Here is a 288,358-nt window from a genome sequence, read left to right as displayed (position 1 = left end):
TGGGTTGCTTTCCATTGCATGCCAAAACTAATCAATGCCCTCAGAGATCTCTTGTCTTCCAAACACCCACTTCATTACCTCCATTGTAAAGTATTTGACCAACTTCCCCTTGGTGATGGATCAGTTACCTGAGCCAGGACTATTACTCCATTCCAGTGAGAGGAGCAGGGAATCATGAACACCCAGGTGGAATTCTTCTCTTCCGGTTCCATGAGGTCATGTTTCAGTGGTTGCACCCTTGCTTCTGAAGTTAAAGTTCACACTAGCCGAGCATGTACTCATGGAAACAGAAACATTAAACATTGTTCTAGTAATCACTCGTAGACACAGAGGTGTTCTACTCCGTTGCCATCCCCTAATTCCCAGGCCATGGATCCTAACTGGCAAAGAAACAAGATGGATTGATAGTATAACAGCCTGAGGAAAGCAAAGGGTATCTGCATATTAACAAACTGGGATGTGAGAAACATGAGAGATGCCTTTGATTTAGTCAAGGTATGCATCGTTATTGGAAAGACATTCCAATCTCACACGCTGTCATGGGATGGAGCAATCCCATGGAACTGGAGTTATAGGTGTTTGTGGCCTAAGTAATGATGGTGTTGCTCATGAGTGAGCAACAAGTGCTCGTAACTACAGAGCCATTTCTCCAGGCCTCTGTGTAGACTATTTTAATCAGAGCATCCTTCTGTGCCATTTCCAATACACGTACAGCAGTTCCTAGCACGACCAGGATCTCTTTGTAAATGTACCACAGGTACCAGCAAAATCACTAGGAAAAAAAAAGAACAACAACAACAAAAACACTCAACTATAAGGCCGACATCAGAAACACGTATGACAAAACTAGTCATTGGCTATCTTAAATCTACAGTGAAAAGAATTCTTGCCCTTTATTCCTTCTCTAGTATTTATAAGTAGTGTCCTGGAGATTTTCTAAATGTTTACCTTTCTCTTTGGAATGCAGGTTTTGTATTTTCTTTGTTATGTTTTCGTTCTCCGAATAGTTCACTGTCAGTTTTCCCTGTGACACCTTCTTACGTGTTTCTGTGGCCTGTGTGCCTGTCATACTCCAGGCCAGGCCTCATGCCCAGAAGTAGTTGGCCAACACAGAATAGACTCTGGGAGTGTATGTGTCTGTGTGGGGGGGGACTATTATTTTTGCTTTTTATTTTTATTTACTTATTTTATCGTATTGGTTATTTTTAATTTGTTTTGGTTTTCATTTTTTGTTGTTTGTTGGTGGTTTTTGTTTTGATTTTTGTTTTCTGTGTTGATAGCGAGGGAAAGAGAGAGAGGAAAGAGTATGATGAAAATATATTGTATAAAATTCTTTATAAAATGAAAATGGATTTTATTTCTATTCTATTGTTTTGTATAAAACCACAGACTTACTTTTTCATTAAGTCAGCTCTGTCTGATTTCCACTTCATAACCATGGGGTACTTTATACTACCACAGGAGAAAACATTTTTCTTGGTGAATTTGACCTGCTTTCCCCCCAGCCTTCCATCCTTCACTTTCTGTGCCCAGCAGGGACAAAGGTCTACTCTGTTTCCTATAAAGAATTCACGTACTTCCCACCTGGCACTTTTTGTGATTAAGGAAATCGGCTTCTCCCCATGGGGTGGAAGAACATTTGATAGACAATCTGGGTTCTTAGGAGAACCTTGGAAAGGGTGGCTCGGTTTGTGTCAAGCACAATAACCTCCAGAATGTTTAGTGGCAGTTTTTAAATGCTACCTCAGTTACACTGGTGAACATTAATGAGAGTGTGTGGCCAGGCAAATGGGAAGTAGAGCATTTCACGTGGCTTGATGAGATCTCTGAACAGTCAATTCACGGGGTATGAACTATTTATCTGAAAGATAAAGAGGGCACACAAGACAGTGAAGGCCAACGCCTTTCCCACAGAAAGAAATGGATCATATGCTGATGGTCTCCTGTGACTCACGGCGACATTTCCATCCAGTGACTCACGCAGCAATAGAGCTCTTATCCTGGACTTTGCAGCCTGGAAAAACCCCAGTTACGCTCAAAATCAACCAAAGGAATTGTTGGGGGCTGCAGACCCCTGGCTCCTCGACTTTTTTTCACCTGCCTCAAACCCTTTGCCTGCCGAAGTGAACAGAGCAAAGACCTTGTTTTCTTGTGCCTGCAGTTGTTCTGAGCACGAGACCCTCATGAGTTCCTGATGCAGGGGAGTGAATTCTGGTGAGTTTTACAGCTGGAAATCCCAAGAGCTGGGGCATGGCTGTCAGTTAAGGATCTCTATAGAAGCTTCCCTGGAGCACAATAAAGTTGGCATTCTTGTTTCAAGGATGACCCGTGTCCCTGTGTCTCTGTCTATGTGTGTGTTTTAAAATCTCCAGCGCTACAAGGAAGAGAACAGATTTCTTGCAGGACGTGATTTGTGAGCAGTACTACCATGGGTGTTTTCATTCCCCATTCTTGGGTTTCAATTCTTCTAATACTTCTATTAGGAGTTGACATTGTCTCCATTTCATGGCTGAGAGAGCAGAGGCGAGGAAGGCTGGTTGAGTTGGCAAGTGCTTGATTCTGAATTTTACTCACTGCTATCTGAGATGCACAGCTATTCCATGGAACATGCACAGCCCTTCCTTCTGGCTGGCTTTCCCTGGTGCTGGCATGATGCTTGGACATGTAGATTAGGGGTGTTTTGCTTCCCAAAGGCCCCTTGTCTCCACTGTCCTTCACATTTCAGAAGCAGTTTATTTACCTTTGGCCAGCATTCTTGGAAGGCCTTGCTGGCTGGTCAGGGGTGGCATTCTATCATGACCTGGCAGATTTTTTTCCAAAACTCATCAAGATGGAGACTCCCTCCTTAGCGAAACTTCCAAGACCCTGCCCTTATCTGGAGAATGCTCCTGGATTTGAAGGACTAACCTTGTCTGGAAACTGTCTCTAAGCAAGACGCCTGATTTATCTTTAGCTAGATCCTTAGCAGAGATTCCTTCTAGAAGGCTTCCCTGCTGTACACACTGCAACTAAGACTTGTGCTAGAAGACTAGCCCTTAATGGAAATTTGTTTTTTCCCCCGGCTCCCAATCCTATATATTTCATATATATGGAAGAAAGTTGAGCTGATCCACCAAAGTCTGTCCGCTGGAGGATTGTCTCCATCATGTTCGCAAGCCGTAGAAGGATCCCTATTGTCACTTCTGCCCCTTTGTCTTCATGGACTGACGGCCAGTGGGGGCTGAAGACAAAGAGGACCTCCACGTAGTATTTATTATTTCCCCCTAAAATGCCAGTGCTTTAGAGCTAGCCGACCAAATGTTTGTACCAGTCACTTTGTAGGGCTTTAAACTTACTAGAGGGGGTAGATGAAGAAAGGGGAGCATTTAGGTATAAACTGGAGATATTTAAAATCATCAGCTCTGTGATATTCCCCTGTCTACCTGTTTATAGGCAGAACACTGGGGGCCTTATTAATAGTATACACAAAAGGCAAGAGGGAGCACTCCGTAGTTCTGTCATTAGACCTGTTTATAGACTCATTGCCTTTCAACAAGCCTGTAATTAATGGGAGAACTTTCTATGATAGTAGCTAAGATTTATAAAGCATGCTTTGAAAGGATGTTTACATGTCTTCCCTGTTCATGTGCATGGTTCACCAAAGAGAAAAGTAGTGGACTGATTTTTGGAAGACATTGAGATTCTTATTTATTACATGGAAGCTTGCTTTCCTCCACTTGTGAGAAATGCACCAAAGATCCCAGGTCACAGATATATTCGCAAAATGGAAGAGGATGTTCAAGTCTTCCTGTTGTATGTTCACTGGATTCTGAGACCGTGTGCCTGTTCTAATGGGAGCTCACCAAATCCAGCTGGACCAGGACTGAATGACCATGCAATCAAACCAGACTCTCTGAATGTGACTGACAATGGGGACTGACTGAGAAGCCATTGATAAAGGCACTAGGACTTGTTTCTACTGCATGTACTGGCTTTTTGGGCCCTAGTCTATTTGGATGCAAAGCTTCCTAGACCTGGATGTAGGGGAGGGGAGGTGGAGAGCCTTGGACTTCCCACAGGGCAGGGTTCCTTGCCCTCTCTTAAGGAGGGAGGGGGAGAGAGGAGGGTGAGTGGTGGAGCAGGAGGTGAATGGGAGGAGGGGAGGAAGTGTAAATTTTTGAATGAAAAAAAAATTAAAAAATAAATAAAAATGGAAGAGGAGACAGATTGGTGGATATCTGAGCAAGGGTAAGAGGCAAGGGGGCCACTAGTTCAAGGCCAGCCTGGGTTACATAATAATGAAAATGTAATGGCTTTGACATTGTGACAGGGAATGCAGTATGAATTCGGAAAAAACAAACAAAACAAACACGGACAGCCTGAATGGGGTGCAATCCCGACCATCAGTTAAGGTAATGATTCTCAGCATGCTGTGGTAGGTTAGGTTAAGCTATAAAGTCTGGTAGGTTAGTTCCACTAACTACATGATTTAACTTGTAATATTTCAATTGGTGAGTTTATCAGGACAAAGCCATCAGGTGGCTCACAGCCTGTAACTCCAGTTCCAGGTGATCTCATGCTTTTTTATCTGAACGGTGTTGGCACTATTCATATGTGGCGAGGATGAACTCAAGTGGGTACACACACACAGAAATTTTTTAAAAAATTCAATTTTTTAAAAGTTGCAAAATAAAATAAAAAAGGACAGTATAGACTAGTATGTCTTATCTCTAGACAACAGCTCATATATTTGGGGTGTAATTTTAAAATGGTCTTCAAACTCAGCTGATAAATATCAAGTCATAAATATCCTCATGAAAACTGAAATCGGTCTCTCAGCAGGGACAAACAGAAACGTTTTATATGTCCTGTCTGGGAAGCCCTTGGTGGCGGGGGTGGGAGGGCATAGCTGTACTTCCTGCCCTGTCAGCTAAATCTACCTAAGACTAAATGCTATGTACATAGTAGCCGGTTAGCACAGCCTTCGCTGAAGCCTGACAGATGTTTCATGAGATGTCCCAACCCCCCATCCCTGCATGCAGGGCAGTCAGCACCTGGTAACCTGCAAATAAACCCCTTGCTCTTTAATTGCTTTGAAACAGCACCAGCAGCAGCTGTGACCACCAACATTGCTAAGTAAACAACAGGTTTCTGCACCTGCTGGAACAAAATCTTGACCGTAATGTTGACCAATCAGGTAAATCCAGGTAAATTAGCCTTCCCTAATGTAAGTTGCCTGGGAGATTAGCATCTGCCTGACAGTATTGATTCTCTGCCTCACATATGGGATGTCTGCCCCATTGTTGCCTCCTGACAGGATTGAATTCAGTCCCTTCATTAAATTTAAATATATGTATTTAAATTTAAATTAAATATATATAATTATAATAATTTAAATTAAATGTATATATATAATTATATATATAATTAATTTGTCTCATGGTTACTGCTTTTTAGCTTCTCCTCTTGTCTTTTTCTAATGTAACAACTTCTTCTGAGTTGGCAACACCTCTCTGAGGGTCCAAAGTAGAGCAGACTCAAACTTTGATCTTCCACAAATAACAAGATTATAAAAAACTGCAACAGAAATATAGGTTTTTAAATTTTAATATTAAAATCATTGTTTTGGATGTTTGTTCCATTATCTCCTTTGCAAAGAGGACCATCAAGCTCACAATAAGAAACCAGGTGGAAATGATATCACATTTAACTCAGCCTTCCACAGAATAAGAATAGTCTAGCATCCTCGACACAAGTGTGTCCACTGATGGTGATGCAGCAATGGTGGAGACAGAGTATTTTGTTACTATTGCACTGTGCTTTTCTGCCCTGGTTCTGAGAGCATCTCTGATTTTCCAGTGTCCTGTGGTCAACACCATCTGAAGAAGAGGATTTCAAATCATAAAGATGCTGCCAGCTACCTCCACAGCAATGGATTCCCAGTGGGAGCTATAGAATGTCTTTTGGACTAAGTGAGTTTAGTAAAGTTGTAGGATAAAATATCAGTATACAAAATCCAGTTGCTAAATTCTGACCAGGGAAGCGGATCTTCACTTCTCCCTCCATTTCTCCAAGTCCAATACTGCAGACTCAGTCCCAGCTCTGTATAAACTGAAAGAAAAGAAACAAACAAACACATGGTCATTTCATTTGATGCAGCAAAGGCCTTTGATAAAATTCAATACCTATTCATGAAAAAAATCTTGGAGAGATTGGGATACAAGGGACAAATCTAAGCATAATAAAGTCAGGTTACAGAAAGTCCATAGTCAACATCAAATTAAATGGAGCGAAACTCAAAGCAAGTCCCGTAAAATCAGGAACATGAGAAGATTGTTCACTCTAGATATCCTTATTAAATGTATTATTTGAAATCTTAACTAGAGCAACAAGACAACTCAAGGAGATGAAGGAGATACTAATTGGAAATGAGGAAGTCGGAGTATCATTGTTTGAAGATATGATATATACTTAAGTGACCCTAAAAATTTCACAGTGATAATAAACACTTTGTAGATGGATACAAAATTAACTTAAAATCTCAACAAACAGACTGTGAAGGTAGCCTCAAACACTAAAAAATAGTTTGGGGTAGCTCTAAGCAAGAAAATGAGAGCTTTGCATGATAAAAATTTTTAAGTGTTTGAAGACAGAAAGTGAAGAAAGTATCAGAAGAACAAAAGATCTCCCATGCTTGTGATATGTAGGATTAACACAATAAAAATGGTCATCCTATCAAAAGCAATCTACAGATTCAAGCAATCCCCATCAAAATTTCAATGTAATTCTTCACAGATCTTGAAAGAATAGTTCTTAACTTAACATGTGAATACACAACTGAAAAAAAAGATAACTAAAACAATACTGAATAATAAAAGAAATTCTAGTGGTATCACCATTCCTGATTTCAAATTTTACTACAAATTATACTACAAATCTATATTAATCAAAACACACATGGTATTGACACAAAACAAATACATTAATTAGTGGAATTAAAGACACAGACACCTGGTTTCTTACAAAGAAGTCAGAAATACACATTGGAGAAAAGGTAGCATCTCAACAAACGGTGCTGGCCAAACTGATTAGCTGTATGTAGAAGAACGCAAATAGATCCAAACCTACCATCCTGCACAAAACTGAAGTCCAAGTTGATCAAAGACCTCAACACAAGACCAGAAAGAGTAAAACTGATAAAAGGGAAAGTGGGGAATAGCTTTGTATTCATTGGCTTAGGAAAAGACTTCCTTAAAGGACAGGCACTAAAATCAACAGTTAATAAATGGGATCTCATCAAGCTAAAAAGCTTATGCAAAGGATACCATCATTTGGGCAAAGCAGCAGCCTACAGAATGAAAAATGAGTTTTCCCTATTATATATGTAGTAGAGATCTAATACCCAAAATATATAAAGAACTCTAGAAATAGATATCAAGAAAACAATCCAGTTAAAAATAGAATACAGAACAAAACATAATTTTCAATAAAGAAAACTCAAATGACTGAGAAGAATATCATATACCCAAAGGATGCTTCATCCTACTAAAAAGAAATATGCTTAATCATGTCCACTGTGGCTCTATTCATAATAGCCACTAATTGGAAACAGCCTAGAGGACTCTTGACAGAAGAATGGATAAAGAAAATGCATACATTTACACAATAAAGTATTATTCACCCATTAAAAATGAATTCATGAAATTCAAAGATAAATGAATGTAAGTAAAAATAAATCATCATGAGTGAGATATCCCAGACTCAGAAAGACAATTATATATATTTGCTTATATGTGAATACTTACTGCTAAGTCAATGAAAATTAAGCTATAATCAGTAGAAGCACAAATCTTGGGTACAGAGTAAGGAACAAGTTCAGACTGGTCTTAGAAATGGGAAATAGAATAAATAGTTATGAATGAAAGAGGTGGGCAGGGACAATATGGAAGGATCAAGTTAGAGAGAGAACAATGAAGAAATGTCCTAAGATTAAAGAGAATTTAAAGGGTAGTATGGAAAACAAATAAATAAAAGCTTCAAGGAAGCATCCTCCTGCAGGGAACAAATGCAAAGACCCACAACCAGGCATTATGCAGAAAGAGAGAGAGAGAGAGAGTGGGAGACCTTAGAACACCCAGCCACGCATGGCTCAGGGAGCCTCTTGGAAAGAGGAAGCAGAAAGAGTGTAAGAGCCATAGTGGAAGGATGACATCAAGAAAACAAGGTTCTCTAAATCTCCATGAGCAAAGCTGCTATGAGCTCACAGAGACTAGGACAACAAGCACAGCACTGGCATGGCTTGCATCAGGTTGTCTGCATGCATATGATTGTTTCCAGTTTAGTACTTTTGATGGGTTTCCTGTGGATATGAACAAGTGGGTCTCTGTTTCTTGTTCCTTCTCTTGGGCTCTTTTACTTCTATTTCTTTTTGTCCACTTCACATGTGTTAATTTTTGTTTTAACATATTGTATTACCTCAGAAGTCTGTTTTCTAATAAAGCTCAGAAAAAGGGTAGACCTGAGGAGAGAAGGGGGAAGAACTGGGAGGAGTAGAGGGAGGGAAAGCAAAAAATAAAATAAAATAAGTAAAAAAGTCTACTGGGTATCTATATTATAGCAATATAGAAATTAAAATTCATCATGGTGAAAGTGGTGCCATTTATGATATATTCCAAATGAAACCCTTCAGTAAAATACAAAGTCTAATGTTTAAAAATACCAAACACCTACACAAACTTTCAAGGAAGACATAATTGAGCGAAAGATATCGTATTTGACTTGTTCCTCCAACACTTTCTCAACAAGTCCTCCTACAGATTGAATGTAATACTTTTCACACATCTGAGTCTAGGGATGGAGAGATGACTCCATGGATGAGAACACTTGTTTTTCACCAAACTTTGGTTCCCAGCACCTTCATGGAGTAGCCCACAACATTCTAAAACTCTAGTTCTAGAAGACCTAAAACCTCTGGCCTCTGAGAGAAACTCATGTTTACACACACACACACTTTAAATAAAAAGTTTATCTTCATATGCATATATATATATATATATATATATATATATATATATATATAAACATCTTGTCAATGTGGTGACAATTTTAACAGACAGAGGGAGAAGGTCAGAAGGTAAAGGCAAAAGGATCAGAAGTTCAAGAACAGCCTTTGCTAAATAAGTTTGAGACCAGCTGAGCTATGGGAGAGCCTATTTCAAAATGAAAATGGGTACCAAAAAATTGACCCTGAAATTTATGTCAAAACATGGAAGGAATTTAAATGGCCAGGTTAAGTCATATTTTCAGCTCAGGATGGCAGCATCTTCCTTAGGTATCACTATGTTCCAGTCATAGGCATGTTCTACCAACCGGTGCCATGGGAGAGGCCTTCTCAGGGCTCTTCTCTGTGATTAAAATGTAAGTCTGGGTCCAGCAGAGTCCATCTTCCTAGAGACAAGTCAGCTCTGTGCCATTCCCCAGATGTGTGTCCCAGGGTGTCAGCGCTGGCTGCAACCCCCTACCCACACATAATACATTATAAAACTTCTGTTCCGTCGTTAAGAATGAAAAGAAACATGCTTGTGAATATCATACTCCTTTAATAGAGCTCCTGTTTGCTTCAACATGTCAAGTAGCAGGATGGACACCTTCTTGGGCCTTTTGACAATGTTTTTATTTATGGAGAAAAGTGGGCTCACAAGCAGATCCAAAATCTCTGTTTCTAACTTTACCCATATCCAACAGAAACAGTCCGTCTGATCCGTATAGAGCTTGTTTCTAACTTTACCCATATCCAACAGAAACAGTCCGTCTGATCCGTATAGAGCTTGTTTCTAACTTTACCCATATCCAACAGAAACAGTCCGTCTGTAAGTATAGAGATTTTTTCTTAACTGTTGACACTTTAACAATGCCATTACGTCATCTCCTGGCATTCGTTGCTCTTGGCAAAAAATCAAATCTCATTCTTATTTTTCTACACGCGTTGGTGATTTTTTCATCTGGATATTTTTAAGATTCATCTCTACATTGCTTTACAGAAGTATAAAGAGGATGTACCTACCAATGCCTTTCTTTGTGTTTATTCTGAATACATACAGGATAAGACAATACAGTTTTCTCAACCTTCCTAATGCCACAATCCTTTGATCAGGTTCCTCATGTTGTGGTGATCCTCCAACCAAAAAATTATCTGCGTTGCTACTTCATAACTGTATTTTGTGACTGTTGTGAAATGTAAATATTTTTAGAAATAGAGGTTTGCCAAAGGGGTTGAGACCCACAAGTTGAGAACCCCTGACTTAGTATCAGTTGTCAACTTGACTGGATCTAGAGTCAAACACCTGGACAATCCTAAGAGGGATTTTCTTGATCCAATTATGTGAAGTGGTAAGAAGAAATGAGTGGCATCCTTCTAGGGAGTTTCAGGTAAAAATGGAAGAAAGAAGCATGTCCTTGCAGCTTCCCTTCAATCTCACTGCCATGCTTATTCCTGCTGCTGCCGTGGTTGGATTCTTTTGCTGATACTGGGAGCAAGCTCTAAGTTAGCGTACACTGAAGACCAACAGATCTCGAGGAGTTCTCCAGGCCTTCCAGGGCCACACTGGGACAGCCTAGAACCACCCTTATTCTCTCAGCAGCTACTGACTTCCTGAGCAGATCTAACTGTGGAAGTCAGTAATATATGTATTTATTTATATTTTATCAGTTCTGTCCCACTAGAGAACCCTGACTGAAAACATCCATTGCACCTTTCTCTTGAAATCAAAGCTGGACATTTTAATCAAAGGGTTTTTTTTCAAATGTTCTTCTTTTTTATTTCTTTCTTCTTTTCTTTAATGCCCCACTTAAATTAATGGTAAAGTGATGGCTATTATCTGTGAAAACTATGCTCTCACCTTAAGTTTCACTCTCTTTGATTCCTATTGGCCTGACTGACAATGATCCCTTTTCACTGTCCCTGATGAATATTGAACATTCTTCTTGTCCTGGAAGTGCTATGCCAAAACTCCTATTTTTGGCCTTGGATTCCATTAGGTTCTTTTAAGGCCTTCAAATAATTTTCTAAATTTCCCTGCCTCTTTACCCACTACATTCTTACTTTTCTGTAGATCTCTTTTGTACCTAGCATATTATTCTGTATGTTATTACATGCATCATTGTGACTGTTTTAATTTTTTTTCTTTAATAACCCCTCATCTCTATCATTTGTGTGTTTGCATTTTAAGACAAATTTACGGCCTTAACTATAAGTTATTTTGCTGTTTTGAGTGTCCTTTAATATTTTAGTTATGTTTTGAATACTGTATTGAAAAAAGTGTGTGTGTATGTGTGTGTGTGTGTGTGTGTGTGTGTGTGTGTGTGTTTGCATCTTTTTAAAACATTATACAATGCTTCATGACCTAGGTAGAGGGCTGAGTTACTAGCATGCTTTCCATATAAGCACAAGGACCTGAATTTGAGCTCCAGCACCTGCCACAAAGCTAGGAGAGGTGTCAAGTGATTTCCATCCTCCTGTTGCAGACAGGGTGTCTGAGATTCAGTGGCTCATAGACCTGGCTTAATTGGTGAACTTCAGGCTACACAAACCCCAGCTCATAAGCACCCGAAACGAATGCCCTGAACTATATCCACTGAGTTTGGTTTCTAGTCTGCCAGACACTTACACACATGTGCACACAAAAATACACAGATCATGTCAAAAACACTATTTGAAAAATAAACAAAAAATAACACCATGTCAGTGTTTGGTAGCTAAGATAAGTTAGGATGATTTCAGGCAGGAGGTCAAGGTGGCATGGCCACTGTGGCTTTCACTCCTCTGTGAAAACCTTGGCGTTGGAACATCGTGAGTCTACGTGAGCGCTCTCTTCTTTGAAGACCCACTTCTCCTGCCCCAGAACCGCTATATCGATGCTCATCTAAAGCTGAACTGATGTGATAAGATTTTTTACTTGATGATTTCCAATGGTTAGAAGTAGAGTGGGTCTTGTTCCTGCATTCAGATCCTGTGACCAAATCAAAGACAGGAGACATCAAAGTGACAGGTATAAGAAGACATGAGGCCACAGGACTGAAGGAATGCAGGCTACAAGGAGGCAGCTATGGGTGAAGTCTTTGCATTTCTTCCCATTCTCCAACCTTTTTTCCAGTTCTCTTTCTCATCAGATCCTCCTTCAGGGAATTAGCTGACAGAGCCATCTTTGGAGACCTCTGTAAGGTCAAATCCAGGGTGCCTGGGCCATTTGCAATGTGGCTGCTTTCTCCTTGGTCAAGCTATGAACTGTGAAGGCCCCACCCTCTACAAGCCCTGCTGCCACTCTCAGCACTCATTCTCAAGCATAAAAACATCAGCTGTCCCTCACTCACACAGGAGACTCATAGTCTTTTAGGGCTCACTCTTTTTCACAGCTCTTCGTTAACTTGAAAGAGTGTTAGCCGGTTCTGCTGTTGTTGCTTTTGTTACCTGGTGGTTTCAGTGCAAATAACTAAAGACATGACCCAAACAGTGTCTTTACTCAGCAGGGACAAATGCTTTTGTAAAAGGAAGGGCCAGGTAATAAGATTCCTACAAGTTTATTCAGAACAAAATAGACTATAACAATTAATAATCTATTCTTCTTTTTTAGGTATTTTAATCATTTTAGGAAAAATAATTTTTTAACTTCAAATGACAGATAGTCATTATATTTTACAGATATAATTAAATAAATTGGAAATTTGCTACATTCATAAGCATGGTCATATGTATGCCTGTGTTTTTATTTTAAAAACAGAGTAAAATAGCTCATATTACTTTGCAGTGTTTTCCAAATGAAATACATAGACTCTCATTCTTTGTTGTTGTTCTGGAGAATATTGCTCCATGGGCAGACTTTACTTTACCAATTGTCCTACACTGGTAGACATTTAGCTTGCTTCCATTTTTGGTACACTAAAGATTTTATAATTATATCTTTAAACATTTTTAAAGAATGAGTTTTAAGGCATGAAATATCTCAGAGAATCTCAAATGAAGAATCTAGCAAATAGTATATGTGTGTCTATATAAACAAATGTACATGTGGTTATAGTATAAGAAAAGGCAACAGGAAAGGCTAACCATTCAGGAACAAGGGAGGACTGAATACTGGCAATAGATAAAAGCTATGAAAGGGTCTATAAAGCTGTTTTTCTAGTTCTAATTCTGCTGTGGATTATTCTTTGGTTTTAGTAGTCGTGTAAGTAAATAAAACATATTCAATACTAAAAGTGTACAATCTAATGAGTAGCTCTACAGTTTTCATTCTGAATTCCAATTCTCACTGTACAGAAGAAGTTCATTAAGTTATACAAACTTTGGGTCTGGTTAATTTTGTGTGTGAGATTTTTATTCATTTCTGTGGCATTTTTATAATAAGGTTAATAAAATTTTAAAAAGAAAAGAAGTATAGGTTTAATAGCTGTACAGGCAACTGGGCAAGTTCTAAAAGGGGGTCAGGACCTGGCATGCTGGGATTTGGAGTTCAGGCCGATACAACTCTCAGGCCTGGGGACTGGGGGCTAAGCTCCCAACTTAACACCGATTACATCAAAGGGCTTAGCTCTTGTGTTTTCCACCTTGGGGTTATTCACACAGGCTTGTCAGTTACTGTTTCTATGCCCTCCAAAATGTGAGTATAATTATGTATAAAATAGATGAGTTCTGGCTTAATGAACTATTTTCTAAAGTGGTCAACCTGAACAAGAAGAAATATGGCCAAAATATGATATTATCATTATTTAATCACGAACAGGACGACGTAGAATAAGCATAGATCACATATTTCAAATACATTATGACCAGCAGGTTCAGAAGAGTATTATTTAACTTTTTGGTAAGTTAGTAAGTTAATGATGGCATTCTGTGCAAACTATTTTTCTGTGCAGATATCAACACTAAACAATGAGGAATATCTATCTCTGTTGCATATTGAATGATTCAGTCATGGTAGAGAACACTAAAATCAAGCCACTCCTATCCTGTGCTCATCCTCCAACACATTGTCACTGCATCCAAAATCATTTTCTGGCAGAACCATGTCTGTGCAAACGTTTATTGCTACAACTGTTTGCATAGAGACATACTGACTAGGGAATGAGTTGGCCGGCATTAGAACCTTCCAATACTACACAACATAAACACAGATGGTGGGGAGATCAAGTAACTCTCAAGCAAGCCCCTCTTAAGTAAAGAAGTCACCTTATATTGTTAGTCAGTTCTGTCAGCTCTGGAAATTCCTGGTTTTCAAATGCATATGGCAGGCCTGAATGGAGTGGGGTACTTCTGAGCAAGGACAAAGTTGCGAGTTCCCTCCTGCTGGGCTCAGCCCCTACTGACTAGTCCTAAACAGGTGAAGGGATTACAGAGCTGAGCCAAAGCACTGGAAGGAAAAGAAAGAAGCTAGCGGTGGCTGGGAAGATGGCTCTGTGGGTAAAATGCACAGTGTGCAGGCATGAGCACCAGAGTTTAGATTCCAACAACCCATAGGAAAAGACAGTCACTATGACACACAGCTATAACCCCAGTTTGAGGATGTGGAGACAGGAGGATGCCTGAGCTTATCAGGGCCCTGAAACCAGAGAGCTCAGGGTTCAGTGAAAAACCTGCCTCAGAAAACAAGGTAGAGGATGATAAAGGAAGACATCTGTGATCTCAACCAAGCATAGGCAATGGCACTGCCCACAGATGTGCATACAGATGTGCACATGTAAGAGCGCACATAAGAACATAACCACACCCCCAGCACAAACACCTCCTCCTGCCACACACACACACACACACACACACACACACACACACACACACACGTGGGGTGGGGGAGGAGAAAGGCCTACCAAGATTTTTTAGTAAGAAGAAAGAATACTGAAATCCAGTCTGTCACTTCCATCAAATGCAAATCTACACACAGGCAAATGCCACGATACCCTCCCCCTGCCCCCACTGTCTCATTCTGTGTACCGAAACACAGTAACTACGCCACCAAGACTGACCATGCTATTATTGATCTTGTCTGTACATAGTGATTAAACAGGTAAACCATCTGTAACCATGGAAATGCAGGCTCACATTTGAGTTCATCTGTTCCCTCTAAGTAGGGCTCAGCATTTCCTATCATCATCGGAAGGACTCCCTCTCTGCTCCACCTCTCTCCTCTTTAACTTAATTGCCTGAGACTCCAGGATCAGCAGGTGTCACGAAGCTAGACTGCAATGTTACCTTTCAGAGTCCTGCTTACAGTGTCTGTGGGACTTCCCCAACGAGGCAGTTGGCTCCATCACCTCTAAGTCGTAACGTCTAACTGTGAGTTTGGTGATCACCCATACTTGTGAAACCGATCACAAAATTCAAAAGGAAAACATAATCATATTACCCAGTGATACTCCCATAGGCCAGATATTTGACTTTTTATATATACAGTTATAGAAGAAATGGAGTAGGTAAGATTAATTTTTAGTAGATATAGTGGTATCCTTTCTGATATAACATATTGAATAAGAGAAAATGATAGCACTACACTCGATTGCCTAAGGCATTGTGAGATTATCAGGTTATTGGACACCTCTGTCAAGAAATTTCCATAAACAAAGCAGTTTCTATGGCTCTCATTAGGATTTCCTTTATTCCTTTGTATTTTCTCTTTCATTCTTCTTTTAATGTTGTATAATCATTGTATATTGCACTTGGTTTCATATGCAAATTTCATTTTAAGTTACAGAATACTAAGGGTTGTAGAACTTCCTTAATTCAAGTGCTCATTTATTTAACAGATCAATCAGCAAAGAGAAGAAAGAGAGGTAGGGAGCAAGTGAGGGAGAAACAGAGACAGAGAGAGGAAAAAGGGGAGAAAATGGACTGTAGCATCTCATTATATTTGTCGCCCACAAATAGAGTGGGATGCTGGTGTCTGTCACACACCACACCCATAGATTTGTGAACTAGAGTCTGTAAATGGAAGCACTAGAGCTCGGAGATATGAAATCATTTGAGGCATACACAGTTTTCAGATGAGAAGGATGGGTGTTTCTCAGTCAGAAGCACAAGTGGTCACACACCACCCTGCCTCGTGCAGAACCCAAGAAGTAAACAGATGGCTCCAGATAGCCTGAGTCACAATTTGCAGAGTTCTTTAACACAGGGGTGTGCTTCTTTCTCCTTTTAAAAGGCTATGGCCTGCTAATCAGAAGGAAAGTCAATATGTGACTGCTTGTTCTATTTCTGCCTGATAATGCAGATAAAAGGCTTTAATTCTGGCTATCTAGGAGAACACAAAGCCTCAGAGCTATGAAGCATCGATTCAGTAGTGGTGCTAATTAAAGAGTTTAATAGGCAATCTGTATCTAGCAAGATTTAGGAGAATTTCACCTCAGCTCAGCACCCTCCACTTTACTCTCAGCTGCCTAGCTTCTGCCCAACGGGGGAAAACTGGCTCGTTCAGTCCCGCCTGGTATTCTGTCCATAATGTGGCCCCTAACTTCAGTCCCTATCACAGACCCAGCAGCAACAAGTGTCCCTGTTCTCTGGCTATCACCGTTGACGTTGGCTCTTCCCTCTTCTCCATCCACTGTCCCGGTGTGTCCTCAACATTCTCTCCACCCTGGTTGAAAAATGCTCAGTCTGAAAGCTTGATGAAAATCACTATTGCAAATGACAACCAGCAGCACAGAACCACACAAGGTCTCCCTAACTGTCCTTGCTTCCACCTTTCCAGTCTTCTACATATGTGTGCTGTTCAGTCTCTGGCTTTCAGTAACTGCACCTCAATTGACCGTTTGTGGATCTGGTCCTGTCAAAAACTGTTGTACTGAAGAACTTCATTTTCTCATGAATGACAAACTGCAATTCTGAGATGCATGACCCCAGACACCTAAGGTACCCTTGCATCCTAAGCAATACCTTTAGATACTACTGCCTGCTGGGACATGTCGTCTGACTTCCCTTCTTAGGCCTTTCCTGCACTTTCACCTTTGCTCACATTCATCCATTCTACTTGACTAACATACAGGTTTCCTGGAATTCCGTCCTCACCCCTCAGTACTGCCCAGGTACACTCTCGTGAGTTTCAATGGTCTGAATCATTGATAAGCCAATGGCATTGCAATATTTATCTTCAGCTCACATATTTTCCCAAACTTTCAGAATCATTTGTTCATTTGTTGCCTATGGTTCTGATTTAGATCTCCCATGGACATGCCAAACTCAATGATTCAAACAAAATTTCACACCATTCCCCCATGGTAGTTGTCTCTTTTGTGTGATGTTTTTAGGTATTGGTGTTGTTATAAGCATAGCATTGAAAATTCAGGGTTATCCTAATCTCATTTCTCCTTGTCTAACCACACACACACACACACACACACACACAGGGGGGGGGGAGGCAACAACCCTCCAAATATATTTATTTATGTACACAGACCTCTCTTGACCCTGTCTACATCATATCTGCAGTTAGATTGGGTCTCTAATGAGATTTGCTGTCATCTCCTCGAGGGTGATCTCAAAGGTGATTCTGCCTATTGTGTATTTCTTGCCTGTCTTTCTTTGTTCTAGATTGTGACATCAAGATATTCTCTCCAAAACATAAGGCATTGCTGCCAAAATAACTCAAACGTTCAGTGTTGCTGAGGGCAAGGGCTCGCATTGTTCCTGTGTTGGAGCCCTGGTTCATCTAGTCCTTCTGCCACCTGCTCCTCTTTATGCTTCTGAAGCTGTCTGCTACCTGGCAGTTCCTGTCTGTGCCATGTTCACGTCGATCCCCTCTCCTCTTCTTAGGATATTTATCCTCACTTTATTTGCTTAGACAAGTTCAAGTCAATCAAGAAACAGGATCTGTGGGGATTTTTGAAGGTCTGAACTCTTAATGTGTTCAAGTTTGTAAAGACTGACTAACTTTTTAAGTTATGTTTTATATTATGTTATTAATATTAGCAAGTCATCTTGGGGATGAATGGAAAAGGAAAGGTTCTAATTGTAAGGTTCAAAAGTGATGTGTTTGTGAGTTGACAGGGGTCAACTGGGCGGATTAGTTTTAGGTCAACTTGACACAAGCTAGAGTTACCTGAAAGGAATCTCAATTGAGAAAATGCAGCTGTAAGATCTGGCTGTATTTTCTTAATTAGCAATTAATAGGGGATGACGTAGTCCATTGTGGATGGTGGCATCCCTGGGTTGGTTTATATAATGAAGCAGGCTGAGCAAGCCATGAGGAGCAAGCCAATAACCAGCACTCCTTCATATTCACTGTGACAGCGCCTGCCTCCAGGATCCTGCCCTCTTTGAGTTTCTGCCATGACTTCTCTCAGTAAAGGACCATTACCTGGAAGTACAGCTAAAATAAACCCTCCCCCACCAAAAAAGGAAAAGAACAAGAAAAAAATAAAGAAACGGAGTCTATAAGGCTTTTTCTAAGACCTTTTTGTTTTTGTCTTTCCATTTACTTACATGTTTTGTGCAGTGTGGAACATGTCGGGTCATAGGACAGCTGTGACAGCTGGTGTTTTCCCATATGAGTCCTGGGTATCAGAGTCAGGTCATTAGTCTTGGTGGCAAGTGCTTTTATCTAAGCCACCTTGTCTGATACCTAAAACACAACTTAACCCAGCATCTGACCTGCGTGATGAGTCTCTGTGCCTCTAGTCACTGTGTCTTCATCTATTGTTGTGGGAGTTTCCCATTGGGTCTTCAGCTTCTCTACCCAACAGTATTTTGGGGTGTTTTAATGTTTGGAGGGAAAACAAAAAGCCTAATAGTTAGGCATATATTAAAATAATGTTGAAACGATTCTCTAATATTTATCACTTTCCTTTTTTTATCAAATTAGCCAACTTACAAGATTTCAACAGTTGAGATTCTAGCTTCTTTGATAAGCATGTACCCTCCCTTTCTTTTTAAGGCTCTACATGCTAGTATATACCTATACTCCAACTACCAAGGAGGCTGAGGCAAGAGAATCTCAGGACACAAAAAAGTATGCTACTATCAATTTGTGCTTCCACTATAATAGTGACAGCAAAATAATAATGATAATTGCTTTTATACAATGAATAAGATTTTTCAAATGATTTACAAATAATTTCCAAATCTTGAAAGAACCATGAGACGGGTACTAATGCATATACTTTAGATTATGAGAAACATTTAATATATTAAACTTAGACTTTTTATTCCCAACATTCAGTCATATCTGCCAACTCTTTGTCATCATAACCTCTATAAAAGGTGAATGAAATACTGGAGAGAAGAAAGCACAGTCAGGTAAAACCACGGCAGAAAGGGGCCAGAAAGGACAATCCCTCCATCATGCTTGGTCCAAAGAAGTTCCTGAAATAAAGAAATGAAGGTAAGAGGTTGGTGGGGACACAAGGTGGTCACGATTCATTCCTTTGAGGTGAAGTTCCAAAGGGAAAAAGACACTGAAACCAGAATTAAAAGCAGGGAGAGTTTTCCCATTGAGCAGCTAGGGATCTGACTCTCAGAATGGCCCCTGCCCAGGTGAGGAGTTACCTAAGTGATGACCTGCGGCAGACTGCAGGGGCTGCCTGGAAACTGCAAGAATCTGCCTCCTCAGCAAGGTCCAAAAGCTGCTGCACAAACAGAAAAAAAAAAAAAAAACTAAAAGAGCACGAAGATAAAAGACCTTTTATGTCCAGCTACAGAGCTCAGCAACAGACTCTGGCTGAGCAAACACTAACCTGATCCATGAATACCACCTCTGTCATGCCAACTAGGATTTAACAAAGTAATGTTCTAGTTGAAGCACAGATAACATTTAGGCAGTTCCTTGGGAGACTAAACAGTGGGAATAGAGGGCTGGAGAGACAGCGCCCGTGCTTAAGAGTACGTAATGCTCTTGAGACAACCTGTAATCAGTTCCCAGAACCCACACTGCGCCTTGCAACCGTCTGTAACTCCCATTCCTGGGGATCTAGCGCCCTCTTCTGGCCTCCGTGGGTACCACACTGTGCCTTGCAACCATCTGTAGCTCTCATTCCTGGGGATCTGGCGCCCTCTTCTGGTCGCCGTGGATATACACGCATACATACCCTTCAAAACATTCAGGTACATAAATAAAAATTAATGTATTTTTTTTTAAAAAAACACAGCAGGATTAGGAAGTTTTCAAGGCATTGATAAGTAGAACTGTAGGGAAATTTTCAGTTCAGTTAAACTAAGCCATATTCATCCAAAACTCTCACTCACAGTTTTACTTAAAATAGAGTCAACAACATAAAACCTTCCCTAAAGAAAAGTAAAGAGATGGTGAATTCTACCAATCATTTAAACAAAAGATATGTTTTATAGTATCTACAGTATCTTTCTAAATGTAAAATATGTGGGATTACTTCCTACCTAGTTCTCTAAGAGTGGCTTTACCCAATGCCAAATGCAAAGACTTTATAAGAAAGGAAAATACAAACAGATGTTTTTCATTGCTGTAGGTACCAAATTCCAAAGTGAAGCATTAGCAACTATAACCAGACAGGAGAAAAAAGAGTCTGTCTGTTGAACAAGTAAAATTTAGTCTGTGTTAAAAAATTGATTTAGCATTCAATAATAATTATGGTAGTCCATATCATAAGACTAAAAGAAAATAGTGTAAATCATATAAATTGGCACAGGAAAAATTTGACAAAAATCCAGTGCTCATTTGTGATAATTTTCTTAACACACTAAGAACAAAAGAGTTTTCTCAAGTTGACCCAGCTTCTACAGGTAATCCACAACTAAAATCATACTTTCCAATTAGTATGATAAAATACCATGACCAAAAGCAACTTAGGGAAGAAACAGTTATTGCCACTTACAGTAGCTACAGAGGGACACAGCTCATAGTGTCAAAGAAGGCTTGGTTTCAGGAGCAAGAGCCCAGTCGGTAGTCAGTAGAGAAATAATATTTTCTCCACACACAGAAAAGGAGGGGGGGAGTAGGGGACAGGACATAGAGGCAATCTATGACACTTCCAAGCCTGCATCAGAGACATATTTCCTTCTCAAGACTCTGCATATCAAAGTGTTCATAACATTTAAAAAAACTGCATCACCAACTGAGAACTAAGTGTCTAAATATATGAGCCCATTGGGGCATTTTCTATTCAAACCACCATGCCAGGTTATTATAAAAGGCAGTTGCCTACCCACACACCACCAACAAGCAACTGGAATTTAGAACTAAAAGTACAATGTTACTAACAGTAGGAATAAAGTAATTGAATACAAATACAATTGTAACAAAATACAAGCAGGATGTATAGCCATAAAACCCCCTGAGTCAGATCTAAAAATATCTAAGCAGATGTAAGTGGAGACATGTTCCATGTTCATGGACTGGAAGTTTAATATTTTTTGTCAGTTCTTGCCAGCTTAGTGTACAGGTTCAATTCCAATCCAATCAAGATCCCAACATGCTGATTTGTAGATATTGACAAGCGTATTGAAAGTTTCATGGAGACTTGGATGATGCAAAGGGGCCAATATAGCATTGGTGAAGAACATAAACACAGAACAGGCATTATCTGACTTGAGGACATTTTGCAAAATTAATAACAAAGACAGTATGGTATTAGAAAGAGAATAGACATTTCTATCAATAGAACAACGTAAGAAGTACAAAAATAGACCCACACAATAAAATCAGCTGACCTTTGACAGCTTAGTAAAGCAAGTCGATGGAGAAATGATCCCCTGACAAAGGGTGTTAGAACAATTGAATGTATGAAAAACAAACTAGACACAGACCTTTGTCTCTCAGAAAAGTTAACTCGAAATCGATGAAATACCTTAATATAAAAATTGAAAGTGCTAAAATTACAGAATTTTACAAAGTTTACCTAGAAGTGAATCTAGAGGCTCCAGAAACATCAGCAATAACACGATCCATGAAATGAAAAACAAGCCAAATGTAACTATGAGCAAATTTGTACTCTGCAAAATATACGAGAGAAGTAAAATATGAGCAAAAGTTTTGGAGAAAAATCCATGCAAAATGAAAATGTATAAATTATATGTTTCCAAAATACAAAACCAGCTCTTTTATATGTATATATGCAAGAACGTGTGTGTGTGTGCATGTGTGCGTGCGTGTGTGTGTGTGTGTGTGTGTGCGTGTGTGTGTGTGTGTGTGTATGTGTGTGCTAGACACCAACCTTGAGCATTTTCCTTAGGTACCATCCATGTTTTGTTAAATGGGCTTATTCCCTGGCCTGGAACTTGCTGATTACCATAGATTGTGTGGCCAGCAAGCCCCAGGGATCCACTTGTATCTGCCCCTTAGACTAGGACTGCAAGCAAACACCACTATATCCAGGTTTTCATTTTTGTTGGCTGGCTTTACATTTGTTTATCTCAATTTTGAAAAAAATAATCTCTTTAAGTAACATCTTAAAATATTTGAGAATGTCATGCCTGTGTACAATGTGTTCAGCACGTATAAAACTCCCTCTCCTCCATTTAACTCTTCCCCACTTTTCCCCTTCCCAGCTTCATGCCCTTCCTCTCACCTCTTCCCCACCACATACACCAATGAGTCCAGGTGGTGCTGTTCTTATACTCGTGGATGTTGGGCCCAACACTAGAGCATGGGTAACTGACAAGGGGCCACACTTGTAAATAAAACTGCCTCTCCATCTCTCAGCAACCATCAGCTGTCAATAGCTTCTTAGCTGAGGATGGGGGCTAGTCAGGAGCCATTGTCATGAGCTATTGTGGGTTATAACATACAGCTTATAGCAACTGATAACTCAGTTGTCAGTTCGCCAGAGGAAGTATTCCCTGATAGGATGTGCGGTTGTCAGGGTCTCATGAGTATCTCTTTTCTTTATGCCAGAAAGCTGACTGCCTCTTACAATCTTTCCACTCCCTCTCCTGAGATGGGCTCTAAGCTCTGAACGCCATATATGTGATACAGATGTCCCATTTGGGAATAAGCACTCCACGCTCATTTATTCTCTGCACTGACCAGTTGTGAATTTCTGTCTTAATCGTTGTTCACAAGTCAAAGAACTGTGCCTGATGGGATCTGGCAGTTGCAATCCTCGATGCCACTGGTGTTTCTCTGTATTCTGTGGGCAGAACGCAAGTCTTCAGACTTGCCAAGAAAGCACTTTACTGATAAAACTATTGTCCCAAGCCTAAAGTCCACTCTTAGCTCCAACAATAGGAAAACAGTTGTGCAAAACTAGAACAAAGATCTGCAGAAGGACTCACAGAGTCAGACGGCAAAGAAACAGAAGACCCAACATCAACTGCCTCTTCAAGAGCTGAAAATTAAGATAGCAATAAGGCACCACTACATACAGATGGCCAACTTTAGATAAATAACAATGGCAATATTGATGAGGAGACGTGGATGGAAACCCAAGCACACGAGCCATTTTGGAAGACAGTTTGGCAGTTTCTAATAAGGGCAGACGCATTCTTATTCAGTATATGACAAATATTCAACTCAATATGCTTACTTACATAAAAACTTTGCAACTAATGTCCTTCAGGTTTCATACATCAGATCGAAGGCATACTAGCAAAAAATGTTTAAAAAGAGAGTATAACTGCAGGAAAAATAAGAGGATGTTATTGCAGAGCTAAGAATTCTGTGAAGAATGCATACTACATGATTCTGAGTCCAAGGACGTCTCAGAAAGACATATGGCTGGAGCCAGGTTAGGGGTAAGCCCCAAATCTCCAGGACTTGGGACAGTAATGAAAGAAGAAAGCAAATCTGTGGCCAGTCTGGCCTATCCTATCTACTGATTGTGACTCATGAGCTACATACAAGGCTGTACTCTCAAACACAAAAATAAAGATCAAAACAATATAAAAACTAAAAAATATGGAGTCAGCACAAAAGCTGTAATTTCTAGGAAATTGGGGGTAGGGAAAATAATTTAATAGGTAAATCATAATATGTAGGGTAATGAAGTTATTTTGTATGACACTCTACTGACAGGTACTTCATGATCTTCATTTGTCAAAACCTGTAGAATTTTATAATAAAAATTGATGTTAAGAGGGTTTTTTTGCTTTGTCTTAGTTTTGTTTTAATTTTTAAGGAAAAATGTAACAATTTAATAAAGAAGGAGATTCAAGAGATCTGATCAGGCGCACATCTGTGCAGTAACCTTAGGGTGGGGATTATGTGCTGACTTAAACCATCTGGAAAGTGGATGAAATGCTGGACTAGATGCAGTCAAAGCTTCACCTGTGCTGCAGATTCCAGCTGACTAAGCATTCCCCAGCATGAGGAGGGTTAAGACTTCTGCTGCTGTGCTGTATGTAAGATGGAGCTGAAAAATTAGACAGCTGATGGCAGACTGTGAGAAGTAGCTCTCAACTGTGGAGTTAGATCGTAGTTACGGAGCAGGAGGAGAGTAGGTTGATCTCTACAGAAATGAAGGAGAATCTAGAAGAACTGGGAGAGGGTGAATATGATCAAAATACAATAAAACAGTCAAGGCTATATACATATATATGCACATACATATACACATGTGCACACATATGTAGTAAATGAGGCTCCCACTCGGCTAGCTTTATACCCGAAATAACAACACACAAACTGTATTCATTTAAACACTGCCCATTAGTTTCAGCCTCTTATTAGCTAATTCTCACATCTTACTTTAACACATATTTAGTAATGTGTGTAGCACCACGAGGTGGTGGCTTACCAGGAAGGATTCAGCATGTCTGACCTGGCGGCTGGTTCCATGGCGTCTGTCTCAGAGAGGCGAGGCATGGCATCTGCCTAACTTCCCATCTTCCCAGCAAACTGTTCTGTCTACTCCACCTATCTAAATCCTGCCCTATCAAAAAGCCAAGGCAGTTTCTTTATTAATCAATGAGAGTCCTCCATCACACACACACACACACACACACACACACGTGTATTTACATGCTGAAGTATTTACATAGAATTTATACACATGACCAAATATGCTCATCATCGTTTCTTGATCTTTTATCTGAAAGCACCTAGAGGTAATTATAACCTCTTTCCCCACACCTCCCTCTTTCCTCTGCCCCTTCCTCCTTCTGCCTCCCCCCCTTAACATGTATGTGGATTGTGTGTGTGTGTGTGTGTTTCTTTTCTGTTACTGTGCCTTTCCATGGTTATGTTTCAGAATACAAAATCAAAAACCAATTTAGGGGAGAAACGATACCTTTAGTCTTCCAGTTACAGAAAGGGACGTAGTGCAATATGACGGGAAAATATGACAATGATCAGGGAAAGCATAGAGGCAGAAGCAGGAGGCTGATGTACTTCTTCCAGCAAGGATCATCCCCTAAAGTTCTGTACCCTTGGGAAAAAAGCAGCACCAGCTAGAGAAGTGTGTAAACATATGAGCCAATGGGGAAACTACAATACATATATCTGTGTATACATTTATACATATGTATATATAAACACCACATATGCATATATTTGTGAATATGTGTTTATTTACTCTTATCAATAAGCTCATAGTGATACAAATAAATATTTAAGCCAATGAATATTTGAAAGTGAAGGAGAAATGTATTCCTAGATATTATTTATGTAGGAACTGTCCCAAGGAAGTTGCACAGCACTGAATACTGGCTCTGTCAAAATATGTCTCTGTCAGAATCTCCTAATGTGTTTTATTTTGTAAAAAAAAAAATTCTTTTTAGGTGTAATGTCCCTATTATTAGGATTTCACTAGAGTCACCTTTGTGGATTTCAGGGAGGTTCCATTGTAGTAGGTTTCTACCTTCCTCTGAAGCAATTCCCTGCTTCAGTTTTCTCCCTGAACTCTTCCCTCTGTTACCTCCACCTACTCCACACTGTTCTCATCCCTACCTGTCCCCACTTGACCTTCAAAACTATTCTATGTTGCCTTTCCAGGGAGACACAGGTGTCCACCCTTGGGCATTCTTTGTTACTGAACCTCTCTGGTCTGTGAATTGCAGCATGGTTATTCTTTACTTTCTGTCTGAAGCCACTTATGAGTGAGTACATACCATTTCTGTCTTTGTGGTTCTGGGTTGCCTCACTCAAGACGATTTTTTTTCTAGTTCCATCCATTTGTATGCAAGTTTCATGATATTTTTAACAGCTGAGTAATATTCCATTGTGTAAATGTATCACATTTTCTTTGTCTATTCTTTGATTGAGGGACATTTAGGTTGTTTCCATTTTCTGGCTATTATGGAAAAGGTTGCTATGAACATAGCTGAGCAAGTGTCCTGGTGGAATGATGGAGTACCCTTTGGGTTTATGCCCAAGAATACCTGGTTTAACAGGGTCATGAGGTAGATTGATTTCCAATTTTTGAGGAATCTCTATTGATTTTCAAAGTGGTTGTACAAGTTTTCACTCCCACCAGCAATAGAGCAGTGTTTTCCTTGTTCCCTATCCTCAGCAGCATGTTTTTTTTGTGTTTTTGAACTTTCTGACAGATGTAATATAAAATCTCAAAGTCATTTGGGGTTGCATTTCTTTGATGGCTAAGGATGTTGAACATTACTTTATGTTATCTCAAATAAGTCATTTGAGATCCCCTTGTAGAGAATTCCTTGTTTAGATCTGTACCCTATTATTTAATTAGATTATTTGGTTTGCAGATCTTTGGTTTCTTGAATTCTTTATATATTTTAGATATAGCCTTTTGTCAGATGGGGGTTTAGTGAAAATCTTTTTCATTACATAGTCTTCTATTTTGTCTTTTTGATGTGTCCTTTGCCTTACTTTTGCTTTTCAGTTTCAGGAGTTTCCGTGTATTGATTGTCAGTTGTCATGCCTACACTATTAGTTTTCTGTTCATGAAGTCATCTCCTGTGACATTGCATTCAAGGCTATTCCTGACTTTTTCTTCTATCAAGTTCAGTATATCTGGTCTTTTTGTTGATGCCTTTGATCCACTTGTACTTGAGTTTTATGCAGGGTGGTAGATACGAATCTATCTGCATTCTTCTACATACCTTCATCCTATTAGACTAGCACCATTTGTTGAAGATGTTTTATTTTTTTTCATTGTGTATTTCTGGATTCTTTATCAAAATTCAGGTGTACATAGTTATGTTGTTACATGTCTGAGTCTTAGATTCTATGGATCAACCAGGCTGTTTTTATACCAGTACCATGTGGATTTTATTGCTATAGTTCTGCAGGACAGCTTGAAATCAGGGATGGTGATACCTCCAGAAGTCTATTTATTGTACAGGATTGTTTTGCCTATCTGGGGATATTTTTTCCATATGAAGTTAAAAATTGTTCTTTCAAGATTTGAAAAGAAATGTGTTGGAATTTTGATGGGGATTTCATTGAATCTGTAGATTGCTTTTAGCAATATGGCCATTTTTACTATATTAATCCTACTCAATCCATGAGCATGGAAGATCCTTCTATCTTCTGATATCTTCTTCAATATCTTTCTTCAAAAACTTAAAGTTATTGCCATCGAGGTCTTTCACTTGTTTGGTTAGAGTTACCTTAAACTATTATTACTATTATTATTATTACTATTATTATTATTATTATTTGGAGTCATTGTGAAAGGTTAGTTATTTCTTTAATTTCTTTCTCAGCCCATTTGTCCTTTACTTATAGGAAAGGTACTGATTTTTGTGAGTTAATCTTTTATACAGCCACTTTGCTGAAGGGTTTTTTGTTTTAATTTTTGTGTTTTTAAATCAGTTCTAGGAGTTTCCTGATAGAATTTTTGGGGTTGATTATGTATAGTATCAAATCATCTGCTTCTTTTCCTTTTCTTCTTCCTTTTCCTTTTTTGTCTTCCTTTCCATTTTGCATCCCCTTGATCTCTTTTGGTTGTGCTATTGTTCTAGTTAGGATTTCAAATACTGTATTGAATATATATGGAGAGAGTGGACAGTCTTGTCTTGTTCTTGATTTTAGTGGAATTGTTTTAAGTTTCTTTCCAGTTAATCTTACACTGGCTATAGACTTGCTGTAAATTTACTTTATTATATTTAGGTATGTCCCTTTTATCGCTGATCTCTCCAAGACTTTTATCATGAAGGGAGGTTGGATTTTGTCAAAGGCTTTTCAGCCTCTAATGAAATGCTCATGTGTGTTTCTTTTTATTTTAAGTTTGTTTTTATAGTGGATTATAGTGATAGATTTTCATACATTGAACCATTTCTGCATCTATGGAATGAAGGTGCTTGATCATGGTGGACAATCTTTTTGATGTGTTCTGAGACTTGATTTACTAGCATTTTATTGGGTGTTTTTGCATCCATGTTCATGAGAGAAATTGATCTGTAATTCTTTCATTGTAGATCCTTTGTGTGGCTTGAGTATCAGAGTAACTGTAGCCTGATAAAATGAATTTGGCAGTGTTCCTTCTATTTCTATGTTGTGGGGTAATTTAATGAGGATTGGCATTAACTCTTCTTTGAAAGTCTGGTATGATTCTGTGCTAAAACTACCGGGTACTAGGCTTTTTTTGGTTTGGAAATTTTGAAGGACTGCTTTTATTTCCTTTGGAGAGTTATAGGTCTATTTAAGTTGTTTATCTGATCTTCATTTAATTTTGATAAGTGGTATGTATCCAGAAAACTATTCATTTGTTTTAGTGTTGTAATTTTGTGGACTATAGGTCTTTAAAATATTATATAATGATTCTTCTGATTTCTTGGTGTCTGTTGTTATATCTCCCTTTTCATTTATGATTTTGTTAATTTGAATATTCTTTTTGTGTGTCTTTTAGTTAGTTTGGAAAAGATTGTGTCTATCTTGTTAATGTTCTCAAAGAACCAATTCTTTGTTTCATTTATTCTTTTTATTGTTCTCCTTGTTTCTAGTTCATTGATTTTAGCCCTCAGTTTGATTATTTCTTGCCAACAATTCCTCTTGGGTGTGTTTGCTTCTTTTTGTTCTAGAGATAAAAGGTGTGCTGTTAGTATGAGATCTCAACAATTTCTTCTTGAAGGATATGAACTTTTAGCACTGCTTTCATTGTGTCCCATAAGTTTGGGTAGGTTTTGCATTCATTATCAATGAATTCTAGGAAGTCTTTAATTTCTTTCTATTTCTTCATTAACACAGTATTCATTCAGTAGAGAGTGGTTCAATTTCCATTAGTTTGTAGACTTTCCATTTTTTCTATTGCTGTTGAAATCTAGCTTTATCCACGGTGGCCTGATATGTTGTAGGGGGTTATGTTGTGGATTATTGTTTTAACTAGGTAAAGACATGTTACATTTGTTTATGCTGAAGATTACTTTAACTGTGTAAAGGTGTGTTGCTTTTGTTTATGCTGCATTTGTTTAATGATATGAGGATGTGTGTTTAATTATGTAAAGATGTGTTGCATCTGTTTCACCTTGCCTGCCTGCAAGACTAGTTAGTCTAATAAAAAAGATGAATGGCCAATAGCTAGGCAGGAGAGGGAAAGATGGGGCTGATGAACAAAGAGAATAAGTAGGAAGAGAAACCTAGGCTTGGGAGAAGAGAAAAGGAACTAGAAAGCAGGGAGGAGAATGAGGGAGACACCCAGGGCAAGGAGCCAGGCAAATGCCAGCCAGACATGGAGAAGCAGTGAAAGTAAGATATACACAAGTAAGAGTGGTAATCAGCTCTGAGGCAAAAGGTAGATAAAGAGAAACAAGTTAATTTAAGTTAAAAGAGCTAACCAGAAATGTGCTCAAGCTAGGTCAAGCATTCAAAAGTAATAGTAAGTCTCTGTGTCATGATTTGGGAGCTGGTTGCTCAAAAGAAAAAGCCTGGTACAGGGTTATTTCATATATTGAGACTTGCTTTGTGATTGAGTGTGTGGCCAATTTTGGAGAATGTTCTATGAGGTGCTAAGATGAAAGTTATTCTTTTATGTTTGGGTGAAATGTTTTGTAGATATCTGTTAGGACCCTTTGAGTCACAAAGCCTGTTAGCTCGATTATTTCTTAGTTTTTTTTTTTTTTTTTCTGGATGACCTCTCTATTTGTGAGACTGGGATATTGAAGTCTCCTCCTATCAATATGTGAGGGTCACTGTATGATTTAAGATTTATAAGTGTTTCCTTTATAAACATGGGTGCCCTTGGGTTTGGGGCATAGATATAAAGAATTGAAAAATCATCTTGATTAATTTTTTCTTTGATGAGTATGAAGTTTCCTTCTCTGTCTCTTTTGATTAACTTTGGTTTGAAGTCATTTTCTTAGCTATTGAAATAGCTATACCAGCCTGGTTCTTAGGTCCATTTGCTTAGAAAAATTTTTCAAAATTTTTACTATGAGGTAATATTTATCTTTGATATTGATGTGTGTTTCTTGTATGCAGCAGAAGGATGGATCCTGTTCTCATGTCCATTCTGTTTAGTCTGTGTCTTTTTATTGGGTAATTGAGTCTATTAATATTAAGAGATATTAATGACGAATGATTGCTAATTCCTGGCTTTTATTGTTGTTGTTAGTGGTGGTGGTGATTTTGTGTGTGTGTGTGTGTGTGTGTGTGTGTGTGTGTGTTTCCATTTTTAGGGGTTTGCTGGTGAGATTATTTTCTGTATTTTTGTGGGTGTAGTTCACTTCCTTGTGTTGAAGTTTTCTTTCTAGTACATATATAAGGCTGGATTTGTGCACAGATATTGTTTAAATTTGATTTTGTCATGGGATATCTTGTTTTGTCCATCTATGGTGACCTAAATCTTTGCTGGGTAGTCTGGGCTGGCATGTGTTTTCTTAAAGAATGCAGGACATCTGTCTAAGACCTTCTGGGTTTTAGAGTCTCCATTGAGAAGTCATGTGTAATTCTGTTAGCGCTGCCTTTATATGTTAGTTGGCCTTATTACTTTAGAGATTTTAATATTCTTTCTTTATTATGCATGCTTAGTGCTTTGGTTACTATGTGGCATGGGAACTTTCTTTTCTGGTACAATATATTTGATATTCTAAAAAGTTCTTGTACCTTTATAGGTACCTACTTCTTTAGTTTAGGAAAATTTTCTTCTACAATTTTATTAAAAATATTTTCTGGGCTTTTGAGGTGGAATTATTTTCTTCTTGCATTTCTATTATTCTTCTTTTGCCATTTCATGATGTCCCAAATTCCCTGCATGTTTTATGTCAGGAATTTTTTTATTTAACATTTCATTTGACCACTGTATTTATTTCTTCCATCTTCAATGCCTGAGATTCTCTCTTCGATCTCTTGTATTCTGTTGGCAATACTTGCACCTGTAGTTCCTGTTTACTTACCTAGATTTTCCATTTCCAGAATTCTTTCATTTTGTGTTTTTTTTTCTGCTTCTATTTCCATTTTCAGGTTTTGAACAGTTTTATTCTTTTCTTCAACTGCTTCTGTTTCTTGACTTTCTTTAAGGGGTCTATTCATTTCCTCTAATTGTTTGACTGTGTTTTCCTTGACTTCTTCAAGGAATTTATTCATTTCTTCTCTAAGTGCCTCTATCATCTTTATAAAGTTGATTTTAAGGTCTGTTGTTTGCACTCCAGCTGTGTTGGAATATTCAGGGATTTCTGTAGTAGGATGCCTGTGCTCTGGTGGTGACATACTGCCCTGGCTGTTGTTGATTGCGCTCTTATGCTGGCATTTACGCATCTGGGTTGGAGAGTGATAATAGGTCTAGGTGCTAATTTCTGAGTTTGATTTTTTGTCAGATGGCTGTTTTGTCCTTGGTTTCTGTTTCTTCTCTGGTCTTGTTGCTAAAATAGCCTCTGGTTAAGCATGGGATTTCCAGTCAAGTTAGAGCCTGGAGATCTGGTACCCAGTCTGGCTTCTGGTCTATCCAGGGGATCTCTGGGGTTCTGGGTGCTGATGTGGCCTCTGATGCAGCTCAGGGCTTCCAGCCTCTCGGTGCTGTAGGAGGCTGACCTTGTCCACTCTGTGCTGTAGGAGGAGCCTGACCATGTCCGCTCTGTGCTGTGGAAGATTGACTATGTCCACTATGTACTGAAGGAGCCTGACCATGTCCGCTCTGTGCTGTGGAAGATTGACTATGTCCACTATGTACTGAAGGAGGCTGAACATGTCCGCTCTGTGGTGTAGGAGGCTGACCATGTCCTCTCTGTACTATAGGAGGCTAAGCATCTCTGCGGTGTAGGAGGCTGACCATGTCCTCTCTGTGCTGCAGGATGTTGGCCAAGATGTAAAACTCTGACTTCCAGACAAGCTACAGGACACTCATGGCATACTCGTTTGATCACCTGAAATAACAAATTTCAGACTCTCTGACACAGTTAGACCCCAATCACAGGAGACAGCACAGAAAAGATCATGGCAAAAACACGGATTGTTCTACAGTTATGAGATGAGCACAAGTGATATGAACATAGGGTAAATATTTCTATATAAATGGGAGAAATGAATCAAATTCCTCTTCAGTAGCTCAAAATATTATATAGAAAGATAAAAGGAAGACTAGATTAGTTATCCACATCAAAATAATTATTAGTGTGTTTTTATATGACCTCTGTCCAGAGCATTCTGGTAGATGTGGATGAAAAACTTAATTACCACCTGAGTGTTATAATTTATAATGGCTGCTGTTAATTCTTAATGCATAGATAAGGAGGATGAGACTAGTTCATTTAAAATAGCCCATCTTTAGCGGTGTGGCAGATAATTATCTAGTATCTCTAAGTACTCTTTCAAAAATTGGATTCCTAAGAGCCTCCTCCATCCTTCCCTTCCTCCCTTCCCTCCTCCCTCTCCCTTTTCCTTCCATCCTTCCTCCCTTCCTCCCTCCCTCCCTCCCTCCCTTCCTCCCTCCCTCTGTCCCTTCCTTCCTTTTCTTCTTCCTTGTGAGACACAGCTTTACTGTGTAGCCCTATGCTTACCTGATACTTGTGATACAATGTGGACCAGGCTGGCCTTAAATAACCTCACAGAGACCTGCCTGCCTTTGCTTCCCAAGTGTGGAGATTAAAGGCATGAACTTTTATGCTGCAGTCCATAGGAATCATGCAGGGAGATTTTAGCTGATGAGGCTGAAGGATGACCCACCAGAATGAATACGTTCCTATGAAGATAAACCCAGTTCACAAGGAGCGGCCCTCACCACCTTTTGTATATTGACTAATTCCCACAGTGGATCTCTTGTTGAGCCATAAACACTCTTCCTTGGTGCAAGATTCAGCAGAGTATGGATTATTGGGCAAATTCTTTCGCATGTACTGGTATATTGGGTCACCACTCCCCTCACTCTGTGGGACCTTCAGTGGAAAATTTAGTCACACAGTCAATAACCTTGGTTCCCACAGTCTAATCTCTGCTTTGTTCCCTGCGATACACTAAAGGCCACCGCCCTGCAACTGTCTTCCATCTGGCAGGGCATATAGTCAGGAAAGGAGTCTTTCCTATCGGTCACATTTGGGACCTTCAAAGATAAAGGGACGTCCAAGTTCAGAGACTTGCTTTTGTTTTGTGTGTGTATAAGCACTGGAATTTTACAGAATAAGAGAGGAACAGCGGGAGAAGAACAAAGAAACTGACACAGAGAAGTATGCAGTGGAGAGTTTCTTGTCGCCCTCAGATCTAAGTCCCACACTTGCTGTGAGTCTTCTGAACCCTGAAGGGGACACCGAGGCTGGCATTCTTCCAGAGCTGACCTGGGCTGACCTGATACTTACAATGTGGACCAGGCTGGTCTCAATCGACCTCACCGAGATCTGCCTGCCTCTGCTTCCCAAGTGTGGAGATTAAAGGCACGAACTTTTCTAAGCCTCTATTTTCATTTCAAAACACAAGAAAAAATAGAGGAAGAAAAGCTGAATATTGCTGAATTATAAATTAGTGAAAATACTTGGGCCTGAAAGTGTTGTAAATTGCCTGTAGCAATTAGCTAAACACTAAAAATGTGTCTGAAAGAACATATTAACCAAGTCAAATGTGACAATGTTAATTCCACACAAATATGCAGCATGTGAATCCACTGTATGGAATTAAATAAACTAACAACATTTAGAATAAAGAATACTGGTTCCATGATGAGGCTTTGGCTCAAGAAATATACATTCCTGCCTTCTACAATAAGCAAAAAATAAAAAAGCATAACTTCTCTAGTTGACTCAGATCAAGGGAAAGTAACAAAATGGAAAATAAATTAAAGCCCAAAAGCTTCACTTTTAACCAGTAGGAAGCATTTTCTTTTTAAGTCAGATGCTCTTAGTAAAAATTCTAACAAAAATAATTATTAAGTACATTAAAATTCATAGGGTTGATTTTAATTCATCAAAACCTTGCTTTTATCCGCTTACTCAAATAGCTTCTGTGGGGAAGAGCTGAATAGACTTAAAAGGTAAAGTGGAAAAGAAAGAACCTGGGAGCTGGCAGTGAGTTAAAAGGTAAGAGAAGGGGAAACATCAATCAATGACTTGTATGAGAACCTGGGACCTGAACTACACCTACGGGTTTACAGAGACACAGGGCACATCCTTCCCCACACACCAGACAAACCTTCTATCCCCCATGCAAGCTTGCCTGTCTGTAGGGGCTCACCTAGCAGCTTCACAGTCACCTGTTCTCCAGATTGTCAGTGGCTGAGGTAATGCTAGACTTATGTGACATTAGGATGAGGGGCCATGACACTCTACACCATGTGTGTCAGAATCACTGCTGCTGCCTATAATGCACACATCTTCTTGAGTCCCCATTCCTCACATCCTGTTTCTGATGGCCAGAATTTAGGATCCCCCAAGGTGAACCTCAGCACCCTAAATAAAGTCTGATCCAGGCCAAGATGGTTAATTATAGTGTAAGATACAGAGTTACTGAGATTTGAGACACAACTCAGTAGTTAAGAGTACTTGCTTCTCTAGAAGAGGATCTGCACTCAGTTCTCAGCTCCCATGTTGCAGCATGAAACCATCTGTAACTCCTGATTCAGCGGGATATGATGCCCTCTTCAGGCCTCCACAGGAACTGTACACACATGATCACAAAACATTTATGCACATAAAATAAAATAAAATAAATAAATCTTCTTTAAAAGGTATGCAATTATTGAATGTAAAACTTGGAACAAGGCATAATGAGATAACATCTGAATTTGTTTATTTACAAAATTAAATAAAAACATGTTTAAAACCTGTATCATAATATAAATGAAGCACTTAGCAGTATTGGATCAATTTCAAGTGGATGTTAGTAGAGTTGAAAATAGTTTGTTTGCAAATTATTCTCTCTCTTTACTTTCAAAACAACTGTAACTGGTACTGAATTTGAGATAAAAATATTAAACACTGTGTTAGCAATATCTAGGCAATTGTGCTTTTATTCTCACCCCAAGTCATTCTCCAAGCTTTTTCTTTAATGATGATAATTCCCTGAATAAAAGTAGAGGGGATAAAGGGAACAGATATTAAGGAATGAGGAAGCCCCTTGCATGCAAGGATCAGTAAATACTTATAAGACAGAGAAGTCAATACTGCTATTGCTCAACACATCCTCTGATTTGTTTACACAAAATTAGTAGTGCCATAAGTAAATCTGAATGAAGTTTTAACCATCTATAACTACAAAATGAAATTTTGATGTCTTGATTTAATACAATTCAAAAACATAATTCATAAGCTAACATAAACGAGGATGAACATAAACTAGGGTGGTTTAAGCCACCTTAATTTAACACTATAAAAATCACACATCTCTGAATATGTCAGTAGAGGGGAATTAAACATTTGCTTCCTCTAGGCTTGAATGTAGCCGATTCCACAAGAGGGAAACAATGGAAAGATCTCCACTTACTCTTCCAAAGCCAAAATCTGATTGAAAACCTTGTAATCAAAGAATTAGAAATTTATAAGTCAAGTGACCACTTGATCCAAAGAATGATGGAAAAAGGTCAATGTGGACACGGAAAACCCAAGTCCTCCATCTTTTCCTTTGCTGTCCTCTCTAGGTCCCCCCAAGCTCACTTTCTTCCTTCAAGAATTAATGGTGCCACAGTTACACTTGGGCTTCCAAGCCAGTCCTCTTGGTTAGCTGCTGGTGGTGTTCAGTCTCCATATATGAAGTGGTAAATTTGCATATCTACATAGGAAAGAACCCGGAGATGTCTGTAATCCTCTTAACAGAATCTTCCTGCCTAGGATCACTTAAGAGCAGGAGTTTCGACAGGTCATTTGAGCCCCACGGAACCTCCGCAATTGCAGCCCGATTTTGGCTTCAAGCGCAGCCTCCCAGGAGCAGCTGTTTGGCATCGAGCTGAATGAACAGTCTGTAAAAGAGAAGGAGCTGCCACTGGGTGGCAGCAGAAATTTGATAAATACACTGCACGAGTGTAATTTTTACTGCCTCAGTCTTTGTTTGCTTAGCACATTAAATGGCAGCCTTATTGCCATCAAAGTATCCTTTGATAGACAATGGTCATGGAATTTATTGCTATGATGCAAACAGGATACTCAGTTCTGAGGAAAAAAACAAGCGTTAGAAACAAAAACTATACAACTCAATCTTCTGTGACTACATTATAAATGTTAATACTACTTAGGATGACTGCAGAGCTGAACAAACATTAATCCCTAGCTTTTAAAGATTTCCATTGCTTTATATTTTGTTCACAAAATTCGTGCATATTTAGAGAATAAATACTGGAGAATTCAGAGAGAACAGAGTAAAATTATTTAAGGTATATAAATTTAGTTTTAAATGTCAATAATCATTTTCTCATTAGATATTGTCATGTTTACTATGTAATTATTAAGGTTAGTCTTACATAACTTGCTTTTGCCATTTAATATATTACAAATTATATCCTCATGCAGCTAAATAAATTTAAATAACTAATTACCTTTTGCTAAATATTTGTCAATTTTTCAAATATTGACTTACAAAAAAGCATTGCTTTTGAAGGGCAGGTGGCTGGTGGTGTTTAGTGCTCCAATGATAAGTAGTAGATTTATATGTCTACGTTAGAGTGATTTTGGACCTGTACCTTTCTGGTGGCCACATTCTGCTTAGAATCACAAAGAGTAGTTCTATGTCGCACCCTGTGGTCTAGGATTCTGAATCTTAACAAGCTGCCTGGGCTATTGCAATGCGATGAAGTTTCAAAGCCAATATTACGCTGAATAATTTTATGTAGTGAGAGGAACTCTGCAATCATAATAAGAAGAAATGCACGAAAGTAGGAAAATGTGTACATTCACGTTATCTCAGCTTATTTTATTCAATGATGATGTATCTTGAAGCCAGGGCTTGTCAAAGAGATGCTAGCATTTACAAATAATTCATTCCTAAATTTTGAAATTGATGTTTTAACTTAGCATTTTATATACACTTTCATATTATTGTTCCTTTTCTCCAGTCCCCTCCAACTCACCTTCCAAATGGTTGGTCCACTTCCTTGCCCTAATACCCTCCTTCTGCTTTCAAGGCACAGGCAGTCTACTTTGTTTATTTTCTGATAATTTCACCTTAAAATCCTTCCCCTTCTCATGATACTCTTCCCAGTTCCATGACCCCTTGGAATCTTGTCCATATATATTTATGGGGTCATTTAATATTTATATTAAAATTTTAATTTAATATATAGTAATGTTATATTGACATAGTTAAATTTTTATATGTACTAATATGTTGTACACATTACTTATTAATTTTACATTAATTGTGTCAAATACATCATTTAATATATATTAAAGTTTTAAATCTGCATTTATGTATCAATGAATAGATGAGGGATGTATTTTTTCTGACTCTGAATGATTTTGCTTAATATGATGCTCTTGAATTCTAAGTTCCCTGAACATAACATGGTTTCATTTTGTTTGACAACTAAACAAAATTCACTGTGTATGTGTGCCACGTTTTTCTTTTCTTTTAAAAGATTCATTTGTTTTATTATATGTACATGTATATATGTGTACCAGAATGTGTAGATGGCCTCTCTACACATGCAAGTGCTTCCCGAGTCAGAAAAGGGCATCAGATCTTTGGAACTAAGGCAAAATTCACTACATCACTTTTGGTAATTGAGCCATTTTCACAATATTGATTATGTAGAGCCTCGAGAATGGACGTTATCTCCATTGTCTGTCACCTCTTCAATTTCTTTAGTGTCTTAAAATTTGTAGAGTTCCTTTACTGACTCAGTTACATTTATTTCAAAATATTTTATTTTTGAAACTTTTATAAACAGATTTTTTTCTTATTTCTTTTTTATTTTGCAGGCACATGCCATTTGTACACAGCTACTGGATCCTGTGTGCTGATGTTGTGTCCTGATATTATGCTGAAATTACAGATCTAAGAGTTTCCTGGTAGAATCTTTGGGTTCTATTATGTATAGAATCATGTCATGTTCATACATGGATAAACTGATTTCTCTTTTTTACAATTGGAATCCTTCATATTTCTTTCTTTTGTTTTATTGCTTTGGACATGGTTTCAAGCACTATACTGAATAAAAGTGGAGGTAGAAGGCACACTTAAACCTTTAAAGCTAGTTTAAAAGTAAGTGTTCTCAATTTTTTTCATTTATTAGTATGTTGTCTATAAAAGTCTTATTTTTTCTGGACTTTAATCAAGAGGGCATATAAAACTTTGTCAAATATAGGTTTTGCACCTACTGAGATGACCATATGATATCTGTCCTAAATTATAACTATATGTTGCATTACATTTATTTCTTACTGTATGTTGAAACTACCTCTCATGCTTGGATGAAAACAATTTATTGATGAGGTTTATGTGACCTCAGAAAAACATTTGTAAGTATTTTGTTGAGATTTTTTGCATCTCAACATACTGATCTGTAGTTTTATGATTTTATTGATTTTCTTCCAGTTTGTATGTCAAAATAACACTGTTTTCTCCTAAATTCTTCTTGGATTTGGATGTCTACTTCTTTAATCAGGTTTGGAAATTTTCTACTATAATTTTAATAACTAGATTTTCTATGCTTTTAGGATATATACATATATATATATATATATATATATATGATTTGATCTTTGAAGTACCCCAAAGTTGTTGTAAGTTTGGAGCATGTTTGCTGATACTTTTTTTTATATATACACATGAAAATATCATTATGGGTCTTATTCTCCAACCTGAATTTTATTCTTCTGATTGAACTTGTCTGTTGCTGATGATTGCTACTGTGGTTTTGATTTATTTGATTGACTCTCATTTCTAGCATTTCTGTTTGGTTCTTTTTCAATTTCTGTATTGAATTTTTCCTTCACATTTTAATGTTTCTGTTCCAAATCACTGAAATCATCCACTTTGCAACTTCCTCTGTTAGATACTAAATTGATTTTTTTCCTTCCTCCACCTGCTCTTCTGAGTACCCTATGTGGTCATCGATCCTTTAAAGGTAGTGTGTCTGCAATCCTCATCTGCTTTCAGCTTTTTTACTGTCTTCTGTTTCTAGAATTGAGGAACCTTGAGACTGTGGAGTTTTGCACTTGCTTTTCTCACACTATTTGTGTTTTTTGCTGCATCTTATGCATCTGCTGGAAAGACATGTCCTTCAGTTTTGATCTGTTCCCCTCCACCACTCTTTTTGATTGTTTTGTTTTTAGTAGCTCCTTATGATGAGTAAAATTTTACATAAATTTATTATTTTCGATTGATATTTAAGGGAGATGTCAATTGAAAAAAAGTATGTTTGGTGATTTGATTGCAATCTTAACATTAATTTACAGTAGAGGATACTTATACAGTTCATTTATATAAATAATTTCAGATACAGAAACAATATGGTCCCAATTGGAGTAATGCAGCCCAAATTTTTTTACAGCTAAAGGTATCTGGTGTGGGAGGTCCTTCTATATATGTGTTGCTTTTATTGGTTGATGAAAAAACTGTTTTGACCAGTGGCTTAGCAGAAGAGAGCAAGGCAGGAATTTCAAGCAGATAAAGGACAGAAGAAGGAGGAGTCAGGAAGACACCATGTAGTTGTTGCCAGAGGAGACAGATGGAGAACCTTGCTGGTAGGCCACAACCACCTGGTGATATATAGGTTAATAGAGATGGGTTGAATTATATGTAAGAGCTAGCTAAAAATATGCTTAAGCTATTGGCCGAACAGTATTGCAATTAACACAGATTTCTATGTGAGTGTTTTAGATCTGAGTGGCCAGGAACAAAAGAGCAGCCTATGCTAACAGAATGGTGCCCAAACATTCTACAAGTTACAGTACAGAAGAAAGTGACTGACAAACTGCCAATATAGGTGAAACAGTCTTGAATTTCCTGCTTCATGGAAAATTCTTCCAGATACTATGGGCCTGTAGGCTGAAGGTAGATGCCCTAATAGTACAAAAGAATTTTGGGTGACTGTCCAGGCAGCAAGACATCTCTGTCAGTTCTAGAGTTTTGGAAGTTGCTTACAATGTACTCCGGTTAACTTTGATAATATTATATCCTTTGGGAGTCTTTGATAGAGTTGAAGAATAGATAGTTTTTCTTAGTTATGATAAAAGATAGAATAGGTCTAAATATTGTAATTCTTGCTTGATACCTGTTTTGCTTTATGTAATTTTACTACGGTAAAGTTAAAACCTTTTTTATTTAGACAGACAGAAAAGGGGAGATGATGTAGCATTCCTCTCTATATGCTGTGAAAGTTTTATTATCATTGGTTAATAAAGAAGCAGTTTTGGCCTGTGACAGGGCAGAATAGATGAAAGGGGGTAAAATTAAACTGAATGCTGGGAGAAAGAAGGCAGAGTCAGGGAGATACCATGTAGCCTCCATAGGAGATAGAAGTGCCAGAACCTTGTGGATAAACCATGAGCCTTGTGGTAAAATGTAAAATAATAGAAATGGGTTAATTTAAGATATAAGAGCTAGCTAGCAATATACTTAAGTGAACAGCTAAGCAGTGTTTTAATTAACACAGTTTGTGTAATTATTTTGGGTCTGAGCATCTGGGAATGAATAACCAACCTCTGCCTACAGGTATTAATATTAAAGTGGTGAAAATATTAAAGTGGAGTTGAAAAGGAGAATGGTTAGTATAAAGTAAGAAACAGGTAAACATGAAAGTTAAACTTAGAGATGTGAGAAACAGATAAGAAATGATATAGAACAGATATTGAAAAATAGAAGGTAGTCCTAAAAGCTTAAGCATTTGAGAAACAAAATGAACACAGTACAATAAAAAAGGTACAAAACTTGAAAATAATAAAATAAAATGATAAAATTGGATCACATGATGAAGTGGACTACATTGTCACCTCAGTAAGTATATTCTCCTCATGAGATGGCATGTCTATCCCTTTTGATTGTCTTCCCTTTAAGGTCCCACAGGCGGTAGAGGGGAGCTTCTAATCTCAGTACTTCAAATAAGCTAAGCTGGTGTGGCTTTTCAGATACTGGCATTTTTATGCCTGAGTCCACTTTCTATTGAAATTTCCTAGTCTGAGACCCCTGAGTGACAGTTACAAATTTGTTTCTAATGGATAAGGTTCTTTACTTTACTTGACAGAGATTCTTGGGGAATAGGAAAGGCCCACCTATCTCTGTTTACTTTTGTCACCTGGAGCTATCTTCCACAGCAACCATGACCCTCAGGAGACTGTTCCAAGTTCTGTAATGCACTCACAGAAACATATGTAGGCTCCTGTGCCACACACCTGCCTCTTTCTCCCCAGGCTACTCTGCCGCAGCCATATCTCCACATAAACTGTACTCAGCCCCAGTTTGTCTGTCCTATCCTGGTGGCACCTGTTTTCTGGATATGAGATCATCCCTTGGCAAGTATGATCTGTCACTGTTCAATTACTAGGAATTGGGACCATATCTCAAGTTAAACAAAGAACGAGATAGGTTGATTGTATTGGGCCAGAAGGTCAAAGAGGGAAGCTGAGGCCATATGTGGCTAATATTGCAGTAAATTTATAGGCTCATGACCTACAACAGCAATGGAATACCGAGATTAACATTCCTGCAGTCTCAGGAACTCATAATTCTGGGAAGGATATTATAAGATACTATACACAAATGTCACCAGCCATTCAGGCCTTACAAGAACATAAAGCAATTAGCAAACCTTTAGAGGTATCAACAGCTCTACCTTTAAAATGGTTAACTGAGAAGCCTATATGGGCTAAGCTGTGGCCTGTAGCTGAAGGTAAGTTTCAGGCTTTAGAACAACTGGTACAAGAGCAACTAGATGCACACCACATTGAAGAATCAACCAGCCCTTGGAATTCTCCTGTATTTGTTGTAAAAAAAAATCTGGTAAGTGGAGAATGGTGACAGATCTAAGATCTGTCAATAAGGTGACAAACCATGAGCCCTCTACAATCTGGAATCCCTCTGCCTTCTCTATTACCAAAAGGATGGCCTCTTATACTTATTGATTTGAAATACCATTTCTTTACTATACCTTTACAAGAAAAGGACAGAGAAAAATTTACCTTCACAGTGCCTACTTATAATAATTCTCAGCCTACTAAGAGATATCAATGGACTATATCCCACAGGGAATGTTCAATAGACCCACATTGTGTCAATACTTTGTAAGTCAGCCATTGGAAATAATACATAAGCAATTTTCTAAGTCTATAATTTACCATTACATGGATGGCATTTTGCTATCTGATTCAAACATGAATATTTTAGAAAGAATGTTCGAGGAAGTAAAGAAAGTTTTGCCAAAATGGGAATTACAAATTGCTCCTGAAAAAACACAGAGAGAAGACTCTGTCAATTACCAAAATTATTAAATAGTTTAGCAGAAAGTTAGGACACAAAAGGTACAAATTAAGAGAGACTAGTTGCAGACTCTTAAAGACTTTCAAAGATTGTTAAGAGACATTTCCAGTCTATGACTGGCTGTTGGCATAACACATGATCTAATAATTTATTTAAACAAAACCATAGATGGTGATAAATATTTTAATAGTTCCAGAGAATTAACAGCTGAAACAGAAAGAGAATTGACAATTGTTGAGAGAAAATTACAGGAGGCACATGTAGATATGGTAAATCCAAATCTTATTTGTATTCTAATCATATTGCCTTTCAGAATTTCTCCTACAGGAATTTTAATGCAGAGGGATGATATTATCTTAAAATGGATCTTTTCACCACATAAGCCAAGTAAAAAATTAAAAACTTATAAGAAAAAAGTCTCTGAACTAATTATAAAAAGTAATTGAGACTTCAATTAGCAGGTATAGACCCAGCAGAGAATATAGTGCCTTTCACTACTGATGATATGAAAAAAAAAGTTATGGGAAGACAATGACTCATGGCAAAGAGCTTCTGCTAATTTTTTGAAAGAAATTAATAGCAAATATCCCAATATATAATATAAATAACCCAAAAATATAAGGTTATAGGCTTAACCTTATAAAGAGAACTTCTTGGATTCTTCTCTGAATTATATGTGATGCTCCAATAACTGAAGCCCATACCTTTTATACTGGTGCAAACAAAGCAGGGAAGGCAGGATACAAATCAGAAGAATTAAGTAAGGTGGAACAAAGCCCTTATAATTCTGTCCAGAAGGCAGAATTATATACTATTCTCATGGTGCTAAGGGATTTTAAAGAACCTCTTAATATAGTTAATGAAGGTGGAAAAACACCCTTATAATTCTGTCCAGAAGGCAGAATTATATGCTATTCTCATGGTGCTAAGGGATTTTAAAGAACCTCTTAATATAGTTACTGATTGCAGAAAGAGTTAATTTGCATATTGAAACTGCTGAATGTATACCAGATGACACATAATTGACTTCATTATTAATCCAAGTTCAAGATATAATCAGATATAAGCTTTGTCCTATATACATAACACATATCCAGTCCCATACTGGTGTGCCAGGTCCTCTAGCACAAGGTAATGCAGAAATTGATCAATTATTGATTGGAAACATGTTGCAGGCCTCAGAATTTCATAATAACATCATGTCAATAAAGAAAGAGTTTTATATTACATGGCAACAAGCTAAGGAGATTATAATAAAGAGATGCCCGACTTGCTCTTTTTATAAACAAACACTGCTACTTGCAGGGACTAACCCAAAGGGTACTCATAAGAATGAAATATGGCAGATGGATGTGTTCCACTTTGCAGAATTTGGAAAATTAAAAGATGTATACCACACCACTGACACTTATTCAGGTTTTCTGTAGGCAACTGCTCTAAGCTCAGAAAAGAGCTTAAAGAGAAAAGTGATTCAGTGATTGCACATTTATTAGAAGTTATGGCCATCATGGGTATACCTGCACAAATAAAGACAGATAATGGTCCAGCATATGTCTCTAGGAAAATGAAACAGTTTTTTGCTTATTATAATATTAAATATATTACAGGTATACCACACAATTTTACACGTCAAGCAGTTATAGAAAGTTCAAATTGAACTATAAAAGATATGTTAAACAAACATAAAGGGGTGGAAAATGCCCCCCAGAAATAGATTACATAATACTTTATTACATTTGAATTTTCTTAACACTTTCTTATGAGAAAGGGACAACAGCAGCAGAGAGACATTGGATAATAGAAAAGTCTTCTGAATTAAATCAACCAGTTTATTTCAAGGATGTGCTGATCTCACGATAAAAGCCAGGAGATATGCTGCATTAGGGAAGATGTTTTGCTCTTTTTTTTCCACAGGAGAAGAAAAACTGTGGATACCATCAAAATTAATAAAGATTCAGTTTGAAAAGAAGAAACCTCTTGTAAAAGAGAAATGACAGATCATCCACAATGATGACAACCATATAGGTTGTAAGGAAAGCATACAGGGTTGGGGCAGGGTTCTGTTCTTGTCTCTGCAGGAAAACACTCATCTTCAAAAATTCAAGAGACCCTGAATGTTTGGATGCTGACAGAAGGAAAAATAATTATCCAATAAGGATCATCAAGAAAAATATGAATTGTAATTATAGGTGTTAAAACACACACACACACACACACACACACACCACACACACACACACACACACACACACACACACACACACACACACACACATATATATATATATATATATGAATATATAGAGCTGATTTTGGAGTTGGACAAAGCTCTGTCCTTCTCTAAATCCAAGCATGTTGTTAAAAGAAAATTTCAGAGTTTCTGTCTTATGTCAAGAGTCATATGATATGGGACAGAAAGAAAATAGAATTTAGAAAAAAATTTTTACTTTTCTTCATATATCATACCTTTCATTGAATATATATGTCTGTATAAATAATGTTTAAGTTTTCCACAATGAACAATGAAATTTCCTGCAGTAATCTTTGAAGTTTTCAGGAAGAATATGGGGTCCCACAACAACAACTCTACTTGGTTGATATGATGTCATGATGCTGATAACACTATTATCAGACCTGTTTTGGGTACCAGCTGCTCATGATGGTTCCAACTTGGTTAGCTGAAATGGTGCACCATTTTTACAATTTTCTGGCCAGACCTACACTAAATACTCAGTGACTATTTGTAATTATACCAGACATTAATCTTGGAACTTAACCATCATTTTAATTTCACAGGATCCCATAGATAGAACATTGCCCCCATGTCAGCTGAAAGTAATTCTAGAAGACAACATCCACTTTCTCAACAAAGTTTGTCCTCAGGACATCATTTAGGGGGTGATTATAATTGCTATAGGGTTAGGGGTTTGGGGGTATTATAGGCTTAGGGAATCTTTGGAAAAAAAGGAAAAAGTTGCATGGGATAATAGATTAGTATAAACTTACTCAAACTAATAATAATAGTGAGTAATAGAGTGAATACTTGTGAGTTATTATTTATAGGCAATTACATTGGTATAGATTCATATATCTTGATACAAAGTTAAATTATATTGAATGTTGTATGCATGCATGCTTCTCCCTCCGCTTAAAATGTTTTTATATATTGATATATATTTATCATATTGCAATGTACATTTCTACCTCTGATCAAGATTCTTATGCATTGTTTACATTTTGAGGTCATTGATCTCATTTGTTGTACAGTTGTTTATTGTATAATATTCTAATATGAGGTCTTAGTCTTTAAGTTATATAGGTATTAAGAATTATAGATCAATAGTCATTTATGTTTTACATACTTATTGTTAGGCTAATCAGGTTCTTTAGATACATCGAGATTATATTCTGCATAGATAGGTAATCTTCAACTACTTCAAAGAGCTGTAGAAAATGGCATTTATATAACTTAGGGCTCTGCTGAAATGAGATACGATTGCTCCTGGCAACACTGATCTATTCCCAAGAAAATGTTGAACATTGATAACACTCCACTTGAAGTTTGTTTTCTTCTTGGCAAAACTGGCCTTTGGGCAAAGAAATGCCCATGCCTCAACCACAGACAAGATACATAGTATCTGGAAATGGAGAAACAGGACTGCCAAGACAGGGTAAGACAGTTTTGAAAAATTTCCTGCCTTTGAAAATGGTCTGTCAGTTATTCTAGGCCTTAGCCAAAGTTTGCAGCTTCAATGTTGCAAATGAGAATTTGAGTGATTGCCCAGGTAGCCAGGTGTCTCTGTCATTTGTTGCACATTTTGAAAGTTGCTTGATTGCACTTGATACTCAAAAAATATTATTTCCCTTCTTGAATCTTCAATGGGATTGAAGACTAGGTAGTTGTAGTTACTTTCCTCTCAAGACTTGGCCATGTTATTTATTATACAAGGTTTAAACTAGTTAAAATAGGATAATTATTGAATATATATTTTTTATTGTATATAATTTTGTATTAGGCTTAGAACTCTCTTATTTAAACAAAAGGGGGGAGGTGCTGTAGAAATTCTTACAACCAGAGGTTTCCCGCCTACTGGGGCATGGCCTCTTATACTATATATGCTGATGCAGAGCTCTCATCCAGCCTCTTTTCCAGCTGCTCTCTGGTTGCTGGATTTGGTTTCTGTTCTCCATTCAAGCAGAGGATTCTGATTTGTGAGTTTACCCCTAAATAAATAACCATCTATTTCTCGATTCTGAGCTAGTGTGGGATTTCTTTTAAGCATCCATACACACAAGAACATTATCATAAACAGTACCTATGTTATGAATTTAATAAAACACTAATTGTTTTCCTCATCTTCCTTAGTAAGGTAGAAACTCAGGGTTTTTACTGTTCATTGCTGTATCCATGGCATTTTTGATATAGACTGACACATCAGTATTTACTGTGTGCAGTAATGCTGACTTTGTCACACCTCAGCCAAATTAGATGAGATTCCAGGACTATTCCTAGGTTCTTTCTGTCCACTGAAATTTATGGGTCACTGTAAATAAATGGTAGATCTCTAAAACAATAAAATGTGACTCAGGGAATTATCTCAGAGAAAACCGTGGTCTCTATTATGCGCATTCCAGAGAGTCATTTGCTTCCCATACAAAACTCATCAGATTAGCAGAAATCTATTTGTTGAACTAACTACAGGCAAGGAAATCAGAGTGTCCTTTGTTAGAATTATTGCACACTCATGGCAATATTTATGCAAGCCAATTTCAAATCAGGAAACTAGAATAAATCTTTATCTTGAAATGTATTTTAAACATCAATCCTCACAGACATGAGGCAAACAGCATCAGCCCTCTGACAGTATTTTAATACAGAACCTTGCTAAGAACAATCACTTACCCAGCCCCTTTTTTTCCTTTCTGACATCTCAGTTTGATAAGTATTTCAAAAAATATTTACTAAGTCTTGGCCACAGAGATTTCTAAGTCAAAATGTATCACATTTAATTAAGCCTATAATGGTTTTTTTTTTTTGTTTGCTTGTTTTTAGGTTTTATTAGCACCACCTTGTTAATTTGAATGGAGAATTGTAGAAAAAGAACATCTTTATTTAGAAAATAACATTAATTTTCTTCTCAGGGTCTTGCAACAAAAGAGAGCTAATGCACACTGCTGCCTGCGAGCACAATAGTGAACACAAAATGAAATGAGCAGGTGCTGATTTACCTTCTTTGGTGCTGCAACATGCATGGCATGAAACCCCAGTCCTGAAGCATGCTTGGCCATCTGTGCTGTTCGCTCCAGATGGGTTGAAAGAGATGACAAAACCACTCTATATACACAACGGGATTCTCTCTTTCTATTTTTCCACTTTTTAACGAGAAAAGTATAACTCCGCAAATTAGACACTGAAGAGGTTTTTCTTGCTTACACTATATTGCTACTTTTGCTTTGAACCTGGAAATTAAATTGTAACTTCAAAGCAGATTCTTCATAGTAGTTGTCTTTATCTCCATTGACAGAGCACCAGAGAGAAAGGCCTAAGAGAAGACTTGGCTGTCTCACAGCATCAGTGAGTTTAGACTGTGACTATTTAGTGCTTGGGAAGACATCATGGCAGTGGTAACTAATGGAGGCCATCATTTTTGGTGGATGGGAAGCAGAGAAACAGGGAACACAGGAAGGGGGCAAGGCAAAATACAGTGCAAAGGACACACACTCAGAGACTCATTCCCACAAAGTAGCCCAGACCTCCTTTTCCACAGAGAGAAATTAGGGTTCAACCCATAAACCAGAAAAGCAAGGCAGTCAGCCACTAGAGAAGTCTTACCTATACCAAGGCTGGGCAACCGCAGACTAAGCAGGCGAAGTATCTCTCTTCTCTCAATTTATATCCCCTCTAGTGCTGAGATTAAAATCAAATGACTCCCTAAAACTGGGATTAAAGGTGTATGCCACTACCATCTGAATTTGTTTCTGCATTGATCTTGTGTAGCCCAGGGTGGCCTTGAACTCACAGAGATCCAACCATCTCTGTCTCCCAAATCCCGGGATTAAAGGTGTGTGCCACTACTGCCTGACTTCTACTGGCTTAGCTTTGCTTCTGGTCTTCAGACAAGATTTATTCATAAAAAACACACATAATATACCACTATACCTCCTATCTTTAAACACTTTACAATAATGCTGTCATACTCTAAACTCATTGGGGGGATTGTTTCACAAATTAATCAGAACTCTTGGTATCCATTTGTCTCTGGGTGAGCCATGGTAGGCAACCCCAGTGGTGAACATTTTAGTTCTTATCAGAATTTCTTTCTTTCTTTCTTTCTTTCTTTCTTTCTTTCTTTCTTTCTTTCTTTCTTTCTTTTTCTTTCTTTCTTTTCTCAGTACAAGCTTACTCTGTGTATCCATGGCTGTCATGAACTCACTGTATAGATCAGGCTGGCCTTGAACTCAGAGATCTGCCATAAACATCATTTTATTATAGTTAATGTTTACAGAATCATTTCTTCTTTTTCTCCTTCTATATTATTGCTACTTCAATCATAAAACATAATAATAATTCACATAATAACATCATATATTGTTATAAAATTATAGTAATTTAATATTATAGCAGTATATTAAAATAATAGTTATAATAATATTTGTGGTGCTAGGAACTGATCTTAGGGACTTTCTCATGCTAAATAGACACTCAAATGCTGAATTACAACTCTAATTTCATAGAAAAATTTTATATATTTATGGAAAAACAGGGTTTTGTGAAGCTCTGCTTTATGCAAAGCTCTTAACCCTTAAGGGAAGATTGCTATATGATCAATGATCAAGGGCTGTGGTTTGGAAGCTGATGGAGAATACATCACCAACATTCATGGGACTGCCTATCCAACCCATCAGATGTGGGGCTCATGCCCTTCAAGGGTAACCTGAAAAGGCTTCACACGTTTGCTTTCTTCTTTTCCTAAAGCTCACTGGACACACATTATTTATTTTTCTGCACATAAAATTAAAATAATTTTATTATCACCTCACTAACCTGTTGAGCTTTTACTTAGATTTACTTAGAATCCATAGAAACCTCCAGAACCTGTATAGCACCCATCGAGACTGGGAGCAAGTAGAAAACTGGGCTTTGGTCCCTGAAAAGCCTTTGAGCCCCACAGCACTGTGGAATGTTCTATAAGTCCCTAAGTCTTTGTTAAAAATGTTCAAGAACACTGGATTACATCACATTTGTAGGAACAAGTATGATAAATGTGTACTTCCTGACACTTGCTATAATGATCTGTTCTGTCCCTTTAAGAGACAAGCCATTCCCTACCCTATCTGCTGAGGCAGGCAGATCTTCCTTCCTGCTTGCAGTCTGAGTCTCTTCCTTTTCCATCTCACTCTTGAAGAGGCAGCTTCTGTCTCTCCCTTCTCCCCTGCTCTGTCTCTCTGCTCTTCTCTCCTTCTCTTTATCCCTCCATAACTCACTAAATAAATATCAAACCTCACTCTTCATGTTGTGCCTATCTATGTCTCTGTCTCTTGCCTGCTGCCAAGTGTCTCCCTGCCTGGGACCAGTCACCTTTGGAGACCTGCAGCATGGTTTCGTGGTGTGCCCATCTGTCTGTCTATACTTGTGGTCTTGTGTGCCATCCCTTTCTGGGACTGGCTGCTCTCAGGACCCCCTGCTCACTGCCTGCTGCCACATGACACACTGCCTTCTCCCACTTGGGGACCTGTTGCATGGTCTCATGACCCGCTGCCTCCTGCAGCCACTGAGATCCTGCAGCAATGTAATTTATCCATTACATTGGTGCTATGAGATTCAGGAGGCTCTCCTGCACTGAGCACCTCTCCTGGGATCAGGATCTGGAACCAGGTATTTTTTTTTCACAATAACCATGTGTTCTATATGCCCAAGAGTGATTTCTATAGTGTGATTTCTACACACAACACAGGCTTCAGTTGGTGAATTTCCCCCATTCTGATCATCTTAACCATTTCTTTGAACCCAAGGAATTGACAGGTGAGCTCCTGGCAATCTTCTGGTGTTCCTAGAAATGGGGGGACAGCCCCTAACCATGGACGGTTGAGCCCTTCTCTGACATTCATCTGTGGATTGCTTCCCTTAGCTAAAATTGTGACTGGACTGCCCCAGGTTCAGTCCTTCCATGCTAGCACTTCATACTCTGTGTGGTGCACTTGACTGGGGGCTCAGGGTCCCTCAGATATTCTTTCTTTTTTTTCCTCCACTGTGAAAGTTGCTCAGAGCAGCCTCTGGCCTCTCTGGCTTCCGAGTCACCCTGACCAAATCCAGTCAGGCTGTAGCACTCTCCCCAGGGGCAGAGGATACTTTCTCATGGGTCCTGTGGTGTTTGCACTTATTTACACCCTGCCTATGGGGGAGGCATCTCGATATAGGTCTTGTGGTGTTGCCATTTTTTCAGGTTTTCACGGTTTCAGCTATGGGTAGCAAGCCATCCATGTCTGTCCCCCTTGGGATGGATTCCTTTTAGAGGCCCTAAAAACACAGGCCTTAGTACCCTATTTCTTCAGCTCCTACCCTCACTCTGCCAGGGTCCTGCTGGCTCTACTTTTATGGGAACTTTCTAAGTACTGTCAGTGGGAGCTTTCTAACTACTTTCAGTGCATAGGAAAATGGAAGGAGTTTCCTCAAACTGTCTGTTCCACTGTTACTGCTGCCAACAAAATTGGTCGGATCCATGAGGCAGTTTCTTTCAATTCCAGCCTTTTGCTCCCTGCTGTGGATCGTGGCATGGCTGCTCAGCAACAGGATAGATCATGCCTCTAGGTCTCTCTTATCACTAACCTTAAATTCCATGCAGCTCATAATTGTGGCTTTTCTATACAACATGTGACTGCTACCATTTTGACTGAGGTCAGGTGACCTTACCACCATCTTAACTAATATCAGGAGACTTCACCACCATCTTAACTGATATCCAGGTCAGGTGACCAAGTCCTGCCTTCTTTACTGAAGTATACCCTGCCTGGTCCACTGGTTTACTTATATTTTTGTCTTTAAATTCCTCTTGCTGACTCTGTTGCATGTGTGTTTTGTGCAGTGGCATGCCTTGGTAGGGCCTACCAAGAGCATCCACTTCACCCAATTCCTGTTCACTCTGTGTGTACGTTCATACATGTAACTTAAATGCACCTACATTTACTGTTAAATGCTATAATTGTCTGTTCATTGCATCTCATTTCAGACTACAAAAGCAATAAGTCTCATGTTTTAAACTGGTATGTACTTTTGAGTATCTTACAGAGATCTTTTATATTTAATCCAACCCTCATTTAAAATATATTAAGATGCTCTCTACTACTGTCAGTTCTGCTGTTAACCTTTGATTGCAAGCAGTTTTTCTTCTGTCTGTCTTTATATGAGTGTAAGTCTTGTCAGTACAGTCAAGCTCAAAATCAGTTCTCCAGGCAGATTCTATACCATAGTTACACCTGATAAACAGCCCTCAACTGCTCAGAGAGCTAATGAATATGACATTTAAATATTTAATTATTAAAAAACTTTTCATTACAAAAAGAGACAGTTTGGCTCCTACCAGCACTCTACTTCCTCCAAAAGAAGACAGAAGACAAATGGGCACAGAACAACATCTATCCACAGTTCGCTTCAACTGCCAAGTGCTGACCACTGGGAAAAACTGCCTTTCACTTAAACTGAAGATCACGAGACGTAGGCAGAATCACTGGAATCGACGGCCTAGCTGCTCAGGTCAAGGTAGGCTTGTCTTCCCACAGATAGCTTAGCCCACAGCATTTTCTGAAGCCTGTCAGGCCTTGTGCTAAATGGCAGAAGGCAAATATGACCTTCAGCAACCATGGAGGACCCTGAGGGGTAGCTCTAGGTACCAACCAAGTAAGTTCTCTGTCATTTTTTTAATCAGTAACTCAAGTAAAATTTCATCCTTCTCAATGATCTCTGAAGCAGTTTGACAAATGAGAGGTTTTGTCAGTTTTAAAGGACAACCTCATCAAACAAATTTCAGTAAATTACAAATACAAGACCTGCAAGTTATAAAGGTGTGATGACAAATACAAGTTATCAAATTTCTCTCTCATGCTGCCTTCCATAGTCTTAAAAATACTTTTCATTGTGCAAAATATCTGTTACAGTCATTATGACACAAATATGTTACTGTTTATACAATGTATATGTCTAAATTTCTTCTTTCACAAGCCACAAAAAATTCTTGTGAGTTCCAGGAAGCCAAATTGAAGGATCCACCTTAAACAGGACAGATACATCCCCCTCAATTCCCTGGTCCTAAAAATTCTTTTCCTTAATTTAACTTGTCCTCTGTTCTGTCAATACTTTAAACAGGTGTAAGAGACACCAGACATTTCAATACCACAATCACCAGACAGGAACAAACAGAGCAACTATGCCAAGATGTGACCAGCACCCAGCCTTCTCAGATTCACCCCCCAAAGATGATCCCCCCAAATAAGCAGGAAACAGTCTTGAGAATCTGCTGCCCCAATTCTTTTAACCTGTGGTGCCTAACCTTTCACATTTTTATTATAAAAAAGAGATTGGAATGTAATGATCTGTTCTGTCCCTTTAAGAGACAAGCCATGCACACTCCCTCCCCCCTCTGCTGAGGCACGTTGATCTTCCTTTATGCTTGCAGCCTGAGTTCTCTTCCTTTTCCACCTCCCTCTTGAAGAGGCAGCTTCTGTCTCTCCCTTTTCTCCCTCTCCTTTCTCTCCTCCCCCCTCTCTCTTTCTGCCTCTCTGCTCTTTTCCTTTTCCCCTCCATAACCCACTAAATAAATATCAAACCTCACTCTGCATAGCATGCCTATCCATGTCTCTGTCTCTCTCCCACTGCCGTGTGTCTCCCTGCCCAGGACCAGCTGTCTTTGGAGACTGGTGTGGTCTCGTGGTGTGCCCATCTGTCTGTCTCTCCTCGTGGTCTTGTGTGCCATCCCTGCCTGGGACTGGCAGCTCTCGGGACCCCCTGCCCACTGCCTGCCAACACATGGCCCACTGCCTGCCCCTGCTCAGGGACCTGTGGTGTGGTCTCATGACCCACTGTCTGCTGCAGCCACTGGGGATCCTGCAGCATTTTTAAATAATCCTTTACACTTGGTACAAAGAATGTCAGTCACCATTTCATAATTTTGTTTTTAAAAATAAAGTAGTGTCAACTACCTTCAAACACACTGGCCATTCCAGGCAGGAAAACATGTTGGTTGACTGCAGATCTTCTCTGCTTCTCCAAATCTGATCCCTCAGTCTCCAACAGAACACCCACTGCAGCCTTTCTTCCACCATCCTCCTCTCATCTTCAGTGTAACCCATTGCTTTGCCCCATCCCTTAGCAGAAGCAGACACTCCCTGGGAATGTGCAGGGCACTAGGACCAGGGAAGCCAGTAGGATAACTTCAGATCTTCATCTCTCTCTCCATGCCTCCAAGTCCAATCCCCAGCTCCGTGACTGACTTTCTGCTGTAGACTCCACTCACACGCTCCCCTATCCCCAAGTGACTAAGGAAATTCTGGTGAAACACCTGCTTTCCTCCCTCTGGCAAAGCCCCACAACCACCCCTCAGCCACACCCATTTCTAAGTGTTAGGTCCCAATGCTCAAAACCACATTTTACCTGGAGCCTCCAGTGCCCATACCTATCAGGACTACAGGAAATTTTCCTCCCAGGCAACATACAGACAGCACACCTTCCTAAGAACCAGAGAGGAAACAGAAATCCAGGAACAACACCCTCCCAATGAATACAAGACCATATATCAGGAACCAAAATTAAAATCTTTTCAATTCCTGATGCTCCGAGAAACTGGCATAAAAACACAACCAAAGCAGCCAGGATAGTTTGCCTCCAGTAAAGCTCAGTAACCCTACCACAGGAGTCCTGAATATTCCAACATAGCTGAAGCACAAGAAAAGATTGAAACCAACACTTATGATTATGATAGAGGTCTTTAAAGAGGAAAAGAATGGAACCCTTGAAAAAAATTCTATGAAAACCCAAATGGTGGAAGGGAAAGGTTGAAATCATTCAAGACCTGAAAGTGGAAAGAGTATCAGTAAAGAAACCCACAGTGAGGGGATTCTGAAAGTGAAAACTTTATGAGCTCAAGCAGAAACCACTGTGGCACGATTCACTAACAGAATACAAGAAATAGAAGAAATAATCTCAGGAGTTGAAGACATGATAGAAAAAAAGGAATACATCTGTTAAAGAAAATGTTGAATCTAAAAATCTCCTGGCACAGCTAACGTTTGCAAAGATGTGGAGCAAGAAGCCGGGCGGTGGTGGTGCATGCCTTTAATCCCAGCACTCGGGAGGCAGAGGCAGGCAGATCTCTGAATTCAAGGCCAGCCTGGTCTACAAGAGCTAGTTCCAGGACAAGCTCTAGAAACTACAGGGAAACCCTGTCTCAAAAAACAACAACAACAACAAAAACAAACAAACAAACAAAAAAAAAGATTTGGAGCAAGGATAGCACTCCTTCATTGTTGGTGGGAATGTAAAACTTGTACAGTCACTAAAGAACACAAACGTGGAAGTTCCTCAGGAAGAAAGGAACAGATCTTCCTCAAGACCTAGCTATACCACTCTTGGGGGTCTACCCAAAGATGCTCAGTCCTACTACAAGGACACCTGTTTAATCATGTTCATTGTGACCTTATTCATAATAGCCAAAAACTGAAAACAACCTAGATATCCCTCAACAAAAAATGGGTAAACAAAATGTGGTTCTTTTATACAATGGAGTATTACACAGTGTAGTAAATAAAAATGTTTCCCAAAGGCCTATAGAGAGTGGCACTATTAGGAAGTATGGCCCTTTTGGTGCAGGTATGGCCTTGTTTGAGGAAGTGTGTTAGGGGATGGTCTTTGAGATTTCAGAAGCTCAAGTCTGGCCTAGTGGCTCACTGTATCTTCCTGTTGTCTGCAGATTTAGATGTAGAACTCTCAGCTACCTCTCTAGCACTATGTCTGCCTGCATGCTGCTGTGTCCCACCATGATGGTAAAGGACTGAACCCCTGAACTGTAAACCACTCAATTAAATGTTTCTCTTTATAAGAGTTGCTGTGGTCACAATGTCTCTTCACAGCAATCAAAACCCTAACTAACTAAAACTGAAGTTGATACCAGGCAGGGATTTGGTTTTGTTTGGGGGAATGTGGAAGTTGGAATTTTGGGTTAGAAAAGCAGTTTAAATTTTTAAGTGGGACTTAATGGGAGGGACACCCTACTATGAACATGGAAGACAGTGTGCTAAGGTTGATTTGAAATGTAGGTGCAGGGCTCAAGAGATTTCAGGTTTCAGAGGAGAATTTTAATATGTGGCCTAGAGACTGTTCTTCTGATATTTTGGCAAACAAATGTGGCTGCTTTCTGCACTTGTCCAAAAAAAAAAAAAATCTGCCTATGGCTACATTAAACAGTCATGGATTAACAGCTTTGACAGAAGAGATTTCCAAACAACCTAGCATTGATTGTGTTATGTCATTATTAGTGGCCAGTCTTATGCAGATCTATAATGAAAAGGGGAGAGCTGAGCAAGGAAAAATACAAAATGGTAAACAGATTAAAGAAAAGCGTGGTGCTAAGTGCAATAAAGGGATTGGTGACCTCAGAGCAAGACCCCCACCCAGCTAAGCTTCCCAGCTGTGGAGAGGAATAAGGAACAGTTCAGGTCCAGGAGTTGTGGTCCACTCTTAATTCCCAGGACTCAGAAGTTGGATAAGTGCATCTCCGAGTTCCAGACAGTCAGGCTTACGCAATGAAGGAAAATATCAAAAACAGAAAGCAGATGAACATGTAATTGGGTGACAAGTCCATGTTCTAGCCCCAGAAAGCAGCAGAACATGGCAGTGTTGGTCAAGTGCTTCTGGCTTTAGCATCAAGGAGAGATAAAAGGGGCTATGTAATCTCCCCCTGCTGCTAAAGAAAGCTGCTGAGTGTGTGTCTAGGATGTCCCTGTATGGACACCTAGAGAGCCCAGTGTGTAAAGCTGTGAAGGTGAAGCCTGGATTGTCTTGGAGGCCTCAAAATGTTGGAGCTGTCAGAGCTATGGGATACCTGCCACAGAACACTGCTAACAGGGAGTAGAGCCAGTCCGAGAGAAAGAAGTATGTTACAGCCAACAAAGATGAAATTGTCTCTTCGCAGCAATAGAAACCCTACATAAAACACCCAGTCATTACTAAAAAATGACATCATAAAATATGCAGGTAAATAAATGGAACAAGGAAAATTCTTTGAGAGTGAGGTATCACAGACCCAGAAAGACAAATATGTTTTGTATTTGCTTATGTGTCATGTTAGCTGTTAATCCAGTGATAACCAAGCTATAACCATAGAACCACAGAGCATAGGTATAGAGTAAGAGACCAGAGGAAATAGATATATCTCATTAGAAAAGGGAAATAGGATAGAAAATTACAGCTGGACTGGGGATAGGGGAACCTGGAATGGGAGGATAAAAAGGTGAGGAGGCGGGAGAGGGGGCTGTAGGAGGAAATAGATACTGAAAAAACTGCTAAAATTAAAGGAAATTTGAAGCATAGTATGGAAGCTTCTTAAATAAATACATATATAAAGGTTTTCTAAATGAAATTGCTAAATAATAGGGAGACATAATCCCAACTGGCCATCTCTTGTCACCAAGCAATCCTTCTAGTTCCAGGATTTGGTTATATCTAATTGAGTTGTTGGCCAAAGGTGCCCCATAGGAGTTCCCAAACAATCCAGCTGTTGCCAAGAAATAGGTTGCTCTCCACAAACTCATGGCAAGGGCTGGTTGCTAAAGATAAAACACACAACACACTAAACATGAAGAAGTCGCTTTGAAGCCTACATAGAACCTACAGCCCTATGCTCTAGTGTTTTTGTACAGAAAGGCACCCTGAGAGATACCAAAGAGAAAACACCAGCCCATCCCCAAAAACTTTGACCTACAATATATTCTGTCTGTATGATATGCTAGGGCAAAGGAGAACCAAAGCTTGTGGGAGTAACCAACCGATGTCTGATTTGCTTTATAGTGCCCTCTATGAGACGGAACCCATACCCAACATTGCTTGAGTGACCAAGAACTTGAGACTACGGGTCTAGGGATCTATCCAGGGACCTAGGGTAAAACCAAATAATCCTGGTTTAAAGGCAGAAAAAAATGTAGTGACAAATGATTTCTAATGATATTCTACTGTACTCATAGATCAGAGCATCATTTCAGCTGTTATCAGAGAAGCTTCTCCCTGCACCAGTTGGGAACAAATACAGGGACCCACAGTGAGGCATTATGCAGAGTGAGAGACTTTAATGGGATGTTCCCATCAAATTCCTCTCCCAAGTGCTTAGGGAACCCCAGAAAAAAAGAGGCTAAAAGAAGGTAAGGGTCAGAGGGCCTGGAAGACACCAAGAAACAAGGCCCTATAGATTAACATGATCACAGCTCATAGGAACTAGGACTGAGGCAGCACACACAGGGCTTGCATGGGTCTGCACCAGGCTCTCTGGCTTCCGCTCTGATATTCTTGTGGGATTCCTGAGTGAGTGGAAAAGTGGGTCTCTGATACTTGTGTCTTCTCTTGGGCTCTTTTCCTTTTGTTGGTTTGTCTTGTCTAATCTTGATGTTAGTTTTTGTTTTATCTCATTATGTTATATTTTGTTATTTTTTTAAAAAGTGAATAAATGAATGAAAGAAAGAAAACCTAGCCACCCCAGGAAAGGTTAGCAAGTGAACTGTCAATTCTACCTTCTGGGAGGGGGAAAATTTCTTTTCTTCAGGGAAATAGCACTGGGTACATCAACCACTCCAGGGCAAGCCACATGTTCAGCTTTTTTTTATTTGTTTGTCTTTGTTGTTTTGGTAAACTTGTGTGTGTTGTTTTATTTTGTTTTCTTGGTTTCGGAAGTTTTGTTTCTGTCCTTCCTTCCTTCCTTCCTTCCTTCCTTCCTTCCTTCCTTCCTTCCTTCCTTCTTTCCTTCCTTCCTTCCTTCTTTCCTTCCTTCCTTCTTTCCTTTTTTCTTCTTTCTTTTTTTCTTTCTTCTTCTTTTGAAAAAGAACTTGAAGTTGGATGGCATAGGGGGAGAAGACGATCTAGAAGGACCTGCAGAAGAGGAAGAATATGAGTAAATTATATTTAAAATTGTTAACTATCCAGGACCTGCACAGTGCACTTTCCAGGCCTGAGCAGTAAACTGCACAGATGGCTCCCTCACACACCACATGGTCAGGGGAGGGCAGGGTACAACTATCCAGGAGCCTTTGGGGCTGGGCATTTATCACTATAATAGCAAGGCTGTGGTTTCTAGGCCTTGGGTACGTACAGAAGAGATGAAAAGCAGCAACTCCTTGCCATGCCTTGTGGCTGGGGTGGGCAGGACTCAACCAAGTGCCACCTGAGACTCAATCAGGAACCCATTAGGCATTATGGGACCACTGTGTTGAGCCAGTACAGGGTAGGGAAATGGGAGAGAGAGAGAGAGAGAGAGAGAGAGAGAGAGAGAGAGAGAGAGAGAGAGAGAGAGAGAGAGAGAGAACTGTTAATTAGCTGAGAGGAGAGGCAGAGCTGAAGGGTGAGGGTAGTGAGGAACTGGCTGAAGTGAATGACCTGCTTGCCACCTGAGTTCAGGGTGAAGTCCAGGCCTGAGGTATTGCCAGGAGCCAAGTCTTTCTTCTAGGCCCTAAAGTAGCCAAGGAGCCGGGGTTGAAGTCTGTGGTTTCTGTCATCAATGAAGACAGTACTGAAGCCTGTTGTCTGGGCTGCCACTTCAGGCCATGATGGTATTTGCGGGCCACACTGCTGTAGGGGATCATGCTGATCTGGAAGGCCTGTTCTGACACCTGGGGCCATGGTGACATCTGGGCCTGGGATGCTGTAGAGGATCAAGTCTGGGTCTATGGTCCTGCCACAGCAAGGGTCTATGCTGATATCCAGTGGCCAAGTAGCCACCAAAGGTCATACAGATGCCCAGGGCCTAAGACGCAGCCTGTGACCATACTGGTGTCCAGGGGATGAGGCACCACTGGGCCCATGCTGATTTGAGTTGCCAGCCCTGTCATCTGGGGTCACAGTGTCATCCAGGCCATGGCTGCTGCTAAGGGTCCTGTCTGGGTCTGTGACCCTGCCGTAGCCAGGTTCTGTGTTGATGTTCATGGCTCCTGGTACCATTCAAGGTCATACTGATACCAGGGGTCTGAGCTTCCACCTGGGGCCATGGTGGTGTTCAAAGGCCACACTGTCATGGGAAGCCATGCCAATCTGTGTGGTCTACACGTCTACCTGGGACCATGGTGACTTCAGAGACCAGGCTATCACCTAGAACCATGCCTGGGTCCATAGTCCTATCACACCTGGGGTCTGTATTGATATCCATGGCTCATGATGGCATCAAAGACCACATGGATACCCAGGGTCTGGGCCACAGCCCATGGCCAACTGGGCATCTGAGGACCATGCTGTTGTCAGGGCCATGCTGTTCAGATTGACTTGTATTCTCACCCTGGGGCCATGGTGTCATCTTGGCCAGGGCTGCCACTGAGGGTCATTTTGGGGTTTTTGGCTCTATGGCATCCGAGATCTGAATTGATGTCCATGGCTCCTGTTACCATTGAGGGCCACGCAGATGATGGGGTCATGGCCAGTCTCCTGAGACCACCTCCGTGTCCAAGGGCCATGCTGCTGCAGGGGTCATACTGATCTTGGTGACCTGTTCTGCCACCTGGGGAGACATCCAGTCCCAGTTCACTGCCTAAGGCCATGTCTTGGTGCATGGCCCAGCAGCAGCTCGGGTCTTGGGTGATGATATGGCTCCAGTTATTACTAAGGGCTCTGAGGATGCCCAGGATGTAATCAGCCTCTTGGGACCATGTTGGAGTCTAAGGACCATACAGCCACCAGAGTCTTACTGATCTGCGTGGCCTGTGCTGATACCAGGGCCATGGTGATGTCCGGGTCCAGCCGGCTGCTGAGGACAATGTCTGGGTCTGTATTCAGCTAGGGTCTGTGATGATGTCCATGGTTGGTATTAATTAGCACAGGGAGTCTTAGGAACCAAACATGTGGGAATCTGTAGTCTGGGGTAAGCTAGCCCCTCCCTTCATTGACCCTGGGATAGATGGCCCACCCCCTGACTGGATACTACTAGATAGTGTGGCAGAAGAGCTGACCCAGGCTCTCAGGGGAGAGCTGACCCCCAGTCCCCACCATGAACTTGGAAAAGATGACTCCACCCCCACCATGGTGTGTAACTCACCAGGGCATCATCACACAGGTTACAGATGTAGGTGAGCCATCTTTGAGGGTGTGAGAGGAGAGCTGACACTCTCCTCCCCGTATGCCATGTGGCTGCATGGGGGAGAGAAGGATCCCCCCCCCCCTCCTACCAGCTCATGCACTGTCACCTGCATCAGTGTAAAGGAAGAAAGGGTATGAAATATCTTAGTAGTTTCCTTTAGAAGCTAACTTGGGGGCCTCTCCCCAGGCCTTTCACATTATTTTGAGATTTCAAATGATAGGCAGAATTTTACATTACAATATGTAAAACATCTGCCTAGTTGGAAACACAGGGTCACTGCAAGTTCTGTGTGGTGAGACATTCCTGTTTCCTCATTACTAAAGTAACTCTGCTTTCTTAGGTCCAGAAGGAGAATTGGAGAGCAGACAGTTAATTAAGCAGAGTGTTAATGGAGCCTTGCTCCTGCATACCTCTGAATCCACATGTTCATTGATTATTGAAGAATGGGAAGGCAGCATACCTGCTTTCCTGGAGTGAGACTGTGACGTGGGATTGGAGATGCATATTTGGATCAGAAGTGAAGTCTATTTTCAACCTAGAAGCTTGTGATAAAGATGAACAATAAAAACTGTGTGTAGCTTTCATGTGTCTGTGATGTTCTTTGAAAGTGGCCATTATTCTCATCCTCATGAGGAGTGTCCACAAATCTACTTAGAAAAAGCCCAAAGAGGAATTCTCAGATATTCCATTATGCATGGGGGACGCTTACTTTGAACCACCTAGAAATAATTTCTTGCAAAAGACTGTGAGGGCTGAGGAGTTGGCTCAGTAGGCGGCATGCTCAGTCTGCAAGTAAGGACCTGAATCTATTCCTCCGCACCCATTTGGGTATCTGCATGCACATGTACACACGTGTATTCGTACATACATATATGACCACATGCATGAGAAAAAAAAATCATATGCATACATACATACCACACAAATGTACTTCTCTCACATGTGTGTTTTGTGTGAGGGAGATCTGTGATGTGAGATTGTAAATGATAATTTCTGCTTAAAATCGTACCAAGGAAATCAACTTCCCTTGAAGGCACACATGAACATTGCATAAGCCTTCCTCACTGAGAAGTGTGGATGCAGAGAGCAGCTTCATCCACACAAATCCCACAGGTTTGCTGTCAGAGACATCCCTTGGTTTGTTGAGGACCTCCTAGGATTGATCAATTCCTAGGTACTTTTACCACCAGATTTCCTTATGAACAGGCCCTTAATAGAGCTACAAAACTTTACTGGAAGTAAAGTGGCAAGAGTAACCTTGCTTCATGGGTCAGACCAGTAAACACCCATGGCACTGAACTTCGTGACTCAGATCAAAGTGTTTTGTGGGACTAACAGTCATTGTTCACTTAAATTTCTGTATTAGCTATGACATTTGATGAGCCCAATATTTCATTTTTCTTATCACTCTGGATAACTGTGTGCTCAGCAGTGGAGATCTCAGGTCTAAGTGATCTAGGGCAAAAAGGCTGCGTTTACTTTTATGGACTGAGAAATATTCTAGGATTTCTACCCAGTTGTCTTACAGAGAAGAAAGCTCACAAAAGGTTGTGTTAGTCACTTTCCTAATGAGGTTGCTTCTAATTTATTTTTGTTCCTAAATTATTTTGTTCAATAATAAATTTATTATTTAATTTCTAAATTGTTTAATAATATTAATTTATCTCTAGTTTGGCATGCATGCATGCATGTCTGTGTACCACATGAGTGCAGTACCTACAGGTAGCATAGAGGGTGTCAGAACCCCTGGTTCTAAGTATACATGGTTTTAAGTTGTTGTTTGCTCTGGTAATCAATCAGGGTCCTCTGCAGAGCAAGGCTTATTCCGAGACACTGAGAAGCCTCTCTAGCCCTGAGAGTATGTTTCTAAGAGTCTTAATTACTTGTGATTAGAGCAAGATAGGCAGGTTAGAAGTAAGGGAGTGTGAGAGCCAGACACAAATAACTAATTTACATCCAAAGAAAGACTGTTACTCAAAAAAGATCCTATGAAAAATGAGGATAAAAGGAATCTTTTTATGCAAAACTCTGTATCCATATCGATTTCATAAGAATGAATAAATGAAAACATAAAACATTCAAATCATTGTAAATAAATATCAACCTAAGAAATGAAATGATGCTGTTCAATCTCTTTCTAATGCATCGTGTGTGTGTGTGTGTGTGTGTGTGTGTGTGTGTGTGTGTGTGCGGGCGCACACGCAGGTACACCCTTGGAGACCAGAAGAACATGTTGGATGTGCTGAAATTTGAAGTACAAGTAGTTGTTAGTCACCCGAGCAGGTACTGAGAAGTGAAGGTGGTAGTTCTCCTCTACAAGCGTAAGAATCTTACTGCTGAGCTCTCTCTCCAGCCCCATAGTTTGCTTAATTCAAGATAGTGGATTTTGGACTAGATTAGGTCTGTGGAATAAAGCAACATAAGCATGTACAAAAACCTGTGAGTGTAAATAAAATGAACTATGTTGCTAACTGGTTAACAGTTACTGAACAAAGTACAGTGCAGTTTAGACCCAGGCTCCGAAAGCAAACATCCTCTTTCGCCATCTGGTGGTCAAAGACAATGTTTCCATGTGCACAATGCACAGCTGCCTTAACAGCCAATTATGTTTAATGGTTTCCGATTCATCGTATCAGAAAGATGTGCATATTTCCTTAACCTAGATAAACATGACAGGGACAATATTGTTCTAATGGTTCATAACACTGTATACAGGTAAGTACAGCTACAGTAGCTCAGCTAGTGCAAAATATTAGCCAGGACGATTCTCTTTAAACGATTACTTTCATTTTGTAATATAAAATTAACTGTAGAAGTAACAATTTATTTTACATGAATACTTTTGATATAAATTAATATGAAGCATTATACGTATAGCCGGCACCATAAATTTTAGTTTTCAGTGTTACCAATGCTTACAATCACATGTTCCTCACACCAAAAATAAGAGATAATCTAATGGTATATGCTTTTTCTTTATATTTTCCTGAATGAAATGTTCAAATCTCATGACATTAATAAATTAAAACGACAAAGATTTCCTGTTTTCATTTCTTTATTTTTTTCTCCAGAATATTTTGATACTGAAACCAAAGTCTTACTTGGAGCGAAGGAAAAACATAAAAACATAGAGAGACAGACGTTCCATTTAACTTACATTATCATGAGCAGTTACTTTTGTAGGCAACACATTTTATTCTTTGTAGAAAAGAAGAAATAAAAAAAAAAAAACAAACAGCACCATTAAAGAATGCATGATCCCTGAATTCTAAAGAAAACACTGCCTAGGACCTTCTTAATGCTTGTCACAGCCAGTCACATTTAGTTAGGTGTCAAAGCAAGAATAACATTATTCAATTGTAGCAGTCTCATAGATTAACTGCTCCTCCTCCTGAGGGTTTTACACACCTTTCTGAGTTTTTCCTGTGGGAATAATATATTCTTTGGTAGAGGACTGAAGGAGGGTTTCACTCTTCTGTATGCTGATAGGAAATGTCTGTGTACAGTCAGGGGCCCGGGCCCCCAGTCTGTGTGTGCCATGTGTGTTGTGTTCGGGTTGACTTCACATTTTGCTGTTTTAGTAGAGGAGAAAATTCCGCCTTTGAACAAAAAAAGAGTCATTACATGGCTAACGTCAAACAGATGTAAACATTTAGAATACTGACCCAAAGAAAGAACAATACACATAAACACATTAAAAAATGGTATTGAAAACATGAACGAGATCGGATTTCTGCGAAGCAAGGAAGGAGTACAGCAGAGTCGGGGAGTGGGGGGGGGGGGGACCAGGTAAAGCACTTTTCTGGAACATTCGTGGACAGCACAAACACAACGAAGTCCCTCTACAGTCTAGAATATTCTGTGACTACAAAATATAGTTCTAAGCTAAATAGTGTATGCTATTAAAAAAAGCAGCTCCTTTAAATTATAGTAAAAATGCCTTTTGTTTGCTTTGCAGTGACAGACATGAGGACGGGAGGTGACACAATTCTTACAGTGATGTTTTGGCTACATAGGCCCCTGACAGCTGATGAGTTCTGTCCCGGGACTCTTCACATTGTTCTTGGGGAACACAGATGGACCTTGAGTCTGAGCTCCGTGTGTTCGATGGGGAAGGTAACCCCAGGCAGCTATTAGGATGCTGGGCTTCCACACTAAGCTAGGACCAGGCAGCAGTGAAGCTCGGCTTCAGCATCTCCCACCTAGCCTTCATCACACCCCACCCAGAGGAGCAGGGAGACTGGCCACAGCAAGTTCTTCTTTTGAAATTGCGCGAGTGTTTGTAAAGGTATCAGGCTTGCAGCATCATGTACTTTAAAGAACAATATTTTTGACTACATTATGAAGCACCACAGGCACCAGCTGATTTCTCTATGCTTATTTGGAACTGAGTAAGAATATCCGAGGTCCAGAAGTCAGCGATGCCTCTCCAGCTCACCCCAGAAAACAAATCCTGCCATGAAGTCTTTCTAGCAACCTGGCTCAGCCTCATAGGTTTTCAAGTTCGTTTCTTACCACTAGGCCTTCACAGGGAAATATTCTACATAACCATGGTGCTCTGGTCACTGTATTTTGCATTCTCACTTTGGGGAAGGAAAACTATTTTCATTTTGAAAATGAATTTGCATCAGAATGCTTTTATTAACATGCCCATTAACTAGCTAAATGTTTTTTACACCTCAGGCATATGCATATCACAAGGAGGGGATTAGGGCATGGCAGTCTCCTTCCCTCCCCTGCTCCAAAAGTGCTATTTTGAGAAATACATCCTTTGTGATTAAAAATAAATACATGTTACATGTGCAAGTTCAGTTCCTGATAGGGGACTAATAGTGTCCAATGGTCAGGAAAACACACATGTGAAGTTTGCACATTACATCACCATAACCGCATAGTAAATAGCATTGTCGAGTTGCACACACGCAAAAATGTAGAATCAGGAAGCTGGGAAGCTGCTCGCCTAATTCGAATATGCTGGCTTTTCTATAAACGTGAAATGCATTCCTACGAAACACCTAGCCGACATTTTGCTTCTGAATTTCATTACTGTACTCATTCCAAAGATAATGTCTCAGGAAAATAAACAATACGAGAACATTGAGAGTTTGAACTGGGGCAGAAAAGAGGAAGGTTCTAGAAAAGTTATGCTCTTTGGACCTGGGCGACAGAATCCATGCACTATCAACAATTGAATTGCCAAACTTGCTATGTGAAAAATCCAAACATACAGAAGGACACTTTTCTTTCTTCCCAGGAAGCAACTGGCAGGCAGTATTCGACAAAGGTGCAACTGACAAAGAGCCCAGCATCCTCTCAGCCTCAACTGTCCCTCTCGTACAGAGTACAAAGGCTTCGTAGACTTGGGTTTCTTTAACAGGTGTCAGGTACTGATGCTGTAGTTCAGAATCTGCTGGTGTGGACAGTATCTGACGCTGGAATAGCAGCGATTAAATAGGAAGGGGTAGGCATGCAAGTGTCACTGTGTATTGGGGTGCCCCGCTGTGAGGCTAAGAGCACAATCTTCAAAATTAAGACGACATTATACCCAAGCAGACCATAAGGGCATCACTGAGAAGCACAGCGTGCAGCTACACCTGGGCAGGCAGGCAGCTCACAATCCAGCCCCAGGGTTACGGTCCTTGGGATAGAGCTAAGTGCACCACTGCCTTTTCCATCGTCAACTGTTAGTTTTAATATGAAAGGCAGAGACAGAACATGAAGCACGGAGTCACTGCCACAGGCAGGCCTTTCTTTCTCAAGATGAAGGATCTTGCACCTTCAGAAATTTGTTAGAACAATGTCTCTGTCACCTACAGAAATTTGGCAACATCACAATAGTAAATTTAGAGGAAAGTACCCCACCCGACTTGGTTATGTCTTTTTCAAACATAGTGGGTTTGTTTTCTTTCAGGAATGTATTTTCTACTCATTCCAGTTCACTTTTTAAGATACATTTTTAAGGAATGTCACAAATGTTTTCATTGACAAGACGATCCCATGTGAAAACACCTCTCACTTTTACCCAGACACACGCGATCTCCCTCCAAGCCCTTTCACTTTTAGCTCTATAGGCACAACCAATGGTCTAATGGCACCCTGCAAGCTTTGCTCTGAATCTGAAGGTCAGTGGGTGTACTTTTCCTTTCTTTCGTCTCCTGTGCTTTTGCGCTTGCTTTGGGAATAGAGCCTTGTCAAGCACAGCTGTCTCCAGTCTGAGAGTAGTCAGAATATGGACGCAGCTCAAATCCTCAGTTTTCACTGGATAAACACTGAAGATTGCTGTGAGATGCAGTGTCCCTTCTCCACTTCCACTCTCCTAGGTATGAGGAAAGCAACAGCAACACATGCAGGAGGGAACAATTTTTTTTTTTTAAAAAAATAAGGGTTATTTCAGAGTCAAAGATAACTGTATAGAACGGGAATCAAGAGGGAAGAAATGGTTCTGGAAAAACGTTACCCTTTCTTCAGCCTTCTATAATCCCTATCATCAATGACGCTTGCAAAAGGAGAGGCCCAACTCTGCAAAGGTCAGAGTGCACTGGTGTGACTAAGGGCCATAGTTGCTTTCTCCACTCCCATTGGATTAGCGTTTAGAATGGCTAATAGTTTATATCATCAGCTCATTATACATGCATGTAGAGCACTTTATTGTTTATTTTTAATATTAGGGCATGGGTTTTCATATTTGCTCTTAAAAACCACACGTGGAACACCACAATACTCTGGGTCCATGATTATCAGCCAATGGATCTTACATTATTGGCTATCCAAGAACTAGAATCAGACCATCTACAGCATGAAGCTCCTTTGTCAATTCAGATGCAGTGCATATTCAGCCACAATTTGCAAACAAAATCCAAAGCCAATTCAGGCTTTCTACCAGTTTCTGAGAAAGAGTAAGAAAGGAGGAAAGAGCTGGGACAGTGGTCTCCATCGACACATCCTTCCTGCACCTTCTGTCATCAGGGTAAATAGAAAGAATCATATCATTAGGCTCCTGTTCCTACTATGACTTGAGCCACTGGGTACAGGTAGGTCCCACAGAATCACGGAAGAAATGCTTGCTGTGACATCCAATCTATGGAAGGACACCTGGCCAACTTAGGTCATGCTTGTCATAGTTTTTCAACATTTGCATATGGGGTGATTAGACAACTTAGGATGCCCTTTCTGTCTAGGCCTGGATTGAAATAGAAAAAAGTAAGGAAGGAAAAATAAAGGAAAAAGAAAAAGAATGAGGCAGTGACCGGTATACACAGACAGAAACACATCAAAGCTGTGAGCGGTGCCTGGAAAGGCCAAAGCCATTTGCGTGTGCTGCATCTTCCCCTGTATGAGACATGTGAGAAAATAATCACCTAGAAGAAACAGATTACTTGCTCCTCAATGAAATATGCCAGCACAGAAGCCAATGCCTTATTTGACTCTTTGCTAATCAGGCTTTTTTTTTTCATGTTAAAATGGGGGGTGGGGCGCTGCATCTTTCACTCGGCTCTTTATCGGACAACCAGGCAAGCTACACAAAGTTTGGAAGGACCTATGCAGTCGTCGTGGCAGAAGGCCCCACAGCCTTTGCACACAATCATGGCTTTGAGCCGGCAAGAGCATTTCAGCTCTAACTCCTCCGTGTTGCTATTGTCTGCAAAGTTCTGAACTGGCATCTGAGTGTTCTGACTGGTCAGGCCTGTGGTAGTGGCAGGGCTTGAGCCACTTCCCAGAATCCCAATGGACTTCTCAATGGCAGACGCTGCCCTTTTGAAACTTGTGCTCCCAAAGTGTATGGTCGGGTAACTTCCACAGAGCGGTTGCTGCTGGGGTACTGGTATTTTTTGAGCAGCTAATTGGGTGAAAGGCTTCTGAGGCTCAGAGAGCAAATAGGAAGAGAAATCTGCATTCTTTAATGCAAATGCCTTCAGCTGCTCTTTGACTTCGTTCTGGTCATACGGAACCTGCTTCATGCCCAGTTCACAGCTGCTGCTTAAGCCTTCCTCAAAAGAAGGAGGTTCTGATTTGATATTGCTACAGATGCCGGTGGACTGGGGCCAGCTAAGTCGCTTAGTGGCTTCCACGGTAACTGGTGGTTGCTTTTGATCGGATGGGACTTCTACAGTAGGGTGAGGTGGAGGTAGCGGAGGTGGTGGAGGGGGTGGTGGGGGCAAGGCCAAGGGTGGAGGGGGTGGTGGAGGAGGGGGTGGTGGGAGTGGCAGTGGGGGATGGACCACTGCCTTGCTTGGCATCGTGTGTGTGGTGCCTCCCCCGTCCTCGCCTTCCTTTATGGGCATGCTGGGGGACAGCATATTGGCTAGTCTTAGCTGGTGAGGTGCTGAAGTAAGATTAACGTCTCCCAATGCCTTTTGTTCAAGGTGCCTATTGAAGGCAAATGTATTGCAGCCCACTGGGGTCTTGGGAGAGGTCTGTAACAGAGCAGCAGTGGGAAGGGGTCCCCTGGCAGCCATGGGCATTTGGTAGAACTGCTGTCTGTGTGAGGTACTAGTGTCAGCGTGGAAGCCATCATTTCTGCTCACGTGGAACAGGCTTGGTTGGAAGCTACATGCAGGCAACAGGCGTTTCTGTTGTTTCACCTCGGGGCTGGGCATGATCCTGTTGGCCATGGAGGACTTGGTAAGCCGTTCTTGCTTAAATGGTTGGCTGTGTCCTAGCTGACTCATGCCTGGACTGATGACGCAGGGTACCGCTTTGACATCTGGCTCCATCGCCATCTTCCCTGGCTCACATTTAACTTGAGTGTGTTCTCCCACAGTCCTGGCTGCTCTCTTTTTGGGATGGTTTTCTCGTTTTCTCATGTGGAGTGGTGCTAGAGTTCCTGCCAAATAGCCTTTGCCGTCCGGATTTGGAGAGCTGGACGGCATTTCCACCATGCTTCTCTCCAGTCCTGCCTTACCCACTGAGGTAGTTTGAAGGGGCAAAGGGAGCCTGTTGATTTCGAGCTTGGCTCCCAATCTTGGCTGTGGTAACACCTTTTCCAGAGGCAGGTTGCCCTGCAGCAACTGTGTCACCAGTGGGTTATTAGCTTCCACGGAAGACAGGCGGCAGCTTGAGCTGCCTGTACTAGGAAGTCTTTTCAGGGTGTCTGTGGCCAAGGAAATAGCCTCTTCCGCGGGGCTCGTGACGGGAGGCTTCATGGCCTGTGTCTGGGGCCCACTAGCACTGTTTGTCATATCTGTGGCTGGAGGAGGACGCTCTGGGCCAGGGAAATCCTCGGTGTCCATTCTAAAACTCTTGTCTACTTCATGAGGTTCAGGCTTCACAGGAAGACTGACATTCGTGATGAGTGTCCTAGGGTGGAGCTCTGACACGTGGGCATAGTTGGCATGCTCGGATTTGACAGCCTTCAGCCCACTCTGCTCTGAATAGTCTTTCTGTTTACTTGAACCTGAATGACTAACCATAGCCTGGCCTGTGTTTCTCATTGGGTCTTCACTCCAGCAAATCCGGTTTCCTGGATTATACTGACTGCTACATGTTGTGTCTGCTTCACTCTTGAACGTCTTTGAGTTTCGTGCCTGCTCAGCAAAGCTATGACTAGGTGTGGTCACGTCATTTAGTTTATCAGGAAGAGCGAGGGGCAGTTCCCTAAGACTGGTGCAAGTGGCCTGCAGTGTCTTACAGTCCTGTTTGGCTGTAGGAGTAGCAGTGAAAACGGAGCCATGGTCAACACCTTCACCTGTGACCTGCTCAGGTCTACTAATGACAGACACCTGAGGACACGCCACAGGCTGGATGGCTATGTCTGTCCTCACTGGCCTACTCTGGGGATCCATGCTTGCTTCTGCATTTCCAATGGAGACAGTCAGAGACAAATTGGAGGTCAGTGTCGTGCTGTGGTCCACAATGACTTTACAGGGAATGGATCTGTTTGTGGTTGCTGGGGCAAAGCCCCCTGGTGGCTGCTGAGGTTTTCCAGCATTGTCCGTCCTATTTCGTGGCCCTGGGTTTTTGTCCAAGCTTTCCCCACTTGGTTTGGGAGCACTATCGTAAGCGTTTAGAGTGAGCATGTTTCCTGAAAACATTGCGATGGGTGGGCGTGAAACCAGTGGCTCAGAGACAGCCACTGAGTCGCCACAGCTGAGGGCTGCTCGCATGGTGGCGCTAATGGGCACAGCAGCCTGTTCTTCACTCCCAGACATGGCTATCTTCTCAGAAGCAAATCTGTTACTAATCCCCGTGGGGGGAATCAAGACAGTGCTAGTGCAGAGATGGTTTGGCAGATTACTTGTAACAGTGGGAGCTGGCACAGAAGGGTACTGACTGGACACTAAGTTAGCAGCCTTGCTGCTGGGCACAAGCAGGGTCTTACCATCCACGGAGTTAGACCTTCCAGTACCTTCTGGAGCAGCTGGTATAGGAGTCCTGTCGATACATTTTGGTACAAGGGCTATGCACGGAGTGTCAGATCCCTGGATGGATTTCAACATGCTTATATTACAAGCAGAAATCGTACTGTTTGCACCGTCAACAGACATGAGGACAGAAGATTTGTCAACAGGACTCACAAACGGATGCTCTTTAATTGCTCCCGACACAGCAGTGCTGCAGACAGACATGGGGATGGGGTTGATGGGATTTTTATTAAGAAGCATGGGTACACTGCTATTTTCAGAAGAGGTAGATGAGACAATTTTCTCAGTTAAATGGGACACAGGTATGCTGTCATCAGAACTATGCACAGACAAGTCAGTGGCAGTGTCTGGGATCTGAGGTGGGTTCAGAGGCTGCTGTAACCCAGCGGTGGTCTCCCGGAGGAGTGCGGCCTTGTTGCTAGGAGACCTGCAGTTGGGATTGATGATGATGACACCAGTGGAACCTTCCATTTTTGTTTCAGGGGTAGAAGAGGCTTCCATATTGAGAGATTCCTCCTTGGAGTTGAGAGGAGGCAATCGGGTCTCCTTGGAGGTCTGGAAGAGGTGAACTCGGGCCTGATGCTTTGCAAAGAGCTTAGCTTTGGTCTGCTCTTTGATGTGGGCCAGCGTTCTTGCCTTCCCACCCTCTCCTGGGCTTCCCATGGCTCCTGAGACAATGCTGGCTGCAGCTGCAACTGCAGCAGCTGCAGCAGCCTCTCGCTGGGCACGAGCTTGTTGGGCACGGGCCTTGATGTCTGCAAGGGTCCTGGCTCCTGTGTTCCTACCACTGCTGACTGATGTGCTAGTGGATGCTCGGGACTCTGCTTTGGAGACTGGCTGGCTCTTGATGATAAAAGGTGGCCCAATTTTAGAAAGCTGTATCTGAAAGAAGAATGAAATGATACTTAGTATTAGTATGTAACCAGAGAGGAGGATTGTGGGGTAGGGTAACTCAATGGGAGGATGAGGACTATGGAGGCAGCTCACTTGGTAGAGTTCTTATCTAGCATGCGTCCTGTTTTGTCTCTGTAGTCCTAGCATTCAAAAAACAGAAGCAGGTGATTTTCTGTGACCTTGGAGCCAGCCTGGTCTAGACAACTAGTTCCAAGCTACACAGTGAGATCCGATCTCATCCTAGGCTATGTATTGAGTTTAAAGCAGGCTTGGCCTCTCTGAGAATATCTGCCTTTAAAAAATGGTGGTTAGTGGATGGGTGTAAGCTGCATTCATTTATAATTTGAAAGATATATCAATATCTAAGATGTCTAAATATACATTTGGGTTATAAAGAAATAGTTAATGCTGTCTGAATGTGGCAATGAAGTTTTTATCTATGAAGATATCAACAAGTGATTTCATTTAGCAAGACGTAAGGAATCTTTCTAAAGTCATGTGTCAATAAAGCAAATACCATGTGTCTTAGCATAAAATTAACTTATACATGGGGAAGGACACTTGTAAGCAGGAGGACTGTGAGAGTCTCAGGATAGCCTATGCTACATAGTGAGACCTGGGCAACATAGGGAGACACTGTCTCAAAACATAGATGATAGATAGACATATAGACAGACAGACAGACAGATAGATATGAATGAGATAGATATGAGAGAGAGACAGACAGACAGACAGAGATACACACACACACACACACATACACACAGAGAGAGAGAGCACAAAAGACTTAGAGATACTTACCTTTAAAATTATCTTCCCTGCTAGAGAAAAACAAACCATCTGAGATGTTTTAATCTCCCTTCATTTAATTCAAAAGAAAACAGCTTGGCATGAGAAGCCTGAAGACTATAGCGCTCATCTGGCTTTGTGTAAAGGTGACTGTCCCCTGGAGGGTCATTGTGTACCTCAGTGGTTCCGGGATGGAGGGTGGTATAGTTTTGATGGGCTTTTATAACATCTGGCATGCTGGCTAACATGTGTGTAATAAGCATGCTATGGAAGTTTTTATAAATCCGTTATTTTACACATTATCTGTACACAGATAGAGGATGCTGGACTTGAGCTCTGTGTTGTCGTGGCTGTTTCATAAATGCAGGGGTGGATGACTGGCCACTTTTGTGTTTCAAAGAAAATATGAGTTGAGCAATTTAACACTGATCATCTAAAGGTACACTGTGCCTGTCCCACTCTACATTGCTTACCTAGTTTTGCTATTTAATAGGCTAAACAGCCATTAACTCATTTGGGAGACACAAGCGCTAGCATGCAGGATCCCATGGTAAGGCTGCGATGACCTAATCGATCATTAAGAAAATTCTCATTCCTCCTAGCTCCCCCCATTCTCCCCTTCACACTTGGCCTGGAGAGGGAGGGACGGGAGGTGTGGGGGGAGGGGAGGGGAGGGAAGGGGGAGGAGGAGGGCAGGAGATGGAAATTTTTAAATATAAAAAAAACATAAAAAATAAAGAGCATGTGCCAATGCACCCATTTTATTTTGTTAAAAAGATAAAACACACAGTGTTTTTCTTTTAAAGTTTTTTTTTAATCAAAAAAAAAAAAAAGAAAAAAAGAAAATTCTCAGAGTCACTGTACGGGTGCTAGAAGGGCATTGGTTGCTGCCTTCTTTTCAAATTCGGTTGTTATCTGCCCAGGGATTTGAGAGTCAGACAGTGACAGGAAGTTTGTGGACTCCCAGTTCTGTGGTTCACAGGTATCTGCTCTACATCTTTCCCTTCCCCATTCCAGCAAGATTTTCCTAGGAAACTTTTATATTTCTCCCAAACAGAAGCATACTGACATGGTAACTTTCTTTGTTTTTGAATTATTTGAACCTTGATGAGCTCTGTAAAATGTTGCCTTGATATGTTTATATTTATATATATCAAAAACAAGTACAGGATCTTCCTACCTGGGATGCATTTCTGGACTTCTATTAAAACATCTCTTTTCTCTGAGCAATTTCTCCAATCCATAGCCAAGAATCACCTATTTGCCAGAGTGATTACATTTTCCATTTTTAATATTTCCCTTAGTCTAAATAATTAAATATATTAAAATTCTACCTAATTTTGCTTCATCAAGAGATCACATTCAAATACTAAGTGCATGTTTAGTTTCTGTTTTTTTGGAGGCATATATCATCTATCATGTATCAATCATATACCTACCTAATTTATCAATATATGTATTTATATAAAGCACATAGCATTTAGTTTTTGATTAGAAAAATAGTATGGGTATATCTAAAAATAGTTTTTCCAAAAAGTATATCTATGTTTTCCTAAGTTTTAGAAATTAAACAGCAGACTGATTTATTAAGTGGCACTTACAGTAGCCTTTTTAATGTTTAGAATCTTATTTAATAGACACATCTCTATTAAGTAGAATAACTACAACTAAACTCTTAAAACACAGGCTTGTAAAGATCCTGAATCACCTATAAAATAAGGTGTAACAGAGCAAAATAAGAGGCTGGTATTTTTTAAAAGCTTAAGATGTTCTTAATTCTATAGCTACATGTGATAAAGAAACTATCCACTGTATAAACATAAACTGATACAGAAAAAGGGCACAAATAAATATAGCAAAGCAGAACCAAATTTGTAACAAGAGATTTCTTTTGAATCATCCTCAATTTTCAGTTTCCTTACGCACCTACAACTTATTTAACGTATGTATTTTCTTAGAAGATTAACTGATCTAGGATAAAACAAATGTATCCAAACTGGATTATCTGTCCAAAAAGCTCTATAACTTATTGACGTCTGACACCTCTTTTAATATCTCAGAAACTAAATCTTGGATTTCTAGGCACATCTACTGCATTCTCTCTCAGTTAATAAAGAAATTTTGTTAATTCTTTTAGGTAGTGTTCAAAAATGTCCCGTAGGACATGTTCCTTATCCTTGGCAGTTGGGTGCTGAGTGTTTGTTGGACCTTCATCTCAGCCCTGGCCTGGCTTCTAACCCCTTCCCCAAACCTGTGGAACTTTAACATATCTTTCATGCTTTTCCACGTGTATCTTGAAATCCTCAAAAGTCCAGACCTCTCCATGTTGTGCAGAATCCCCTATGTCCTGCTGTTCTCCACAGTGTTCTTAAATCCTGTTGCAAAATCATATGGATGGTTGAGATCATCTTGCATGGGCTTAATGCAGTTCTTTTATGATTTAAAAAATGTGTGTGTATGTGTTTGTGTGCACATTGTGCTTGCAGGTACCATGAAGGGCAGAAGGCATTGGATCCTCTGGAACTGGAGCTATAGGGGATGGTGGTTCTGGAAGTGAACGTGGGTCCTCTATAAGAGTTGTAAGCGTTCTTAGTCACCACTCCATCTCCAAAGGCTGCTCTATACAGTTTTTAAAAGATAAGTTAGTGTTGAAGTGGGTATGAATAGATTAGTTTACTTTTCTATGTGAAGCCTAAAAAGGGAAATGTTTAATTAATTTCTGAAAATTAGGTTTCTAAATAGGGGACCACATTTCTAGAACAATCTGTTTTAAAATACCATACCTTGAGAGGGGGAACCCTAGGCTCCTCTCGTGGAGGCTGCTCCTTCTCAGGTGAACTATTGGATGCTAGGCTTCGGGATGACTGGTCCTCTTCTATCCTGGCTCTTTTTTCTTTACAGATTCCGAAGCTATGCTCCATCGTCTTCCTCTTTGATATCTCTGACTCTCTACTTTCAGTTCTTATCCCATCAGGTGACTTGGAGGGCTCTGATGTTTTGGAATTGTGTGAGGTCTCCAGTCTACTCAGTGTACTGGCCTGCTTATGTACTTTGTTTCTTGAGCCTTCTAAAAATGGAGCCTTATCTACTGATGGGGCATACTGCTTATCCTGGAATTTAGCTGGTGGAATCTCATTTCCCTTAGTCTCTGTCTCCTCAGGAAAGACAGGGACTTCTAATGGTGAGGACACCCCTTTCCTTTCAGTTCTTTGCAGGACACTGTGGTTTTTAATTTTCATCATTTCTGGAGAAGGAAGTTCTGGGATGGAAGGAGGGTAGAGCTTCTCCATTTCAATATGAGACTGGCAATGCGGCCGACTCAGAGACTGGCTGTGCAACTCTTCAGTTGGAAGAGCTTCAGGCACAATGGAAGAACTCATGCTGATGGGTTCCGGGACGTTGGACAAAGGCTTAGGGTGGGAGATAAGGTTCTCTCCCATGGGCCTGCTGGGGACAGAAGGTTCATCCTTCTCTGGAGAGGGAGCTTCTTCAGATCCTGATGGTGACTTTCTCTGTTGATGCACCGCTCTTTCGTTCATGGAAGAGTTAGAAATTGGAGAAGTCTCTGCAGGAACAGGCAAACCAGATACAAAAGGCGTCTCAGAGGGAAGAAGCATGGAAGACACTGAGGAAGTTTCTGATGTCAGTGGCAAATCAGACACTGGGGATGCCTCGGATGTCAGAGGCAAGTTCGACATGAGAGATGCTTCTGAGATTTCGGGTGAGGCGGCTAGTGGAGACACTTCTGACATCAAAGACACATGAAGGCTTTCATCAGGAGGGTTTCTCTGGTTGTACTTATCTGTATTCTCAGTACTGGACACCTCAGAACAGAATGTTGTTTCCAGAGAGGCTGGGGTGCATGACTCTTCAGACGTGGACTGTGTTTCCCCACCTGGGGATGGAAGGCTGACACATGCTCCTTCCGGACTCTCGGAGGAGAAGGAAGTCTCAGAGACACAAGCGTTTTCCGAGAGCTGTTCTTCAGGGTCACTCTGGAGTTCCATGTCTACAGCAATTCCCTCATTTGGAAACTGGCTTTCCAGAGATGATGGTCCTGCTCTCAGGGTTACAGTGCTGCTCTCTATGCCAGTCTCTTGTTCCTTCTGCTCTGCATCAAGGAGATGAGGGACAGATGAAGTGCAAGGAACAAGAGAGTCACAGATTTCTAGTTGGTCAATAACAACTGACATTTCTTCCTGGGGACATTCCAATTTCTCATCTATCTTCACTTCAATATGAGGTAAAGCTTCTAAAATATCATTCATTACAACACAGGACTCCAAGTTATCTTCAGGGGCTGCCAACTGGGGCTCCTCACAAGAGGTGGCTGGACTTTCAGATGCCTCAGAAAACTCTGGCATGCTCTTAGGATTTTCATCTTCGCATTCACAGATACTTGTCTCTACCTCTTCTGCCACTTCCTCCTGAATCACAGATTCCTCGGGGATAAAGATGTCTTCTGCTTCTGTGATTCCGTCCTTCACTGGACCCTCTAACAGAGGACAAACGGTAGTGCAGAAGCCAGGCTCTGAGGAAGCCGAACCTTTCATGATTTGGGGTTGCTGTTCCTCTAATGCAGTCTGTGCAGAAGCGCCCGGAATGCCAGAGTTCCCATGTGAGGAACACCCTTCAGCTCCATCATGGTTTGGTCCAGAAGTGAGCTTTATGGATTCTTCTCTGGACATGCCCAATCTGAGCAGAAATGAGAGATATCATTATAAGGCCACAAAGCAAATGGCTCAGACTGTAACTCTTACCAGTTCAGTATTCAATAGATGTAAATGTATCGACTTAATCATAAAATCACCTAGTCATATGATTAACTTACGGGAAAACAGTCCTGACATAGCCTCAGTACTGCCTTTATAACTAAAAGAAGCTTCAGCAAATTAAGAAACGTAATTTCTGTTTTATAAGCAAAGAGTTCTAAATCTTACCAAGTATTAGTAAAGGGAATTTCAATGTTACACGTAAAAATGAACCAGAAAATATGGGCAGAGACTCAAAGAATAAATAAAAATCTAAGTGTTTTGAAGTTAGAAAGTAAAAAGATGTCTTATAATTTTTATAATATAAAAATTATAGACTTTAATGAATGTGATATAAATAGTTAATATGAATGAAAGTTTAATGAAATATATCAAAATTTCAAATCAAAATTACTTTTAAAGATTAGATATCTTAAAAAATATAGAGGGGAAGAGGAAGAGAGAAGAGGAGGGGAGAGGAGAACTTGAAGGAATGGGATAGTTGAGATGGAGGATGAGAACAAGGAAAGAAATATTTTGATTGAGGGAGCCATTATGGGGTCAAGCAAGAAACCTGACACTAGAGAAATTTCCAAGAATCTACAAGGATGACCCTAGCTAAGACTCTAAGCAATAGAGAAGAGGGTGCTCATATTAACCTTGTATGTAGACAGATTGATGAATATCTTAAATGTCACCATAGAACCTTTATCCAGTAAATGATGGAAACAGAGGCAGAGACCCACAGTGGAGCACTGGGCTGAGCTCCCGAAGTCAAATTGAAGAGTGGGATGAATGAGAATACAAGCAAAGAGGTCAAGACCATGATGGGTATACCCACTGAAACAGTCTACCTGAGCTAATGGGAACTCACCAACTCCAGTTGTACAGGGAAGGAACCAGTATGGTACCAAACTGGACCCTCTGAATGTACGTGGCAGTTGTATGGCTGGGGCAGACTGTGGGGCCACTGGCGGTGGCACCAGGATTTATCCCTACTGCTTGATTTTTTGGAACCCAATTTCTTTGGACGGATACCTTGCTCAGCCTAGATATAGTAGAGAGGGCCTTGAACCTTCCCCAAAGCATTGTCCCTTACCCTTTCTGAGGAGTGGATGGGGCATGTGGTGGAGGGAGAAATGGAGGGGATGGGAGGAGGGGGGAAGTGGAACTGGGATTGGTATGTAAAATGAAAAAAGATGGTTTGTTTTCCCTTTTTTAAAAAAATAAAATAAAATAAAATAAAGCCAAAAAATCTAAGAAATGCTACATATTTCATTTCTATTTGTGGGATGTTTCCTCTCCTCTGAACAGAAATGGAGGAGGAGTGGTTGCAGGTGACAGAGGGTGGCTGGAGGGAGAGGGGATGGAGAGGGGAAGGAGGAGAAACAGCAGTCGGGTTATAAAAAAATAAACAAAATAAAAAATGTTACCCAATCTTTATCTTAGTATCTAATCATATAATTAAGCATGAAGAATAATAAAACATGGAGTTATTACAGTTATTTTACCCAATGATATTTATGTCAATCAAGTGTGTGTGAATGCCGTGCTATGAGCTATTCCATACAGCATAGCAGAGAAAATTCCCAAGATAACCAACCCTAACACTTGTTCCCAAGCCAAAGCTAAGTGGAATTCTAGTGAAGTTTGAGATGAGTCACTGTTTTCCTCACTTTAAATTGCAGCATCAGCAGCAGATGTTAGAGACAGGCATTATAAATGAAACCAAATCAGGGTACAGGCGATGAAAAGGTTTGGATAGCAATATTCTCAGACAAACTTAGGCCAATGAAAAGACAAACGGTGTTAGTCAACCAAGAAGGGTTTAGAGCTATGGCGGATCTCTTTTAAAGCAAGGAGCCTAAGTAGTGTAGGGATAATGAAATAGAGGAGGAAGCTCATGACACGTGTCAGTTATCCAAGATGTGATTAGGACACTAAGGAGCAAAGAACAAGCCAAGTGAGGTCATGGAGGGCGAGGACAACCAACTGTTGCTCTATAGCAGTGGTTCCCCACCTTCCCAGTGCTGCAACCCTTTCATACAGTCCTTCATGATGTGGTGACCTCAAACAGAAAGCTATTCTCACTACTACTTCATAACTGTAATTTTGCCACTGTTATGAATAGTAATGCTGATATCTAAAATGCACACTATTTGATATGGAACCCGTGAAAGGGCCATGACCCACTGGTTGAGAACCACTAGTCTAGGGAAAGACTTTGCATTTCAGAGCATGATAAAGGCAGTGAGAAGTTGTTGCTCGTGGTCGTTGTTGACTTCTGCCTCTTCATTCAATGTTCTTGGGAATCTGGGAAGTAGCCAAACTTCTTGGGGAAAAAATGTGCATGTCTGTGAATTTTTATGAGAATTATTTATGGAATTCAACTTATTGAACTTCATTATATAAACTATAATCTTACTTAGCTTTACTTTCCCTGCTATCTATCTAACCTTCTATAATAAGGACGAAGTAGATGCATCTATGGTGGACTTCAGTCTTTTCCTTCACTTTTTTTAATGCTGACATCTTTTGGTATGACCTAGTTTCTAATATTGTGAATTTCTGGGTTCAACTCCTAGAGATGCTACATCAATCTATCTCAAGAGGGTCTTGTAATCTGTGTGTATGTTTAAATTTTTCATTGCAGAATCTAATGTAGCTGGCTTAAGTAATTCTGTTGGTGACAACATAGGAAGACATAGTATTAACCTGTCTCATTTTTGAGTTCTGAGAAAATATATTAATTATCTCTATTTAGTTTTGCTTGTTTGTATGTAAATCTAGGAATCCTTCTAGAGCAATCAAAGAAAGAGTCTTCATTAAGAATATAACTATTCAGGACAATTCACCAAAGCTGGCTCATGCTAAATAAGAAGCCATTTGTGTGTATATATGAACATGTATATGTGTATGCTATGTTTCATGTAGGTGCAGTTGCATGTGTGTACATGAGCACATTGGTGTGTGTATGTTTGCAGAGATTACAGGTCAACCACCAGTGTTATTCCTTAGATATTATTCACATTGGCTTTATCATATTTAGTTTTTATCTATTTATTTAATTGTGTCTACATGCGAGTATGTATGTATACAGGCATATGTGTAGAAGCCATACAACAGCATCTGATCTCTTGGAGCTGGAGCTATTGGTATTTTCAGGATGCCAAGATTGTCATGTGGCTATTAGGAGCCTCATGATTATACAGCAAATGCCCTTAAATGCTGAGTCATCTTTCTGTCTCCCGCCATTCTTGTGTGTGTGTGTGTGTGTGTGTGTATGCATATGCATGCTACTTGGCTTTTGATACAGTTCTGTCACTGACCTTTGAGCTGATGAAACAGGTCAGGTCAGCTGACAAACGACCCCACCTTCCAAGTGCTGAGGTTGTAAATGTGCCATCATACACACCTTTCCCATTGGTTCTAGAGCTTGGCTGAGCCCCTCATGCTTGCCCAGGAAGCGCTTTATGATCAGGTTACCCGCTTTTCACAGACACAGCCCCTTTAAAGGGATTTCTTATGCAGAAAAGCTCAAGTGAGATTCCTAGGTTATTTTATTCACTGACTAGAGAAATTTATGAAATGAAATGGCACAGAAGACATTGCCTGCGACCATCTCTTGCCTTTTATACAAGCATTAGTCAGCACAAGTTCCTCTACAAAGACCTGCAGCTACCACCAATAGCTTCTGGATCTCCTTTTCTCGAAACATGATTGTCTGAGACAGAGATTCTTCCCAAAGAATGTCTCTCTGCTAAGCAGGATGCAGAGGGGAACCTGCTTTTTGGTTAATTCAGTTGCTACCATATATACATGTGGTTACTCTTGTGCACTTTTATAAAGAAGCGTCGTCAGGAAGATGGCTCAGCAGATAAAAGTCATAGCCATACAACCATAATGACCAAAGATTGATCTTCAGAACCCATGCAAAAAACTGGATAGAATGGGATGCACATGTAATCCCCAAACTCCTACAGTGAGATCAGAGACAGATAGGAGACTTAACTGAAGGCTCTAGGCAGGCTAGCCTGGAGTACATAATACAGTGGCAGAGACCCTTGGTCAACAAGCTGAAAAGGAAAAGCTGACTCCTTCCAGTGGTTCTCTGAGCTCTCCACAGGTGCTATGCATGAGATTGCTGCATGCACACACACACATCATATACAAATACACACAAAGTTTAAAAAATTTAAACAACTCATAAGCATATTCAAAGTATTAAATAAAAGCAGGCTACACAGATAAAGTGAAACATAATCCTGCAGGTTCTCTCCAGCACACACACACCACAATGGACATATAAAGTCAATATTTACAAGGGACAAGTCTGAGAAGTAAATGTGTCTAAAATTACTTGTCTTTGCAATACTCAATAGTGAAAATATGTAGATTAAAAACTAAGAGAATTTGATCAAAACCCACTTAAGAAAATCACAATTGACTTCTTTAGGATTCTACATATAATTTTTGGTATAAGATGAATTTTCGTGAACATGCTATAAACCTTGAAAACCCATTTTTAAAATTTAAGTGCTGATATGCCACTATAATTTTACCTGCAATTTCGTACACCGGGGGACCATTGCCTTTTATCACAGGTTTATTAAGTTTTACAGCGTATGAGGGTGCCATGTGAAGCAGAGAATTACATTTTCATTTCTTCTAAAAGAAACGAGAGAAAAGCTCTGGTACTTACCTTTCTCCATAAAACCTCTCAAAGAATTTTTCTTTCCAAGGTTCTGTTTTCTTTTCCTTCTCAATTTCTTGTCTTATTCGTAATTGCATTTCTGGAGTAAACTCTCCTGGTAAGAAATTGGCAATAAATTGAATGAAAATGATCATGTGTTCTGCCAATTCAAAAAGACCTCGTATCATTCATTTGAGTAAACTTCACCGAATATCAAAGGTAAGAAGTGCGATGATCACATTTCTAATACTGCTCCTTTTATGAACATTGCTCAAATGGTCATTTCACATTAGACCAGCTCCTAAATATGACATGCTATGGGCTGAAAATGGAACTGTATGTACACTGTCCTGAAGGAAATCATCTTGATGGAAGCAGAAGAGACATAATGAACTATGAAATATTGTTAAAAGCCCTGTACAGGCCATAAGAATAATGTATGCATTGGAAGCAGAGATAGGGCAGCACTTAATTTTTCCTAAGACAATTAAAGAGGATTATACTTAGAAGTTGATTTTTGATTCACTTGTAAAGGATGATCAGGCTTATGCAAGTGATTAGATCACAAGGCATGGAGACATGATTATGCATATTTATGTCCTTTCAAGTGGCCAATTCTGAGCACAATATTGGATGATATTAAATAAGAAAGGAAGACTGGAGTCAATTACCCAATGCACATTCTAAAGGGGGATCAGCATTTACCTCAGGAGATAGGAGCTCCTGATGGCATCCCATGACAGAAGAACACAGCCAGGTAAACAGGGTGGAAATACAGGTCATAGGATGGTGGGAAAATTGTAGGACTCCTGCCTGAATAGCATGGAGGGATAGATGCATGCTGTAAATGGGCCAGCAATAGTCAGGATACCAAGAGATATCAAATTAAAAGTAGAGTTGCAGATACTATTAGAGTACCCAAGTGTGAGGGTAGAGGTGACAGTTCAGAGAGAGCAGAAGGGAAAACAGAAAAGTAAGGGGAAAATCCTAGATTTATTACAGAGCATTTGGGCTGGGACCTAAGAGTGTGAGAAACAAGCAAGCAAGATCTGCAAACACTGGAAAAAGATACGGGTGAGGGGCAGGGACCCATAAGATCTGGAAGCTTACAGACAGTAGCATAAACCTAGGTGGTGAACAAGGCTTCTCGGAGGAAAGGCACTGCTCAAAAGAAAACCTTAGGTTAGAGGGCATCATTTCTTAGGAAAAAGAAGATTCAGATGGAGAGTATGAAGGACCTGTGAAGATACAGGCCCAGGAAACAGTCTGAAATATACTATGAATGCATAGTATTCATACTATGATATGCTGTTTGATATGAAATAGGGTAAAAGTGTAAATTAAGGAGATTAAAATGCAGTTCGAGGAAATGAGGTGACGCATGAGGACTGAGAGGAGGGTGTGAACCACAGCAATCAGAATTTGCTAGGAGTAGCGTGGGTATCCAAGAGGGCCAGCAACTGGGAGTGAGGGGTGTAAAGTGCTGCATTTCATGCTTTTAGTCTTTCCAAAACCCTGGGTTGACATTAAAGGAAGTAAATAATGACAGAAACTTCAGGAAAAGTAATGTTAGAGTTTCCTTAGAATCCAAGAGATTTGGAAAATAAAATGGATTAAACTCTGTCATAATTTCAAAGATATTATGTATCAAAATGAATATGAAATATGTATGATATATTAAACATTATTAAAAATGCTGGATAATAAAAATGGACAGAATCATCAAAGAATTAGTGAACTCCTTTATAAAAGTGTGTATTACACTAAGTGAAAATGTATTTGCATTTCAGGGGGGAGTAGTGGAAACATGGAAGTCAGAGGAAGACACAAAGCTAAGTACAGCATGTGAAGGTGCACTCTACAGTGTGTATTCTATAGAGTGTGTGTGCTCTACAGTGTGTGCATGCTCTACAGAGTATGCACTCTACAGTGTGTATACTCCAGAATGTGTGCACTCACAGTGTGTGTAGTCTACAGTGAGTGTATGCTATACAGTGTACTGTATAGAATGTGCTATATGGAGTATTTGCACTTTACAGTGTGTATTCTACTGAGTATATGTACTCTATAGTCTGTAAATTCTACATAGTGTGTGTACTCTACACAGTGTACTGTACAGAGTGTGCTCTACACTGTACTACATAGAGTGTGCTCTACAGAGTGTGTGCACTCTACAGTGTGTGTATTCTACTGAGTATATGTACTCTACAGTTTGTATATTCCACATAGTGTGTGTACTTTACACAGTGTACTCTACAGTATTTTGCTTTTCAGAGTGCGTAAACTCTTGTATAGCATGTGAATTTTACCATAGTGTGTGTACTCTAGCACAATGTGTGTACTCTACTCTAACACAGCATATGTACTCTAGTTGTATGTGTACTCTAACAGTACACTGCTAGCATGTGTGCTCTCATAGTGCATGTGTACTTTAGCATAGTATGTGTGCTCCAGTAGGGAACATAGATTACATTCTAACCTAGTACATGTACTCCAACATAGTGATGAGCTCTAGCAGTGTGTTTGTGTGTGCATGTGTATTCTGACACAGTCATGCACAGCAGCACAGGAGTGTACTCTAACATAGTACATGTGCTCTAGCAGAGCATGAGAACTCAGCATAATATGTGTATTCTAGTAGAATATGCCCACTGTAGCATAGTACAAGTGCTCTAGCAATGTGTGCACTCTAACACAGTGCATGTGTTTTAGCAGAGCGTTTGCGCTCTAACACAGTACATGTATCCTAGCAGTGCCTGTGTACTCTAATACAGCACCTAAACTCTAACACACTGCATGTGCCCTAGCAGTGCCTGTGTACTCTAACACAGCACCTAAACTCTAACACACTGCATGTGCCCTAGCAGTGCCTGTGTACTCTAACACAGCACCTAAACTCTAACACACTGCATGTGCCCTAGCAGTGCATGTGCGCTCTAACGTAACACCTACACTCTAACACAGAACACATGCTCTAGCATCCACGCGTATGCTGTAACATAGTACCTGTATCCTAACACAGTACAACTGCTATAGCATGTGGCATAATAATAAGATACTAAATTTTACCTTCTGCCAGTCGCTGTTTCCAACCTTGTGCTGCGTATGCAAAGAATTCATTATTTAGAGCTGAAGTACTGAGGCGTAAAATTCCATCACTTCCCATCTAGGAAATAAGTGGACAAAACAATAGTCCATCAGAAATAATTCAAAGTGAAAGCATGCAGAAGAGAAACAAAAACTGAGTAGTAGTAAGAGGATATGTGTGTGTGTGTGTGTGTGTGTGTTAGTACTAATGACTGATGTAAGAGGAAGGAAGGAAAGGAAAAGGAACTCAACAAAAGATGACTCCGGGGCATCAATCACATGCACTCTTCTTGCTGACTTCCAGCACAGAGACAATTAGTTCTGTCCCTGACTATAACTGGGAATTGCCTACAGAAGATAAAAAGATGAAGCAGAGCCAAGCAGCTAAGCATTAAGTGATGGGGAATGAAGGAGGTTGAAAGACAAAGGCTAAGGGAATGCATAGGAGAGCATGAGCAGTGACGGATGAATTTATGCAAAAAGTGGACATGGTGTGGTATGAAGAACATAAGGACAGGGTAATTTTCCATTTTGTTAGAACCCATATGAAGAACAAGCATGTAAATTCATATAGCTGATACAACAAGGATCTGTTCAATAATTTGAGTGCATGTATGTGTATGCACATATGTGTGAGAGAATGCATATATGTGTGTATACATGTGTATACTGTATGCATACTGTGGTATGGATACAGAGGTCAGTGGATACCTCGCTGAGTTGTTTCTCTCCTTCCATCTTGTGGCTCCTGGTGATCAAACTCAGGGCATCAGGCATGGCAGCAAGTATGGGCCATCTTGCCAGCCCACAATTGCATATTATATATACATTATTTTTATTATTTTTTTCTATAATCTTCATCCATTGTAAAGATAACAATCTTAAATATTTAATACAATGACTGCATGAATATACAGATAAGGTATTATTCAGGAGAAAAGAGAAATGTGGATTCTGAAAACACATACTGTCTGTCCAAGTTTGGATCACTGAAAATCAAACCAAGAGAAGGCAGCATGAGGAACACAAGAGTGCTGGTGATTAACAAGGGTATCTCCATCTAAAAAGGAACTACTAGTCACTAAAATATTCACAAATGCAGTATTTCATCCACTCCTTTTCTACTCTTCATTTTTAAGATTATTTAACAGATAGTTTTTAGGTCACCAGCATAAACTTACCTATCTGATCCTTGTATGGGTGTTAGCAATGAAGAAAAACTCCTCTCCTTAAGTTTTAATACAGTTTTCATAGAGCAAATGGTTGTTCTTCTATAACCTCTCCATTTATTTGGGTTCTGTGTGGTTGGAATGATTAATACTAACTGTCACACAATCCAGAATCATCCAGGACACAAACCTCTGGGAAACCCTGTGAAGGAGTTTCTAGATTGGGCTAATTAATAAAGAAGACCCACTCTAATTGTGTGTGACACCACTCCAAAGGTTAGGAGCCAGAATGCAGAGAAGAAAACAAGCTATGAGCTAAAATTCATCTCTACCTTGCTCTTAGCTCAGAGGCTTTATGATCAGATGCCTCTTGCTGCCACCATCATGATGTCTCTACCGTGATGAACTGTATGCTCAAGCTATGATGCCAAGATCAAGCCTTTGTTCCCTAAGTTGCTTCCTATAGGGTATTTGATTATAGGGACTTGTGAAATAAGTAATAGAGTAGCTATGGTATAGCTTCATGGTCAGCAAGACAAGGTCCTACCTTTTGTGAAAACATCCCAGTCATTCTATCTTTTGACTGGATAATTTTAGAATAGCATTTTTGGAATTTATTCTATCCACTGAAAAGTTAGGTGCCACTTGGTGATAAGTCGCCAATGGCTGGCATGCACAGATCTGAAAACTAAGAATAAGTTGGAATGAGCTAGTGCCAAGATCCATTTGCCTGTTTCATGCATCTTGTTATCTAAATTTTACATTGAGTGAAATAATGAGCCCCCATTCTAGGTGAAGCACTTCTACTGGGATATGTTGCTTACTTTGGTACTACTCTTATATGGGGTCATGAATGCTCTGTGCATTGTTCGAAAACTAATAGCATGTCTGATCCATGAGTTATAAGCAGCAACCCCTTTCTAAGATGCAGTATCTGAAAGTATCTCCAAATACTTCTAAATTTAATATGGAGGCACAACCATCTCTACATTAGTAATAGTCTAAGTGATAAAGTTAAGAACAAAATGTTGAGTTAAGAACACTATGGTAGCTAAGATTTGCCTGGATACCTTGCATCTCTCATGTGGTGGGACCACCAGACAAAGAAGATCTACTACACAGATGGAATCATCCAGAGGCAGAGTGCTGCTATTCCAGAGAGGGATGGGTAGGAGGATGCTGGAAATGCTGAGCATTCACTGGCATATCTTGGTGCATGCAAAGTAGAATCACAGCAATGATTAGTGCCAAGATGGCCACAGGCTCAGACTCCTCAGGGGTGATGTCTGGGTCCTGCTACCAGGTCTACCAGAAGAAGAGCTGGACTGAGGCTAGTCATAAATGGGTTTTAAGGGGAGATAGAAGGGATATCAAACATAGATTAAGTCTAGCTTAAGACTAGTGCAGACTGCGGCTAACCTATCAGTTATCAACCTTGTTCTTTCTTTCCCTTTCCCCTACTTTCTTCCATTCCTTTACTCCCCTCCATGATGATATGTGACTGAGTAGTCTTCATCTGACACACTAAAGGTGCTACAAGTGTTAGAATGAGCGAGCAATGGTGAAACTCCATCTGTGTCAAGAAACCTATGAGATACATACTAGCCAGGATAATAATTGCATGTTCAAATCCCATCCATGTCTGCACAGTTGTGGACTTCTGCTCTAGATCAGAGGTTTCAAGGAAATCTATAGAAACAACCTGAGAACAACTCAGGTTCATGGGAAACAGGAATAATTTGAAATAAGACATAAGCAAAGGAACACAGGCTTTAAATTTTCCCTGGAACCGACCTACTGAGTATTTCTCAAGTAGATGTGAAGGTCTAGGTAAAAGGTTTCCAGGTCTAAGTTTTGTCTTCAATTTACTTCTATATTTCACGACCTTTTCCAGTCTGAGTCACAATCCATGAAACCTGTGCACTCTACTCTAGGTAAAAGAAAAGAAGGCTTTAGGAATGTGGGGAGATGAGGAAGAAAGAGGCTTCAGACACGGAGACATCACTAACTGCCATTGGAAGACTTAGGGGACAGATAATCAAAGGAAGGTAGATGTTGGGTGTGTGAAGGTCTTCAGGATTAAGGAGGCAAACACACCGTGAGCATTTTAGAGGAAGATCAGAAACACCAAGTATCACTCTGGCAGGAGTAAATTAATGTCTACCCTTGAAGACAAGAAGATCTTCCAGGAATGTTACCAAGTATGTTAAGGGATATGCTTCTAAGCCTAAAATATGGATAGAGGCTGCATGTGGACCTTGGTCATGAAGGAGAAAAGCTAATCCACTGAGAGACATGAAAACAGATTCAGATCCTTGTTTCAAAGGTGGATTTAAAATAAGATTAACAGTGTAGGGCAAGTGCCCCACAGAGCAAAGGGACCTGTGCACTGAGGAGTGCATGTGCATGACGCACAGAAGGACAGGTCTGACTTGTTCTGCATATGGAGCTGATGCATCTTCAACCACTTATGTGATGTTCAGAATCTCCAGTGTTCTCTATAATGGTTTCCTCATTACCCTTATTTTGGCTAGTGAAAGATTTGAAATTTATCTCTGGCAGTTCACATACAGAATTTTTGTTTCACATATTCTTCCAGGCTGGGGGCTTGGCTACTAATTTTGAGACACAAAGACCAGATTAGCTCTGACAGATTCTCAAGATCTGAGCACAGGAAAAAGCAAGTGTGATATAAACACATTCTAGAACATGGAAGCTAGCCCTGGAGGAAAATCATTTTCTTTTCAAATAGAAAGTACATGAAAAGTAAGGTTCCTGGCCTATGTAAGACAGCACAATTAACCACCACAGCTGAAATAGACTTAGGAAATACGTGCCAATAAAACTTTTAAAATGCACCATTAATTTTATGGTCTTTAAAAATACTGTCTGGAAGAAATAACGCTTTAATGAACTAGAACAATAAACATTTCTGAAAGGTTAGTTATTTATTGATGAACTATAAATTCTGTTTTTTTATTAAGCATGATAGAAACACTCATTCTGAAAAAAAAATCTTCTCTCATGATGAAGTGTCTAGCTAAACTATTAATCAGCTATTCTTCCTTTTAAATTAACAAGGGAAAATTTGACCAATATGATTTCTCCAGGGTAAGTAATAAGAGTAGAGAGAAATATGTTCATATGCAGATCCCGGCACAATGTAAAGATGTAATCTTTCTTGATGAGTTTATCATCTGCCTTTGACGTTGCTTATTAAAACATTTTATCTTGTATTAACACATGCCGGTAATCGTATTCATTCTATGTTTAGGCAGGAGGTTTGCTCTGATTTTTTTTGTTTTTTGTTTTTTCGAGACAAGGTTTCTCTGTGGCTTTGGAGCCTGTCCGGGAACTAGCTCTTGTAGACCAGGCTGGTCTCGAACTCACATTTTTGATGACAGCCTGGGTAGACAGCAAATTTTAGCTCACCCTGGTGTCCAGACTGAGATTCTATTAATCCCCCCTTCAAATAAACCAACAAAAACAATGACAAAAACATTTAGGAATAGATGGATATCAAATAGAATTCAACGCATTAAACAAACGTTGTTATTTAAACACTATGCAGTAATATCTAATATCTGAACTCACATTTAATAAAATAATCTTTTAAATTATGTCTGGGTGAGAGAGAAGATGTGGGGTGGGCAGGGTTCATATAGCCCAGGATGGTCTTTCCTTGTTGATAATGATGAAATTAAAACTCCTCTTCTTCCTCCATTATCTCCCAAGCACTGGCAGAACAGACCACCAAGCTAGAGATAAAACTGGCAGACAAAAACTCACATCTAGAAACACACGCAACTTAGAGTTTATTCGTAAAGCAAAAACCTGACAAAAAGAAGAAAGTTAGTGTGTGTAGCCGAGCAGAGGGCTGGCTGAAACAGTGCAGGCCAACCCTCCTCATCCTCACTGTTAATAAGGGACTAACTGCCGCCACACCTGGAAGAAGTGGAAAGAGCGAGGCGAGAAATAAAAACAGAGTACTGAGGTGGGAGTGCCGGAAAGAGAGGCAGCAAGGTAGTCAATACCAAGGGAGAATGGCCAGCAACAGGACCTCCTGATCCCTGGACTCCATACAGAATTCAGGCCCCAGCCCAATGGAGCTCAATGGCCCCAACCCAATAGAGTTAAGGCTTGGGATGGTAAGCCAGTCATGATAAAATCTGGTATTTGAAAGGGACAGTTCAGACTTCTATGTGTGGACATACCGTAAAACAAAGCTATCTGGCAGCAACACAACTTTCATGTGTGCATTTAATTTTTTGTCTCTACATTGTAAAAGAAAAAGGAAACATGAAACTATTTTTAAGAATGCATTTTATTCAATTTGGCCTACTTAAAATTTTATTTCAACATGTAATTATTTTTAATATTATTTGTGAGATATTTTGAAAATTATTTGTTATTCAATTGTAATTCTGTTCATGGTATCTTAACATGAAGCAGCCATATATCCAGTTATGAGCAGTTGTGTGGCTGGCAACTGGCTACCATATTGAGCAGTATAGCTTCATACTATCCAGAATCATTAATATGTTGTGATTGCTGTAATCCATGAGAAACACGAGAGGATCTGGGACAGGTAGTGATGAATAGTTTAGTGGTCCTCCCCTCTAACCCTCCCTCCTCACAGACAAAAGGATCACTAGGGCTTATTCCCAACCTAAGTGACTCCAGGTTCAGTCAGTGAGTTTGTTCCCAGGAAAAAGGAACCCCCCCCCCCCCATGAACAGAGGCAAAGATCTCAGTAGTAAGAGAGCAATGAGAACAATCAGGAATTATTTGAAGAGTAGGCTTAATCATAAACATGTGTACAGTGTATGTATGAGACTATCCAAGGAATATTACCAAATCATAAGAGGGCTTCAGATGGGATGCTGAAGAATGCTTATGATAGAAAGGGTGTGGGAGAAGGAGACACTTCTTAGAGAATGAAAGAAAACCACAGAGGCAGGTAGGAAAATAGAGGAAGCAGCATCACAGGTGTAAGGGGAGGGAGTGTGGGGAGATGATGAGCTAGCACAGGTGAAGGGAGGGAGTGTGGGGAGATGATGAGCTAGCACAGGTGAGGGGGAGGGAGTAGGGGGATGATGAGCTAGCACAGGTGAAGGGGAGGGAGTGTGGGGAGATGATGAGCTAGCACAGGTGAAGGGGAGGGAGTGTGGGGAGATGATGAGCTAGCACAGGTGAGGGGGAGGGAGTGTGGGGGGAAGATGAGCTAGCACAGGTGAGGGGGAGGGAGTGTGGGGAGATGATGAGCTAGAACAGGTGAGGGGGACGGAGTGGGGGGGATGATGAGCTAGCACAGGTACAAGGGAGGGGATGATGTATATCATGCATGTGCTAACACCCATCAAACCTTTTAGCATTATTTAGGTTAACATAGTATACAGAGCACTGTGCAAGCTGTTGTTTCCACTAAAAAATAATCAATATGATCTTTAGAAGAAAGGCAACTTAGACAGTGGGACACTAGCAGGACACTGATTCTAACAGTGTCACACTGGAGAGCAATGACCTCTGAGCTCTTGTCACTGAGTCACTTACATCCTATTCAGTCAAGAACTCTGGTGTGAATTAAAGTGAGAACCTTCTTCCCTGAAAGAGCAAGTTCTCATTTTTATACCCAATCACTTAGTGAGATGCAGACAGCTCAGGAGACAGAATATATGTTCAGGTTTCACTTGCAGGAAGGAATTTCTTTCTTCAGAAATACACAAAGCATAAAAGACACTAGTAAGAGAGAGAAAAAGCACCACTAAAAGAAATAGGATACAGAAATAGGATAAGAATGTGCAAAATAATGTTTTGCAAGTGATGTTTGATAATTACTTTTGGATATAGACTAAGCCAATATTCCCCAAACTGTGTTTTCCAAAACAGCTAATAGAGTAGATAACTTTAGGTAAATGCATCTAAGAGAAAATTTTCTTCCAATAGGTACAGTTTGTGTCTTCTATTAAATATAGTTATTTATTTATTTTCCTAGCATAAGCATTCTCTAGTATCCTGGTATTTTTATGGGTTCTTATGCATAAGAATGAGTTATACAATCTCTAAAAAATGTATCAGCCTGTAATCTTTTCATAAAGCAATTATCAGTATCTTGTGGGAAAACTGCTTTCTGAGACTACAGTCAGGAAAATTACACAAGCAATGTATGAGTTCAGGAGCAGACAAACTGTTTAAGTCAAATGACCATGTTTGTGCTTCTTATGTAATCCCTGTTTAACCAATAAATGAAAACATCTTAAGATCTGGACTTGGAATAATTTTTTTTAACATATTTCCAGAATGGCAGAATGAAACATTCAATGTAATTATATGGAATGGAAGAAAAACTGTGCAAAAGTGGTATCATAACTCTTTCTTCTTGCAGGACATCATGGTGAAACCCGGCTGTAGACAGCAGCTGACACAGCCACAGCTGGCCAGAGCACCAGGGTTAACTGACACCGAGTACTCATCTTTCTCTTGTGTCCACCTTCCCAAGGCTCAGGGGACAGCATGGAAGAAAATATAGAAAGACTGCAATAAACAGAAATTTGGGGACTGATGAGAAATAGTGTTTCTTGGATATGGCAGGACTGTCACACTAATACACTCTTGGTAGCTGTGCTTCTCTGAATAAGACTTGCACAAGATAAATCCAGTCAGTAATCTAGCGCGGGTAGGGGAAGAGGTCATGAAGAAGCCCCTATCTAAGGAGTTATTGACAGCTGATGGGTATTGGGAAAGGAGAGTCAGATTTCTTCAGTGATATGAGCCCTGGTAGCCTGTCCCTACTCTACTGGGTAGTTCCATACTCATGCACATATTGACAGCAGTAATTGGAATCAGTAGGTTATACAAAAAGAGGATGTGCAGTTGGGAGGGAGGTACATTGGAGAGAGGACCATGGGCAAGTTGGAAGGTGGGAATAGGAGGGAGACATGAAAAAAGACATTGCACATATGGATGAAATTCTCAAAAAATAAATTAAAATATTATTTAAATTCAATGCAGGCAGTCTCATTATTTTCTATTCTTTTTTAATCTTTACATGTACAAGCAACTTTTTAAAAATGAGATTCTCACTACACAGACATAAAGACATACGGGGATTTTTTTAAACTTATGCCATTTTCATCCTTTCTTCCAATTTAAAAAATGCACAAAATCAAAGTAAAATGAACAAAAGAGAAACTTTGGAGAGAAAATATTATGAAGAAAATCAACATTTAGATGGAAAAGTGGAAGGCTTTTGTGTCATAATTGTTATGACAGAGTTTCAGAGCTGATTTTCATAATAAAAGCCTCCCCTGTTCTCTGCTGAGCTGATTGCCTGTCTTCCCACTGCCTGCTGCCTTTGTGATAGGCACTCAACACCAGGACGAACTCAGGAGGTACAAAGTTCAGCAGAGAAGGTTGGAGCTAGATCTGCTGTGCTCAGGAGGAGGTTGGCTGTCATTTTGAACTAGAAGGATTCTGGCAGAGGCATGGCCAGCAGTATAGAACATCTGTTTATTGAGATCTGAATATATGCATTGAAAAGAGCTCCAAAAAGCAAAAAAGGATTGTCAGTTCTCAGGTGGCATAATAGGAAATAGACTTGTGGGAAATTATTCTCTCTCCTCACAAAATTTAAAAAAATATTGTGTGTCTGCATGTGTGCTATATGTACATAGGTATAAATTCCTATGGGTATTTATTTTCTGTATGCATGCATTTTAAGTATATATTATACACAGACACACACACTTCTTTTCCCTGTGAAAATTCACATTGTAAACAACGTAAGCACCTAGCTAAAATGACAGCTTCAAGCCCAAGCATTCAACTCTGTTAAGATGATCAGCCAAATGATGGGAAGACCATTCCTTAGGACAAAACACATAGGAAAGGAATTCTGTAGGCCTCCGTGACTGAGAAAATGAATTTTTTCTTAGCAGGAATATTCAAAGTTCTTTTCATAATTTTAGCTTTGAATTTTAGTACATACAATGGGGACAAGAGTCTGAAAGACTCTTCTAGGAGGCCCTAGAAAACAAATGTCAAAGGAGAAGCTCAAATTTGCACTGTGCATGGGCTCAGTTACCAGGTTTCCACTAGGAAACATGCACGGGTTTTTAGGGACTCTCCCCAGCTGCTTTATCAGAAGCAATGATTACTGTCCAGTGACACTGCTCTTCACTTTTAATATTCTGAGCCCCCTTTAAATCAGCAGTCTGCCCTCATGGGCCACACGCCATGGGCTAATTTCTGTAGTGTTTCGCCAGCCAGTTCAGAAGGAAGGCAGCCGATGGCGGAATCGGTAAGAACGAATAAAGACATCCAAAGATAAACACAAGCCCTCTGAAAGGTGAGCCTAACGTTAGAATAGTTTGCTTTGCTATTCATGGAGCATCTATTTCAGGACGTATCAGTAGACACTGCTGGCCACACCTGGAGGCCATCTGAGAGACATTTATGAGAAGCGGTGCTTTCAAACCAATGCAAAGGCAGACGATAAGATCTGAACAATCTTAGCAAATATGAAAATGTGTACATATAACTTTTGTTTGTTTTCTGAGATCGGGTCTCTGATGTAGTCCAGGCTGGCCTTGAATCCCATGTATAACCAAGGATGAACTTGATCCCCTGATACTATGACCTCTCTCTCCAGGGTTCTAGGATTACAGGTCTGCACGTCCACCCTCAGCCTGTGCATATGTATTAAAGGTCTCTTTTAATTTTTTCCAGTGTTCCCTCTGTGGGAGGAGAAGGGTTTGGAAAAGCAGACTTTCAATGTACGCAGTCATTAAACAGAACATGAGTGTTCTACTTGGTGAAACTTAAGCTCGTTCTCAGAGATAAAACAAGGTTATGGTATAATGTAGTGAGAACCAGTGAGTCACTGTTTCTATTTGTAATACTCTGAACAGCTGTGTTTAAATGACTAGCTATTAGTCACCCATTTCTTTAACAAACACTTCATAAGCATCAACTACGTGCCAGGAACCATGAAATGGACAGACGGCTTCTGTTTCCACAAGAGCCTGGGCCTGACAGTAGAAAAGGAAAGGATACAGTGTTGGCAAAGCAAGAGAAATCCTCAGAGCAGAACGGACATTGGGAGAAACCCTTGACTCTGGCACTGGTTTGGTTTTATTTCCTTCTTTGTGGCTTATTAAATACTTTCTCCCTACTTCACATGCTTCCCCCGTCCTCATTTTAGTAACGACCTCTTCCCTTTACTATGCAATAACACCTAGAATCAAGAATAATGACAACTGTCATTAATTTAGTCTTGCAACAACCTTGGTCTCATTTTGTATTCAAGGCTATAACAAAATTCCACAAACAGGAAGCTTATAAACAGTCAAAACTGATTTCTTGATTTTGGAGACTAGAGGGTCTAATATCACAGCATCTGTAGATTTGGGGTCATGTCTTGGTTCACAGTCTGTGTCATTTTGCTCTCTAACTTCAATCAAGCTAAGAGCAATCATTCTATCAACCTCCCAAATGTCACAACTAATGCAATCATCATAGCTGCTGGGATTTCAACATATGCAATACTATGTATAATATTGATATATAAAATATTATAATGTATTATTCTGTATAATGTATAATATAATATATACTATACAACATAATTGTGCAGGAGGGACACCAACATTCAGACCAAGTATCAAGGCAGGATCTAGCCCCTACAAGCCTTCCTTTCATAAAATACTACAGTGTTTTCCTTTAACATAAAGCAGTTCTAGCTCTTCCTTTTGGCCAAGACTGATTTCTTAAGAAAATTCATGGAAGTGAGGACTCTGTGTGGTAGAGAAGGGAAGGCATGGCAGCAAGGGCATGGTTTTAATAATGTTTGGCTGGAAAATTGTAGCCCACAAAATTCATCTCGCTGAAGTTCAATTCCATCACCAGTTAACTTGGAATAACTAGCAATTTACTTCAGAGTTTTAGTGATGAATAAGTGAAAAAATACACACAAAATGCAACCAAATGGCCCTGGTCTGCACAACAGTCTCAGGAAGGTAATGAGGGGCTAATGACATGAAAGCCTCAGGTGGACTGAAATGTTTTTGACAGAAAAGTTGACTTCACTGATAACACCTGTGAACTGTTGGGATGCAGCAGGAATCCCTCCAGTGTGCACCTGTGGACTGTTAGGGTGCAGCAAGCATCCCTCCAGTGTACACCTGTGGACTGTTGGGATGCAGCAGGAATCCCTCCAGTGTACACCTGTGGACTGTTGGGATGCAGCAGAAATCCCTCCAGTGTGCACCTATGGACTGCAGCAGGCATCCCTCCAGTGTGCACCTGAGGACTGCTATGATGCAGCAGGCATTCCTCCAGTATAAACCTGTGGACTGTTAGGGTGCATCAGGCATCCCTCCAGTGTGCACCTGTGGACAGCAACAGGCATCTCTCCAGTGTATACATGTGGACTGTTAGGATGAGCAGGCATCCCTCCAGTGTACACCTGTGGGCTGCTAGGATGAGCAGGAATCCCTCTAGTGTACACCTGTGGACTGCTAGGATGAGCAGGAATCCCTCTAGTGTATACCTGTGGACTGTTAGGGTACAGCAGGCATCCCTCCAGTGTACACCTGTGGACTCTTAGGGTGCAGCAGGCATCCCTCCAGTGTACACCTGTGGACTGCTAGGATGAGCAGGAATTCCTCCAGTGTACACCTGTGGACTGTTAGGGTGCAGCAGGCATCTCTCCAGTGTGTACCTGTGGACAGCAACAGGCATCCCTCCAGTGTGCACCTATGGACTGTTGGGATGCAGCACGTATCCCTCCATCGTATCTACCACTTTGCAACTGTAGAGGAGCTAACTTGTAGTGGCATTTCAATTTTATTTTAATAAATAAAGAGTGCCTGAAGATCTGAGAGTAAAATGCTCCTACTGGTCAGCCTTACAGACCAGGTTATGGTAATACAGACCTTTAATCCCACTAGCCATAATGACATGCACCATGAATCCCAGTAGCTACACTAGTTGCCATAAAAACTGGGCATTGCAAGCCTTTAATGACAGTGGTGCATGCCTTTAATCCCAGCCCTAGAGAGGATTATAAAACTGTAGGAAACAGCTCTCAACACACAGTTTCATTCTGCGATTCCTGGAGGCAGGATCGCCATTTCAGACTGAGATTGGGGTAAGAGTCAGTGGCTTGCCGTTTTGCTTTTCGTATCTTCAGGTTGAACCCTAATTTCGAACCCTGGGCTTTTATTAATCGTGCTTCACTGAGGACTCTTCCATCCCAACTCTTCTGTGCTATAAGCCCCAAGTCCCCTGAACCCCAAGGGCACAGTCACTGCTCCTGAGGACAGCCTTGTGCCCTTCACTGTTCTGATTAAAGGGCAGTCTACCTCTGGAGATGCCTGTCTGCTTTCTTTTATGTCCATGTGAACTCTGTCCATCCTGATCTAACAATTCAAATAATGATAAAGATGTTCTCAACATGCAATGCTGCCTTGGTGGGAAGCGCTTCCACAAAGGCTCTTGTATAGAGGGAATAGGGGATTTCAAAATAAAAAATTAAGTATGAAAAAAAAAATAATGATAATTATTTAGTTTGAAGCTGTGACAGAAAAATGTGAGTTTGAGAAAACCAGTTACATATTAAGATCTTTTCCTCAAAAAATTATATAAAAAATAAAACGATTTGTTTAGAGGGTATGGCAGACACTCCGTACTACTGTTAAGTGCCTCTAGTGGTCCTCAACCTTCCTAATGCTGCGGCCCTTTAGTAAGTTCTTGTGGTAACCTCCAACCATAAAATTATTTTTGCTGCTACTTCATAATGGTAATTTTGCTACTATTATGAATCATAATATGTATTTTCCCATTGTCTAGGTAAGCTTTGTAGAAGGGTCATTAAACCCCAAAGAGGTCACAACCCACAGATTGAGAACCACTTATCTAATGGGTCAAAAGCTTGTATAATTCCCTTCAGCTTTTGTGCGTGAAGAAACTATAATTTGCTTCTAACTGACACAAAATGGGAGTGGCGATGGTTACATGAAGTAAGAGTCATCCTAGGCTGATGGCAAGCCCCATCATCCCAGATGTTCTGGATGCTGAGGCAGGATGACCTAATTCAAGTGGTCTTGCACTTGTGATACAGACTGAGTTAACAACAATGGCTCCTCGCTACAGAATGGCGCCCAACGTGGATAACTGAATCCACAGAAAGCTTGAGAAAGCTTGGGAAAGAATAGAGTAAAGCATGGCTTCTTGGTAGCAGCAATTTCTCGGGTCTGAAAGTGTGTTTTTCAGTTTTCAGCCATAGCAGGAAAAAACCTGTGCCGTTTTAAAATGCTGGTGTTCTGTTCCATACTGCCAGGGCAAACTCTAACTCTTTCAGGCAGGCGGTCCAACTACCAGAGTGTTTGAGTGTGGTTTCTGAGTGCAATGTTGCAGCTTGCTTGATGGCAGGGACCCTGAAATGCCATAGAGTTGTGGCAATAAAAATGGCTACAGCGGTACCTCTGCCATGAGGCTGGAAAGCTAAGGAATGGGCTGGATCTAGCTGGCAAAGCCGCAGCTTGAATCCTACCCATATTGCTCAGTAATTTAAAGGCTCATATGGTCAGAAAAAGGGAGATAGAGTAAAGAGAGATTCAAAAACAAAGAAAACCTCTAAATGATTTACACTGTGTTAAAAATATATGCATGATAAAGGTTAAAGTTCTTAAAAGTAAAAAAAGAAAAAAGGAAGTAGCTAAGGTGTGGTGGCACACACCTTTAATCCCAACACTTGGGAGGCAGAGACAGAGATCTCTGTGAGTTCAAGGTATTATAGCACACACCTTTAATCCCTGCACTGGGGAGGCAGAGGCAGATGGATCTCTATGAGTTCAAGGACAGCCTGGTCTAAAGTGTTATTCCAGGACAAAGATATATAGAGAACCTGTCTCAAAAAATAAAAGTAAAAATAAACTAAATAGAGGTTAAAATAAAGCCATCACAAAGATGGAAAATACACAGAGAATCTTGATGCTGTATACTATTATGCTCTCTTTGAATTGTTTGAATGCTGAGGAAGGAGCAACAGCTGCTAAAAGATATTGGTTTACACATGCTGCTGAATTAATCCAAGATAGATATTTTGAAAACACCATGACTTTAAAATTTGGATCTAAGGACATGATGCTTTGGAAAGGAGTTTATTTTGTTTTCACAGAAAATGAGATCCTATGGATTGCTTCTATCCCAATATGGTATGATAGACCACGCCCTTCTGAAAGGTTGCTGTGAACACCCTCAAAAAATTACTTCACTCAACTGCCAACTGAGATGAACACAGGTTACACGATGAAAGATCTGATTAACAGCGCCCCCATTCAGCAGGAAGCAGTTTGGAGAGAAATAACTACGTCCATATTCCCAAATATTGTTCATAAATGTTTTTACATTTAAAGGGGGAGATGATATAGATATGAATAATTTACATTGGTATAAATTTTGCCTTATTGATTTAAATTTAAGGCCAATTTTGTTATATGTATTTCTGATATTGATTAAGCTATTGTGATTATGTAGTTCTTTTAAGAATGTATAATTAGGAAATATAGGTTGTTAATGAATAATCATCAATAATAGTAAAGCTTGTAGTCATGTTAGATTTTCTAGATATATAGATATATATTTCAGTTAGATAGACATTCCTAATATCTTTCAAAGACTACAGAATAGTCCACTTAAATGTTTTAATAACTTAGGGCTTTTTATGACAATGAGACACGTCTGCTCCTGGCAGCACCAATCTACTTCAAGAAGATGATGGGTATCGAAGAGGATACTCCTTATGGAGTTTGATAGCAATTTGTGCAAGAAACTGCTCTTGCCTGGACTGTTGGCATAAACTGGACACAAAGAACCCACAGAGAGAGGACTACTGAACTTGCCTAAATGTGAGATAATTCTTTGGGGCTCCTGACTCATGAAAGAGTCTGCAAGACATTCTACAGGACACAACAGATACTCACTGAACTGCCTTTGAAATTTCCTGCTTCATGGAAATGTCTGCTGGATACTTATGGGCCTGTAGGCTGAAGATGGATGCCCCAACGGTACAAAAGAACTTTGGATGACGGTTCAGGTAGCAAGATGTCTCTGTGATTTCTAGAGTTTTGTAAGTTGCTTACTTCTCATTTACTTAGGTAATATTATATCCTTCTAGAATCTTTGATGGAGTTGAAGAATAGATAGATAGTTATAGTTGTTTTCCTTTGTTATGATAAAAGATAAAATGGATATAAATATTGTAACTGTAATTCTTACTTGATAACTGTTTTGTTATGTAATTTTGCTATGTTAAAGTTAAAGCCGTTTTTTGTTTAAACAGAAAAAGGGGAAATGATGTAGGTGTGTCTTCTATCTATCTGATGATTTCATTGGTTAATTAATAAAGAAACTGCCTGGCCCGTTTGATAGACTGGCCCTTAGGTGGGTGGACTAGACAGAACAGGGAAAAGGAAGTGAGGTAGACGGCTCAGACAATTGCCCTGCCTCTACAACCAGATGCAATGAAGCCAGCCACCAGGTCAGACATGCTGAATCTTTCCGGGTAAGAAACCATTCATGGTGTTACACAGATTATTCGATATGTGATGGAGGAAAGTTATCTGTCTATGTTTCTTTCATTGGTTAATTAATAAAGAAAACTGCCTTGGCCCTTTAAGAACAGAAAATTAGGTAGGTGGAGTAGACAGAACAGAATTGTGGGAACAAGGAAGCAGAGTTGGGGAGACGCTTCAGGCATTCGCCATAGTGAGTCTCCATGCTGCTCCTCTCCGAGATGGACGCAGGTTAAGATCTCTCCTGGTAAGCCACACCTCGTGGTGCTACCCAGATTACTAAATATGGGTTAAAGGAAGATGTGAGAATTAACCAATAAGAGGCTGAAACTATGGGCCAGGCAGTGTTTTAAAAGAATACAGTTTCCGTGTAATTATTTTGGGTAAAGCTAGCCGGGTGGCGGGACACAGCCCGCCGCTTCACACTACAGATATGGGATAGTCAAGATGTGAGTAAGAGGCTGAAACTAATGAGCCAGGCAGTGTTTAAAAGAATACAATTTGTGTGTTGTTATTTCGGGGCATAAGCTAGCCGGAGGCCAGGAGCCGGGTGGGATGAAAGGCAGGCCATCCCGTAGCTCCTCGCTACAAACAACCAGCTTAAGATACCCTGAAAAGACTTCATCTCAAAGTAAGAAGTAAACACTGGGCTGACCGTGCAGCTCAGAGATGGAGTACAGTACAGTATGTGAAAGGCTGTAGGTGTCAAAGAGAAGAAAAAGAAGGAACACTTATAGGAGGGGGGAGGAAGGGGAGGAGGACAAGTGGAAGGAAGAGAAGGAGGAAGGGAAGGGGGAGTATGGGGAGGAGGAGGAAGAGGAGGGAAGGGAAGAAGTCATTTAAGAAAGGGAATACCCACACTATCAGTTCCCTAGGAAAAGGGGTAGCCCTTTAAAAGCTGCAGGCTTCAAAGACTCAGAAAAAGAAACACTTCACCTGGTAACATATAAGGAACTTAGATTTAAGTGTGTGTGTGTGTGTGTGTGAGAGAGAGAGAGAGAGAGAGAGAGAGAGAGAGAGAGAGAGAGAGAGAGAGAGAGAGAGAGAGAGAGGAGACTAGAAAGGGGATCATGAAAAGCCAGAGTGAGATCTTGAGAGAGGACGGAAACAGGGTAAATGCCTGCAATAGGAAGGCTGAAAGAGGGGACAAAGCAGACAAAAATCAGGGCCAGAAGGGAACCAACTGAGAGGGCAAGAAGCGGCCTGACAGACGGTGTTCGGAGGTGTCCGTTCCCCCCTGAGCCATGAAAACATGAGAAGCAGCCTATGTCTGAGTCCTGATGTCTGCACTCACTTAAGCTGCAGAGCTGGGGGCATGCTGTGGTGGAGGCAACTCCGGGCAGGCAAGGAAAACTTATTGGAGTACTTCTCCTTTATCAGGCCTTAGACACTAATTGCCAAAAGCCTGGCTGTTTGGGAGTATGTGCACTTCACATTTAAAAAATACTGGGAGAGAATATAGCTATTCAAAGCCTATGGCAAACGTACCAAAGACGGGTGTTATAAACAGCAGGTCTTAATTTCTAGGAGGCTAGGTGCTTTAAAAAAAAAACATTCAATAAACTCACTTTCTGTGTATCTAAAATGTGCCATTATCTGATACATCATGAAACATAACCCATTGTTTGGATAGTTCTGCCTACCGTGTCCTAACCTTAGTTAAATGATCCTATAAGAGACATCCAGATACCATAAGCTACTATTACTACTGTCCTTTCTGTGGAGTAAGAAGGAGACAACGCAAAGAAATGAGCTCCAGTGTCGGCCTCTGTCACCAGCACTCGCTGCTGTTGCTGCATATAACAGTCCACCATGGACCATCTGTGCTTTCCAATTAAGTCAACCAGCTACAGGTAATCCTGAAACTGGAAGGCAACCCTCCTTCTAATAAACCTAGAGCAATTTAGAGGAAAGACTCAGGTCTTCCTTCTCTTAAAGCACAAGAAAAAAGCGTCATGGTTTGCAGGTATCCCAGGATAGTTTTGAATTCACCTTGTAGCTTGGACGAGCCAAAATCTCCCAACAGCTATCTAGTGTCAGCCTCTAGTGTGCCAAGATCACAGGTGTGTACCACCACACCTATCTGGTTTGTGATTTCTTCAATATCAGTGCTCTCAACTATGTCTCTGAATCTTAATGGAGATGAGAGGCAATCTAAATAAACTACATCTGAAGGAACTATAAAGTGTGGATGTAGTAGCTAACACAGTCAGAGCGCCTATCAGATGTTTCTAACTTTGACATTTATATATTCTCATGCACAAAGTTCACATGCAGGAACTGTGCAACTGAGTAACATTTTTTTTTTTTTTTTTTTTTTTTAAAAAACACTGTAAGTGAATTTCCTTTTAACCTGCTGTGGCTGTGGGCTGAACACCTCCATAATCTCTAATTGACTTACTGCTCCCTGGTCACATGATCTTTACTGTTATCTTTTGAGTTTCTGTTCCTTAACCTTGAGACCTACCACCCAGACCTTGAGGGTTGGGTTTGAGGTCAGTGCTCAGGCCACTAGTTATTCTAGAGAGGAATTATATAACATAAGATGAGCAGGCAGCTACCTCTTCCATGTGCAGGAGAAACAGACAGGGTCTAAATACCAGAAGAGGAGTCAGGGGAGAATCAGCAATGTCCTAGCATTACATAGCTGCAGAGCAGAGGCCAGTGAATTTCTGAAACTCTAGTACCAATCACCTTCCACCCAGAAAATCTCTATTTCTTGCAGTTGGGCCAGGCCACAGTAACACAACCAGAAAGTGGTACACAAAATTATCTATCTCATGCTTACCACTTTAAAGATAGCCTGAAGTTCACTGGAGTAAGAAATTCCATTTGCAAAGAAAACTCAAAACCATGAAGAAAGTCAGACTGCAAACTAACAGCAAACGAAGGGTTCACGTTTAAGAATCTTACAGAGGTAAACATTTTCTAAGTACCAAAACACATCTTTAAATTCTCAGAATGAAATGCTAGCTGGGTGACGACAAGCATCCAAATGGTTACTTCCATCTGTAATAGAGAACATCACCTCATTTGATAGTATGCCACAATTAACTCAATGATAGCATGTTACACCATTGTTTCTCCAGTTCCCCATTCCTCCAAACTGCTCCTAGAACAGCATACTTGTGAGATGCTCAGAGGGGAGAAGGGGCTTCCGTGAGACAACAAGTTCCAAAGCTGAGGCCAAGCAGATGCCTTAGCATCCATGTAAATAACCTGTGTGTAATCCCAGTCCTGGAGACAGAGACAAGAAGGTACATGAGGCTTTCTGGCCAGACAGCCCAGGCAAATGGGTGAGCTCCTGGCACACTGAGCGACCCTGACTCAAAAATCAGGAGCAGAACAATTGAGGAAAACATATGAAGTAAATGTCTGGCTTCCTCAAGTGCACATATGAACACACACACAAACACACACACACACACACACACACACACACACACACACACAGAGAGAGAGAGAGAGAGAGAGAGAGAGAGAGAGAGAGAGAGAGAGAGAGTCTGTAGCTTTCCCTAGGCAAATGAGCACAGCATTTCCCAGATTCCAGTGTGTTCTAAAAAGATTTTCCCTTGAATAAGCTTCAGGAATGAGAGGCTCACTGTAGGAAATGTTGCCTTAAAATTTCCAAACTATAGCAGGTTGGAGCCCCAGAGAATTACATACCTAGAACAGACGTTATCAGTCAAGCACTAAATGCATGCATCTTTATAAACTATAATTTAATGAGCATTCTATTATTGATAATGGTGAAATTAAAATCAGTCCTTATGGATAGTTCTTGAATATTTACAGAATTATCACTGAAGCATTATTCAACTGTTTGCATCCTGATGTGCAAACTAATGTTTCATTTTAAGAAAAGATGAGGTCTCTGTGCATATGCCATTTTGTTTGTCGTTTTCACTTGTTCTTGGAACCTCTGCAGGAAGTGTGCAATCATATGCAGGGTCCAGGAAGTGTGTGATCACATACAGCAGGGTTCATCCAAAGCATCCCTGGCACAGAGGCTGCACCTGGCCCCTCCTCTTTATGACCTGACAGTGCTCTCTTTATCAATTTCTTAAAGTTCTATAGTTAAGTATAGTATATTTAACTAAATATATATAATTAAATATAGTATAATAAATACACATAATTAAATATAGTATATAAAATGTATAAAAATTTAAAATAAATAAATTATTGCTAAGACAATTAAATTATAACATCCTAGATTGTCTGTAAATGCTTAATTAAAAATTATTGTTCTTAAAACTAAACATAACAATAGAAACTTAGGGGGTTTTTTGTCATACAAAAATGAACTATGTCAAAGTCTGATTGAGCTTTTCAGTTAATAACAAGTCAGCCCTGGGCCTATCTCCTCTAGCAAATCACCCTTCCATCCAGCTGTTGTGGCTTCAATTCTAACTGAAGGCTGCATACAATGTCAGAAATCTATAAATGCCATTTACATATGGTAACATGACAAGGAAAGGGAGGGCAGGCAACAGCATGGCACACTCCCCAGCTGTGGGAGAACTGTGCAAGCCCAGGTGTCTGAAGATTAGGAAGAACCTTTGGGAAGCTTGAAGCTTCAAAAACAGGAGAAAAAACAAAATTCCTTTAAGGAAAAAGAGTTTATATCTCGAATATCATCATAGAATCTTCATCCAGCGACAGATGGAGATAGAACAGAGACCCTCATCAGAGCAACGGACTGAGCTCCCAAGGTCCAGTTGAGGAGCAGAAGGAGGGAGAAGATGAGCAAGGAAGTCAGGACCACGAGGGGTTGGTCCACCCACTAAGGCAGTGTGCCTGTTCTAATGGGAGCTCACCAAATCCAACTGGACTGGGACTGAATGAGCATGGGATCAAACCGGACTCTCTGAATGTGACTGACAATGGGGGCTGACTGAGAAGCCATTGATAAAGGCACTGGGACTTGTTTCTACTGCATGTACTGGCTTTTTGGAACCCTCGTCTATTTGGATGCACAGCTTCCTAGGCCTGGATATAGAGGGGAGGGCCTTGGACTTCCCACAGGGCAGGGTTCCCTGCCCTCTCTTAAGGAGGGAGGGGGAGGGGGAGGGGAGTGGGGGAGTGGGTGGGGAATGAGAGGAGGGGAGGAAGTGTAAATTTTTGAATGGAAAAAGAAAAAAGAAAAAAGACCTTATAGGATGCTTTTTGTTTTGTTTTGTTTTCTTTTCTTTCTGGCTTCTAACTATGAAAACTCCTCTTAAAGCACTATGGTGGTGTATACCTGTGTTCCCGGTAGCTGCAGGACACAGGGAGGCAGGAGGCTCACGCTGAGCCTAGCCTTGGGCAGGCACAGTAGCTTGTGCCTTTTTGTAACTCAGGAGGCACAGGAAATTGAATCGCTGTGAATTCAAAGCAAACTTGGCACACCTAGCAGTGAGTTCCAGCCCAGCCAGAGATGCAGAGCGAGACTCAAAGAATTGATACCTTAAGGCCATCCCGGACTTCAGAACAAGTTTCAGAACAACTTGGGTTACCCGAGACCCTTTCCAAAGAATTTGTTTTTAATAATAATAATAATAATAATAATAATAATAATAATAATAATAATAAAACAACAACAAGAGCTTAAGAAATCTCTGTAGGCACATACAGATCCAGGACCAATAAAAACACATTCAGACATGGGGGATGTGCAAGCTACTTATGTGTTCATGCTCAGCTGATGTGAAGTCAGACTTGACTGATCAGTGACATCACATGACCCTCACTCTCACATGGGTCATTTACTGAAAAGCTGCGGTGGGAACCGTAAGGGACTCTATGAGTGAGAACTCCCCTCCTTTATTTTATTGGCTTCACTCAACCTGTTTCTAAGTTTGATAATCATAACGTTTGATCTAAACATGTTCTCAAAACATGGACCAGAGACTCGAAAAGGTTCCAACTTTCTCAGAATAAAACTGACTCAAGGCAACATTAACAAGACAACAGAAATAAACAGGGGTAGGTCCTCTTAGTCCCTTGTGTGCCATATGGGTAGAAAGGTCATATGGGTAAAAAGGAGGTAATAGAAGAATGAAGAGGGGCCAGGGACATGTCTGTCATGCTTCCAGAGAAGACTCGTGACTCAGAAGAAAAGGCAAGGGTCTACAGCTGACTGGGAAGGAACTTGGACACAGTAAAAATATCTGTCTGCTTTTCAAGGGAAATATTGGGGTAATAAGGGAGACACTTGGACTGTCTGGGGGCTAGCACCAACCACATGTCCTCAGGCATGTTGTTTTGACCATATGGAAGCAATTAAAATACAAGGTTTCTAATGTTTCCTCCAGATCCAAAGTTCTAAAATGGAAGTAAAACCGAAGAAAGGACAGCGAGAGTCACTGGGTTCAAAGAGGCGCCATTTATTGGAAATGGTGAAGAAACTAGGTGTACACAGGCTCGATGCCAAGTGCATAAGTGGGGTGATTCTGTGACCTGCTGACAAGGGTGGTAATCTGAGCCGGGTGTTGCACTAAAGCATGCAAAGGACGCTACAAGGTGAGACTCCAGAGTGAGTTCCTACAGAAAACCCAGAAGGCAATGATTTTCAAAGAAAAAACCTTTAGAACAATAAAAAAAAAATGCCACTTGGAAATATTCGTGGGCTTAGTTTCCAGAACAGTAAAGGTGGGCAAAGAGAAGGGAGAGAGCAAAGACCTGCTTTGAGTGCATAGCCACACACTAGGGGGAACTGCCTCATGTGCAATATGCCTTCCAAATGACTCAGGGGATATGCATGCAAGGAAAATGCCTGCTGTGGTCAGAAACCAGAATAGAAACTAGAGTTCTGCATGGTTTGATAAATACTGAATTTTAATGTTAAGAGAATGAATGTAATCTGTATTTAAAAAAAAGCTGTACTTTGCCATATGTTCAGAAACTTTTGCAAAACTTCATGGGTAATAATGACACTGCAATAAACACCACTGTGTGTGTTAGTTATATCAACTCATGTGCATACATGTGTCCAAGTATACTTATCTATGTATGCACATGTGGAGGCCAGAGGTCAACACTGAATGTCCCCATCCATCTTTCTCCACCTGAATTTTTGAGATAGGGTCTTTTACCAATTCTGGGTCTTCAAGTTCAGATAACTATCTGGGCAACAAACCCCAAGGACTTGGCTGCCTCTCCCTCCCCAGTTCAGCAATTATACATCTTTGTTACCACACCCAGCTTTTACATTGGTATAGGGGGTCCAAAATCAGGCAGCCTGTATTTGGAGCAGGCACTTTCCCCACTAAACCATTCCCCTAGCCTCAACTGTGACATTTCTAATAGAAGTGAGGAACAACAGTATCGCCAGTGATGATCAGAGGAGAGAAGACTCTGAAGAAGCTCATGTTCCAACAGGGGAAGAAAAAAACCCACCATGGTCACACTGTCTACTTGTGGGCTAGTATGAGAGGAAAATTGAACCCATGTTTTAGACAACATTTGAGCCAACTCTTTGGTACAGCAATATAACCTGCATCTTAACTAAAGGCACCAATGAAACAAACCAATAAGCAAATGTGCAAGTATGCATGCACACCTCCTATCCACTCCTTCCCCCCTGCTACAAGACTGGCTACAGTTTTAAAAGTTTTTGAAGCTCTGAATCATTTCTTAATACTCAGAGATAAACATTTCATGATAATCTGAAGCAGTTGGGATGGTTGGGAGAACTAGCTAAAGAGACACCAGGGAGCCTTTTGCCTTGGAGCACTCACTAGGAACCTCATTTTGCCAGCTAAGACTGTAGCACACAGGTGGAATGGGAGAGCACTGTGCATTGCAAAACATGATTCAATGATTGGGCTTTTCCCCCAGTGACCTAAATACTTCCATATCTCATCTCTGTTCTCAGGCCTGCAAGCAAGCAATCTTAATGAATGTCAAAACTTATTTAAGTGTGTCACTGTAAATACCAGAGGCAATAATCATTTAGACTCTAAAACTACAATGCTATTTGCCTTTAAATGGAAATAAATCATTAAACGCTATTATTTAAATTCTATTTCTGTCATTAATTAAAAGGTAGATTTCTAAAGCCAACATTTTTACAATAAATGGATGATCTGTCAAACAACAAGACACAATCGTTCTTTATGATTAAATACCATGAAAAATATGTCTAAGGAATATAAAAATTCAAGGAAGACAACAGCAACTGTAGGCTTACAAATGAGTCTCATGTTCTAGCCAAAATATTTTGCATTTTTATTTTAATTCAATATCTCACTTTAATAAGCAAAAATGATACCTAAAGAATCATCTATCACATAAACTAGAAATCTGAGATGTAGGGAGAGCTCCTTCACCTCACACAGAATTAAAATAGAGGAATGCTGGGCTGTCATGCGCTATAGATCCATTGCCCTTTTTCTTTTTCAGCAACTGTAGGGATGTGTAGAATTTTAAGCTTTCTGACAGAAGTTTTGTACTGCAAACGTGTTAGTGTGAGCCCTCAGAGGACCTCCTGGGGCAAGGATATGAAGCAATGCAGTGTGGTTCACCCTGGATACCCACGCTGCTTCCTGACTGAGATCCAGCTGTCTAACGACACCATGTGCTCTCACCCACAGGACACATGCAGCAATCTGGCCATGCGAAGAATCAAGGCAACATCTAATTTTGTTCAAACAATAAAGGGGAGGAAGAGATGTGAGAATTCAAGCTGTTTAAAAATCAGTTACCAGGCCACAATTCATTATCACAATAACTGAAATCTGCTTCCATTTAATTAAATAATAACCATATTCTGACAAGCAGAGAATTCATCATTTGGGAATTCGAATTATCCACGGTATGGTACTCACGTTATAATATGAATATAATGCAATTAATATAAACAGTATGCATAACTGGGAAGCCAATACAATTTTAGAAGATTGTGCATATTTGGTTTTAGGCATATGGCACATCATCAAATAAAAAAACATAATGAAAAGATATTCATCAAATTTGCATATAAAGAATAAAAAAGATAGCAACCATGAAATCCTGTTATGGACATTAGAAATAAAAACTAATTTATGTTCTCAAAAGTAGTAGAGAAGTCATATCAATAAAACAAATATAAACATCTGCTAACAAAATAAAATATATTTGGCTTATTTAGAAATCAATTTGAGGGAAACCATGATATCTGCATTCATTCTACAGTGACACAATTGCTCTGTCAGGTAAAAATAAACAAAAGTGGAAGATCTAAATGGAATAAAGTTTGAGATTTTTTTAAGAAGTTATTTTGACAATATGGCTGCTGAGACAGGACCTGAAGAAGCACAGCATCAACAGACATGCTAAAATGGAAGGCAGAATATCAGGGGCCTCCCATCCCTAGTCAAAGAACTACAGTCAACTAAGGAATCCCCGTAGAGGGAGAACAGTCTTCCCCCAGAGATGAGTACTGATTTGTTATCTAGTACCAAAATGGTTTGTCCTGAAATCACATAAATACAACTAACATTAAACAGATTGAGCAGGTAGCATTTTTTATATTTAAACACACATATATGTTTTGTTTCCTTTAAACCCTCAGCAAAATAAAATTATGTGGTGCAAGGGTTTTTAGAACCAACACTTATGCCACCATTGTGTTTATGAGATGCCTCCATATTGCAACAAAGATGAGCCTGCTCATTGCTTCTGTGGTTAATGTAAGCAGAGGAATACTGTGTAGAAGGTGTTTTTATCTAATCTGATGCTCATGGGCAATTGGGGATCCTCAAGCTTTGGCTATGACAGTGCTATATCTGCTGCAATGTTGCTCGAGTCTTTTGATACATATGATTTGTGTGGCCATGAGAACACAAATATAGGCTCAACTGTAGTAAATGCTGTCAAACTATTTTCAAAACACACCGTTACTCTGACCAGGAAGAGAGTTCTGTTTCTCTTACTGCCATCCCCACAATGGTTTTGTGTTTTCATAACATCCATCTCCCCGAGTAGGCAATGGCCCTTTACATTGTGATTTCCTTTGAGAAATGTCAACATCCAAGGGAAATGAAATTTTAGAAAGATATTATATATAATAGTACAAAATACTTTGAATGAATAAATTTAAATGAAAAAATATAAGATATAAGTACCCATGAGCAGTTCACAACCTCTCAGCTTTGGGAATTTGTCTCCAGAGCCCATGTGGCAATGTTTTGGGCACATGTTTGACTGTTGGGGGTGGAGGGAGGGGATGCTAGTGTCATCTGGTGGGTAGCAACCAACTGTGCTAGTATGTATCCTACTACACACAGAAGAGTGAGCTGAATCCCACATCAAAGGAATATCTAGAACAAAATGTTAGTCCTGAGGATGAGAATCTTCTAGTAACCATAGGACTATAAAATGTAGACGTAAGTAGATGGGGTTGTAGGCTCTCTGATGCTTCTGGCCTGGTATTCGATATAGACGCCAGAGATGTCAAGACACCTGTGAGACAGATACACTCACTACTTTGACTGTGATAATAGTTCCATGAGTGGAGTTCTGGGTCAACATTAACCAACTCATACATTTTTAAATGCTTGGTTTATTTTATTTCAGCTATTTATCAATAAATCTATTTTTTAATTCTTCAAAATTATTTTCAAATCGGCTAAATTTAATAAAAGATATCCAAGTTCTACAGATGCTGACAGAACTGAATCTCCAAGGTTTTGAAAATCTCTGGATGGGCCTTGGTGACACTTCAAGTGATTTTTCTTCTAAATTTCTGAAGTGCTATAATATAAATATTCTACAAACCTCAGCATCAAATATAATGTTTTTATACAAGTTTGTTGGTCTAGGTCTGTAATCCCAGCACTTGGGAGGCCAAAGCAGGAAGACAGAAAATTCAGGGGAGTTCTAAGTTAGGGAAATTTTGTTTCAAACTAAAAAGTACAAAGAGTAAAGTTTGTAGCTCAGTGGTACAAAACCTGCCTAGCATTCATTGTTAATTCTCGATACCTAGAAACTAATAGAAAAGGGAAAGAAGTCAACATTTTTACTACCAGAACCCATGAAAGAATGAAAAACTATACAGGGTAATTTTTCTTCTATTAAAAATGTGAAAACCATGAACAAATATCAATTTGCATATGAATGCAGATCTCACTCTATTCTGGGAACTAGAAGGTTCTTCAATATCTAAGAAACAACCAGAACTTCTTTTTGTTTATATAACAAATAATAAAAAACTATCCAAATAGATACATAAAATATTTATGATTAATGTGGAAAAAGGACTAGGAATGAAATAAAAATTTTATAATATAAAGTATTAACAGAACTTGTGTTAAGATAATAATGAGACTCCTTATTCCAGAGACTGGAGGGTGTGGTAGGGGCCAGTGGAATGCTGAGCAGGTAAGGTCACTGGCAGCTAAGCCTGGCAGCATGAGTTCAATCCCCAGGATCCATAAGGTGGAAGAAAAAACTCACTAGCTGCCCACTGATGTCCACATGGATGCAGTGTCATACTGCACATGCAAGCACACATACACACATGTACAAACAAACAACAACAATACATTTTTTAAATATGTGAGGGAATTTAGGTATCAATACTTCTCCTTAACCCTATATTGTATATATACAATATAGTGAAATAAAGTACAAGAACTTAAAATAATGAATAAAAGTCTAATTATCATAGTGACAATGATCTCTTGAGAGAATCTCTAACCAACATGTATGCTATTATAGATTGTAACATGACGGCCTGCTCATTGGAATTTCTGTCCTGCCCAGTTCCCATAGCCAGCAAGTCCCAAAGAAAATCACACAGAGAGTCAACATTAAGTATAAACTGATTGGCACATTCGCTCAGGCTTCTAATTAGCTCTTATAGCTCATATTATCCCATTATTCTTATGTATGTTAGCCACATGGCTCAGTACCTTTTTCAGTGGGGCAGGTCACATCCTGCTTCTTTGGTGATCTGGGAAAAACTGTGAAAAAGGGAGCTTCCTGCTTTCCAGAATTGTCCAGAACAGGACAATGAGAACACATTGCCCCACCTCTACTTCCTGTTTGGTTGACCCACCTATACTTCCTGCCTGGCCAATCAGCATTTATTTAAAATGTGATTGACAGAATACAGACAATTCTCCTACACCACTACAATCTGTAGTAGCGAGGAGTAGGCCCCTTGTTCTATCCTGCCTGGCTAGCTTATACCCGAAATAATCACACAGAAATTGTATTAATTAAAACACTGCCTGGGCCATTATTTCTAGCCTCTTATTGGCTAACTCTCACATCTTGATTTAACCCATTACTAATAATCTGTGTTCACCACGAGGTCATGGCTTACCGGGAAAGATTGAGCATGTCTGACCTGGCAGCTGGCTCCATTGGAGGCAATCCCCGACCCTGCTTTTTTCCTCCCAGAATTCAGTTCTGTCTAGTCCGCCTATCTAATTGCTGCCCTATCAAAAGGCCAAGGCAGCTTCTTTATTCAACCAATGAAAGCAATACGGTAGACAAATTAAAAATACCCTAGAAAATAACAAATGTGCAAAGCTAATGCCTACAGCAACAAAACCCAGAAACAACTTAGACTAACAAGGACTCAACAAATCCATAGGGACAGATGATAAAATATTCCAAGGGAACTATGGAATATCACTGAGAGAAATGATGGAAAATCTAAATGTTCAACCCATGGCTTCTTAGATGCACTGTGGTTAAGTTTAAATTCTCCCCTAGCTTGGTCTATGGTATATGACTTCTCTAATAGAAATATGCTTGCGTGGAAAATTCTAAGCTTCTTCCAAAGTGTCTATGAAAACACTAAGGACCACAGTCAAGGAAGGTGAACAGAGCAGATGAGCTGCCTGTATGTGACAAGCTCACAAGAGGGACCGGACTGCTTTGGTAGCAGCATAAATGGTGTCTACAAATGGAGGTAGTTGTGTTTTGACAGGAGTGACAGAATGTTCTGGTGGTGGAACTGGACCATAATTCTAGGAGGAGGAGAAGGCTTTAGTTTTACACAACGTATATTAAATAATAACATATTTCTGTAGCTGGAGAGAAAACTCTGGTTAAGAGCTCTTGTTTCTCTTCCTGAGTTTGGTTCCCAGCACCCAAATCAGGTGGCTTGCATACTCCCTGTAGCTCTAATATCAGTGTATCTGATGTCCTTTACAGATGCCCTCACCCATGGGGCACACACCCAAGCAAGACATACTCGCATTTACATGGATAAACAAAAATAAATCTTAATTTTCTTCTAACATTTATACATTTATCTGTTCTTTGTAGGAAGCTAAACATCTAGAGTTTAAAACTGTTTTGGTGTAAAATAGCTCATTTCTATAAATTAAAAGTTTATAGAACTCGATCATCATTTAAATTCAATGAAATTTATCATACATATAAGGTACACTGAAAAATATTTTCCCTTGGTGGTTGTTATTTGTTTATGTTGAGACAGAATCTCACTATGTAGCCTGGCTGTCTCCTGGAACTCACTATGTATATCACGGTGGCCTTAAACCCACAGAATTCTGCCTGCCTACCTCCTGAGTTCTAAATTAAATGTGTGCACCACCATTCTCAGAAAAAAGTATTTTCAATTAAATAAAAACTATCGTAACATATTCACTAGATTGGAATACAAGCCTGTCTAAAGTTGGCATATGATATACTAGAATCCTTTTTGCTTAAAGAAATATATCTAAAACAGACATCTGAATCAATAAAGCAAATACCATTGTTATTAGCTTACCTCATTTTCTGTGATAGAAAAGTTTCACAGGTATCAAAAATATCCAGAAATAAAAAATGTGTATTTTTAAGAATTACATGTACTTTTACATAAATACAAGTTATTTTTATAGATCTAATAGAAGCCACAAACCTGACCAAGTAAACTCAGTGTCATAATAGATTAGTTCATTTGATCCTGCCAAGTAGATTTTTTCCTTTTCTTTCTTTTTTTTTTTTTTTAAATTTGCTTTCCTTTCAAGAGAATTTCTAAATGGAGAGAGCATTAGGGGAAGAATTTAAGAGAACGCAGAGTACAGAAAGCGCCATTCTGGAAACGCTCCCAAGAAGAGATTTGTAGAAGTGGGAAATCTCAGTGCTGGAAGCCTCTCCTCGGTCTTCCGTCAAGGAGCCCTTCCTTACATTCACTTAGCCTTTATTTAACTCCTCTAATAACAACACACAGGTTTTGGCATGAATACACAAGTAACAAGGTGAATCTGTCAAGCCCGGATGCAAGCTTGCTCTATGTAAGAAAAACCTCCCCGTGCCACTAAGCTTTCTGACGTGGTTCATCGCCCAGGGCAGAAAGCTTTCCTCTCATAAGCTACCATGCCAATTTCTGACGCTCCTTCCAGATATGTTCAGCCACTGCTCTGTTTATTAATTTTGTTTCCATTGAGAGCAAATAAAACTCAAAACTAATAGGCTCAGGAATTAACATTAGCAAAGTGCAATTATGATGTGCCTACTGAAAATGTAATAGGAATATCATGTTGTCAGAAAGAAAAAAAATAGAAAATTGCCCCTCAAAATCATTGCCACTGATGATACAATAAATATACAACTGGAAAAAATGTTCTTTTCAGAGCAAAACAGCACAGTATTCATACATGTACTTACCATGGGAAGTCACACTCCTGAGTTTGTTTGTAGATTATCTATATCTATCCTTTAAAAACCCATATTAGAAGTTTCTATGATATAAAATATACTAGCAATACTGAAATGTTCCTTTGTGACATCTGAATGCAAACTATAAACTAATATGATGTAGAGAGGAATATAAAGCAGTTTGGGGTGGATTTATTTAGAAATAAGATGCTATTCTGAGTCTCTTTCAAAAAATTAATATTGAACACCAACTACATTACTGCACATATAGAAAATAAGCATGCATTATTAAGTTGCTTTTGAGAAAAGAGTGGTTTATTTAACAAATGACTTTCGCATACTATTAGAAAAAATAAACCAAGATTTGATACTGAAAATAAAATGTGACATGAAAAATCCAAAGGGAGTGGATTTGACTTGCAGATTGGTGGCATGAGGAACACTAGGCTTGGGTGCCTCAAGTAACTCACCAAAGTGGCGACATCTTAAGAGACAGTCACGTAGAGGCTACATACAGCAAGTGAAGAAGGAGAAGCATTCAAAGAACCTGCTATGTCTTGGTAACCACTATGATCTGCATCCACAAGCCGTCGTCCACACTCTCTGCCATGCAGGTTCCCAAGGGCCAGGCTCGACTGTAGGCAACCTTGGCTCAGAGGACTCGGGTTATTTACAATGCAGAGAGAGGCCAAGGGAATGAGAGAAGCCTTCCAATCACCCTTCTCATCCTAACTCCAGTTCATGGGCATGGAAGCTAACCTGTTAGCTATTTCAGTCAAGTGGCATGGAGTTCCTTTAGTTCTGGGGTCCTAGATACCACTGTTCATGTAGTGGAGACTCTAACAATACAGGAAGTCACACTGAGCAAACTCAAGGCTGTCTCCCCCAGCGAAAGCCCTGCTCTAAGTTTCGGTGTCACTCCTTGCCTAGCTCTACAGCAATGACCCGTGCAGAATGAAAATCTCCTTAATTATAGTTCTTAAAGTCCCCTGAAAAGCTAGTTCTTGGCATGCAGGAGGGTGGGGGCTGAGCGTGCACTCTACAGTGGAGGTTGGGCTTGCGCTGTGTGCAGGGGAGGCTGAGCCTCTGCCCTATACAGTGGAGGCTTAGCTTGCACTGTGTGCAGAGGAGGCTGAGCTTGCACTGTGTGCAGGGGAGGCTGAGCCTCTGCCCTATACAGTGGAGGCTGAGCTTGCACTGTGTGCAGGGGAGACTGAGCTTACACTCTATGCAGTGGAGGCTGAGCCTCTGCCCTATACAGTGGAGGCTGAGCTTGTGCACTATACAATGAGACTGTAGTGAGGAACATTCAGCAGGAGACTGTTAGCACCCTGAGAGCATCAATCTAAACTACAGGCCAGTGACTTTCTTTTAGAGATGACCGAGAAGAGCCTTTTGGCATCTGAGCCACCACAAGGTGGACCCAAGAATCATCAAGCAAAAGAGTCCTAATTTACTTAAATAGAGTGTGAACCCAGCACTGTTAAAAACAATAAGTAATCGGGCAGCAACTAATGGACCCTAAGAACTGTGTATAATATCAAAGAGAACTGTAAAATCGTGAGCATAGTCCTATCACCCCCTTAATTTTACTCCCATTGCTTGCCAAGGAAAGAGAAGGATTGATGGCAGTACAGTGTATGAATGGCAGACGGAAGAACACTGCAGCCATTGACAACCGCATACAAATCAACTGCTACACCTCTCCACACAAATATAGTCAAACTCCCAAAAGGTCTTTTTAAATAAGTATAAAGTTAAAGCAAAAGGAACGTTTTCCTTTTGTGAGGATAGAAGGTTTTAGGTAGTCACTATGTCTACCATAGTTGTTTATAGTTATTTAACAGAGCATCATTGGAAAGTAAGATAAGCAAAATGAAATCTTCTAGAGGAGCTGGATACTAAATCAGAGCAGTCAAATGGAAGAAACAGTAACACTGATGGCAGATCAGCGGGCACTATACATCTGCTATAGTTTGACCATTTTCCAAACAAAAATACAACAATAAATCCCAAGGCTGAAAGTTAATTGTTGCAGTGATACTAAGAAGTGGTGTCTTTTTTAAATTTAAATTTAAAATTTTATGTGTATGGGTGCTTTGAGAGCATGCATATCTGTGCACCCATATGTGCAGTGCCCCATGGAGGCCAGAAGAGGGCACTGCCTGGAACTGGAATTATGGACAGGTGTGAGTTACCATGTGGGTGCTGGGAATAGAACCGCGAGCCTCTGGAAGAACAGCCAACTCTAACACCCGAGAAGTGGTATTCTGAAAAGGTGATTAGTCATGAGGATCCACCTTTAAGAATGGATTAGTGTCTTTATCTTATTGAATGCTCATGTGAATTCTCTCCTATCAAATAAATTAAGTGGTTTTCAAAAAGTACACAAATTAGAAAGAAATAGATAAAAGCCATAATTCTTAGTAAGTGATGTGCTATTTATTTATCTGGAATGCTTAGACATGTAAAATAAAAAGCAGGGAAGAATTATCAGTGGCATAGTAAAATGTGTAAAAGAGGACATTTTTATATACTTCAAATGTAACTAACATACTGTGGGAGAGGAGACCCCTTTATAATAGCAATTATTAAAACAACACCGTCAATGTACCTAATAAGAAACCCAGAGACTATTATTCCATCCCCCATGGTTTTTCAGATTAATGAGTTCTATTCAAAGTACTCTTTCTGTTTTCTTCCATAATAGCTCAAAATCGTTCTTGCTAGCTCAGATCACCAGTCAACTGTGTTGAGAGGTGACTGCTAGTTCTTGGCCCTTGCCTTGCTCAATCCACAGTCGGCAGATGAACGAGGGCCCGCCCCTCAGGAGCTACATCACTTCTCTTGGCTTCAGCGATGCCTCTTTGGTTTTCCTCTACCTCACTTACCTGGCTGCTGCTGTTCAGTCGTCTTTGAAAAGCCATTTACCTTTATGTAGTCATTAAGATGTAGAAGGCTCAAGTGCTAGTCACCTCATCTTCTTACTTTATGACCCATGCCTTTTATACCCAAATGTTTCTGTTTAGTTCTGGGGACTGAACTCAAAACCTTGCACAGGCGAGGCAAATGTTCTACCACTGAATTACAGCCCCAGGCTTGATCTTTGATATTAACTGACATACATATATAAGTGGCACCAATTATTTTAAATTCTACCTATAACGGTAGTTCAACATCCAAACCGCTACAGCTAACATGTGAAGCATGATTTATATAAATTCAGAGACAGAAACTGGGGTTCAACCTGAAGGTCAGAAGAGCAAAGCAGTCAGCTACTGGCTCTTATCTCGACCTCAGTCCGAAATAGTGATCCCGCCTCCAGGAATCTTAGAATAAGACTGTGTCTGAGAGCTGTCTCCTCCCATTTTATAATCATCTCTAGTTCTGGGATTAAGGGTGTGCACCACTACTGCCTGGTTTCTATGGCAAGCTGGTGTGGCTATTGAGATTAAGGATGTGTGTCATTGTTGCCTGGCCTATAAAGCTGGCCAGTATGGCTGTTTTAATTTTCTGTTCCTCAAACAATCTTTGTTTATTAAAATACAAGTGAAATGCCACTACAAACGTGATTTTACAAGATGTACATAGACTTCTAAAATGTAAGTCATATATATGTTGAAATTTAAAAGCCTGTCTTCATCCATTTGTGTTGCTGCAACAAACTACCGGAGGCAAGGTATAGATAACAAACATAAATGTATTCAGTTATGTAATCTAGACATGGAGCTCCGGGCACCAGTGAAAACTGAGTCTGATGGAGGCTGATCTCTTCTAGGAAGACGCTGTGTTGCTTGGTTGTCACTTGGTAGAGTAAGTCCAAGGGTGGAGAAGATTTGTGGCTTCAGTTACAAGGACACTAATCCCACTCACAAGGGCAGGATCCTAGGGACTTAATCACTTCCTTGAAAGCTTTTACTCTTAATACTGTCATCATGGGTTCGGTTTAAATGCATGGATTTGGATGGGCACATACACTCCAAATACAGCACACATTCTTCTCTCAGATTTACCCAGCGCAGAAAGCAGCATCATTCATTCACTGTGACAAATGAAGCATAAAGGTGAGTGCTGGGTAACTAACATTCATGGGAGGAGGAGAGAGCTCTGCATGGAAAATTCATGAGTTCTTCTGCAAAATGCTGAAGGATTTTCCCTCCTGCAATACATTTGCAGAGTTTTATTTATGAGAAAGCTAGTATTCTTAGATTTGAAATAATCTTTCTTTGCTCCTTATCGTATGTTATTGAGATTTCCAGATAAAATGATATGAAGAATTTACAGAGAAAGACTGGGCAAGAATTGCCTGAAATGGATAGTTATCAGTGACCTTTGCTCATGCAGAATTTTGAACGACACCTGTTCCCACCAGTCAGACTGGAAAAGCATGTGTCCTTGTGGTTAAGTATAATTCACTGTGGATTAAGTGCTACTATCTTTGCTTTTGGGATCTCAAGCTTCCAAAATATCAAAGATGCTTCCGGATAGATATATCATTCTCACTTTTGCTCTCCCTCAATCTCTCTCTTATTCTTCCCCTCTTTACTCTGATTTATATCTCAAAGGAACTCAGTGCACTTCTGCTAATCCTAGTGTATATTTTCTGCTAGGCTGTGAAGTCATGACCAGCTCATAAAACAGAATATCCCCATATCTAGCACATTGTTCAGCCCACTATGGTAGAACTGATTTGTAAAATAAATGAATTTTTTGGATGATATTCAGTGTGTGAATGGGTACCATTGAGGACATTTTCAGTAGATGCTGAATCGGACATTGCTATGGAAGTGGCTTTTGTCAGGAAATCTGCTGGACCTCACAAGAGTCATTCTGGTCAGTTCAGGAAAAAGTACATGTTTACCAAGTTTGTGCTTGACCTAGGAGGAGCCTGGCACTTGTTGTTGCAGCCGGCTGCGTCCCGCCACCTGGCTAGCTTTACCCAAAATAATACACAGAAACTGTATTCTTTTAAACACTGCCTGGCCCATTAGTTTCAGCCTCTTATTGGCTAATTCTCACATCTTGCTTTAACCCATATTTAGTAATCTGTGTAGCACCATGAGGTGGTGGCTTACCAGGATGGCTCTTAGCCTAAATCCGTCTTGGGTCGAAGAATCATGGCAACTGACTCACTTCCCTTCCTCCCAGCATTCTGTTCTGTCTACACCACCCATCTATATTCTGACCTATCAGGCCAAGCAGTTTCTTTATTAATTAACCAATGAAAGCAACACATAGACAAATGACCCTCCACCATCAACTTGTGAATAGTAGGGACTATTTCTTTAACAAGAGGCATCTTAATCATATACTTAGTGACACATCAATGGGCATGGGTTTCCTTCAACTCACAAAATAGTCTCTTTAGACCACAAGGCAACCGCAGAATAAACACTTCCCAGGAACATTTTCTGCAATGGGATCCTATTATAGATACTACATCCCGAGGAACATTCCAGAAAGCAGAAGTTGTATTTAAGTGTTTAATGCTGGCCCCCATCACTCAAAGCTAATTTTATACAGGACAAACAGAAAATCCACTGACAGTTTTCTGTTGGAGATACAACCTTTCATTAGAGCAAATTACCTTAGGTTACCCCTGTAACTGCCTTCAGATATTAGAAATATGAAAAGGATTAAATATGTGCGCTAATGTAAAGATCCAAACACCATTCCTCATTATCCCTTCCTTATTTTTGAGTCTTTATTTTTTTTCATGTCATCTTCAATGTATTGAATTAGGGCGTTTTTATATAATTATTTATTTTTTAAGTAGGATGGAAAACTCACTAGAAATTTAAAGGTGATTTCATAAGTTTAATTAAGTTTTTCTTCTGTCATCCTTAATTTAGGAGTTTCTACATGATATCTATTCATAATAGTCCATGGTTGTCTTGTTATGAAAATGTTCCTTACCATTAAAACAACAGGTGCTCTGCCATCTGAATTAACCCTCACTATCTAACCACCATGTTGTGCCTTTCCACATCTGTAGCAAAGCTAGTGGAAATCTGTTCTTTCTACAAGACTCTCATTTTCCCTGGCTGAAAAAAGCTGAAAGTTTTGCTATAAATATTTTATTAAGTGACTTAGAAAGCAATGGGTAACTATACAAATATCACTTGGCAGCATAATGTATCCATAATAAAATATAGTAGTGGTGGTGGATTAGACACAGTTGAGGATACCCTTGCATGCTGTGCAATCACCACACAATGTCTGTATGTATAATGCAAAACAGGTTTTGTCATATGAAATGGTGTTTTCCAGCCTGAATGTGTTTGTGTTCCCCTGTTAACTGCACAGTGCACGGGAACAGAAGGAGCTCCATTTTTTGACTTGTCCATTATTTATAACTCAGTCTAATCTGTACATCATCTGACATAAGCTGAAGCCAGATACTGCTTAATAAAATTGGATGCTAACCTCAAGTGAGTTAAGAAGTCAATAATGTAGATAAAAATCAGTTGTTTCCATAAGTCATTTCCATATTATTAAATAAGCTATGTATACCTACATGCTTCCCTTGCAGTCTGAATTGCAAGAATGGGAATAGCAAGTCTCAGATTGCAAGGATATCATTGGCTACATATGATTTAGTATCACCAGTAAGTGACTTAGGCAAGAAGGAATAATGGATTTTCTAAGTACTTTAAGATATGCTTTCAGAAGCATGGGAAAAGCCAATGTGTCCATTCCATTAAAATAATTACATTTCAAGTATACGGTTACTTTTACCTAAAGGCTTAAGATACTAGTACTTTTCATATCTTTAATACATTTGAATTTTATAATCTTTTAGGTAAATTGACATTTCCTTATATATGCTATTTGTAGAATAAAATAACAGTATAATTTTTAAATCAATATATACAGTACGTGGAGTGATCTCTAATAGGAGCCTAGCTTATTGAAAATGTATGAGCTATTTCCATGGAGGAAAAAGAACGAAAAACCCTTTCCCATTTGCATTTATAAAGGCTTCTTTAAATATATACGCTGATGCCAACATAGCCATCAGAAATCAATAAATCACATTCTTGGCTGCAGTAAATACTTGACATACACATTCATTTTCCTGGTCCAAAATTCTCTGTAAAAGGACTGTGTAAATGTTCCATTTTAGTTTAATGACATTCTCCACAGTTAAAATGATGTGCATTACTGTTAGTGAGTGCAGATAGGATTTTAAAGTGCCTATACTGTACATATCTTTCAGAAGCTAACCATTTAGCAGACCATAGACACTCTGATACAGACCCAGAACAAACAACAACAGCAGAGCAGACTGAAAGTCTGCAATTACCGTTTGGTCAAAAATAAAAGCTATCATTTATTGGGATGCTGTTGGGGGATGGTATAATAAAGATTTGCGGACAGCCCTTTGTGCCCCGATGCCATGGTGAAGATCATCACTTAAAAATGAGTTAGGTGACAGGAATGACAACAACCTATTCATCAATAAGCTTCAATTTGAAAGTGTAATAAAAGGCTAAATATGACTCCACTTTAGGTGACATTTATTCGACCAGCTGTCATATATTTTTAAAAGGTCACAAAATTGTTCTATGTAGACACATTGATAAAGTGCACATTCTTAAAGAAAGATTTGCCATGCATCATCAGGGAGTCTAAAAAGTCTTCCACACATCTGCAGAGAGAGGGATATAGGGAGGGAGGGAGGGAGGGAGGGAGGGAGGGAGAGAGAGAGAGAGAGAGAGAGAGAGAGAGAGAGAGAGAGAGAGAGAGAGAGACAGACAGCACAGTTGGTCAATGAGATTATAGAGATTTTTCTTTTCATGTGGGAACTGGATGAAGGGTGGGTGACTTCTACTTCTTCATTTTCCCTGGTCAATACCACCCTGACCCTCTGGGGTTTTCTCCCTTGATGTTAGAATCAAAGGCAATGTGACTGAAGAGAAGAAATTGTGATTTATATTTATCTAGTTGATCATGTTCAAACTGTGCTGTTCTGCATGTCGACACTTCACAGTTAATATACTTTTCTTCCTCGAAACCTACAATTTCTTCTTCCCACACTTCCATTTGATGCAGTTCCACCCTTTCAACCTTGCTAGCCTGAGCCCCATAGTCAGTCAGGAATCTCACAAACTGCCCCTCTCCCACAACAAAGTCATTGAGATGTAGAAAACTGTATTAGTCTGGCACATCTGTTACCAAGGTAACTGCAAAGAAATTATTTAGCATTGTTGGAGTGAAGACAGGTAAGGAGAAGAGCTTTGTCAACCCCCATTTGGCCTCATCATCAACGTTACTCAGTTGTTAATTCCTTTGGGACACTAAGTCCTTATGCTGCCCAACACACATCTTCACGCTCTGAGAAGACAGAATCACTTTGCACACTGCACATCTACACTTAATTATGTCAGCACTGTTTTCCTGATCTTCTTTGATGTCAGGAATCAGCACATGCATGCATTATGTATGTTCATGCAAGAACATGTATGTACACACACATGCAAACATACACACACTCACACACATACAAACATCCTTTCCTGAACAGCCTTCTCTTTAGCTGCCCTTGTGTTACAAGCTATAATCTCAGCTACCACTGGGAGGCTGAAGCAGAAGGATCACAAATTCAAAACCAGTCTGAACTACCAAATCCAGACTGTCAAAAGATAAATAAATAAAGGAAGCCTGGAGAGAGCACATGTGGAATTATAGAACAGGGCTTTTCTAATAAGTATTGAGATCTAGGTTTACTCGTACATATAGGATTTATTTTCCTTTCTATTATAATCCAGCCTCCTTGAATTCTGAAACTTTGGTCAATAAATAGAAACATCTCTTCTATTTTTAATTTCCCTCATCAGTAATCTCACTATTTAGGCCAAAACATGTTAAAGCCTACTTACTCAATTATATAAGAAGTCATATCTGATATCCTTAAACTCTTCTTCTCTAAATCCAATTAGTAAATGTTCAAAATTTTATTTCTAAAATTGCTGAGGTTGTAATCACAATGTGACTATTGTTTAATTAAAGATTTTTATTTGCATTTATGCATTTGTATATCTGTGCCTGTCTTGAGTGTGCAGCTGCTCGCAGAGGAGAAGAAAGAAGGCAATGGATGCCCTGGAACTGGAATTGCTACCCAGTGTGAGTGTTGGATTCTGAGCTCAAGTCCTCTGGTGGTACAGCAAGTACTCAGAACCACCGAGTCATCTCTCCAGCCCCATAATGTGATTTTTATTTGGGACTGGTCTCTCAGTGTTGCTGAGGACACCAGGAAGATTTTTCTAGTCTAGTTATCACTGCACCTAGAGAAGCAGAAGGAATGCTGGAGAGCACACTCACCATGAAGGCTGATCTGTGCAACAAGGACAGTAAGAGGTATTGAAGAATCACATACCAGCTCTTCCAGCCTTCAGAACCATGAGAAAAGATTTTCTTTTGATTCTTTGAGACTCTTGGTCTGTTATAGTATGTTACAGCAGATCAACTAATCTAATTCTCTACCTTATGAATCTAGCTATTTTTAAATCCTGTAATATTTTTGGTCAAAGTTCTTCATTTCATTTCTTCATCTAGTTATTCATTAATCTACCCATTCACACATCTAGTTGTTCCTATATTAATTCATCCAGTTCATCCATTCATTAATCTACCCACGCATTAATCAATCTATTCTTCCTTTAGTTCATTTACCCACCCATCCATCCTTATTTACTGACCTTCTTCCTAAGTACCACACACATTGAACATATAAAGACACTATTTTGGAATCTTTATACAAATGAAGCCATACAATGCACATTTGGAAGGAAATAAACAGAAACATATGACAGAACTAAAAAGGCCACCTTAAAGGGCAAATGAATCAAAAAAAGTGATGTACATGCAAAATTTTCCCTTCTAACCATATATAACCATTGCATTCATGATGTCACAGCAGCTGTGGTTGCTTATATCAGGTCTGCTCAAGGTTAAACTGCTCAAAGTTAACAGCCAGCTGTGGATAAAGGGAGGGCTTATAGGGCTAAACCTCCACCTGCTAAATTCCTGGTTACTGATGGATTCCCAGGGAGGGGAATCATAATCCCTAGATGTTCACCCACTGAGAATAGTTCCATACTTATGGTCACTCAGGAAACTTAGTGGGTTGAGTCACCAAACAAGGCAAAATTCATGAACATGGGGAAAGAACCTGTAGGGAAGACAGGAGTACCAGATCTGAAAGAGATAAGAAAAATGTGGGGTGACCAGATTGTACTATGTAGATGCGTGGAACTGTTAAAGAACAAATTTAGTTAAAAAGAAAGGCCTTTGTAAAGCAGTAACTTTGGGTTCTGATGGGTGAGAGTGAGCTCACCTGATAAGGATGACAGCAAAGGCATAAGAGAGAGCACAGGTTTACTGCCTGAACAACAAAAGGAAGATGGCCTAACACAATAATGGGTGGGGACCTCAATCCTCTATTCCCTTGCTTCTCTTCCAAAGCTCTAAATGTAAACCTATTCATGCCATGCCTCATAAAAACAAATCCTAGTTTAATTTCAGCTGTTTAGGATCCCCTATACCTTTCTGGTTTTTTTTTTTTGTTTTGTTTTTTTGGTTTTTTTTTTTTGTTGTTTTTTGAGACAGAGTTTCTCTGTGGCTTTGGAGCCTGTCCTGGAACTAGCTCTTGTAGACCAGGCTGGCCTCGAACTCACAGAGATCCGTCTGCCTCTGCCTCCCGAGTGCTGGGATTAAAGGCGTGCGCCACCACTGCCCAGCCCCTATACCTTTCTGAAGACATTCTTCCAACTTAACTTCATAGCTAAAGTTTCTCTCCTTATCTCCCCACCTTCCCAGGTACCACTAGACCTCATTACCTTCTTTGCTTTATTCACTGGGGACAAGAAAGACCCTGAGGGGAAATACAATGAACTTGGGGTTGGATTATCTGATCTCCAGAGTCTGACTCCCATAATTGCACTTGGAAGAAGTTAAATTGTTCTGGTTCTTGCCTTTGACCCTTGAGTTTCAAGTATAGGAGCTGGGGATAAATGACACTGTTTAAAGCTTTATTGTAAGGGCTAATGATTACATATATGGAAAGCTGACATTATAAGTGATCAGTACTATTGCTGACATATAGTTTTGCCTCTGGTTGGGACTTTCTCCATGATTCTTTGCTTGATACATACATATCTCTGATTCTTTCTAGGCCCCTCTACCCACAGATAATAATTAGTTCCTTTAGGTCCCCATTGCAGGATGCATACAACACCAATGTAGCCTAAGTTCATGATAACAGACTTTTCCATCTCTCTCAGGACAGGAAATATGACTTTTAAACATTAAGTCATCAGTGCTTAGAAGAGCCTCATACATAAATAAATATCAAATTAACATTGGTTGAATAATTATTTGAATTATATATAACCTATTCCTACTCAAAACACTAGGAGTGGCTTATGGCCAAATAATTCAACTTCACAGAAAAAAAGCCTGTCAAGTACCTGAAAGTAGAGCTCAGTGCAGCACATCTGTCTGACATGTGTGAGGCCCTGGGCTCAGCAGCTAGCAACCCTTACTCCTAAGAGGTCTGTCGATCAAGAATACCAGCAAGCACAGATAGTTCATTTCATTCAAGATTGAGCCATAGATGAGAGAATACTAAATCCAAGGTTTATAGAGTCACAGACAAGAGGCAGAAAACTCACAAAAGAAGGTACAGTAAGCAAGGACAGTATGCCATGGTGGCTTGATGTGTTTAGAGGAGATGCTTCCAGAACTCTGCAGAGAGAAGGGTCTGTGGTGAGGACCTACCTTCAGGGATGGACAAAGAATACAACCTGTACTGGTCACACAGGGAAGATATGGGGATTAGATTCACTCTTCTTTATTTACTTCATCACTGTGGCTCCCAAACAACCAGGAAGCATAGGCCTCTTCTTTTACCTTCTAAATAATTCTGGCCTGAAGTGTAGATTGATATATCCCTCCTCTATGTGTCTATGTGTGTATGAGTGAGTGCATGTGTGTGTGTGTGTGTGTGTGTGTGTGTGTGTGTGTGTGTGTGTGTGTAGTAAGGTGAGGGTCAAGTGTGGCAACAGAACAGAACATAATGCAGTGGGGTGGGGGCAGGTCAGTAAAGGATGCACTTGGACCGAAGTTTCAAATTTGGGGTTGGTGAGAAAGTACCTGCATGGAGGAATGTCCTGACGTGTAGTCGGTTAGGACAGAGAAGGGGCCAAATGATGTGGTGAATAGGTGGTAAGGCCTGTCCTCAAGTCAGGGCCTTACTGTGACAAGGATTGATCCACATGGGAAGGTTACCTGGTTAATGCAGAACAATGGCTGCCTATATGAAGATGACATCAAGTATTTAAATATATTAAGAGAGGCCATTTCCTCACTGTCCGAGAAGAGAGACAGCTTGAAAGAGTTACACTAGAATGAACCAGTTTAAATGAGATCAGTCTGAATTCATGCTTTGCAAGATAGAAAGCTACATCCGGAGAGAGATGTAGATGTGGATTTTGTACTGGTCATGTACCAGATTCATAGTTCTCTACATGATGCTCCTTGAAGTCAATGCAGAGTTCAAGAGATGTTCCCACATATGTGTAGGTACATATGTATTTTGTGTCTAGTTGTATTTCCCAAATCTGTCCCAGATCTGGGAGAAGCAAGACCCCATCTGTAGAGCACACCACTGATGAAATCTGGATTTCTGGATTCCAGCTTGTACTAAAGGAAAGCCTGGTCTCCCGGTGGTAGGGTTCATCCTGGACGGGTACCAAGAATGTACAAAATGAAACTGGGCCACCTTGACCTTGGTATGCTTCATAGTAAGGAAGAGATCAGATAATAACAGGGACAGGTCTGTGAGCACAGAATCCCTTTTAATGGTCTTCTACTACCCGGATGTGGGATAATTTAAGCATAATAACCTATTAAAAACAGAAAGCCACAAAGTTGTACAAGCATGAATTAGTAAGTGGGATGTTTGAAGAGCAACAGGATATTTACATGGCTAAAATTAACTTCCTCAAAAATACTATTTAATTTCAAAGAGGGAAGCAGTAAGTTTTTCATTAGGGAAACTGGGCAGCAGTATGCAAAATCCAGATTCATTTATTGCCTGTTTCCAAAGTCTGTAATCTGAATCTGATCACAAGGAGATCCTATACCAGCCCAGATTGGCTTACAGTCTTCAAAGGCATCATGGGAAGACTAATGTCAACTGCAGACAGAGGAGAGCAACAACTACACTCAATATAGTTATGGGTCTGTAATCCATCTTGTAGATCAAAGAGATCTCTCTGGGAGTCCTGGCTAAATTTGACTGGAATTCAATTCACAAAGAAATCATCGCTTCTAATCCTCTGATCTCCACTGCTTATACTAGGTCAATGGTAAGGAAGAACTCATTTCTGTATTTTTATCATATATATATGCCACTGTATTTTTGGTCCAGCCCCCTCATCTCTTCTCTTCCTCACCTCTCACTTCTCATCTTCCTCTGCCTAAACAGTCCTCTTTCTGTTTTGCTGTCACAAAGATTCCACTAACTCTAATATCTTAACATATTGGATGGGAGGAGGAGTAAATCACCAGCCCAGAAACACTCTGAAATGTACCTTCTAAGGGTTTATGGCTATTTTAGAAACTAGAGAAGGAGGAATGGAAGGAGAAAGAGAAGGAAGAAAGGAAGGAAGAGAACAAAGAAAATAGGAAGATGCAGAGGGGTATAAGGGAGAAGACAGAAGAGGGCAAGTAGGAAAGGGAGGAAGGGAATATAACAACCATGGGAGGACTGCACTGTTTGCTCTAAGGTTTGCTTATGGGGAAAATCAGAGAAAATGAGGGTGAAGGCATGGGTCTGAAGGACAAGCCAAAGATCCTCCTTCTTGGTCCTGAGAGAGGATAGAAAGTCATGAAAATTCCAGGGGTATGAGAAGGACCAAGACTGGGTTCATTCGGGGTGGCATGGCTGTAAACTGCATATGAGAAGGGGGAGGAACCCCTTAACCCAGAATCCAATAGAAGCCTCTCCCCAGCTCAAACAAGAACTCTAGCACAATTAAAGCCTGTTGCAAAGGCTTTCCCCACAGAGTCAAGATTTCCATCATATATAGATTTTATTTTAAACTGGTAAGCCTTAAGTCTTGAAGTTATATGATCTTGTGTGGGGCCCCATTCCTCCACAGAGGTGGCCTAAGAGTCTCAAACTTAATTTTGTTTACAGTAAAGATATACCACTTTCCAGGATCCATTTTTATGCTATCAAATATCCAGGAATTCACCACAATCATATATATTCCTATGTATGACAAATAAAAACAATGGGCAGAAAATCTCCTTCGAGTCCTGCTTTATTCTGATCACAGTTTTTCCTCCTTATCCTTCTGCTGCAACCTATATTCTGGTATCTTTGATACAATCCTCAACTCTTCTTCATAAACCAGCTAGTTCTGACATCTTTGCAGAATTCAAGTCACAAATCCTAAAAGTCTAGGGGGAATTCTTCAGGTTTCTGGGTGTAACAGTAGGGAGCCTCCTTTACCTGTACTTCAAAATGTTAATAGTCTCTAGTCCCCACCTCTTACCCTTCTTCCCTCCATCTAACTATAACCTCTACATTGAAGAGTTTCTCCATGCCCCATGCCTTCCCTTACTCTTTCTATGAACACCCTTCAACATGCAGTTTCCCCTGTGGAGACTAAGATACCCCCAAGTCTCATCACATCTCAGAGCTTACATAAATAATTCTATTAATTTAACCCAATTCATCACCTAGAGTCTCAAGCCGAAGACAGAACCCCTTTCATATAGAGGAAGCATCTTAATCTAATGTATTACAAAAGAAAATCCAATCTACCCTCTCTTCTGAAGGTATGGTTAGTTATGTAGCCAGCATCTATTCATCCCTACTGTGTACCCTCTAATGCAACTTGGAAACAGAACTTCAATGTGTCTCTGACCCTAAAACAAGTGTACAACTTCATGGCAGTAGTGGTGAAAACATTGTGCAAAGAGCAAGCTCTCATTAGCCCAATCCTTTCTGTGTCTTTCATTCCCTTGACTGCATTCATGATTGGATAAGAGATCAGGTGACCTCAGCAGCAACCATGAATGTGAATCTTGGTGTTTTGTTCAAAATACTGGGATAGATGTGTGCTCCCCATGAAAGTGTGACAAGAGCGAAACCCTCATTTTTTTTATTCAGAGAGTGATCCTATCACACAAAGGGACTCATATTTAAAACATCAACTCTCTTACAAAATTTACTTAGCCAAATAGTGTAATGGTTCCTTCATAATAACTGAACCCCAAGATCAATAACCAAAAGCATGCCACAATGCACTAATGCCTGTTATCTTACATACCTGAACCAATAAATAACTTAAAGCTTAAGTCAGTTTAGATGGATTTTCTGTTACTTGCAGTATACGATATGAAGAGTAAATTCAAATATCAACTAGATGTAACAATGTAATAAAACAATTAGAAGTGATTAAATTATGATTGGAGACAAACAGGTCTATGAACAGGGTGGGGGAAAGCAGAAGGGCACAGGGATGGAGAGGTGACTTCATGGCAGCTGGCAGTGGCAAGACAAAAAGGGATATCTAGCTTTTTGTATTTAAGGATGCAATCAGGTGATGAACTCCAAGGTTAGGGATCCTACAGGGTTGTTTTAGATTGATAATGAGGCATAAATTTGGAATATTCAGGGAAGCAAAACATGAGAGTTAGGAATTTCAAGCTATGGGTAGGAGTCTTTATCCAATAAAACTCCAAGGGATTTCATATAATTATAGACCCTTCATGGGTTCAAATAAACTGATGCAATCAGATTTTACTCCTCTGCCTTCCCGCTCATTCTAGTCCAGGTTGTAGCAATTTGGAAACTTTAAAGCTAAACTCAGGAGCAGTACCATATTGAAAAATCTTTGATGGCTACCACCGGTTTCACACAAAATTCCAAAAATCTATTTAGCCTGCAACCAGGACTTAACGTTTGCAGGGCAAGGTGTCCTTCTTCATGGTATCCTAGATGCCTCTCTGGACAATGTCAGTCACACTGAAGGACAGAATCTACCAAAAAGTCAGGTGGGCAGTTTGCAAATGCCATGTTCTCCTTCTGGAAGATGCTTGTTATTTTAAAAGTGCTTTCCAGTGCTTTAGGCTGAACCTCACCACTTGTCCCTACTACAGAGTGCATTGGGGTTAACTGTTTCCATTTTCAGTGACTTTAGAGGACTTTATGCTTCTGTTTTGACATTTATGTGCCCCAGTCATCTTGCTAAATTTGGTGTAGACCTATACATCCATTAATCTCTTTCCTTAATTATAAAGAAAGGGCATTGCATTACAATGTAGGTTTTCTGCTGTTACACCAACCCACACAAATAAATCACGTATAGTTTCTTCATTCATCAAGTAAGCAACACTCAATGCATGCTCTGTAAATATTTCTGAATAAATAATCTCCCAAAGGGCTAAATGTTATTCACGAGCGAGTATTGTGCCAAATTCATCTATATTTCTTTCTTACAGCAGCTCGGAAATAAATGGAGTAAGAGAAACTGGCTCAGCGTGAATAAAATATCAGGCTCACACCATGGTCTCTTGGGTCAGCACATCCTTGGTTAAATCTAAGACAATTTGTTACTTATTCATTTCCCCAGTACTTACTGTGGATGTGGTGTATGCTCCACCTTACTGTAAACAAGACAAATCACATCCATGACCAAGTGGAGAAAATAACTGTATATGCTAATAATAAATCTCCAAAGTTTTTCTTGACCCCTGAATCCTATTCGCAAACAAACAAATAAAATGACTATCCATGGTTCCTCCCTAAAACTTCCTTCAAAGGTTATGAATCAAAACTGAAATTATGTATTTTTGAGGAGGTAGAGGAAGAGGTCAAGAAAGAGGAGGAGGGAGAGGAGGAGGGGGAGGAGGAGGAAAAGGAGGAGGAGCACAAGAACAAGAATAACAATGATTATAGTTTCTTCACTTTTAATTTCAGTGCCAATCTCCCTCAAACTCTCCATTCTTCCACTTTAGGAACTAAAATAGTGTACTGATTACTTCTGCTCTCATGTTTCCCATGCTTGGCATTCCTTCTCAGTACTGAGGAATTACTTTCTTAAAAGGTAGCGCTCTTAGAACGGCATGAGATAGAAGGGAGACTCTTTGTGAACAGGAAGCCGGCCAGCAAGAGGTGGGTCAAGGATCTGACAGATGACAGGAGCATGTATATGATAAATGCTATTATACACGCATATGGGAATTAAATAAGGGAAGTCATCATTTTGTACAATCAGAATACACTAATGATGAGGGGAGAAATGTTACCTAACAAAGACAATTACATGGGAAAGTCTTCAAAAGCAGTGGTATCATTAGATTACACTCTACTCAAAAGACTTCAAGGTATCTGATGACAGATACTAAAGGAATTTTTCAGACTCTATTTCTAATGTCTTTACACAGTTATTTCTACTGTTCTTCTTATAAGACTCTCAGAAGTTAACTCTTGATTTTGTAATTCTGGATTTTTTGTTCTCTCTAATTTCCTACCCATTTTATTCCAATTCTGTCTGTATTTGCAGTCTAAAGAAAGACTATTAAGTTTGCATCTGCACATAGAAAAGCTCTGTGAGCTTCTTTTAGTCTAAGCTTGTCCATTTCTCCTCATGCTTTGGTAATACATAAAAAGAACATGTACCCAAGTAGAGTTCATTTAATCATTCATGACATGAGCACTGATTAAGCATTTACAGTCTATTACCTTAAAGCATCTAAAATATATCAGAGTCACAATAAAAGATTATGTTTTTTTGTTTGACAGTGGCAACCCCCAATAAAATGTATCTGAAGTCAAATTAATCTTTCTGAAAAGATGAATATATTAAAGAAATATGTAGGAATTTGAACAAACTATTAGTTATCAGAATGAAATTTATATGAAAAGAGGTAGTCAAGTTAGTGCAAAACTAAACCATACAGAAAGCTATCAAAGTTACTCAGAGCGAATGGAAGTATGGAACTAAAAGTGCCTAATTCAGCTCATAGACAGATGTATCTATTCAACATATAAATTCATAATTACTCATGTATTATTAAATATATGAACTTAAAATATATTGTCAGAATTTACTGAAATAAGAATTACAGAACAATGAATATATTATGCCATAAGATCACAGAAAAATATCTTCAAGAGAGCACTTAATAATTTTTGTGACATTTAATAAAACTATGTGAAGATTTTTTGCCCTTCTCTTCCCTAACAGAACAGCTTAGAAGTTGATTGATGCCTCTTTTTACATGTCTATATTTGTATTTCTTTACTTTAGAAGCTTTCTAAAAATATATTTAGGACATCTCTAGTTATAGCAAAAAGATAAAAGGTGATTATTTATAGGCATCATATTTTTGATGATAGGCTCTCTGAAGAAAATGCAAACATAAATTTTAAATGCCACTTGGAAAGAGTCAGAATAAAAACATTAACATAATTTCTCAGAAACCCTGTTTTTTATTACCAAATTTCATTATTCTTTTTCTGCAAAGGAGCAGCTACTTCAAAGATTTATTTGATAATGGAACGCTTGATTTTTCTCTTTTCCTTTCCCAATGTGGGTAGGCCAAGGTTTTATTCCACTATAGTGTACTGTGATTTAATTTTTGAGTTGGCTCATTACTAAGAATTTTAAAAATAATAGTTCTGTTTTGGAAGACTAAAGAAATAAACCAACAGCAGCAGTAACTAAACAGAACAAATAAATTACATACTACATTTCGTAAAGCCGTCCAATCAGACCCAGTCACCTTGACAACAGACAACTATTGCACTGTATGATGGGGACTGGAACAGAACGTGTAGAACTCCACTTACCTGCCTGTCCACTTCTGGGAGCAGAAGCAGAAGATATTGCTGGAAATGCTGGGGGAAGGAAGCAAAGGTGTGCTTGTTTATTAGTGCTCTCAGGTTAGTATTCACGAGGATGGATCCAGGGGTCTCTATGTCGATGTCCTCAGCTTTGGTCCATTTCAAGTGTCCTGGGAAGGGGAAAGTGAGAGGTATGACTTTATTACAGAGTGAAGGAACATGTGCACATCAACACATGTCTGTATATACTCACTGAACATGAATATATCTAGGAATATGTTTATTTCTGCTTCTAAAATGATTTCCAGAGAACAAATCAGAAAACAAAACCCTTATTATTATGGTTTATATCAACCCAGTCATATTTCAATCAATATTTAATTAATTAAAATTAGGTCTAATTAAAAAACCTTGCAATTATGAATGTCTTATTTTTTATTGGTTTTGTTTTCTGAAGCAAGGAAGGTTTTACAATGCAATTCAGCCATGCCTGGAGCTCATTACAAATTCAAGGTGGCCTTGAACTTGTGGCATTCCTCATATCTAAGGTTCCTGAGTATGTGGGAACAAGTGATTATAAATTGCAAATTGACAGAATTTTCAATACATTTACGTGAATAAACAAAAATTTATGTATCTTCTCTAAAATTTTACTTCAATGATAGCAACACCACATTAATTTAAATTTATTTATTTATTTTGCAGTACTAGGCATTGAACACAGGAGCCTTGAATAAGCTCAACAAATGCTCTCCCACTGAGCTATATCCCTGATTAATCCTCCTAACTTTAATAAGCAGGTGACAGCAATAGCTGTTGTGTGTTCCCACCATGTTTCAAGCAGTAAGTGCAGATAATTTTTACAAGATATCTACTCAAGGTGTTTTTGAGAATACTTTAAGAAGCAGTGTTGATTAAAAATTCCAGCTGTTCCTGGTGGTGGTGGCACACACCTTTAATCCCAGCACTCAGAAGGAGGCAGAGGCAGGCAGATCTTTGTGAGTTCAAGGCCAGCCTGGTTTACAGACTGAGTTCCGGGACTGGTTCTGTAGCTACTGAAAAACCCTGTCTTGGCATAAAACAAAACAAAACAAACAAAAAATTTCAGATGCAAGATCTGAAGGGCAAATATACGTTTCCAGATCAATCTACAATTCAAGGCTCTCTGGTATCCTGTGGCATCTGTGTGCAGACTGCATCGCTGGAAATCACAACTGAAACAATCCATTATAAGGTACTGTCAGCTGGCCTGTACAACAGGAGAAGGACGATTGTTGGGTACTTGAGCTACCTGTGATGATAGAGTACGCACTGAATCTGAGGGCAGTACACTCTGTTCTCTAAGCTACCTTTAGCTCCATGTCTGCTCTGCCAAATAAAGCTTTGCTAGGACACAGTCATTGCTGGTAGTTTCTGGACTGTTTAGGTCTGCTTTTGAACATGCTGCATACATGCTGCACAGTGAAAAAGCTGTAGCAGACAGACATCCAGTGCAGTGTGAAACCTTTACTGTGTATTCACCGGTCCTTTATAGAAAACAAATGCACAATGTGTTGATCTTTGTTTTACATGATGAAACACAAAAGAAAGTCTAAAGACAAAAAATGCAAGGCATATTGGTCAGTTGTGAGCCTCCGTATTAATCACTATTGTAAAAAGAGCTTCTCTGAACAGGGCTGGGAAGAGAAGTAATCTACAGGTATAAAGACAAGCATTCAGGAGGCAGTATAATATTATGTTCATTTAGCAGAGGAATGGCAGTACGCTCTCCCCTGGAGCCTATGACTACCCAGCCATGGGCGACTGGACTCACTGACAATACCAGCTGTGAATTCTGTCTTGTGGAGTGACCTGAGAAGTTATCGGCAATTAATGGCTCTTGGGGAGGAAGTTGTTTTGTTTGGTTTTGCTCTGTTTTATTCATAGTTGTAACCACTGATAGGCTTCCCATGTGTTCATGGATGGTCCTACATCTGTGTGCATATAGGCAACAAAAGAGTGCATGAATTTGGGAAGGAAAAGTGATGGTGGTGGTATATGGGGCAGGTTGGAGAAAGGGATTTGAATGGATTTGATCCAACTATGATACACATACTGAGATTTCCAAATACTAAATTAAAAACAAAGAATGCCTATCTGCAATATTTCAGAATGAGAAAGGCAAAGGATGGCAGAAAGTGATTCCTGAAATCTTTGAGTGAGATATTTTTAATCTCAGCTAAAGCAGAACACCAAATCTCATGAAGACTGTGTACTCATTCCCATTTCCATCTAAGTTGAAATCTGTCCAAACATCAAAAATAAAAATTATTTGCAGCCATTTTACACAAGAAATAATCATCAGAATCAGCGATGAGATGAACAGAAACTTTCTAAAATATAAGATAGAATGGAAATTAAGATCAACTTAGGACTTTATCAGCTGTGCATTTCAGCATGGCAGCATCCAAGAACATTTAAATATCCCAAACAGAAATTCTGTTCCTAAGAAAATCTTGCTGACAGATGTTATTGACCAATAATTTCTACCAAAGAACAGAATATACAACTGCAGCAGAAATGGTGAATTAAAAGTCAAATAATCACAGTGCTTCTATATAAATACTAACTTTAAGAAATAACACTAATGACTAACAGAAGTTAGTAACAGAAGTTATGTATAGAGAAATAAGGTACATATGAAAGAGAATATAAAACATGGGCACTGAGAATGTTTTATTAAAAATCTACAAGAAGCCTCAGAAGAACAGAAAAAGAACAAAATTCCAAATTAATTAACATAAGGAAAATATCAGTCAAAGAGTAGGCATTGAAAAAGAGGAAAGAAAAACTAAAATTAAGTCCAAGAAAATCACAAACATAACCAAATTTTCCTATTAGATTTAAAATGTAAAAACGTCCATATATCTATTGCTTTCAAGAGATAGTTAAAAATTCACCTAGATAAACTGAAAAATAGTAATAATGAATTTAAAACAGCAAAAAAGAAACAACACAATATTGATTTTGTCAAGATAAAAATAAATGTAAAAAACATTGACGAGAATGAAACTGAAAACCCATGACATGTGTGAAGAATAATGATCCGAGTCTCTGAATAAACAGGACAGCATAAAGGAGAGAGAAATAAGAAAACAAACTGTCATACAAACGTAGTAGAAGTCTCAACAAACATGGACAAAAGCTAACATATCAAATTTAAAAAGCAACTTTAAAAACAGAAAGCTTTCATAAATCAACACCTATGCTCATGCAATAAACTGAAGACAGCGAAGTGCACTAAGCTAATAGGGGCAGGCATCATGCTGTTCGTCACTCAAGGAATAGCAAGGAAACAGACCACAACTGCCTAGTAAGTCTCAATAAATACTGAAGATTAACCTAAAACCACATCGCTCCATCCAAAGGAAAAGATTTGCTTTAAGCCTCACAATCCAAGGCCAGTTACCCTTCAAGCCTCCCCACATCTAATATGTGGTTGGACATTCCAAAGGGTCTATGGAAGATAGAGAAAAAAAACATGCCAGTATTTATAAAATTCTATGCTAATTGATTTTAAAATTAAATTCCTAATTTTAGAGTGGGAGGGGAAAAGTTTCAAAATTAAAGAGTTAAAAGCTCAAATCATGAATTTAATAAAATAATCACTGAATAAAAACAACAAAGGAGTTAATCACATAAAAGTAAGAGTGGAGACCCATGTGTAGAAAGGAATAATAATGGCTATCAATATAAAAAGGTTGTATTTTTAAAAATGAAGCTAATGAAGTTTGAAATTCCTGAGAAGAAACTGCATAAACATAAATAGTAATGAAAAACAGAGACACAGTTCTAGAAGAAGGACCAATTTAATAGGCAGACATAATTAAAAGTAGATTTTTTAATTACCAATACATTATTGTGGATTTTTGACATTATTGCTGAATAAAGATAAACTGATTTTATTGTATGCACATACTGATATATGTGGGGGTAGGTGTGTATGTGGATACACATGTACATGTATGTACATTTGGGGGGAAACAAGAATTGACACTGGCTGTCTTTCTGAATTTCTCTCTACCTCATATTTTGGGGAGAGTCTCTCACTGATGGTAGGGAATCAGGAATTGGCGAGACTACATGGCAGTGAACCCCACAGATCCTTATGGGATGGGATTCTAAGCGTATGCCTTCATGGCCAGCTTTTTACATGAGTGTTAGAGGGCAAACTCAAGTCCTCAGGCTGATACAGGAAACACTTTATCCACTCAACCACTAAGCCCTAAACTATTTTAAGCTTATACACTTCCTAAGTTAACTTTAAGATAGAAAATAGTTAAACATAAAAGTTATCAGTAGGATTTCTCTCACATACATATAGTGAGAAAAATATAAATAGCTTAATAATTAATGTAATGTAGGTAACTTTATTTTTATGCCAAACTCTCCTAATGAAAGGTGAGAAGGAGGAGGAAGAAGAAAGTGAGGATGGGGAAGAAGGAAGAGGAGGAGGAAGAGGAGAATCTCCACTACCCCTCTCTCCCAAGTGGCACACAGTCATTTATGACTGAACCAAATAAAGATGTATGCTCAGAATGTCCACCTAAGCGAAGCTATGTTTTATAATTCTGAGGAAAAGACAGAACAGCTTAACCAAATTTTGCTCTTATAGAGAACGCTTAATTCCATTTTAAACTATCCTCACACATGTATTCTTAATTGGCTTAAGAACAATCCAATTATATATGATTGTCTTACCTCATTAAAGCTGGCATTGCACATCTCCCTACAGTGCCCACAGAAGGAAAAGTATGAAGTCCCTTTAGTGTCTAATTCCCAGACACTTTGCCTAAGGTGTTGTGGCAGCCAAGGCAGGCAGAGAAGACAGGAGAAGACACAGAAAGACTCAGCGCTACATGAGAGGGTTCATTTTGTGATAAAAATTAGGGGCTTGTGTCCAGCCAAGGCCCTGGTATTTAATCCCCTGCTGTAACATACTCAGAGAGCTCTGCAGTCACATTCCACTTAGGCACCTGCATTTGTGTATCAGGAGGAGTGTACTGGTTTAGATTCATACTTCCTGATGGCAACATACACAAGAAGTAGGTGTCAAATGGTCCAAGAGAAAGACCCAATAGAAACACACACACACACACACACACACACACACACACACACACACACACACACTTCACACCAGGTAAACAAGGGGAAAGACCCAATACAAACAAATAAGTATACCCCATGTCTAAAGAAACCCCAAAACAGGCTTGGCAACAGGCATCTTTACCTGCTCAGCCATCTTGATGGCATGGACAAGGTTGTCACAGTTTTATTGACTTTGGAGAGCTACAGACAGAACTTAAGGCAGTGTTTAACATTTTGAGGTTTTCAGCTTTACATGTTCCCTACTTCATCTCTCTCTCAAGATACACGTGACTGATAATCGCGGGGATACAAAGCACTCTTAAGACCCATGCCCAGCAGTAGATGGCCAACACAAAACAAACTTACTGGCAGGTTCTTTGTTTCATCAGGTTTTAACAGAGCAATATATATATATTTAAACCCGACAGGTCCCTTGCATATATTTAACAGCATTCGTTCCCATGTGCTGTGGGGATTCCTGTGTGTAAAAACATGTGTCTCTGCATCTACATGTGTATCTTGTGCTTCTTCTTTGGGTCTTTTTCTTCCCTTTGTCTTATTCTAATTTGTTTTATTTTCTTGTTATTCTTTAAATGTCTGTATGTTTTCTAAGGAGAGAGAGAAAGAGTGTGGAGTTTGATGGGATGGAAGGTGAAACAAATCTTGGAAAAGTTGGGGAAGGGAAAAATATAATCAGGGTATAATGCATGAATTCTATTTTCAATAAAAAAAGAAGTTTTTCACTTATCCAAAAATTAATTAAATTAGTAATATAATTAAAATAGAGCCCTGGTATATATAATCTCTGAGAAAATATGTAACATTAAGGAATGCCAAACAATATTCAGAAAACACTGAGAATATATGAATGACACATAGAATTATTATCCAAATTTCATTTTTATTTTTCTGCATAAATTTATTCTTCAAAATAAGGAACATCTTTAAAACCAGCAGAGTTTTGATTATTTATTACAAAAAGATTAAACAACAAAAATTAATGTTGGAATGAATCCCAGAAGTCGGGTTCAATGAGAACATTATTAAAACTCCCTCAGAGACATCCATTAAAAGCTTGGAATTGTTTAGCAAACACTTTTAAACTCCTACTGTGTGACTCGGTAGAAGGTAAAATTAAAAATTGGTTTAGGTCAGTGTCCCTGACTTTAAGTCACTAATACTTTATCTAGGGGGGTAAGATATATGATATTAGGAAACACAAAAGAGAGGAGGAGGGAAAACAACAAAAAAGATATTTAAGTCAACTGATATATAACACAGAATCCATCATTGGTAGATGAACGTAATTTCATATTGTGGTACCAAGAAAATGTCCAGCAAGCTATCTGGATGACAGACACCCTTGATCCAGGTTCACTGATTGCTATGATACATGCTGGCAACTCTGAAGAAGACTGTGCATATGTGGGTGGAGGGAGAGTAAGTGCAAATGGGATAATTAGAAGTGACTTCTTATTCCTCTAGGGGAATCTTAACATAAAAATTAAACTTTAAGCTTCTACTTTGAAGCCCAACTTTGACTGCACTTTGTTTTATCATCCTAATTTAAATTAGAAGAAACTTATGGCATTAAATTAAGTTCTGATTTAGAATAGTAACAGGAGGACTGCTACCCATACTGAAAGAAGGTAATGTAGGTTCAAGCCAGTTCTGAGACTGCAGTGCATCTGAGTCAGGAGGGAGAAGTGGGTAAGAGTGGTGCTCCAGGCTGACTGGCCAATGGCTTGGGAGGGGGCGTTCCTTCCTCTGATGCTGCAGTTACACATGAGTTTATTTAGGATGCTCTTCCTCGAAGACACAGATTCATCCAGGGAGATAGAAGACAATTATCACATGTATTCACTCATAGGTGGTTTTTAAACATAAAGCAAAGAAAACCAGCCTACAAATCACAATCCCAGAGAACTTAGTCAACAATGAGGACACTAAGAGAGACATACATAGATCTAGTCTATGTGGGAAGTAGAAAAAGACAAGATCTCCTGAGTAAATTGGGAGCATGGGGACGTTGAGGGAGGGTTGAAGGAGGGAGGGAGAGGCAGGGAGAGGAGCAGAGAAAAATGTAGAGCTCAATAAAAATTAATAAAAAAAGAAGTCATTGGAAACTTACTCCTCATTTATCTGGACTGACTCATGAGCACATTCAGTTGACTTACTCACACATTCATCAGCCCAATATTCTCGCAGCAGCTTCCAAACAGAAGGGATAACAAGGTGTGCAGGGATGTCAAAGAAGGCCAGGGCAATGCTCTCTCTATTCTCACAGAGCCAACAGTACCATGAAAAGGAGAACACCAAACATCCTACCTCTAATGGAACATTTTAAAAATCACTGTGTGGGCTGGGAAAATGATTCAGAAGGTCAGGGTGCTTGTCACCATCCCTGAAGACCTGAGCTCTACTTAGAGGAAGTGCATGACAGAAGGAGAGAACCAACTACCGGAAGTTGTCCTCTTACCTCCACATGCATGCCATGGCTTGTGTGCACTCACCCACCACCACCCAGGAAATAAATATAATAAAAAAATTAAAAAATAATCTGTATTAGATGGTTTTCATTTTTGGTGTATAATAGGAGGTTAGTGAGCACCACCAACTTCATTTGCACAAAACAAGTCACTCTGTTCAGAGGCTTGCTAGCTTAGGCAGTCACAGTTGCTTCCCTGGTGATCACAGGCTGTTGGCATTTGCCGGGTTTCTACTTGAGCAGACCCATTTTCAATCCCACCAGTTTCTTCTTTTGGTTGAAACAGGGTATACCAAGAGCTCTTAGAAGAGCTATCTCTCTGTCCACACGCAGCTAGAGTGCCTGCACTTTAACTTAGTCAGACACTTCAGGTTATATAGAAGGGGGTGGTTCCCCAGTCATGACTACAGCCACTGGATGCAGGGTACACCTGCCATCCGAAGTCTGTCTGTCAAAGACAAGTGATTCAGATTGCAGATGCACATGCCTTAGCCTTCTTAATATTCTGGTTCTGAGGTTGTTTTCTTTTCTTTTCTTTTCTTTTCTTTTCTTTTCTTTTCTTTTCTTTTTTACTAAAAATGGAAATCATTTTATTGTATAAAACTAAAGAATTAAATGAGACAAATCATCACAAGTTAAGCAGATGAGTCTAACCAACAGGTCCAGAAGAGTTTTCAATGGAGCTCGACATAAAATAATAAAGTTAATTAAAATACTATGAACACAGTTCTTAAGTGTAAACTTTGTAGAGGACAATGCCCTGTCCCAGCCTTAAAAGGTTGACACATCTGGTCAACCAATCCATTAACCATGGACTATGACTTTCTGCAGCCTTCGGAGAAAACAGCATCATTATTTCTTCTATTTTGTCCTTGCATAAAGCTACTACTAGGAATCTACTCCTGCACATGGTCAAACATGAGAGATGGCCAGTGATGTGCAGGATTACTTAGAGAAGCTGCCTGCCACCCTATCTTTCAATTGACCCTCAACGTAAAAGAGAAACAATAAAGCAACAAACCCCAAAGCAATTCTGATTCTACTTCAGTGTGGACATCACGGTAATGACTACAACACACAAGTTCCTGATGGAAAATAGCCAAGACCTGGCTGGGGCTTCTGATAGCACAGCATGACCAAATTTAGGCATGCCAAGGAAGATAGTGCTAGATGCTGTCCTTGTATCTCATTCATTTTGCTGCAGCTGAAGTGGATTATTAATCAATTAATTAATTTTGTGATAATACGCACTTTGCAGCCCTGGCTGGCCATGAACTCACAAAGATCTGCTTGCCTCTACTTCTTGAGTACTGGAATCAAAGTTATTCACCACCCATCCAGCTTTGTTTTACCTTGAAAGATAGTCTTGCCATGTAATCATGGCTGGTTAGGTTTTCACTTAGCATGTCACTTGAAATGCTGGCAAAGGTCCAGGCTTGAACTCCCAAGTGCTGGGATTACAGAGGTGTGCTACTGTTCATGGATAGCACACTCTTTTTAATTAAAGTCATTGATCTTTAAATCATTCCTGGGTTGGTCATGAGAATACATTAATACACATTATGTGTGTTGATGTGGCTCAGATGTCATTCTGTACATCATTCAGAATTTCCCAATTTAGGAGTTACTTAACCTATTCAGACCAGAAAAACCTATCAGTGTGTACGTATGCATGGTGATTACCCAACCCACAGAGACATACTTTGGGTTATAGGAAATAACCACAAAAACACTTAGAAATGATAGAGAATATATAAGCAGGGCATATTAAAGAGTTAAATTAAAAATCCCTACTCCTTTCCCACAATATTTTATGTAAAGATTCACCAGTCCTATCCCAATGCCTTTTAGTGAAAGGATGTCCCAGGAGTTAGTAAATTTTCTAGCATACAGAAGGCAATACATACAGCTATCAAACCAATCAACCAACCATTTAAAAACTGGCTGTAATTTACCAAAAAGAAAAACTCTGCAAATCAAATGAGTCATACATTGCCAAGCAGGTGGCAGGTACAGTAAGAAAATGTTTAGGTTGGTAAATTTACTGTTTCTACTGTTCACCTCATTAAATATCCCTGTGTGTATAGGGCAGTTGTGGCAACAAGGGTGACTGGGACAGCATGTGGGCACATGCACACACGCATTCCCTCACACGTCATATGGGTATGCATGCATGTGGAGCTAGAGACAGACATGCAATGTCTTCTTTGTTCTTCACTATATCTTTTAAGGATAAGGTCTCTCACTGAACATGCTGCTGCTCATTGACTGGTTAGACTGAATAACCAGCAAGTTTATGATGTGCCTGCCTCTACCTCCCCTCCCCATTAGGGCTAGTGTTACAGACATGCAAGACCATGACCAGATCTCCTGCATCCTCTGGGGATCTGAACTCAGATCCTTACTCTTTGGGGGAAGGCACTTATCCACTAGGATATTTGAGCACTATAATATCACATTATTCTCTCAAATATTCTAATGCTCTATCTAGGTTACATCATCATTGTGTCTATTCAAAGGTGAAATCAGTGGGTCCAGGTCACTAAACAAGGAGTGCGGATGGCAGGAGTTGCAATAGTCAGCCCCGGGGACACTCGTATTTCTCTTAATTGTCACACTTCAGTGCACTCATTGTAGGTCGTGACTAAAGCAAAAGCAAGCATTTGGGACAAAATGCATTGTTAAGAGCAAGACCCTTGGACAGTGGCCCCCATACCTCTCAGAGATTGTACACCATTTCTATTTTGTAGACAGGTATTACTGAATACTTCAAGCATCTAAAACAAAAACCAAGGCAGGGCAACCCTACTGTAGCAGACCCCCTGACAACACATTCTTCAATTCAATGCATGCTTATGAAGAGCCTCCTTTTCTTCAGCCTAGAATACCCTAATAAAGGGAGGCCACAATACAACATTGCACACTAGAGAAAATCTGGACTACACAGGTAATTACTTGAATACACATTTCACATTAATCTTGCTATATTTATTCTCTGCTTTATCCAATAACATCACATTTTGCTACAATCTTGAGACTCAACTGAAACTACAATACTTCCCAACTTAGCATGATTTTTTGTTTAGATGAATGAAGGATACTTTCAGTTTCCTGTTTAACAACTAAAAAAAGCTCTATTTATAATTTTTTTACAAACACACATCTCTAAAATGTGAACTGGTACTCACCTAAACCAGACTTCTTTAAGCGTTTTAAGTGCTGGCTTGTTTGTTTTCCAGTGGGAGATTTTTGCCCATGTTTCATTTCTTTATCTGAACTGTCTGCTTCCCCATTTTTAGACTCCGATCCTAAAAAGGGAAATAGTTATTATGCCATTATCTTTCTTTCCCTGTCCTTGACAAGAAGCATCTAAAATTGTTTTAAGAACCACAGATATAATCTCCTTTTTCTTTTCCGGAGTTAATATACTACCTTAGCTACAATCTGATTCCTCTATTGGATATAAAGAGAATAGGCCAATCAATCAATCAACCTGGACAAAAAGCAGGAGCAGATGGCCTAAAAGCAGAGTTTGACGTGCACTCACTGACCAAACAGCTTTTAAATAAAGGAGTCGGATATTTGTAAAAATACTCAAAAAAGCTTCAACACTACGATGCCATTTAGAGATGATATCAGACAGAGAGAAGAATGAAGAAAGAAGGAAGTAGAAGAAGAGGAAGAACTGGACCCTAATCAACAGCTTTATGCTGAAGCAGGAACAGAAAACGCAAACGTTAGTCCATAATGAATGCGAGAGTTCACAGCTGATAAAGCGCCAGAGACAAATGAGAAGCGCAGGTCAGGGCTTCACGGAGGTGGAAAGGATGCTACAAGAACACAGAAACTCATGAAGGCTGCTAGGCTCTGCGGCAAGCACGAAAAACAAATTCACACTCCGAGAGAAAAACTCCTTTCCGTGGTGTTGCACGCCAGCATGTGGTCCAGAACTCAAGCTCAACATTCAAGAGGAAGCTAATGGAAGCAGAGCAAAACTACCAGCATCAGGACCCACTTGCTCACACCTGCCGACATTAGCAAATTAAGTCATTTGGTGACAAACAGGCTGGTGGCTTTCAGACACCACAATTGGGAAATGTTCCACATTCTTAAATCAATGAGATGTACACATCTATAACACAGATATGTTATAGATATATGCATAAAACTGACCCTTACATGAAAGTATCTTTTCAATTTCAAAAGAAAAAAAAAAAAGCCATCTCTCTCTGTCAGGAAGTCTCCCGGGAGGAACTGGCCAAGCATACGATATTTTAGCTCTTTACCTGAAGGCGAATCCGACTGCTCATCAGACACCTTTAATGGTGTCAAAACAACACGAGGAACAGTCTTGTTCACCATCATTGAGACTCCATTTCTTCTTTTCTGCTGCTGCCTCAAAGCCTATAAAACACGATAATAAAATATAACATAAAAATGTATCCACAGTGATTTCTGGTTATTGAATTACATGATCCACTTGCTCATGACTATCTTCAGTCCCACAGAGCCCCTGACTTGTCAGAATCCTTAGTAATCACCTTTGTCCATTTTCCCTCCAAAGCAGAAAATTGAGCTTTGGCAAAGGGGTTTAAGCCTGAGGCCATTTTCGGTCTAATTCTGATAACAAAACACCACGGAATGGTTTATTCTACCTTAGAAGTGTGGCTTGAAAGCCGACAGAACTTGATACTAGGGCTCCCAAGTAAAATAAATGTAAAATAAATGTTTCGAAACCAGGATAAAAATATATGTGTCTGCACTTCTCTTGCAGGTGCTTCGTCTCCAGCGCTGCTCAGTCAATCAGTTAACACCGGGTGTCATCAGTATGTACGGCATGTAAGGACTACTGTATTGATGCATTCACTCAGCCGTGGGGAGCGCTGCACAAAATCAGCGAACATGGCAGGAATCATTTATTTCTGTGAAGGGAATCAGTCCTAATCTTGGAAAGCTTGCAGCCCTTGGCTTCTGTCTGCTTGACTTTGGCATTAACCTTCAGAACACGAACATGACGGGGTTTGGGCAAATCCAAGAAAAAATAGATAGGAGAATATGTCTCTTCAAAATGGGAAAGCTTTGTGATTCATAAATGAATCCACCATGGTGATGGTAATATAATAAAAGACATTTAAAAGTTTTGAAATACAGCTTTATCTAGCAGATCGCTTTATGCAGAAAATTACCTGTAATAAAAAGGGTTTTAAGCACACGAAACAGGAAAAGCCATTAAAACCTGAAGCCATAGGAATGTTGAAATTCCTCAAAAGGTTAAAAGGCTGGCCACAAACCAGTCTCAAATCTTTTTACTCCTGGTTTCTGTGCAATTTCTACTAATTTCACAATGTCTCAGTTAAATGATTAATGTGCTTTGACCAACAGTTGTCATAATCTCCTGAAATACTGCCTTGACTATATATTCCTTGGCTGTCAAAAATAATGTGATCTTATTTACACAGTATATAAGCTGTATATTTGACTTGTTGACCGTAAGATTTAGCAATCACATACTTAAAGAAATGAAAAATTAAACAATACTTAGAGGCAAATTCAGATAAGATTTAAAGCCATATGACAGAAGGGAGAGTTGGAGAATTTATTATAAATGTTATATTTACTAAAGATAACCCCCTAGGACTCTTATATTTATAGTTTTGTGACATCCTAGGCACTGTTGAGGAACCTGAGATACAAAGATTCCTATTAGCCATCCATCTCCCTAGCCTGCTGTCAGTAATAGATTTAATGAGGCCACGTGTGCTATAAAGTATTTAAGGATTTATTCTTTCTTCAAGCTGTGTATATAATTGGATATAAATTGTATAACATACTTGAATAAATCTTTCTTGTCCTTTATATAAGCATGCAAAGCACTCTATAGACATTAACCTAACAATACAAAAAGAATTAGGAAAATCAGTGCTTCCAATTACAATTGAAGTCCTTTTCACCCACGATGGCAATCTCCATAAGAGAATAACGGCAGCCAGTAAATATAGCAATGAATCTCTATGAGTACAGGTACCAATTTCAAGTTCTCTTAGAGAAGTATTAACTTTCTAAAAATACCCTCTCTGTGTGTGCATGTGACATTAGGGGATTATATTATGGAAAGTGTTGATTAACTATTAAAAAAATCAACTAACTAATTGCCTTGATCTCTGTATGGAAAGTCAAAGATGCTATGCTTCTTTTATAATCTGTGATCAGTAACCATAAAAACATAGAAAAAGTTACACCTTTAGTTTCTAGAGCTGAGTGAATTCTACAACCAAAGATTTAACTGGATAGAAACCATGGCAGATGGAATGCAAGAATAAAAGCTATGGCTACTGTGAATTACTGTCAGGTGGGATAAAGAAATGCTAGCGTGGTGTTTATTCAAAGGACATTTCATAAACATGTAAGCTTGAACGATACCTCCCAAAACAATATTTTAAAAAATGATGAAATGCCCCACCCAGTACTCCAGGAAACACAGAGTACACCCATAACATAAAAAACAAAATAGTGTTAAGTACGTGAGAAGCATACATAGTTCTTTGCTATGCCCTTGCAAAATAAGTACTAAGGCTGGAGAAATGGCTCAGTGACTAGGAGTACTTATTATGCAAGGGTAAAGACCTGAGTTTGAATCCTCAAACACCCATGTAAAAGCCATACACAGTCACACACCATTCCTGTGTGATAGAGAATAAAGCAGTTAACAATAGAGGAAGACACCTAGCATCCTCCTTTGGCCTTAATATGCATGCACATAGGCACATGCTCCTGGAAACACACACACACACACACACACACACACTATACAACACACATTATTTTAAATTTCAAACAACACCCAGAGGGTAGACAACAAAAAGGGATTGAAGGGATTGTGTCTGTTTTCTTTGGTATCAGGTTGTAAAGGGGGTTCCTGATGTTATAAACTACAATGCATCTCTTTAGACTCCAACAGCAACTGTTCTGTTCACCTCTTTCCAGGGCACACTACACATACAACATAATGTGGGTCACTGGGCACCCTACACACACAACATAACATAACAGAAGACAAAACAATGCTGTTTCCATTGAGAGCCATCAGATAGCCCAGATATCTTAGTAAGGGAATTTAGACATGCTTCCTTTCTACTAGGTACTTGGACCCTTGGTAGAGGGAGACACTGAGCACTGGTGGTGTAGGGGGGACAGAGGAGATCAGGGGAGACAGTGAGCACTAGTGGTGTGGGGAGGACCGAAGGGAGCAGGGGGGATCACTGAGCTCTGGTGGTGTGGGGAGGACAGAGGAGACTGAGCACTGGCCTTGTGGACAGGACAGAGAGAGCAGAGGGAGAAGCTGAGGTTAGCACGTGCCCATACCCCCCCTAGAGGACCAGCAGCTGCTTCAGCAAATCTAATCCTTGTTTGCTTATTTCTATTAGTAATGCGATTAAACCCAGGGCCTTACACATTCTATGCAAGTACTCTAACAATGAAGCCACATTTGAGCCTTTTGTATTTTTTTTTTTTTTGATACAAGGTGTGACCACATTTCCTAGTTTGGCCTCAGACCTGCAATCCCCCCACCCCACTAACTATGTCTGACTCAAATCTAATTTTTTAGTTCTGTTTTCATGATTATGAATAATGTGTTTTATTTTTTAAAAAAGGTAACTACAGACCACAATATGCGCTATCTACTAAGTACCACCATGAATTTGCCTTTAGACCAAGGAAAGTTAAACACATCCAGACTCCTCCCACTGACTCCTCTGGGTTCTTAGTTCTTACTGGTTCTCTTTCAAACTAGGAGTGTTTTTTCATAGTACCTGTCCCTTAGGGTTTTTGACACATACACACACACACACATGTATGTGTGTTTATATGTACATGTGTACATGTGTGTATGTGTATATATAAATATATATATATATGAAGAGTCCTAGCATAAAGATATAATAGAATATTTTCCTTAGAATGGATTTTCCTTAACCTTAAAATACATCTATGTGACAGATTTTTAAAAAAGAGATAAGGAAAACCTGTTTTGATACCTATGGGGGGTGCATACAAGTGTCCGTAAAAGAGAGAAAATGTTTTTCCATTGTGACATCTTGGGGACACTGTTTATTCTCCTATAGGCCAGTGGTGGCCCTAGTTATTCATCTATACTGACTCTAACCTCAGCATTAGCTACTTAGTCTTCCACATTAGTCTATATTCATTTTAGGAGTACAGTGCCACTGAGGTTCCTTTAACTGTCAGGCTAACCTCTATTCTGAAATGCAAATAGATTGTAGGATTATACAACTCTACAGCCAATCATTTTAAACCCAGAAGGAAGCAAAGCTGGAATCTAAGTTAATAAGCAGATGGGGACTCTAGAAACTCTGAAATGGTCACCCACACAAAGCTGTACATTTTCCAGTGTCCATGATAGGAGGTGCAGTGGTTTGAATGAGAACTGACCCTAGTGGACATCTGAACACATGGTCAACATCTGGTGACACCATTTGGGGAGGCTTCAATGGGCAACCGTGTTCGAAGAATTGTGCCACTGGAAACCGCCCAGTATGTCTAGGTGACTTTTTTTGCTTCACGCTTTTGGTTCAGGATGTGAGCTCTCAGGCCAAAGAAATGAATTACTGGTTATGATCACTTGCTACTTTTTCAGGAGACCCAGGTTCAATTCCCAGGATCCACATGGTGGCTCACAGCCATCTGTAGCTCCAATTTACAGGGTATCTGGTGCCTTCTGCTGGACTTCAGGGTGCCAGGCATACAACTGGAGCAATACAAGGTAGGGAAAACAACCATGCATATAAATATAAAATTAATTAAAAATGTCTCTGAACAAAGGAAAAATAACTTGGCACTCACTTCAAGTTAGTTGTGTCTTTCTGCGAAAGGGAAGGGAAACTGGCAGCTGAATACACTTTCTTTACAGAAATCTAGTGATTTCTTCTTTAGAAAACGTCAGAAAAAAAGCCTTTTAGATAAACATTTCATTTTAGATAGAAAGATTTCTAGATAATGCTCCAGAAAAACGAAAGATGAAAGAAAAGGAAAGAGAAAGAAAGGAAGCAAAGAAAGACCACTGTCATGTCTACTCTAATGGTAGTAAATGAAGTAAAGCTGACTAGCAGAAGCTCTTGTGTTGACCTGGCACTGTAAACAATGAATGTTCACTGTATTTTAATGGAGAAACACCACCAACAATGTAACTTAAGAATGTGCAGAATGCGGTAAGCCCTTTATTGGAAATCTGACAATATCACAGGCAATGAATGCTAACGCTAAAATAACTAGAAATGCACACGTGGGAACAGCTGTCTGTGCTGGGCACAACAGCAAGCACTGTGACTGGCGACAGCAAACCACTGCTGCCACCATAACACAGCAAATTACAGCACCGTATCTGCTCTGCCATGGCACAAGGATGAAGGAGCTGCAGCTTCTACCATCCTAAGAAAGTGATGGAAGTCAACAGAGGCAACACGTGGTGACTGTCACTACCACACCATTGCCAGAACACAATGCACCCTCTTCTCATTTGCCCTATCATTGTCTTTTGCTGGTTAAGATTCCAAAATATAATCTTTCTTAGCTTCCTTGAGAAATCTAATCATTTCACAGTGTCTAAGAATCTCACAAACTAAATACCACAGCAGAGCAGAAACAGGAAACCAGGTCATAGTGGAAGACTCTGAGAATGCTTACAACAGAGCAATAACAACAAAACTGTAGGGGAATAAAATGGTATCCATGCAATTACGCCCATCACATTCACTAACCCCATGATAATTGGAAGGTAAAAGGAATTAGATATCTTGGAACAATGAGAATAGGCTATGCCATAGCCAAGGCTCTCCAGCGTCTGCATGGTCCAACCTACAATTACACTGTGATCAGCAGTTTGAGGTCAGAGAACTTGCTTGTTAAAATGGCATCCTGTGTCAAACAGTGAGGAGCTTAGATCTGGGACATTGTATATGGCTTTGCTTGCAAGAGTTTCGTTTTAGTTATTGATTTATACATTTGTGATGCAAAGGCTCTTGGGCTTGTAGGAATTTGTTTTCACCTACTTCTTTGCATTACAGATCTATTGAATCAGAGCACACACACACTTTAAGAAGAGGCTTATTAAACAAAGCAAAGTGCATTCATATACCCAAAGAGCTACTGGGCATGCTGACCCAAAAGGGCACTAGCAACACATTGGGTTCTGTAGTGTGGGACTTTTTGTTAAGTTTGTATAAATATTTATGAAGTGGGTTGACATTCATGGGGATAAGGTGATCTTCTCTCCCCAGTTATGGTAGATCAGATTCTCTATTTTAGGGCATTTTATCCCATTATCCTTTCGAAAAGCCTACGAGAAGACCTAAATCATAATGCAAATGACATTATAATGAAGCCAGGGTCCTCTGAGGATTCAGACTGTTCATTGGTGCATATGTGTGCTGATGGAGGAAGTCCCCTGGCACCTGGGTTTCTCATAAAGCTCGGGAAAAAAACTAACTGGAGCTTCAAAGATGTTTAACCATGGGAGGGCAAGAATGAGAATGTATTTTTCATTAATTTGTATTGTCTAATGTAGCCGAGTATGGGCCATCACTATGTGCAGGTACTCAACATATTCAGTTCAGTCTGTTTGTGGAAATGCTATTCCTAGTGACCTCAGTGTGTTGCTCTTCTGATGCAATACATAAACTGAAGTATGGATATTTCCATAGATAGTTTCAAAAACAGTATTTGCCCAATGGCACACCATATGTTGATAGGAGATATTGATGATGAGGATAGAATTTGAAACTGCACTTTTAAATTCAAACATTGTCTCTGAGAGTTATAGATGTGACGGTCTTGAACAGCTTAGGTTACTTCTCTGGACCTCGGTTTATCTGAGAAGCAGGTATATGGCTGGGGATGGTGATACACGTAGGACGCGGAAGTAACAGAATGGGGAGTTCAAGGGCATCCTCAGGTACATGCTAAGTTCAAGACCAGTTTGGGCTACATGAGACCCTCTCTCAAACAACAGCAACAAAAAAAATCAAAATGGGCTCACAACTGTTTGCATACTTCAAAGGGTAAGTAATAACGTAAACAGCAGTTCACGTAATCATCACTAAAGTGATTTAGCTGTCTTCCATGCTATTGACTATGATTTGTGGTTGTATACAACACATGTAACATTTATTCGCATACATGGAGTTATGTTCAGACACATATGTACATGTTCACACTGTAGACATTGATAAGAATTCTATAATCTTTCAACTGTCCAAAGTAAATGAAAGGCACATTATGTCTGAGGTTACAATGTAAGTGCTATAAGTTCGATCAAGTTTTAAATGCCGTGTTAAGGCATTCAGCAATTACAGGGATCTCAGTAAAATTCTGCCCGGGGAGTTTTTCTTTGGAATGATATTTATAATACAAATTAGTTATTAATGGAACATTAGCATATCTGACCTATATTGAGCCACAGCTACTTGGTTGCTAATTTGCTACTTGATTATAAGATAGACGTTCTAAGATAGGGAAAAACAACTCTTTCCCATAATTGAGAAACTCATACACACACTTCTAAAGACAAAGTTTAAACTTTAAGCAAGTTGTGCTTCTCATGAACACATAATCTACTACAAAAAAAGGAAAAGAAAAAAGAAAGGAGGAAAGAGTAACCAGCAACAACAACACCGCAAAGTCAAAGTCAAGCATCAAGAACTGTATAAAATTCAAATGACACGAAGCAGAAACAATGGAAGTGAGGGAAAATGACACCAAACACTGCAGAGATCTGATTGGTTCTCTTGCCACTCATGCCCAGCAGGACTCACAATATGCACATCCTCCAGACCACTTCGGGTTCATGCCTTTCATTTATGATCCAATTTATGTTTCTTAAATGCCACAGCCACAAGTGTCCAATTTTGCACTCTTTGTTTTGTGCTGTTTAGTATTTTATTGCCTACATGCTATTTCCTATTTGCTGCTTGAATGGGCATTTGCTTGGGCTTGCCTACCAACTCTATCCTTTATTTCACAAATTAAAAAGGGATATCAATGCTGATCGCAGTTTTGCTCTGCAGCATCTAAGAAATGTCTCACAGAATTCATGATATGAATGGTAAGTTACCCCAAGAAGATTAGCTGTCTGAAGGAAAAATACTGTCAGAACCTTAAATATGGATGGGAGGACCATAATTTCAATAATTAATACAGAGTAGAAAAGTAACATAACTCAATATAAAAATGCTCAGTTTTTATTTCTTTCTTCTTTGAGGCAGAGAAGGTAGTAGAAGCATCCTCAGTCTACAAGCAAATATTAGCTGGTATGGTCAGCCCCATGTGGAATATCAGCAGGAGTAGTGGGGTTGCTGAGAGCTGAAGACTAGCCTAGTGTAAATAGGGAGACTCTATCTTTGGCTCAGCAGTTAAGAGCTCTGCCTGCTCTTTCAAAGGTCCTGAGTTCAATTCCCAGCAACCACATGGTGGCTCAAAGCCATCTCTGAGAGCTGGTGCCCTCTTGAGGAAGAGACCTGGTCAGTTTTCCTCATCAGCTTAGACCATGAAATCCAATATGGACAAGTTCAAGTTCAACAGAACCCATCATATAAGGGCTACCCATGCATGTTTCAGCATTGCCAGGGCATACACTTCATTTCAAATTTCATTTTCATTTTAACAACAACAACAAAAACAACCAAACTAGGGGGGACAGGAAGATGCGGAAAAGGATGAAGAAGCTACAAGAGCATCAAGAAAAACCCTGTCTGTTGGTTTCGGAAAACAGGGTTTCTCTTGTCCTAGTTATACACACATTACAAGAACTGGGACTCTGTTCCTGACTTGGTGGAACTGCAGGAGGAGTGCATTAAACACAGGTGGGCAGGAGAGCAGGATGAAGCTTACACACTCATATAACCACTACTGTGCAGCCTAACTAACCATGGCTTGTACACCCAATGTAACCATTATTGCACTTATCCAACCATGGCTTACACACTCAATATAACCATTACTGCACAGCCTATCTAACCATGGCTCACACTCAGTGTAACCACTACTGCAAAGCCTATCTAACCATGGCTTACACACTCAGTGTATCCACTACTGCACAGCATATCTAACCATGGCTCACACACTCAGTGTAACCACTACTGCAAAGCCTATCTAACCATGGACCTTTCTTTCTCCTCACAGTTAAGCACTTGCTGGTGTGGGACAGAAGCTGACACCCAGTGGGGATCATGGGACAACCATGCTCCATCACAGCTTCCTACACATCATCTTGACTATTCCTCAGCTCAATCTATGTGAAAAGTACTCTCACTGATCCCAGTTTTGATGGGACATAAGCAATTCAGAGAGGAAACTGGGTTTCCCAGATTCTCAGAACAAAAGTATTTAAACCAGGCTATGTGAATATCCAGAAACCAGTATCACAGCCACTACCTCTACCACCATCAAAGCATGAGGCCAATCAGGTCAAGGCCACCAAGGTCAGGGAGTTTCCATGATAAACAGATGAGACTTCATCCAGTATCAAATAATACCCTTTAGCGTGGCAATGGCTAACTAAACAGGATGATCATAAACAAATATAATTTTTAAATTATACAACACAATTATGAGCCCAACTAGATTTACTATAAATCACACACACACACACACACACACACACACACACACACACACACACACGACTTACATAACTCCAAGTATATTTTCTATTCTGTTTTACATCAAAGTTCTTAGTCCATCCTCATCTAATTTTTAATATACAGTAAGATTAATATTCTGTAATATTTAATATTACAGAAACAGCCAAATCCAGAGAACTTTGGTTACTTCCTGATTTTAGGCTCCTAGTTACCTTATTTCGTCTGCGCCACAACCATAACTTTCTATGGGCAGAACTGAAGGGCTATGCTCAGAAGATGGCCGCTTACCTGTTTCAGAGCCTTTTTGGTGTGCTGCTGGAAGGAAGACACCAGCTTGCTCTGCACCGCCGTGTTCGTAAGGCTGCAGTCTCGAGTGGAAGATACTTCATCCGTTACCTGCTTCATACACACTAGAAGCAGAGAGAGATAATGATATTACTAATTTGAATTCCTTTTTTTACACCCACTGTAATTAACTCACTTGGAGCTTTCTCTAGTTGAAAATGGATACTTAAAATACAGCAAAATAGCACAGTACGAGGAGACGTATCTGGATTCAAATGGAAGGGATCATTTAGTAACGGTGGCCACAGTTCCACTTAACTGCTTAGGCAGCCGGGCTTTGGTTCCCACTGGCAATTGTGTCTGTGTCACGACATACACACAGCCATGTACCTGCCTTACAATGTGGGGGTCAATGGGTCCTACGTCTATCTTCATATACAGATCCTACATTGGAAACATCTCAGTGAGAGAAACTGACTTAAGCAAACTCAGGTCTGCGGATTAAAACTCTCATTCTTCTGCCCAATAGCCAGCCCCTGGAGAATCCATGGTGCCCCAGGCTGTGCTTCTCTTCCTATGGGATGAGATCCATGATGCTTAGTATCAATTCAATTCACCCTCTGCAGGTAACAATGAGTTCTGCCCATCTTTGTTCAGTCCAGGCCTTCGCTTGACCTATCCCACATAGGGAATTTTCCCTCTTAACACTGTTATTGGTAACTGGTGTCCTTCTGAAGTGGGTGACCATGGAACATACAAGGCCCACTGCTCTGTGAACTATTTGCTTAGGAGCACTTCCTTCAGCCGTCCTCTACATGGGAGGGTCTGGGCAGGAGCCCAGGTCAGGACCCTGCTATCCATGGACTAGAGGAAGGGGAGAGATTAGCGGAAGCAAAGTGGGAACGTGGCTGGGTAGGTGGCAGAATGGAGGCATATGTCAAAAGCAGGAGGCAAGAGGAAGCTGCAGGGAAGAAAATAACCCGAGAACATATTGTCAAAGCTCAAAACAAGGCTTTTTAAGGGCACCGGGTAACAGAAAAGTCAAGACTATTTTCCCAGTGATGGCAACTTGGGGGAGGAGGTGTGGAACAGACTTTTTAAGAAAACCACAGAATAAAGACTGTTTAGTTATCAATAAACAGCACATTCCCTCAGTAAGAGGAAAAACAGTTATTGTAGTCCAAAATGGATACACTCTTTACATAAGATTTGCTTTTGAAAGACTAGCATATCCTACCTAGAATTGAACATGTAATTAATTGAAAAGTTTTGTTGAAACCATAGTTAATTGAGTTTTGTTTTAATACAGAAAGTAATTAGGAAGCCAAAATGAACATATTTAGCAAAATATGTTAATTACTGTTAATTACATTTTGAGAAACTTTTCATATGGGAGCTCAGTTAGTTCTTAGAGTTTGTTTGTTATAAGAAAATGTGTCATTTCCATATAGGGCAGAGAGAAAACTAGAGCTCAGAAAAGCAAAGAAATGCATACGCTGTTACAGAAGTGAGCTCATACCTGAGAGCCCAGTCTAGCCCAGTCCCATGAGGTCATACCTGGGATTCCAGGCCATTGCTGACTGCTTGACACCAAAAGTCCTGCCTCCCAAAGCAAAGATATGATGCAGAAAATCCCACATTTTAAGAGTTATAATTTAGCTGTATGATGTTGGATGTACTAAGTGGAAAGTTAATCGGGCTTAGAGGATTAGGCTACTGAGTGGGGGAGTACCTTACCCAGAAAGCACTAAAGCAAACACATTTTGGTATATGCTTCCTGAAAGATGGCTCAGAGTTAAAAGGGCTTTGTGTGCTCTAAAGCACACAAGCTTGGTTCCCAGTACCTGCGTGGGTTGGAGCAGAACTGTGGATAATCCCAATTCTATGGGGTCTGATGGCCCTTTCTGAACTCTTCAGGCAACACTCACATACATCACAGAGAGAGAGAGAGAGAGAGAGAGAGAGAGAGAGAGAGAGAGAGAGAGAGAGAGAGAGAGAGAGAGAGAGAGAGAGAGAGAGAGAGAGAGAGAATCTTTTAAAAAGATTTGGATGTATATATAGAGACAGAAGTCTTTACAGATCAGATGGCTTTATTTTACTTGATACAGTAAGACAGTTTTCATGAAGACAGACTGGATGTCATAGTAAAGACTCCATTATAACATACCCTGAGTAAACACCGGGTACCAGGCTGATCTCCTTGAGTGACTACTGGATTGACGGTTGCTGACACTTCACCAGCACTTCTTCACCAATAGATACCTATCAGGTCACACTTAAAAGTTAGATCCATGCAGATGCTGCTCTTAAGATTCTGAAGCCTCTACAATGTGTGGCCAACAAAGGAGGTGGCAGAGAGACCAACTAACTGCCATGGACATAATAAAAGTCCAGCTAAAAGTAAAGACGGCATTAGCAAATATGCTTTATGGCTTCTACATTCTGTGTGCCGTCTCCACTCAGGAAACTGAAAATTTACTGACCGGATTAATGGAGAACCAAATGCAGGTAATGAGAACCTCACAGAATAAATGAAATTGCTTTAGTGCAATGAACATATAAATTCAAATTTACTACCAATTTGTTTAGGAAATATTTTTACTAGTAAGTCTTTTGAAAAAAACTATAAAATCTTTCTTGTTTTACTTTGTCTATGTGTATATATGTTTTACAGTCTTTGCGTGGAGGTCACAGGACAACTTGCAAGAGGCAATTCTCTCCTACCAGGTGGGTCCTAGAGATTCAACCCAGGTCCTCAGTCTTGCTAATACATGTCTTTACTGGTGAACCATCTTGCTAGCCCAGAATCATCAGTCTTCCAAATGTAAACTTTAATGCAGTGGTATCAAACACTAACAAGTTCTGAACAAATACCCTGAACCTTTGCACCCTTTTCATTATCTAAGTGCTTTGAGAGCACAGTGCACCTGTGTGTCCTTCTGGAAGAGAGCAGCTGCGGCTGTGACCATCCTCCTTCTTGCCCTCTGACCTAGGATGCCCCCAATATCAGGAAATCTACTTTAGGGTCAACGAGTATGTCTCAGCCCTGCTGTTTTCCTGTGTTCATTTGCAGTTATTCACAGCCATTTACAAGAGGATGTTCAGTGCAGAGCCCAAAGTGAAAGAGGTTGTGTTGTGGACAGGGGGGGGGGGAGTTGGGCCCTATAAATATCATGACATGCATTCTCAAACTGGGCCTTCCCTGAGCCCACATTACTAGCCTTCCCCTTCTTTCAAAATGCAATGCAGCACCACCAATAACCCTGTTTCAGCTACTACCCCCTCACATCTCCCATTGATCTTGACATGATTCCCTGGGTCAAAATGGTTTTCTCCAAATATTTACTTTGGATAAAAAAAAAATACACTATTAAAATGGGGAAAGGAAATGCACTCAACAATAAATCTATAAACGATTGTGCCTTGGCACTGGGTAGAGATGTAACCTATCCCACATGGTGGCATGTGGTGAACATGCATCAGTTTAAAGCTCTGACAAATGTAAACCTAAGGTTTACTATGAGCCCCTGAGTTAATTTCTTCATTCTTTTGCCAAACACATGACCAGAGGTTAGCAGCATGGAAAATACCCCATCCGCTGAGGAAACGGGCTATGCAGACTCATATTCTGAAAAAGCACAAGGTTTTTTTCCTTTTTCTACTTGTTTTGCAGCTGTCTTAAGAATAGATGTGATAAATAAATAATTGGAGGCCTGAGTATTCATCTAAGAGGTGGAGCTTGATTTGTGAAATGGAACCTGAAGATAAATTAATGTGAGAGAAGAGGTCAGAGGAAATTCCCTGTAAGCGAAATTACAACAGGAGCCAGGAAATCCAACCACGGGGACATGTGATTTATCTAATAAATATCAAAGCTTGACATGCAGTTTAGAACCTGATGTCCTCTTGGCATTTAAGACAGAATGAGAGCTGGGATTTTCTTTACTATTAAACTACGTCAGTATGATCACAGAATTAATGACAGGTCTTTGCATGTTAAAAACGCATAAACATTTGAAAAGGATAGCCTGTCCTTCTCATAGGTGAAATAAACACACTGAGAATAAAAAACAAACAAATACAAGGAGGTACATAGAAACTTCATCCAGTGACTGATGGAAGCAGAGGCAGAGACACACATGGGAGCACTGGGCTGAGCTCCCAAAGTCCAGTTGAAGAGTGGGAGGAATGAGAATGTGAGCAAAGAGGTCAAGACCATGATGGGTTCACCCACTAAAACAGTCTACCTGAGCTAATAGGAGCTCACCAACTCCAGCTGGACTGGGAAGGAACAAGCATAGGACCAAACTAGTCCCTCTGAATGTGGTTGACAGTTGCATGGCTGGGGCAGACTGAAGAGCCACTGGCAGTGGCACCAGGATTTATCCCTACTGCTTGAACTGGCTTTTGGGGAACCTATTCTCTTTGGATAATAACTTGCTCAGCCTATATATAGTAGGGAGGGCCTTGGACCTTCCCCAAAGCAATGTGCCTTACCCTCTCTAAGGATTGGATGGGGGTGGGGTGGGAGGGTTGGTGGAGGGAATGGGAGGAGGGGAGGGAGTGGGAACTTGGATTAATATGTATAATGAAAAAAGATTGTTTTCTTTTTAAAAATAAAAATAAAGAAACAAACAAGAATGAGGATTTTTGCTGGCTGAGTTGGTGTTCAGTATTCCTTAAAAGGCACAGCGATACCATTGCATCCTTAATTTTGCTTGTCTCCCAAATAAGGCAAACTGAAAACAGTTTAATTTAACTATAAACTTGGCTCTCAGCTATCATTTCACACACGATCTACCCATCCACTGAAAAGGGCTAAGAGCACAGGTTATAGGCACTATGAAGGATTCTTAATGACCAGAGACAAGGTGACAATGTCTCAGAAAACTGTGGTCTTTTTTTCTAGGTGTCTCCAAGTTGTCCTCTGGCTTCTATTTTATATTCTATTAACCTTGAACATCAATGTATGGCATGTATGGCAATCATCAATGCCACACAACCTGCACGTGGTTAAAGTGGAATGGTACCACGAAGATCCTCTTCTAATTCACCTGGTAGTTTACTGGCAGAAGAACAAATGTCCCACAAATCTAGCTTTGACCTTCAACTCAAGCTACAAATGAGGGAAGAATCAAAAAGTAGATGTGATTGATCTGCATTTATTTCTGATGTATTTCTGGTCTCATATTGTGCTGATGTAGCCAAAGAAGGCATTTGACAATACTGGAACACAAACCCCTGCTGTTTGTTGCACTGGCTCTCACTAGATCCTTCTCAAGGAGTCATAACCATCATTCAATCTTGTAAACTTTCCTCAGAAGATCAAACTCAAACAGCTTCTCCAAAAGCTCCCCTAAATGTTTCTGCAGAAGGAATACTTCCTTCTAACCTTCGTCCTTGAAAGTTAGTGGATATACTGCTGATTTGTCTCTGCAGTGATGGGATATGTTCTTGCCCCAGCAGCCTTAGGCTAAGCAACTCAGGATTTATGTGCAAAGACAAGCTGTTCTATGCTCATTACATTGGATTTTTAAATCTGACTTTCATTAAATTAATTTAAAGTATCTATCATTGAAGTTAACTTTTAATCACTGCCTTTATCAAGAACTAAAGAAAGAGGAGAAAAACAGATGTAGTTTGTATTATGGAAAAGCATACATAAAAGTTCTTAAAATTAGGAAAAAAGCAAACTTTTGAAAAATTAAAACATACATATATCCTAAAGTCAACTAAGATAAACAGGAAAGCAAAGTTAAAGGACATCCCCCCCAACAAAAACAGATGGAGAGTAACATGAATGGGAACTAAGCATCTCTGTGTCACCTTACTCATTGTCTTACTTTAAAAGAAAAGCCACAATTTTATGGTTCTTGCATAAGGAAATAAAAACAAATTTTCAAAGTCAAAGCTAAAAGTCATTAAGCTGCATAAAATGGCAGGGGCCGTGTAGGCACAAACCACAGTGCATGCCAGGGCCTGGATTGTACTCAGGCACTGCCTTTTCATTCTCTTCACTCTGTGTGGCCCTCTAAGCCACCCACACAGGCAACAGCTATTTGAGAGAGCTCTACTTCAAGCGCCTCCTGAGGGAAAGGGTATGGACTTCAACCATTTTTATTTCTATTAATTTTCTTCTAATTCTCCTTATTAGTTTCCTAAGACAATCATAGATGATGCTCTCAAACACCAACAGATTCCTATAGAAATGCCACTACTATTATCTTAAAGCTGAAAAACTTCACTATGAATGGACATCATATCAGACAACATTATGGGGACAACACTGTGGCCACCCATTAGGGCTCATTAATTCTCCAAAGTTGGCTGGGTTTTCTTGTTTATTTATTAATCACTAGTTCAGTCATATAACTTTAACTAAATAGGACATTGTCATTTATATGCACTATACATTGAGCAGATCCCCTTCAATCTCCTACCCTCCCTTTTCTCTTTCCATATTTCCTTTTTATCCTTCCATCTAGTTCCCTCTGTTCTTAAAAAACAGCTTTGCTTCTGTTTATGACATAGCTACATACATATATAAATGTATGTATATATAATAGGATTGAAAATTGAGAGAACATATATGACATTTGTTTTATCTGAATAGAATTAAGTTGCTTGATATGATAATCTGAAATTAGAACTATAGACCATTCTCAAACAATGAAGAACAAAGAGTTAAAAAAAACATACAAAAATGCCCATGATTCAATTGTGGGGCCATGGGACTTATCTTTGTTTAACTCACCATATTATGTGTTAGATACGATCGTGACATTTTTAATTAAAGTATGCTTTTGTGTATCCTTTCCATATCCTTCCCTTCCCTGTACCCATCTCCCACTCTTCGCTCCCCAGAGATAGAGATATATACCTTTCCTCTTTCATGTCTGACACACCCTTGCCCACTCCACCCTTCCTTATCACTTAATATTGCCCTCTCTTGATCGTCTTCTTCCTGGATTTTTAGATATTATTCATACTTAAAGCTGATCACACGTATATGTACACATTATAAAACTATAAAGTTTAAAATTTATCCCCCTTTTTCAAAGAACAATGGTGTAGAACAATTAAATCCAGAGAAAACTATGCCAATGGAAACATAATAGTGATAACTCTACTTTGTTTTGAAAGATCAATAAGCAAGTGATTCCAGAGTAAAGCCCACATGGGAAATTGTCCAAAGGTTTCAGCTTGGATTACAATGTGTTTCTGTGTAGTACTTACATTTGAAATTGTGTAAGCAGATCTTCTGGATCAATGCAGCAACTAAATGCATGCCAAGAAGTATAAAAACTGACATAAAAAAGAACAGGAAACCCATTTGACCCCAATTAAAATTTTCCTGGACTCCAATTCTATCCGAGAAAGGTAATTCCTTAGTCCTTTTTGGATCCAGCCTATGGAGAGATGTCTTCTCTAAAATGATTCCTGGGTCAAGGTGGGTACAGTCAACTTGCATTAAAAAAAAACCCCTCCAAGGGTATGATATGCCAAAACAAACTAGCAACAGAGAACTGTTAGCAATAAAATAACGGAAATAGCAATTTTCCCAAGAAACCGTTAAAGAACAGAGTCTTGACATTTTAACCACTGAGGTTCTTGATATTATTTAACATAATAATATGTATGAATAAAATATAGCTGAGAGAATGAAAATGTTACTATGTTTCCAAAATCTGCTTCATTAGCTCTGTGTAGCCTTATTTCATAAAAAAAAGAAAAAGAAAAGAAAGAAGAAAAGTAATAGTGAACAAAGATGCCACTGTTACATTTTACTAGTTTGCTTCTCTATTGCAATGATAAAAACCATGACCCAAAGTAACCTGAGGAGGTAAAGGTTTCATCTTACACTTCCAGGTCATGGTCCATCACTGAGGGAAGTCAAGGCAGGAATCCAGAACAACAACCCTAAGGAAAGTTTCTTTATTAGTTTGTTCTCTGGCTGGCTCAGATAGCTTTCTTATGCAGGCTAAGACCACCTGCCTAGGGATGGCACCACCCACAGTGGTCTGGGCTCCCCTATATCAATTAGCAAACAAGACAATGGCCCACAGACCTGCTCAAAGGCCAACCCAAAAAGAGGTTAATTGTTCAATTGGTGTTCCTTCTTCCCAAGTGTGTCAAATTGACAATAAAACCTAATTATCACATACATGTATGCATGCATGCGTGCATGTGTGCATGTGTATACATGAGTATGCTGTGTTTATGTATGTACATGAACTTATGTCATAAAGCACAGTGTTATGAATCTCCTTAGTGATTTTGTGGCTGATATTGATTAGCAAATTGCAGTTGCCTATGACAGAACTGGTATAGCATAACTGATTTAGAATGTCAACAACTGGTTAATAAACATTTTGGTTTGTGCTGGACGAAACACTGAAGCTGCAAAGGAAACTGAGAACATTTCCCACATGGAAGATGTGCTCCTTAGACGTCTTGATTAATCAGTCATTCCGATTTAACTCTGCTAATAGCTGTGCATAACCTTCAAAGCCTCCCTTTAACCGCGAGTTAGACACGGAGAAAGCAGCAAACTAAAATGCATATTTAACAAGGAAAGCATGCCTAAGAAGTTCTACCTTCTAGCTGCCTGACCCCCATCCTATCATAGACACTGTAAGGACTTCTCAGAAAAATGGAAATGAAGAAAAGCAGATTCTGTTTGTATAGGGAAACTACACCATAGGCATTTGGGGTGGGGAGGGGGGGGCTGATAATGTGGAAACCTAGTGCAGTGGAAACTACTTGGAACCTATGGGGTGACCCTAGCGAGGATCCCTAGTAATGAGGGATATGGAGCCTGAACCAGCCATCTTCTGTAACTAGAAAAGGTTTCTAGTGATGGGACTGGAACACCAAACCAGCCACAAAACCTTCTACCTTCCTGCCTGCAAGATGTGCTGAGGTAATGGAGGCACAGAACTGTGGGAGTCGCCGACTAATGACTTGTTCAACTTGAGGCCCATGTCATGAGAGGGAGCCCATGCCCAACATAGCCTGGAGGGCCAGACACCAGAGGCTGGATAGCCCAGAGACCTAGAATAGAACCAAATACAACTAGAAAAAAGTGAGTGAAATGATTTTTTAATGATATTCTGCTATAGCTAGAGATCAGTGTCTAGTCATCAGGCTTCATTCAGCAACTGATGGAAGCAGATGCAGAGACCCACCGTCAAACACTAGGTGGAGCTCTGGAACCCCAAGGAAGATGGAAAGAAGGCTTCTAGGAGCTATCACGGAGGACACCAGAAGAGCATGTCCCATAGAACCAATCAAGCAGTGCTCATAGCAGCTCACAGAGACTGATGCAGCCATCATGGAGCCTGTATGGGTCTAACCTGTATGGGTGTAGCTTGGTGTTCTTGTGGAACTCCTAACAGTGGGAGTTGGGGGGGGGGTGTTTCTGCCTCTTTTGCCTATTCTTGCAACCCTTTCCCTCATACTGGGGTGCTTTGTCCAACCTTGATATGATGGTTTGTGCCTAGTCTTATTGTAACTTGTCCTGCACATTTGTGTTGACACATCCCTGGGAGGCCTGCTATTTTTTGAAGGGAAACAGAGGAGAAGTAGATCTGAGGGAGAGGAGAGGTGGGAGATGGCTGGGAGGAGGGAGGGGAGGGGAAACTATGGTCCAGATGTATTGTATGAGAGGAGATAAAATAAAAACAATGACAAACCACAACAAAGCATTGCAAGTTGCTGTGTATATGCACATGTTTGTATCTACATGAAGTTATGTGTATATGTACATGTATGTGGAGAGCAGAAGTCAATTTCTGATGTCTTTCTTCAGAAGTTGCCTGCCTGTTTCTTGAGACAAGTATCTCACTAGGACATGGCAGTCACTGATTCTGCTAAGCTGACTGGCCAGTGAACCACAATGACCTGCCTGTCTCTACCTTCCCAGTTCTGGGATTACAAATGTGTGCCACACACCCAGCTTTTCATGTGGGTAATGAGTATTGAGCTCAAGTCCTCATGCTTGTGGGGCAAGCACTTCACCACCTGAGCTGGCACTCCAGCTCCCAAATTATTTCTCTTATACTGACATAACATTCCCAATCTTTCATGGTACTCCATTTCCTGAAATAGTTACAGAGAAATAGAGCCATAGACCCAGAAAATGAAACATAGAAATGTCCAGGGGAAAAAAATGTAAGAGCAAAAGGCTAGTGATGGCCAAGGGTAAGAGCTTCACTAATGGGCTTATTGCTAATCACTTCATATGTCAGGATGTAAAATATCAGGCAAAATACACAGATAGCTGTTTGAGAACCAGTTGTAAAGAGTTCTTTGCAGACAGAGAAAATGGATTATCTGGCAGCAGCGAGAACATGCAGTTTTTAAAGAGCATGTCTGCCTTGTTCTGATGTACACGTCTCTGACAATATAAATCAAAATTAGCTCATTAAGATGAATAATTGGGGGAATACCTTTAATTATATTTTTATTTGAGAGTGAGCTTGTTTTTCTTATGAGATCACACGCCTTCTCGTCTTTATCATTATTATGGAATTTTGCTCTTGTAACACAAGAGAACTTAGGAAATGATAATGTAGCCGGGGAGATTTATCTGCATTGCAAACCAAACTTTCTCTTCCCCCATGCCTCCAAGCTGTTAAAACTGACTAAAACCCATTTATACATGAACCGAGTTCACAGTTCAAGGAGGGAGATGTAAGAAAAAGAGGCCCCTGATGGATAAAAGAAATGGAAGTCATATCTAAGTCATGTTTGAAGGAGTGGGAGTGAGTCATTTGGAGAAGGCGAAGGGGGTGGTCAGGCGATGGTAACCAGCTGTTCTACATCATGGGGCCTCAGAAGAAAGGAGAAAATTGTTTTAATTAAAAGCACAAAGACTCAACATAAGGAAATCCTTCTTTGCTATAAAGGTTATCAAAAACACAGAGGGAAAAAAGTAAAAGGGCTGGATTTGAAGATTCCTACTCTCCCTGGACATGTTGCTAGGAAAATATCTCCTTACATGGATTGGGTACAAGAAAAATCATAGCACAATGATCTTTCGAAATCTCTTTTATTTCTCATGAACTGTGAAACCGTGGGCAGGGATGAAAGCGTGAGGAATAGGAAGGAGTGGGCAGAGGAAGTCCGAAACCCCACCAGTGGCCATTTCTCTGAGGAGTACTCACTTCCCTCTGTACCTGAAACAATACTGTCCTCACGGACTTCAGTTTCTTCAGCCCACCAGAGTAGAGCAGGTGCCTCCACTGGTTAACACGATCTTAACTAAAATGCAGAGATGTGGGCTAAGGGACAAGTTTGTTTAACCCAAGGAAACCAGGTGGCCTGGTACAAAGCCTGAAGGAATTTCATTCTCATGCTCACAAAGTTTCAGGAAGGCTGCCAAGTAGACAGGGGCAATGCTGTCTTCTTTAGTGAGCAACTGGGAGCTTCCAAGCAACACCCTGCACGCCCCCTCCCCATAAAAACCCCACATGTGTGTGGACACAAAGCATCTTGCAAAGCATATCAGTGGGGCATCACAGTCAAATAGAAAAACAAAACCCTAGGGGTGGTTAATCTGTATTGTAAGCCTGATTCATTCACAATGACTTGGACTCACACATGTGGGTGTGTCTTGTAAGGGTGTCTCCACAGGGATTTAACTAAGGAGGAATACCTGCCTTAAATGTGGGCTGCACCAGCCCATGGACTGAGATCTGGAGAGAATTAAAAAGAAAATGCGCTGAGCACCAGCAGTTATCTTCCTGACAGTGGGAATAAGGTAACCACTGCCTTGTGCCAAGCATTCCCTGCTCAACCTGGGAGCAGAACTGACCCTTCCTTTGCTAAGCTGCCTTTTTCAGGTGTTTTGTCACTCCAAGAGGAAAAGGGAACTAACGCAGTGGGTAGAGTCCAATTACTCAAGACATTCTCCTGGGTACCATGCCACCTTCTGTCCTCCCCTTCCCAATGGGAGTAGGCTACACACTGTGACCACTCCTTCAGGGGTCCTGAGCCTTCCTTGGAAACTCCCCACTTTCTCGGTGAAACTCCTGGTCTCTGTGTAATTGACGCATCAGCAGAGATCGTACCCACACACTTGAGCCATCTTAAAGCAACTTTCACTTTTGATATATAAAAAAATACCCCCTCTGACTGTAACCTCTGAGCCAAAGAAAATAAAGAGTGAGCTGAATAATGTTTCATTAAGTTAACACAAGTCTGCCAAGAATCACACAATCAGAAACCCACTTATAAAACTGGCTACAAAGAAGAATGAAAAGGGGTCAAATAAAATTCTTGAAATGTTGAAATCATTATGCATACTGGGATTTCAGGTCTAAACAACATTGGATATGTGTTTCTGTTTCTCCCTCCCTTCCACTGCTTCTCCCTCCCTCCCTCCCATTGTTCTTCTCTCCCTCTCTCTCTCTCTCTCTCTCTCTCTCTCTCCCTCCCTTTGCTCTCTCTCTGCCTCCCCTTTTCTGCCCTCTCCTGCCTTCCCCTCTCCCTCTCTGTAAAAGTAGACTTTAAAAATACTAATTCCCTGGCCTTAGTGTGGCTTCCTCCCTGAAGCCATTAGGGCTAATAGCAAGCAGAACTTTTTTTTGATCTCTGTAGATGAAAATTATACATTCTCTAGTTTCCTCATTAAAAGGGAGGAGGTGGTTTTCTGTTTATCTTAAGCATTAAGTATATTACAGATACAAAAGAGATACTTTATTCTCATTAATAACAACTATTAAGCAGAGGATGAAGAGAGTAAAGATTGTCTACTAGTAATATTATTTAATATAAAAATTGTGGGTTCTGTAAGAGAGTAATACATTGTAAACCAACTTAACACGTGAGGAAAGCCATAATATACCTCTGTATTATGCACAAAAAACAACTCAGATACAAACATATACATAAATCTCTGCCTAAAATAGGCCATAAAATTAATAATATTTTCATTGTGTGACACAGACCTATACTTATATAGGTATAACTTGTCATGGCTTGTCAACACAGATGTATCAACCGATTCACCTAAATCACTCGTTGATCTCCAGAGCTTAGCTTATAAAATTTGAGCCATTTACTTTCTCAAGTCTGTGTGTTCAATATTTGTTCACGTGGGAGACTGCTCCGAAGTCAAAGATGCATGGACACAGTCATAGTTCTTTGTCCCATAAATGTCACCATCAAAAATATACCACTTTCCCCACAGTGGACTGTTTCAAGTGAACTTTAATAAAAGTATATTGGCAGAGCAGCAGCCATTTTCTCAGACTCTGTTCTTATGGTCAGCTGAGTCCAAGAGAAAGGCTAAGGCAGGACTTCATTGATAGGAACTCTATCACAGGGACTGGCATTCAGATACTATAGACGGTTGCTTCGTAGAGTTTTACTGCTAAGATTTATTTTTAAGGTGAATATAGTTGTATGTATCTGTTCATGTTAGTATAGGCAAGAAGAGGGTCTCGCAGCCCCTGAAGCTGGAGTCATCAGTGCTGACAAGTGAACTCTACAAGATCAGTAGGCACTCCTAAGCAGTGAGCACTTTCTCCAGCCCCAGTTTGCTGTCAGCCAAGGTATGGCATTTTTTTACTATATATCTTTGATTCCATCTTTGATGGTATAACAATTAATCTTTATTAATTTTAAATAACTTGGTGATGCCAGAGTGATTCTTTCAATTATGCCAAAGGTTTCTTACCAGGCAGTGGTTATTATTCACCTAGATCCTTCCCAGGCTCTACACCAAAGAAGCAATAGTGGGGGCTTTCTCAGGTCCACATGCACACATGTGGAAAACTTTCTCGGGAGGATAATAAGAACACTGACGGTTCACACTGGAAGGGCAAATTACCTCTACCGCTAGGCAATAACTGTTCCCTACTGTTCGAGGCAGTGTATCGGAATAGTTAGAACCTGGCTTTTGGTGTCAGATACACACCTGGGTTTGGGTACAATCTGAGAGGTCCCGAAGACTAATCTTTGTGATCAGATCAAGCAACAAAACAATAAATCCCATCTGCATCCGAGGAATGCTGTGAACATCAAAGCATGTGCAATGAGGGCTGTTTGCAAAGGCTGGCACCGTCAGCCCTCCGATTTTCACTCTCTAGGTTTTCCACGCTACACGGGGCACTTTTGTGGATAGGAAATATGCTTGTCCTGCAAGAAGCAATTATGGCTTGCAATAAGATACAAAGGTGGGTGAGCCAAGGAGTACTCAAGGAAATAAGCTATTTACTATTCTTTCAGTGATTTCCCCAAAGCAATTTCCCTAATGCAACTTCAAAGGAGAGGCCAGGAAATCTAATTTGGGTCACATTAGCTGGATATGTGCGGGACTGAGTTATTCTGTGAAGTACCTAATCACATGTCAAATTAGGGGAGTCTGCTTATCCCTGCTTTGACTTAATTGCTGGTTGAGGTCTCCTCCCCTATTTCTGTCCCTGCCCAATCACTAAAATCCTTGTCTCCCCCGGAATTCAGGGTCAGTCATTAGCAAAACTTTTGCAATCTCAACATTTTCTCTGAACCATTACTCTGCTTCTTGATTGACAGACCTTGGCTCTTTCCCATGTACACCAGACCCCAAGATTTTGCCACGTGGCAGACTTTTGTCTTTGTCACATGTCTTGTACCATTGGGCCTGGAAATCAGGTAAGTGACCCACGCAACCCTCACTGTTCCGCTGGACCATTCTTCCTCCCTGTTCCTTTCTTGCCCCCAGCACTGTATTCTGTATCATCAAAGCATATATATCTTGTGTATCTTGTGTGACTCACTCTGGACGCATGTAAAAGTTCATTTATTCATGGATCTGTCCAAGTCCAACCTGATGAACCCCAAGTTTACTGGAACTAACTACAAGGTCACGGGTGACTCAAAGGTAGTTAGAGCACAGGGTAAGCCCCTCATTGCCAGCCACTCAGCTCTCTTTTTGTTCTTTTTTTAGAGCTTAATATGCTTTTAAAAATACATATTTTATTTTTTCTATTCATTTTATATATTAACCATAGTTCCCCTTTCATCCATTCTTCCCTCTCCCTCCTCACCTCTTATAGAGTGACTGCCAGACTCTTAGAGAGAGAAGGGACACCACTGGCCTCCCTCTCTGTGCTTACTGGCTTGATAGGATTAGAGTCAGGCTTAGGGTTAGAGTTAGGATAGAGTATGCACTGCTTGTGGGTTATCACAGCTGTTCTACTTCAATGTATCTCTGCCCGTGGACAGTTCAGGTGAAATAGGTATGCTAGGATCACCAACTCCTACTACTCTTACCTGTACGTTCTGATGAACTCCTGGGTTACCCTCCATTTCTGGACAATTTTAGTTCTTACTTGGTACACCTTATCCATACTATTTCTATTATAATTTTGGCTTTAATAGTCAAAGTTACTCTTGTACTCTATAATCCGGGCCTTTACCAGTTTTTATATCTTTGTTTTAATTTTAAAAAAGTTATCTTTCCTCTAGGTAGACCTATCCATCCATTTGGATTAAACACTATGGAAGCTGTAAATCTCTCCTCCATTCCTCCATTCCTTCATTCCTATGTTGTACCACATGTGGCAAGACCTCAACGGCAGACAAATCTATCTGCATTTGTTCAGTGGTCCAGAACACAGCTCTGAGAAATCGCAATAGTTCATTCAGTATTGATGAGCTTAGGAATGGGGCCTTAACGCTTTCAGATGCATCGGCAGAACTCGGCAGACCTAGGTATTCTTCTCCTTAAGTCTCCGAGAGCACTTCCACCATCCAAACGTTGGCTGCTGAACTGACGCCCTTTATTTAGAAAAAGTGGCAGCAGGAAGGGCCAACTTCTTCAGGCCCCTTCCACATCTCTGTACTCATCTACCTTGCTTCTACTCAAACAGCTTCAGGCCTCTACTGACTGTTTTCCATCCTATCTGTGCCCTTAGCTAAAATCAGCCTTTTAACTGCACAGGTGTTCATCTTCATCAACATTCTCTAGAGATATTAAGCACATGGCAGTGTAACATTTCTCCCACTAGATCCATTTCTCCTTCACTAGAATTGTCCTACAAGTAAACAATGATTCTATTATATTTTTCTCCATTAAGCCAAAAAAGTATCTATTATATCCCTCTTTTAAGTATTTCCCCACTTTCTTTTTCTCCACCTCAAAAATCCTTGAATCCTTGGCATTGTCTGTACTACTTTCTGATTTCTTCCTCACTCTCGTGGCCCCGTCACATGCATGCTGTGATCAACATTCTCGTGGCCCAGTCACATGTATGTTCTAATCAACATGCTCATGGCCCATCACATGCATGTTGTGATCAACACCCTTGTGGCCCCGACACATGCAGGCTGTGATCAACAGTTTCATGGCCCAGTCACATGCAGGCTATGATCAAAGTCCCCAGATCTGCTTCTGTCCTCGCCATGTGGATCAATGAAGCATAAATCCAAGAATCAATGGATTCTTCCCTTTCTTCTCCATGGTTCTCACCCCTCTCTCACGTTCTTCCTCCCCATTTCTGCCCATCTCAAGACAAGGTTTCCAGCCCAGAGTGGCATCAAGCATCTTGTGTAGCTAAGGACGACAGTACACCTGATCTTGTCTCAGTCCAAAGCTAAGCAGGGTTAGTGGTTAGTGCTTATATGCAAGGAAGCATGGTCAATTTTGAATCTCTGCCTTCTAAGCAACATATTGTTTCAGCTTCCCATACAGAAATCATGAACCATATCTCTTTATCTGCAATCTCATTCACCTGTTTCTCAAGTTTCCCCAATCTCTTGAAATTCAGGTGCCCACAAGAGCAGTCTTTGATCTTTTCTTTGTGATTTCCTTTTAGTGACCTCAATCAATTCCATGTCTACAAATGATTCCAGCCAATGGAAAATCTCCAGGTGTCCATTCTCCGCCCAATCTTGCCCTTGAATTTTGTTGATCATTTAACACATGTTAACACCTGGATTCGGCAAGGAATAGAGACACTAGCCCTAACTTACGAGAAACAAGGCAATAACAAACATTAGACCCATCAGTCATAAGACACTGTTGATCTTAGTCCAGCCATAGAAATAAAGGAGAAACACCAGCCAGGAACCCTCTTTCACTGTGTGGGAGGAATATCAAGATCCCGATAACATCCAAGAAAGTTATTCAGGGAGATATCCCATTGAACAAAAAAGAAAAGTATTCTTCAGTGCTAAGATTTTTAAATCAAAAAATGATAGGTAATAAATCTTAAGCAACAAAAACGTAGCAGAAAAAAATCATACCTATAATGGTGAAGAAAGCAAATAGTGACTGAACACTTAGATGGAATAATTTGAAGAGAGCAAGGGTGTGTTTGCTGGCGTCACTCACCCCTGTTCTCCTCTCCATGGGCACCGGTTTCTGCCATCTCTGTGCCATCCAGGTCTGCGTCACAGACTAGATCCAATGCTCCATCCACTGGGCATGATGACTCTTCCTTCTGTATTATTTTGAAAACAAACAACAACAACAAAAGATTTATGGAGATGTATCAGCAACTAAATAATATTTTTAGAATCCTGATGTATTATCAGAGTTATATGATTCAGAATTGTAATACTGACTGACTTTTAATATAGAAGTTACTCTTTTGGATAAAAGAAGGAAAAAAATTAAAGCATTGAGAAAAGAACACCACTGTGGTTGATATCTGTGGACAGTTTCTAAAATTTATACACAGGGCTGGAGGGATGGATGTCCCAGTGGTTAAGAGCACTGGCTCCTCTCCCAGAGGTCATGAGTTCAATTCCCAGCAAACACATAGTGGCTCACAACCATCTACAACTAACTCTGATATCAAACAACCTCTTCTGGTGGGCATACATGAAGACAAAACACCCACATATATAAAATACATAAATAAATTTTCAATAAAACTATTCATAAACCAGGTGGTCGTGGTGCATGCCTTTAATCCCAACACGTGAGAGGCAGAGGCAGACAGATCGCTGTAAGTTCAAGGCCAGCATGGTCTACAAGAGCTAGTTTCAGGACAGGCTCCAAAGCTACAGAAAAACCTTGTCTCAGAAACAAACAAAAAAAAAAACAAATAAATAAAATAACCTACACACAATTATTTCCTTTTGACATATTATACAGATTGCATTTTTTTCAATTCTATGTTCCTTCCAATATAAAAAAAACAAAGGACTGACAACTCAGATTTTTGACCAATAAATGAAACACCCAGGACTATCAAAAACAAATGAAAAAATACCAGAATTTTAATGAACTTGTGCTATTTTCTACAACACACAATGTAATAAGAATAGAAGAAATTTCCATTTATGAAAGAATTTCTTTGTCAGGTATGACTCTCGGCATTAAAACAAACTCATCAAAGGCAGTTGAAGAACTTTAAAAACAGTCCACCACTTACTAAAGCAATAATTTCTTTTTATCTTAGGTAATCTACTAAAACATACTGACTTCAATGATTCTGGTCAGTTATAATTATTCTGTTAGAGCATATTCTCAGTTGCTTTAACAAAAGCTCTTGTCCTGATGAACTTTCTACTTTAGATGCCACTTCCCGTTCTCAAGAGCAATGAGAAATCCACCAAGTAATTAAGATTCTTTCCTCCAAAATATTTTATATAGCTCATATTTTTAATTTTTCTTTTTTCTTCTTTAAGACAGCTTTTCTTTGTATAGCCATGGCTGTCCCAGAACTCACTCCGTAGGTCAGGCTCATTTTGAACTCACAGATCCACCGGCCTCTGTCTCCTGACTGTTGGGATTGAAGAAGTGCACTACCACTGCTGACCAAATTTTTATTTTCTATAGATATATTTTGTTTATATAGCTATAAGACATATTTATTATTGCTTTCCAAAATCATTTTCTTGAGCATTTTGCTACCCCACTGAATGTCTGATTTAAACCAGAGCAATTTCATGCAGAAGGCAAGATTTTCTTCTTTTTATAGAAAACACACAGGTGCAAAGTGTACCTAACCACCTGCAGTACAGTCCCAATGTGGACAGCAACTGTGCTCACCTAAAGCTCCCCGCTGATGCTCTGTGCCACGCCTCCCTATAAATCTCAAAGAATCAAGAAGTTCCAAGGAAGCCACAGCTAGTTTTCATTACCCCGTGTTATGAAGTAAAACCATTGGTTTTACTTAAAGAAATCCATCACTGTTTATTCTCCACACAAAACCATCTGTGCGGGAAATGAAAACCTTCATGTGCACAGAAGTCATTCACAAAACTCTGTGTTTACCGCTATGTATTTAAAACTATGTGTGACCCCCAGTAAGAATACACATGGTATGCAAAACTGTCCAACTTACTTTGAGAGCATAGAGGCCTGACTTTCCAGGGATTTTGAAGAATGTTCCATCCCCTATTCGAGTGTTAGTGTGAAGCATGGCATTCAGACAGGCTAAGGGAGAGGTTCCACTAGAAAGAGAAAAGTGTGCAAAACATGAGCCCAGCTGATACACAAAGGATTAAGCCAAACCATTCTGTGAGTCTGAGAAGAAAACAAAAAACAAAACCCACCTCCTTACATGCCTTTTAAAATACATCGCCACCCTTGAAAACATCTACATTACAATAAAGGGCCGGTTCAGCCTCCCTGAAGTTAATCAGATTCATCTGTTTTACAGGCTTCAGGCAAAAAGTCTCCCAAACTCAAATTATGCTTTTATTCACAAAGCGACCAACACTGTACTTTAAGGAAACCAAAGCTCAAACTTTTATGTGGTGTTATTTTGTAAGATAACACGATGAAGCCTCAGTTTTAAAATATTACAGACAACTTGGTGGTTGCACTTGAATGATCAAAAAGGAAAAAAAAAGTTCAAGGCCTGCTCTATCTCATAGGTTGAAAACAACAAAAGAATAATAAGAGACCAAGGGAGAACTGATTTGAAATTATAAGTATTTAGGCTGCTCCTGGTGTTGAATCGCTCACGCGGCAGATCAAGAACCCCCATCTATGTTCATATCTCTGCTATGGCTTCTACACTTTCAAGCCTTTCCTTGGATATGTGAAAAAACAAATGTGTGTTGGAGCATTCTTCCCAGATAACAATTACATCTGTAGTAAAGACGTAATGAAGTAAAATGTTAAAGCAGTGTTTTTTAAAAAGCAAACTACATTTAATTAAAGGGAAAATATAAGAGCACACAAGTACAAACATTTGTGGATTATATGCAAACCCTTACAAAGTTGATAATAAAGTGTACACTGTGTGTATATTGCAGTTTGCTAGCAGGTTAATAGGTATGCAAGCTAGAATTTAGACATATAAATATTGCTTGAGCTAATTTTGTTTCCATGTGCATTTTATTTTCTACTATTCCAAAACAAATCAGTATTTGGTTAAATCAGTGTTTATTAGAAGCCCCGCCCTACCCCACCAACCCCTGAAGAGTTACAAGCCTTTAACCCCAAATATTTTTAAACAAAGAAGCCTTTAATATAGGAAACTTTCAAAATTTGAATTTTAGGTAAAACTACAAGTTTATGGTACTAATTTTTCTAAAAGCCAAGGCTACCAAATCTCCTATTACTATGAAAGCTTTCTCATGAAATGCAAAAGACAAAATTGCTGAACTGCAGAAATATACTATCACAAGTCAGCAAGGATATGCATCGCGGTCCTGAAGGTTTGGGAGTATTGTAATAATGTGAGTATTCTTTATTATTTTAGGAAGCAGTGTGTCTGTGCCAACATATATTATATATAAATATAATTCCATTGGGTTTGACAGGAAACAAGAGTCCTAATAGAAATTTGGTCAGAGAACAATGTAGCTGCAACATTGTGACTCACGTGGGAACAATGCTATGGCCTGATGCAACATCTTTCCTCATGGAGATCCTACAAGCTTCTCACTGGCCACATTTCATTATTTTGCCTCATGAAAAATGTTTGCTCATATGTAAGTAGGCCCGGCCGTAGCTATAAAAAAATAGATTCATCTCCCCAGAACTATCTCTCTACAAATGAATTCCAGATAAATAATGCAACACATGTTATACTGAACACTGCAAAAATATGTAATTTTTATAGTCTACTCTCCAGACAAAAGCACAGAAAATTTGAAGCTGGGAATGACTGTGCCAGATTTGGGGAGTTTTAAATTAGTAAAACTGTCAGAAATGCAGACTTTCTGCAGGGATCTGACAAGATGTTAATGTGACAAGTCACATAGAATCAAACCCATAAAAATTACACAATGTGGATCTTTAAAACCATAACTTACTAAACTGTCCCCCTAACATGTTCCCGTCCTTCATACTACATCCCCAATGTACATATTTCCAAGTACGTAGATTTAGAATGTTTAAGAGGAATGTAGATTTAAAGGGAACAAAGAATACAGAATAAATAAATATAACAGCACTCTGGTTTACATTTTCTAAGGTACACATGATACTAGATGGCTGTTGCAGTTTGATGCTATGGCTAATGTCAGCATAGGCACTAAGGACTTCATCTCCTACAAGTGATAAGCTCTAATGACCACAAGTACATTATTAAGTTATACTGTTTATTAACTTAATAAGCTCAAGATTTATCATGGAAAAAATCTTAAAATATATAATTTACAATTATAAGATAATATAGCTCTAAAAGTCTAAACAACTAATTTAATTTCTCCAAATATTTCCCAAAAAGAAGCATATAAAATTTGTTTTGATTAAAAATAACATATTCATATTTTTGAAAAAAAATATAAAATATCCTTGCAGCTCAAATCACTCCGATTAGCCACCAAGATTTAAGGCATTAGTTGCATTTCTATAAAAAATATTATTTTGGTCTATCTCATTTATAAATCAATAACATGTTTTCCTCTAAAGATACCAATGCTTCTTAAAAGGAGCCGATCAATCCTATGTAATATACATAATATGAAAATACACCTTAAAAATGGTCTAACCATCATCTTTACTTGGGGCTATTAAATCTTGATTCCATAGTCTAGATAATGTAACCTTCTTTCCTTGAAAACCAAGTGTGGGATCTCACTTAACTGCTCTACAAAAAGTTTAAATGAAAGCCTTCTTTGTGCAATTTTATTGTTATATTTCTAAAACACAAGACATTGTACACATTTGTGGATATGAAGGAGGGTGATGCAAATGCACTTTCCACATCTGCATCCTCAGACATGTAACACTGATACAAAGATTAGTCCTGTCCATCATAACTGGACGCACAAGCTCTGAATGGGAGCATGCATTGTGGGTAGAACCATAAAACATCAATGTCTTAACAAAGCATCTCAGTAATTTTAGGAGCTACTTACTTTCTAACATGATGGGTTGGAGGAACGGTGACATCCATTCATAAAAGGGAAACAAAGGACAAAGAAGAAAACAAAGTTAGTTTTCTCATATAAAGAACGAATTATTTCACCATGTCAACAAACAAGGCAATGTTCAAGAATGGGACTAAAATCTTCGATTTGACTGCCTGTGGGAGGTTGGGAAGGAAAGGGGGACATTAGGCTATAGGGTGACTGTGATTCCTTCTCTAACACTAGATGTTGCCATTTGTTGACAATGTGTATGCATTTCCATATGGAAAATATAAGAATAAATAAATGTGCAGGGTATTGCCCCATTCCTCTTCTTTACAGGCCCTGTTTCTATGCCGTTTCCTATACACTTGCCAGAGTAGACCTATTCTATGTGGTTACTTTCCCCCTGAACTTCTAGGATTGTGGAACCCTTCTGGTTTGTTTCATTTCCCACAACTCCTGAGGAAGAACAGGGGTGGAATTTGGAGTCAGGGAGCAGGCATAATTTAAACTGTCTAGACATCAAAGGACCCCCAGAGACACTTTGCAGAGCCCTGGTGCTACATGAAATACAGAAAAATCATTTCTTTCTATCATCAAATTGCTGATGGAACAGATAAAATTTACTAACAGGGAAGGCTGAGTGCAAAGAATGGATAGCTTGTCTTCTTAAGTAATGTGAAAACTAGGGAAGACGCTGGGAAATGTGGATTGAAAGAATATTCGCCGATCTGACAGAGACTATCTCAATCACAGGTGTCCATTCTGTCAAATTTAAAAACAGTCTTTCAGAAGAATATTCAAGTCACATAGATCTTAAACTACTTTAATTTTGTCAATGTGGTTTTTGATAAACTGTTAGAGCCTGTTTCTGGTAAATGTTTTTAAAATCTCATTTTCAAATATATGAATATGAAAAATTAATGCTATGCCACCTAAGTCTAAACCTCCACACGTTCAATAAGCAATTATGAGAAACCCTTATTAGAAAGTATGCTAAGTGTTATTAATATAAATAATTATATGCTCACTCTCCTTTTAGAAAGGAATTAATAATAGCTTCTTGCAAATATTTCCACTGTAAGCTTTGAAAAATATACTCATTTTATAAAGAACATTTTAAAGAATAATTTATGATAGATCTGTTGATAGAAGTAAGAGTTTAAATGCAGACAGAGGATTCTTCTGCTAACTTTATGAAAACTGAACTGTTTATACTCAGAAAGTGTACACTTAACTCTATGTTGAATTTTACAAATTATGTTCTTGAAATATTAAAGAATGAATAATGTATCCTTGGTTACTTGGCTATTTGTATATTTTCTAGGCATAGGCCTGCCAATGAGAAGAATTAGCCACATTACTGGGGAATGTGGTGCCTGCTAGGCACACTGAGTAACATAGTCCATGTTGACTGATAAATCCATAACTTAGATGACTGAAAACACCCTGGAAAGTCAAGATCACACTAACTTGCTCCTGTGAAAGATTACTGGCAGTAGGAACTGAAATATTTTCAAAACTGGATACCTGTGAATACATTATATGAATAATCTATGCATGTAAAATATCTAGGAAATGACAGACAAATAATCCCAGCACAGACTGCGCATTTCACAGAACTGCAATAACTCTGACATTTTATTTTTGAGAACATCATCATGATTTGTGGAAGAAACTCTCTAGAGAGTTCAATAAAATCTGAGAGGTGGGGAATAACAAGATTGGAATTCAGAAAAATATTAAATAAATAGGAACCAACTGCCTCAATAAGAGATGGCTCAAAGAAAGACATTTTATAAATTTATATGTGAACATATCTACATCGTACTTTTCAGTGCTAGATATCAAGCCCAGAGATCTGTATGTTAGGCAAGTATTCCACCAGTGAGTTACATCCCCAGCCCTACCACACCTTTTTAGGATTCAGTCTATCTCTAAGGGAAAGTTAGAAATGTAGTCTGAACGCTCCGTTACCAAGTAGAGCCACCAGGGCAAGGGACAGTTTGCAAGTAACATGATTGTTACTTCAACTTCATGCATAAATTTCAAGAAAAGATTTCAGATTTTAAAACGTTATCACATAGCTCTGTCTGACCTGACTTACATGGACATTCTTAGAATATTTGGTATCCTTATATATTTGAGACTAGAACTTTATTTTATAGAGACTACCAAGTCACTGCCCGATGGACTGCAGAAATCCATATAGACACTTACTATATTGATAGTTCATCTTGGAAAGTAAAACTTCTAGGGAAGGACAAGAGTTTACTTATTGTCTTACCTTAGTGGACAGCACATAATCTCCTAAATCTATTCTAAGTATAAAAAAGATAAAATCTATATTATATAAATTTTCAGACTGTCAAACAGAAGACAAGGTTGTCCCTGTCCATTACAGATGTCCTGAAGGCTATATGCCACATGTGCCAATTGATTCTGGCAACTGTTTCATACAACTATGCATGCCATGCACTGTTGTGGCACTTGGACTACTAAGGAAGGCAGTAGGATGCATGGAAGGCTCTGGACTTATGAGATAGTCTGTCTAAGCAGAACTGAGACTGGACTTTTTATTAAATGTATCATATTTAATTGGTCCATCCTGATCTTGATTCTTCAAATACAAAACTTGATGAGCAGAAATTACTATGTCATATAGGACTACGCTGAGATTGAGCTAAAGCACAGAGAGAATTGAAGACTATGTTTGGCACATTGCAGGGGTTCAAGGACTGTCTAAGCTATGAATACACGTCCAATCATTACCACGCAAAGTAAGCAATAGCTCGGTGTCCAAATACTGTCAGCTGGGAAGAAACTGGCATTTCAGAGTTCATTGGAAAACTTGGCAGGGTGCAATTTTATTTAACTTCTAATTTTATTTTTATCTCATAGTAAAAATTAAGAGAACCCATGCACATGGGAACACGTGGAGAATAGCCTATTTTATGTGATTCAGAAAATAAGTGAGGAGAAAGACAGCAATGGCTCTCTATTATTCTGGCCGTCTTTTGTTCAGAGCATCTATAGCATGTCTAGGCTTTTGCAGTCTCCATATTCCTTACAGCCACCATAGAGTGTCAGCATCATTCTCCTGTCTATAGCTGTATATGAGGCCCAGAGATTAAAAAAAAAAAAACATAACAACCAAATACTAGGCCAAATTCTAACTTCATTCCCAAGCCCATACTCTCTGCACCATCTGACAATCAGGGCACAGAAATGCCCCTTCCCCTGAATACTAGACAGCGGGAGGAAAGACACCAACAAAAGCCAGATGCTGTAGATGTGAAGGTAGCTGAGCCCATATTCACCTAACACTGCGGATGATAACCACTACCTGAGGGTGGATTTCAGATGTAATAAAGACCTGGACTGTAGAAGGTAATGGTTGCTTTTCTTCAGGTAGTGCTAATCATGAAAATTAAGAGAGAAAGAACTCCCAGAAAACAGAGCAGAGAATTCAGGCCCATAATTGAGACGCCTCTGTAGAACTAGATCATTAAAGGAAAAAAAAAATTCTATTCATTGAACAAACATTTACGCAAACCCTATATAAGTCAAGCTAATCCTCAAATAAATTTGCACTCTGCCAGTCCTTTGCACATAATAGAAATGTATGCTGAGCTGAGATGAATTTCCTGAGTGCATACGAAAGGACAAGGGACTGAAGAAAAAGGCAGCTTTGAGGCATGCTTCAAAGCAGAGGAAAATCATTTGGAATTTAAATACTGTCTTTAGCATAGTCCAAGGGGATGACTGCCATCAATTGCATGCAGCAACAGCTAAGCCACGGACACTCTGTATCATTCCCCACCCACGAAAGGTCAAAGGACATATTTCCAAATACGTATTTCCAAAAATTGGTCTTCCAAAAGTAAAATATCAAATTTCATATACCAACAAGCAGACATGAAAAGCAGCATGGTAGATTAGTGCCATACTAAACTGTAAGCACATGTTGCCTCCACCCAGAGGCGACCATCCTCCAATGCCATGTAAGAGATGGTTACAACAGCAGCAGCACCACGTTCACTTATGGGATGTTATACAAAGGGATGCTATTTCTTGCAAAGATACCATGAAATGACTTTAGAGAACACAACACTCTTCATGTTCCTTCCTCCACATTCACCAAATATAACAACAATACATATTAAAATTTAAAAAATACATTTGAACTTTGTTTCATAGCCACAGTCTAAAAGAATATCTCAAAACACATCTCTGAGAGCTGTGTCCTACTGTGTTATGCCAGAAGTTTCCACTGAACAATCCCATCTATATTTACACAATTGGAATCGCTAGGAAACCCTCTAAGACATAATCATGCCCAGAGACATTTAATTTGTTGCCCAAATGATAAAATTATTTTTAAATATATAAGATATCTACCTTTAAAAACTTTTTCTTCTTCTTTTTCTTTTAGTTTTTGTGTATGAGTGTTTTGTCTGCTAGTATGCTTATGCGCATGTGTTTCTGGTGCCTATGGAGACCAGAGAAGGATGCCAGTTGTATTAGAACTAGTGTTTAGGAGAGTTGTGAACCTCTCTATCAGTTCTGGGACCCAAACTTGGGTCCTCTGTAAGGGCCCCAAGTGTTCTTAACCACTGAGCGGTCTCCCCATTCTTTAAACATCTGTTTTGTCACAGAAACATTATCTAATGCAATGGTTTCTCCCTTATACAGATTTTAAAAATCAAAATACAAAGCCAAGAACTTTAGGTAGCACTGAAAAAAATGTTCCTATGTAAAATTGAAAATGGTGTGCTTTCAAAACTGCATTAGCAGGTAACACATTGGACAAAGAAAATACCTTTCTCCTGTTCACTGGTGACTCCTGCTCACCACTTCTAACTAAAGTACCTTAGATTATTCCGTTTCTTTTCCTGTACAAACCCCACAAAAGCTCATCTTAGATTCACATTTTCTACCTTCAAGCATTCTAATTTACTCTATCCCTTACTCACAAGAAGAACATTCCATTGTCTCTAACTGTCCGCCCTGACTTCAGTACCTCCTGTTTCAATTTGCTCTCCATACTTGGTCAAGAAATTTTGCTTCTTTAAAATGAATGTACAGAGTCTCCTCCAGCTACACAATCAGGGACAGTTTTTGTTAACTAATGACTTTCCCTTCGCTACCAAACAAAGTGCATGGGCAATCGAGTCTCATAGAATCCACTTGGCACCTATCTCAGCTTCACAGGCTCCAACTCTCAGACTATGCTGAGGAAGCTGCCACCGTCTGCACTCTCAGTGCTCTGCCTTGAGCCACGGGAAGCCATGCGGCTGGAATTGCCACTCTCATCAACAATGCTCCATTTTTGTATACAAAATACAAGTTCTAAATGAGATTTTGACAACTACACACATGGAGACAACTATGGCTTCCAGGAGATCCCCCCTCCTCTGGGACGTCTCAATACTTCATCTCTTCCTACGGCTTGACTTCAAAAGCAGTTTACACAGCTTACCTTCCCACCCTGACCACTTCCAGCTAGTGTGAAAACTCCATAGGAAAAAAAAAAAAAAACGCCAGTTTATCTTTATACTGTCTGACCAGAAACCTCAACGTACTCTGAAGGTTTTTATTACTCTATTGTTGTTGCAATCACAGAAAGTAAGGCACAGAACCCTGAATAGATTTCACCAACATTCCTTTTTTAAATAACTACCATTCGGTTGGCCAGCTTTCTACCCACCAAGCAGTCTAGCGTGGACATGAGATGCTTGCAGCCCTTCCTTTTGGGCTCTCTCCTCCTTTTAAATGATGTGATTCCAATATAAGGACTGGTGAAACAGTCTCCTTTTTAATGTGACTCCAATAAAACAATCAATGAAGTAGTTCGGGTTCCCCACCAGGAATTATAGCTAGCTGAAAATATCTCTGTTGTCATAGTGTCTGCAAGTTTTGCATACTTTTTGGAACATGCATACACAAATACAGAGGCAATGAATGTAATTTTCAGTTGGAATATTAGCTGTAAAAACATAAAAATAAGTAGCTTGTATATACCTCATTTCCACAAGGACAGAACCAGCTGAGAATAAAGCTAGCCAGAGTAAAATGGAGCCAATCATGGAGAAGAGGGAAGAAAGCAAAATCCCTACAACACCTTGTCAAGTATTAAAGATAAACCATGGGATGTTTCAGTTTATTAAAGCAAAAATTCCCTGCTGACCTTCTTACTTGACTGACCAAAATCCTGTGACAAGAATTACTAAATTCATCCAAGCTATGACCTCCTCTTTATTGGTCACACAGTGAGCTTAGGATTTTTTTTAGTTATTATATTTACTTACTTACTCATTTTGTGTATATATATGTGTGAGAATATGTGTGATTAAGCATGTGGAACTTAGAGGTTAACTGGTAATAGTGGGTTTTCTCTTTCTACCACATGAGTCATGGGAACTAAACTCAAGTAATCAGGTTTGGTTGCAAGTACCTTTACTCACTGAGCCATCTCAATAGATCAACATAGGGGGGTGTTTTAGGGCTCCCCTAACACATTTATAGCTAAGGTTTTAAGTTAATCTTTAATCATTACACTACTAGCTTTTCAATGTGTATCCCAATTGGGCATCTGTCTGCATGTTTCTCTCATGTCAATGCTCACTGTTAGTGAACAGCACTAATGGCTTTACCTGTCCATCATGGTCTTGCCCATCCACTACACACAAGCGTTGCAGCTCACCCTGACTGACAGTGTTAACTTCTAGCCAGTCTAACACCACAGTGTTGCTGCTGGCATTCTGGCTCTCTTAACCATTCTTTATGCCACCCCCCCCCCCCGACAGGCCCTGCCAGCCTAGTGTTTCAGGAAGCATTCAGGCATTGTTGATAAGCTACCATTTCATAATTTACAGAGAAGAATCTAACTGGAAGCCTGGCAATCCCAAGAATTGGGTGAGCTTATCCAGACATGGGGATCGTGAAATATTCTTCTGAGAATGTAAGCCAATATAACCCAATCAGGAAAACCTTTTGGCAATAGCTAGTGAAAAGAAACTGCATGTTCTCTAGAGTAACGATTCTATGTTTTGGTATAAGCTCTAGAAAAAAATCACATTTTTACTGAGAGATACTAGCTGTGGAAAAATTATAAATGATCAGCATATTTACTAAGATACAGCTATGAATACAGATAATTATTTGTGTAGGTAATCACAGCAAAATATGGAATGTAAAGTACAATAATATTCAGTTGATCTTTGATACTGGTTGCTTCTGAAGACAAAGAGGAGTTCAAAGAGATCTCAACTTTTCTATTGGAATTTCTTTAAAATAAATCAGACATAAATATGACAGCATGTCTCCAGGTTAATTACAAGTCAAATTTTTCTTTAGTATATAAGAATTCTATTTATTTTCATTTTTTTTCAAACTTGAAAGGGACTTACTGTTATTACTAGTTATTTACAATTCTGACTAGTTCTGTCACATTTTCTCTCTGGATTTTATTTTTAATGATTACTTTATACAAGTAAATAGTATTACCAAGGGAATTGTAAAGATACTTTATTATAAATGGTTTAAAATGTCCTCCAAACTTCTTCCCTCCCCAACAATGGCCTCATCTGTGTATTGAAATACATACATTCAGTACTAAGAACCAGGCAAATTTTTTAGTTACTTCATAACATTTGACTTTTCTTTTTTCTGTGACTGAGACATTTTCCAGTTAGAATTTTTTTTTATTTTTGGCTTTTAATAAGTGATAAAATCTTAGATGGTTTTTTAAAAATCTTCTCACCTAGATACACTGTGTAACAATTTAATTGTTTACTATAGAACACTTAAACAGTGAAGTAATAAAGAACATTTAGTTTGCATTCCATCCTCGTTGCTCATACAGTGAAGTCATAGTCTTGTATATATTAATTATTCTTATTATTGTTATCTTTCAGAAACAAGTTTCAAAAGTTGAGATTTTAGTTTGAAGGGTCCCTTAAAAATGTTGAAAGGTACCTGCTAACAAAAGTACCTAGTCAGTGATGCATATTATGAATGAGTCTTTAATCTTGTGTTAACCTAATAAAGGCTGGGAGTAAAGGGGTTGCTCCAAATAGAGAGAAAACAATAAAGGAGAAACACGCACACATACACGCACGAGTGTGCGCGTGCACACACACACAAATACAAGCTACTCAGTCTGTATGTTACTTATGTGTATGTTTTCAAGGCTAACCATTTGGTATTGGACAACCCGTCATTGTGTTCTTCCCTAGGGACGGCTATTTCTCCTACTCTTAGCCTCTGTTGTTGCTTGTAGGGTTGAGGTCCTAGGCTTTCCCTCCATCCACAAGAGCATGTCTGTTGCTGTCCTTACTCAGTTCCTGTTTAGACTATCACGTTGCTGAGACTTTATGGGTGGTATCTATCACGTTGCTGAGACTTTATGGGTGGTATAGCTTCTACATTTCCAAGCAACTCAACCTCACAGTTAGCTCCCTGTTCCGCTGGTTCTTGCAATGTTTCCATCTCTTCTTCTGCAATATTTCCTAAGCCTCAGTCCAGTAGTTTATTTGTAGATGTAACTTTGGGCCTGAGCTCTGCAACTCTGCATTTTGAGAGTTTCTCTGGAACACATACTTTGGTGGTAACTATGAGGTCTTTAGTTGGATGTAAGACTCATTAATATGAAAAAAAAATCATAACAGAACAGAAAATCTAGACAACTATCAAGGGCTATCAAAGACATGGTATAATCATTTACTTTTTTTTGTTGTTGTTGTTTTCTTTTTCAAGACAGGGTTTGTCTGTGTAGCCCTGGCTGTTCTGGACTTGCTTTATAGATCAGGGTGGTCTTGAACGCAGAGATTCACTAGCCTCTGCCTCTCATGTGCTGGGATTACAGGCATGTGCCATGCCATATCATCCAGTTAACATGGTATGCTCTTTTAAAATCACAGCAAACGGGCTATTCTTCCTGCAGGTGACCACAGTTTGCCTGCAAGGATTTTCAACATCTATTAGCATAAGGAGAGATTTCAACTCAGGTAAACCAAAAAGAACATAGACCAATGGGGATCCCATACTATTGGCATGCAGTAGAGACGGTAAGAACTTCAGCACCTCAGCCATGGTAGAGATGAGTTAGGGCAGGGATGTGAAGGATGAAGGACAGCTCAAGACTCAGAGAGAGCATTTAGCTCCATGGTATAGTGCTTACCTAGCAAGGGGGGAGGCCCTGAGTTTTATCTCCTACAAAAAGTAAGTGAAAAGGGCACTGACTAGGGATGTCAGATCAATGTTGGGGGTGGGATTTATGATTGCTTCAGGGAGTACAGATAAACTGCAGATTAATTAAGTTGGACAACACAGAAGAGAAAGGATTGGATGCAATAGGAAATATACTTCTGAACTTTGAAGCTATACAAAACTCATATTATCACATCAGAGTTGATGCTGGGATAGTAGAACACAGAGGACCATCAACATCCAGAAGACATTTAGGGTGGAGACACCTAAGCCATGTCAGACAGAGGAAAAACAGGGAAAATTATTTGCTTGAGTTAATTCTATTTCCAACTTCAAAAAAATCTTAAAAATATTCCTGGCATCAAAGAAATAGGAAAATATTATAAAGATTCCATTATATTATTAGATACACCCTAATCTAAGCACATGATCATTTTAGAAGCCGGAATAACTCTCAGTTTGCCAGTACAAATAACCTATGAATAGGAAGTAACCTAGAAGATCTTGCCAGAAAGATCTTAATATAATTTTCCCTTTGAAAAAATATAAGAACATAAGTAAATATTTGTCAGTGAATGAAAGAAAAAGCACTCCGGATCACAACTCCTCCATTATTTCCAACTTCGCATTTTATAAACTTTCTTCTAGCCTACTTTGCTTTCTCCTCTTCTAAAGTTAAAATTCACCTAAGCATCATACAAGAATATTTCATGTTTACAACACACTTTCTGATGCTGTTATGAAATCACCATAAATAAAATATTAAAATGTTGATTGTTTAAAATACCCTAGCTCCTTACTTTATTCAGGGGTCTTAACCCTTCTGTACATTAGAATTTTAGGGGAATTTTATCAATGCCAATTTTCGGGGCTCTATACCTACTAAACAATGACAAGAACAAAATGTCATGGAGGTCCAAGCATTAACGTTTTCTACTACCTTTCTAAGTGACCTTGCTGGTAGTCAAGTGTCCCACTGATGCCACCAGTGGACATCTAAATTTATGCACAATTGAAATAAGTGGTGATAGGAATCTCTCAATCTTTATTTTTGATTATAACTAATCATACGATCTTAGTGTATGTTTGAAGAGATGGAATAATTAAGTCATAGGACATGGGTTAATGAAGACATCTGTGAAAAATACCAAGGGGATTTGGAAAGAGTTGCTTTGCTTCACACCTTCAAGAGTATCAAATGACTGGGTAGATAGATCACGTGGAGATAAATCAAATGCATGGGGTGATGAATTAATTAGACAAATACGGAAACAGAGAAGTCACCAAGGACAGGTTTATCTTATTTTTGTTACTGTTAGTAAGACCAAATGCTGATTCACATGCCTGTTTACTCCTTTGTTTTAGAGACTAACACACCTCTGTGCATGTGCCTAGATCATGAAGCTCCAAGGCCATTATGGTTTTCCTTACTATTTGAATAGTGTCTTCTAAGGCATTTAACATACTCACTAAAATATTTTCCTTGTGAGTTAATTGTCATTTGCTGTTATTCCTCATGGGCAAATGCATAAGAAGCCCCGGGAAGTTTACCCTCCCCTTTGTTCTTCCCAGCTGCTAAAGGTCATCCATTCTTCATCTAGAAGGGATCTTATAATTCTTATCATACTTCCCCAATGGTATGAGTCTGGTATCTGAATTTTCTGCCATATCTGTATCACTCTACACATCAAACTCACTAGCACAATAGTTCAATAAAAACTTATAATTTGACATAGCTCCCTATAGTTCAGAAAGGAAGAAAGGCGCTCCCCTGGCTATTACTTCACTTCTATTCCCCCCTCTCATTCTGTCTCTGGCTGTATTCATCTAAAATTCCTTGATCAGCAGAATGTCAGGAAAACTCAGCTCAGAATTTTGCTAGCTATGAGAAAATTTTTACCTTTAAATGTTTGATAAAGGAAACACCTAAAAATAATTAGAACAGTCATTGCTGTTTAAGATTGGTGTTCATAACAATGATTTAATTTAACTTTTTTATTTTTAAACACTTATCTTTTCAAGATAATTTTACTGATATTATCTTTGATTGGACATATATATTTAATAAACACACTCTAATAAAATGCTTGTTGAAATTCAAATACTATAGTATTATGTTGGTATAAAATACATCTGTAAAATATAGTTAGAAATATATAGTTAAAAAAAGACCATTTTGTGGAAGACCTAATTTCAATAACGCTTCTTCTGGAAATTAGATTTTGAAAAGGAAGCAGTAATACAAAGACTCGTGCATTCATGTGTTCTTTCTCGTCCCCAAACTTAGTATGTGACACATAGAAACAGCAATTAAGTATCAGCAGCAGGTCTACATAGATGCAGTTCACATTATTCTTGTTTTGGTTTTATCATCATGGAAAGTGATGCAGAAAAGACGGAAGTCTGCAGGGTTTTCAGAAGTGCTTAGGCATGGTACAAATGAACAGCAATAGACAGTCTTAATTCTGGGGTGAGGTCCTAGTACTACAAAGGAGGGGATGGATAAAAATCAGTGCAAATGTTAAAAGAGCATATGTAGCAAATTGTGTGTGTGTGTATTGTGTATGTATAAATAAAGTTCTTCTTTATTATAACAAAATATTCCTTAGGAAAATATGTATTTTGACAATCCCATGGAGAGAAATGTAGTTATGGATAAAACAGACTTTTGAGCACTGAATTTGACAGCAATGTCAACATTTTCCAACCAGGTCCACAAAAAATCCATCCAGAGAACAACTAACTTCAGCCAGGATAAAGGAGAGACTGGAATGTAACTATGATCAAGACAGAGAGCAGGAGAATGGCAAGTTAGGAAGAAAAGCCATTATAAAGCTATGCTTCCACGTCACTGCCCTCACGGCACCCGACTCAATAGCTGTAAACGCTCTGGAACTCCATCTCCGTTTATATGAAAGCAGAGACCTAGCCCACCCTCCATTGTGTAATCTTCCCCAAAATGGGAACCTCACAGCTTCTGGGTATTTGTCAGATATGGGGTAAGGAAAGCTCCAGTCCACTCATTAAACGTGTATTAATATTCTGGAGGCTCTGTACAGTCACTTACTTAAGTTTTCAGGAAATAGCTCCTTGAGATGCCTGCCACCCACTTCCATGGAATCAATATTTCAGCTAAGGCAGGATATCTTTAGGTGCTGTGTTCATCTCTAAACCCTACTTCATGAACTGCAAAGACTGTGGATGCTGAGCAAAGCTCCAGTTGAAGTGTTTTGGGGTGAAGGCGGTGTGTGCCTTTAGGTGCCAGTAGCATAAGCAACGTCAGCGTACTGGGAGAGGCTGACCATCACAGTTTTAAAGAGCCTTTTGAAAAAGATGGCTTATAAGCATATATCAGCTCTGGTTTAGTTGGGGGTAAAAATCCATCTGATGCTGATAGTTACCCAACCACATCAAAGAAAAACACCAAGGAGGGCTCCAAACTCCAAAAGAAAGGAAAGAGCTATTAGGACATCTGCGAGCCGAACACCTAAATTCTCTACACGTTGTTCCACACAGCTCCACATGGGGAAAAGAAGTGCAGATATGGTTTTAAAAAAGAAAAGCACACGCTATCATAAACTATAAACACTTGGTGCTTGCCTTCTAGCACTGCATTTGCTTAAATAATGACTACCTGATGGACTTCACACATTGATTTTTAAAGCAGTTCCCTTGGATACAACATAAGCTATTGTTACTTCATTTTCAATACACACACAGTGAACAAATGTCAGAGCAAAGACATAAAATCCAAATTCTAAAAGGGTAAACATTTGCTGACCCTGAAATCCTTCCTTTTGTCACTGGGCTTGTCAAAGGGGAGTTTTAAGCAAACCCTGCACGTTTTCAGAATAAACATTAAGCCAGTACATTCCTGTGTCTCCCATTTCCTCCTTGGTTTGTTCTTGCCTCCTAATAGGCATGTTTTTCTTCTTCTCCCCTCCTTCTCTCTGGGGACCCCCAATTCAAATCCAACATTTTCTTGTAGCCTATTGTAATGGAAAAACAAGCCAAGGCTCACATACCATCTCTTTCCCATTGAATTGTGGGAAGTTAGGCAACATACCCTACTTTGCTCAGCTTCAATTTCCTCATCTATAAAATGAAGAAACAGCACCCTCTTTCTCAATGCTCCTGTGAGGATTTAATGAACTAAAAACTAGAAAGCGCTTGGCCCTGTGCCTGACACTGATCACTTACTGCACAAATGTGAGCTTCCTGCCCTTTTGCCAGGATGACATTCAACCAGCGGCTCTAATGATATTTACAGACTCACACATCTGTGTTTCCTTTCAGGTCTCTACCTGAACTTCCTGTATGTTCAGCACTCAACACACTTCATTCCCCAATGAAAATAACTGAAATAATATCATATGATTAATTAGAAACCAAGAAGCACCAAGTTCCTAAGGAACATATCCAAAATGGAAGAAACTCTAGCAAATTCTTTGTAAAATCTCACAGTGCTTAAGCAGCACGAGAGAAATTAGAGGCAGTACGCATGCTCCTGTATCCCTCAGAAGTAGAACCCGATGCAATTCTTAGAACAACAGTCAGAATAATGAGGTGCTTTTCAGTGAAGACAAAACAGCCCATTTATCCTTAACCTCAAAGGTAATTATTCAAGTAGTCTGGCTACTTTCATCAAAGAGTCCAAAATAAATGTGAATAAAAGACTACACCTTCCACCAAGACCATGGAGATGTAGTCAGTATTCACAGGGAAGAAGCCTCAGAGATATTCCAGGGGGTAAAATAAATATTGCTATCCAATATTATCATAGGAATTTTATGATTATAGATAAATTTGTTTATATCATATGGCCACAGTTGACAAAGACCATAATTCAAGCAGAAAAGTTAAAAATAACTCTATAGCCTTTCATATTTTCACTTCCCAACACATCCCACTTTCTGAGTCTCCATTCTAGTCCGCATTGTCACGCGAGAGCAGCCGAAATGACAGATGTGAGTGACTTCAATTGGGGAATCTCTCTCATCACCTTTGACCCAGTCATTCAGCTCACACTGCCTGGCCTTCAGGCATCCTGTAACTCTCTCATGTCCACTAAATATGAATAGAGAAATGAGCGACTGCTACGGGGTTCCATACAGGAAGACCCCCAATGTCCATTTCACCCACAACACTAGCTGGTACCTACCCGGAAGGAATGAACGGAACCACTCCACTGCAATCCCAGCCACTCCTGCTAGTTCAAGCATTCGGTTCAGCATCACCTCATGACCACCACGAAAGCAGCTGAGGCTCTAATACAATCATCATGGAAAGGTGTCCCAAATCCTTCATTCGAGGAAGAGCCTTCATACACACCAACGCTGTCTCCAAGCCATGCCGGGGTCTGAAACCAGACTGGAAAATATTATATATGTGTATATATAGTAAAACTCCCACAAACCACTCTTCTACTATGTCATATTTATTTACAGCCACTGAATCCATCTCTATATATATATATTGCCTTTTCAGGGTGGAGATAACACTCAGGGAAAGGTCCTTTCCAGTAGAAGGGACGCAGTAAAGCCAGGAAGACCTGGTGCTGCCCGGTAAGGCGGTTGAGGTGATCCCAAATGGAACATACTTTGTCCTGAAGGGAAGAGAGAAAACACAATGTAGGTTTCCAAGCCTGATCTTCTAAACTTGTTAAACAGGATCAAACTATGCTTATATATTTCTAAGGAGTCTTAGCTGTCTCAGGAAATAGCAGTGGCGCATTAACTCTTGAAGCTCCATTTGATTTTACTAAGCATCTCTTGACTCGCCCCAATCTCACTGTGTAGGCAACTCTTTCATAATCGCCGCCACCACAGCTTGCACTGCACTTTAGACTGTCCACTATGAAGAGTTCTAGACTCATCATGGGCACAGGGCTCAAAATCTTAGACTGCACAACAACTTCAGAAGTGTAAATGATCGGGAGCCACCCCACGAGCCTTAAAAAGGAAAAAGAATTAAAACTAAGGCTAAATCATTTTTTCTCCCAACTGAATAGGTTTCTCAAAAACAATATGAAAGACACTGCAAGGAGTTCTCAATAATTAGCCAGAGTTCAATATCATATTTTCTTGGGCCCTTTGTCAAAAGACTGAGACTGGCTCCTTTTCAGCACGTCCCATAGTCTAAAATCACTAAATGGTGACAACTAACTACAACTTTCATTCCCACCACAAATTTCACATCATTTTTCCGTTCCAAGGTTGTATTCAGAATAAAATTAAGTGACTTGGATCACCATAGCTTCATTGTCTATGTACTTACCCTAAATTATTGTTCTGTTTTTTTTTAAAGGAAGCGAACTGTGATGCACAAACTCTGTTATATTCAATTTCCTTTAAAGCTAATGGAATCCTGCCTCCCCATCTCTTCACTTCCTCTACTGGCCAGGCTCGTCTCATTCCTGTCAGTAACATTCAGTTTACATTAAAATGAAAGAGATTTAAAATGACCATCTGCTATATTTCCTCTGCTGCCCACCTCATAGATACTTTCTCTCACAACACAATTATTCTGTAGATGTCAAATATCCAGAAATCTTTTAGACAGTTCTGGACCTGAGATTTCTACCAAATATAGTACTCGTTACATTTGTAAGCGTGCTCTTCCTAAACTTCATCTCTCATAGAAAGTGACATGTCTTTCACTAAGACTCATGTGAAGAAATACTGACTCCTCTAGATGGAAAAAAATCCAGAAAATAATATGTTGAAGCTCATAAAAATATAAAAGCAAAAGTATAACCTATTAGTGGCATATTCAAATTTACAGTCAAGTTGGGACTTTGCATTACACCACTCACACTGAAAGTTGTTATATCTGGCATATGACTGATCCCTGGCTGCACAACCCAAGGTTCTGACCACAGAACACTCAAGGAATAAATCTCTTAAAACTCCTCTGTAGGCAGATGCAAGCTATAGGTGTCTACGAGAATAGATATTTGACCAAATAAATGTCTGCTGTGATGTGTACCATGATCTAGGAACTGCGTGGAAAACACAAATATGAAAAAGGTGTGTCAACAGCTCTCTAAGAGTTTAGCTGGGTTTCAGAAAGACATGTGAATGAAACAACAACAACACATTAAAGTTTTCCCATGGGACAGAAAGGAAGGAAATTAGTTTCTGCCAAGGTACTACGGAAAAGTTTCCCCAGGGAAGGTGACAACCTGGACCTTAAATGACAAACAGGAATTATGGTGACAGTGGTCATAATGACCAGCCAAAGCATTAGGATCTATGTACCTTACCAGAACTTGAAAAATCAGTACTCCTAAGTAAAATATATTCTATGCTATATGCCATTAAATAGGCAGTACATCTATTTTGGTATAAAGGAAAACACAACACATTGTAAGCATTCAGTATATTAAAATACTTAATGACAGACACAAATAACTGCATCGATTTACCAAGTAATTGTTCCCTACACATATATACACTTCCAAAGATGGTGCTCTTGTTCTCTCTTGAAATCCTCCCGCAAAAATTTCATTTTCTGTGTTTAAAGCTTAATGTTCAAATTTTGAGCAAAATTTGGATGGCTCCAAGAATCTGGTTAACTGAAGAAGGATGTACTGCCACTGTGCTACATATCAGGAAATCCCCTTCTCCTAGAATCCAAAACACTCCGCGTCTGTTCCATGAAGAAACAATTATTTTAAATCTTGTTATTGAATCCTAATTAAGAATACAAACTAACTATAATCCCCCATTTAAATTCTGAAAAGTTTTACAGAAAATAAGAAGAAACTATCATATATTTCTTTTTAAAATTTCAAGCATTTGAAATCAGTGTCCCAAAATGCTACTGTATATTATTTCAGAATACAAGTTGGATGCCATTCCATCATGATTAACTGTTTCCAAGTTACAAACAAAGCAGCCAACAGTAAAATTTTCTATACCAAACATCTTAAACTTGGCAGCACATTTTCCAAGGGATTCCAAATCACTTTATCTTTGTAACAACCTTATAATGCAAATAAAGTTGGATTTTCCCTATCTTACTGGAAAGACAAGAGAAAAAGACTGAGTGAGTTATCTAGGCTAACACATTATGTTTAAAGCAGAAGAAGAGCTAGAATTTGCATTTCCATTCAGTCAATCAGAAAATTTCATCAGCTTATTATATGAAGGGAACCACAGGAGAAAGAAAAATCAATGAGACATAAATTCCACCATCAATGGAATGGCAGTCCTATTACAACATGGTAAATTTAAGAGCTTATTAGACAGCAAAGGAACACACACATCACATTACCATGCATTAGCAAGGATAAAATGATGAATGGAGGCTAGAGGAGGAAAACATCATGTTTGGATTGGGGCTTGAAGGAGAGATGGAAAGGGCTGGGTTCTCACAAGCTGAGTAGAGTCTGGCAGACCTGAAATACGTGAAAAGTACATGCAATATGCAATAGTGGTTTTTAAATGTAAAACTGCTGATACATGTCTAATACAAATCAAGCACAAGAAATAAAAATGAAAAATCAGATGTGATGGAGGCTGGCAGTATTTCCACATTAGGGCCCCTCTTTAAGATTCCTTCTCTCTCCATTTCTTTCTGGGAACATACCTATCTCCCTCAGGAGTGTGACAAATATATCCCCCAGCTTCCCTTTCAAGCTACTACAAAAGAGTGTGTGGCTAATGGGGCACAGGTGCAACTGAAACACACTTCCAGAACAGTCTTTAAAAGGATCCCATGCACTTCTCTTTTCAGCTATAGGTTCTCTTGTCTGTTAGGATTAAAATAGATGAACCGAGATGCCGCAGGAACATGATGAGAGGACCTGGCTATAGGAGTATGCTGAACGAACAGAGCTATTTACCTCACTGTCCCTTGGATTCCCTCTACAGATGCTAACCTGAGAAGTGAATAGGACTGTGACTAACCCATTTGTTCTCGTAGCCCACAATAGCATAGCAAACCTACACATTAGCTTAACATTGTAAGGTAGCTTAAAGAACAATCAGAAACCTTTGTTTCATCTTAGCTTTTAAAACCCATGACGAACTATCTGGAAGTAGTAATTACAAATGGTTTCCTAAACTCAGCAATAAACCTTTATAATGTGCTTTAAATTTTATTTTTAAATTTTAATTTATATTAACCACATATAATATAAATTATAGCATCAATTTTATTCCACAACTGAGAAACTATGCAGTATATGATGAATTAGTTGTAATTGAGATTTGATAGCTTCAAATGAAACTGAAGTTAGCTTTATTTAATCAGATAAATTATATATATATAGTCAGTGTGGTATGAGATATATATATATATATATATGTATGCACACACATACGCACATACACACACATGCACATACATACTAACACACACACTCACATATCCTATACCATGCTGATAACTAAAATTTTACTCATAAAAAGAATCAAGTGATTGTTACTACCAGGAAAACCTGAGAAATGATTTTGCTTCAATTTTCACTAGGTAACACATTTCCATTTACCTGTTGGGCTCTTCATGTTATATAAAAAAACAATTTTTGCTATTTTAATACTATTATATCTAAATATATAATTGGTCTTATTTTATTTATATAGCTACAAGAATGATATAAGTACAAATAAAATAATACCATAATATGAAAAACATGAATACATAAAAATCACATAGAGGTTCAGTGGGAAAATCTGAGAAAAAGAAGAAAATGTGGATGCAGTAGGATGTTTCTGATTCAGTCTGTCTGCAGGTCAAAGTATTGGCTCATGCCTCATGCATATATTCCTCATATGTCCTTGAAAAATGAACTGGGCTAAGGATGGTCAGAAAAATGCTCTTTCAATTTGATAGGCTCACGAAGCCTGGCTGGGTTCAACTGACTCTCTGAATCAGTCCATGAAGGAATCAGTATTGTCTATTCTGGCCCTCCCTTGGGAAAGATCTCGAAGGCAAAAAGTCCACAAAACTAGAGCCAGAATGTTAGTTACATGTATACATTTACAATGTGACATCTCATTGACCTTAACTCCTACCAACCAGTTCACATGCAAGCCCTGTATCTACTATTAAGTTTTTGTATAATGTCCTCATATTCCAAACTGATCAGTCTCTCTGAGGTTGAGAGAAAAGCCAGATATTTGCCAGCTTTTCTGGTGGAGACAGAGCAAGTCCTTTTTACAAGCCCAAGTTTACTTGTCTTTAGACACAAGAGCCTATGGCTACACAATCTGTCAATACTAGAAATAAGTCACTATTATGCCAAGTTAAAATCCACTCATAGCTTAGCTTATCTTGAAGCAGAAAGGGCTTTGAAAGATCTGACTAAAGGGGAGTTTGCCCCCATACTGAGTTTCCAAGCCATTTTTAAGTTGGAAAAGTACTGACCTCAGTAGGTGGGCTTCTCTAGAACTCAGTCCTGACTCTGTCACTTTAGCAAGGACAGAACTCTGTTTGTTATTTAGAATTAGCCTTCCCTAAGTTCTTCAGGCAATGAAACGGTCTCTACATAAAGGCTCGAAACTGCTTGGGTAGGTGGACAGATGGGAAAGGAAAGAGTGGCTATGAAATTTTGGGCACTTATCTGTTTCTAGTTGTTCAGAAATGCCTCTGAAATTTCTTCCAAAATTCTTCATCCTTTTCATACAAAACGAAAGCACAACTAAACCAGCATACAAAGAAATTTATAAAATACTGAAAACAAAGTTACAGCTTTTCTGTAATATGGAGAAAAGTAGCTCTAAAGACAATAAATATATATTTATTTCAATCAAGTTAATGTCTCTAATACTAAAGTTAGACTTTTATTTGGGACCAGTAAGCTGGAAGTGGAAGGAGGGAGATGCAGAAGGAATGGGGGTGCAAGGCAACCTTGGTCTTGTCTAGTGAACAACTTTGATGCCAGCTTGGGCCCACAAGATCCTGTCTCAAAACAAACAAACAACAACAAAAAGAAAAGCAGAAAACCAAAATAAAAAATGAGCAGTAATAACTGCATTTAGTAATTCCTAAGAGAACTTCTCTGTTCCTAACTCATCATTTTTCTTCTTAGAAGATGGTGCTGAGGAATCCAAAGGAAGCTTCAATGCCAACTCCAGTAAAGAAGAAAATCATATTTGTGCCATTCTCTTATCTACTCACTATTGACAAGGTGTTCCAGTGACTCTTAGTGAATGCTGCTATTCTGTTTCTCGTAACAAGCAAATCCCCTTCACTGAACACACATGAACTAGCAAACTAAACAAAATCCATTACGCACACTTTACATGGCTATGTTTCATGTAGGAATTCTGAAGAACAACTCAAACATGAATCCTAGATAGCCACAGCCTGAATACTGTGCATGTATAAGAAAGGAGAAAGCCTTGTTTCTGTACCTCCTTGGAGAAAAGTAAACAGGTCACAGGAGGGGCATTGACAAGTGGTCCTAATAGAGCCTATAAATAAAGACAACATTACATGATGATTCTTCTTAAGGAAGAAGGCAGTAGTGCCACTTCTAAGATGGTACTCAGGTATTCACTGGGGCCCCCTTTAGTTTTCCTATCCACGTCTCTTCAGAGAAAAAAAAAACCAAGATCCCAGCCCTCACACTTCCACTTGCATGTGGTTCAAATAAACACCATCCATTTTTATTCATTTTCCCCACAACTATCCAGACTACAGGCATCTAAAATCAGTTTTTCCATTATATCGACATTTTGTTAGCAACCATGTTTTGACCATAATTAGTTAATTCCCTAGAAACAATTCTAAGATAACAGTACAAAAGTGGTAATTTTACAGAGTCCTAGGTCTCTTTTCCCAAAGCACATTTTATACCTTTGTAGCACACTACTTTCTCAAGCAAACAGTAAGAAGTTGTATCTGAAGTGTGTATTCTGATGTTTATAGCTCAGGTCCTCACTGCAAGTCACTGTGACTTCTGCATGCATCAAGCATGGCATTTAACATATGCTCAAGGTTTGAGAATCCACAAAATCTGCATGACCTATGTCATATCCTTCCCCCACCCATCTACCGTAGTTACAATGCAGCTATAACTTGTAAAGCTATTTGAACAAGTTTATCTCAAGACAGTCTTGACAATCAGTAATAAAAATCAGTATTATATATAATCTAGCACATAGAAGACACCAATCTTGCATCAAAACAGCTACCAAGGATGTGTGTGTGTGTGTGTGTGTGTGTGCGCGTGTGCGTGCGTGCGTGCAGTCATGTGTATATGTGTGATAGGATCAAATTATTGGTAACTTTTGAATACATTCATGTGTCTTTACATGTGTGAACACATGTATGTGTGGGTGTACTTGCAAAAGTGTGTATGGGTATTGGCCAGAGGTTGACTAAAAGTGTCCTCCTCAATTATTCTTCATGTTATTGCCTGAGGCAGGGTCTTGATGAACCTGGAGCTCACTTATATGGCTAGTCTACCTAGCCAGTTTGCTTATGGGAGCCCATCTCCAGCTCCCAAGCTCTGGGATTCCAGGTGGGCTGCAGTCCCTGCCAGGCTTGCAGATGTCTTCACTCTTGCATGGCCAGCACGAAACTCACGAGGTCAAGGTTGTGTTTTTGTTTTTTGGGTTTTTTTTTTCAGGCTCCAAGTGACTAAAAAGGATTAAAGCTATGTGGCTGTGCTATCTAACCCTAGAACCTCAAAATCCATGTTTATCCCTTGCTACTGAATGTACATTATCAAGTTACTTCATCTGCTTCCATATCTTTGTTGCCAAAATGGGAAGTGGAAGTATATCTATCCCAATCAAAGCTTACTTTAAAAGCCATTAGTAACTGATGTAAATTGCCCTTAGCATTAGGCATGGCAGGGAAAAAAACAACAAATGCTAATATTCATTTTATGATCAAAACCCTCCCGCTAATTTTCTTGGCATAACTACATAAAATAGAGTTATTTCAGCCCTATGCCAAAATAAAAAGAAAGAAAAAACAAAGTGGGTACAAGCATGGGATTCCCTTTCCTTAATAAACTAATAAATGCAATACTTAGACAAATACTAACTAGCATATTCATACATTTACGAAGACTTTGAAAAGTCAAAAATGTTCCCAGATACAAAAACATAGAAGAGACAGTATGCACTGTGTTTCAGACATGTTTACAAAAGGTTTTCTTTACAAAGAAAACTCACACACTGACTCCCAAAGAATAGAGCATAACTTTGTTCACCTGTTCACCACAACAACCGTTAAGTCTCAAGAACACAGCAATGTCCTAGGACATGTGGGCAGAACAAACCTTTGTCTTTAAATGCCCTCCAAATTCTCCAAGCATTTAAAGTAACCACTGATTAGGCCCTCAATCAAGTCCCCTTGTATGATGATCTTTGTCTTGGAGAATTCATTTCCCTGATCCCTCTGATATTCCTCTCTTCTCTCATTTCTCTAATATTCTTTGAATCGAGATGCTAGGCACTATTTCCACTCACAATGCAGACTGAAACCAGTTGAGGGTATGGATATTGGCAGCTTGAAGTGCTCTAAAAGCAAATATGAAACTTTGTTCCCCATCACATGTAGAGCAGGCATGTGTGGATAAATATCTATATTATTCACACATGTGTGTAGATCTCCTGAATTTGAGACAGAACTGTAGACAACAATTATCAATTTGATTTTTCTTTAGTATGTAGGGGAAAGTATACGATAATCATTTCTAACTAAAGGACTGAGACTGATTAGGAATCATTTACTATAGCTTTTAGAAATCATTGCTCCACAAAAATCTCCTCCTTTTTATTGCCTGTAAAAACAAATCAATGCTAAAAAGAAGTCCTTATGTCAGCATACCGAGTGTTTTGCATTTGAATTATGCCATCAAGTTCAAAACACTGAAGCAGAGCTGCAGCTCCTGTTGGCATGTGACGGTTAAGAATGCAGAGCAACGAAATAAGATGAGACAAAAGCACGCGACAGAGAATTAGTAAGATCGCCAGGTGAGCGCCACTCCCCCGACAGACATCTACCTGCACAGAGGACTTGGAAAGGCTCGTGCACAGAGTAATTTCACAGCCATTTCAGGCTCTATTTCTGCACTGAAATATTTATAGGGTATTCAGTGTTTCTGGGGTAAATTATACCTAGATCTTGGTAAAGCTGAAATCACTTAAATTACCTTTTTTGTTCAATTACTTGGAAGAATGGAGAAAGAAAGCTTGACAGAATAAAAAGATGTATTAAGCAGTGGCCATTTCATAGCTGTAATTGCACAGCTTAGTGGATATTGATGCCCTCAGGGTTGTAGGCAGTCACCACAGCTATTTTTACCAAAGGCTTCAAATAAAATCCAAATCCATTCGTATTATTTAAATATACATATTATGTTTGAACATGAATCTTCTTATGCTGAGTATCTCACTGGTTAGTGTGTTAGGAATAATACAGAAAAACACACATTCTCAGTGCACTTGATGGAGACACAGCAATGAGTGAGCATATTGTTATAGATACCGTCTAACAAAAGCTGGACAGTCTGGTCCTAGAAAAAGTCTTGCTGTTATCTCAGAGGCTTTGGGAATTACCCGAATTCTGAAGCATTGTCACTGACTGAGTGTTGCTGTCTCCCAGTTATCCACAGGATGACCATGTAGACATCAGTGTGAAGGCACCTCTATGAGATGTGACCAAGGCCAAAGGGTGGCATTCTGATCTGAGAGGGTTGGCTGGTACCCTTGTAGGAAGTGACTGAAGAGTCTGGCTACCTATGTGGCTGTGTGAAGACTAGTAAAAGGGGAGAGATACAAGATGGAGAGGGTTCCATCAGAAAAGACACCACCAGACCTCAATCTGGGACTCAGCAGCAATGGCAGAGGCAGTTACTCTAGATCAGACTCTTGGAAACATACTGCATCAGTGTGGGGCACTGCCTCTGACGAGTACATAGCAATGATGTGAAAAACTCCAGTAGAACATGTGAGAGTGCTCTCCCTCTCCCTCTCTCTCTCTCTCTCTCTCTCTCTCTCTCTCTCTCTCTCTCTCTCTCTCTCTCTCTCACGCACACACATGCACACACACACACGCACACAGCGTACAGACATAGTACATACATATACTCATGAACACTGAACACATATTTATACATATCTATATAAACATATATATCTATATATGCACACATGTACCACTGATGTAGGAGGGTCTTCTATCTATCTTTTGTTTCATTGGTTAATTAATAAAGAAAACTGCTTGGCCTGATAGGTCAGAACATAGGTAGGCCGGGAAGACAGAACAGAATGCTGGGAGAAAGAAGGTAGTGAGGCAGTCGCCATGGTTCTCCGACCCGAGATGGATGTACTCTAGAATCTTTCCCGGTAAGCCACCACCTCGTGGTGCTACACAGATTATTAGAAATGGGTTAATCAAGATGTGAAAGTTAGCCAGTAAGAGGCTAGAGATAATGGGCCAAGCAGTGTTTAAATGAATACAATTTGTGTGTTGTTATTTCAGGTGTAAAGCTAGCCGTGCAGGAGCCCGGTGGGAACGCAGCCCGCAGCTCCTTCTACATACCACACACACATTCAGACACATGACACATAGATATTCATGAACACCCCATTAAACACAGATGAACACACACACACACATACACACACACACACACACACACACACGGACACAAAGAACTTTATGAATGTCTTGTGGGCTCTATCCTTCACCATTAGTTAATTAATTAATTAGAGGAAGCTTCCCACTGCGTAGTCCAGGTTAGTCCTGCCATCTAATCCTACCTTCTAAGGAGCACTGGGGGAAATTTCATAATGAAAGTTAGCCAACCAACTATGGTAGTACCATCAGTTGCCTGCTTTGAGGTCTTACTAGTGCCCAAGCCCAGCTTGCCTAGGAGTGTTCAAAGAAGCTCTGAGCTTCCAGGAAAACATTGCACATAATCATGTGTTAACCTGAGAACTGCTTTACCAATAAGATGTAACGGTGTCTCTCTCAGGGGTCATTTCAAGGGCAAGTGAGATGTTCAGTGGGGAAAAGCAATTGCTGCCAATCCCAAGACCTAAGTTTGGTTCCTGGGTCCTTTCTGGTGGATTCCACTTCTTAATGTGCAAGCACACATACTCTCTCATGCGTTCTAAATTAATAAATATGCAAATAAATGTGATAAAAAGTTAAAGAATAATTTCAATTATGCTAACTAAGCAAATTTTAATTGTTTAATTTGAGAGACTATAGTCATTTTCAAACAGTGATACTCATATTTAAGCTGAGCACATAATCCATATTATATCATTTAATAAAAACCTAATTACAAACAGAAAACAAAATGCCAACAAAACATTTAAAATGATTATTTTGGGGGTAAGACACATAAATAAACATCCAGATCCAAAATTTTACCTACTTATAAAGCATAAAACAAGCTTTCTTCTTTCATTTATAAGCTATGTAATATCAGAATGCTTTGGATTTATCCAAAAACATATTATTAGCAATAAACTACTGTCCTTGGTTTCATATAATTTTCACAGAATAAACTTAGAACTTTTTTATTCATTAATTCATAGACTATCATATTGTCCCTGGAATATCTTGCAGTGTCAGCTAAGAGATGCTACAATAGATGATAGCAGAGGAAAAATGGACTTGAAAGAGGGTTTTTTTTTTCTGGGATCAGGTGTGCAGATAAGAAAATGGTACAATAACCTATTTCAAAAGTAAGTATCTAAATATGGGGGGCAGTAGACTACAGACAAAGATAGATGCAATCAAGACGTGAAGCTGATATGCCTCTTGAAACAACCTGGCATAAGGGCATGGTGGGAGACGAGCTAAGAATGACTTGTATGCAAATTACCAGTTTGAGCAATGAGTAAGTAAAATTACACACCAACCACGAACCAGATTATATTCTAAGTGTTTGCCTATACACACGTGCCACACATATAACCATATGCAAATTGCCCTGGGTCTCTGACTAATCATGCCATTGTCTCACACATCCCTCTCTCAGTGGCTGGCTGTGCACAACATTTCTACAATGAGAGAATTAGATGTTAACAAATGGCAGGGCTGACACCATGCACTAACACTGTAATTCTAAGAATGTTCCAACACAAACAAACTCTTCCACCCTTTCAGCATAAAGGGAAGGCTGCTAACATGGACACTGGAGATAAGGATTGATTCTGTAATAGAAATCATTTGTGTTTCTTATCTCTAGACAAAACATCTCAGCACCCAGGAAGAATCACCTCCTATAGTGCTAATTAGCAACGTAAATCTCACCAAGAGCAATGTCAAAAGACTTTATTGTTTGTCACTATATGTGGTAATTGAATTTCTAACAGTTTATCCTTTAAAATGCAAAATCTTTAATAAACCTTAATTTAAAGTGGGGATCCCAATTTCCACATATCATCACTAAGACTCACAGAAAGAAAAACATAAAATGCATTAAAGCACAAGGTAAAAGCAAATTTATTCAGAAAATAATCAGTGACGATAAAAAGATTTTCATACATGTTAGAATAATCACAAAACCTTAGCTTCTCAGAGGAATATTTTACATTGCAATTTTTAAAGTGTGTCTGCCTTCTGAGTAACACTAAAACAATTAGAGATTATTTAGAAAATTGTTCAAGTGTCCCTACCAGGATGTATAATTACAGGCTGCTACTCTGTAAAATTTTGATGAAAACATATTTTTAAATAGTAAGGCATCTATAGCATTGTTAAAACATATTCAGAAATACTGCCCTGTCTCTGACCCTTAAGAGACTGAGTTGATACTTTCTCTGTGTGGAAGCGTGTGTGTGCATATATATATTTCCTAATGACCCTATTAGCTCCATTATAAACTATTTACCCATTCTCCAATAGTATCAAAACTACAAGAAGACTCATGTCACATTAATTACTGATATTTTCTGATTGTGCATAAGTGGTTGGTACTCATTTGCTACTGGTTGCTTGTTTTTGCTCTTGTTGGGTGAGTGATACAAGTCTAAATCACTTTGAAGTGCCTAGCTATGCCCTGCTAACAGAAGGTTTATTTACTTATAGAGCATCACCTTAAAAATTACATGACACAGGACAGCAAGAAATACCCCGTGGTACCAAATCCACCACAGTGTTCCTCCTAGAGAGGCAAATACTAAATAAGAAGTCAAATACAGAAAATCACAATGAGACAGTCTGCAACCTTCCAAAACTAGTGAACTGGGTATAGCTGTCATTTCTGACTGCAGGCCAGAGCGCATTCTGACAAGCTGGAAATGTCCAGTTGAGGATCTCGCAGTATATCAAACATTCATCTACAACATAGCATGGTGGAATGTGCCCACCGTCCCCTCTATCCAATCAGCATGACTATTTGATTGCAAGACTCTGACCATCTGAACAGTCTTCCAAACAATTGTGACTGATTAGTTGTGACAACCAATAGCCCTGAAAGACCTGAGTCTAAGTATCATCAGAATCGGTAAAGCATAAGCACAGATGGACAAGATATTTTATATCACAAAACTATACTGATAAATTCCTTCATTCAAGTATATGAAGGGGGAGAAAAGTTTACCATACATATGGAAAACAGAACCTGGTCTACAGAAACGGTACTGGGATTGCATTAATCAACTTTCTAACCACATTCTGACAACTTATTATATTCAGATATCTTTAAAAACTCATTCTGGTTTTTCCAGATAAATTCTAATCATGGTTTAGATAGTTCACAAATAACATGGAAATGACACATAAAATCTGTGCTCTTTTTATCATGTCTACCTAAATATATATAACTTAAAGTGTTACTTACAGAGAAGCAAAATCAGTATAAAATGTCATGAGTGTCAAAGTAACACTATTTCATCTGTTAAATGTATTCTAATATCCACATTAGCTCTGTCAAAATAATGGACCTTGTGAACTTTTGGAATTGCAAATTTAAACCAGCAATCTTAAAGGATCTAGAATTAAGCCACAGAACCATGCTCCCCTTGTTCATGGGTAATCTTCTGTAGATGTATGCACAAGTATTTAGTAGGGCTGCTGCAGACTAGTTAGTCCCTTTTTGATCTTAAAACAAGTTACTGAATAGGATATAAACCACACTGTGTTGGTTTGGCCTACATGACTGTAGGCTAAAGTCATCAATGGGAGCCAGAAAATTAACATGGTAAGAAAGGAGACTATTTACTCAACAACTATTTATTATTTTCTGAGTGCCAGGAGAGTTAGATGCTTTCTCTGCCCTTAACGAGCTCATGGCACCTGATGAGAACACTGTGAAACACTGGAGAGCAGCTAGATGAACTGCAGAGGTGACTCTGCATCACAGAAAAGGAAAGAAAACCGCATACAGCTTTATAGGAATGCTCTTAGTTAAGTACCTGGAATACTGAGAGACTCTGCAGACACTTAGAAATGCTGGGGACCATGGAGGACTGTCACTCTCAGAGTGCTACAGACACATCAGTCACCCCAGGATCACTACCCTGTACTTGATCAAGCATACCTAACCTGCTTGTATTTCATGGAAAACATAACATTAATAAGTAACAAGAATTAATCATCCAGGATTGACCTTCTGATGATGGAATTTGTAAACGTTACCTAAGAAAAATAGATACAGTTCCACTTCATTTATTCAGCTACTTTAAATATTTGGAAACATCTAAGAACTTCAAAAGCAGCAAAACAGTACATTAGGCAGGTAAAAGAAATGTCAGCACCTGTTCTCTGAAAGAACACACAGAAATAACAAGATGGTTCCAAACTCACACAGAGTCTGTGGAGGTTTGCCTTAGAGGTAATTCTAAGAGGCAAGCTAAGACTGGAAATGAAGGGAAGAGTGAACAGAAACACACAGGCAGTAAATAACAGATCACAGCTGACCGAAGAGCAGAAAGTGAAAGATACAGAGAAAATAAATGAAAACGTGAAATGCATGTCTGAGGCCATTCAGAAACAGAGCTGCCTTTACAGATGACCGTGCAATAACGAGCGGCAATGTCTCTCTCTTTCCCTTTCCCTTCACATGGGAACTGCCTGCCAGGGTTCTTTAAATAACAGTACCAGTCGATCGGCACTTGTAACACAATGATTTTCCACACAAAATGATGTGTTGATAAGGAACTGAGAGAGGATGAATTTAGGGGCATACAGAGTTGTATATTCCTTTCCAGTGTTCTTAATTATTCCGTGAAGACATTTTGTTTTGGAGTTTTGACTGGCTTTGCTAACAGCATAACTAAAAGATATTTAAAGCACAGCTCTGCAAAAGAGAACATTTTGAAAGCAAGATGTGGCACTGTGATCATAATGGCAATTCAAATACTGTTGAGAACCACTTTTCAGGACCCATATTATTTCAAGCTAACACAATAGCGGTAGTCACTCTTTTGCATAAGAATATATGTGTGTATGTGGTGTGTATAAATGTACAAGCACATAAATGTGTGTGTGTGTGTGTGTGTGTAAGTGCACATGCATGTGGGATCCAGGGATCCAGAGTCCAAATTTGGGTTTCTTTTATCACTCTCTACTTTATGTTTTGAGACGGAGTCTCATTTTGAACTTACAGCTCATGGACTATGCTAGGCTATTTGGCCAGTGAACTTTGGGGAGCATCCTGCTTCAATTTACCTACCCCTAAGATTATAGGCACATATCACCATCCCCAGGCTTTTGTGCACTTTGTGGGGAATAAACTCAGTTCTTTATGCTTGTGCTACAAGCACTTTCCCCACCGAGCCATTGCCCCAGTCCTGAGACAGATAGCTTAGTGAATGAGTTTCAATCACCTACTTCTAGGCATACAATTCAGAAATGTGTTAGCTCTGGGACAAGGCCTTTGACATGTTTAGATCATGACTCCCTTTTCTCCTTTGGTTGTGGCATGACCATTTTAGTGCTTTCTCAATAGAATTAATATTTTTAGCTTTATTGACAGGTTAGCAAACAGAAAAATTGTCAATTTTCCCCATCACATTCCCTAATTTCTCATGCTGACATTCGGCATAAACCAGGATCTCCTACTGTGGGGCTTTTGGGCACTATGAGCAAATGGTATCCTACTGTTGCCACTACTGTGGCAACAGACCAATAAAATAGTGTAGTTATATTATCTCACTGTGTTTCTTCATGGGAACCAGGAAAAAGTTCCCCAAATGGAAATGAAAATAGGAGCATCTATACCCCACTGATTGTGATGTCTATGGATCTAACTCGCAAAAGATGCCATTTAGACAGCTGCAGACTAATGGTACTTACACTTCAAATTCAACAGAAATCACAGGTGATGAAATTCAAGTCTAAGAAAAGCTGGGCTCAAGGATATTCATTCCGCACTGCCTGTCTATCTCAATATCAAAGTACTGAAAGGTATCTCAGTAGATTTAATGTCTATCAAATTATAACCATTGTGACTCTAATGTTGCTATTTCTACAGCTTTCAGATAGCCAATTCACACAAATTCTAATTGATATAACCCAGCTAATAACAAAGATATATATCAACATGATTATTGTGCTATGTAAAAAAAAAATACATTTTTTTCCCTTAGTTGGTATCATCTGTGTGGTCAAAACTAAAGCTGTAAAATTAATATATAAATGTAAATGACCATTATGAGTAAACAGAATGTGGTATATTTATACAACAGAAAATTATTTGACAACAAAAAGTAATGAACTTTTGGTGTATTTTACAATAACAATCATTATTGGAATCATAACACTGGAGGGGGATCCAGAAGGCTATATTTACATGAATTCCATTTATAGATCATGTCAGAATAGAAAATCCATAAAGACAACAAAGATTAGTGGCTACTGAGGGGTGCCAACTGGAGACAAGTAAGTATAGGATTTCATTTTAAGGTGACTACAGAAGTGAGGATGGCTGCAGAGACAAGGCACCAAAGGGCAAACTTTATTATAGGTGAATCCTATCTTAATAAAGCCACTATTAAAAAATAAATAGAAAGTCTCACTATCTGATAAAAGTCACTCTGAGTTGAGGCCTTCAACATAAGAGGACTACATTTTCAGCCATATTTTATTGGCCCTTTGAATTTTATCAGTCTGCTCATCTTTACATCCCAGGTTCTATTAAGCCTATAAAAGTGTTTCCCTTGTACTGCTTAATTTCAGAAACACTATCTCCTCTTGAGGGAAAGAGGAGTAACTCTGATGTGGGGCTAAACCACAATGACTTTCTTTGTTACCAACGACTGCTCTTTATCAATCCACCAAAGGTGATGTATTAACTTAATAGGCAGCTCTGGGGAAAGCTTGGGTCACCACAGCGTTTTGTTGCAATCACAAGAGAATTTGTGGATACTTGTTTAATTCACCATCAACTACAGTGTTAACTAGAGACGTCCTTCTTGCCTCACTAGTGGCAACCATTAGTCAGCAAGAGAGAAATGACTTAAGACGGATACTGACCTTGTCTCTTTTAAGCCTTCCTTCTGAATGACCTCCAGAATCTGCTTTGCTGTCATTGGGGAGTTGGGGTGTTTTTCTAGTGCCTAAAGAAATAAAAATGAGCGTAAGACATGAGACTCCAGATTACTGCGTGGAAGCATGCAGAATGGAAGCTTTACAGGAACCATGGGTTCTCTTCCTTAAGTTTCTAAAGAGGAAGGGAAATTTTAGACCAAAATAAGTCTCAGCACTGCACAGCTCAGGAGACCAGAGGGAGAATAGCACTCCCCCACCCCCCGATCAGCACTATGAAATCAACAACTTCTGCAAGATTGGGGGTTGGGGAATTCTTTAAAAGAAAAAAAAGTCACAATGGCATACATGCCATAAGAAGATGTGCAAACCCTGGTAAAACAAGTCAAGCAAGCACAATGCAATGTTCTTCATTTTGAACAAAACTGCTACTGTCCCTTAATATCAGCTGTGCATGGTTAAAGACACATCTTCAGGCTGAAAATGTGTTTATTCCTAGAGCCGTGGAGCACACAGCCCAAATAGCAACGAACAAAATCAGGTCAGAAACAACAATGTGAGATTCAGTTTGACAAACCTTGGTGGGAAGTTTAAAAGGAAATGATAAAAGCTAACATTGAGAGAAACAGAGGTGCCCAAGCCTCGCCGTGTGCTTTGCTGGTTCAGCTCAGTTTCCTTGCCTTTGCCATTCCCAATTAACGTCAAGTGAGCATCTCCCTTCGTTCATCAAACCCTTATGGCCTTATGAATTCAGCCCCCCATTTCCCTTCCCTCCTACTCTGCACATACTCAATCTTTGGGAGATGTCTGTCTTAAACAAGGAGCCAGAGCACCCATGAGGCCACTGATTCCTTTACAGACATCAGCATCAGTGTGGGAGGCAAACTCATCTATTTATTCAGGGCTTTGGGTCCATGGGGGGGGGCTGTTTGATGAAGCAGGAAGAAATGCTGCTCACCCTCAACAATCCTGGGACCACATTTGGAAATGCACAAGTTTACAGTGCCCTCCTCTCCAAGGGTAGATGGCAACCATCTAAAAATTTTATAGTAAAGCTTCATGCATAAGCTATGGCCCTGCATGCCTTAGTGGTACTAAAGTTCTCATTTCTCATTATTTAATAGAAAGATCACAGTTACTAAGAAAAATAGGGTCACACTAATAGTCCTCCTAATCTGTTCAAAATAGGTCCGCAATGTCTTCTACCATCAATGATCAAATTTCCATTATTCCACTAGCAAAGACTAATCACACGAGGCCTATTTATGAGTGGAGAACAGGTGGTCCCTTTTCACTTCCAGTCCTCTCCTCGGTCTGCTGTTCGCAGTTCTCAGGCAATTTCCCCAATGCCCAACTCTGGTTCTTCACCACGCTAACAGCTAGCAGCCTTTTAAAGGGTGTTACTAAGCAAAGGCAACAGGTATGTCATGGAAAGGAATAGTCCTCACGGGGGTTATGGCACTGGAGAGTCAAACTGAAAATGGGAAAGGCATGGGGGGAAAGTTTAGGGACAGCCGTACAGGGAGAAGAGTAAAGTATAAAAATACTGGAGGGAAGCCGGGCAGTGGTGGCGCCCGCCTTTAATCCCAGCACTCGGGAGGCAGAGGCAGGCAGATCTCTGTGAGTTCGAGGCCAGCCTGGTCTACAAGAGCTAGTTCCAGGACAGGCTCTAAAAAAAAAAAAAAAAAAAAAAAAAAGCTGCAAAGAAACCCTGTCTCGAAAAACCCAAAAAAAAAAAAAAAAAAAAAAAAAAAAAAAAAAAAAAAAAAAAAAAAAAAAAAAAACTGGAGGAAAGGGCAATAAGGAAACTACATGACAGAACTGAGAAGGTAGACTCGATCTCATGGAGAAGGGGGAAGAGAAAATAGGCACAAGAATGAAAAAGGTTGTAAGCAGGACAGTGGTGATTAGGAATTCCTGAAAGGGCAGGCTGAGGTCATAGGAACTCTACAGGGCTTAGGGTCACCCCACACGACAGGTGATGCTGGGACCCTAATGAGCTCTCACAGCGGATATAGGTAGAACATTAATCAAGACTATTTGAAGGAACTATGGAAGACAGGATGGTAAGAAAGGAGGACAAGACAGCAAGGTAGATGGGAGGGAAACTGAGCTGAACTGGTGTCATCTAAAGGCAAACGCATCCGATCTAAGCAGACAGAGATGGAGCTATCCTGTCTTGCATGGTGTTTTAACAGAAATCTGGGTGCATTTGCAAGTCTGGTTTACTCACTGTGGAGGATCCCCTGTTTCTCTTCCTGAGTACAGGCCCCTCAGCACACCAAGGCAGCTCCTCCCAGCAACTGAGAAAAATTGGATGGCCCTGTTCCCTTCTCTATGATATCACTTCCTAGCTACAAAGGAAGTAAAACGCCAAGAATTACATCAGGAAAACTGAAGAGAGGCAGGAAGGAGATGAAACCACAGAGAACAGCAGAAGCCACCCTCCAGCCCTGAAAGACAGAAAAAAAGACAGAATACAAGGTGCCTGGGTGTGATCAAGCTTTACTAAATATCAGCACAAGATAGGGAAAAACTGTCTTCAAAGAACACAACACTGATATCATCAAAATCATTTTAATGACTTAGCATATGACAGACATATGCTAAGACCTAGGCAAAGCATACTGAAGAGTGTTAGAGGTGGGGGAACCTCACTCGGAGGACACGTACACCCCAAGTTCTCAGGCCCACACATATCACTCCAGAAAGGTTTTGACCATGGGCATGCCTTGCCTTTGTATTGATTTATTTAAGACCTTTTCACCATACATGCAAGCTTTCCATTTTTTTATTAAAGCTTCTTACATATGTACATTTTAATTCATAAAATATATTTCTTACTGATTACATTTTAATAACCATTTTGAATAATTATTTGAAAATCCCATACAATGCATTTTGATCATATTAACCTACAACTCCTTCACTTAAATCCTCCAAGATCTAACTCCACTTTTTAACCCCCAAGTTCACATCTTCTTTTTTTATTTTAATAACCTATTATGCTGACCGTATAGCTGGCCTAGGAATGGGGTCATCCAAGGCAGGGTGACTGGGGAGAATAATTAACTATGATGTGTTCAGCCACAAATGGGACATTTATATCACAACCCTTCTCTGAAACTCAGGTACCATCTCTGAAGAACAGATAGCAGGCCTGTTAAAGCCAGAGACTGGAGCAGACCAGAGTGGAGGACCGGGCAATCCAGTGTCTTCTGAACAAGGCAGTACTGCTGCACTCTTGAATACAAAGCAACTGTGGATGCTTGCATACGACCATTACGAGATCAAGCCAATCTGTATTTTAGTATGGAGTAAATTTAGTTTTGTTTTTTTATTTTTATCTAGGTGAAATTCTAACTTATTATTAGTCAGGCAAGTTTCTCCAATTTGATCTGCTATAGAAGTCAGACATGGTTATAGTGAGATGTCCTCTGGCATGTGCCATGTGGGACAGTACATTTCCAATGTGGAAATCCTATATAACACACACACACACGAGAGAGAGAGAGAGAGAGAGAGAGAGAGAGAGAGAGAGAGAGAGAGAGAGAGAGAGAGAGAGAGAGAGAGAGAGAGAGAGAGAGAGAGAGAGAGAGAACGCAAGCAGGGGGTGTGTTTGCTGGGCTGGATATGAGCAATCAGAGCGCCATGCTCACTCCCAGATCTTGGAATCCTGAAGGCCTCTACTGGAAACCACTGCTCTGGGGGTTTGCCCAAGGTTGCTGCCAGTTCCAGTAACCCAACAATTGTTGCAACAGCTGTAACATTTCAAAAGACTTCAGCGTTACAGAACACTGGAAGTTCATGATTCCTTATTAAGTGCCTAAGTGCTTACCTCTTTAGAAGAAACTGAGATTAAAATGGAAGCATTTGATTAAATCTTGAGGAATTAGGCTAGGTATTTAATTTAATATTTATTTTTAAACCTTTAATAAGCTATTGTCATATTTTTTTCAGCTAAACTGTGAGTAAAACTCTTCTATATTTTCACACTTTATTGCTAATGCTACAAAAGCCACTTAACTGTATTAATTATTATCTATATGAACTGGTAATTAAACTCCTAATAGCTCCAACAGCACTACAATAATGGACTGGGTTTTTTTGTTTGCTTGTGTTTTGAAATAATATTAATTGTTCTTCCCCTGAACTCTGCAGATTTATCTCTCTTTCCAACAGTGCTTACCCTGGCTAGAGAGTGAACATTTCTAATCCATTGCAAAACAACGCGTGATGAAAACGTGACTTGCTTTATCACTTAGTTTTTCCCACCATCCCTACATTTTGCTTGGGAAACCCATACTCAAAAGGACCAGGGTCAGCACTGAGGCAGATACAACTGACCAGATGCCCAACTCCTCCGCAGGAATCAGAGTGTCTCTGGGGTGGATCTCTACCTCACTGTCCTTTTAATTCTATGTGAGATAGATGTTGGGCCCACGCTGTAGCTACGTGTGAGACTGCACTCCACGCCCGCACTCTGGAGTTAACTTGCTTTCCTCAAGTCTTCACTTCTCTGCGTTCTTTCGCATTATTAAGCACGAAAGGTTTCAAACACAACACGGCTTTTCAGAAAAGTGGCCCTTCATGACCAGGAACATGGAAGATATACACGTCATCCATCCATTGGCTTTATTTTCATGGGAAGCAAACAAATTCACAGAAGTGGCAAATATGCCATTGACTTCCCTAAGCTCGTGCACTTCCAAAACAACCTCATGACAGATGACCTCGGCAGACGACTATGGTCCAGTAGGAGTAGAAAAATCACGTCTCTATTTAGGGAGAAAAATGATGGGGGGGGGCATCACCTAAGGTATGAACTGAACTATGTGAAAATTGAGGCTGTGTTTAAGTACTTCTCTGATCCTAGATCCTAAGCCAGTCATTGAACGGTTTCCTCCAGTACTATTGAGTGTCTCTCAAATGGAAAACTCATTTTAAGTGTCTCTAAGATAAACACATTAGACCAATGTCCACTTGAAGGTTAACATTTTCATCCTTTGATCCCGACATAAAATGTTCTGAGAGCAATTACTTACTGGACTGAAAAAAACAAAACAAAACAGCTTTTACAATTTAGAAATCATTTCAGAGTTTACTTTGTGTTATCCTAAATGGGTATCAATGGCCAGTCTCCTTCCCTGCTTTTGTCCGCATTAGTGCATCTTCCCTAATCCATGCTGTCAGCTCACTCCAGGGTTCAGATGTTAGAGGCCTTGCATCCTGGATGAAGGATTAAGGAGTTGAAGCTACGGTGCACTTCCACGTAGCATATACTATTTTATTTGTTTGCATAAGGCATATTACTTTAATTTTTAAAACAACTCTGTGAGATGCACAGAACAAACACACACAAATACACATACACACTCACACACACATTTGTTGAAATGTGCAGGGTTGAATTAACAGGCTCAGGACCATAAAACTACAAAGTGGATAAACAGAGCTTACACAGACAGTGACAGAAATGACAAAAATGACTGAATTAGGAAAAGCAGCTAACCCTTACTAAGGAACACCCGTGTGCTATGTCCTCAAATATACTTTCACATTGTAACAACAGACCCCAGAATTCCTATAGTCTTCTCCTGTTTATACTACACAAAACTTCAAACGAGTCAATGATTTGGTTGTAACTAGGATTTAGATCACCAGCAGTAACCATATGAGAAAATAAATCATATCAAATATCACAGCACTTTGCCAAATGCCTTGTGTCCACAATTCAACAAGGTTGTACTCAACTCCTAGCATATTTGGTTCCTAATTAAGGGTTTAAAGAAGACGCTTATATTTTCTGCTCTATTTGAATGTGTTTTATGGGGAAATTACATGCTGCAGCAGTATTTATGAGTGTGTGACATAAAAACCCACAGAATATATAATGAAACTACCCCTGAGAATCAACTCTACTCTTCCCCAAAGCAGCATGTAGACAGTGTGGGATTTCAAAATCCCACAGTAAGTAGCCGGACAAAGCTTCTGGATGTTGGTGGCTACTATTTCTACCAGTTAAGACTTCCACAAGCACATGACATTTTCCAAACCTGTTTATAACTGGGATATTCAATGCCATGTCCACCTCATAAGACTTCTTCAGCCATCTCACACTTAAGACTCACCATTTCTTTGAACCCTCAGATAATGGCTTAGGCAGTATGCTTCCTCAGTACACCTGCCAAACCTGTCACTAATTAGTGTACCTGCTTAATGATATTCTTTCCAACATGCTGCAAGCCCCATGAGATCAAGAACCTTGGTCCTCATTTCATGTCTACATCCCTAGACGGCAGCATTGCTAAATAGGTTTCAAAAAAAAAAATCAAGGGCAAGGTAATTTGAAGAGAGGGTTTGATTAATTCTGTGTTTGCGATATTTTATAGAATAATGATGTAGGTTATGAGTTTCAGAGTCAGATAAACCAGAAGCCCCCAAGCCACTGATGCTAGATAATACGTTTAACCCCCTGAGTCTCAGTTTCTTCACTTTCATTCATTCACATTCATAAAAATGTCCTGAGGACTGAATGGGATAATGAATGGGAAGCACTTATCATTTCAATGAGCCAAATGACTTCCTACAGCAATGACACTTAATAAGCTAACACCGTTCAATGGGAGGCACTTTGTACTTAGCCTCGAAACCCAGATATTGTCAATACCTTCCCCCAATACCAAAAAAAGTGGGGGAGCTCTAAGAAAATTATGAGCAATAGGTATTATTATGTTACCAAATCCTCTGAGCCCTCATACTCTGGTCATGGCCAAACAAGATTCACAAGGGACCCTGCAATGCCAGGTGTGATGTTTGCATTATACAAAAAATACAAAAAAAGAATGAAGAGGGAAAGACACTTAGAAAGTACATCTGTTCCCAAACAAAAGTGATAATGATTGTTTAAATGGTCTCTCTCTCTCTCTCTCTCTCTCTCTCTCTCTCTCTCTCTCACACACACACACACACACACACACACACACACACATACACACAGAGAGAGAGAGATTAAATATAATTCGTATCAAGAAATAAATCTTTTATAATGAAGCAATTCTCCTACAACAGAACTCTGCAGCCAGTCTACTCTTTGTAGAGTCTACTGGTTACTAAAACACCTTTTCTGTGCATCAAGTAAAATTTCTGCTTTCATTTTACTTCTTCCAAATAGTCTAGTTACATTTGAATATACTAGAATTATGTAACTTGAAATTATAATCACTGTCTAAACATGTAATCTTAAAAAAATGGGCTAAATAGATGGCTCGTTGATTAAGTGTGCTGGCTGTTCTTCCAGAGGATCCAAATTTGTTTCCCAAGATCCACTTTGGGAACATCACAATTGTTTATATCTCTAGCTCCAGGGGATCTGATGACCTCTTCTAGACTCTGTGTGTGTGTGTGTGTGTGTGTGTGTGTGCGCGCGCGCGCACACACACACACACACACACACACATGTTTGGGCACACACAAATCTCTAAAACAAAATAACTACTAAATAACTTCACAAATAGTTTCCATTAATTATATTAGTCACACAATATGCTATTGTGCAATTTTAACATCACTAAGGTTAGTTTTTAGGTTAATGGAAGTTTATCTTCTCTCATCAATTACATATAAAAATATTTTCAGTTTCTATCATCCAAATCACCCTTCATTCTATAATCTTCGTTTTCCAACATCACAAAAACGTACACCTTTCAGAATAATACTCATTAAAATACAGCTAAGTCCTACAAGAAATGAATTGGTTTGTTTAATAAGTAGGTAATAGAGGGAATGTATAAAGCTATGTCTGTCTCTTTATAGGCACATGACTACCAGCTAGTGACATCTGCTCTTGTCAGTAGCCATCTCATAAGGAAACTTCTGGGTCTTTTGAAATTTGCATCTGAGATTCTAAAGCTACAGTCAGAAAGCTGTGATATATTTTCCCAAACTGACTGACATGTGTCTATCTATGTTATATGTGTGTATATAAACATGAGCATTCTGCAACCTACGTGTGTTGGTTTAAATACATTTACATGGCCTCTCAAATCTTATCAGTCACAAATATTCCTATCCAATATAATTGCTAAACTACCCCCCAGAAATCTCCTCCACAAGACTGCCGTGGACCCAGAAGAAAATCTAAAAAAAAAAAAAAAAACAGCCACTGATCCTGGGTAATTTTATCCCTTTACTGCAGTCTATTGACTTAAGCTTATAACGTTCCTCTGCAGCCATTGTGCAGTCCAGCTGTCCAGTTTCCCTTTTCATCCTGAGAGGCCCACATGCTTGGAACGAGTGACAGGATGCACATCGCTGCATCACTCACTGCGGACTCAAGCGGGGCAATAGAAAACAAAGTCCGTGGCTGCCATGGGGGACCTGCTCCAAACTGATCATGATCACTCAATCAATATTCTTGGATATAGATGTTCAATCTGCTGCAGAGTCATTTAATTATACAATCAGCCAGTTCATAATTGTCCACCGCCATCACTCCTAAAAGAATTTCACAATAGAATCAAGTCAAATAAGTGGCAGGAATTTAGCTCTAACAGGCATATCTTCCTGATGTGTAAGTCTAATAATCCTATCAAAAGTAAATTAATTTAGTTTGACATGAATTAGCTGAGAGAATTCATCATGCCTTCCAGGGATCTTAACTTCCATTTGTAAGTGCTTACAGCCATCTGTTTAATAATTTCTAGAATTTTACTTAGAGTTGAGATAAGGCTTAATAGTTCTGATTTTAAAAAAGTTTAGCCTCCTTATTTCCTTAAAAAAAATACCAGTGGCCTGGGGAGGTGGCTAAGTAGGTAAAATGTTTGTGGCACAAGTCCAAGGATGACAATTCAAGTCCCCATAGGTCTGGACATAGAAGTACATGTCTGTCATCTGTTCCTGAAAGGAGACCAGAGATGGAGACAGCAGAATCCATAGACACTTGAGGACCACCTAGTTCGTATACAATGGTGAACAGGAAAGAGGTCATGCCTTAAATAAAGTGGAAGGCAAGGACCAACACTTGAGGCAGTCCTCTGACTTCCATTAATGTGCATCAGAACATGTGATTCTGTACTCACTCATATAAGCATGTGCATACACATATATATTTATACATATCATGTGTATACATATATACATTAGTACATGTGCACACACACGCACAAACACACACACACACACACCTTTTAAAACTTAATAGCAAATAGTGAAGTTACTCTGTATCAGGCCTCATGTGACCTCGTTTACTCCTTGTAATAATATCACCATCGCATAGAGCACATTAGCAACCTCAGTTTTAAAATGGCAGGTAAAAAATTGAGAACGTTTGCTTGCAAGGAGGCTCACTGAACGTCATGAGGACCTGACACTGATGCTCAGCAAGCACTTCATTTTTGAATGTGGTTGTGTGTACATGGAATCCCAGTGCAGAGACACATGGGGATCCCTGGGGCTTGCTGGCTGGCCACTCTAACCAAACCAGTGAGCTCCAGTTTCAGTGAGAGACCCTGTCTCATACACTGATCTCTTCTTGGATCTATTGCAGCCTTTTCTCCATAGCCCGTCCGTAAATTCCTTCATTGTTTCTTATTCCCTCGGCAGCTGATGTCACATCCCTCAGCATGGCTTTCCTTGCTGGAGCTCTTTTCGAGAAAAATGCACTGATTGGACAAAGAAACAGAAGATGGAATGTTTCGAAACTGAGGAATACTGTCTGATGACAGAGTTTCCCTGACTGGGCTTGAGTCTTGTCCTAATATCAAGATCATTTTAAGATGGAGAGCTGGGAACTCAAATTAGCTGAGTGAAAGAATAAGGGTCTATCAGAATCAACTAAAGGTTTCCTATGTCTAAAGTAGCAGAATTGTCTCAAACCAAAATATTCAGGGTCTTTGGTAGAAATATCCTCAATGAGGATTTCATAAATCAAACACAGACTATAACAAGCTATATTGCAGGACCTCTCATAAAATTATAAACATGACACAAAAGTATAATGGGAAATATCAAATGAACCAATCCAGATAGATCTTCCCAAGATCTAATATGATTAAATGTTGATGATATGTTCAAATTACAGAGTTTGCTATATTACTAACTATGGATATAATTCTAAAAACAGATGGTGTGTTTAGGTGATTATCACATATGTGTGCCCACGAGAAGATGAGAGCTTGCGGATGTAGATTTAGACCACAGAGGACTCCATATTCAAAGTCAGCCACTGAACAGGCAATTTCTGGAGAATTTGAGAATCATTAAAATGTGCTAGTCTTGATAGTAGCAGCTTATAGTTATCTGGGGAAATGGAACCTCAAATGAAGAATCACCCCCAACCAGACCACACAATGGCCATGTCTAGGAAAGATTTTCTGTACTGATGCTGAGTGTGGGAATTCCCAGTTCACTGTGGTTAGCACCATCCCATGACAGGCAAGTATGGACTATAAGAAAACTAGCTCAGAAAGAGTGAGTGAGCAAGCAACATTCTTCTAGGGCTTCTCCTTCAAGACCTTGCCCTGCCGCCCTCAACAGTGGACTGGGACCTGGGAGCATAAGCAGAAGAAAACACTTCCTTCCCCTAAGTTGCTTTTGATTGAGAGTGTGTTACACAGCAACAGAAAAGCAAACTGGCCTTTACATCAAGAAGTCGGATGGAGAGAGATTAAGGAAGTCAAGTGATGTTGACCTCTGACCTAAACACAAATAACATTTAAACAAACCAACATCCAAATGTATACAGTGCCCCCAAACACACGCATAAACCAAATCAGCATTCATGCCACATGAAAATGCTGAGCATTAACTAATACTACTGAGGAAAGCAAACAAAAGGAGCTGAAAGTGAAGGTGTATGCCGCTCTCTGACTTCTGGATATTTTTATAGATTTACTGATTTCTTTTTTGTGTATGGGTGTTTTGCCTGCTGTGTGCCTATGGACCACATTGGATGCAAAGCCTAAGGAAGTCTGAAGACAACAGATCTCTTGGAACTGGAGTTGCAGATGGCTGGGAGTCACTGCGTGGGTGCTGGGAATTGAACTCAGATCCTCTAGAAGAGCAGCCAGCACTCTTAATCACTGAGCAGTTTCACTAGTACCATGATTCTGTATTTAAATATATAAATGGCTTTTAAAATCTTTAATATGTATGCTCACAAAAACTAATAGAGTAAGTTTATTACATTATTTATATACCATACTAATTATCCACATATTGTGTTGGTTTTGTGATGATTAATAGCTAATTTGAAATCAGTTCCAAATATAAGCAGACATGAACACCCTGAAACGGAAAGTCATATTCCATACACCGTGATACACAGTAGAGAACAGGAAATGGAGGTGGATTGACTTGTCTCTGAAGCAAACGTCAATCTTCATTCGGTCTAAGTCAGGGAAAGTCCTTAGCATTACTCCTGAGCACTGGGCCGAAATGACACAGCATTCAGATTCATCCACCGGAAAGAATTAGCAGGAAGATGGATCTTCAGATAATTACATAAAGTAACTGTTATAGGGAATTATGTGATTCCACCCACTTCTATGTTGACAGAGGACAAAGATAATATAGCTTATAATGTTGCAGTTCACGGTGGGCTTTAAACCTGACTATTGCATCATGTACACTCCAAGCAATTCATGAACAACTATTTACCAAGCATATCCATACACCATAATGAAATAAACCACACCATCCTCATCTCTATAGACCCTGGCCTAACTATAATCAGGGAAAGGATGGGGGCTTCACAGGAAAGAAACAAGGCAGCTGTCCTTCAACCCCACTCAAAATGAGCTCTCATCTAAGTATGTAGAAAGGGGGCCTGCCTTGCTGGTGACCAGCCATTGTAATGTTACTCAGATACCATGAAGTGTGATCAGCATGGAATCTGAGTGTGTGTTCACTAGGGTATGCCCACGCTTCACTCAGGGCAAGCTCTTAACAGAAGCTTGCCTAGTAAATGAAAAGATGAGCAAAACACTGAGAAGAACTGATGGCTCAATTTGTTTGACACACCCTCTGAGGGTGTCTTTTCCCATTTTCATCTGAATGAGAACTGCCATGTTTGTGTACTTAAGACATAACTAACAGTTGAATGGAGACATGGCTGCAGTGGGGTACCAGGGGAGGACCAGTCCTTGACCTTCTCCATGGTACATGAGTCAAAACGTTTGGACAATGATGTCATGGAATGGGATCATGTTGGTCATGTTCCTCTCCATGTGGACACAAGAGGCTCAGGAAATAAGTCTACTGTGTGATCTGCAATGGGAATTTTAGAAGACACTTCTTATATGCTACATTCTCCACCTTAGTGTTATCCAAGTTCCCAATCCTATTTGTCTTAAGCTGGTTTCTAGTTCTGCCATTTAAGCCACGTGCTGGGAAGATGAAGACTGCACTGACAGGAGCACATAGCAAGGAGCGTTGCTTTCAATCATCCAAGTCATCAATATTTATTGATATGAAACATGGCTAGGTCTCATTAAAGAAACAACAAAGTATCAACACCAACACAAGACTCATTATGAAGTCAAATAGCTCCAAGCCTCCCTAAGCTGATTTTACGAGCCGAGTTCTGCTTGCCACCAGGCTGAGAGCTAATTGCTCTATAATACCTCATTTTAGCACTAGGAGGGACTACAGAGAAAGAGTTAACTATATGCCAACTCGGAATTAGCCCTTGCAGAAAGTCCTTCTCACGCTGCTCTTACAGCTCGCCATTCATTAGTCAATGACACTCAAAGATAAACTGTCCTGGATACCGTTCTCTTACACTCACTCAACTACAGACAGTGAGCATGGGTTTCTCAAGGAACCAGTTCCCCCAGTACAAGCTATCCACAGGAAAATTTTCAGAGTAATAATAATTACTCTTTTTTTCCAAGCTTAATCTAGCTGCCTAATGTCAGGCATACAGAGCATGTTAGATGGTTATCTCTGCCCATATCTATGCAGGGTGGATGATGGGAAACCAAAATGGGACGATGAAATTTGGTGGTGTGGCCCTAACAGTGAGAGGCGGGCTGACATAAGAGTCATGATTAAGTGCCTGCACCGATGTACAAAGAGCAATATTTCTGTATATAAGGAATTTGCTGTGAAAATTAATGCCTTCTGCAATCAACTGCCAGTATTGAAATTTAAAGTACAATGTAACATGTCAGGGGTTGTGTATTTGTAACTCCACCCCACCTGAGAAAATTCCCTGGTGTAGAGTCCTGGGGTTGGCTATGGGCTTCTTGACGATTTGGAAGCTGTTGATCTGAGAACGTTAGGGTCAATAGAGAGTCTACCAGCACCTACTGAATGCCGTCTACTGTATGGGACTGAAAGGGAGAAGTCCAAGGGACAGTGAGCTCTCTGTGGACAGGGATCTCTGAAGCAGACTGATGAGGAAATGGAGCCCTGTTAGAGGGAATGCTTCGTGACTAACACTCATCTAGGACAAAGGGGTAGAATTTAGGAAGGATGGAAGTAGGGAAGCAGAGCATGGAGGAAGGAAGGAGAGAAGGAGGGAGGAAGGCGAGAAGAAGGGGGAAGAGAGGGAGTTGGATTGACAGTTCTTGTTCTCCTCTTCCCACTGGCATGAAGATCTATCTGGCTGCACCTTTTCAATAAGACACACTTTTTTTTTTCTTCGCATGGAAACCTGAATACATTAAAAATGTCCCAGAGCCCCTTTTCTATCTCAAATATCTTGGAATTCAATTCCAGCTAACAATAATTGCTCTATTCTTGCTGGATCAAAACTGTTCCTCTTCAGAAGACAGATGGGAAGAAAAGCAATTATTTTATAATGCAAAAATATAAACAGAATTATCTAAAAAGGAACACAGAAGCATTTTCCTAGGAATAAACAGTTCTCTATTATTTTCTGGCTGAAAATATCTAAGTGCAAACACTAGAAAGATACTGAAAATTATATTAACATGATGCAGGAAGAAAAGAGGGCTTAGCCTTGTATATCTAATCTACTTCTTAAATATGTAATTAAACATGTAGTATCTAATAAACAAAAGTAAGAAGTGGTCTAGAATAATAACTGGTAAGCTACAAAACCTGTATCTCTCATTATAAATCAGGATATATATGTATATATTGTATATATATGCATATATACAATATACAATTGCCAGTGTATCTAAATAAATACTAGTTTGTACATATGTCTATTTCTAACCAAGACCCAGGGTAACTACAAGTCTAGCTTGCCACTGGTTCTTGCTGTTAATATAGCTGGGGTAGAAATGGACAAATCAAACACAGACCTGAAAAGATCTTCAAGCCAGGAGTAACAGAACACCATTATGGTCATATCTAACTTCAAGACAGCAAGAAGTAGATCCTATCAATTGTTCTTTAGGAGGCAAAATTAAAGAACTGTTCACCAATATGCTGACTCTAAGAAAATGCTTCATTGACCATGAATTAAAGACAAAGATTTTCTTAGTGACTTTGTAGAAGATAATCTTTTTCTTTGCATGTAAATGGTTTTGGTCAAGATAAAGGTATGTGCACAACATATGAAGGGAAGAGTTATAAGACAGTGATTATCTCTGCAACATTCTTGCTTTCTATATGATAATCCTCATGAGGCCAGTCACTCATTGCACTATAATTGTTTATCCTTCATACCTAGCACTAAAATCAAAGAATTTCATGAAAACAATTATGTGAACAAACTCTATTTAAGGAAGGGCTTCATTGTCTACCATGGTTTTAACAAACAACAAAAATAATGCATTTAATTTTCAAGAATTTATTTTACACTAGGAAGCTAGAGTCAATAGCTGAGAATTTTAAAAACCCAAAAGTGGACTCATTAATGATAGAAAACAACTTCAGTACTGATCTTACCCATGGCAGTTTTCTTTTTCCTAGCACTGCAGGCGTCTACTCCCTTTTTAATTCTTTGAGCTTGGCTGGTAACGATGGTATGAGCACAGTGATAAGACCAGTTACAGACATTTGGGGACACTGGGGTAAGGAGATAATGTTTTCATCGATTTCATGCCTTTATGTTATTTTTTCTTCAAGTTTTTCTTCTAAAGATCAAGGTAGATCTAGAATCAAGGTGGTTTTTTTTTTCTGTTTAAACACAATAAGCAACTCTGCCCAGAGCTCAGTGAATCAGTACTATCCATGGTAAACTCAGCACCTCTACCTCTCTCTAGCTGAAAAGTAAGGTGGGAAATTTCCACAAAACTGAGGGAAATTTAAGAAAAGCCAGAAATGTTCTGACTCTCAGTATCTGACTCACTAGGCTATGGGAGAAGAGACATATTGTTGAATGAGTAGCAGAACATGCCAGCTATACACTGTAGGATCCACAGACTCCCACACAGTAAAGAGCCCTTAACTGACTCATCAGATTTCTCACCACTCATAGAGAGGAGCATGGATTCACTCCAGGGAGAAGAAGGGCCTATTATCTGAGGTTATTTTAGCATCCTCTGATGGTCATGGTTGATTCAGGAATGAGGGGCAGCATTTTGGACAATGAAAACAAGTGTTTCCTGTATTCAGAAAGTACCTGGCAGTCTCAGTCAAGCATACGTCAGTGTGTTCAGACTTAAACACACCAGATCCGAGATGGTCCAAATTGTGCTATTAATCTATGCAGAGATTATATGCAGGTAACTCTAAAGAGATTCGTCTGTAGGGAAGAACAGAACAGAATCCATCCACAGCAAACTCTGGCCTCTAAGTCAGAAAAGTTGGGTTTCAGTAGAAACACACCAAAGGAATGTTTAGTGTCTTTACAAATCTGTCTCAACTCTAACATGGTTAGTACAAGATCAACATCATAAAAATAACATCAGAAATGCTACATGACTTTGTACAGACTCTACATATAATTCACTCCTGTCCCACTTACAACTGAGTTAACCCACTATTGGTGCAACCAAGGAAATGGCACTCATGGGGTTTCTGAAACAAGCCTGCCGTTTACCTTTCCTTGATACCAACGATGTACTTCCTTCTTCTCCCTGTGATCTCTCCTCTCTGCCTATCAATCATACTACCTTAATCTTGGCCAGGAGCCTCTCAACCAATCAAGGACAAATGAAGTCTTCCCTGGGATTGACATTTTAAAGTAATGTTTCCAGGGCAATGAAAAGTTGAAAGAGTAAAGGTGTGCTTGATAGCAGCACAGCTCAGCCTAGAAGATGGAGGGTGTGTAGGGTCCAGACCAATCTCGTTTTCTCCAGACACCGAGGAGGGGAGCAAATAAATACCTCGATGACATTCTCTAACCTCTAACCATTTCCAGCTGAAGTCTATTCCCAGATTTCTCAATTACATTACACCAGTCTGCGTTAAACTTATCTAATTCACAACTCAGAAAAACTTAAGTAACCATTTAATTCTTTGGATTTTGGGTTTTTTTTTTTTTTTTCATTTGGAGTACGAGTGATACTCCAAGTGTCTCGCAGGGTTGTTTACAGCATTTTAATAAGTAAGTTGTATACTTTAATATGTAAGTTGTGTACTTCAGTGTCACACTTTTTGGGGGGGATTAGGGGTTTTTGTTGTTGTTGTTTTGTTTATTTGTTTTGTTTTGGTTTGGTTTGGTTTTCAGGGTTTCTCTGTAGCTTTGGAACCTGTCCTGGAACTAGCTCTTGTAGACCAGGCTGGCCTCGAACTAACAGAGATCTGCCTGCCTCTGCCTCCCGAGTGCTGGGATTAAAGGTGTGCGCCACCACCGCCCGGCCAGTGTCATACTTTTAAACACCCAACAACTGGTTTTAGAGAGACATCACTATTGATTGGTAGTAAATACACTATTCATGAGTCAGTTCAGCTTCTCATCACTGTAACAAATGCTTAAAGTTATCATCTTGTTAAAATGAAAAAAGTTATTTTGGCTCATAATTTTAGAGGTTCCAATTTGTCACTGATTTGTCCCTATAGCTTCTGGACTTGTGGTCATATAGCATGTCATAGTGGACATGGCAGAAGATTCTATTAAACTGACAGTGTAGAACAGAGGGGAAAGGAGACCAGAGTCACAGTCCTGTTTGAGGGTATGTCTGTCCTTGGACTAAGGTCTCCCATGAGTCTCCACCTCTTAAAAGCCCTACCATCCCGCAATAGTACCACGGATTGCGGATAAGCTTCCAATACATAGTCCACTAGAGTATGTTCCAGGTCAAAGAGCAGCACTGCACTTTAGTGACAGTAATAGCTTGCAGTAACTGATAAAGTGAAAAAATTGCTTCCAGTGTGAATGCTGGACTCTCAAAGAAGGATGCAACACTAAGGTCATTGGTATTTTATTTGCATGTACAAAAATGATTTTTTACTTTGAAAATATTCCTGATTTGCTTCATAACTAATATTTATTATTTATTAATTCGCTATTTATAAATGTTATTTATTTTTAATAATTAATGAACAACTATTATTGATATTTATTTATTACACAATTATTTTCTCTGCAAGTATTAGGGCCTATCTTAGCTGTATCTTATTAAAATAACACACATAAGAATTTTAATTTTGGTTACAATATTTCAACTGAATTGTCCAAATTTACATTTATAAAGATTAATCTCATTTGAGACCTAAGAATTATTCTCTTTCCTTGCTTTTCTTTCTTAAAGCCATTACCTAAAGGTCATGGTCTGTATCTTATTTCATTCACATCGTACCTAGCATATTAATGTGGGAATGAGAACTCTCAAACCATCAAATTATATTAATTCTGAAATAGGAAGTGACACTAGAGAGCTAGCTGAATGCAGACACAGACGTTTAAAATCTATACACTATGAAACTGGTTCTTAGAAGGTCTGATCTGTTTGAACACCAAGAGCTCAGCTGTGACACGGAGAAACACCTTCAGAGGACATGTAAGGAGCCCGAACTCAGCTGGAAACTTAAAGCGCTCACTCAATCAGCTCCTTAGAAATACCTTCTTTGAATTGGTTACTTAGTTCAGACAGGATCAAAACCAACTCAGTCAATAGTGTGGCACTTGGGAAAAAACTATAAAGAAGAAAGTAGAAAGAAAAAGAAAGATACTATATTGTAAAAGTTACAAAATGTGTTCAGAATATGAAAGAATTTCTTCAAGAAAATGGTCTAAATTTTTATCAAATAAAAGGAAGAGAAACTGTGTGGGGAGAGGATTACAAAAAGAGAGAACAAGTCCAAAGTCAAGATAAATGTGAAGAGCACCGTGAATCCTGAGATCTGTGGAAAGCCAGCGGCCAGAGGGTGCAGTAACGAAGCATGGGCTGTATAAGGAGACAGGCCTAAAGGCTCTGAGATGGGAGCGTTCCCCATTAGCACTTCCAGACTGACTGGGAGTTTACCCTTCTCCATGTAGTTATGTATCCCAACAGGCCTTGTCTAGGGACCTTCTCGGTAGAGTCTCCTCTCCTGCTAACTTCAGGATAGCTTTGCAGGATGAAGTATGTCAGGATGTCTCCCGACATAGCTTCTCCTCGTAGGCTGAAGGCTCTGCTCTGTCACCCGAGGTGACAGTTTGCAGCCCATAGCCTTGTCGTCGCACTTCACTTTATGTCAGCCACCACTGTTTTCTTGACCCTGTAAGCCTATGGATTAGAACAGCTTCCTGATGCTATCTATCCCTGACATTCTGCATGACTCATGGCTACCTTCTTCCACTGTGTCCTAACCTTCTTCATCACTCCCTTAACATAATGCCAGCTATTTATATCAGGGATCAAGATGGACTCAAGGGAGATACCATGAACCAATTTTCTTTTTAAATAAGTGGCTAAGATAAGACAGAAACTCCAATGAATTACAACCATTTGTAACTACAGTTCCTACAGATCTGGCATCATCTTCCAAACTCAATGGGCACCTGCATGCATGCAGAGCACATAAACACACCAAGACCTGCATATATGCACATGCATATATATATAGTAAGAATAGAAACTTCTAAAAAATAATCTGTTGTGATAAAAAAATGAGTGATATAAAGAAGGAAATGGGAATATCATGGACTTTGATTTAGGAGGCAGGATAATACAAATGAAAGGAAGAAAGGAAGGAAGTGTAAATGACACTTAAGTGTCATGGTGAATGTTTCTTTTGGAAGACACCTCATACTACAGACACAGAACTCAGGGGACTCAATCTGGGACTGACCTGGAAACCTCCTCCTGGAGGAGTAGTCTCATGGTATCTAAAGCTATACAAGCTGCCCGGGGAAGAAAGCAATCAATGTTCCTCCCCAGCCCTGCCTAGCTGTAAAGCCTATGAACCAAAATGACTAGTCTAGCAAGATATTCCCAGTGGTGCAATAGTAGCCCATTTATCTGGGAGGTAACCAAAGCTGTCTAATTGGAGTTGAGGCCCTCTCAACAGGAAGGAACGTATACCTGGTACTGTCAAACTAGCAAACTGCTTGTGGCTGAGAAAGTCGTGAATCTTAGAGCTTAGAGAACCTACTCCTGCCACTCCCTGAAACCAGCATAATTTTAAAATACATTCTAAATAAGAATATTCCAAATGTCCTTAATCCCACAGATAAGTATAGCTATTCTTTACCCTGCATCTAAGAAGTTTCTTTTCACAGGAGATGGATACTATTACAGAAATCCACAAATGGTCAAAATGCAAAAAAAAACCCACAGATATTAGGGGTATCCCACCACAATTAATTAATTTACAGCACAATCCCAACACCTAAGACTTAGGGAACACCCTAGAAGAGAGAGCAGAAAGATTATAGAAACCAGAGGACCAGGACATGTGTGTGTGTGTGTGTGTGTGTGAGAGAGAGAGAGAGAGAGAGAGAGAGAGAGAGAGAGAGAGAGAGAGAGAGAGAGAGTGCGTGTGCTGTAAAATTTTGTCTTCTGTAGAGGACAAGGAAGCCTTAAGCCTTATCCAGGAAATCTCCACAATATGGTAGTTTAAACAAGACTGGAACAAGGCAACACTGGGTGACATGCCAACATGAATGGGGAAATTTCACAATGCTCTACACCAAAAAGAAGAGGTAGAAATAATAAATGACTCCCGAGAGAGGAAAAATAAAACTTCTCCAGTGATGATCCCACTGATAGGTTATCCAATCCTAAGCGATCAGCTCTAAGCATACATACATATGTGAGATATAAATAATATATATACAAACATATATATTGTCTGTTTGTATGTATGTACATATATGTCACAGTAATAATTAAAGAATAAGAAATCATGAATTTGAGAAGGAATGGGGACATGGGAGAGCAGGAAGAAGAAGAGTCTTCCTCTTATGGAAATAATAGAAATACAAAACTCATATATTATATTCTAAAAAATTAATTCAAGTAAAAAGCTATAAAACTGCAGAACTCAGTGATAAGGTTGCTTAACGGAAAAACTATAAGGTCTTAACAGCAACACAATGTAAAACTTGTGTGGCTTTCATGACAAGAGGAAAAAGTGAACAGGAGTTTCTGAGATGAGAGGTCTGCAAAGACAATGAGCTTAGTGTTCCTCATCTGGACGTCCTTACTGCCATAAATATATAAACGGATATATTTCTACCACAGGGGCCAAAGGGTCCATATATACCTTCCCATAACTCCCTAGCAGATAGGGTATAGCCATGATACCTAGAGTCTGCCGGTTAGCAATTTCTGCCTAATAACTTGAGCCTTGAATATATAATGAAAACACAGATGTTTATGACACTTTCATGATCACCTGCCAAAGCACAGAAGTAAGTGACAGCACTGAGTAACAACAGCAACCATCAACGAGGAAACCACCTCCATAACACTATGCCAAATAGAGTATTCCTTAAGCATGACCTTGTCCGTGTGCCCTTCTTGTCCTATCTCTGTTGATCCTTGACTTTTATCTTCCATTGAGAATTTTATCATATGAATTATTTCATTGCTCCTTTCATGCCCATTTTCCACCTAGTTGTCAAAATTGGTTTTCTCATTTTGAAATCTGTAACTATGTCTGATAAAGTCAACACATTCATCAGTGCATCCTGTTCAGGATTAAGGAAGTTGTTTTTATGTTGCCCTTATATAATCTTTAACATACCCATAATCAACAAATGCTAAGTCTATTAAATATTAAGGGAATCTATAAAAGACTTAAAAGAGCTTACACTCTAATAAGAATACAATATAGTAAGTTCTATATGAAATTGTAATTCATAGGACAAATACATTCTAAGTACCAAACAGAATAAAAGCAAATATACAAGTTAACATTGAAGTAAGAGTATTAAAACCTCAAAACTTTAAGGATGAAAAGAATATGGAACAACTCCCAGACAAAAAAAAAAAGAATATTACCTAAAAAAGCATAACATGCTCACTGTATGTCAGCTGCCACATTCACTTATACATGAATACAAGAGACATCCCTAGCACAAAGGTTAATTTCCATTGACTTTTATAACCAGCTAAACTATCACAGGAGTGTATAAATGGGATCTTTCATTCCACTAAGTTTTTCTACTGCTTTTAAGTGAGAGACAATGCTTCAAAGAAACTATTTATCTACCTTTGTATCAAAGTATGTCTATATTCATAATCAGTTTATGATTAAAGGATTTTTGAAAAGGATATGAGTGACCCAAAGAGAAGGCATCCCTTTACTCATTCTTTCTTATTGCTGCAATGTTGTGTGAATCTGTGTATCAATAAGAGGAACCTGGGTAAATTATTTCCTTAGTTAAGTTTTTCCCTCACAAGCATGGAGACATGATCTAAATCACCAGTACTCAAGTCAAAGCAGCAGGCATCTTATTCCCAAGTCTGGGAAGGTGAAGATGGGAGGATCCCTGGGACTCGCTGCTTAGTCTGTCTGGTAAAATCGGAAAGGAGTAGGTTTAGTGACAGATTGTTTCTCAAAAAAGAGGTAACTCATTATACTTACATACATTTATAGAGAGATATATACTTACATACATATGTGTATATGGTGTCTGCATGCGTGTATGTGTGTGTGTGGGGGGGGAGAGAGAGAGAGAGAGAGAGAGAGAGAGAGAGAGAGAGAGAGAGGGAGAGAGAGAGAGAGAGAGAGAGAGGAAGAAACAATTAATAAAAAATAGGCCATATATTTTAAGCAAAGAATGGGGCTATATGGGAAGGTTTGGTGGGAAGAAAGAAAAGTGAGAAATGATCTAATTATAATCTCAAAAATAAAAAATTAAAAATAATATAGAGAGCACTATACAGAGAGATCCTATATTGATCTATTGCCCCCATACACATACACACATACTTAAGAACAAACTCATACTTACATATACAAACAAAATAAATTTTAAAACAGCAAAATGACAATGTTTCATATATATTTTAATTAAGGGTCTATTATAGATTGTGTGTTTAGACCCAGAAGGCTACAGATTATTTTTTTTTAAACAGTAAAATAAAAACTTACGTTAAAGGTCTTAGAAAGAAGAGGAAGTGTAGTAGAAGAAATGGTGTTGATTATAGAAGTTGAAAAATAAACTTAACTAATTTAAAAGAAGACTAATTTAATTTTTAAGAATAACAGAAACCCAAGAATGCAAAAAAATATGCTAAACTACAAGAGAGTTTATGTGGCATAAAACACACAGAGCATGCTAATTTCTGCATATTGTCAAGGAAAACAAACATGCATCACTTTTACAACAGCCCTACTATATTGAAAGGGGCTCCGTATGGCTGGCTGGGCTTTAGCTTAAAAGCAATCACAAAAGTCTTTAGGCAGAGGACTCAATAATAGCAGATCTGTTCCTGGAAAAATCCTATGCAGCTTCAGGGAGACTTGGAAGAGATTAAAGACCAAAATACCTAGTTGGAATGTCAGAACTAGACAAAGCGTAATGAGTAAAAGGAAGTTCAAGGCTTAGGTACACATGTGTAAGTCCCTTTAAGACAAGCATATTGTTACATTCTCCTCCTGTGCATGGCACATTTGCGCGAAGTATTCAACAAATGTTTCGATGCACCTGACAAATTTCATTTGAAGGGTCCACAGTACTTGGGGACAAGCAGAAGGACTCGTTCATACAAACCCAAAACTCAGGGAAAAGATGAGGCCTGACATTTCCACCAGAAGAACTGCCCATAAGGTGTGTGAGAAAGTTTGGAGATGCTGAGCAATAAGAATAAAATAGGGGCATAGACAAATCCCAAAAATAGCCTAATTAAAAGAGCAGTGCATAGCAGAAGGGGAGGACATGGACCCAGCAGGAGAAGCTAAGAGAGCTGGGAAAAGAACCAGGACAGCAGCAACAATATTTAATTAAGCAAATTAATTGAAAATCTGGAATTAGTTAAAAGAGAGAAAGAAACGAAATGGAAAGTACATAGGAAACACATTGTGACAATCTCTGCTTACAAAACACATTGTGACAATCTCTGCTTACAAAAGCTTGAAGATTTTACAACATTCACTTTTTTCCTTAAAGAGTGAACTTTTCTTGCAGTTTTTAAAGATATTTTTCTCTTCAGGCTGAAGGTGAAGGGAGTGTGGAAGATGAAGGGAATACTGACACCCCAGAGAATAATTAACTTCTAATTAACTTCTATGGTTCTGGCCAATGGGTTTTGATATATGCACAAAGACCATATACATAGCATTTATTTCGACATTAAAATTATAAAAACAAGAAATGTATTTACTACATCAAGACTCCATAATGGCAAAGCAGACAAATGAGCCCGAAGATCCAACATCAAACTCTAGCTCCCTGAAATTATTAGCAGAGGTTCTGCATTTTAATTGATGAAATCTTAGAGACACTCCCCTCTCTTATGACTTCAGTGAACACTCTATTCTGCCTCTCTTCTAAGTCACAGAGAACTGGAACTCATTCTTTGCTTTCTGACTTATTTGGAAATAAACAGTTGCATAAGTTTCTTAGGAAGAATAAACTACTCACCCGAAAAATAACAGCCACAGAATTGTTCTTAAAGGTAGGTTTAACTATTTTCCTCTAGTTTTTCTACTTTTTCCTAAGCTCATACCTGCTTACTAGGCAAAATAAATCCATGTTAAATAAATTTATCATAAATTAAATACATATGTGCATATACTTAGGCAAATTCTTACAATTTTTAATCTTGTCTACAAAGTATAAATTGCAGTGCCTTAGAGAATACTTCAAGTTCTCCAAGTTCTGCTGAAGCTAAGGTCTCAGATGTCATTTAAGTTATATATTTCAGCTATTAAAGTCAATGTTCTGACAAGCCCTTTGGCTCGGATCCCAGGGCATGAATCTGCCTTAAACCGACATAAGAATGTGTCAGAGAGCTGTATGTCAATCAACCTAGAGGAGAGCCTAGTCCCAATTTGGTATTGTCAGCAGCAGACATTAAACCTAGCAACAGTTAATTGTTACCACTTCAAGTGGAAATACTGATGGAAGAGGAAAGGAAGGTGTCTAGGTTCAGGAGATAAAGCTGTTAATTGCCACCCTTCTGTGTAGATTTGTTTAATAATGAAAACAATGTGTCTAATCATATAATGTTTCTATTTGTTCCCTAAGGACTCTTCAGAGAAAGTTTCAGTCCCCAGCTAGACTTCAGCTGCTACCGACTGTGCAGGGACAAAAGAAGAGCAATCCAGGCACTTGGTGCAGGCAAACAGCTCAAAGTGGTTCTGCAGACACAAGGCCAGGGAGGAGTCAAGAGCTGGACTCACAACTTAGAGGGAAAGTGGAAAATGTCAATTCCTCACTAGCAACAACTTCATACAGAATTCTGATGTAGTGAGTGAAGACTCAGACTGGGGTAAGCAAAATGAGAGGGAAAGGAGAACAGGGAATGGAGAAGGGACTGAAAAGGAGGGACCCTTAAAAGCAAAGAAGGAGCCTCCTGGCAGGATTGAACCCTCACCATGACTGCCAGCAGCAACTACTTTACTTCCTCATCTGTTAAAATGCCTATATGATCAAGGAACAAAACCAAAGCAACGTAGGATAGAATTTAACATTTCTAGAATGTTATTCATCCATGGCCCTAAAGGGTCCAGGAGTAACACTGAACAGGTCCTTGGATACTGGCTGACATAACTCTAGCTGCCTCCCTCATCTCAAGGGCACGTTTTAGGGAACAAGTGTAGTGCTCTGCGCAAGTGCACACATGTGCATTGCTCATGGAGTTTTACTGTGCTTCATTTGATAAAGGAAGCAACAAAATAAAGTTGTATAATTTTTGTCATTCAGATCCTTAATGGCCACACAGTGGGTAACTCCAGAGACAGCTGTCTGGCATCCTCTTTTCCTGCACAATCCCATATCTTACAAGGAAAAGTTCCTCTACCTGGTCTTCCATGTGGGGGTGAGAGGGAAATAATCCTCCACCTCAACTATATGTCCTCCCCCACGACAGCACACTACACCCTGCCTTTTAAAGACGTCCAAGTCTCTATCCTACGTGTTCACCCTGTTCTGTTGTAGTGCAGGTCCGGCTCCCAGCAATTTTCTGGCTACACAGAAATTTCTAGACTCCTCTGCCTACTGGACACACTTTCCCTTCTCTTCTTAGGATGTTCTTCTTTCTTCACCCGTTTAAACTTGCTGTTTCACAGCGAACCGCTGTTCCAACTCATCCATCAAGCTTTTGAAGATCGCCAGGGACCACACTGCTTCTCTGGTCTTTGGACCTGCCCTGTCAGCTCATGTACCACAAACACATCTCCTCAGCCATCCTTCACCGGACTTTACACTCCTCAAATCCTCTCTTCCAGCATTTGGACCATCTAAACAGTAACCCACAACATGTACCAGGCACATTTTGTATTTTAATGCATTTTGGAAACATTTGCAACTATTGTATTATTGCATGCTGTGTGTAACTCAGTGTTTGTGGAGGAGCAAAGCCTCTCAGGTCCAAGCTCTCCAAATTTAAAGGTGCACCAAGAAGAAAGACCATGTCTGACAGCCAGTAAATCATCCGCCACGGTAGTATTTGTCAAAACAGAGACAAACCTAAAATATAAACAGTTCTTAAATCCACTTGCATGTCAAAAGAGGAAGAAAAGTAACTACCTAAATACTAGGCCTGAGTTTCCATGACTCATAATTTTAAGTACACTTGGCTTTTAAAAATCTGAAGCTGGTTTCTTTCTAAATAAGCATGGAGAGACAAACAAATCCTCTTTTCTAGCTTTCAAATTCTAATGTGAAATTTAAGTTCCATATTTGAAAGAAAAGATGATGAGAGACAGACGAGCAAGGATGGTGCTAAGCAAAGTCTCAGAAAACAGCTGAATCAAACCAAGAGAAGTTGCTGTGGTTGAAAACAAAACTCCATTTGCAGAAATAGATGAGCTGCGATACGGAGTCTGTGAGCGCATGCATGATCACATTCATATACATCATGGCATGACCCCAAATCACAAGTCAAAATCACATTCTCTCTGAAGGAGGCCTGATGATACCCCAAATTAAAGGTCCAACAGCACAAAGACAAAAGTGCACAGAGAAGTTCCAACTCTTCATCACATCTCAAAGAAATCATCTTATTTCCACAAGACCGAGACAAAGATCAAGTAACTAATAACTTAACAACTATTTAGTTTTTTGTTTTAACAGCTCTGTCTTAAGAGCTTATTAATAGTTTATTTAGAATGCTGTGTATTGTCCAAAAGAATCTTCACTATGTAAAGATTCCTCATAGATTTCTTTTGTTTACTACACTTCTGAAGCAATTTTAAATACTATATGATTTATCAAATTTCAATTTACTTAAAAACTTCAATAATCATACTATGAAATAAAAGGATATGTACTTGTTTTCTTCCAATAATGCAAATTTAGCATTTAAAAAATTATGTAACCAAAGGTCACCTTAAACTACCATAAATAAATAGATAGATAGATAGATAGATAGATAGATAGATAGATAGATAGATAGATAAATAAATGGAACAAACTAAACTGATCAGTATCTGAATGAAGGAATCTAAACTCTAAGTAAAATCGCTCAGCCATGCTGCCAAATACAGAACTACTGTAAAGTCCAGACTTCTTTTCACATTCCACCAGACAAAAAGCAAAGATTGTAAGGAATCACACACAGGAGAAAGCTTGGAACCAATGAATAAATTGAATCATTATCTTAAAAGCAGCATTCCCCCTCAGTACAAAACAGAAACTATCAAAAAGCAGTCCTCAAAGCCCCAACATTTTTGCATGTCAAAAAAGAAAGAATTAAGCTAGAATAAATATATAAATAACAGTATGTTCTGTGTTAAGCCAGTAACAAAGAAACCCCTCAGAGCACTGAAACAAAGTCCTGTCAAATCCCTATTTCTTACAAAATAGCAAGAAGATCTTTTCACAATGGAAGAAACTGTATTTATAGTAACAGAGTGAAGAGTTGAGATAAAAGCCAAAAGGATTAAAGTCAAAGCCCCAGCTAGACATGAGTTATGGTTTTGATTTTTATTCTTATTGTGGTCTGCAAATATTAAGACAGAAAATACTTCATTTGATTGTGGGATCCTCTGAGACTCGACAACCTCAGAAAGAGCAGATGAAACAGATGAAAACGCATCTGGCTTGGGAGCAGACTCCATATTAAATGGCAATGCGCAAAGTAACAACTACAACTGCAGAAGGCCATGGGGGAGGGGGAAGGGGAGGAGGCTAAAGGCTGAAGTTCTGCAACTGACGCAGGGCAGGCAGAGAAAGGGAAACAAGAGAGGGGAGAGGAGTGGAGGGTGGCATTACTGTCTTAAGATGGCAGCCTGTTTATAACTACTGCATTCCTGAAAACAGAAGGCAAATTATGACCCCATTCCTCTTCTCCAAAGCTAAGCAAGCCCCCCATACACAAGCATGACACACCCAGAGGAAATCCTACAGCTGGTCACTGCATCTCTGTCTAAAACAGAATCCCTGGAGCTGCCACTCAAGAGTTAGAGCTGGAGCACTGTGCACTTTTCTCACAAAGAAAGCAGTCCAAAAATTCTGTTGTCAACTAAAAATTCTTTCTCACTACAGAAAGAATTCTTCTTCCACATGTTTTTGTTTCTCTTCAAGTGGAAGCAAAATTACATTTTAAACACAAGCTCTGGGACACACTTAAAATACCTTATTTTGCATTTTCTCTCCCCTTGTGTCTTTCTTCTAAAGAACACACACACACACACACACCAGTATATTATATGCACACACAGCATGAACTGGAAGATTATCCTTAACCAAAGTTAATTGAAGTGTTTCATCTTTAGTTGGTTCACTGCTAAGAACCCCACACCCAGAGGTGTGTTCTTCATTCCATTCTTAGCCTACACTCCTCAAATCAGATGCCTGGTTTAACATTTGATAGAGAAGGGCTCAAAGTTTCAAACCAGAGTAAAATCAGCAGGGGTATCCTGAAATATGGAAGGACAGTGTCTATCTCTCAAATAATTAAAAAGGATTTTTCCCTTGAGAGTAAAATGATACTATTAAGTATAAAAGCAAAGATACTTCATATGCAAGTATGGAAGAGAGCACAAGTCCACATGCAATCATAAAGAAAAGGGGGAAAGATGTGGCTGTTGCCCAAATGGATCAATTTCTCCTTTATTCACTTAAATAAGTTAAGAATTATCATAATTCACTTTTACAAATCACTAATTTCTTAAAATGATATTTCCAGTACGATTCCTTGCTATTTTATCCAGCATTTTATTTCAACTGTCTCATTTTGAACACAGAAACATTTGTACAACTACCAGGGGAAAAATAACGTGAACCAAATTGAAAAATTACCATAACTACTAGTTCAATATGCCTGGTTAAAATAGAGACATCTGGTCCATCATTAAATCTTTTGTGTTGATGACTTCTAATGTGTCTTTGCCCATTAATAAACTTTGCAAGAGAGGACAAAAAAACTCCCAACAACCCCAAACCCTGAGATTATGAAATCTATTGCAAGACATATCAATATCTCTGTTACCATTCAGTCAAATGAAGCTCAGTTCTTCTGAGAATTCTTGCACAGACTGCTGGAATACAAATGTCTGGTTCTGAATTCCATCAGAATAATGATATCTATTAAATAATTCTCTGCAGGCATGGCTAATTCATGAATCGTTATTTTTAAATATTTATAAATCAACTCATTGTGCAGTTGTTTAAAATGTATACACTGAAACTCTATAATAGCCCTTGATTGCTACTCCAAGGAACCCGAATAATGCGTTTTCAGAAGCCTTGCACACCCACACACAATTCTGAATTAATGGCCAAGCAAACAATAAGTAATGTAAGCTAGGCAAATATCCCAGTGATAAGTCAAACTGGCATCTATTTAACACTTACTGCTTACTCCTCACATCTTCCCCCACAAGGAAGTTTCCTAGCCCAGGCAGTTCATTAAAGAGTGGCTATCACCTGCCCATTCATCCACAGAGAGAGTGATTTAGTGATTAACACAATCACAGATACGAGCAGAAATGATAATATGCACCAAGGCCAAATTAAGAGATGGATAAGTAAAAGAGCCTGGCCACTCCCGTTCTCAATGACCGGATTGCAATTAAAAAGGACTTTTGTCACTTTTTGGCAGGGCAATAGGGCCAATTATCTATAACCCTTTGCAAGAATCCAGAGACACAGCAGCAAGGCCCTTCAAGGAAACTCAGATAATTACTTTTGACAAATGTTCTCCTTGAGCATAAGAGTTACTCAGAACCTTTTTTAAATGACTACAGTTATACTAAAACAATCTTTAACATCTTTAACCCAATAAATAAGCAGTTCTTGGTCTCCGGCGGCATCTCACCCCCCAAACCCAAGGCATGCAAACTGCTTTCTTTTGGCCAATTTATAACAGATAGTAAGTGGGTGAATAAATATTTGATTTACGCAGTCAAAGCTCTAAAAGGCTGAGCTTCGAATGCAATGTCTTGTGTTCCCTTGAGACTCGCTGCATAAAAAATATCTTTTTAAAACACACACACATAAAAACGTTTACAGCTGTCCTTTAAACGATGGGGGAAAATAAGGAAAAAGAACCCCCCAATACATATATATATATATACATATATACACACATGCACCAAAAGCGGAACGCCGACGCCCCTCTATCAACCAGCATTTCTATAGAGACATTCTTACGATGATTACAACCTAAGCTCCGAAAGGTTAAAGAAAAGGAATACCAGGCCAGTAACACCGCCCAGTAAACCAGCGGTAAAACACACGTAGCTGCACACTCTTAATCTACCAGGACAAATGTCACTGACCCAACTTCACGAAACACACACACACACACACACACACACACACACAGCAATTGCACACGTGCAGAGAACGTAAGGCACAGACACCGTGGCAGAGCACAGTACCTACAAACAGCGCGAACCGGGTCCACACAAAACATGCTCTCGCACAGTGTCCTCATGGAATGCACACGACACGGCACACAGACACAGAGCCCTAGCCCACATGCACACGCCTTCCAAGTGCGAGTCGGACACACACGGTGCATGCACGTGTAGAAGAGCTGAACTCACAAACGCGGGACACACACACAGACACCCGGACTGTGCACGGAGTTATTGATGAAATTCCAGGGGGTGGAGGGCCGGGGAGGGAGTGGTAATTGCCACACAAAGGTCTCGAGAGCGGCAGAGAGGGAAGTGCCCCGCGCCGAGCGCTCAGAGATTCACCGGTTCGCGGGAGGCGCCGCGGGACTCCCAGCGCCAAGTCCCGAGAAGAAGTGTCCCGGGCGGTCCCGGGTGCGCGGGGCGCGGGGTCCCCGAGATAATCCTGCGCCCCTCGGCGCGCGCACGCACACGGGGACCCCGGCAAGCCCACTCCCGCGGAATAACAAAGAGCCGTAGCCGGGGAGCGGGGGAGCGGGCGGCGGCTCCGGGCGAGGGCCGAGGCGGCGCGGGGCGCGGGGCGGGGCGGGACGTACCAGGCGGGCAGCCTCGGCCCAGGTGCGGTCCTTCTTCTTCCTCTTGTCTTTCATGTTTGCATCTCATTGATGGTGCTGAGGATGACGTGGGGGGGGATTCCGCGGGTGTTCGGGGTGCGGGCGCCGAGACAATGACCCAGTGACCCGGTGACCCGCACTCGCGCGGCGGGGGGAGGCGCGGGCGGCGGCGGGAGGAACGGAGCGCGGCGGGTGGGGGTGGGGGCGCGCGGCGGCGGCGCGCGGGGGCCGGGCGGGGGTGGCGGGACCAGGCGGGGGCGGGGCCGGGGGCGGGGGCGGCGCGGGCCGGGCTGGCTCGTGCGGGGCTCGCGCTGCGCGGCGGCCGCGGTGACAGCTCGGGGGATGCTCCGCTCGGCCCCGCGAACAACAATACACTCTGACGTCACGGGGAATGGCGCCGCGCTCACACCGGCCCGGCGCGCGCTCCCCGCGCACTCTCGCCGCGCGCCCCCTCCTCCGGCCACGCCCTGAAGCCCCGGCCGGACCCTTTTCCTTCCAGGCAGGCCCGGGAGTTGCTAGTCCCGCAAGCTAGGGGCAACGCGGCCCACTCCGATCTGCTCTGTCCCAACAAGGCCAAAACCGGCAACCACGACGGCTTTGGGAAGTTGGGGGGCTCTGCGATCCGCAACTGGGAGCCCTGTCCTGAGCACGCGCGCGTGCGCGCACCTCTCTCCCCTCTCTCTCTCTCTCTCTCTCTCTCTCTCTGTCTCTCTCTCTCTCTCTCTCTCTCTCTCTCTCCCTCTCCTTCTCCTCTCTCCCCTTCTTCCCTTCTTTTTCCCTCCCTCTGTCTCTCTCCTCTCTCTGGCTCCGTCTCTCCTGCCCCCATCTCCAGCTCTGAGCTCCTCTAACCCTGAGTCTGCTAGGCGGGATGGATTCCCAGAGCTTTGCGGAAAGGAATCGGTCTCCTCTGGCACAGAACTAATATTGAACAAGCAACTTGATAGTGTGTCGAGCCACCTACCAGGTCTGAAACAATGGGAGACCAAAAGAGGCTTCGAAGATCAATGCTTCGCTATGGCTAGTATAGCAATAACTACGTTCTACATACCCTGTAGCCATCCTTCCTAGTTCATAACTTGGTGCCCGTGTCAACAGTGGGACGTCCAACTAGCGTTCGAGTATTTTCACAATTACATACGATTTCCAGGTTCTGAATGTATGGACAGTTGGGATATTACTATTAGCGAACTACAAAATAAATGTGCTACGGCTATAAAGTTTATGGTATCTTTTCAATTTCTTATGCCACTGATGAGCTGTTTAGGTTGATAAAGTTATAGTTAATCTGAGAATGAGAAGCTTTGACCCCTCCCCCATTAATCGTATGCGTATTTTTCTTGAGTATCTAAAGACAAAAGGTCACGCCCACAGGATTATTTATCTAAAGTTATTTCCTGAATGTAATGACATGTAAATAGAACTGTGTGGGTTTCTTTATGGCCACCGTCTCATCTGATCCTCGGCAAAGCACTTAAAGACATTTTCCTCACTACTGTGCAGCTCGAGTAAACCAAGAACACCCAGGTGGACACAAACTTTCTGGGCATAAGGACCCCAAGATCTTGGTCCTACTTATACTTTGTGCTCTTCTGTACTGCCGGGATTACAAGTAATACTTGTCTAAGAAATGAACACTCAAGTCTAGAAAGAATCCATTTGCCTGAGAATGAGACCAGACAGCACAAGGTGATCTCCTGAGAGCCCTGTAAACTGACTGAGGTAATAAAGGTGGTTGGTTACCAACAATTAAGCAGAGCCATTACACGATCATAAAGATACATGTATGTTAATTCTTTAAAAATATGTTTTATTGATTTATTAGAATAAAAAAGCTACGCATCAGCATAAGGAAATATCCAAAGACTTACTCTCACTTCTTTTGTTTAAAAATCAGATTTAGAAAGCACAACAATAGTATTCCCTGGTAAAAACTTTACACTTGTGATTTGCATAATTCTAACCAGGTGCATCATGGTTTTATCTTACATCTCAAATATATTAAATTTGAGTCTTGTTAACATCTGCTTTTATTTCCAAGAGTTATCTTTATAACTACAGTAATTGATACATCAAGTTTTTTTTTTCCATTATAATGTTTTTTTTCTCTTCTGCTCAGAAATAGCTTTCAAGCAAGCAAATCATAGCATGGAGTTTGTTATTTTTCCAGAAATGTAGTACTTCATAAGAAGTTTGAGAGCCCATTACAAGACAACCTACATATGTAATTATTTCATAGAACGTGCAATGTTGTTTTGATATTAAGAGATTGTGTGCTGTCCCACTTAAGCAGATTTAAACTGATGTTCAAAAAAAGCTCTGGGTCTTGCATCCCTTCAATGACGGCTCAGTGTAAATGACCACAATTCTGAGCTGGCTCTTAGACACTGCTTCTACTTTGGGATACTTATGTATCAACCACACAGAGCAGGTGAATCTGGTGAGAGACCTGTGAGTATCTCTTCCAAAGTAACATACTTCAGAGGCAGACCTTAAGAAAGGCCACTATTTCAGAGAGGTGAACAATTCCATTCTTCTGTATTTCAGTCTGTTTAGTCATTAGCTTTCCTTAGATGCATTCATTTTCTAAATATCTAACAAGTAGAGTAGCAGAGGGAGAGTCTATATAAAAATCAATTATAAATCTTTTATAGATTGACAAATTATATGAATACAATTTAAAACACATGTATATGTGTGGGGGAGGTTATGTGCACACCGGTGCAGTGAGAGGTCAGAAAGGGGCTCAGGTGCTCTTGGGCTAGAGTTACAGGAAGTTGTGAGTCAAGCTGCCAGATGTGGATGCTGGGAACCAAACTCAGTCCTTCCTCCGCAGAAACAGTGGCTGTGCTTAACCATTGAGCCATCTCTCCAGCACCTACTTGAATATCTTTTAAAAACAGAATATGATAAGCTCCCTAAGAAATGTGCAAGTAAAATTAATTGAAAAATAGGAAAATAATTTTCTATTGGGGAAATTTAGCGAACTTTTAATAAAAATGGGTCACTAGAAGTGAAATTTGAAACATGGAGGACTATTTATTTTTGTAAGAATAACAATTAACAAACTACAACAACAACAACAAAAGCCTTTTCCAGCCAAATGTAAAAGTGAGTCGTGACAGTTAAAAACTAGGGGACTGGTTAAGTGGATAGATGACGTCTACCATGCGTGCCAGTATGCTAAACTTGTGTCAGCTCATATAGATTCTCAAGGGCCTTTTTTGAGAAATAATAATTCAAACCCAGTGCCTAGAAGGGCCTGTTGATAGAGTCTTCTCCTTAGAATTCCCCATCCCAATACTATAGCAATTGTCCTTCTCCATAGCAGGTCAGTATACAGCAGTATCCTCTGCATGCTGTCTCTCTCTCTTCATTTCCTGTGTTGCTATGGGTTCTGAACTAATATTCCTTTGCACGTGTACCCTTTACATTCCCATGCTGTTTCATGTCATTGTTGCAAACATTGTAACATGGGAACTGAATGGAGGACTTAATAGTTAACACTTGCTACACATGTAGAGGAACCTAGTGAGTTTGGGTCCCAGCACCTATGTCAAGCAACATACAACTACCTGAAACCCCATCTCTAGGGAATCCCCTATCCTGTCTGGCCTCTGTGGACAATCTAAGACATGTGGCGTACAAACGCACAGATGAGTACAAACACTCATGGACATATAAATAAAAATAAATATTACAACATGTTTAACAGTTAATGGATATGCAGTGAATACCAAACGTAAGTAATCATAACTGTTCATTTACCTACAGCAACGTAGAGGTCATGGTATAATGAAAGTGGTCAAGGTCACATGAGAGGCCAACATCAAGCAAGGACAAACTTAAGAATTTGGGGGAGAAGCTATGCTATATCTCTGCCCCCTTCAGAAACTTAATACGTCAGCATGGTCCTGTGCAAAGAGTGTACCAAAGTTTAGGTGTTCCTAGATGGAAAGTGTGTCTAGAACCATGGGGTATCCAAAGTCCATCCACAAGCCATTACAGATTTTTTGGTTGGACATTGAAGGAGAAAATCTAGAATGAATGGAAACACCTTTATTTCTCCCATATAGAGCAATAGCAGGGATTTTGGAGAACAGAAAGTTTAGCTGCAAATGTAAAAGATGAGCGAACTCAGTGAAATCAGCAAGGGAGCTAGGGGAGGCTTTGGGTCATCTCTACAATCAAGCAGTTTGCATTTTGTCTCCCAAATATTTTTATTATGCACAAGGTCAGAGATCTCAGAATTCTACAATAAGATCATTTAAAATGGCTCCATTTCCCCTAAGTACTTTTAGTTTGTAGTCAAGATCAAACGCATCTGGAAAGCCCGTAAGAGTGATGCCCCTGTTTCCTGTGTCTCAGCCCACTGAAGCTCCAACTTGAAGTGAATTGCTTGTTTTAGGGTACAAACATTTACTGAATTAAAGTATTGGAAAGTTGCTAAAATTATCCTTTTTATTCTGAAGGCAATTAAAGCTCCAGTGAATCCAGAAGTATTTCAATTTTTTCTTGCCTTAGTAGCAATTCTCTTTCCCGTCCAGGTTTCACTAATGTTTCATGCCTAACAGAAAAGGAATAATATGGGACCACATGCCATTTTTACTAATTATCTATAATCAAATATTTCAAGCTGTAAGTTCCTGAGGACTAATGACTTGTGAATATTATTCTAATACTAGGTGTCCTACGCAGTATTTCTACAAATTTCAGTCTCTTGATATATCCATTTTAAACCAGTTTAAACTCAAACTACAAATCTTAGCATCAGACCCGCTTTGGAAACCAAGAGCTGATACTACAACATCAGCGATTCGCTTCGTCTAGACTTGAGATAATGCTTTTAGTAGGAAATGTGTGCATTAAATGGATTTTTTAATTATTTACATAGAATCTGTAACAGTCTAGTAACTGGGATTTCAACATACTCTTGTTCTTTTTGCCATAGGTAGCTATGAAGAAAAGAACAACATGAGTTTTTATTTTCTGCAAAACTCTTTACTTTCATTGTTAATTCATGTCATTTTGGTTTTTAACTAATTAGGGGTGTTTGAGACTTATTCTTAATTCTCTGGTCAACTTTTACTGTTGGCTCTCACTCCACTAATTAGAACATTTTTGTGATAGATCCAGACCCTTAGCAGCCAAAGTGTTCTTTAAACAGAGGAGAATTGGGGAAACATAAGCTAAAATATGTTCGTAGCTTTCTTCTTTTGCACTTTGTTAAATTGCTCTCTCTCTCTCTCTCTCTCTCTCTCTCTCTCTCTCTCTCTCTCTCTCTCTCTCTCTCTCCTGTTTTTATCTCTCCACTTCCTTGGGGCAATAACAAACTAGGCTTCTGAGTAGAGCCCTTCATTCAAGAATTTACCTTCCCCCTTTAAACCCTTAATTAGGCATAGAGAACACAGTGTGATTTATGGCCTGGTGTTTAACAGGCTCACACTTAATCCATTACACAAAAGGGTTACACATATTCCCGAACAGCAGCACTCATTAGTTTATACAAAATGAAAAAAAAAAAAACCCACTTAGAAAATGTAAATAAAGCTTTGCCTGATAGTATCTTTTTATGCATATGCCATGTGATTCGAATTTCAACATCGCAGCCGAACAGCTTTTTGCTTATTTTCAAAGCTACAAATTAAATTTCTCTAGGTAAACTCCCATTCAATCCCACTTTTTCTGCCTAAGACGGAAAATTACATGCTTCTAAATTCATCTTTGTGTGAAAAGAATGTTCTTAGCTCAAGAAGATGACTAGAATTCTGATTCCCAGTTCTAGCTCAGAAACTACACAAGCTCAGTTACATGCTGGTTGTGTTATCCGTGGCCGTCTTCCCTCTTTCTGTGTTTAACAAAAGCATAGCTTTTGACATAGAGATTTCCCAAAAGAGAACTTTAGAGGAATCACTAACAAGTAGTTCATTCCAGTATTTTTTTCAATATCTGCTGTTTAGGTTGTACAGTAACTTCCTCTTTATTGTATCCATAGCACTAGAAGCTCACAGGAAAATATAAAGCGATTTTGCTACATTTACAAGGAAGGACAGAAAGGATGGGGGAGACACGGGTCCTTTTGTAACAGAAGAATTCCTATTGCCTTCCCATTGAGTTTATTGCAGGGGACACAGAACTGCTCATCTTAGCCAATGCAGTTCCAGTAACCATGGGGTGGCATGATTGATTAGCTAAACAGCAGGAATAACTGGAAGATCTCTTAGAAACCCATTGTGGCAGGGAAACGACATCCAGTCGTGCACTGGTGCATGTGATGAGAGAAAAGAAGGGAGAGGGTACAGGAACTGCCACCTCAGTGAGAGCCACCTAGCAATGAAGAAAGGCAACATGGCTGTAGTTCAGAAGAAAGGAGGCAATGACTCTTCAGAGTTCATCATCTCTCAGGAGTTTCATCATCCTCAGAAGAGCCTGGGGGCGGTGGTGAAACCAAGCATATTTATCTTTTGTATGAGAATAGAGAGATCCAGAAAAAGAGATCATTGCTCATCTACTCCCCCTGGCTTTCCACTCTGTCACACTTAGATGAGATGTCTCCAAGGAAAGGGATCAAAGCTAGTTATGACATTCACCTGTCAAAATAGTGAGTCGTGCCTTTTCACAATACCTGGTAAGCATATTCTGGTAAGAATTTTGATCAATTCACATTTTTAGCAGAAATTTCTTTTCTCTAGAGACCCTCCCCCATTTTTAAACCAACAGGTGATCAACACAGTAGAAGACCCCAAAAAACCAAGACTACAACCTTTCTATCTAATTTACCCTCGTTTAATTCTAAGATTGACACTTTCCCCACTCGGTCTTTGTGGCTGGTTTTCTGTACTTCTCTATGCAGTAAAGGAATATTTATGTTGGAAAATTGTTTAATGTTTCAATTTCTGTTCTTTCTTTGTAATATGTAATGATCACAACATGTTAAAGTCTCAGGTTCAAGTCATGACTTTAACAATAGTATATGCTCATAACTATGATTCAGAGGAAGAGAGAAAACATCCCTACCACCCCAAGCGTTCTTCCTGTCACTTGGCAGTCACTGCCTGGACTCTGCACTTTCAGACTGGCATTAACTTGTGTGAGACTCTTAATATTTTCCTGTCAGTCACTGTCTACTTGAGTTTGTAATGGCAGCTGGGGCACTTAATGAAGTTATATAAGTGTGTGTATTTAATTTTCTGTTATGATTAAGGCTCGGCATTTGCCAAGAAATCCTTGCATACAACAAGGTTAAGAAGAAAGAGACTTATTTCTCTAGGCATCACACGTTTGTCTATGGTATAAACATAATTTTTGTGACTAGGATGCAATCTAATATTTTATTTAATTTATTATTTTATTCACTCATTGAATTTCTTTAGCACTCTTACCACACCAAAGAAAGGACCTGTGTGGATCTTTCTGGCATTTTTATTGAAGTCTACTTACTTGTTTGGTTTATTTTATCTGCACCAGGAAGAAACTATCATGATTGCTGAAGCTTTGCAGGGAAGTTGAAACAAAATGTAAATTCTGATACTTGCTTGGTTTTGTGAGTTTTCTGGGTGATTGCATTTCTATACAAATTAAAGATTCAGCCATTTTTGTTATGGATGGACTTGAATTTAGAGGTCAATTTAGAAAGAATAGTTCTATTAACTAGGTTGAAATTGGTTTATTAATGAAGTTAAAATCATCTGAGGAGCTCATATGAAAAACACTAAAACTACTCTATTTGTAGAATTGCAGTAATTCTTTTCAATTATGTTTTAGAATTCTTAATGCATAACTTTGGAGAGGCCTTTTATATTTATCCTCAAGTCTTAATCATTTCATTTCTGGAAAATTTTATTTTAATTTGAGTTTTGGTTTATTTACTAATATTGTATATGTTTAGTAGATTTTAAAATAGTGATCTTTTGTATTTAACTTTGCTAAATTCATTCATTGATTCTATAGAATTTATTATTTGCACTAATATTGCTTGAAAGTATTGTGTTGTATTTCTTTTCTGATTTAATTCATTTTATTTTTCTTGCTTTATTACACAAGCTAATATTTTCAGTTAATTATGAATGCATATGATGGAAAACTCATCCAAATAGCTATCACTGGAGTGAAGAAATAAGGGTTTCATTTCAGTGTTGCCAGATATTTGCTTACACTGTATAAAGATGTGTTGTTGTGACTGGAATAATAATAATAATAATAATAATAATAATAATAATAATAATAACCAAATGGCCCGTAGCTAGGCAGGAGAGATAGGCAGCATTTCTGGAGAGAGAGAGAGAGAGAGAGAGAGAGAGAGAGAGAGAGAGAGAGAGAGAGAGAGAGAGAGGAGCACCAGGGAGGTGCCAGCCAGGCACAGAATGAGTCAGGTACACAAAATGGGATAGAGGTAAAAATCAAGTGATAGCATATAGATTAGTGCAAATATGGGTTAATTTAAGTTATAAGAACTAGTCACAAATAAGCCTATGTTATAGGCCGAGCTTTCATAGTTAATAAGTCTCCATGTTATTATCTGGGAGCTGACTTCCAGTACAGAAAAGGACTCATTACATTTAAGTGTGTTAGCTATGTGCTGGTTGAAGACACCTTTTATCTGATTAAAGAAACTTTCCTTTTTTTTTTTTTTTTTTGAAAGCTAACAGTTCTTACTGTTTGTCCCAGGGTGAAAGTGTTACATTTTATTAAAATTTTTTTTTCAAATACCAAGTGACATAAGGTATTTTCCTAATCTTGTGTAAACATACCATGCCAGCTTCTGTTATACCATATTTGCTTTAAATGCAATGGTACATTAAACATAAAGTTACGTTTAAAAATTGCCGGATTCATGTCTTTATTATTTTGTTGATGTTTTATTAGAATGTTACTATTTTTTAAATATTGAGTATAGTTAGTTCTTAAACTTCATAAAAGTAGGGTGATAGTTGTGTGTATACAGATTTTTGGTAACAAATTAAATTTCTTATAAAAGTCTGTCTATTTTTTCTCTGATTTGTATTTCATTAAAACTGTTCACAATTTATTGGGATTTAAACAATTTGAATATGACAAATTAAGACACTTTAATTAAAATTTATGTAATGTATGTTGTTATGCAACCATAACCTTAATTTAGTGTTATAATCCTTTGACAAATCCTTCAAAATGGTTTCCTCAGCCTATTTGAAGACAAAACTAGCTCCTACCACTAGGGAATAGGACTTATGTAGAGTCTGCCATATCTGGATTCATTCTCTTAACATAACATATTAATATAGTATTCATTTGTCTAATTTATTGTAGATATAAGTAGTTTATTTTTACTATGTTTATACATTTTGTGTATACAACACCAGTGTTGGGCATTTACAATATATCTACTTTTAGATGATTATATAATACTGAGAACATTTGTGCACAAATATTTATGTGGACATATGTTTTCATTTTTCTTGGTAAATACCCACAAGTGGAATTCCTGTTTTGAGTTGTGTATGTTTAAGTTTCCAAATTGATGCATCTTATTTAAATATATGTTTCCAAACTGGTACCTTATGCTTCAGTGAAATTTCTGTTTAAAATATAAAAAACATTTACCTAACATTTTTACCATAATTTGTTGCTTTATTATTGAGTTTTAAGAATTCTTCATATATTTTGAATATAAACTCTTAATCAAATATCTAATTTAAAGGTATTTTCTCTTTGTGACTTATTTTTAACTTTCTTGACAGTAACTTTTAAAGGGAAAGATTATTTTTTATGTTGACTAAACCTGACTACCTCATTCCTTTGTAACTTCCTTAAGAAACTTAGTCTAATTTAGGACCACATGTTTTACTTACGTTTTTTTCTAGCAGAGTTACAGTAGGTATGTACTTGGTTTTGAGCTATTGTATGGATTTTTGTATATGGTGTGAGGTTAAGAGTCCTGGCTTGATAGTCTGTACCTGTGAAGATTCAGTTACTACACAATCCTTTCTAAAGAGATACACCTTAGAGAAATCTCTTGGTACATTTGTCAAAATTTGACACCCCATTCTTTTCCTGAGCCATTTGCTCAGTTTCATTGATGGTGTGTTTGTCATGGTGTTAATGATATACTTTCTTAATTAATGTATTATATTTTAAAATTTGATTCCAAGATCTCTAACTTTATTGTACTTTTTTAAAGTTGTGATGCCTATTCAAGGTTCATTTTAAAAAATGTTGTACTCAGTTGTCAACTTCTACCTCAAAGCCGGGAGGACATGGCTGTTGGTAAGTCGTGCCAATCAGCTACCTCCTTACCTCCTGCCTTCTCATTTACATTGCTGATGATGAAATATTTCAGTCATCTTCATCTTTTTCCTGTTTCCAAAAATGCAATCATTTCGCCTTTGGCTGCTTTGGTAATTTTTCTTGTCTACCACAATCTATATGTTTACATTATTTTTTATTGTAAAAAAAGTTTCCTTTTTTCCTTTTATGGCTAACATTTATGGTGACTGAACCACAGCGACAGTCACTTATTATCAACAGTTTCGGACTGTGAGTCTCTGCAGTATCCAGTACCCACTGTAAAATTCCCTCCTTAGTTGCACCGACAACAGCAGTATTCAATGGTTATAAAGACAAATGTTGAGAAGGTAATTTGACAGGCACATTCATTTTATAAATCTAGAACAGTAGCAGATTCCTACATCCTGGGTGCCACCCAAGTATCAGGTTTTTCCAGTGACTTACAATTCCAAGGCTCAAGACCAAGTGGAACACAGTTGGTTGCACCTTTAAGAGCCATGCCACTGTCATACCAGCAGGCACATTTTGGCTGGTATGTTGTGAGTGTACCACACAGTAACCATAACCAAATAGTACTGTTGGTGCCAGTTCCTCCACAGCAGCCTGCCATTGAGCACATAAAAGGCAGCTCGTAGTTCAGTTGCCACACTGTTCCAGTCCTGTCCCAGCTTCATTTCCCCATGTTTTGTAACCAAAGCATGTGATTACTACATCAACAGTGCTTGCGATCTAGTTTTGACATTCAACCAATAGCATTAACAGTAGCCTTTATGCTTTGTGTAACCTTAAGAATCTCTAGCCCACAACTTGTTGGGATGTGACCCACCAATAGGAATGGGGTTTTCTCCTGAAAACCTTAAGGCTCTTATAGGTGATTTTTCCCAGCAATGCAGGGTGACTTACTTCATTCAAGCTCTTCCAGTTATTGATTTTACTGTTCTTTCGGGTGACTTTCCAAATCTATAAGACTCAAGGGTTAGCATTAATGCCTTTGTAGAGAGAGTGGTCAGTGTTTCTGAAAGTGGACTGTCATTGATTCCAGGAAAATAAAAATTGGTCTAAGAATTCAGGGTCCAGAGGCACATTATTAGCACAGCATTTGAATTGTCAACTTTGTTAAAGTTAGCAAGAATTAATCAGCATGAAAATTTTCTATCACTTACATACGTAATTTTTTTAAAAGAGAAAAAAATTGTTAGGTACAGTAGTATAGATCAGGCCATTATCAATATGGTCCTCAATACACCAATCATTTTCCATGAGCCATATGGCTTCCCCATGTTGGGGTGCTTTTATGGGGTTACTATGATTTTTTTCTACCTCCACTACCTTTGTGCAGATATCTTGCAATTCTCAGCCCAGGTTGAAGCTTCCTTGTTGGACAGACACTAGGCCCATTCTGTGGCTGTTATCCATACATCGGCATTACAACTGGCTGATGAAAACACAGTATGTTAAGTGAACAAGCTCATCCCCAGCATGTTTTTGCTAAGGGTAAAATGCATGAAGTGTTTTCCAGGGAAAACTGTCCACATCAAAGACAAGTTCAACTTTTTCATCTGTGCTGCTGCCCCTTGCTCTTATCACCTATTTGGAGAACTGCTTTCAAGTCTTCCAGAGACTCATTAGCACAGTATTTATCTTGTCTGTTTTTTTCCTAGAAACTTCAGCTTAGCATAAATCTTGTCACATTTGCTTTCAGTGGCTTGAACAGACCATAGTATCTGTTTCTCACTCCCCAGAATAAACCCATGGTATCTATATTAATTATTTGATTTTTCATATATAAATACGACCATATTCACTTTCAACTCCTCCTCCAATTCTTTCTAGTTCCACCCCATCCTTCCACCCACTTTCAATTTTGTGTTTTATTTATTTTATTTCTATAGCCCACAAAGTTAAATATGTACTGTTTATATATTCATGGGTATGGGGCCATCCAGTGGTGAATGGCTGACTTATAACTTTCTTCATCAACCAATAAAGCAACACATATACAGAAGGACATCCCACATCAACCCTCTTCCTTACTTCTTCTGTACTTACCTCCCGTCTTATAAAGATGCCCTATGTTTTCATTTTATTATTGGATCATTTATGTCTTGCTATTTCCCTTTACTTTCTTCGGTATTGTTTTGTATAAATCTCATGTCCCCTCCCTACGGAGACCCCTTTCCATTTTTCTGAAAGTCACTTGTGTAATGGTGTAGATAAAATGGTGATATTTCCCAAGGGGCGGCAGCGCACTACAAGCGGCAAGTGATCCCACCACCCTAGGCCTCTGTGAGTCCCAGGTGGGTGGAAGGTGGCAGGTGACAGACCTTGGCAGGTTGGGTAGATGTGGCAGCAGGTCCCATGAGGAGCCGCAGAAGGTGAGAAACAAATAGGCAGGCCATGCAGAATAAGTTAGTTTATTTAGTGGGTTATGAAAAAAAAGAAAAAAGGCAGAGGGAGAGGGAAAAGGAAGGAGGAAGGAGAGAGAGGGGGAGAGAGAGAGAGAGAGAGAGAGAGAGAGAGAGAGAGAGAGAGAGAGAGGAGACAGAGACAGAGACAGAGACAGAGACAGAGACAGGGGTGCAGAGGAGAGGAGAGGAGAGGAGAGGAGAGGAGAGGAGAGGAGAGGAGAGGAGAGGAGAGGAGAGGAGAGGAGAGGAGAGGAGAGGAGTCAGCAGCCACCTCTTCCAAAGAGAGATGAGACAGAGCAGAGAGTGCAGGCTAGAAGCAGAAGGAATATCTTGTCTCTTAAAGAGACAGGACAAGTCAGTAGCATGTCATAACATTCACATTTCTTTATTTCTTTCTTATAATAAAAAAAAGCAGGTTAAAGGAACAGTGGATTCTCAAGACTGCTTTCTGCTTATTTGTGGGCATCATCTTGGGGGGAACCTGAGAAAACTAGGTGCTGGTCACATCCTAAGATAGCTGGTCTCTTTATTATTGTCCAGGGTTTGTGGTATGGAAATGTCCAGTGTCTCTTAGACCTATTTAAGGTACTGGAAGAACAGAGGACAAAGTTATGTTTAGGGAAAAGAAAACATTTAGGACCAGGGAATTGAGAGAGGTGTATCTGACCTGTTTAAGGTGGATTCTTTAATTCAGCTCCCTGGAACTCACAAAAAATTTGGGGGTTTGTGAAAATATAAGTTTTGAACAACAGCATATTTATATCAGAATGACTGTGACAGATATTTTTGCATAATGAAAAGTATCTTTAAGATATGAAAGGCGCACGAGGGAGAATTTTGTTAACTTGTAGCTTATTGAAATTTGTTTGGTGAGGCTGTCCTTTTAAATGACAAAAACCTCTCAGCTGTCAAACTGCATCAGATATCTTTGAGAAAGATAAAATTTTACTTGAGTTATTGATTTAAAAATGACAGAGAACTTACTTGGTTGGCACCTAGAACTACTCCTCAGGGTCCTCCATGTCACTGAGGGTCATATTTTTCTTTCTCTGTTTGGTGCAGGTCCTGCCAGGCTTCAGAAGATCCTGTAGGCTAGGAAATCTCTAGGAAGACAAGCCTACGTTGACCTGAGCAGCTAGACTGTCAATTCCAGTGATTCTGTCCACTGTCTGGAGATCTTCAGTTTAGATGAAAGGCATTTTTGCCCAGTGATCAAGGCTTAGCAATTGAAGCGAATTGTGAATGGATGTTATATTGTACTCATCTGTCTTCTGTCTTCTTGGGAGGAAGTAGAGTGCTGCTTCTAGGAACAAACCTGTCTTTTTTGTTATAAAACGTCTTTTAATAATTAAATATTTAAATGTCATATTCCCCAGACCTCTGAGTAGTTATTTACTGGGTATAGATAAGTTATAGAATCTGCCTGGAGAACTGGGTCCAAGCTTAACTGTTCTGGCTTCCAAATTAACAGGTAAGATTTTTCTTGTATCGAGGCCAGCCTGGTCTACAAGAGCTAGTTCCAGGACAGGCTCTAGAAACTACAGGGAAACCCTGTCTCGAAAAAACCAAAAAAAAAAAAAAAAAAAAAAAGATTTACACTTGTAAAAGACAGAAACAAGAAAAATCTGCTTGCAATACAAGCTTAACAGTAGGACCAACAATAGTAGAGAATGGCTTAATATATTTTAAAGCAGGGTTGGATTAAATATACCGTATTTTTGTAAGAGACTTAAAAGTATATACCAGTTTAAAACATGAAACTTTACTTTGTTAGTCTGGAGTTAGATACAATGGGCAGACAAATATAACATTTAACAATAAACATAGGTGCATTTAAGTTATATGTATACACACACACACACAGAGAGAGAGAGAGAGAGAGAGAGAGAGAGAGAGAGGAGAGAGAGAGAGAGAGAGAGAGAGAGAACAGGAGTTGGGCAAAGTGGATGCTTTTGGTGGGCCCTACCAAAGGCATGCCACTGCACAAAACACAAATGTAACAGAGTCAGCACTGAGGGGACTAGGCAGTAAAGATGGCGGGACTTAGTCACCTGACCTGGCCTTCAATTAAGATGGTGGTGAGGACACCTGACCTCAGTTAAAATGGTGGTGTTGTATGAAGAAGCCATGTTTTTTGATCTGTGAAAGTTTTAAAAATAATAAGAGAGACCTAAAGGCATGATCTGCCCTGTCACCTAGCCGTCATGCCCATGCCACAAGCTACAGTGGGGAGCAAAGGCTGGAACTGAAAACAGCTGCCTTGCGGATCTGACATACCTTGTTGGTTTCTGTAGGACTAACAGTAATGGTGACAGGTTTAGAATAGAAGGAATGGGAGCAAGAGGAAAAGATCATTTTTAGACAGGTAGGGAAGGGGCTGCCCAGCGAAAGGAAAAACAAAGCTTGCAGGACATTGGCAGAGGGTTTACAGGAGGGGGACTGATAGTTTGAGGGTTTATTTTTCAAAGCTGAATTCAAGTCATGGCACCATTATAATAGTTTAGATAAAATGGCACTGTTCCCTGAGGGGCGGCAGTGGGCTACGAGGGGCAGGCGGTCCCACCACCCTAGGCCTCTGTGGGTCCTAGGAAGGTGCGAGGCAGTGGGTGAGAGAGCTCGGTAGGTTGGAGGGGCAGCCAGTCCCATGAGAGCCCTGGAGGGTGAGAGACAGATAGGCATGCCATTCAGAGAAAGTTAGTTTATTTTGTGGGTTATGAAAGGGAAGGGAAAGGGGGGGAGAGAGAGAGAGACAGAGACAGAGAGATGAGAGGGAGAGGAGAGACAGGGAGAAGAGCGAAACAAAGGGAGAGAGAGAGAGAGAGAGACAGAGAGAGAGAGAAGAGAAGAGAAGAGAAGAGAAGAGAAGAGAAGAGAAGAGAAGAGAAGAGAAGAGAGGAGACAGCAGCCTCTAAAGAGAGACAGGAAAAAGACAGGGCACAGGCTGGAAGAGAAAGGAAGATCAGCTTGCCTCTATGGAAGGGGGAAGTGGGTGGGGACTTTTCTCTTAAAGGGACAGGACAAGTCAATAACAGGTCGTAACAACTTGTACCCTGCTAGTACCCTCTATATTGCTCCTCAATTCCCCTATTTCAACAATGGTTCCTTTTTACTTTTCTGTTTTCTGTAGTTATTAAAATATCTGAAGTACTCATATTTGAATATTTGGATCTACTATCCTCCAATGAGAAAGTATCATCAACATTTTTATTGGTTATGGCTGTCTCACACAATATGATCTTTTATAGTTCTATTCATTTACTTAAAAAGTTAATTATTTCATTTTTATTTATAGATGAATACTATTCCATAATTTTATACATATATTCATTCATTCATTTCAATTATTCATTCATTTATGTCCCAGAAATGCTTAAGCATGAATAGGCAGACCGTTTATGACAGGTCTCCAGTCGTTCCTATCCTGGGCAGTCCTATGTGCTTGTGTTATTGTCATACCCATGGTTCCACAGTCTTCCTTTATGCTGTCTATCCAGTGTTTTGTGGCCTTCCTTTTTGCCTTATCCTGTAGATATGTTGGGGACCAGCCTAAACAAAAATACCTCTCACCAGGGTTAGAGGTGTAGGGATTTAGAAATAATAATAAAGAATATGAAGACTTGAATGAAAATAATAAAATGGAGACACATATAGGATAGTATCAGGAGGGAATTCCAGTGAGTACTGAAATTTTGCCCATGTTTAATTTCCAATTGCATAAAATACCCCTGACTCCAAAAGATAGAAGTAAGATAAAATACTGCATTAACATGATACAAAGAAATAAACAGACCAGTTGAAGGTTGTGGGCTATGTCCACAGTTAAACTTTCTGTTGCTAGAACAAAACAAATCACGCTTACACCCTAGACCAAAATATTCTGTAGGTAAACCACTCTCTGGGTGGATTCCAATATTATCTCCTTAAAGGGAACTGGAGCTTAGTTGGATCTTTAAACTCTTGATTGAGGTAGAAACACGTCTACCTCTTTATTCTTTGAGAACAATGTCTGGCTATTAGCCACACCTGTTGACAATAATTTTGAGCGAGCAGAATTCTCTGCTCTACATCTGGGTGAGAACTTTGAGGTAGAAGCACTATAACCATGGAATAACTAGAGGTAAGTTACAGCTCTCGGACCCTTGGTCAATGTGGAAAATAGGCTCACATTTCTGGGCCTCCACATGCATACCTTTAAGCAGTGCTATCTTTGGGTATCTGCCATCATTCATTCTCTAAACATGGCCAAAGTATCTCAAGCGCCCTTGCCATATCCTGTAGTTTACTTCCTTCTGTAGATAGAGATGTTTATTAATGTCATCATAGTGCAACCTATCTCTTCATGTGATGTCTAGAGACATGCCTTCTCAAAGACATTCGGCCCCTGTTCTGAGGAGCATTTCATTGTCTAGGTTTCAGAATTATAAAGAAGGCAGCTCAAGACAACTACAGGGGCATTGTTTTTGACATATCTATATCTATATCTATATCTATATAGTCATATTTTATTACCCATTTATCAGTTGTGTTTCCATTTTCTCTTATTGTGACTAGAGCAGTCATGAGTATGCCTGACCAAGTATCTGTGGAGTAGCATCTTGGCTCTTGGGGAATTTGCCAAGGAGTGGTATATTTTCCAAGGGTCAGATGCTAAATTTACTTTGAGCTTGTTGGGAACTCTCCACACTGATTTCAATAGAGGCTACAGCTTTTACAATCCCATCAATGGTGAAAGCATGTTCCATTTAGTCCCTATCACATTCCTTCCAGGATTTGTTGCAGGTTGTTCCATTGATTTTTGCCATTCTGACTGGGGTAAAATGAAATCTTAACCTTGGTTTGATTTACATTTCTCTTATTACTAGAAATGGTGAACGATTTCTTAGCCATTTTTTTCTTTTGAGAACTCTCTACACAGGACTCAGACCCATTTTTCAAATGGTTATTTATTTTCATTTATTCTTTGTTTTTTGAAGTCTTTACATATTCTGAATATCAAACAATAGATGTATAGCTGGTAAAGATTAATCTCCCATTCTGCAGACTTCCACTTCACCTGGGTGACTATTTTTTCTCAGTTGTGCAGAAACTTCTTTGTTTCATAAACTCTTACTTAGTAATTGTTGGCCTTAATATTTGGGCAAATGAAGACCTATTCAGGAAGTCCTTTCCTACATCTATATTATGTTGGGTACTGCCTGTTTTCTTCTAGCTGTTTCAGTATTTCAGTTTCTACATTTAGGTCTTTGAATCATTTGGAATTAGTTTTTATTCAAGGATATATATATATATATATATATATATATATATATGCCTAATTTCATTTTTCTGCACATGGACATCTAGTTTCTCCAGAACAATTTCTTTTCTCCATCATATGTTTTTGACATTTTTGTCAATAGAACTAACTGTCTGATATTACCTTTGCTCAGATTTGGGTCTTCAACTTTGTTTTGTTGGTCTACACATCTGTTTTTGTGTCAGTCATGCTGTTTTAATTACTATGGCTCTGTCTGTAATATATCTTAAGATTTGAGATTGTATTTACATCCCCATATTTCTGTTTGTTCAGAAGCATCTTGTGGTTTATATGAATTTTAAGATAATGTTTCAAATATTTATTTCTGTAAAGAATGAGGTGGTGATTTTCATTTGGTTCATCATTGAATCTGTAAATGGCATTTGGTAGAATGGCCATGTTCACAGTGCTAATTCTACCCATCCATGAGCATGGGATGCCTTTTCCTTTCCAATGTTTTCCTCTATCTCTTTCTTCAGAGCTTTAGTTTTTATTGTAGTGTTCCTTCACTTTCTTGGTTAGGCCTATTCCTGAATATTTTATTTTCCTAGAAGCTATTGTGAATGGGAATGTGTCCATGATTTCTTTCTCTGTATGTTTGTTGGTGCTGTATAGAAAAACTATTGATTTGTGAAAGTTGATTCTGTATCCTGTTGTATTGCTGAATTGGTTATTGTTTGTAGAAGATTTTGGTAGAATTGTTGTGATCTTTTTATATAGTATTCCATTTGCAAATAAGGACAATTTGAATTCTTTATATATTTTTATCACTTTAATGTCCTTTTCTTGTCTTATAGCACCAGCTTGTTCAATGATGAAAAAGTGAAGAGCACGATGATGAAAACGTGTGGAGATAGTGAACATGCCAATCTCATGCCTGAATTCTGTGATGCTGTCTCAAGCTCTTCTTGATTTAGGATGATGTCGGTTGCAGGTTTCTTACATATAGATGTCATTATGTTGAGGTATGTTTCCTCTAGCCCTGTATCTCTGGGACTTTTATTGTGAGGCCATGTTAGATTTTGTTGAATGCTTTTTCTGCATCTATTGAGACAATCATGTGATTCTTGTCCATTTATGTGGTTTATTACATCTGTTAACTTGTTTATGTTGAACCATCCCTAAATTTCAGTAATTAAGCCAGCTCATTCAAGGTATATAGTTATTTTTATTTTACTGAGTATTTTTGCAATTACATTCATCAGGGATATTGGCCTATCCAATTGTTTTTGTGTCTTTCTCTGGTTTGTGTATTAAAGTGATACTGTATTCACAAAAAGGCTTTAGGTGCTCTTTCTGTTCCAAATATTTTTGGATAATTGTAGAAGATTTGGATAGTTCTTTGAATATCTTGTAGAATTCTGCTGTGAATCCATCTGTCTTGGACTTAGTTTTATCTGAAAGGCTTTTTATTACTATTTCAATCTCATTTGTTATGGGTCTGTTTATATTATTGTTTGCTCCTTGATTTACTTTTGGTGGTTTAACTAAATATAGGAATTTACTCATTTCTTTTAGGTTTTCCAAAGCTTAAGGGAGTACATGAAAAAAATATTCCCTTATAATATTGTGAATTTGTTTGGAATTTATTGAATCCCTGCTTGAAATTACCTGATGTAAGTGTGAAGGAAACATAGAACTTGCAACAAACCTGCTTAGGTGTTTATTGATGGCAGCATGTACAGGCCTGCGGAAGCCAGTGTGGAGAAAGAAAGAAAAAGAGAGATGGCATGTCTAGCTTTTAAAAGCTGCATACTGCATGTACACAGGGTGTTGATGTGACTCTGTCATACACAGACGATGCAACCACGCATGCTAGCAAGGACTTAGCTGAGTCATACATGGATTATGCAACCACACATGCACGTGGGACATGTGGGGCCCTTTAATATCCCTGGGGCCATTAGGCACGTCTTCCTAGGGCTTTTTCACACATGCATGGCCCTTGAACTCAGAAGTGTCAGCCTTATTGTAGTTGAAATCATAACATTTCATCCTTTTGTTTATTATAAAACTCTGGGGTTTTTAATGGGTGGGAATGGGGCATTGTAAGGTCTCTTGTGACTGCATCCTGCTTATTTTGTGGGCATCAGAGAGTTGAGATGCTTAACCATGTCCTGGGGTGGCTGATTACTTTTGTGTATTTTTTCCTGGCTCTGTGTAACTGGCTGGCTGGCAGCTTGGACCTCGCAAGATGCCGGAAAGGCAGAGAATTATGTCTGGAAAAATTTTTAGATCCCAGTGGTTAAGAAAGGAGAATCCTGAGATGGAAGATAGAGGGGTTTTGAGGAGTGTGAAAGAGGAAATTTTCTAAGGGTTCCCAAGACCAGGAATGATGAGGGAAGAATTAAATGAAACTTATTCTGGGCAAGTCTTTGTCTGTTTAGATAGGTCAAATTGGCTCCCAGGAGCTTATGAAAAAAATGTTTGAAAAGAAATAAGTTTTAGACATATTAAAAGCTTATGATTATGATGGTATAGTATTGGAATGAAGATGGTTGGGAGGAGGGAAAGAAGAAGGAATTATTGGAAAGGAAAATTATTAAACCCCTTAATGTTTTACCTGAAGCAAATCTTAAGGCACTTGTTCTCTTTGGCATCATTGTATTACCTTAACATCCAGGAGATACTGCTGCAGTCAGTGATAAACCTGTTATGTTAAAGTCTGTTTTGTGTGCTTTTGGAGTCTGGGGCTGTGAATGTCCCCATACTTGTTATTGTTTCTTACCACCTGAACTTTTGGCAATACTTGTACCTCTGGCTCTATGTTTAATGATAGTCCCTGTAGTAACAGCTGAGTGGTTAATCTGGAAATTTAAGTATGGCATTGGAGATAGAGAGAAGTTGGTAACGCAGATAGGAGGGAGAGGGAGAGTATATGGAGATTTTGGCACAGGAGGGTTGAGTACAGTGATGAAATTTTTCTGGAACTGGAGGAAGAGTGGCTGATCTTGGTGTCCTCTGGAACTTAAGGGAACAGGGCCCTGTTTGAGTTACTGTATACAAGAGGGTATCTTGAGCTGAAAGAGTAAAAGGTTTAAGGTGAGATGGGTGTCTCCAATGAGAGAGTCTCTTGAACATGACAGCTGTGAAGTTACAAGAATTACTTTAAAGGGGTTTCTAGTTTTCTATTTCTATTTCTTTTAGTTTTCTATTTCTTTTAGAAATAGAAAGTTTTCTATTTCTTTTAGATATTCCAATTTTATGGAGTACAGGTTTTTGAAGTATGACCTAATAATTCTCTTTATTTCTGGTTTTGGTTAATTTGGAAAAGGATTTGTCCATTTTTTTATTCTCTCAAAGAATCAAATCTTTATTTCATTGATTCTTTTGTATTGTTCTGTTTTAATTTTATCGATTTCAGCCCTGATTTTAATTATTCCCTGCCTCCTAACTCTCCTTGATGCATTTGCTTCCTTTTTTGACCTAGAGTTTAAAAGTGTGCTCTTATGAAATTTACATGAGATTTCTACAAATTCTCTATGTTAGGCACTTAGTGCTATGAACTTTCCTCTTAGCACTGCTTTCATTGTTTCCCATACTTTTGGGTATGTTGTGGATTCCTGTTCATCAAATTTTAGAAAGTCCTTACTTTTTTTCTTATTTCTTGCTTGAACTACTGGTGGTTCCGTTAAAAGTTCTTCAGTTTCCATGAGTTTGTAGGCTTTCTATAGTTTGTTTGTGTTGTTAAACTCTAGCTTTAATCCACAATGATCCCATAAGATCAGAGGGGTTATTCCAATTTTTTGGTATCTGTTGAGATTTACTTTATGACCAAGGATGTGGTGAGTTCCATGAGGTTCTGAGAAGAAGATGTATTCTTTTGTGTTTGGGTAAAATGTTCTGTAGATATCAATTAAGTCCATTTGAGTCATAACAACGGTTAGGTCCTTTGTTTCTTTGTTAAGTTCCTGTCTGGCAGACCTGTCCATTGTTGAGATGGGGATGTTGAAGTCTCCCACTATTAATGTGTGGGATTTGGTATATGATTTAAACTTTAGTTATGTTCTTTCAAAAGGTGGGTGTCCTCATATTTGGGTCATAGATGTTCAGAATTGAAACTTCATCTTGATAAGGTTTTCCTTTGATGAACATGAAATGTCCTTCTCCATCCCTTCTGATTAATTTTAGTTTGAAATCTTCTTTGTTAGATAACAGAATAAGTACACCAGTTTACTTCTTAGATTTATTTGACTGGATCATCTTTTCCCAACTCTTTACTCTGAGGTAAGGTCCATCTTGGAAGTTGAGGTGTGTTTCTTGTATACAGCAGAAGGATGGATCCTGTTTTTATATCTATTCTGTTAGCCTTTCTGTGTCTTTTTAATTAGTGGATTGATCCCACTAATACTGAGATGTTATTGATCAGTGATTGTTAATTTCTGTTTTTGTTGATGGTAGTGGTGGTGGTAATAGTGTGTGTGTGTTTCCTTTCTTTTGGACTTTCTGATGCGAGGTTATTTATTGTCTGTGTTTTTGTGGATGCAGCTAGCTTTTTTGGTTTGGAGTTTTCTTTCTAGTACTTTCTTTACTGCTGGACTTGTGGATAAGTATTATTTAAATCTGGGTTTGCCATGAAATATCTTGCTTTTTTGTCTATGTTAATTGACAGTTTTGCTGGGTATAGTAGTCTGGGATTGCATTCATGGTCCCTTAGTGTCTGTAAAACATTTGTCCAGGACCTTCTGGCTTTAGACACTTCATGAAGAAATTGCTTATAATTCTGGTAGGTCTGTCTTTATATGTTATTTGGCCCCTTTCTTTTGCAGCTAAAAATTGCAGCAGATAAAATTGTCTCTTTATTCTGTATGTTTAGCATTTTGATTATTATGTGGCAAGGGAACTTTTTTTCTGGTCTATTCTCATTGCTGTTCTATGAGCTTCTTGTGCCCTTATAGGCATGTCCTTCTTTAGATTGGGTTAAGTTTTCTTTTATAATTTTGTTGAATATGTTTTCTGTGCCTTTGAGCTGGGATTCTTCTCTTTTTTCTCTTCCTACTATTCTTAGGTTTGGTCTTTTCACACTGTCCCAGATTTCCTGAATGTTTTGTGTTAGGAAGTTAGGATTTTTTTTTTTTTTTTGGATTTAACATTTTCTTTCACTGATGAATCTATTTTCGCTATTGTGTCTTATGTGCCTGTGATTCTCTTCCATCCTTTTATTCTGTTGGCAACCTTTGCATCTGTAGTTGTTGTTCACTTTCCCAAATTTTCTACTTCCAGAATTTCCTTGGCTTGTGTTTGCTTTAATGTTTCCATTTCAGTTTTCAAGTCTTGACCCATTTCTTTCACATTTTTGATTATTTTTTTCTTGACTTTCTTAGCTTTCTTTAAGGGATTTATTGATTTTTTTACAACTTATTTGTTTGTCTTCTCCTTGACTTCTTTAAGGGAATTATTAATTTCCTCTTTAAAAGCCTCTTTATTCTTCATAAATTAATTTTAAGTTCATTTTCTTGTGTTTCAACTGCACAGGAATCTTCAGGTCTTACTGTTGTATGATTACTGGGTTCTGGTGGTGCCATATTGTTCTTTCAGTTATTGAATATATTCTTACACTGGTGTTTACTCATCTTTTCTTCCAACTGGTATGGCTTGTGCCTGTGTCTGCTCTTCCGACTGTTGTGGTTTTTACCTGTGTCTGTGTAGTCTGCTGTTTTACCAACTGGTGTGGTTTGTGCCTATGCCTATGTAGTCTACTGGGATTGTGGGAGAGGACTGGCCATAGGGAAAACTCAAGGCCTGCTCCCATGATGCACTTCCTTCAACAAGACCATACCTACTCCAACAAGGTCACACCTTCTAATAGTGCCCCTCCCTATTGGCCAAGCATTTGAACCATGAAACCATATCTATTCAAAACACCACATCCCCTGTCTTGTTTATTTTCTGTATGTGTTTGTGTATGTGTGGATTATTGTTGTTATCTTTGTTTCAGTTCTTTGCTTCTTTTATTTTTAAACTCTCTGATGCTATAAGCTCTTCCAGGCAGATCTTATAATATATATGTCTTGTTACAGTCTCAAATTCAGTGCTTCTGCCAGGAGTGATCCTGGTTCTTTGGCAGGAGAAAGTAGTAAAGAGAGCCAGATCTGCATGGTAGGCAGGCTTGTTGCTAATGATATGGTACTTTTAGTTTACAATGCAAGGAAAAATACACATTTGAGTATTAATTGACACATATTCACATACTCATAATTATTTCCAAATGTTACTATCTGTGTCTAGGTTAAAAAAACATAAATTCTTACATATTAATATCTCCATTAATATGATGCCTCCATGTTAAATGAGTCATTCCTGTCCCAAAAGTAAAATATCTAGATTCTCACCAACTTTTACCTACTTATTCAATTGCTCCTTTCCAGTATTCACTCAGCCCAGTTATAGTGTGAAAACAGAACCCACAGAAAAGGGGTGGAACAGCAAGGCTGCAGTTCTCCTGTATAGGCCTTGCTGCTTTTAGTATTACACAATTCGCTTATCTACCACATTAATTCCTGTTTTCTTCTCCCTCTTTCAATGACGCTGGCTCATCCATTTGAGCAAAAGAATATTATTTGCTCAATCTGCACGCTACTTTGCCAATATATAATGTCACATATTTCCCTGAATAGTAACATACTGAGCAATTTTCAAGTCTTAAAAATCCATTTTTTCCTCACATACAGATGACTTCCCACCAAATCCCTTGAAACTATTTTTTAATATATTAAATTTTTCTTCTCATCATATAATTCAGATCCTAAAGTATTTCACTTAGTTAGACTATCTCTTCTCACTTAATAGTAGGCACTTAAGTTTCATATAGCTCTCCTCTTGATATAATAACTATTTTCTTTTTATTGCTGAGTTATATTCTTTTGTTAAAATGCATATCAATTTATTCTTTTGTCTATTGAAGGAGACCTTGACTGCTTCATTTTTGGCAATAGCGAGTAAACACTTATAAATATTTTATTTTTGTCTGAAGACTAATTTTTAATTCATTTGGAAAAATACTTGAGAATAGGATTGCTGGACCATATGGTAAAACCTTTTTACTTGTAAGAAACTGTCAAACTGTCTTCAAAAAGCTGTCCGATTTTACATGCCTTTTAGCTATGAATAAAAAATGTTCATTTGCTTTGTGTCTTTGCCAGAATCTGGCAGTGGTCAGCTTTCTGGTTTTTAGGCATTGTGAATGGTGTGGTAATTGACTAAACCTGAATCCACTTAATAATAAATAATGTCCAGCCTTTTTATATAACTTTTTGCTACCTGTATATCTTTGGTCTGTTTGTTACATTACTTATGTTATTTACCCATCTTTTGCCAAATTCTTAGTTTTTTATTGTTGAAATTGGAACTCCTTATGAATCTTGTAGGCTATTTCTTTGATGTGCATATATTTTCATATATTGTTTCCTAGGCTGTGGTTTATTTCTTTGCTTAATAGAGCCTTTTTTAGAGCACACATTTTTACCTTTAACTCAGTCATCTCTCCACCGTTTTTGTACATGGATTGTGTCTTTCGTGTCATAAATGTCACAAACAGTTCTTCACTTATGTTATCAGTTCTTACTGATGCTTCATAGTTTGTATTTTACAAGTTGATCTATGATCCATCCCTGAATTGGTTTCTATGGAAGGTATAAGGAGGCTTCCATCTCCTTGCTTCCCCCCCTTACTTATACACATCCTATAAGCAGTACCTGTTGAAAATATTCTCTCTCCCACTGAAACACCTTTCAAACTTCATCAATGACCAGAAGGCATAGGTTAATATGTACATGCAAGTTGTTTAAAATGAGGGATCTAAGGGAGCATATGGGGAGAAATGGAAAGGGGAAATGATACAGTTATATTCTAATCTCAAAACATAAAAGAAATCATTTTAAAAAGATGGAACTAATGATGTCAGCAGTGAAGTGAAATTTTAGACAAACAATTTGAATTCATGGACAATGTCTTAGACAACGTATTTCTCAAGAGTGGGAGTGCTTCAGACTTTTCTCTCCTGCTGATTTTCCGAAATACTTCTTTATTTATAAACAGAAAAAAATGCTCTAAAAATGTAATCAGATGAAACCCAACACCACAAAGAACACATTGTGAAAATTGTGGGATTCTTTTTGCTCTGTCCATATGAAAAATAAAATAAGCAGCTGAAAGCTAGGATTGTCTGGGCTGAGTCAGTAGACAGAGTACTATTAAATTCACTGGAAGTATGTTGTATATTTCTAACAGACAGCGTGAGTTTCAGGCTGTTTCTATGACTACAGTTTGTCATGCTAACTCCTGAGGGGAAGAGAAAAGGTACTATAAAGAAATGGAAGTTATTTTTTTAAGAAAATATGATTGGGGATGGAGAAATAGGTTAGCTATAAAGCAGTATCTAGTGTGCGAAAAGAATGTTTAAAAAAAAACCTATAATGACAACAAGAACAAAAACCCAAACTGGTGTGGTGCAGTGCTCTTATAGTCCCATCACTAGTGAGGGAGAGACAGGTGAACTCCTGGAGCTACATAGCTGCTCAGTCTAGGCTACTGGATGAGTCCCAGGCAGATTAGAAGACTTGTCTCAAAAATAGGTCAACCACACCTGAGGAGCAATAACCAAGATATCCACTCATATCACATAATAGACACATGTGCACTCACCCACATTACTCCCCACACAAACATGAACATATATACAAAGATTAATTATTACTGCTTTTTGAGGCAGTGTAGAGTAGGAGGCAGCTTCTTGTACTCCATTGACTAGTTTATACTTCTGAACCACTTCCTGAATAAAAATGTTTCTGTTCATTATGATCAAATGTTCTTCATACATTCATACCCCCAACACTTGCCTCATGATAAAAGTAACACAGCCTGCAGAACATTAAAGGCAAGAACTTTATTTGAAACACTAAGCCTTTTTTTTTTTGCAAAGTAAGACATTTTTGTTTAAAAGTAAATAAAGACAGTGCCAATCCAATATCTGGTTTTCCTCAGAATTTCACACGTTTTGAAGAGGTTATATTGGTATCAGTCTCTGAAAGGATTGCATGTCCCTATTAAATGTACATTGAACACAAAACAATACCAGGGAAGTTTACACCTCTGAATTCATAGAACTCTTTTTGGAGTCTAAATCAATACCACCAAATGCCTCTTTTATTAGATGTGTTCTTTTATAATTTTGTGAGTCTGTCAACTGTTTCTTTAATATTTTATAACAGAGAACAAATGTCGTGAGTTTCCAGAATTGGCATAAGCTTCCCCTTTTTCACTCTGTTAGTTACTATGGCATTGACACCATTTGATCTGAGTATCTCTTGTCTGTGCATAGTTTCTATTTCCTCTTTATACATATGTAGACAGGAGAGATCTATAAAATCTAACTTTAAAGGCATCGGAGATTTGAAAGGGTATTTTAGAAATCTGTGTATATTTTTGTATTATAGATGTTATTCTTGGTGGGAAATACTTTGCATCTTTTCCCCCAGACAACAACAGACTTTTTGAGCATTTTTGTAATTAGAAAATCTGACATACTCTTTACAAATTAATAAGGAAAATATTAAAATAGGAAGCATATGAATAGTACCTGCAAATACATTCTTCCCAGAATATATTTCTGCTACAATTGCTACTATATTAGAACTGTGTCACAATAAAATATGTCTTACTCTGTATGAATTCTACTTGACATGTAGCTAACTAAGAACTGTGTATATGAGAGTGTGTGATGTGTGTGTACACATGAGTGTCTGTGAGAAAGTATATGCAAGTGTTAGTGTGTGTGTGTGTGTGTGTAAGAGAGAGAGACAGAGAGAGAGAGAGAGAGAGAGAGAGAGAGAGAGAGAGAGGGAGGGAGAAGGATAGAGAGCAGCAAATTTAATTAGGAAATGAAGGTAAGTATTGTTAAAAGCTTCCAATTAAATATCTACAAATAACAGGAGCCCCAAATTCACTTTTTAAATAGAGATGGTATTTAGGAAACATGTCACTACCAAATACGAATATAAATATATGCCCAAAGAGAATTTTTCTCAAGTACTTTACCTTTAATATAATTAGGCAAAACCTAAAGCTGCAAGAATGACCACACATTCTCCAGGTCATTGCAAGCACCATTACTTGTGCACATGTTCTATGTGTTTGTATCTGTGTTGATGTGTAAATAGCTGTTGTCAGTCAGATTCCTACATCTTGGACATGACCATGACTACATCAAAGTACAGCAGCTGAGATCTATAGTAGATATTCATGAGACTGTCCTGTTTACATTCCATCTTGGATGCCATGGGGAGGCTCAGAAGGTCTTCAGAGGATTCTAAGGTTATTTTCAAATTAATCAATCAGTTGAGAGGGAAGTCTTTGGAAGTGTACCTGCTCACAATTCAGGCAGCAGACTCCAGTACTGTGAAAATCACAATTCATTCATGTTGTGAGGGAAGCTCCCTGGTGGCACAGTTTCCTGTATGTTGTCCAGGACACTTCCAATGGTGTAGCTGTCTTTGAGTCACTCATACTCAAGCAAGAAAACCTTATAAATTCAATGGTTTGCTTATCTGAAATTGGATGAAACCCCTTTAGGTTGGTTAATGCCCTTTCTTTCTTTTTTTTTAAGTGTAATTTTTATTTTATTTTATTATTTTTTTAGTAACTATTTATTTTGTTTTTCGAGACAGGGTTTCTCTGTGTAACCTTGGTGCCTGTCTTGGAACTAGCTCTTTTTTTTTTTTTCTGTTTTGATAGCTCAAATCTTCAATGGCACTAGATTTCGATCCTAATACACATACTGGCTTTGGGGGGCCTAGCCTGTTTGGATGCTCACCTTCCTAGACCTGGACGGATGGGGTAGGAACTTGGACTTCCCACAGAGCAGGGAACCCTTACTGCTCTTCGGACAGGAGAGGGAGGGGAAGTGGAGGGGGGAGGGGAAGGTAAATGGGAGGCGGGGAGGAGGCAGAAATTTTTAATAAACTAAAAAAATAAATAAATAAAAGATTTGAGCTATCAAAACAGTGCCCTTTCTAAGTGTAGTAAATTGAGCCTTCTTTATGTCTCTTCAAACAATCATACAACAATGTACTAGTTATGAGTTTATGGTAAGGAGTCATTGCTTTCTTTTCCATTCACTTTGACAAGGAATTCTAGGGCATGATGAAACTCAATCAAGAAAGGCCTTTGGAAGAATCTTTATGGTCAAAGGAAATTACTGTAGAGCTCATTTTCTTAACCCCAAAGAGTTAAAATGGTATGTCCAAATCCACTGTATGTGCTATACAAGAATCCATACAGTGGCAAGTTTGTATATTAGCAAGTATAAAAATCCACAATTTAAAAATTCCAGATGTAAATCAATTATTTGCTTTTTGTTCTTTTTAATTTACCCATTATTCCAAATAATTATTCTGTCCCTTAAATGTGTCAAATAATCCATATTAGTTTTTAGTGAGAACATCATAACTAAAACATTTTATTTTTGATAAAACTAATGTAATCATAATTTAGGTAGTTAATGGACTAAGTAAAAGAGAATTAATGCTGATTTTGTTCCTAGTTAGACAGAATGAATATTAAGGCTGGAAACGGTGCTTCACCATGATATATGTAACTAACTGCACTCTCCTTGGATCTGAGAGCTAAACTGTGATGCACATTGTCTTACACTCTCTGGAATTATACAAAGAGCTGTTGAAATTCACTGTGACTGCAGCATCCCCAGTGCTAGGCAGCTGCTTTGGAAACAAATTGGAAGTTGTTGTGTTTTGATCGTTTTAGCAAATTGGTTGAAAAGAAATTAAAATATTAATTTGCAAGACCACAGGTTAGAAAATGTCTCCTGAGTTTTGTCATTCGGCCAAATATGAAAATCTCTCTTTAGAATCTGAATACTTCTCACTCTGGAAACAGAAATTGCATAATTATAGCTACATTTTCAAATGCATATTCGTTTTAAAAGGTTTTCTCTCATTTGTAGATCCTAAATTTTATATTGATACATAAAATCATGTGAGCGTATATGCCATGAAAGTACAAGCAAAACAAATAAAGGAGGTTATGGGAGGTGTTGGGGAGTGAATCGAGGTCATGGGGGAGAACATGGCCAAATGACATGACATGTTTATGTGAAAATGTTTTATGAAACCCAGCACTATATACAATAAGTGCACACTAATAGAAAACAAAACATGACTCTGCTAAAATGAAAGACAGCACTTCCAGAACCTCAGATGTCCCTACTACACTGCATACCCATTGCATCTACTTTCAACTCCCTAGAAAAGGAGTGATTCAGAATTTTGTTTAAATAACTCTAATTTGTTTACAACTTATCACATGAATATGTATTTCTATATAATAGAGTATATAGCTTTATTTGGTTTCTTGACAAATTTGTATTGAGAAAAATGTGTATGGGAGCCAAACATACATTCTTAATACTTTCTTTCCATCTTAGATGGCTTTGAAATGTAGCTCATTTCTCAGTCTTTCTAAAAAGAATATGTGTTAATATCTGTAGACAGCCTACTGCTAATAACCATGATCTGTCATAGGAATTGTCAAGAAAATTGGAACAAATATAGTATTGTTTTAAAAACATCATGTAACTCATCCTTTAAGTTCAATCACTTTTAACACTACTTTTATGTTGGATAATCTCCCAAGTCCTACAGAGTCATGTAAGATTTTTATTATTTTTCTTGATTCCTTTACATCGTTGCAAATCCTTCAGTACTGGAGATTTCACTTCATTAATCAGACTGAAATAATGGGAATCAACATAATGGTTGTTGCAGGTGACAGTCCATGAGACAGAAACCCTGTCTTCTTTTCTTAGAATAGTTCCTGTTTCTATGATGTTTGTTTCAGCACAACTCTGTAACAAATAATAGGGAGTTGTGTATTTGTTGTTTCCCTCTTAAAATGAAAGTTCAATAATGTAGATAATTCAGTGTTTATTTTTGTTTCTCAATGCAAGATCCAGTTCACATCAAGGGATCCCCATTCTGTTCCTAATAGAGCATGGTGACATTTGGGTCTTATTTAGTACTAGCAGGGTCACCAAACACCCTGAACATCTTGTTGAAAGACCTCAGCAGGCATCAGTGCTCAGGAAAGCATCTTTCCTAGAGTTCAGACCGGGGTTATCCGAAAAAAATTGATAAAACCTATGGGAAAGAAGTTAAGAAAGATCAGGGAGCCAGTGAGATGATTGTGCAGATAAGAACACTTGCTATACTAACTTGATAACTTGAATTTATCCCTGGAACCCACACAAACGTAGCAGGATAGGAGAAAAACCACTGCAGAAGATATCCTCTGACCCCACATATGTACTATTGAATGCAAACATACACATACACAAAAAATAAAAAATTCTCAACATGCACAATTTGACATATGCAAAAACCTAATTGTAGCTGTTGTTGTTTTCAAACTCATAATACTTGGTAAGTGAAAGAATAAGTACATTAATTTTAACATATTTAGCTTTCAAAACTAGCTTACTGTACTTCGGCTAAATTTTCTTAGGAAATCTACAGGGACATCCTCTCCAGGGAATACAGCATAAAGCCTATAAACTTTTCCTCTGTTTCTCCTGTTAAACACAGCTAAAATCTCTGGATATCATACTTTAACAAACATAAAAATACAGTTTGTTTCTTGAGACAGAGTCTTGTAGCTCTGAGCATGAATTTTGGACTTGTCTTGCTCCTGCCTCAGTTTACTGAGTTCTGAGATTACAGATTTAAATACCTGATCCAGAAATGAGTTTGAATAATCTAGAGAAGGAGGCTAATTGACTAGGAGAGAATCAAGAAACACCAGTGTGTCACCCCCCCAACTTTCTGTCTTTGATCCTAGCTTACATGTTGTAGGGAGAGGGCTGCTTACTTGTTCCAGCCACCCAGCTAGCTCAGCCTGAAATAACTACACAGAAATTGTATTAATTAAATCACTGCTTGGCCCATTATCTCTAGCCTCTTATTGGCTAACTCTCACATCTTGATTTAACTCATTTCTGTTAATCTGTATATCTCCATGGGCGGGAAAGATTCTAAGCAGCATCCATCTCAGGCAAAGGATCCATGGTCTCTCTCTCTCTCTCTCTCTCTCTCTCTCTCTCTCTCTCTCTCCTTTCTTCCTCCCTGAATTTAGTGTTTTCTTCCCCACCTAAGTTCTGTCTCTTTCAGGCCAAAGCAGTTTCTTTATTCATTAACCAATACAAGCAATACACAGGAAGGACCTCCTACACCATTTGCCCTTTTCTGTTTAAACAAAAAGAAAGACTTTAACTTTAACATAGTAAAACTACATATAAAAACAGTTATCAAGCAATAATTACAGTTAAAATATTTATATCTACTTTCTCTTTTATCATAACTAAGGAAAACTATAACTATAAATTCTTCAACTCCATCAAAGACTCCAGAAAAATATAATATTATCTATGTAAACTGGAAGTACATTGTAAGCAACTTCAAAAACTCTAGAATTGACAGAGACATCTTGCTGCCTGGACAATTTCCCAAAAGTCTTCTGTACCATTGGGACATACATCTTCAGCCTACATGCCCATAGTATCCAGAAGACTTTTCCATGAAGCAGGAAATTACAAAGACAATTCCATCACTTTCTTCCGTATCCTGTAGAATGCCTTACAGACTCTTTTATGAAGCAGGAACGCCAAAGGATCATCTCACCTTTAGGCAAGTTCAGCAGTCATTTTTCTGTGGGTACTGCATGTCCAGGCAAGAACAGTTTCTTGCCCAAATGACTAACCAACTCCATAAGGAGGCTCTTTGATGCCCATTTTCCTCTTGAAGTGATTGGTGCTGCTAGGAGCAGACATGTCTCATTGTCATGAAAAGTCCTAAGATATTAAAATTTTTAAATGGCATATTCTGAAGGTCTCTGAAAGATTTGAAGAGTACCTATTAAACTGAAATATATCTCTATACATCTAGAAACTGTAACTAACATGGCTACAAGCTTGACTATTACAATGATTATCCACGAACAACCTATATTTCTTAATTATACACTCCATTTTTTAAATGAACCACACAATCACAACACTTCAATCAGGAGCAGAAATATACATGTGACAAGATTGACCTTAAATTTGTATCAATATACCAAGATCCATGCCAATGCAAATTACTCATATCTATATAACATCCCCCTTTAAATATAAATAAACATTTCTAGACAATATTTGGGAATCACCACTTATGTCTTAGAGAAGTATCCACCAGACTTTTCCAAGAAGCAGGAAATTTCAAAGAACATGGGTATTAGAACAAAATGAAAATAATACTGAAAGATTCCTCTAAACAATGGATCAGAGTCATTAATAAGACACAACACTTACACTTGCCTATTTTGAAGCAACTTTTCCCATACTAGGGTATATTTTTACTTTTATTTGCTTGTGTTGGGTGATTGCCCTGTGTGTGCAGGTGTCCACAGATGCCAGAAGAAAGCACCAGACACCCCAGAGCTGGAGTTATGGACAGCTGAGGGTTCTCAGCATGGGCTGGGAACTGAACTTGAGTCCTCTGGAAGAGGACACTTTTAACCTCTGAAGTGTTTCTCCAGACTGGAATCTAATGTCTTTAAAAAAAGCATGCTGTTCTATCTTTACACATGCTGGTCAAGGCCACATGGGTCTAAACTTCCACCAGGGTTGTAACAGAAAAGATTGAGCAGTGGCTTGGAATAAGCTCAGTTGGTAGGGTACTTCCCTAATGTGCAAAGCTTTAATTTGTATTCTTATGACTGTAGAAGCCAGATTGGTTGTATGCACTTGTTTTTTTTTTTATGTAACTATTTTATTTTTATTTTTTTCCTCATTTTTTTATTAAAGATTTCCATCTCCTTCCCTCCTCCTCCTCCTCCTTCCCTCCCCTCCCTTCCACCCATACCCCCTCTCCACCCCTCTCCAAGACAAAGAGCCATCAGGGTTCCCTTCACTATGTTAAGTCCAAGGTCCTCCCAGCTCCCCCTAAGTCCAGGAAGTTGAGCAACCAAACTGACAAGGCTCACAGTGAGCCCGTCCATGCTGTAGAGTTCATGTTCATTGCCGTTGTCCTTGGTTTCTCAGTCCTCCTCCACCGTCAGCCACATTCAGAGAGTCCGGTTTGGTCCCCTGTTCCATCAGTCCCATTCCAACTGGACTTGGTGGTCTCCCGTTAGATCTGTCCCACCGTCTCAATGGGTAAACGCACTCCTCACGGTCCTGACTTCCTTGCATCCCAGCTCTTGGAATGTGAAGGCAGAGGGATAAGAGGTTGAACGTTATCCTCAAAGACATAGAAAATTTGAGGGCATCATCAGCAGTAAGAGCGCTTATCTGAAGGAAAAAAAGTGGGAAAGAAAAGAAAGAAAAGTAAAAAGAAAAGCAAGTGGGAGACAGAGAATTTCTTTCTTACTGGGTGTGGTTGTGGTTCCCCCATCTCTACATTGTCAGGGAGGACTCCCAAGAACCCCGGACTTTCACCCTGCAGGGGCAGAAGGAAGGTTTCTCTTCCCTTCCCTGTATGTGTGGCACCAAAGCAGAATTAAAGATATAAAGCATTAAACTATTGCAAACCAAAAAGTCATATTTTACCTCTTTAGGTCATATTTCATAATATAATTGTGGAAGATTTATACTTCAGATAGCCTAGCACTCACCTTCAGAAGGCAGGAGATGGAAGGGAAGTGAACACAATTTTAAAACTTTCACTCACATTGTAAGAGCACATTTTGCCATTTTTTTCAGAAGAAAAAAATCTACTTAACGTGACTTCTATTTCATAGGTTTTGAGAAAAAATACATTACCTTATTTCCATGTAGAATTACTAACCAACTTGGTGAGAGGCAGCATGTCTCACTAACTGTTCTGAAAAATTACATGGTTTAATCAGTTTTCTCCCTTCTCAGAATCAGAGGTGATAAAACTTACCTCCCACCCACATCCATACAAAAGTAAAAAAAATTTGCCTTTTTGTTTAAAAACTATTCATTGGGTGAATTTTGATTTTTCTATTGTGTTGTATATAAATCCATTAAGTATGTATGCCACATTTTCTTTATTTGTTCATCTCAGGATCAGTCATCTATTGATGGGCACTGTGACTATTAGTGTTAATTGTTGACCTGCAGAATGTAGAATCACCTGCGAACTGGGTCCCTGGGCAAGCCTGGGGCAGAGTGTCTTGACTGTATTAACTGAGGTGGGAAGACCCACTGAGGTGGTTGGTACCCTTTCCAGGAATACATCCTGGAGCAAAAGAGAAAGGGAGCTGAACAGGTGCGGGCATCTGCTTCCTGGTCGTGGATGCAATGTGGCCATCTCTCTGAATGTCCTGCAGCTCCTTTCTGCACTATGATGGACTGCACCCTTGGAAGATAAGCCACACTAAGCTATTCGTCCCGTAAATTATTTTGTCAGAGTATTTTTCACAGCTACAGAGAAAGAAATAAAGGTAGATATTCAGGTTGTTTCCATTTTCTGGCTTGTGTGAACAAAGCAGAGCAGCAAATGACCTGTGTGTTAAGGTATCTCTGTATGTTGATTTAAGAAAACAAATAAAGAACCTAGCAGTGTCAGTCATGCCATATGTTGTCATAGATGGATTTGTGTGTGTTTAAGAGTGCTCCGACTCCACACCTTACACAGTATAGTTACTCTAATGTATGAATATTTAGGAACCATTAAACCAGGATATGAAAAAAATAGAATTTCTCAAAGTACAAATATTTTGTTTTACTAATATTTTGGTTTACAAATGTACAATGAACCATGTATGAGATCCACAAATACATGTCATTAAATTTCATAAAATTATTAAAATCTATATGGTTAATATATAACAAAACCCATAAATTTGTAATGGGACTGAAAGAATAGAAAGGCCTTTTTTTCAGAATATTCAGAAACTTTCTGTTAAACAATTCAAAAGTGAAATAATAAAGAACAGCTAATATTATCAAAGTATTCTTAAGCATAATGAGAATGGAAACACTATCTAGCAGATTTAATGGAAAATATTGAAAACAAAGCCTTAAGATCATGTCAAGAAAAATGAAAGGTTAACAAAGTATTTAAAATTTTCAATTAAAATGAACTTCAAGGTCAATAATGAAGTAAAAGAGAATACAGTACATTAGAAGGAAATAATAACAAAAGAAAATTTCTTGAAAATGGATGTTTTTAATAAAAGTACACATTATTTGGAAAAAAAAAACTACACCTTTTGCCAAATTAATAAAGAAATGGAGAAAATAGACGTACATAACTATAACAACATTGAAAGAGGATACATTTTTAATTTTTAAAATGTTGGGAAAGTGTACTTTGTAAATCTCTTTGTAAATTTATTTAAACCATGTACAAATAATAAATTCATTAAAAGTCTTTTTTGTCAAAATTGGTCCTAGTAGATACTGAATGTTTTAACAGACCAGTTTCTGTAGATGAAAGACTTGAAATTGTTAGATAAATTCTGCATGGTTTACACAGGCCAGGTAATTCCCCAGAGGAAATGTGGCAGATCCCTTCAGCATGGATGATCAGGAGCTACAGGATGGGTTTGAGTTGGAGGAAATGAAGAAAATTCCCCAACTTCTTTTAACATGAACTTAGAAATGACAGTTAAATCACATGAAACACACACACATGCACACACACACACTTGCACACACACAGACAAGGTTGTAACAATAAGCAAACATTAGTGAAGATATAGTATGTAACCACAATACAATGGTAGTATTTATTTGTTCATTTTAGGAATGTAAAACATATCCTTTATCTTGTCCTGTGTGTGTGTACTTGTGTGTGTGTGTGTGTTTGTATGTGTGTGTGTAAAATGTACATAGATTGCATGTATAATGTTTTTGTATAAATGCATTGATCATTGAGCATATATAAATTAGAAATAAAGACAGTATTTTCACATTCTCTTTTAGTATTTAACACTATATTGGATGTTTTGCTCATATCCATTAAATAAAACAATATAATAACAGCATGTGAATTAAAAAAAAACAAGTAAAAACTCTCCATTAGTCAAAGGTCAAGAGAGTATTCAGAAAACATAAGAGAACTGATGATATTGCCCAAAAGCAGGTAGAACGGTAAAAGCATGAATAATATATAAAAAATCAATAATTCTTCATAGCAACAATAACCAGTTAGAAACAAAGTGGTAGAGACATTTCTATTTTCTATTACCAAGAAAAATAGAAACACATGGAAGCAAATTTAGTGGACAGTAAGCAGAATGTATAAAAAGTTTGTACAAAGGAAACACACCTACTTCTTCAAGAAGAGAAGCCAAAATGTATAAATTTTATAAAATTCAATAAAGTGCCATTAAATTCATTTTATTCAGGTAGAAAATGATATTAAATTCAATGTGGAAAGCTCTAATGCAGGAATCATTTAGAAAGGGGTTGGATATAGCTCAGTTGGCAGAGTGTTTGCCTAGTGTATATGAATCCTGGATTTTACCCTCAGCACCACATTAAACAATACCCTCACATACCCTCACATACCTTCCTCACATACCCTTACATACCCTCACATACCCTCCTCACATACCCTCCTCACATACCCTCCTCACATACCCTCACATATTATCCTCACATACCCTCCTCACATACCCTCACATATTATCCTCACATACCCTCCTCACATACCCTCACATACCCTCCTCACATACCCTCACATATTATCCTCACATACCCTCCTCACATACCCTCACATATTATCCTCACATACCCTCCTCACATACCCTCACATATTATCCTCACATACCCTCCTCACATACCCTTACATATTATCCTCACATACCCTCCTCACATACCCTCACATACCCTCAGCACCACATTAAGCCATGCATGTGGTACACACTGGTTATCTAGCCGTCAGGAAGTGGAAGAGCAGTCGCAGGTCATTCTTAATTACATAGGTCCAGCCTAGAGTACACAGGCCCTGTCTCAAATAAAAAAAATGAACAAACAAAACACACCTAGACACCACATCCTTCCATTGCAGGACACTGAAAAATCATTCTAGAACAGACCATGAACTCTGTCCCTGCCAGCTAGGTTTTGCAGGGCTGGAAGTTGCTGTGAAGTCGGTTGAAGGATAACAAACATCAACGGTCTTACTGTACTGTGCCAGGTAAGACATGCTCACTGGTGCAATAGTGGCAAGATTCTTATGAGGTAAGCAACCTGCCTCTTTCTTGAACTTGAGGTCTGCACCACAGGAAGTAATCCATGCCTGGCATTAGAAATATATTTTTAAAGAAGAGCTTATGAAGGTCATAGGCCCTAATGGGAACCCACTACTGTGGGTTTGCTAGTAATATTGCAAAACTGCCTTTTATTCCAGATGCACATGCCATGGAGATTTGCTGCTTGCAGCCCTGGTGAGAGATGCTTCTTACAGCAATGGCAGATAACACAGAGACTTGCAACTACTCCAAGTGCTGAGAATAAGCAACTGTGAATGCTCAGTGAGGCTGAGGCATCTATATTAACCTGCCTGGCCTTCAGAGGATGGGGTTGACTACTATGAAATGCTATCTTCTGGACAGAACATGGCTATTGCACAAGATCAAGTCACTTAAAAACTCCAGCATGCATTAGAGATGGGCGTCCAAAGCTACATCTAGCTGAAGAGCTATTGGCAGTTTATAGCTGCTGCGAGAGAGAGAGTCATATTTTGGCAGGAAGCAACCACTGATAGGTTGTCCATGCTCAGTATATCTCTGGACATCTATGTGGATATGTGTAGCACTAATAGGACTTAGTGAGTTCTTTAGAAAAAAAGGCATGAAATTGGAAGAGGGTCATTATTGGGGGAGACTGCTTGTTGGTTCCAGATTACCCCCAAAATAATCACACAGAAGCTTATTAATTCATTCACTGCTTGGCTCATTAGTTCTAGCTTCTTATTGGCTAACTCTTACGTATTAATTTAACCCATTTCTATTAATCTATGTATCGCCACGTGGCAGTGGTTTACCAACAAAGTTTCAGCATATCTGACTCTGGCCTCTGCTCCATGGCTTCTCCCTGACTTCCTGACTTCTTTCTCCCAGCATTTAGCTAACTTTCCCTGCCTACCTAAGTTCTGCATTCTATAGGTCCAAAAGCAATTTCTTTATTGATTATTGGTAAGCACAGCACACAGAGGGGACTCCCACATCATCTCCCCTTTTTTGTTTAAATAAAAAGGAAGGCTTTAACTTTAACATAGTAAAATTACATATAACAAAACAGGTATCAAACAAGAATAACAGTTACAATATTTATATCTACTTTATCTTTCACCATAACTAAGGAAAACTATAACTATAAATTCTTCAACTCCATCAAAGACTCCAGAAGGATATGATATTACCCATGTAAACAGGAAGTACATTGTAAGCAACTTCCAAAACTCTAAAATTGACAGAGACATCTTAATGCCTGGACATTCACCCAAAGTTTTTCTGTACTGTTGGAGCAACCATCTTCAGCTTACTGGACCATAGTAGCCAGAAGACTTTTCCATGAAGCAGGAAATTTCAAAGACAGTTCCACATATTGGCAGTTTATCAGTCATTTTCTTCTGTGTTCTGAAGAATGTCTAACAGACTCTTTTATATAGCAACAACCCTGAAGGAAGGTCATATTGAAGAAGTTATGGGGGAAACTTGATGGAAAAAATATGGGAGAAGCATGGTCATATTTCATTGTATACTTGTACAAGATTCTGAAGAACAAAGAAAAAATGAAAAGATATGAAACTGGAAGAAAGTTTTATGTGAAGGGCCCTAGGGGGAGTTGAAAGGTAGGAGTAAGAGTACAAGTAATATGTTACAATGTATACTTGTACTAAAATTTCAAAGTATACTTAAAGCATACTATTAAAAAGAGAAAATAAAAGAATGGCTAGTGAGACGAAGAAAAGTAATATAGTCCTGAAACACACAAACAGACCAGGAGAGAATAGACACTTCATAAACAACCAAAGAGCACGTGAAAGTTAACTATATGATTAAATAACCTAACCAACCTCCAAAGTAAAGGTTGGCAGGGAAACTATCCATGATAAAAAAGATAAATGTCTATGTCTTGCACTGGATGTAAGAAAAAGATCTCTCTCCACAGGAATTATTGAGCTAAATGTTAATATTAAATTAGTGAGAGAAATTTTTTAAAGCTTTTTTTAAAAAGATTTATTTATTTATCATGTATACAGCATTCTGCCTGCATGTATGCCTGCACACCAGAAGAAGGCACCAGATTTTTATCATATGGTTGTGAGCCACCATGTGGTTACTGGGAATTGAACTCAGGACCTCTGGAAGAGCAGCCAGTGCTCCTAACCTCCGAGCCATCTCTCCAGCCCCGTGAGAGAAAATTTGTATGCTCCTCAGCAACCCTAGTGAAGAGGTTTCTAATTTGAAGGCAATATCCAGATATAATACTTTAAAAGTTCATAAATTCTATGCTATTTGTAAAAACTAGTTGTGGTGACTATTCTTGGTTGTCAATTTGAGGACAGATATCTCAAGTTAACTAAAACCCCCAAATGGTGAGGCACACCTGTGAGAGATTTTTTTTTGCTTAATTTAAAGTGGGAAGAGACACATTTAATCCTGATCTTTTTTTCTTTTTTCTTTTTTTTTTTTTTTTGGTTTTTCGAGACAGGGTTTCTCTGCAGCTTTTTTTTTTCAGAGCCTGTCCTGGAGCTAGCTCTTGTAGACCAGGCTGGCCTCGAACTCAGAGATCCGCCTGCCTCTGCCTCCCGAGTGCTGGGATTAAAGGCGTGAGCCACCACCGCCCGGCTTAATCCTGATCTTTTGAGATGGAAGACTCACCTCTAATCTGGAACACACCTTCTGCTGGAAGCCTGTATAAGGACAAGGCCTGCTTACTCTTATCTTGCTAGTAAGCAAATTCCTTCACTAGCATTAAAGCCTACTTTCCTGGGAGTCCAGTGAATACAGTAGACGAACTGAGACATCCAGCCTAGTGGACTAAACTATTACTGGATTCTTGAACCAGAAGGTAGCCATTGTTGGATTGGTTGAACCATGTCTATGAGCCATACTCTAGAGAACCTTGACTAATACACTAGCAAACTTTTTGTCTAAAAACTAAACAAGACAAAACTGAATATCTAAATAAAAATGACAACCTAGAGAAAAATATATAGTACATCCTTCAGCTGAATTGTTTACGTGTGTTTTCATGTATGTATGAGAATGTGTATGTAGTTGTGTGGGGTTGTGCCATACATGTACACACACAGAGTCAGGGTGCCTGTCGATATTCATTCTCCATCAGTCTCCACTCTTTTTATACAGGTCTCTCACTGAACCTAGAGCTGGGACAACACCCAGCAAGCCCTAGTGATTGTCCAACATTTGCTTCCCACAGGTCTAAGGTTATAGGTGTGTGCCTACATCTGGCTTCGTCTTCTACCTCTTCCTCTTTCTCTTATAGATCTAGAAATTCCAGTTCACACCATTACAGTATATTGCTTAGTTTTTGTCACCTTGAAACAAACAAAAGACACCTGGGGAGAAGGAGCTTCAGTTGGAAAATCGCTGCCATGAGAATGGCTTGTGGGTGAGTCTATGGGACACCGATTTATTGATGATGATTCAGGAGGCCTCAGGCCACTGTGGGCAGTGCCATACTGGGCTTATTGTCCTAGACTGTGTAAGAAATCCAGCTGAGCATGAACAGGAAAGCAAGTCAGTATTCAGTACTCCACCTTGATCTTTGCTGCAGATCCTGTCTCCAGGTTCCTGATTGAGGTCTTTTCATGACTTCCCTTGATGATGGACTTAAAGGTTAGACTTAAACAGTTAGATTCTCTAACCTGCAATATGTAATAAGCCCCTTCCCTCAGATCAATTTTAGTAAGTGTTCCCTCCCAGCAACTAAAAGAAAACTAGGACACATAGCAAGTACTCTTATCCACGGAGTTTTTTCCTCAGCTCCAGACTGTTGTTTCAGGCATATGAAGAACTGCAGATGACTTTGTTGTGACCATCAGGAATTAGACATGTTTCTGTAACTCATGCTTCTGGAACTCTCCTTGCCAAAGGCCTTTCTTTTGCATGGAGTCATCCTTGTAGTAGCTTTAAACAAAACACAGACTTTAATTATTTCAATTACATTTACATGTGACATAGATTTGAAGAGTCTTTGGTCTCAAGTAAAGCTGTTCTTTGGCAAATTGAACAGAGAAGCATTTGATTGCAAAAGTCATGTCCACAACTCGATTCTATGCTAAATGGCAGGTGGTTCAGGATTGAAAAGCAAATTTGTTTGCCTCATTCCCTAGTCAATTTATTGCTTTGATTTGTGTTTCTGCTGTGTATTCTGGTCTAGTCTGCAGGTAAATCCACCACAGCCTGTTTGAATAAATGGATGTTAATGAATAGAATATTGAGCTTTTTCTTGGCTAAATTACTTTTAACGAGACATTTTAGAGTTAATTTAATCAAGTGCCCTAGGAAGTTAGCAAGTGGCTTATTTAGTTCATTAAGTGAGGCAAGTGAAAGAAAATAGACACAATAAATACTGTGAAGTGTAGGTAATCTTATCTCTGCCACCTATTTTGAAATTGTTCAAGTGAAAAATGTAAACTGCTATCATTCATCACATTCCCCTCTGTCTTATGCCCTTGAGTAGTATATTGTTAATTTTGTTTTTATCCATTTTCATTAAACTCAGTAATTATTTCACTTGTGTCTTTAAACTATATAGAAGAAGTAGATGCTACCTCTATGAAAATATAGCACAGAAACTGAGAGAAACAATTAATAAATGGGACCTCTTGAAACTAAGACACTTATGTAAAGCAAAGGGCATGGTCAGCAAGACATAATGGCAGTCTACAGAATGGGAAAAGATCTTCAACAACCCTACATTGGACAGAGGACTGATCTCCAAAATACACAAAGAACTCAAGAAATTGGTCATCAAAAGAAGAAATAATCCAATTAAAAAATAGGATACAGACTTATACAGGGAACTCTCAACAGATAAATCTAAAATGGCTGAAAGACACTTAGGGAAATGCTCAACAACCTTAGCCATCAGAGAAATGCAAATCAAAACAACTCTGAGATTTCATCTTACACCTGCCAGAATGGCCAAGATCACAATCATTGATGACAATTTATGCTAGGGAGGCTGTAGAGAAAAGGGAAACCCCCCCATTTCTGGTGGAAGTGCAAAGTGATACAGCTACTTTGGATATCAATATGGCAATTTCTCAGAAAATTAGGAGACAACCTTCCTCAAGACCCAACAATAACACTTTTGGATAGTGGAAAGTAAGGGAGGCAAGTGAAGAAAAATATACAGCTCAATAAAAACAATTTTTAAAAAGAAAATGTCATGATGAATGTGTACACAGAGTCCTTAACCAAGGGAAGAAAACCCTGAATTCTTTCCTTAGAGCAATAAATGCATTACTCTTAAATGTAATTGCCAGGTAAGAGGAAATGCATGGCAGTCACTCTTTCTTCTGAGAAATGCCAAGCATTCTAAATTCATGTGTATTATTTAAAGTTTGCATTGCTGTTTTACCTTTTAATGTCTTTGACACAATTTCAAGGTAAACAGATACAGTTTCTGTGTGATTATTTCTTTTCTGGTTGTCAAGGACAAACAAGTAGTTCTATTACAACAGACTGGTGCCCATGTGGACAACTAAAGCCACATAAAACCTGAGAGGGTTTAAAAAGGAATTCTAGACAAAAAATATAGTTTAACACTGCTTATTGCTGTTTTCTGGCAGTGTGCCACAGCTTCTTTAAGAGAGATTTTCCTGACTCAGCTGCAGCAAAGAAAAAGCAGCAGTTTTAAAATGCCGGCTATCTGGGCTGTGCTGACAGTATGACTTCTGGCTCTTTCAGGAGACAAAGCATTTGGATGGGGTTTGTGAGCTGACTGCTGCAGCTTGCTTAACGATGGCATAGACCGGCTGTGTGCCTGGAGATGGGACACTGTGCATGTGAGTAGCTCTGCTATGCTGGACTGTGCTGAGCAAGCAGGAACTACTGTATATATCATAGTAATTGCACAGCTTAAATTTTAGACTGGGCAGTCGAGCAGGCATTACCATAGATATCATAATAATGGTACAGCTTAAATTTTAGACTGGACAGGCAAGCAGGAAATACCACATATATCATACTATTGGTGCAACTTCAGTTTCAAAAAGCCCTTAGCATTTTAAAAAGCATTCCTGGACTGTAAATAAAAACAGATATGCAATAAAGACAAATCCAGATTTTAAGAAAGACCTATAAATGGGTCACAGTGTTGGATAAATGTATGTAGGTTTTGGAGAGAGAAGAAAAATAGTATAGAGAATTAAAAAAGACAGACAGTCATACATTAAGAGTAAAGATAATAAAATAAATATTAAAAAGCAATAGAGTAAAAATAAGCTACGTAAAAATGAAAAATTTTTCAGAGTCTGGATTATATATATCATTGTGTTGCCTTCAAAGGTTTTCACTGTGAAGGAGCTAAGTACAGAATGACATTTATTTCATTGTATGGGCTGCTAAATTAAACCACCATATATTTTCTAAAGATATCATGACTTCCAAATTTGGGTCTATGAATATGTTGTTTTGGAAAAGAGGTTTTTCTTTTGTTTTCACAGAAGATGAGACCTATGGATTGCTTCCAGACCAATATGGTTTGATAGACCATGCTCCTCTGAAAGGTTGCTGTGAACACCCTCAAAAAATTACTTTGCCCAACTGCTGACTGTAATGACCTAACACACAGGATACACAACGGGAGATGTGAATAACAGTGCCCCCAAACTGCAGAAATCAGTGTGGACAAATTTATGCCCATATTTCAAAATATTGTTTAAGAATGTTTCTTTACATTTAAAAAGGAATGTGCTATAGAAATAGATACCTTGCATTGGTATGGATCTTGGTTTATTGATACAAATTTAAGGTCAATTTTATTATATGTATATGTATTTCTGATCTTAAGGTATTGTGATTGTGTAGCTCATTTAAAAATAAAATGTATAATTAAAATATAGATTAATATAGAGTCATCTATAATAGTCAAGCTTGTAGTTATGTTAGTTAGATTTTCTAGATGTATAGAGACATATGACAGTTAGATGATATTCTTCAAATCTTTCAGAGACCTTCAGAATATGGCATTTAAAATGTTTTAATAACTTAGGACTTTTTAATGACAATGAGACACTTTTGCTCCTGGTAGTACCAGTTACTTCAAGGGGAAGATGGGTATCAAAGAGGCTCCTTATGGAGTTTGTTAGATGAACTGGACTTGCAGAACCCACAGAGAAATGATTGCTGAACTTGCCTAAAGGTGAGATGGTCCTTCAGGGTTCCTGCTTCATGAAAGAGTCTGTGAGACAATCTACAGGATACAGAAGAAAGTGATTGACAAACTGCCAATATAGTATAGGCAGACCTGTCTTTGAAATTTCCTGCTTCATGGAAATGTCTGCTGGATACTATGGGACTGGAGGCTGAAAATGGATATCCCAACAGTACAGAAAAACTTTGGGTGACTGTCCAGGCAGTGAGATATGTCTGTCAATTCTAGAGCTTTGAAGGTTGTTTACAATGTTGTTCCTGTTTACTTAGATAATATATCCTTCTGGAATCTTTGATGGAATTGAAGAATTTATAGTTATAGTTTTCCTTAGTTATAACAGATAAAGTAGATATAAATATTGTAACTGTAATTATTGCTTAATAACTATTTTGTTATATGTACTTCTATTATGTTGAAGTTTTTCTTTTTGTTTAAACAGAAAAGGGGAAATGGTATAGAAGGTTCTTTTGTGTATGTATTGCTTTCATTGGTTAATAAAAACCTGCTTTGAGCCTATGGCAGGGAAGAACAGAAATAGGTTGGGAAAGTTAGGCTGTATGCTGGGAGGAAGAATGGTGGAGAAACCCCAGGGAACTGCCAGAGACAGACGCTGGGAATTTTACCCTGTAAACTACAGCCATGTAGTGATACACAGATTACTAGTAATGGGTTACATTAAGATGTAGGAGTTATCCATTAAGAAGTTAGAGCTAATGGACCAAGCAGTGGTTTAAATAATATGGTTTCTGTCTGATTATTTCAGTTCTGGGTGGCTGGGATGAACAATGTGCCTGTGTTTAACTGGAAAGATTTTATACATTTCTGGAGATCCTCTATGAGGATCAGTCTCAATAGTACATTAATTAAAGATTTATGTGCTTTCATAACAGATCACACACTCTTGGGGACATATATAAGACATAATTGCAACTTAGGCAATTAACATAGATACTTGCTGTCTTGCTAAAAGCATAAAATGTCTGCTGGTAAGAAACCTAGAAATCCTGCATTTTGTTGTATACATTTTCACACTAAGACTCATTTCAGATTTTCAGTGTGGATGCAGTTTGAAAGCAATGCTCACTGTTGGCTCTCAGGGACCAATGAGCATCATCCCTAGCAATGGGTGAGGCTGTAGGTCACCATTGTTGTATAAAGGCCTACATGCATTTTAGAAAGGGCTTCTGTATGTACTTTTGGGCTGAGATAAGTGTATCACTTGGGTTTTGATCCATTTCATTACTGAGCTAATATATCAAGAACAGAAACACAGAGCAATGAATGTCAGTCACTCCCCTCCCCTATTTTGCCAGAGAATTTTCAAAAGCAAACCTCTAGGGAAACCAGATCAGAACTTGGCCAATATCATGCCACAGAAAATATGACTGATATGCTTTCTGAGATGAGCAAAGGAGATTTTTATATTCTATACACAGGAATGTCTTTTACATTCAAAGGTTAGTTATGCTCATGATAAAATATTAAAGATGAGTTGAGTTTATGATCCAATTGGGAAAATGATTTATATATGAGTGATACAGGTATAAGGACTGATGCTTGAAATACAGTTTTATTGCAGTTAAACATCTACATGTTTATCCATTTGATGCTCATTTCCAAGCTTTCAGCATGTTTCTTATCTTTTTGCAAAAATACATAAATTGCCTGTGAGCAGAGAATAATTCAGACTTTTCTCGGGAGTTGGTGTTTCACAAGGCAACACTAGTCTGAAGAATATTTCTGAAGTAATTCAAGCTGCATAAACTGGAATGTCTTCTTTAAGCTCATAAGTTCTCCTTAAAATTGTACCCTACTGTGCCCAGATGATGCATGTAGTGGCCTATGGTAATTACAATGGTTTTAGGTGAAGATCTTCCAGGAGAGTTGGGGGAGTAAATCTTTCACATGAGAATACTCTCTCATCCTCTGTGGAATGTTTTGTATTGAAATGTCCTTCAGTGAGGAAAAACAATCTTTCTTTTCTGACATTGTAGTCCTCCTTGCCT

The 288,358-nt window shown here is 39.2% G+C and overlaps 1 protein-coding gene across 1 annotated transcript; it reads right to left on the bottom strand.

The window, feature by feature from the left end:
* Positions 1 to 68,406: 68,406 nt before the first annotated feature.
* Asxl3 (ASXL transcriptional regulator 3) lies at positions 68,407 to 210,187 on the bottom strand. Its single transcript, XM_038332071.1, has 11 exons — positions 210,111 to 210,187; positions 175,526 to 175,634; positions 173,563 to 173,671; positions 156,243 to 156,364; positions 146,586 to 146,703; positions 145,488 to 145,607; positions 134,688 to 134,851; positions 85,468 to 85,564; positions 82,408 to 82,513; positions 75,738 to 77,649; positions 68,407 to 72,153 (listed from the first exon to the last, which is right to left on the bottom strand). Exons 1-11 carry the CDS (start codon positions 210,164 to 210,166, stop codon positions 68,407 to 68,409), a joined length of 6,660 nt encoding a protein of 2,219 aa, XP_038187999.1. The 5' UTR covers positions 210,167 to 210,187.
* Between the last annotated feature and the right edge of the window lie 78,171 nt (positions 210,188 to 288,358).

This window comes from Arvicola amphibius, chromosome 5 (genome assembly GCF_903992535.2).
Source record: "Arvicola amphibius chromosome 5, mArvAmp1.2, whole genome shotgun sequence".
Lineage (NCBI taxonomy): Eukaryota > Metazoa > Chordata > Mammalia > Rodentia > Cricetidae > Arvicola > Arvicola amphibius.
The sequence above is the reverse complement of the archived record's forward strand: the minus strand, read 5'-3'. Positions and strand labels throughout refer to the sequence as shown.

Bases quoted from the DNA above. Each gene is read 5' to 3' on its own strand.
- Asxl3 (XM_038332071.1), bottom strand. From the start codon at position 210,166: ATGACAGCAAAGCAGATTCTGGAGGTCATTCAGAAGGAAGGCTTAAAA. The intron at 146,704-156,242 runs GTAAGCGGCCAT...CGTGTTTTATAG, and splicing joins CCAAAAAGGCTCTGAAACAG to GCTTTGAGGCAGCAGCAGAA. The intron at 134,852-145,487 runs GTGAGTACCAGT...TCCCCTTCCCAG, and splicing joins CTTAAAGAAGTCTGGTTTAG to GACACTTGAAATGGACCAAA.